We start from the raw sequence: 244,193 nt of genomic DNA on the forward strand, positions 1-244,193 counted from the left end.
GCGCAGTGGCCGTGCATCGCGCGCACTCGGAGCAATGAGCACCTCCCCAGCGTCGCAACTCTCGGTGGTGGTGGTGAGGTCTCCTGCGGACTTGGCCCCCACCGAGTCTCGCCGATCGATGGAGGGGGTAGCGACCCCGACCGGCATCTGCTGCGAGTGGGGCTCCCTGGGGCTCCCTGGGGCTCCCGGCGAGGTGAAGTTCCAGCGAGGAGCTCCGCCACCAAGAGGCGACGAGAGCAGCGCACCGAGCCGAGACGAAGCCGCGAGCTGGCGGCTCGCTGTGAACCTCGGAGCGGCTCGTCAGTCGGTCGTGGAAGTTTCAACCAAATAAGGGCGAGGCCACGGCGAATGTGCGATGGTGGGGGGGGGGTGAGTCGAGGTGCGGCGAGCTGGGGTGGATGAGTGATGGGAGAGTTGAGTTGAGTGAAAGATTGGGTGGTGCGTGATTGGGTGGTGGTTTCATTCGTCGGGCTGGATGCATGGTTGGGGTGGATGGGCCTGGCAAGGGGTGCAGAAATGCGTGAGGGTGGGTGAGTCGAAATTGGTGAGTATATGAGTCGGTGTATGAATCGTGGTGAGTCGGGATGGATAACTCATCTCAGCGCTAGACTCGCTCAATAGCTCCGTGACAGAGGCTCTGGGCTGAAGAGGATCTTGGTTGTCAGCTCCCTTAGCTCTCAAAGTTCGCTCCCACGTGTCCACTAATGCTGACCTCCCACAATTAGCGGCACGCATTCTGAGAGAACGCGGCATTTCCACCACGTGGCTGCCCACTGCCCGTCTCAGATCACACCCCGAAGGAGTAGAAAATGGGCAATCACAGTGACCTCCTGACCCTTACGTGCATCGCTGGAGTCAACCCTGCAGTCAGTGACGTAGCGCGGTCTGTACCGGCCCTGGCGCAAGGCGTTACATGGGACCCAGTCCAACTCTCCCCCCAGCCAACAGAGCCCGACTCCTGAGCCGTGGTGCCGTTGCACCGCCTGCACACTCAATGTCTACGCCACCATCTTCGTATTTCTGAGTTGTCGCGATCTTCACCGAGAGTCCTGGGTTGTGCCAGTCATCATCATCATCATCGTAATCGGCCATGATCAATCCACTGCTGCATGGTGTCCCGGTGGGAGCGTTAAGTCCCCGTCTCTGCGGGAGAGGTCCGTGAGTGTGTGTGTGAGTGTTGGAGTCCCCGTCACGTGGCGGACGTGAGCTTGCAGAGCAGCGCGCCGCTCCCAACCTCGTGGTACTCGGCCTCGCCCTTGAGTCCTGCAGCGAAGGGCCAGGTCTGCGGACACAAAGACAAAGACCCCCCCTATAGCCTTAACAGACTGTTGGGGTAAGTGTTGTTAGCGAGCACCTATGAAGGCTGGCATGGGACACGAGGGGGTGGGTGGCCAGCACTACGCCCGGTCGGCTTTTGTCTCCAGAGTGGCGATGTTTACACATTTCCCCAAGTGCTTTATTCATTTTATTCTGAGTCGACCTAGGGAAGACCCAGGGCCGTTTAAAATAATCGTTACTGGTGTTGGCCGTGAGCGGGAATCAAAACTTGGGTGGCCGGATTCGTAGCGCAGAGCGCTTACCACGACATCACCACTCTCCAAACACTGCGAACACGCGCAGAGCCGGGCAGGGGATGAGAACCAGTGCTAGAGATGACGTTTCGGTTGAGTGGCCTTCTTCAGGAATCCAAACATACAAAGTGAAGCTGATGACGGACGCTTGTGTTGCGCCCGAAATGTGATTTATTTTATTTTATATCTACGTGACTTTACGAAATAACCAAAGAGTATCTTCTTTGGTTCTTTCGGTAAAGTCACGTAGAATGAGAATAAAATAATAAATTGCTAAAATAAAATAACACAATAATATTCTCACGACGTTTCGGCCACAACACAAGCGGCCTTCATCAGGTGAAGGGACGAGACTGTCTGGTAGGACAGCGCTGGAGTGAAAGAGCCACGTTCAGATCACGACCTTTAAGCTGTGTGAGGAAACAAAGCGCCCTCAACTTTAGCACTTTGTTTCCTCTCACACAGCTTAATATTTTATTCTCATTCTACGTGACTTTACCGAAAGAACCAAAGAGGATGAATCATTGCAGTCACGAAAGCTTTAAATCGAAATTTAACCAAAGAGTATACAAAGGATTCTAGATTTGAAGCTTTTGTGACTGCAAGGATTCATACTCTTTGGTTTTTTCGGTAAAGTCACGTAGGTAAAATAAAATAAATGAAAACAACTAAATTAAATCACGACGTTTTGGAGGCAACACAAGCTTCCGTCTTCAGGTGGAACAGACACAGCAAAATTAGCTGTATCAAGTGAATAGCTCTGGGACACACGAGATTATATACAGGTTAAGGGGGGGGGGGGGAGCCAGGAAGGGACGTGGGTGGGGAGGGGGGGGGCTAAGTTAAGCCGCCTTTCGTTATTCTGCAGGGGGTTCTGCGGGAGGCGGTGGTGTACTTGCACGTAAAACCACCTTTAGTTATGCTGCAGGGGGTTCGGGGGGAGGGTGATGACGTGCTGCACGAGAGCGAGTACAATCCTGGTAGAAACGGAGATGGCTGTATAATTATAAGCCAGCTAAAGTTTGACTTGGTTGATGACATCTTCCCAAAAGTTGCTCAATTTAAAACCATCCTCTCGGTTCAAGTTGTGTCTAAGTTTGTATATCTGGATGGCTTCATGGACAAATATTTGGTAATAACCGGGAGGTTTGCATAGTAATTTGGTATCGGAGAAAACAATGTCATGAGAACCCACTGTGTTGAAACAATGATCAGCCACGGCCGAATAATTCGTTATGCCGTGTTTAAAATCTGATTTGTGCTCGCGAATTCGGTCAGAAATATGGCGTTTCGTCTCCCCGATATAGCAGTCACCACAGGTATAACTCAATTTGTAAACACCGGGGTACTGTAAGTCAGGAATGACATCCTTTACGGATGGGATCAGATCACGGATTTTGTGTACTGTATTGAACCGAACCTGGATCTTGTGTTTGTTTAGAATTTTGGAAATCTTTTTGGTAACGCCTGCTATGTATGGCAGTGTGATGGTTTTGATCGGAGTATCAGGTGGTTGTTTCTGTATGGTGGGAGAAACAGCTTGGCGGATAGTACGGTCAGAGTATCCGTTCATCTTGAGGGCCAGATGTACATGTTTTAATTCACTGGCCAGGTGGTGTTGGTCAGAAATGCAATAAGTCCTATGCTATAATGTTTTGATGAGAGAATTCTTTTGAGCCGGGTGGTGGTGGGAATCATGCTTCAAGTATGAATCTGTGTGGGTGGACTTCCTGTAAACAGAATGTCCCAAAGAGCCATCAGTCCTCCTCTCAAACAGAACATATCTGTAGTTATGTATGTACGATCAGAGTATTTCGTGAGCAGCAGCCAAGATCAATAACTCCACTGCTGGATGAAGAGGTACTGAAGCCAGCATGGATGATTATGGGATTTCTTCGGGATATTCAGAAGAAGAAAATTCCAGCTTAAAACTGTATGAACCCAACACGTTTCGCCCGCTGACTTCACTCAGCACCGCCGCCTTCTTCAGCCGAGGCGACAGGGCCACGCACGCGTCCGTCAGCTGTTGTCGCGTCCGGTAGCAGATCCATAGCGTGCGTGCACGAGACACGTGGCGCGTGGAGGCTGTCTGTGCTTACGTCCACAGCCCGTCCACGCGGATTGTTGTAATTACGGTACCGGCTACACTCATTGTTTGGTGATGAGCGTGGAGAGTTGTCTTGTTAATTACGGTAAAGTAAACGTCGGGGCCTGCGAGAGGCGCGTCCGTGGGTGAGAGACGTGACACGAATTAGGCGAGGCGCGGATCTTTGAGCTCGACGCCGTCAGACGACCCGCGGGTGAAATGATTCATGAGTCCGCGGTGACGCCAGGGCCGTCGTGAGCAGGGATCGAGTCGCCGGGAATGAGCCCCTCTCCATCTTGCAAGCTCGGCAGGTATCAGCCTGGACAGCGTTTGGGTAGGCGACCGGCATGCATAACAGGCGTCATAGGCTGGCTTCTTGTTAAGGGGAGGCTACGTAATTATACGTTGATATATTTGAAGAGAGGACGACCGAACAGAGAATGGCTCTGCGACGACATCACAAGAGGTCGGTGCCAGAAAGATGAGGCCCTCCTCGAACATGTTGGCACAAGGCAGAGGAAAGTGGAAACAGCGCATTGACGAAATGTGCAGGGGACACCGACTACGAGCTACCTGCTCATGGATCGTGATGATGATATTTGAAGAAAATAGAAGGCACGCGTTAGTCACAATTGCTGTGCTTGTCATTGTGTTTGCAGCAAAGACATGTCCACGGGAGTGCCCGTGCGGATTGTTGGGGCAACTGCGGTGAGCACGCCTCTGCGTTGCAGCTGCAGGGCATCACCCACGCTCTGCCGCCTTTGTCTCTAAAGTGCCGATGCTCAAATATCCCACCGAGTGTTCGGTGTAGGCTGAGTCGATCTCAGGAAGGATTTGGTCAGGTTCAATTGGACCTGGCAATGCACAGCGATCAAAGTCAAATATTTGACAGCAACTCCTATTGTTAGTATCGTGCCAAATAACATAATTTATAGTTACTATTATTTTTATTTAGATATTCAACTGAGAAATTAGTACGGTTACCATATCAATTAATTTAATTGAGTTTAATTAAACGTTTTTGCGACCTTAATAAAGAACTTTAAAACTAGAATAGGGCTGGTATTCTGTGTTCTTGCGGGGTAGTGAGAGCAAGAAATTCGCAACTCTGACGGGTGCGGAGTTAAAATCCCCATCAACCCTCGGAGGTAGGTAAAGTAAGTACAACTTTTGAAGAAAAGTCATCAAGTGGTTACCCTCTGGATTGCCCGGTCTGCGTCATAGCAATGTGGAATGTCCAGCACCGGCTCAATGATGTGGGCAGGACGAGACACTCTGTGGTCTCGTGGTCTCGCGTGCTGGCTCGTTTGTATTTTATTCCTTATTATTCATTGACACTTCATCATTAATTTACATGAAAGCGCTCCACTAACGTTTTAACAGCTCATGTAAGATCAGCCTCTGTCTCTTTCTCTGTCTCTCTCTGCCGCGTCTCTGTCTCTCTGCCGTGTCTCTGTCTCTCTGCCGTGTCTCTGTCTCTCTCTCTGCCGTGTCTCCGTCTCTCTGCTGTGTCTCTGTCTCTCTCTGCCGTGTCTCTGTCTCTCTGCCGTGTCTCTGTCTCTTTCTCTCTCTGCCGTGTCTCTGTCTCTCTGCCGTGTCTCTGTCTCTCTCTGCCGTTTCTCCGTCTCTCTGCTGTCTATGTCTCTCTGCCGTGTCTGTCTCTGTCTCTCTGCCGTGTCTCTTCGTCTCTCTGCCGTGTCTCTGTCTCCGTCTCTCTGCGTGTCTCTGTCTCTCTGCCGTGTCTCTGTCTCTCTGCCGTGTCTCTATCTCTCTCTGCCGTGTACCTGTCTATCTCTCTCTGCCGTGTCTCTGTCTCTCTGCCGTGTCTCTGTCTCTCTCTGCCGTGTCTCTGTCTCTCTGTCGTGTCTCTGTCTCTCTGCCGTGTCTCTCTCTCTGTCTCTCTGCCATGTCTGGGTCTCTCTCTGCCGCGTCTGTGTCTCTGTCTCACTGCTGTGTCTCTGTCACTGTCTCTCTGCCGTGTCTCTATCTCTCTCTGCCGTGTCTCTGTCTCTCTCTCTGCCGTGTCTCTATCTCTCTCTGCCGTGTCTCTGTCTCTCTCTCTGCCGTGTCTCTGTCTCTCTCTGCCGTGTATCTGTCTCTCTCTGCCGTGTCTCTGTCTCCGTCTCTCTGCTGTGTCTCTCTCTCTCTCTCTGCCGTGTCTCCGTCTCTCTGCCGTGTCTCTGTCTCTCTCTCTGCCGTGTCTCTGTCTCTCTCTGCCGTGTCTCTGTCTCTCTCTGCCGTGTCTCCATCTCTCTGCCGTGTCTCTGTCTCTCTCTGCCGTGTCTCTGTCTCTCTCTGCCGTGTCTCTGTCTATCTCTGCCGTGTCTCCGTCTCTCTGCCGTGTCTCTGTCTCTCTCTGCCGTGTCTCTGTCTCTCTGCTGTGTCTCTGTCTCCGTCTCTCTGCTGTGTCTCTGTCACTGTCTCTCTGCCGTGTATCTGTCTCTCTCTCTGCCGTGTCTGCGTCTCCGTCTCTCTGCTGTGTCTCTGTCTCTCTCTGCCTTGTCTCTGTCTCTCTGCCGTGTCTCTGTCTCTCTGCCGTGTCTCTGTCTCTCTCTGTCGTGTCTCTGTCTCTCTCTGCCATGCCTCTGTCTCTCTCTGCCGTGTCTCTGTCTCTGTCTCACTGCTGTGTCTCTATCTCTCTCTGCCGTGTCTCTGTCTCTCTGCCGTGTCTCTGTCTCTGTCTCTCTCTCTGCCGTGCCTCTGTCTCTCTCTGCCGTGTCTCTGTCTCCGTCTCTCTGCTGTGTCTCTGTCTCTCTGCCGTGTCTCTGTCTCTCTGCCGTGTCTCTGTCTCTCTGCCGTGTATCTGTCTCTCTCTGCCGTGTCTCTGTCTCCGTATCTCTGCTGTGTCTCTGTCTCTCTGCCGTGTCTCTGTCTCTCTCTCTCTGCCGTGTCTCCGTCTCCGTCTCTCTGCTGTTTCTCTGTCTCTCTCTGCCGTGTCTCTGTCTCTCTGCTGTTTCTCTGTCTCTCTCTGCCGTGTCTCTGTCTCTCTGTTGTGTCTCTGTCTCTATCTGCCGTGTCTCTGTCTCTCTGCGGTGTCTCTGTCTCTCTCTGCCGTGTCTCTGTCTCTCTGCTGTTTCTCTGTCTCTCTCTGCCGTGTCTCTGTCTCTCTGCGGTGTCTCTGTCTCTCTCTGCCGTGTCTCTGTCTCTCTCTCTGCCGTGTCTCTGTCTCTCTGTCGTGTCTCTGTCCCTCTCTGCCGTGTCTCCGTCTCTCTCTGCCGTGTCTCTGTCTCTCTCTCTCTGCTGTGTCTCTGTCTCTTTGTCGTGTCTCTCTCCCTCTCTGCCGTGTCTCCGTCTCTCTCTCTCTGCCGTGTCTCTGTCTCTCTGTCGTGTCTCTGTCTCTATCTGCCGTGTCTCTGTCTCTCTCTACCGTGTCTCTGTATCTCTGTCGTGTCTCTGTCTCTCTCTTCCGTGTCCCTGTCTCTCTGTCGTGTCTCTGATCCTTGCGTGCCCGTCACTCTGCTGACGGAGGAGCGTGAAGAGGAGTAGGAGTGGGATTACTACGAGGAGTAGGAGTGGGATTACTACGAGGGATAGGAGTGGGATTACTATGAGGAGTGGGATAACTATGAGGAGTAGGAGTGGGATTACTACGAGGAGTAGGAGTGGGATTACTATGAGGAGTAGGAGTGGGATTACTATGAGGGATAGGAGTGGGATTACAATTAGGAGTAGGAGTGGGATTGCTACGAGGAGTAGGAGTGGGATTACTACGAGGAGTAGGAGTGGGATTACTACGAGGAGTAGGAGTGGGATTACTACGAGGAGTAGGAGTGGGATTACTATGAGGAGTAGGAGTGGGATTACTATGAGGGATAGGAGTGGGATTACAATTAGTAGTAGGAGTGGGATTACTATGAGTAGTGGGAGTGGGATTACTACGAGGAGTAGGATTGGGATTACTCTGAGGAGTAGGAGTGGGATTACAATGAGGAGTAGGAGTGGGGTTACAATTAGGAGTGGGATTACTACGAGGAGTAGGAGTGGGATTACTATGAGGAGTAGGAGTTGGATTACAATGAGTAGGAGTGAGATTACAATGAGTAGGAGTGGGATTACAATGAGGAGTATGAGTGGGATTACTACGAGGAGTAGGAATGGGATTACAATGAGTATGAGTGGGATTACTACGAGTAGGAGTGGGATTACAATGAGGAGTATGAGTGGGATTTCTACGAGGAGTAGGAATGGGATTACAATGAGGAGTAGGAGCGGGATTACTATGAGTAGTAGGAGTGGGATTACTACGAGGAGTAGAATTGGAATTACTCTGAGGATTATGAGTGGGATTACTATGAGGGGTTGAGTGGTATTACTACGAGGAATAGGAATGAGATTGCAATGAGGAGTAGGAGTGGGATTTCTACGAGGAGTAGGAATGGGATTACAATGCGTAGGAATGGGATTACTAGGAGGAGTAAGAATGGGATTACAATGAGGAGTAGGAGTAGGATTACAATGATGAGTAGGAGTGGGATTACAATGAGGAGTAGGAGTGGTATTACAATGAGGAGTAGGAGTGGGATTACAATAAAGATTAGGAATGGGATTACTAGGAGGAGTAGGAGTGGGATTACAATGAGGAGTAGCAGTGGGATTACAATGAGGAGTTTGAGTGGGATCACTACGAGGAATAGGAATGGGATTGCAATGAGGAGTAGGAGTGGGATTACTATGAGGAGTAGGAGTGGGATTACTATGAGGAGTAGGAGTGGGATTACTATGAGGGATAGGAGTGGGATTACAATTAGGAGTAGGAGTGGGATAACTATTAGTAGTGGGAGTGGGATTACTACGAGGAGTAGGATTGGAATTACAATGAGGAGTAGGAGTGGGATTACTACGATGAGTAGAAGTGGTATTACAATGAGGAGTAGGAGTGGGATTACTATGAGGAGAAGAAGTGGGATTACTACGAGGAGTAGAAGTGGGACTACAATGAGGAGTAGGATTGGGATTACTATGAGGAGTAGAAGTGGGATTACTACGAGGAGTAGGAGTGGGATTACTACAAGGAGTAGGAGTGGGATTACTATGAGGAGTAGGAGTTGGATTACAATGAGTAGGAGTGGGATTACAATGAGTAGGAGTGGGATTACAATGAGGAGTATGAGTGGGATTACTACGAGGAGTAGGAATGGGATTACAATGAGTAGGAATGGGATTACTACGAGTAGGAGTGGGATTACAATGAGTATGAGTGGGATTATTACGAAGAGTAGGAATGGGATTACAATGAGGAGTAGGAGTGGGATTACTACGAGGAGTAGGAGCGGGATTACTATGAGTAGTAGGAGTGGGATTACTACGAGGAGTAGAATTGGAATTACTCTGAGGATTAGGAGTGGGATTACTATGAGGAGTTTGAGTGGGATTACTTCGAGGAATAGGAATGGGATTGCAATGAGTAGGAGTGGGATTACTACGAGTAGGAGTGGGATTACAATGAGGAGTATGAGTGGGATTACTACGAGGAGTAGGAGTGGGATTACTACGAGGAGTAGAAGTGGGATTACAATGAGGAGTAGGATTGGGATTACTATGAGGAGTAGGAGTGGGATTACTACGAGGAGTAGGAGTGGGATTACTATGAGGAGTAGGAGTTGGATTACAATGAGTAGGAGTGGGATTACAATGAGTAGGAGTGGGATTACAATGCGGAGTATGAGTGGGATTACTACGAGGAGTAGGAATGTGATTACAATGAGTAGGAATGGGATTACTACGAGTAGGAGTGGGATTACAATGAGGAGTATGAGTGGGATTACTACGAAGAGTAGGAATGGGATTACAATGAGGAGTAGGAGTGGAATTACTACGAGGAGTAGGAGCGGGATTACTATGAGTAGTAGGAGTGGGATTACTACGAGGAGTAGAATTGGAATTACTCTGAGGATTAGGAGTGGGATTACTATGAGGAGTTTGAGTGGGATTACTACGAGGAGTAGGAATGGGATTACAATGCGTAGGAATGGGATTACTAGGAGGAGTAAGAATGGGATTACAATGAGGAGTAGGAGTAGGATTACAATGATGAGTAGGAGTGGGATTACAATGAGGAGTAGGAGTGGGATTACTACGAGGAGTAGGAATGGGATTACAATGAGGAGTAGGAGTGGGATTACTACGAGGAGTAGGAGTAGGATTACAATTATGAGTAGGAGTGGGATTACAATGAGGAGTAGGAGTGGGATTACAATAAAGATTAGGAATGGGATTACTAGGAGGAGTAGGAGTGGGATTACAATGAGGAGTAGCAGTGGGATTACAATGAGGAGTTTGAGTGGGATCACTACGAGGAATAGGAATGGGATTGCAATGAGGAGTAGGAGTGGGGTTACTATGAGGAGTAGGAGTGGGATTACAATGAGGAGTAGGAGTGGGATTACAATTAGGAGTGGGATTACTACGAGGAGTAGGAGTGGGATTACTACGAGGAGTAGGAGTGGGATTACTACGAGGAGTAGGAGTGGGATTACAATGAGGAGTAGGAGTGGGATTGCTACGAGGAGTAGGAGTGGGATTACTACGAGGAGTAGGATTACTATGAGGAGTAGGAGTGGGATTACTATGAGGAGTAGGAGTGGGATTACTACGAGGAGTAGGAGTGGGATTACAATGAGGAGTAGGAGTGGGATTACTATGAGGAGTAGGAGTGGGATTACTATGAGGAGTAGGAGTGGGATTACAATGAGGAGTAGGAGTGGGATTACAATGAGGAGTAGGAGTGGGATTGCTACGAGGAGTAGGAGTGGGATTACTACGAGGAGTAGGAGTGGGATTACAATGAGGAGTAGGAGTGGGATTACAATGAGGAGTAGGAGTGGGATTACAATGAGGAGTAGGAGTGGGATTACTATGAGGAGTAGGAGTGGGATTACAATGAGGAGTAGGAGTGGGATTACAATGAGGAGTAGGAGTGGGATTACAATGAGGAGTAGGAGTGGCAGGTATTGACGCTGTGGGGAGCAGGAGTGGGGTGAGGAGGCTGACAGTGAAGGGTCGCGTGGTGGTGAGGACGAGAGTGGTGAGCCCCGTGCTGCTCACCAGGCTCGCGGGGTGGCTCGGAGACTCCGCGCCGCCGCCGTCCCTGGCGTCCGCGTCCAGGAGCCTGCGCAGGTGCGCGATGTAGCTGGAGGCGAGGCGCAGCGTGTCGAGCTTGGAGAGCTTCGTGTCGGGAGGCACCCAGGGCAGCGTGTGCTTGAGGCGCGAGAAGGCGCTGCTCAGCACCCGCATGCGGGCTCGCTCTCGCGCGTTCGCCGCTCCCCGCTGGGGCCTCCGCCTCGAGGAGCCGGCGCAAGCGCCCCTCTCGCCGTTCGCACGGCCGCCTCTCCTCTGCGCGCCACCTCCGACGCCACCGAGAGGACACTCGTCCTCAGCGCATGACACCGAGGCGTCCTCCGTGTATGACACCGAGGCGTCCTCCGCGTATGACACCGAAGCGTCCACGTCGGCGCTGCCCGGAGGAGGCTCCGTGCCAACCTCCTCCGTCGCCTCCACGTCCTGCCTCTCGTCCGGGTCGCTACTGGAGCCCGTGGACATGTTTGTGTTGATGCGTGCGATGGTGTGGTGGCGGTGATGGTTGATGGGTGTTGCGGTGTTGTGAACTTGTGGTGGCTGTGATGATTGTGGAGGTGTAATGGTCCTAATCGTTGGCGATGGACGTGATGGTGCAATGTTGCGATGGCGTGGTGGCTGTGGTGGCGATTACGAAAGTGTGAACGTTGTGAGGGCTGTGATGTCTGTGAGCAGGACGGGGTCAGCAGGACCCGGGGGGGGGGGGGGGGGGTCTCTGTTGGAGCTGCGCTCCTAACGAAGCCACTTTAAGCTGGGATGGACTCTACCACTCGCGCGGGGCTCGCGGGGGTGACGAGGGGGGCCGTGGGGTTGGTGGTGCAGGCTGAATTCGCTACGGAGAGGCGATAATTCGCAATCTTATTGGAATAGGTGACTTTATTTGATCAATATTCTTTAGTTTTTTCAATATTAATGTATATTCGAGAAAGCGATTATTTAATTGGATTAAATTAATCTGTTCCAATGAATAAGGTTCATTTGATTTATCCTTTAAAAAGACTGATGCAAATGTCCATCCCAAGAACGCATTCTGCTCGCGATCCGGATAAATGATCGCGCCATTCAGATGTCCAAATGACAGGCCCAGGACTTATTTTTGTAATTGAAATCAGCCGCCGGTGACGGATTCCATACAAACGCAGTTGCAATCCACACATTACGGGTGGGAATTCGCTTCGCGTGACGGATTACGGCCGCAGTTACGATCAGAAACAACCGACAGAGCAAACGCGCACGCCACGTCAGAGATGGCCGGCACGGACACGCAACCACGACTCGGATAACGAGGTAAGCCACTCCTCTTTTACGCATCTAAATACTGGACATTGGTAGCAATACCACAACGTTCGTTAGAATGTAAATCTTGTTCCTCCTTACTCGTTCCTCTTTGTTCCTCCTGCATCTTCATAAACATTTTGCACCTTCGTCAAGAACACTCGACCTTAGGTCGACTCGGCCTCAAATGGGTATCTGGTGCGGTCTGTAAGCATCAGCAAAGAGACAAAGGCGGCCGGGTTTGGTGTTGGTCACCCATCCCCCTCCAACGTTGTTCCTGCCGTAGTGTGTGCTCGCTGACACCATTGGGTCCCAATTGCTCAAGGAGCTATTTGTCTGTGTATGTGTGAGGAGTGATGAGCGTAATGTGCTACGCGCCGGGCCACCTACCTGGGTTCCATTCTCCGTCAGGTGGCTAGATAACATCACGGGCTTCCCGTAGGTCAACTCAACCTTAAATAAGTACCTGGTGCAGTGCACCGCCAAAAATCGGTACTTGGAAGACAAATGTGGCCGGCGTGGTGCCGGCCACATTATCCACTCACGCTGTGTATTAGCCCAAATAGGTGCTCGCTAACACCACTTTCCACCACGCAAATAACAAGTGTGCATGGGATTCTTTGGGTCTTGCGGTAAAGTCACATAGATGCGTTCAAATTAATAAAAATAAAGTAAACAAAAAACTCCACGTTTCAATCACAACTGATGACGACCGCTTGTGTTGCGATCGAAACGTCGTAGTTATTTATTAATTTGAACCTATCTACGTGACTTTACCGAATAGCCCCAAAGAATATGAATTCCTGCAGTCACGAAAGCTTTAAGTCAAGATTTATACCGGGGCCCTGTGTCTTGCGTAAGTATGTATGCGTGTATGTATGTACGTGTGTATGCATGTAAGTCTGTACTATGTGTGTGTCTGTGAGGAGTGCTAGTGTAGTGGTTAGCGTGCTGCGATACGAATCTGGCGACCCGAGTTCGATTCCCGCTCACGGCCAATAGTGACAATTATCTGAACCGGTCCTGGACCTTCCTTTGGTCGACTCCGCCTCAAATGAGTACCTGGTACGGTGCGTAAAAACATCGCCACTAGGGAGACAAAGGCGGCAGGGCGTGGTGCTGGCCACCCACTCCCTCATAGGTGCACTCCCTAATATGTGCACGCTAACAGCACTTGCCCCAACAGTCTGTTATACAGGAAAACTTTGTCTTTGTGTACAGGGTTGATCCCCGTGGCTAAAACGTAAACTTCCAGATTATTGGGAAATTTAAGATGTAATGGCGTTAATTTATCAGCCGTGCTCCAAGAACATTATATTCACCTGAGCAAATTCACTTGTATCCGTCTTCATAGTCGCTCGTTACATATTCAAATGATTATAGATATATTATGTGAAAGCCTTGTGAGTTGCAAATCCAACCATGTCTGTTAGGAAATTCTCAGCTCAGGAGGGGGTAAAGTGTCAATTCACCCCGGGACTCCCACCGAGAAAGGGCCCCATGGTTGGCCTGTGTTTGTATCGCTGATGAAGAAAAAGGCTCTGCGTAACATTCCGCCCGGGCCTCCAGAAACCTCTGTTCGGTCCTGAGCAAGAACCTCCAGGAAAATTAGTCTTTTGTCTCTCGGCTTTCCGATGGAAATGGCATTTGTTTTATTCATCAACAACATTATTAGATTTTGATTTAAAGCTTTCGTGACTGTAGGGATTCATATTCTTGGTTATTTCGGTAAAGTCACGTAGAAGGGAAACAATAAAACAATAAAAATATAAAACAATAAAATTATCACGACGTTTTGACTGCAACACAAGCAATCATCATCAGGTGTGAAAAACCACGGCAAGAAAATTTGAAAAAAGTGGCGGTTTTTTAACGTTAGCACCACGGATAGCGATTTGGCAGTTATTCAGATGGACGAGTCCATTTATATTCTTAGTTCTTTCGGTAAAGTCACGTAGAAGGGAAACAATAAAATAAAAAAAAATATTTTTGAGGCTATCCACATATACAAACACAGAGACAATTTCAACCGAGAAGATGGATTCTGGCTTAGCAATCATTGGAAGGATTGATTGTTCACGCTTACAGTGGCTTTCAGACCGCATCCATTATTTTCGTCTCCCCCCTCCTCTTTTCCGAACATAGAAGGACTCGTCCATATGAATAACTGCCAAATCGCTCTCCGTGGTGCTAACGTTAAAAAAGCGACTTTTTCAAAATTTTCTTGCTGTGGTTTTTCACACCTGAAGATGGTTGCTTGTGTTTCAGTCGAAACGTCGTGAGAATTTTATTGTTTTATATTTTTATTATTTTCTTGTTTCCCTTCTACGTGACTTTACCGAAAGAACCAAGAATATAACATTGTTAGAGACAACAACAATGAGAGGTCACGAGTGCGCCGTCCGCACAGATGTGGCGGGTGTGACAGACAGAGCGCACAGACACGGACTGAGATCAGAAGGCTGCTGCTGCCGGATTGATGGCTACGCATTGCAATCCAGTAACTTGCGGTGAATATTTCACATGTGGCAAATATGGATGTTTTGGATAAAGGACACGATTACAATTTTGGATATTGAGGATCGTGAGCATATGGAGGGAACTAACTCGATGTAGTAGAGTACTCCGTGTGGTGTGTACATTTGTTTGTGATCTCATGATGCTTAAAGGCGCCATTACAACCAGAGCCAGGCATGACACCACACCTCGCTTCCTTCCTTCTGCCAGACCCCACAGCAGTGGCACAGTTCATATTTGACCTTCAATGTCTGCTCTGCCCTTACCGTCTGATGCCACCCAAGGAGCTTCACTCCCAGAATGAACGTTGTGAGTCTTGCACCCCTCATCCACTCCTCGAAGTCCCCCTGGGTCTTTGTGTCCTGGCGGCAGCACTGGTCCTGTCTTCCACTTGCCTCTTCATCCTCATGGGATGGATATAATGAGTGCCGTAGACTTGCCCCCACCACGGGAATGTGGAATTTTCACCGCTAGTTCGAGCAAAACACTGCCCAATACAGCAATGAATTTTAAACAATCCAGTGATTTGTTGTCATTTCATGACAACCAGACGAAGGTATGTTTCTCCATACAAAAATATAAACTACAATCTTGATTTTAAGCTTTCGTGACTGCAGGAATGCAACTACATTTAAGTCTGTCTGCCTCTGGGCCGTCTGCAACAATGTTTTCCAGCAGCAATTGTGTAAGCAGGAGCCGCATCGGATTTGACTTTCAGAGTCTCATCAGCAGCGTGTGGTCAGCCAAAAGAATTCCGCCGCCTCGTGGCTATCGCTCCGTCTCTTGGTGACGTGGAGACAGACAGACAGACGCGTGAATGTCACATTTACTGCTCTGCCGCGCCTGCTGTTCATGCTGCTGTTCCTGTTGCTGTTGCTGCTGCTGTTGCTGCTCTTGCTGGTGCTGCTGCTGTTGCTGCTGCTCTTGCTGTTGCTGTTGCTTCAAAGTGCCCATGCCTCGCCGCTCCGGCCCCTGGCCACGCCGTTATCTGCTCCTTGAGCAGCTGCCTTCCGCACGTCTCTCTCGGGAGAGACGTCGCGATAGCGATCTCAGTCCGTGTCTGTGCGCTCTGTCTGTCACACCCGCCACATCTGTGCGGACGGCGCACTCGTGACCTCTCATTGTTGTTGTCTCTAATAATGTTGTTGTTGTTGAATTAAACAAATGCCATTTACTTCGGAAAGCCGAGAGACAAAAGACTCATTTTCCAGGAGGGTCTTGCTCAAGACCGAACAGAGGTTTCTGGAGGCCCGGGCGGAATGTTACGCAGAGACTTTTTATTCATCAGCGATACAAACACAGGCCAACCATGGTGCCCTCTCTCGGTGGGAGTCCCGGGGTGAATTGACACTTTACCCAACCCCCTCCTAGGGCAGCCCTGGTCCCGCTACATTGGAATGTTTGCCCAATTCTATTAATGAGTTCAACAGGTTTGGCAATCAGTGTATGACATGGTTGATGGAGTAATTGTCACATAGCCATTGATGAGTGTTTGTGTTCGTTTGTGAGGAAACGAGTGGCCGGAGAACGCCCAGAGTGGGTGTACCACTGGGCAGTGCAGCGAGACGAGTGCATGAGCCCACCTGCTGGACTGACATCTCCTCGCCACTTTGCAGCTCATTAAGTTTGGGTGTTTCCCTTGATCCACCAACCCTTGTGTTGTCTCGGTATCACGGCGCTGCCGTGGGGAGAGCGCCGCACACGCAATCACAGAGGTCAAATCCCGGTCGGGGGATCGGCTAAGCCCATCATCCCTCCGGGGTCTATAAAATGACTACCACTTTGTGGGTAGCCAAAAAGTTATTGTTTGACGGATAAACTGATCCCTGCCGTAGGAATGAGGAATGTCCACCTCTGGCTCAGTGTCGCCAAACAAACAATGAGCACCACCGCGTGCACTGTTCAAGTCGTTCATGCTATGGAGGAATATGAAGTCACGCAGTCAAGGGAGTTTAATGTTCGTGTTGACCTTGCCAGGCACCACTGACGGTGCATCTGAGTGATCGTCCTCCACCTCGCTCAAAGCAACCTCCTGCGAGCTGCGGTCGTCAACCAATCAGCGATCGCCTTGACAATGGCATTCAAACGCCGGTGGCTCTCCCAACACAACACACGCCCATATCACTGAGGTTAGCCTCTTCTCACCAACCGCTAAGTAGATTTACCTTCTTAAACTAATTCTAACCAATCACATAGCAATCGACTCGAGCTATCCCACTGGATCACGTTGCGTGGACGCGCACATGATAATATTCAGGTTGGCAGGGACCGCCGTCGTTTCGCTGCGACTGCCATTCACTCACTTCCATCAACTTGTCCACATTTCTGCTTTGTCGCGTCTCTCTCAACTACTTTGCTCGTGACCTCGTGACCAGGTTTATATCTCATTCTGTTTATCACTTTATCTGCTTACAACTGCTTTGACGGCTCTCTCGCGTCCGCCACCGTTAGCCCGCCAAGTGTGTGGGGTGTTGTGAGTTCGTGTGTGGGGTGTTGTGAGTTCGTATGTCGGGGTGTTGTGAGTTCGTTTTTCGGGGTGTTGTGAGTTCGTATGTCGGGGTGTTGTGACCCAGGGGAGGCACAGTTGGCGGGGGGGGGGGGGGGTACGGAGTGCAGTGAGGGAGAGGCAAAGGAGAGAGACAAAGGAGAGAGACAAGGGAGAGAGACAAGGCAGAAAGACAAGGGAGAGAGAAGGCAGAGAGACAAGGGAAAGAGACAAGGGAGAGAGTCAAGGCAGAGAGTCAAGGCAGAGAGTTAAGGGAGAGAGACAAGGGAGAGAGACAAGGGAGATAAACAAGGGAGAGAGACAAGGCAGAGGGACAAAGGAGAGAGACAAGGGAGAGAGACAAGGGAGAAAGACAAAGGAGAGAGACAAGGGAGAGAGTGAAGGCAGAGAGACAAGGCAGAGAGTCAAGGCAGAGAGTCAAGGCAGAGAGACAAGGGAGAGAGTCAAGGCAGAGAGACATGGGAGAGAGTCAACCATTGGTCACTCTGCGGGAATGCCACAGAGTGACCAGTGGGTGACTCAGAGCATGAGTGGACCCCCTGTCGACCCGGTTGATTTGGCGTGGCGAGCGAGCGTGCTTGCCAAGTGGTGTGGGTGTGTCCAGCACATGGGCGATTGTGACCCTGGCTATGACGTGAGCACTGGGAATCTCTCCCCCCCCCTCAACTGTTATGCCACAGATGACATTTTTGGCCACGTGGGGGATCGGAAGCGCACGTGTTTTGACCGTGCGTGTATTTTTCCGTGCACCCACGTGCTTCAAGAACACTCGTCTCGATCTCTGTCTCCGCGTGAGCAACAGAGACGGAGATACAGGGGCACACGTCGCATTACAACAATGCATTGTTGTATTGATCTGTGTGGAGCTTTGAATGTAACCCTCGCGTGCACGGTGGCTTCCTCCCGTGTGCCGAACTTTCACGAAGAGAGTTCGCTCCGCATCGCAGTTCGCGACTGAAAGAGAGTCTTGAGACTGTCGCGGGTAAACGAAGGGGGTCTGCCATTCGAGAAGCAGAATGCTTCTCGAATGGCATGGAGCCGTGGAGCACAGAACGCAACCGGTACCATTTGGGATGGCAAAAACGTTCGTGGTACCGATTCCTTTAAATGACCCAAAAAAGTGAATTGATGCGTGACAATGATGATGCCGGTTACATCAAATATCTCATTTGGTATTGTGAAGAAAAAAAGACTCCAACAATAACTCTTTATGACTGGAGATTCATTTCCTGAAGAAGCTCCCAGCGCAAGCAGCGAAACGTCGGACATCATACCAAACAACAACACGTGGTACAACCTAAACACCTATCAGAGAGCCACACAGCACAACCGCGACAACATCGACGGTGTAGTCCTGACTTGGGTCCCCCCCCCCGCCCCCAAATTATCCGACTACAAAAACAACTACAACAACAACATTCGTAAGCAGACTTCTCGAACCGCATCCCTAGGTTGACCTCGTGGGCTGATTCGTAGCGCTGGGTGCTCCGGCCGCTTGTAATTAAATGATTATCCTCACAAATGCCGGGGGTTTGCTCTTTAAAAGTCTACGCGGTGTTTTCGCAGGTAACGTGAGCCGAGGTTTCGCTATCTGCAGCCGCGGCAGAACGCTCTGGGGAAGGGGGCTTAGAGACACCGCTGGCTTGGCTTCGGCGTCTGGACCCCACTGATCCCCAGCGTCGACAAAACAAACTAAAACAAAACGGGAAGGCAGATAGAGCCACGGCGAGACGAATTCGAATGAGGCCCCGGGAGCAGTGTGGCGACTTCATGTGTTCACGATCGGTTATTGACAGCACTGTACTGTGTTTTTCTCGATGTTTAATACTGAGCTCTAAGGTGTTGAATTAAAATGTATTGTGGAATATTTCTCGCTGCATGTAGTTAATGTCGTATTATTATTACTACGCTTCTTTATCCATGAAGGCCTCACTGACTCTGGTGCCTATTTTCAGGAGGGTCCTGTCAAGTTTTCGCAGTACGGGGAGGTGCGATGATTGCTCTGTATATTACAAGTGAGTCATTTGCGGGTTATTTATTTTTTTCATTTTCGGCAAATCTGTATCGTGGCGCCGGCACACAACGGCCGACTGTGGCGATTTTAAACGTGCACCGTGAAGCAGACGGCGCATAGCAGTCGTGTTAATGTGATCAGCACTGTACACACCGAAACATTCACTAGGGCGGCCGCTGGATTCGAGGCGTGAACCCTCTGCAACAAGCGGCGAACGAGCTATCGCTAGGCCGTGTCACCTCGTTATGTTGTGGGAATTAGAGGGCAGCTCCGCACAATCCGTAGCTTCTTCTCTACTTTTTGTGCTCCCAGGTCAAGGCTTGCCCGCCTTCACCAACCTACACGGACCAATGTGATCAAGTATGGTCAAATAACCCCCATGGTCAAATAACCCCCATGGGTGGAGGGCCCTCATCCAGCAGTGGCTTGATAGAGGGCCGCGCATTTACACGCAAGGTATGGCATGGACACATTTACTGGCACGCTTAATTTAATTCGTCCGTGATGCTCACCGCAGGGATCTGGTGCAACGACAACGTACCCCACTTCTCAGTGGGGTACACAACTGTGGGGTACACAACTGTGACGAGGCCCCCCCCATTTCGAGACGCTTGATACTGCGTGTCAACCACACGGATCCTTCAACTGGCCGCAGTGTTTCTGTGCCCGTTGCGCTTCTGACATTCTCGTGTGCGCGGTGACGACGAGTCCCTGTTTAGACCCCCGGCGGGGAGAATGCACGCTGCCTGTTAATGAGCGCGAGGTAGAGAGGGAGGCCCCCCGCGTCCCCTTGGGGAATTCTCCCTCTTGCTGAAGCGAGTGCTGGCGCCACACGGTAACGGATATCCAGGCGGAGTGGGCTCAGGTTGAGGCAGTCAATCAGTCGGCATCGCCTCTCCCGTCCGTGTCGCCTCTGCAACGTGCGCGGTGGCCGAATCAAATTCCACTTCCCAGTGGTCAAACCGCTCCACCGCTCAGCGTGTCGGCGGGGTTTCCTATCTACGTACATTCAATTTTTCCTAAACCCACGTTTGCTTTTAGACGGCCGTAGAATAACACAACCCTGCATATCTCTCGCGAAAAACTTAGCACTAATACCCATCCTACAGCCATACCCATAGACGTTGCTGTTAACGCACACATCAATCTTACGCCTGGAAGCGTGCATCTTAAATTTCTGGATAAATAAGTGCCGGTGCCTTTTAAAAGCAATTACCCGTGGTTTATTGTCATAGCTTCTTGGCGGAAGCGGTTCAACACTACCGATGGCAATGGATGGGTTTGTTTGAAAGTCGGAATTTTTCCGTAGGAAATGTTAAACGCGTCAGGAACAATTTTTGACTTTTTAGAGTCAGTGATCTTTAGATATGAAAAGTGAAAAGGACATCGATTCGTAGACACCACCGATCATTTCGGATGGAGTTTCGAGGCCTTTGGAGCTGTGCCCTGTGCGGAGGCCCAGGGGCGTCTGTAAGCGGCTCGCGAGCGACCCTCCGAGAGCCGCTGTCGCTGGTGGCTCCTCTGCTCGCCCCGTCTCTCGCGCTCTGTGGCGGCCTTTGTAGTCAAGGCCACCTTGACGGCTTCATTGCCTGCATCTAGATGAGATGAAACCGTCAGTTTGGTCGTCCGAGTCCTCAATGTGAAGGTCATGGGCGTAGTCGCGGCGTAAGGCTGGAGCTGACTTCAATCTGCAGCCATGCACAGCAGTGGCAAGTTTATTCTAAACTTGTCTTCGGCCTTTCCTAGGTCAACTCAGTGTTGAGTGTCTGATGCTGTGTGTGAGCATCAACACTGGGGAGACAAAGGCGGCTGGGTGTGGCCACACCACTCACTCATGGCTCCTTAATAGGTGCCTTATAAAAGCACGTGTGACTATGGTTTAAACAGATTCTGTATTTGTCTGTTACTGCACGCGTGGGTGTTTGTGTGTGTGTTTTTGCACACAAAGGAATTGGAAAGACAAATTGTGGTGGAGTAATTCCTGGGAATGAAGAAAACACCAATTATATTTATTTATATTCTTGGTTCTTTCGGTAAAATCACGTAGAAGGGAAACAATAAAATAATAAAAATATAAAACAATAAAATTATCACGACGTTTCGACTGCAACACAAGCAATCATCATCAGATGTGAAAACCACAATAAGAAAATTATCTATTTGTCTGTCACTCAAGATATAAACTGTTAAGTTGCAATCAAACATGCATTTGTCTATTTAAAAATGTTTATTCACACGCAGTTTGAATATTTACAGGACACTGGCAAAAAGACAAGTTGCCTGATATGTCACTTCACCCATTCAGTAAACCGCAGTGATATTATATAAGGGGAATGATCAACATTGGTGAATTATGCTTTGTGCAAAAACCATGAGCTGAAGGACATATTCAGAATATTAACCTAATACAAAACTATTTAACAAATTGCATGACTATTTTTTTATTGACTTGTCCATCTTGCATGTTTGCTTATATGGTCAATTTAACCTATTCGGTTTCATGCATACTCTGCAAAACAAATTAAAGTTCAGATTAAATCGCAAAAACATCAATAAATTAAATAACTGTTTTCTCAAGTGAATGTAGAAGAGGGAGACCCGAACTGCATTTTACAATCAAATGAGACATGATTACCATTTATATTATAGGTGGTGGTCACGTTTATACACCTTATAGTTGTGAAGTGTGTTGCTCCATATATCTATCGCGACCAACGTTTAGGTGAAAACAAGACCGAGGTGCGTGTGACTTCCAAACGTGCCTGAATAAATATGAACCTGAAGCTCCGATCGGAAACCCAAGCTCCGATCGGAAACCCAAGCTCCGATCTGTTTGCAAGAAGTAAATCCTCAGGCACGGCAGCTTTGGCAGAAATGCGCCCTAATTGGACGGACTCTCCTTTGTTCGCACGGCTCCCATCATCATCAGCAGCGGCAGCGGCATCAGCACCGGCCAGCAGCGTGCAACCGCCGCCTGTGCGCCATCACTCAGTCCCCTCCGACAAAAACACAGCTGCAGCCTCAACCTCTTACGCGACTGGGGGCGCGTGAAAGATGGCCACAAGTTATGTTCACACGTCGCGTTCACACGCCACGCGCACACCTCGCCCGCCTCCTCGCCGATGCCGCTCGCGTCTCGTGGGTCGGAGGCTGCGCGCTGGCGGTGCCTCGGACGTCTCGAGGGTTGCGTGCACGCGCGCGCGCTCTCTCTCCCCCGAGCTGCGCGCGTGCACGTCGATTTACAATTCGTGCTCAGTGCAGGCTACGAGTCCGCGCGTTGTGTTCACGTTGACGCAAGTGCGCTTAATTTGTTTGACTTACTGAATCTTTTTTGTTTTTGTTTTCAAATGTGGTTTTCTCAACATACTTAACAAAACAATCATAACACATATGGTCATGGGAGAATGGGTGGAGCGGCTGCACAGCACGCTATGAACCCGCTGATTTGAGTTGGATTCCCGACCAGGGCTGACATCAGTGGGGAGGAATAGCGAGATGTCACCAGTCCTGGCCAGAGCCACCCCCCCCCCTTTTACCAACCCGCACTGACCAGCGTGGTGAAGTATGGTCAAACAACTCTCGGGACTGACATGGATACCATTCAGAAGTAGATTGACAATGGGCAATTATCGATGGGAGTTAGACTTCGGCACGAATGATTTAAATATTATTTTACCTTGCGATTCTGCTCATTGAAAGCTTGGCTAAGTAAACATCGCGCGTGAGTCCTGGCTACCCAACTCAAAGCCGCGGGATTGGCTCCCTGCGTGGCCGAGAGCTGAGTGGGGCTCCCAGGGGAATGGGGCGAGTCGGAGGGCACGGACAGAGTGCAGGTCGACTAAAGACGGCTCCAGAGAGCACCTCCAGCAATCACATCTTAAATCCCAAATGCGTCCCAAGCTCTCAATGACCGTGGCGTGTTTACTCCACACAGCGCACAAGCAGACTGATATACTTTTGCCATTTGTACTTCTGTATGTTTTTTTGTGTGACTTGTTTACCTTTCCTCTACTTTGCCCTCCTCTCGTGTTTTTGTATTGTGTTTGTTGTTTGTTGTTGTAACTTGCTGACCCGCTCCTGTAGGACATCCGTTGAAAAGAGCTTCAGAGCTCATCGGATTCTTTTTCCAGTCTAAATAAACATTCTGACTGTGAAACTATCTACTCGATCGCCAATTACCATTACAAGTCTCGCTGTTAAGATTTACATCACTTTAGTTTGCATGATCAATGTTGATACATTTCTCTTTGTATTTGTTAGTTGAAAATGTTTCCTTGTATTCATAATCACTGCCACGTTTCCATGTTTTATTGAAAGTGTATTCTGTCATTTAAAAACTACGGTTCTGATGTCAATTGAAGGTCAGTGGTTTCCAGTGGTGAAAATTCCACATTCCCATGACAGATTATTTTATCCTCAATACAACCACTGCTGATGTCCTTCAAAGTAGCACCATTGTGATCGAACCTAGACGGATGACAATCCAGAATCAAACGCCGTGTATCCGTGACCAGATAATCTAGAGGGCTCTCTCTAGAGGACATGCGGCCTACTCCCAGACGTTTTGAAGGTCAAGTGAGGGAGCACCCACACTTGACCCCGCTACACTTGACCCCGCTACACTTGACCCTGCTACACTTGACCCCGCTACAAATGACCGATCGACTGTAGTGAACGCGTTTATTCTGCTGGCTCCACAGAGGTGGTTCTGACTGCCACGCGGGGAGATGGGATCGAACCGGCGACCTCTGGCTCCACAGAGGTGGTTCTGACTGCCACGCGGGGAGATGGGATCGAACCGGCGACCTCTGGATTGCAAGCCCAGTGTGCGAACCATTGCAATAATTATCGCGATGTCGGAGTCAGTCGCTCAAGATACTTTCACATTTCCCTCGCGGGCCGGGAAGTCCTCACGATGCCACCAGGCGGCGCTCCAAGACGGTGAACTCGCGAGACAGCCCTAGCCACAGGTTCGCGTCCAGACACGGGGGCACGACGAGACGCTGCACGAATGAGCACAACGAGGCGGCGATGGACGGCAATTTCCACGATGACAATACGTCACACGTAGCGTGTTATGTGCATGCGCATAATGTAGAACACATGACTACTTGGAGGTTTTATGGAGGATGTTTGCAATGCCCTTTTGTTCCACCAGGCGGCGCTGTGGGCCAGAATATTTCAAATTGCCGACAGCGGTTGTCGTCCGGATAGACTCGCCTCCGTCATATGAATGTGGACTTTCCACCACTGAATAATAACTTTATGATGAGTACCCTACTACAAATGCCTGATCGACTGCGTCAAAGTCATTTTCCCCCCACATCTCCCCATCTCTCCCCTCGATCTCCCCTCCACCCTCTCCCCATCTCTCCCCTCCATCTCCCCTCCACCCTCCACCATCTCTCCCCACTATCTCCCCTCCACCCTCTCTCCATCTCTCCCCACTATCTCCCCTCCACCCTCCACCATCTCTCCCCACTATCTCCCCTCCACCCTCTCCCCATCTCTCCCCACTATCTCCCCTCCACCCCCTCCCCATCTCTCCCCTCTATCTCCCCTCCACCATCTCTCCCCACTATCTCCCCTCCACCCTCTCCCCATCTCTCCCCTCGATCTCCCCTCCACCCTCCACCATCTCTCCCCACTATCTCCCCTCCACACTCTCCCCATCTCTCAACTAGATCTCCCCTCCACCCTCTCTCCATCTCTCCCCACTATCTCCCCTCCACCCTCTCCCCATCTCTCCCCTACATCTCCCCTCCACCCTCTCCCCATCTCTCCCCATCTCTCCCCACTATCTCCCCTCCACCCTCTCCTCATCTCTCCCCTCGATCTCCCCTCCACCCTCTCCCCATCTCTCCCCTCTATCTCCCCTCCACCCTCCACCATCTCTCCCCACTATCTCCCCTCCACCCTCTCCCCATCTCTCCACTCGATCTCCCCTCCACCCTCTCCCCATCTCTCCCCACTATCTCCCCTCCACCCTCTCCCCATCTCTCCCCTCTATCTCCCCTCCACCCTCTCCCCATCGCTCTCCTCTATCGCTCTGACGCAGGACCCACGGCCCCACTTCAGGGTGGGTGGGTGGGGAAGAAGCGTGACGTCATTACGCGCGAACCCTGCTCAACGTTGTGGAATTCGGGTGACGTCATCACGCAGATGCGTGTGGCACTTGGCCGCACGCCAGGAATTCCAGGCAGGCAGGAATCCAGCCAGAAAACTATCCGATGGTTTATCAATCTCGTTCTATATCGCTTTGCGTACAAAGTACACAATCCATCCCACGATCGCGCGTGACACCCTCACCTGCGGTCAACCATCAAGGCGAATGGATCGAAGTGCGTGAGAGCAGAGAGGGCCGTGAGTGGAGGTCATGGCGTGGGAATGTGGGGGGTGAAGTCGTTTTTAAAACCAAAACATGAACAACGTTCATAAATGACATTGCCTGGGAACAGAAAATATACTACGTGTTATTAAGATGGGTCCAACTCGTGTGTCTCTGTGTTGTGTTGTAACGTTCTTACCCACCCATACTGGAATTCTGAGAAAAATAGCTGGAGATCTCATTGGATTCCTCCAGTGTAAATACACATTCTGATTGTGAGGTTTGTGTTTCTAATAATTTATGTTCAAGTGTATAGCAACATTAGCATCAACCATGGTCAATCCACTGCTGGATGAAGGCCTCCCCAAGCCGCTGCCATCTCTCACGAGCCTGAAACAATCCAGTTCGGTGTCCTTCCTCCACATCTCCGATTGGCACGGTTGGCTACGTACGATGCGAAAGAAGTTTAACGTACACACATCGCACTCCCACACGTCACGTGACATGTTCGTTCTTGCAGCAGAAGAGATCCCACCAACAGAATTTCAATCGCGCCACAATGTTACACCCAGACAGCTGGACATTCACAATTTCGCTTCTCACGCTAATGTAAGATTTGACATTGATACGCATTGGGGCTGTTCTTGTGAAAAAAACGAAACGGATTAAATTGCGAGCGGTGTCCCTGGTTAAATCTCTCGACTCAGAAGTTGCAAACGATTTAAAATGACAGTCTTTGGGCAACTGTAAGCCATTGGTCTGTCTCCGTGGTAACCTCCCTGGCTCCTGCCACGAGAATGGCATTGGCGCCACTGGCTCCGAGCCACCGAGGGAGGGGCCCCGGCCTCCTTGCCTCGAGCCATGAGTGGCGACGTCATGGCCCCACGTGGGTGGCGGGTCCCATGTTTAACCGTGACGTCACAACGGCAGCATGCGGTGCTGCAGGGTGTGATTGAAGCAGCAGCAGCAGCGACAACGACGAAGCGTGCAAGGTCAGCAGCCCCCCAGCACTAAACTGCCCCCCCCCCCAGCAGGCATGCCCCCCAACTCCCACCTATTAATAAACTTTCCACAATTAGCTCGGCCAGGCTTCTAGACAGCCACCCCAGTCTCGGCCAGCGCAGTATGCTAAGCGACACCCATCGTGGGGGTTTGCATGAGCGCTGATTTTTTTCTTCGCTGGAGTTTTAATGTTAAATCTGTTCTGGCTGCATTCATCCAAATTGTTTACACTTCCATCGCAGGTTTGTGCTAATTTATCTAGGCTCCGTTGCCTTTTCAAGTCACTATTCGTTCCAAAGCCACATTATTACTTTACAAAAGTACAATTCACCTTTTGTAGCCTGAATGCGTTGATTTTCAAATGTTTATTTTAAACAGTACTTAAAAAAGAAACTGCTTTATGTAATTTAAGCCATCCTGACAAGAGGCAATGGATGTTTCATGGGTCTCAACGGGTCGACATTTCATCTCGTTAAATGATTACCACGATTACTAGTACGATTGTTTACCCAGGAAACCCTCGGAGTCCCAGGACTCCTTTTCAGGAGCGCCCTGCCAAGTTCTAAGTAGGTGGGCGATGTTTCACCATACGTAATTCCAATTGAAGAAGAATTTGCAGGTAATATTTCGGTATTGGGATGTTTGGCCAATACCAGGTACATTGGAGATTAACATCACATAGCTCAAGCTGATAGCAGTTAGAAACGAAGACGAACCATATAAAATGTTACCCTTTATTGTTCAAGAGTTATGTACAGATGTACATTTGTTCAAGTAGGAGTACAAATTGCTGGACACAAAGAGTATTTGGATGCTAAACATCAGGCACCTGCTGAAGGGGAATGTAATGGTTCTGCCGAAACAAGTATAGCGCTTTGTTGCTTCATTCACAAAAGTTCACGGTCAAGTTTTCATTTTGAAATGTCGCTGGAATGATTAAGGAGTGACGGGAAAAAAAATCAGTGCAGGAAATGTTAAAAGTAAAAAAATAATCCATAAAACCAAAACAAAGCATGCTTTAAAACCTTTTCGGGAAAACAAACGTTCACAATGTCTGTAAAATACACTTGCATAGTTTCAATGAAGCGTAGGGATTAACGACACTTATTGCAAATGTTCATTTAAAAGAAAACCCAACTTGGTAATTTCAACCTTCACCTATTTAACAATCAGTGCATATCAGCGAAAACTAAAAACGTCTCGTCTTCAATATTTGAGCACCATCATCGAGTAGCAGCAGCAGCAACTATCTATACAAAAACCACGGTCAGGGAAATCCTCCGTGTAATGATACATTCGTGTGGGGCGCGCCGTGCGAGGCTGCCTTCAATGCCCACCACGTGCTAGCGGGTGCGAGCCGGGCACCTCCCTGCAGGGGCGACAACGCAAAGATCGCACGCCGGTCCGCCCGACACGGCGTTCGCAAAGCGAGCGTCGCGGAGGTGCCGGCGATCGAGGCGCTTTGCGGTCACCGCACCCGCGCCTCCAGATGGCCGGTAGGAGCGGTGTCTGCCGTGCACATCGCAGGCACGTAAATATTCACAGCATCCCACAAGTTGATGGATTGTCACGATTTTCAAGCCGAGAGATTTGATTAAAACAAATTGTCTTGCCCGCCATTCATCGGTGTTCTTGTTTGTTCCATTGGCCTTAATGTAGTACGCTTGTTTATTTTCATATAATTTGCATAAATTGTAAATAATTATTGCGCACATGATTGGATGCTTCTATGTGAACTCAACACACACACAGTCCCTCTCTACTCCACACACACAGTCCCTCTCTACTCCACACAGTCCCTCTCTACTCCACACACACACACAGTCCCTCTCTACTCCACACACACACACAGCCCCTCTCCACTCCACACACACACACAGCCCCTCTCCACTCCACACACACACACAGCCCCTCTCCACTCCACACACACACACAGTCCCTCTCCACTCCACACACACACGCAGCCCCTCTCCACTCCACACACACACAGCCCCTCTCCACTCCACACACACACACACAGCCCCTCTCCACACACACACAGCCCCCTCTCCACTCCACACACACACACAGCCCCCTCTCCACTCCACACACACACACAGCCCCTCTCCACTCCACACACACAGTCCCTCTCCACTCCACACACACACAGCCCCTCTCCACTCCACACACACAGCCCCTCTCCACTTCACACACACACAGCCCCTCTCCACTCCACACACACACACACAGCCCCTCTCTACTCCACACACACAGTCCCTCTCCAATCAGCACACACACACACAGCCCCTCTATTCCATGTAGGAGGGAGCGTAGGAGAAGCCGACAAAGGCGTCGTCAGCCTCCTGGGCGCTGCGCAGCGCCTCCTCCTCCTCGCCCGAGCGGCACACGGAGCCCGGCACGGGCTCCTCCGTGAAGGCCGGGTCAAAGTGGCTCAGGTCCGACGGTCCCAGCTGCAGAACGCACACACAGGTCAGCGTGGTTCATCATTATCACCATCATAATAATTTAATCGCAGTTGCAGAGCACAGAGCCAAAGGCTCAAACCGGCAAATGGCCAGCAACAAACAGCATTTTTCAAGTTTGCAAATCGATGGATGATACTATACACAAGTTATTGAATCGAGCAAGGTGATTATGAGAGCTTAAGAGGAGCCTTCGGAGGGAATTCCAAAGTGAAGCGGTGAAACGGAGCGAGCGAAACTTGTGGCAAGCGGGAAAAGTGCAAGGGGGCCAAGGAGATGGTAGCAGTCATGGATCATCGAGTCTCTGTGGATCTATCACTGTCCTTGCACGCGGAGCCAAACTCTCACAAACGGAATTGGTCAAACATCCCAATGTCGCAAGACCCTCCTGAGAAAGCTTTGATACTCAATCAGGATACCCTTGACGTGTGTATGCTAGTTAACATCAAGGAGGTAGACTCGGCCCATCGTTTTGATGGAGTACCACTGTAGGAAGAAGTCAGTCGTGCCTGCCATGGGGGAATGCGCAATTTCCATGATTGACCAAGGAATGCCAATAGAGGAGCAATCCTCATGCTCCGTAACGTGGGAGAGCAGTACATGAAGCATCAACGTAATGGGAAGGTGGCGGTATAGATTGTGTTTTTCTCCCGCAATCTCAAGCGTACCACATTGGGGTCGAAGGGAGGCTTAATCTTCTTGTTGTAGAGGTCTTCCCAGTTGATCGGTGAAAAGAAGACGTGGTTCTTGATTTCCAGCTGCAAGAGATCACACATTGTCAGCCGTTAATTTACATTTTGATGTTTCATATATTTGGTCACGAGTTGAAACCATACTGCATAGGTAAGATCCGACAGAGTGTGTAGCAAATTGTTGTTTTGCCAAGTCAGAAACGAGCTATGAATCTGCAATGGAATTTATGTCAATGCAACTTTGGAAAGAATAATATGTGTACGATTGTTGATGTGCTTTGGGACGATGTGCATGGTACGAACTATCCATCAAAGCGTGTGTGTGTTTAGAGTACAACTAGCACACATGGACACATGCACATCCTGGGTCACGGGTCAACTGGGGGTTGATACATTTGCCATTTATTTATGGGAAGTAAGCCAGAGATTCAACTACGGCCCCTAATGGGAATGCAGAAATTCTCCAGCTAAGTTCACGGCTCTCGATGTAAATGTGAGCCCACCTCATCCGAGCAGGGCTAAGGAAGAAGGGCCATGCAAAGGGTGAATGTGGAGAGGGCAAGGCTCCGGGTGGCGGGCAGGTCAAGTAGTCAATGGGCCCATAACAAACAAACATTTTACTTTGCACGCACCACCCGCCATTGAAAATCATCTAAGGTAGACTACGCAATAACGTTACTTAAATATGTATGAAATCATACGATCCACTTTTATTCTCCATATACAGAAGCTGGTTCCAGAAAATATTTGTCACCATTCGAGTGATACTCAATTCTGCTCTGGTCCATAAACTAAAACAAGTCGCAGCGATTTCCTGCCAACGAGAAACGAGGTGGTGCTTATCTACCCCGTTTATAGCCGAGCTGTGCGGTACAAATTCCACATCCCTAAAGCAGGGGGATGTCCATCCATAGGACAAACCACGATCGCGACCTTCCCCACAAAGTGGTATTCATGATATCAACCCCAGGAGAGATGATAGTCCCGGGTCAACCCTCAACCAGGATTTGACCTCTCAGCCGCTGCGACTGCGAGCCGCCGCCGGGCCCGGCACAGAGCCGCCGGAGGGCCCGGCACAGAGCCGCCGGGCTGCTTGCGGACAAAAGGGGGGGGGGCCCGCAGGGTGCACGCCGCTTACAAAGTCCCCCTTGGCGCCAAGCCTCTTCTCGCGGTCCTTCTGCAGCAGCCCCTCCAGGATGGAGCGCGTGGCGTTGGTGGTGACGGGTGGCAGCTGCAGCGGCTTGTTCAGGATGTTATCATACATCACCGTCGTGTCCATGTTGTAGAACGGCGGCTGCAACGCGAAAGACAAAGATTTAATTATTTTTAGATCCGGGATCGCCCCATCTATTACGCAAGTTCAAACACCGTTCAGTCTTTGTTAATGTCTTGCGGGAGTTTCCCCCCCCACCCCGCTTCATCAAAATGGGACAGGGCAGGTTCTTGAGCAAACGATAACAGAGACTATATGTGCTCAACAGTGGCATTATTTGATATTTGCTTTTACGTAAAAATGTGGAAATGCAAGCGGCTGGATGATGGAGACGACCTCTGCTTCATGTTTTTGTATTTTTAAGTGCAAATGACAACACCATGAACAAGTTAACAGAATTGTGCGAAATTCTATTATTATTATATTAAGTGCACCTGTTATACAAGACACCATTAAATAAATCTCATGACAGCAACTGATGTTTATACGGAAAGGGCAATGAAGTGGGGGTTATTTTTGTTACGTTATAAGTTTTTTTTTATTTAAACCAAGTACCCTTTGCCGAACACACTACAATGGGACATGTTACGCCACAAGTTAACCCTCACCACCACAAAAGCTTGGCGGTAACCACGCTAACCCGCACTGGGTGGTGGGTGGCCACGAGGCCGCCCCCACCCCCGTCCCACTGGGCGCAGCCTCACCAGGCCGTAGAGCATCTCGTAGAGCACGGCGCCCAGGCACCACCAGTCCACGGTGCGGTCGTAGGCTTGCTTGCGTAGAACCTCCGGGGCGAGGTACTGTGCACGCACGGCGGGGGAGCAACGGAAGGGGACACGGCAGGGTGTCACGTCTCTCGCGTTGCTCGACGAGAGAGACGCAGGGCGCAAACTTAAACGAGCGACGGCCGGATCCGCCATGCACGCTCACAGAACCCAGCGGACTGGCGAGATTTCAGTCCGGCGACTTTAACCGTCCAGGTGGTTCAACGGCAGAGCGGGCGGATTTGCTATCCGAAGGTTTCAAAGTTTAAATCCTGGTTGTGGGTTAACCTTCGCCCATCGCTGCTCAAGGGTGGATAAAATTACTACTACTTTTTGAGGAAGTCAATAGTGGTTGCCACTTTTGATGGACTCTCCCCTGCCTAAGGAATGTGCCATTTCCACCGCCAGCGACTCTGCTGTTTAATATCGAATAAAAAAGCACCGTTTCAGTACTCATTTGAGCACAAAATCACCGACATTAAAATGCCCACGTCGGTTTGTACAATGACATGTGAAACGAGGCGATGGGTTGGTTGTGAAACTGCTCAAGGTGTTTTAGTCGTGGCAGGTGTCGTCACCTCTGGGGTTCCACAGAACGTGGAGGTGGTGTCGTTGGGGAGGATGCCTTCCTTGCATAGCCCGAAGTCGGTGAGCTTGAGGTGGCCCTGTCACAATCGCATTGCGAAAAAGCGTTAGCGTCCACAACTTGAAATCCGGCAAGAAAACAACTTGGCAAGAAAAAGAAGACGAAGCTGCATGTGGTCGAGATCAACTGAAGCTCACCTCATGATCCACCAGTATGTTCTCTGGCTTCAGGTCTCTGTGAAGACAACAACACGCACCGGTTAATTCCAGAAATCCTAGATTTTCGCATTAGATTTGGAGCACGCCAGAATGGGATCCCCCAAGAGACGGAGCGATGAAATCGGTTTGCGTGGAGGAGCTGGGTGGATTTGTTCCTATCGCAAGATCGCAGGAGGTGGAAGCGGTTTGGAGGGGGGGGGGGGTGGTGGGGGAGGCCTTCGTCCAGCAGTAGATCGAGCATGGCTGACAACAACAATGTAATGACCCTCTGGTAGCGAGCTGTGCGTGGTGGGGGGGCAGCGTCCCGCACCTGTAGACGATGTTGAGGGAGTGGAGGTAACCGATGGCGCTCGCCATCTCAGCGCTGTAGAACCGCGCGCGCGGCTCCACAAAGCACTGCTCCCGCTGCAGGTGGAAGAACAGCTGCAGCACACGTGGGAGAGCGCTGACCATGAGCAACAGGGACACAATCCATCAGCCCTGCTCAATCCACCAATGGATGAAGGCCTCCCTCGCAAACTTGCGATGCGATCATCGACCCAGCGCCTTCACCCGACCTGTCACCTGGCTGCTCGTTCCCATTGTTCTGGCTGTCGGGTTGGAATGTCTCCTCAATGCCTCTTAATCGCTGCTCATTTCAAGAAGCTAAAGAGACGTGTTTACTTTAACCTATTACAGGTTTGATCGTGCGGTTAGTTGCTGGGCAGCCTTCTCGTCTAATTCGCCACGTGCACCGACATTGACGTCAAACGTGACCAGCTAGGCTGTCCCGTGCCGCCCAATCGAGATACCAAGACCCCCACCCCCCTCCTTCCCCCACCCCCACCAATGTCACGCGGCGCCACGGCAGCGCGGGCCTCTCCGTGCCACTCACCTCGCCACCGTTGATGTAGTCTAGGACGAAGTAGAGCTTGTCGGTAGTCTGGAAGGAGTAATGGAGCCCCACCAGGAAAGGGTGCTTCACGTTCTTGAGCAGCACGTTCCTCTCCGCCATGATGTGCTTCTCCTGGAGAATTGGAATCAGAATGTTTATGCTGGAGGAATCCGACGAGCTACAAAGCTCTTTTTCACGGATGCCCCACACACGGAGACCGGTAGCAGCGGCGCGCAGCTCTCGTGTCAGGCCTCGGCACGTGCACGACCCTCCCCCCCCCTCCTCCTGTACAGCCGCTGCTGGAGGAGGGCCACCCCACTGAGCGGGCCCATGGGAGTTGTTGCTGCTCACGGCGCAACGTTTAACTTGCTCACGTTAATGGGAAGTGGTGCCAATCGCGGTTGATGACACCGAGCCAGCGGTGGGAATATTACAGTCGACTTTGCACAAAGTGGCGTTCATTAAATTTCCCCTCCAGAGATGCTGGGAAATGCGAACTAAGGAGAAAGACTGAGAGCACATCATGGCTAATTTCCCACACCTATGCTGATTCACTATTTGAAGCACTCCCAATGAATAAATGCAACGCAAGTTGACGCACCTCTTTCCGTTTCAGAATGGACTCCTTTTGCAGAACTTTCACAGCAAAAAACTTCCCATCGGCCTTATGTTTGGCCAGAAGAACCTGCAGGACACAGCAGCAACAATGAATAATGATGAATAATTATTATGATTTACTAAACCGCAAATTTGCACCTCGAGTGAAGAAGGTTCGACGTCAATGAAATGCATGCAGCAAGGCGATTAGTTTTATGATAAAAAAACAAACCTTTCCAAAGCTGCCTTTGCCAATAATTTTCATGAAGTCAAAATCGCTTGGTTTTGCACTAGAAAATAAATGACAACACACACATTAAAACTTGTACACAAGACCACAACATTGTACATCCGAACAACCTGAACAGGTGTGATGGGAGCAAGTTTCTAGAGATTAGACACTCACTGAGGGTTTGCAGATGGCCCCAGGTTAATCATCTCGGTTGGAGCCACAGTCTGCTGCTGCTGCACACAGAAAGAAAGCGATGCAAATTAACCAAACGCTCCACTGACGTGACAGCATCTCCCCCCCCTCCCCCCAATGTTCCCTCCCACCAGAACCAGATCCAGCGAGAGCCGTCCGGTTGTCGTGCAGACCCCCAGGAAGAGCCGGAGTCTCCGGTGACACCAGCAGAGCATCACGCAGCGACGCCAATCGGCATTCCAATGAACACAGAAGTCTCACGGTGCCACACCCCCCCCCCCCCAATACCGCTACCAGCCCCCCCCCCCCCCAATACCGCTACCAGCCTCCCCAATACCGCTACCAGCCTCCCCAATACCGCTACCCCGCCCCCCCCCCCCACTGTGCAGCTCCATCAACTCCCAACCTCTTCAGATGGATGCGGCATCCAACCCCACCATTCTTTTTTGCAATGGCCCAAATATATACATACGTCAGACTGCCGCTGGTGGGTTATTTTACATCTTTGCTCGAGACTGCTAGAACAAGACTGTTCCAGGGACTGCACAATGTGCAGCTGCACGATTACGGTGCAACATCGCGAGAGACAGCGACGGCTTGGGGAGACATTCATCCAGCAGCAGAGAATGTATCATGGCCCATGCTGCTGATTATCCGATTCACAAAGGTTCTTATATCAGAATGTTTCTTTAGCCTGGTAGAGGGATCCGATGAGCTATGACGCTCTGTTTCACAGATGTCCAGTACGGTCGGTCTGTAAGGTTCAACAGCATTGGGCACGCCTGTGCCCTGGCCATAGTAACGTCCCGTGGCTCGTGGCTGCTCGGCCCACCACTCACTTTGTTTCCATTGTCGTGGTCGGCCTTTGTGTTGGGGCCGACGCTGGTGGGAGACACGGAGGGGCACGTGCACGTGGCAGCGCTGCAGTCACGGACAGCAGCGTCAGCAATGCTTAGACAATAATAACGAGCATCACTTATTTTGCCATGACATTGTAAAAACACGCACCTGGCTAAGTTACAGCGTTTAAGAGATGCAAATTTAGCAAGTCAATGATAGCAATTTAAGCAACGTTGTTTTGTAGGAGCATTAAAAAAAACTAATTCACCCGCTGGCGCCGTTGATTGTAATTGCTAGGTGCAGTATATGCATACAATCAATACAGTACTCGCGTGAACTCAATACAGTACTCGTGTTCACTTGTAAGGCGCTGCTGCACGCGAGTCGCTCTCGTAGAGAGAGGAGGAACCACAGACGAGCGGGAAGGCAGCCGGCGACAACAATTGCCCACGCTCTGCAGTCCTCTATATGTCAAGGTGTTATCCTCCAAATAAGGAGTCTTTACACGTGGACGAAAACTCGGGAGCACCCGGAGAAACCCGAAGTTTGCGAAGGGAAAATCAAGGCGCATTCGCGGTATTCCGCGTAAACGCTGTCTCATAGCAGCAGCAGCCACACGAGCGTGGTGCTGTACGGCGCCGTGAGTTTGCGGTCGCAATTAGACGCGATGTACAACTCCAACTTTGGTTGTTATTGTCGAAAACACGTGTAGTAGGCCGACGTTTCAGATAACGCTTCCTACTCAGAGCAGAAGGGCCATTGCACGAAAGTTTTACATTACCATACATGTGTTGGTAGCATTTCCTTTGCTCCGAACCCGTGGTAAATGTTCCACACCACTAACCCACACAGTACATCTCTACGATGTCGGGCAATAACAGCGCGACTGCGTTCAGAGCGTGTTGTTCATTCCGAGCGAGCGGGGATGATGGGATGACGGGGGGGGGGGGAGGTGTTCTAATCAGAGATCGCAACAACCTGGGAGGGAGCGACCCTCGTGTCTCTTCCGACGGGCCACGAGACCCGGCATGGCTCGGTAGCTTGCGTGCATCTCGGTTGGGAAGAGGAGTACAGAGGCAAACTCACCTTTGACACACGGCTTGGTGGTGATCCGTGGCCACGAGCTTGTGCACGAAGTCATTGAAGCCAGCTCCCCTCTGCTTGAGGAATCCTGCGCCGGGAGAAAGCCGCGTGGGTGACAATTAGCGAGAGGCAAACATCACGAACACATCGTCCAGCGCGGGTATCCATCACCGCCAAGAGACGCGTACGTGGCCGCATCGCCGCTCGTCGATGTCGTCTGCGCACTTTACCCAGCAGCACGGAGGCCAGGCCCCTCATCCTCGTGGAGCTCAGAGCGCCGACGATGTCTTGGTCCACCAGCATCACGCACCCGGCGGGCGGTGTGGAGATCGTGGCTGGATTGATGGGCGAGCGAGCGCTGCCGGATGGATGGATGTATGGCTGATTTGGTTGAGAAGGTGGCTGGGCGGATGAGGAGTGTGTGGGGGGCGGCTGAGGAGTGTGTGGGGGGGCGGCTGAGGAGTGTGTGGGTGGTGGATGGGCTGGAGGGGCGCGAGGCCAAGCGGCTCCGCCAAACCGCTGGAGCGCCCCTCCGAGCCGGCGAGCCAAGGCAATATTCACCACCAGCGTCTGTCGGGCAGGGCTTTTATAGCGAGAAGGGAGGTCACATCTGGTGTCTGTTCCTCCTCCCACTATCCCCATCCCCCACTCCTCACACCCCACCCCCACTCACACCCCACCCCCACTCACGCCAGACTGGTAAATCCCGACCCCTCCTCGTCTCTTCTCCCTTCATCTCCCGTTGCGTGTGACGCACAAACCCCCATCACATCCACACAACGCCGCGAGGACGTTCTGTACTGGACCACATTTGTCTTGCCCGCGAGATCCTAGCCGGACTGAACCTGCTATAACCGGGCCGTCGCATCAAAACGCGTTCTCCCACCGCCGCGGGTTATGCGAGGGCTGCGCTGCCTCGCTCCCCGATCTCGGCTTTGTTTACTTTCTCAGTCGGTCCGCTCCTCCTCGTGTTTCGTCCAGGGGGGGGTGAAGTCTCGTGTCACTGTCGCCGTTTGACGGGGGGAGGGGGGCTCCCCTCAACGCCTCCAGCGTGACCGTTCCACCACTAACCATTCTGGACGATGCCACACGCTCCCCGGTTATAAACTAAATGTAAAAAAAGAACACCACGCGTTCGTCAATAACGCTGGCTTAAATAAGTACGTACATGCGACGTTTAGAACAATGGCTTTTCTTTACAGGAGGTAGATAATCGGTGGCGCTTATGCACCACTGCCAACGTGGAATAAACAAAACGACGATTGACCTTGGTTGTTTCAGTTCTCTTTGTTTAGTTAAAATGTAGTTATCTTTGTTTAGTGAGTGACGAATTGTTGAACTAAATCAAAGTTGCAACGCTCAACGTTGATTTAGACGTCGGCACACAGCTCTTAATATCCAGAATGCCTACACGCAATGTAATTGTTTCGCGTTAGAGTGAGCTCTCTTCTAATTCTGCTGCTGATGTCCATGGCGCGCGCACCGCCCTCTGCGCCTTCTACGATTCGTAAATCGCGCGTGGTGTCCTCGTGGGGAGGGGTGATTGCGTGGCTTTTACCCGGTGTTGTGAAGCAATCGTGCATTAGTAGACTTTTGTCGACGATCGTAAATTAGTAGCATGCATCACGGGATCAGAATCAGAATATTTTTTTTACTGCAGGGGGAATCCGATGAGCTACAAAGCTCTTTTTCACAGACGTCCAGTAGGGGCGGGTCAGAAGGTTACAACAACAAACAGTACAAAATCACGATGGGAGTGCAAAGTATAGGAAAGGTAAACAGATAACTCAAACATATATGCAAATAAAACTAAACTATTGTTGAGCTTACCAGGTAAAGCCCAATGAGCTATTAGCTTATTTTCCAGAAGCGACCTGGCCTTAAATGATAGCTCAACAAAGGGGTTTATCTTGTGGAGATTTATAGCAGCAACCTCGTGAGAGGTTGTGGAGTATCTACATCATTAGACCTCCTTTGCCAGTATCAAAGTATAATAATAGGGGGTTTCCCCTATAATAATAGGGGTTTTCCCCTATAATAGGGTTTTTCAGCTATTATTATACTTTGGTACTGGCAAAGGAGGTCTAATGATGTAGATGCTTACCCCGAGCTCTCATTAATTTGATAGTGCATTGTCTTTGAGCTGTACGCCTTTTGGCGTCATCTGGTCTAACACCGTTTTGAGACGAGGCTCAAAAGAAAGCTGTCTCTGGTGTGGACCAATCAGTTTCAAGGACAATGCATATATTATCAGTGTGTTTTTAGTTTGCATTTTGGCCACAAGTATTGTGGTTAATGCAGACATGATTCCGTGTAAAACGGTTTCAGTTTTGTTGCCAGAAAAAAGGGGAAAACCCCTATTATAGGTTGTGGAGTCTTGAGGAGGCCTTCAGCCAGCAGTGGGAATCGTTGGACACGTGAACACACCGTCCGCGTTTTTCACACGCGATTGCTGTAACTTAACCTCATTCTCATCCAACACGAATACAAAAAACAAATTCCTTAAGTCACTTGCGTGGGCAACGGATTAAGTTTAACTGACGTGGTGGAACAGACCCCGCGCCTCTCTTATTTAAACTGCATTACTTATGCAGTGTAAGTCACCGTCTGTATTATCTATCCGTTAATGAGGGTCGATAGACAACTGAGGCGCTGTGGCTTTCGCAAGCGAAGCGCTCATCGCCGTGGTCAACGTGGAACGCGTTGTCACACTCCCACGCACACGACGACCCTGTCAGGTGGAGAGGCCACGCCGAGCGATCGCCGCTCTGGACACGCGGATCAGAGAGAACGTCGGAGGCAGGTTGAGAAACGTAAAGTGGAGCGCATGTTCAGGTGTCTAGGTGGATTGTTACATCGCGGAGGGGAGGGCCTTCATACAGCAGTGGATCCATCACTGCTGCTGATGATGACAGCTCTCATCTCGAGAGACGAGCCGGGTGCTCAGCTCGCGAGTTATTTACGCGGCCTCACCACGGCGGCTGCTGCTGCACGCGGAATTATTGATGGGGCCGTCTGGCCCGGGTCAACTTTCAACAAACCCGAGCCCCACGCTCTGCAGCACAGAGGCACGGCTTGGTATCGTGACACACTCGTCGCGATCAACGCGCTCTCTGGATGCACTCCAGAACAACCTCCGTCGAGGCGTGGGAAATGAACCTCATCCAACAGTGGACTGACAACAGGGCAGAATATTAAAATTGACAAACGAGAAGCAATAAACAAAATAGGTTGACTTTTCGGGCAGTGGCACTCGGCAGATATAACTGGAGTCCAACTTTAACATTGTGGCACAATTTTAAAGCCATCACGTATTTCTTGTATTGCGTGATATGGACAGGTCCATGGTCCAGTCGTCATGGACTCGTTCTGAGTAGGTCAGACACTGTATATTGTGGGCTTTAAAGCTCTGCGTGCGTTGCAACTCTGCAGGTAAAGGGCGCAACGTGGCTGGAAAAGTCCCTGTTTAATATTTGTGCCATTTCCAGGTTCTGCTAAATCTATGACGTGTTCGGTGTTCTCTCTCGTCGTTGTTGCAGAGAGGTTCGCGACACAAGTGCCACGGCCGTCCTGGTCAATACTGCGGGAATAATAATAATGATGATCATGATGATGATAATAACCAAAGCACTCGGCGCCGTCTGCTTTACAGTGGACGTCAAAGATCCCGTGATATTATTCGACAAAGAGGATGAGGCATGTGCCGGCGTGATTAGGTCCACATTTGAATAAGAAGAAGAAACCCCTGCAAATAGCTCAGTGGGAAAACACAAAGCTGCATCTCTCACTGGGTGGAAGCTCGCCTGGGTGGATGTACGCGAGAGTATTTACAACAACGACAACAACGATTGGATGGAGATCGCGCGCCTCGAGACGCGTCTCGTGTCATTGTGCGCTCAGCTGATTACAAATGTAGTTGAAATACAATGACAATGATGATGGTGATCGTTAGCGCATCGTACAACACTGGGCAATTAGCCACAGGCGACGCATCACCTCGGTTTGCTCTTGTTTTAATTTGCATGTGTTAATTATTTGGTTGAAATGAGATAATCGCGCGTATGTTTGTCCAGTAATGTATTTTACTAGAAAGAGGCGTGCGCGTGTATATAATTATTACTTTGTACAATATCAGTGGCGCAACATTTGAAGCGCTACTGGGCCTCCCCGAGGTCAACTCAGCCTTAAATGAATTCCAGGTACGGTGTGTACACATCAACGCTAGGAAGACAAAGGCGTGGCGTTCCGGCTACACGGGGATTTGTTTATCTAACTTGTAACCAGATCCTAATTGAAAAAAGAGAAGCGAAGTTAAGTCTCAAAGTGTGTACTGCACTGGTTGACCAATAAAGACTCTGTATCGCTAACAATACAACGCACTCCGATACTACTGCACATACATCTCAAAACAACAACTAACTCAGCACATTCGTCAATAACACGGTCCTAATTGCCGTAATACAACTCACAAAGCGTTTATAGACACGTGGACGACACAGCGCTGCACCGTTCCCGCATGCGCTCCGATACAGGAGCCCGCGGGGTACGTCTACGCCGTCTCTCTGAGTGCATCGTTAATTGCTATCGGCAGTCGCTGGGCTCATCACCGCGAGGGCGGTTTTCGTCTCAGGACGCGGCCCATTGTTCTCTGTCTCTCAGGAGCTCGCGAATTGCTTCTCCATCCCGCGCCACTTCCAGTTTTGCCAGCGGGGAGTGGGGCCCTCCCAGGACGTCGCTCTCTGCTGACGACGACAACCCGCGAGTTCATGCAAATGGGTGGTGTGTGCGTGACACAAAGGGGTTCAGCGTGGCTGCAGGCCGATATTGAGTAACCGGCTTCCTTGTAAAGAAGCGCTGATGGGGGGAATGACACTACGGACATTAACCAATAGTGCACAACACAAAAAAGCACACATTTGCCTCCCCGCGTAAATGAAATTGTGGACACATCCGATCGGCCACATGTCCGTCGAATGAATGGATTCTTTCAGCGGCACTGGTTCAATACAAGACAACATCGAGCAGGTTTTGACATTCGGTGTTTCGTCAGCAGTCATACCCGCTTAAGGCAATGCTTGGGCGGACTGTCCAACATTTCGATATGGGTCCGAGCTCAGCATCATCACGAAGCGTCGTCGTGGGGAATGCGGGTAAGACAATAACTCATCAGACCATGCCTCGTTCCCATAGCTCTTTCTCCACAACAATTAAAGTGTTTACAATGAAAGTGTGTAACATCGCCCCCACGCTCACCGACTCGGGGTCACTGCATTCATACCCTGGGTTAAGGGTTTTTGTTACTCATTATCAATAAAATACCCGCACTAAGAGCGTTTTTGTGTGAATTCTAGGGAGAGCAGGGCTGCCTGTGAGTCATGCTCCAACAGGTATGTGACATACGTCGAAGTGGCGTTAACAAACCTCCTGTATATCGGAGTTATGTATGGTCACAGGCTGTGCTGCAGTGTGAATATTTCACAAGACAGAGGTTATTTTAAGACCAATTACTTCCCGTTGCAGTAGTCTAAAGGACACTGACACGTCTACAATTGTTCGCCAGCATCTTACATAAGAGATATTGCATTAGTATTGTCACTATTATGATACAAACCCTTCGATAGTGTCTTCATTCACTCACATATATTATTTATGAACCCATTCCACACGCAGTGCGCATCAAGGCACACAGAGGAGCGCCCGTTGCCCAACAGCTGCGCTGTTTGAGACACGGTGTGATATTATAATGGGGTGAGTTAGTGGTATTGTATGTGACGTGCTGGTGTAAGATGCTGAATTTTTGTAAACACTGTGTTCTGTAAGCTAGAACAGGTCCAGATGCCGCGTGCCATGGCCGGGAATCGAACCCAGGTGGCCGAGATTTGTCAGTAGAGTTACAGCGGCGTGAAGAGTGAGCGCGTCACTCGCGCGTGGCCGAGTTCCCATGGTGTGTGTGTATGTGTGTATGTATGTGTGTGTATGTGTGTGTATGTGTGTGTATGTGTGTGTATGTGTGTGTGTATGTTTGTGTATGTGTGTGTATTATATGTATGTATGGGGGAGCGGTAGTGTAGCGGTTAGTGCGCTGCGCTATGAACCCGGCGACCCGGGTTCGATTCCTGCTCACGGCCAACACCCAGTGACGATTATCTGAACCGGTCCTGGGTCTCCCCTAGGTCGACTCAGCCTCAAATGAGTACCTGGTGCGGTGTGTAAACATCGGCACTGGGGAGACAAAGGCGGTTGGGCGTGGTGCTGGCCACCCACCCCCTCGTGTACCGTTCCAGCCTTTATAGGTGCTCGCTAACAGCACTTGCCCCTACAGTCTCTAAAGGCTATACGGGAGATCTTTGTGTGTATGTGTGTATATTTTGAAGTTATTTCGCACCGTACGTAGCCAACTGTGCGGGGGACTGTGTTGCGCTACACAAAACACTTCTAAAGAAATTAGTTTGTCAATCTAGATGATGATTTAAAAGTGCATAGTCCCAGTGGCTTCCTAATATCGGAAGGAAGAGCGTTCCAGACGGCCGCAGAAGCACATCTGAAAGCGCGCGATGCAGTGACCGTCTTTGTTGGATGGCCAGCCAAAAGCCACTGCTGTGAGGATGGTTTGTGCTTCTTGACAAGATCGTCAAGGCTGTCTCGGCCGTCTCGGCCGTCTCGGCTGTGTCGGCGCTGCGCCCCCACGGGGCACCGTCTCGACGTGGCGCGAGAGCGAGTGAAAGCTGCGCACGATCCTTGTGCGGCGCTCATCAATATCTCCCTTTGGCGGCCCCATGCAAGTGGTGGAAATTCCACATTCTCACGACGGGAGTCGTGAAATCAGTACCAATTTTATCGATCCTCAATAGACGATGACGACGATGATGGACCTCCCGTCCGACTGCGAGCACTTTCACCCCCAGCAGCAAAGCGAGTCTGCCGGACACAGTCCCTACTCGACTCTAACAATACAGTCTATAGCGCACTGTTGTGTTAAGCGAGGTTGTGCTGGTGTGTAAGTGCACAGGCCCGGCCGATGCTCGCGACTCCAGCCACCTGCAGCCACGGAGGCGATGCGCGCGGTGCAGCAATGGAGCAGCGCAGGTGATAGATAACGGCAGCTGCAGGTGAGCGGCGAGAAGTAACGGCGTGTTACCTTTGATGGAGTGGCTGTGGTGGTGCTGGTGAGTGGTGGTGGAGGTGGAGGAGGCTCGCTTCATGATGCCTCTTTCACGAGCCCCGGCTTCTGAGCCCCTTCTATCCCACAGCGAGCGTTTTGGCACGTCCCCGCTGTTACCGGTTGGGTAGGATCGCAGTGCTTAAAAAAAAAAGTTACAGCAGCAGAAGCAGTAAAGGCTCGGGGCTGTCTCGCCTGGCTGAGCGGGGCGGACTTTGGCAGCCAGCGCTGTAGTGACTCGGTGTTCTTCTCTGCTCCGCGTCACCCCGCACGCATTCCTCTTGCGCTCTGCATGCCCACAGCCTCCACGGCATCTCCACGGATGCATCGATCCCTCGAGAGATGGCCCCTCCGTGTTGTAGCCACGTTGCTGTTCCGCATCGTGTCCGACGTTTTGCCGCACGTCCTGGGAGCTGCTTCAGGAATCACTCGCGTTCTCCACGAATTGTGCCGGCGGCTTGCTTTTGGTGGTACAACCCCAAAACACGTCCTTTTTATTCTATTCGTTATTAACGTGTTTCACGTGGTAAAGCCGCGAGGATCGAACGTCTCGTCGGCAAAGGTTGCCAGGGTGCTAATTGACACAAAACGGCAAACGCGTAATGACACTCAAGAGACACACACCATCACAGCCTCACTTCACGCCAACGACATTCCTTCATATTAATAATATTGTATAATTACATCAGAGACGTATTAGGTACAACCGCGAAAACCAACACATTTGCCAAATTAGAAAGTCACCTGCAAATTATTCAATTGGAATTACACTTGGCAAACATCGCCCCCTACTGGCAGAATAATGCCCCTTTTCAGGCCAGGTGCTTCACTAATGTAAAGCATTACACGCGTCAGTCGCGTTGTGTTCAGCTTGTTCTGGCCAAGACTGAATATATCGCTCAATACGTTCTGGGTCGCTGGTAGAATGCGAGTAGGAAGGTGACTAGCAACCACAACCAGAGCGAGAGGAATACTCGATGTGGCGTGCCGGGTGCGGAACTATTTTATCCGTTCGAAACATACGTAGGGGAAATGATGCCCTGGGCATGGTAACGATGGATTCTGTGTGCCCTGCTATTTTTGGAAACAAATCTTTTATTCTATTCGAGCCAACACACAACCATGACCGTCTCCGCGAAGGCCAACTCGGCGGCGTGGATGCGTGCGCCGAGTGGCCCAATTCGGGACACCTGGGGGCCCACATTGTCTCGTTCACGCGCTGGGTCTCCACCAGGCGCTGGGTCTCCACCAGGCGCTGGGTCTCCACCAGGCGCTGGGTCTCCACCAGGCGCTGGGTCTCCACCAGGCGCTGGGTCTCCACCAGGCGCTGGGTCTCCACCAGGCGCTGGGTCTCCACCAGGCGCTGGGTCTCCACCAGGCGCTGGGTCTCCACCAGGCGCTGGGTCTCCACCAGGCGCTGGGTCTCCACCAGGCGCTGGGTCTCCACCAGGCGCTGGGTCTCCACCAGGCGCTGGGTCTCCACCAGGCGCTGGGTTTTCACCACGCGCAATTGACTCAAAAATGCAAGCACTCGGATATCTCCCCCGGAGATCGGGCAGGGGGTATGCGAGCTCTGCTTCCTTTTCGCTTTAAATATTACACCTACGTGTTAATCATACACTGCAGTGCATTTTCAAGTAGCTGTGTAACTCCCCCGTGTACAGTTTGCACCAGTGGTTCAGTTTAAACATGTTTTGAACATCGCCGCGTCCCACAGAACGGCAGCTTGCGAGTTTAATAATCTTCAAAATTAAAGTCTCCTATCTTGTTATTTGCTTAATCTTTGTCGATCGCGCTGGCCACACGCACGAGCTGCCCCCACGATGGGAGAGATTCTGACCACAAAGCAGACAGGCTGCAGCCTCCATTCATCTTCCCCAGGCAGACTTCATGAGAGCCTCCTCCTCCTTCAGGACGCACGCCGCCACACGAGAGGCATTCCGTGCACAAATTGGCCCTGCGTGGATAACAACGCAGATAAGCAGACATTATGCCTCCTGCATATGCCGGTCTCTCCGCGTAAAACGAACTAAATAAAACAATGTTTGTTACACGATCCGTGGAGATAAAGTCGTCATTCATTACTCCTAGTCGGTGATCAGATACAATTCATCTGATTAGTGTCACTGTCTGCAAATACATTGTATCTTTTACAAATAAACAGTAACTGGAGGCACACATAACAAACTTAGCGCATTAGTCAAAAATACTGTGATCCTTGGTCATAGCCCACTAGATAATGCGTTTAGTCGGAGGCAGGGTTGGTGGTTGTGTACGTTGATTGATTTCATTGAAATCAATAAACGTGCAGCCCAGCACATTGTCATCATGAGTCCTTACAGGGCTCACTGGGATGTTACTCCGAGCGGACCGAGTGTCCTTACCAACTGAGCATCGCACAGACTCGGACTCTGTATTCTGTATCTACCTCGCGTTATCAATGGGGCGGGAACGCGGCCGAGCGAGAAGGCGTTTGTCATCGCAAAGGTTCAAAGTACGAGTCGAGTGGCCGCCCGGGTTATTCCTGTGGATGTAGTAACCACATATACATTGCGCAGTCTGCTTCGGTGCACGTTAAAGATCTCGCGATGTAATTCGCAAGAGTAGACTACTGTGTGCCGGCGTCATGGTCCAAATTTGGATTTAATAATAAATCGCTACATTTGTAATATTTCTCACAAACGACTCAAGTGGCATACCAGCATCGCCAGGTTACTATAAAACCTGCAGGACCCGCCTGACAAAAAGGGAATCAAGCTCAGTGTGTAAATTCCTGTGTAAACACGCGTGCCAATAAGAATACATATGAATGAGCAACATTGCATCATGTGAACATAATAATAGGATGTGGGTTTTTTTGGGTCTATTAATTCAACGACTGCGAGTGGACCGTTTGGAGAGGTGCGAATGGTGTCGCTGTCCTGCACCCTTGGGGCACTCATCTGGCCCTCGACCCACATCGCCGAGGGCCACAGTTTCCATCTAAGCGTGAGCTGAAGTTGATGGAGGAGGCTCCCAAGATTAGCAACAGCTTGTGATCCCACTTAGCGAAACTAAATATTGATCAGACGATGGGTGATACGATGTTTGCGATCGGGATCTCGTTTGGACTTTGTGTTGACTCATTTACCGAATGCGTTGATTGCGTGCATGAGCAGACAATAGCTTTGTAAAGTCTCCTTTGTAACGAGAGGCCGTTTTTGGAGAGGCCGTCTCGCACAGAGACGCAGAGGGCACTCAGGAGAGCAGGGGCCTTGGCAGCTCCCATGCATGGCAGGATGACGAGATATTACCATAACCCATGGGTTTGTCATTCAAATAATTAAAACTTAACGTAATGGCCTACTGGTGTACGAGGCCACCCCGTTCTCCATCCGTGTTTTCTGATGATATGATCTTATCTTTGGCAACTCCTTGATCTTCAATGTATGGAGGCGATATCCACACAAATTCCTCCATGCACGTGTTGCTGTTGTTGTGGGGGCGCGGCTGGGAGCGGTCTCCGCTGTGGTCAGTGTCCCTTCGTCGGGTCCTCAACAAGAGGCTCTTCTCGTCCCATCGCCGATTCTGCATTCTCGAGGGGAACCAACGGGGTGCTGCGGGAGTCTGCTCCCTGGAGGTGCACACTTTAAAAGCCCGACGTAAACAATCATTTACCCGACCCATCAGCCATTCGGCCTTCTGTGAGTGCATCTTATCAGCAGCATTGGTTCAACACAAGAACACTCTTGGACCGATTTTGACACAGTGTGTCGTCAACCTTAGTTATGGATACTTTATCAAGATTTGACATGCCGATTGCTCTCTTGAACAAAATACATCAGAGAGCTGTGCAACACAACCGTGATAACGTATGCAGTGCTATTTAATGTGTCCTGTAGTAAGATGAATACTCTGTGGAGAGATTGACTTGCCTCTGTTTATTTGTAACCTGCAATGCAACAGCACGTCACAAAAAAAAACTTCGTACACTATTTCTGTTTCAGAACATTCCTCGACGACACCGGTGGTGTAACCATCAACCGCATCAGACTATAGACAGGCCGATGTGCAAATCTTTTTTAATAAATGGAAAATAAAAGGGTACAGCTTCAGGAGTCCGGTTGTGGCCACACAACACAAACTATGGACCGCAGAGTAAACCACTGTGGTCTGCACTCCTTCAGTGGAGTGGGAACAGCGAAACCACACCAACTCTCTCATGAAGCCCTTTCTTGTTTCTAGCGGGCATCGACATTGGTGTTTAGTTCCTGAAAGAAAAATCGATATTCAAAGCAGAGAATAGTTTATGACACTGTAATACTCGCACCACATGTTTCTGTTTCACTGTTCATCTCAAGCTAAACATGATTACTCTATAGTCCGAGGTCAGAAGTATTTCTGCGCTCAAATACACATGAAGCCGTGCTCATATTCTTCTATAGGTCTGAGCCAGTGGGGTAAATTCCGCATTCCTATGGCAGGAATCAATATTTAAATGCAACAGCAACCACTGCTGGCTTCCCACGAAGCGGTTCGTGTTTTATTCATCCTGGAGTGTGCTTAATTAGTCCTCTGCCAGTGTCAGTTGGCCGGATGTATATATAAACAAGTAAACACATACGCACGCGAGGACATGCTTGGGGATCAAGTGACAAATTATCTGCATTTTAGAAAGTTTGATGTTGGACACATCTACACCACTAATGATATTTGCACAGTGTTTCCAAAACACATCACCGCTCATTTAGGAGAAAATAAACACTCAGCTGTGTACCGACTCGACTCCGTGTGTTCAGTAGCAACACGCTCGGAAAATTCTAGTTTCCACATTAAAAAAGCCACCACAACTTCGGTGTTTTTTTCTCCCCTCTTTTGTAATCCGATTCCGTTAAATTACAGTCCTTTCATGCTACACAGGCAGGGCAGCAGTGGCGGAGTGGTTAGCGCACTGAGCTATGAACCCGGTATACCTGAGTTCGATTCCCGGCCACGGCTAACATCAGTGGCGAATGATGTCTGAATCGGTTCTCCCTCACCAACCCGTACTAACCAGCAGCAAGAAGCATGGTCACACAACCCGTATTTCTGACATGGCATGGCTATCATCCAGAAGTGGATTGACTATGGGCTTTGAATTGTTATTTTTTTTTATATCGCACTCAAACGTTTAAATTCAAAATACACTTGCACTCATAAATTGATGTGTATGGATTGAATAACGAATTCAACTTTTTCAAAACTTAATACGATAAACAATCCTGCAAGGTGCAAAGTTCGGAATGCAATAGTCGCCGAATAATATTTGTATCTGCACACACTTGTCAATAGAAAATGCAGTATAGGCCTGCGTGTTAAACTGGCATGTACAGGCCATCTATGTGAAGCAAAGCATTCAAATTAATGGCATTGCAGACAGAACATGCACATTTACAATTGCAACAGTGCTACATGAAATATAACAACGACCTGCAGAACAATGAGAGAGATACTCCGTGTAGCCTACACAGACTTTTGGGGCAAGTTTTGTTCGCGAGCACCTACGAAGGCCGGCACGTCTCAAGGGCGGTGGTCTGGTCAGAACCATGCCCAGGCACCTTTGCCTCTCTTTGCCTCCCCAGTATGAACGTTTACTGTAACTGATACCTATTTAAGTTTAAGTAGACCTAGGGGAGGCCCAAGACCAATTGGCCATGGGCACGAATCGAACTCGGGTAGCCACGTTCGTAGCGCAGCGCACTGGCCACTCTGCTGCCGCCGGACGCACGCGCGAGACGTGCCCGGTGTTTGTGTTCGTGATCACGCCACGGGCCCTGCTCCTCTGCACGAGATCCCCCCCCCCCCGTCACCCCGACAAGCCACTGCGATGCGGGCGCTGGCTGCATCTGGTCTGGAGCAGACTTGTGATGGCTACAAGAATGGAACTGTCATCGCACAATCTCCACACAATGACACTGATGCGAGATAAGTGCGCCGGGTCGCCCACTGCCCCTTCCATCCCCTGCCCCGGGGCAGTCGGAAGCGCTTCACCGATTTACTGCCCCTGGCTCTGGCTGGAACTTGTCCTGTGTCCCCGCGGGGGCTACTGCCCAATAAAAGCGATAATGAAGTGTTCACCCTGCATTTTAGGATCGTACTACATGAGCAGAACACGGTGTGTGAGTGCTGTTTCATAAGATTTAACAGCACACTGAGAGGCGTGCAGCATTTGGGATATTTGGACATTTAAGATATATTGTATTCTGCTGTGTCAGCCCCTGTGGACGGATTTCAACTCACTGGTAGGGGTTCCAACTTAGCCCACAAGCAAGCATCTGCCTCGAGCCGCGTCAGAACATTGCACGGGGGACCGTTAAGAATCGCGCATTCACGAATCTCAGAGCGTGGACCACACAGCACCGCCTCTGCCCGTACCACCTGGGCCTTGGCCACTTCTGAAACCGACCGCTGGCTCGCTCACCAACCCTGACACGAAGATAAACGACGCTGCCAATCGACTCCTCGCCACGCGAGGGTAGACAGAAGTCGCCGATTGGAGCCGCGTGATTGCAGAGCGTTTAATGCGGTTCCGTGCCGCGACCCTGAGTGGGGTTGTGCAGTAACTTCTCTGTCTCCGAGCCAAGACATCCACGTGGTCTCCCAGGAGAACAGGTCTGGCGGGAGCCCAGCAGCAATAGCAGCAGCAGCACCCACCGGTGCATGACTCATTACCTCCGCTCTGCTATTGTGCCCGAATTAATGAACCACCCGGCTCGAGTCACCTGTGAATACAAAACCTGTGGTGCGGCTCACTGCCTGTCCGAACTGGAACCGCGACAATGATCACCCCCCAACCACCCTTCCACACTGATTTAGTGAATGAGCAACATTTGATAATATAATTTGAAAGTATGGCCTTATCACAGCGTCATTTCAAATGCTTTACGTTGTACATTTGAATGGCTTGAGCCGGTCGTGGCATCTTCGCGGGGGGGTGGGGGGGGTCTCTTTATATTGGCGCGGTGCACTCTGCCGGCGACTGAGCGAGGAATGTTCAAATTGCATTTCTCTGACCAGAAGAACTGGGACAGCGAGTTGCTGCCTTCGTGGTTGACGTCATTTGACAAGGGGCGCGTAGCTCGCTCTCGGACGAGAGGAGCGCACGCTCGGGACGATTCTAATCGGTGAGTTGCCAAAGGGGCTGGGAGTCGTGATGGTCGAATCGCCACGCTGTGCATCACACGTGGCGCGGTGTGTGTGTGTCACGTTTTGTAATCGCTGTGGATTGTTCTCATCTCTGGCTGGGAGCAGTTTCTTACGAACACGGTGCGGAGGAGGGAGCCACGGGCGGTGGAGTCAGCAGGCGAAGGAAAGGGGTTTTAGTTTTTAAACATTTATTTTTAACAGGGGGGTTGCAAAAGGTCAAAGGACGTTGAGCACGTGACCCCTCGCGTGAGAAGCCCCCTCTCCTCTGAGCGTTCCCAAGCATGCAAAGGTCACCCAGATGTCGGGAACTGGTGGCTAAACACGTGGTGCTGAAGTGCTTATTTAACAACAAAAAAGCCTCTGCTTAAATTAAATAAGGATTTAAAATTAAATAAGGATGTAATTGTCTTCCATTGTGATAACTTCTGGCCGTGTTGCACTTCAACAGAACGCTTTAATTAGAGCTGGAAAGGTTGCAATTTCAATTTCCAGTCGGGGGTCAAAATAACTCACCATCATCCCTTCCATCATCATCGTCATGAGTATCATTTTTGCCCATGAGTATGAATTGCTTCTCCGATAGAGAGACCAGTCACCACCAAGAGAACGTGGAATGTTCGCCAGTGGCAAAAGTTCGCCTGCGGAGACGAGCATCGTCCATTCTTGAGTATGGGTACGTTGACGTCTTGGAATAATAACCGCGACAAGCGAGTGCTTCGTGACACGGCGCGGCACGAGAAGGCAGTGTCCGGAGATTCTCCGGGGGCTTCTGTTGAGTGACGATTACAAGAGGAGCTGCTGTACACGCTGTGCCCATTCCGACTGCAGGAAGCGTCTCATCCGAGTTCCCATCAGCGCGCGCGAGAGAGAGAGACGTAGTTCGCCCGGGTTCAAACGCGTGTCACGGTTGTCGCCTGCGTCCCCGTGGTGCCTGTCGCATCACGATGAATGTGCGATTGAATGCCACGCATGCGTGACAGCTCGGACTGCATCGCGCAGTCATGCTGACAGTCGCCGGGAAAAGACGGAGTCAGAATCTTTGTTTATACTGCAAGAAGAATCTGATTAGCTATAACGATCTTTTTCACAGATGTCCAGTAGGGGCGGGTCAAAAACTCAAAACAGTAACAAACAACAGAAACACACGATAGGAGTGCATAGTATAGAAAAGGTAAGAAAATCAAAATACACTTCTGTCAATTTTACCAGGTAAAGCCCACTGAGCTACAGTATTAACTTATTTTTCAGAAGCGACCTGGCCACAACTGATAGCTCAACGAAGTGGCTTATCACGTGGAGATTTCTATCAGCCAAATAATTATCTAAGTCATCTCAACGCGTGTTTGTAAATGTGAATGGGGAAAAACTGGAGGACTGGGAGAGAAAAAAATCCACGCGACCACGGGAGAGACGTTGGCCCCGTATCTGGAGTCCGCTTCTCGTGGGAGCTTTGCGGTGTTTGTGCTGATTAGCTACATCTATATTGCCTGCTATAACTATATTGCCTGTTTCCTTTTTATATAATACAATTGTTCAAACTTAATTTTTGAAAAGTGAAGAGAGCAGGACTAGATAACAATAGTATAGGAATACACGGGAGGCAGCAGTGGTGTGCTAATCATACCAATGACTCGAGCACGAACGAAGGGGTGATGGTAATTGCAGAACAACGTTGAGATGATGAGCGGCGTTGTTCACCTGCACGCCAGGGCAGATGACGGGGATGTTGTTGTTGTTTTTAAGTTCCACAATGGAACGACACTTTAAGGCTTTTCGCCAAGTGGCAGTCTGACTTTACGCGCCTTGAACGAGGAGGTCACCTCGTGTGCGTATTTTAAGAACCTGGTGTCTCAGTGGCGGTCTGAGTCTGAGCGAGGGAATTTCCGCGGTGCAAGCTTCGCAGCTGTTTTCTTCACACCGCTTTTTTTAGCAGCCGCTGAGACGCAGTTGCTGTGCACAGGCCCCCAAAGGCCTCAAACGTCAAGCGGGCAGGCAACAAACAGCGCCATCGAACGTGTTTAGCGATAGATAAGAGTGCAACACTTGTGGTTAAATGGGCAGGGTTATTGCAAGAGAGACGAGGCGAGGGAATGCCAAAGTGGAGCAGTGCGAGGGAAGAAGCAGCGAGAGGAGTGTTGAAACCTGCGGTGTGGTGATGGTGGTTGTGGTGGTGGTGGTAGTGGTGGTTGAATACCGCGTGAGTGTGGATGAGACGAGGCGGCGAGTGTCAGGTAGACCGAGTCCTCGACAAGGGATGAGGAGGAATTCGTGAGTGAAGTTCACGGGCAGAGTCACCGTGGCAGGAGCGATAGGAGAGCGCTGTTTTTGGTGGGAATGCGTCGCGTTGTGATTGGACTGCATTCGCCTTTTCACAAACTGGTTCTTGAGTGCGCTGGCTCATCTTGAGGCATAGATACCGCCTTGGAGGGCTTACAGAAGCTACCCGAGTAACTCTTCAAGTCACGCTCATCCTGCAAAAAAGTTTCAGGCACCGGGAAAAATCAATGACGGGTGATTTAAGGACATCGCGGCTCGCTCTCGAGTGCGTGTCACGGGTTGATTGGACAAACGAACTTTGCTCAGTCATTCATCATCGTCAGCCACGATCGATCCACTGCTGGATGAAGGCCTGCCCAGTCATTGGGATAATATAATTATGTAATCTCACACAGTCACATCAAGGTGTGCCACCTGCCTATTACTTCGTAAAATCTTGAACCAAAAGAGAGTTGCGCAACATTCGCTGCGCTTACACAGCCTGAGCGCCTTGTGTGGAGGAGAAGGAGGAGGAGGAGGTGTCCACCACTCGCGAGTTTGTGTGACCGCGCCGTGATGCTCATTGCTGTGCGCTACCTCAGCCTTCTCGTTCCTGCCCTTGACACCGGAGGACATCGTACACACGCGCACGCTGTGAAATCCTCGGACACCCAAGTGCTTGGGTACGCGTCGTTATGTGTTTGCCATCTGTGCGTCACGTGACAGCATGGACACCCTTGCAAACGAGATATTCCAACTCAGGGGATTATCCAGGTAAAATACAACAATAATAATACGATGAATGGCTACATCATGGGACCTCCTTTGCCAGTACCAACAAAAACAGCTGTGTTAAGATGTAAAACACGAAACTGAAACCTTTTACAAGGAATCATGTCTGCATTAACCACAATACTTGTGGTCAGAATCCAAACAAAAAACATACTCTGATAATATATGCATTGTCTTTGGAACTGATTGTCCACACCAGAGACAGCTTTCTTTTGAGCCTCGTCTCAAAACGGTGTTAGACCAGAGGACGCTTTTTGGCCACTGCCCCTGCCCTCATCACTGCCCCTGCCCTCATCACTGCCCCTGCACCCATCCCTATCCCTGGCCCTCGTCACTGTCCCTATCACTGCCTACAAGGGAAGCTCAGTGAGTTTGGCGCTTGTGTTTAAATCCAAGAGCCCACCCTACGTGTCCCTGATTCATTGTTAAAAAGTTAAAAAGTGTCTCGCTGTGCGTATTACTTGGTGGCGTGCGTGAGGCGAACAGACAGTGTCACAGTGATCGTCTCCAATTGGTTGCCCGGAGCCTGTGGAAGACATTCCACATTTCCATGGCGAGGGCGAGTCCTCCCACAGAAAGCCCGCGGTTGATTTCCCACGGTGGTAGTCGCTGTGTTGGACTCAAATGGTTGATAGGCTGAGTCGATCCCTGTGCCATTTGTACTCACAGTCCGAGTGATGATATTTTTTACGGAGCGCGATTTTAAGTGGGGTCTGTTGAGCCGGGGTTTAATCCGTAACCTTCTTCAACCAGAAAACGCTTGCGTGGCTAATGCTGACTTGTCGCACAGCGATTCCTTTGAACCTCAGCGAAGCTGGTAAATGTTTACTGATGTCAAAAAATTATATTAATGGCTCATGTAATGCAAACCTGGTACATGTTTACTGATGTTGAATTAAAATGCAACTGTTCGGGATTATTAAAGCAGCGCAGAGAGCAAGAGTGGTATGAAGAGTAACAACTCAGCAGAGCGCGGCGATGCGATGCATTGCTGTGTCTGTTGCTCCGTGCCAGTGAACGAATACACACAAAGCTGACACAACAGCACACAATGCTGACACAACAGCACACAATGCTGACACAACAGCACACAAAGATGACACAACAGCACGCAAAGCTGACAACAGCACACAAAGCTGACACAACAGCACACAATGCTGACACAACAGCACGCAAAGCTGACACAACAGCACGCAAAGCTGACACAACAGCACGCAAAGCTGACACAACAGCACGCAAAGCTGACACAACAGCACGCAAAGCTGACACAACAGCACGCAAAGCTGACACAACAACACGCAAAGCTGATACAACAGCACACAAAGCTGACACAACAGCACACACAGCTGACACAACAGCACGCAAAGCTGATACAACAGCACACAAAGCTGACACAACAGCACGCAAAGCTGACACAACAGCACGCAAAGCTGACACAACATCACGCAAAGCTGACACAACAGCACGCAAAGCTGACACAACAGCACGCAAAGCTGACACAACAGCACGCAAAGCTGACAACAGCACGCAAAGCTGACACAACAGCACACAAAGCTGACACAACAGCACGCAAAGCTGACACAACAGCACACAAAGCTGACAACAGCACGCAAAGCTGACACAATAGCACGCAAAGCTGACACAACAGCACGCAAAGCTGACACAACAGCACGCAAAGCTGACACAACAGCAGACAAAGCTGATACAACAGCACTCAAAGCTGACACAACAGCACACAAAGCTGACATAACAGCACAAAAAGCTGACACAACAGCACGCAAAGCTGACACAACAGCACGCAAAGCTGACACAACAGCACGCAAAGCTGACACAACAGCACGCAAAGCTGACACAACAGCACGCAAAGCTGACACAACAGCACGCAAAGCTGACACAACAACACGCAAAGCTGATACAACAGCACACAAAGCTGACACAACAGCACACACAGCTGACACAACAGCACGCAAAGCTGATACAACAGCACACAAAGCTGACACAACAGCACGCAAAGCTGACACAACAGCACGCAAAGCTGACACAACATCACGCAAAGCTGACACAACAGCACGCAAAGCTGACACAACAGCACGCAAAGCTGACACAACAGCACGCAAAGCTGACAACAGCACGCAAAGCTGACACAACAGCACACAAAGCTGACACAACAGCACGCAAAGCTGACACAACAGCACACAAAGCTGACAACAGCACGCAAAGCTGACACAATAGCACGCAAAGCTGACACAACAGCACGCAAAGCTGACACAACAGCACACAAAGCTGACACAACAGCAGACAAAGCTGATACAACAGCACTCAAAGCTGACACAACAGCACACAAAGCTGACATAACAGCACAAAAAGCTGACACAACAGCACGCAAAGCTGACACAACAGCACGCAAAGCTGACACAACAGCACGCAAAGCTGACACAACAGCACGCAAAGCTGACACAACAGCAGACAAAGCAGATACAACAGCACTCAAAGCTGACACAATAGCACAAAAAGCTGACACAACAGCACGCAAAGCTGACACAACAGCACACAAAGCTGACCTAACAGCACACAAAGCTGACACAACAGCACGCAAAGCTGACACAACAGCACGCAAAGCTGACACAACAGCACGCAAAGCTGATACAACAGCACGCAAAGCTGACAAAACAGCACACAAAGCTGACCCAACAGCACACAAAGCTGACACAGCACGCAAAGCTGACAAAACAGCACACAAAGCTGACACAACAGCACACAAAGCTGACACAACATCACGCAAAGCTGACACAACAGCACGCAAAGCTGACACAACAGCACGCAAAGCTGACACAACAGCACGCAAAGCTGACAACAGCACGCAAAGCTGACACAACAGCACACAAAGCTGACACAACAGCACGCAAAGCTGACACAACAGCACACAAAGCTGACAACAGCACGCAAAGCTGACACAATAGCACGCAAAGCTGACACAACAGCACGCAAAGCTGACACAACAGCACGCAAAGCTGACACAACAGCAGACAAAGCTGATACAACAGCACTCAAAGCTGACACAACAGCACACAAAGCTGACATAACAGCACAAAAAGCTGACACAACAGCACGCAAAGCTGACACAACAGCACGCAAAGCTGACACAACAGCACGCAAAGCTGACACAACAGCACGCAAAGCTGACACAACAGCACGCAAAGCTGACACAACAACACGCAAAGCTGATACAACAGCACACAAAACTGACACAACAGCACACACAGCTGACACAACAGCACGCAAAGCTGATACAACAGCACACAAAGCTGACACAACAGCACGCAAAGCTGACACAACAGCACGCAAAGCTGACACAACATCACGCAAAGCTGACACAACAGCACGCAAAGCTGACACAACAGCACGCAAAGCTGACACAACAGCACGCAAAGCTGACAACAGCACGCAAAGCTGACACAACAGCACACAAAGCTGACACAACAGCACGCAAAGCTGACACAACAGCACACAAAGCTGACAACAGCACGCAAAGCTGACACAATAGCACGCAAAGCTGACACAACAGCACGCAAAGCTGACACAACAGCACACAAAGCTGACACAACAGCAGACAAAGCTGATACAACAGCACTCAAAGCTGACACAACAGCACACAAAGCTGACATAACAGCACAAAAAGCTGACACAACAGCACGCAAAGCTGACACAACAGCACGCAAAGCTGACACAACAGCACGCAAAGCTGACACAACAGCACGCAAAGCTGACACAACAGCAGACAAAGCTGATACAACAGCACTCAAAGCTGACACAATAGCACAAAAAGCTGACACAACAGCACGCAAAGCTGACACAACAGCACACAAAGCTGACCTAACAGCACACAAAGCTGACACAACAGCACGCAAAGCTGACACAACAGCACGCAAAGCTGACACAACAGCACGCAAAGCTGATACAACAGCACGCAAAGCTGACAAAACAGCACACAAAGCTGACCCAACAGCACACAAAGCTGACACAGCACGCAAAGCTGACAAAACAGCACACAAAGCTGACACAACAGCACACAAAGCTGATACAACAGCACGCAAAGATGACAAAACAAGGGGGGGGGGGGGGGGTTGAGCTTAACCGGGGAAGTGGTCATGAAAGAGGTGTTGCTATTTGATCATGTTTGAATGACAAATTACACTCGAGCTGCGAACGTAATGGCTCCACCTTTCGAGATGCGTGATCGATCGATCGCGTTCGTGGGCCACGACAGCTGGCGCCGCGGATTCTCAGTAAAACCAGTTCCGAGTAACCACGCCGCCACCACCACCGCCGCCGAGTAAACTGGGTCAGGAAACAAAAACAGCACGGATCTGCAGTGGGCACTTAGAGCGACTCCCCTCCGTTGTGTTTGCTCACGAGCGATCGTCCCGTGGCGTCTATGTGAGAGGAGTATCTGCGGCCGAGGTGTGACCGCGGCTTCACGGCGACGTTGTCGATGCTCTCTTTCGCCACCGGGTCGCGAAAATGCTGTGGGTTGTTTTTTTTTTTACAGCTGTGCGACCGATGGAACTTTTATGCCTGGAAATAGTTTCAGAGATTGCATGCGCGTGACTTCGGTGTGAGATGGCAGGGCAAAGGGGGCACTCTGTATGCAAACACTGGTCAAACAGCCAAGGCTGTATCTGCCCGTGTTTTGAGAAAATGTCGTAGCGCAGAGGCAATGGGGCGGGGGGAGGTCGTGTCCGTGAGAATGTTGTGCTTGTAATTTGGGTCGCCACGTGGGTCACGTGGTTTAGTTTGTGGCGTCGTTCGCTGTCTTGTTGAGCTGGGAGATCATTCTGACCAAACAGAATCATGGAATGCATGGAATGTTCAATGGTTAAAATTACGTTTTTGCTTGAGTACCAACGCTGTAAAAGTGTGCTTAATAACTTCCACTGAACAAAGCAATCCCATGTAAAGTGCAGTTTGTGTGCGGTGCACTCGTGCGGGCTCTCTCTCGTGTTGTGCTTGCTCACACGCCAGCGTTTACGTTTCTCTGGGCGTCATCATCGTTAGAAGAAATGTTGTCTCTGCTCGGCGAGAATTGCCCAAACAAAATGCAGTTCTGGCAAGTAAGACTCACTCGCATAGAGTATCACCAGCATCTGTTTATTTTTTAATCAGTGGTTCCTCAATATTAAAATGTTTTACATAACCTGTTGCCAATCCACTGCTAGATGAAAGCCTCCACACCATAACAGTCGTGGGGGTGGTTCGAGCATACTTCCCCACTCTGGTCGGTAGTGCGGGTTGATTGAATGAGGGCTGTCCAGGTCTGGCTCAGATGTCACTCGCCACTGACGGTGGCCGTGACGGGGAATCACACTCAGGTGGTCGAGTTCATAGCGCACTGTGCTCACCACAGCGCCACCGGTCCACCCCACGCGTTATTGAAAGCAACCAAATAACACGACTTGACGTCGAGATAAAACACAACACGTGATGCACAATAGGTAAACAGTTTGCGAGTGGATGTTTGTTTGATGTAATTGTAGTGTTATCGCGTAGGAAGTTGTGTTGTGTGAAACGTCATTGGTTCGGACTGAGAGTTTGCTGCTCGCGTTGGAGACCGCTGTGGGTGCAGCTGCGGGTACAGCTGTGGTGCAGCTGTGGTGGTGCAGCTGTGGTGGTGCAGCTGTGGGTGCAGCTTTGGGTGCAGCTGCGGGTGCAGCTGTGGGTGCAGCTGTGGGTGCAGCCGTGGGTGCAGCTATGGGTGCAGCTGTGAGTGCAGCTGTGGTGCAGCTGTGTGTGCAGCTGTGGTGCAGCTGTGGTGGTGCAGCTGTGATGCAGCCGTGGGTGCAGCTGTGGGTGCAGCTGCGAGGGCAGCTGTGGTGCAGCTGTGGTGCAGCTGTGGTGCAGCTGTGGGTGCAGCTGTTGTGCAGCTGTGGTGCAGCTGTGTGTGCAGCTGTGGTGCAGCTGTGGTGCAGCTGTTGTGCAGCTGTGTGTGCAGCTGTGGTGCAGCTGTGGGTACAGCTGTTGTGCAGCTGTGGTGCAGCTGTGTGTGCAGCTGTTGTGCAGCTGTGGGTGCAGCTGTGAGTGCAGCTGCGGGTGCAGCTGTGGCGCAGCTGTGAGTGTAGCTGTGGTGCAGCTGTTGTGCAGCTGTGATGCAGCTGTGAGTGCAGCTGTGGTGCAGCTGTGGTGCAGCTGTGTGTGCAGCTGTGGTGGTGCTGCTGCGGGTGCAGCCGTGGGTGCAGCTGTTCGTGCAGCTGTGGGCTTGTTGGAGCAACCCGAACTTGGAGGTCACCCCCCACTTCCTCCTCGGTGGCTGTGCCAGACGAGAGCTGCTGATTTGTTTGCCATGAAACACATTTCAAAGCGTCTCTTCTGCTCACCCAAGTATTGCCGCCACTCTTCTCAATCGGCAGCTGCGAGCTCGTCGTGAAGATTACTCATTACTATGACGGGAACCGGCCTCTGCACAATACAACTACAATTACAAATCACGTCTTACAACGACAATGCAACTTAAGATGTGGATAGCGATTGAACGCAGTTGCAGCTCAGGATGCGGTACAGAAGAGTTTGATGGTGCATGACCGTGTCTCGCATTATATAAATACACACACCTACTCTGGATATCTATTTTTTTAAAGAGAAAAGGGCCTTTGTGGTACTCGTTTTGATCACCTCTGACAGATTATGGCCAAAGTCGACCTTCGACTTCCATTGGAATGTTCAACCTCTTGACCCCGAGTAAGACAATACGCAGTTAATCCCGCGCAGCTTACACAACAATACCTCACTTTTACAGTTGCATTTGATTAACCTCTGCGCACCTTATTCGTACGTAAATGGAATTGTAAATCACGCGAGGCAGGTAGAACTCGTGACAGCCTTTATTATAAATCACTGTGGAACGTCAATCTCAGTGCAGTGCTAATACAACTCACACTCAAGCATGACTTTGGTTGTTCGAGTGTAGAGATGACAATCAGTAGTGATTCGTCATTTAAGAGTGGTGTAAATTCCAGTGCAGAACGCTCATGCCCGTGAAAATGTGTAATTATAGTCGCTAACTCGTTATGTTGTCCATTCGGTCATGAACCCTCCCATAAAGGAGTCTGTGGTTGAGTTTCTGGACGTGTCGTGCCGTCTCTGCCTCTCTCCGCTCGGTCGGATTCTCTCCCAGCTCACAGGGGCAACGTGGCAGCGCTCTCATCTCTGTTGGTAGACCTGAGCGAGTTCTGGAGATTTCACAGTCCCATAGCGGGACCAGGGCTCTTCGAGGAACCCGCCCTGTCTACTTCCGCGATGCGGTGTTCGTGGTGCCCACTCCGGAGAGATGAGATCGGCGCTGACCCCCAACAAACGCACCCAGCGGAGAGAGGGGAGCACGAGCGGCATCTGGACAGCTCTCTTCCCCACTCCCCCAATGAATGTTCAGACGCCCTTGTACATTGGCTACATTCGTCTGTTCACGTCGTCTGGTCACGTCGTCTGTTCAACGGTGGCTGGCAGTGCACGGACGAGTTCAACGAAGCGATGGACGTCGCGGCAGCCGTTGCTCGAGTCCACAGGGAGTGAGCACGACACTTGAATCCACGAGAGACAAAAGCAGATCGTATCGTTGCTCATTCTGCTCAGCGCCAAACATTTGTTTAACGTTTGTGTAACGCTGCCTGCTGTGCCGTGCTCCCCTGAGTGCGCCTTAAACAAGGTCACCGCTCCATGGACGACTCTAGCCACAGCCTCTGTCCGTGCTCTCATCCAGGGGTCGGCAAGCTGCGTCTCCGGAGCCGCATGCGGCTCTTTACGGACTGCTCCCTAACGTTTTTATTTGTTAGGGTCCGTCTCGTATTCGCGTGCATTGCGGCCCTTCAAAATATTTTTTTTACCGAATTTGAAAAAATAGTGCTTCTTGTTATTTTGGTGACCCATCCCTGTTCTCGTCCAACAGCCTCGTGCACTACAGAGCCTGCCGACTGCTGCAGAGCCATTGGCCAGCAATGGCGAGGGTGGACACTGTTTTGACTGTAAGCCGTGGTGTTTCCGTGAGATGGAAGTAACCCCACGACTGACATATACACACACAAAGTCTGCAGAGATGCTATCGGGCCCCCTTCAAACGTGCTGCTGGTTCCTGCCGGTCTGAACCGGCCGTAGCTATCGCTGAGAAGTCGCGAGCCACCGGATCGCTGCGTGGATGCAGCGGCTGAACTCGCGCGCTCTGCTCCGCTCGACGGGTGCCAGGACCCCGCAGTAACTTTTAGCGTTGCCAGAAGTATTAAGGGCAAGCACCCATTTCAAAATAGATGTTATCAGCGCCCGTATGGATAATTTGGAATAAACTTGTGGTAGATATTCGGCGTGCAATGTTTTGGTGACGGTAGTGACGGGCCGCTGTCTGGTCGTGGGTAGCTTTGGGACAAAGTTGTGTTACTTTTGTAGCGTTTTAATGGTCTGTCTAAGCATGTAGTGACGATGTCTCAGGACCGGTGTCTCCACGGAGACGTGGTTTTACACACGCGCTAATATTTATCACAGCAATAAAGAACAAATAGATTTTGTAAAAGTGGAACACGTTTACGAATTACAGAGCCTTAATTTCCCCAACGTTATTTCCATCATCAGAGTCACCAAAGGTGCGGAATTGCAGTCTGGGAGTGGAGGGCATCATTTGCCAGGGTGCTCATCGGGCCAAACTTGCAACATCTCACTGCGCGACGGATGTTTGACACTTTGTCAGTGGTTATGCATTGCCACAATCTGTAGCTCAAAGCAGTGTTTGCTACTGGCGGCCCCTGGTTGGCCTTTAGTGGGGCCCCTGACGTGCGACCCTCGAAAATACACAACAGCTGTGAAAACATCAGCCCGTCGTGCTGTCAACCTCAATGGTTCCAAATGTATGGCGGCCCTAAAAATGATGATGTCTTACCAGCGAAAGTAGCCCCCCTCTGGAAATTAGTGAAGAACACTGGCTTTGAGACAATTTCGTTTGGAACAACAATGGCTCCATGAATGCCAATGTTGGTCGAGCAAATTAACCAAAATATCCATCGCAGTTCCTTTGTGTATCTGAGCAATGGAACGGCACCCATCTCCATTGGCAGCACCGTGGTGGGAATTCCACATTCCGATAATTGTGGCCAATGCATTCATACCAAACCCATTCTTGACATCGCACAAAGTGGTACTCAACTTACCAATCCCAGAAGAATAACGGGCTAAGCCCAACCCCCAAAATGGCCTTGAACGTATGCCCTTCCAATTGTGGGTCAAGCACTTTAAACACAGTTCCCGCCTGATCCTTTGCAAAGATATCGAGCGTTTCCATCATTTGTAAAGCCATTACATAAAAAAGAACAAGCCGCGGTCGCAAGTCGTAAGGAAGAGGCGTGTGTTCACACACACACACAGGGCTATCCAGGTTGCCCACTCACTGCATGCGCGGTGTGGACGCTGCTGAGTGATTGGATTCACCCGGCAGCGTTCAGGCGCTCGGCTGAGCGCCCTTCACGTCCGATTCCTCAGCCGTGCGCCTCTCCGTGCCGTCGTCGTCGCCGTCATCGCCGTTATTGACATCGATGGGCGGTTTCTTCTTCTCGTCGGTTGTTTTTTTTGGCCCCTTTTCACTCTTTGGCTTCGTGGCTGTGGGAGCATGAAAATAACGCGGAGGAATGTGGAGCCATCCCACAGGCACGGAGAGGGCCGCGGTGTCAGCAGCGGCCCCGCAGCCAGCACGGACTGAGCAACGTTTGCTCAATCCATGCACCGAAGGAGGAATGCGAATGTAAATAACGAGTGCCCTTTATTTAATCAAGAACACCTCACCGATGCTCAAGACTTATTTCAGGACGTTTCTGCATTGTGATGTTTGGCCATTTTTAGTCACGAATGTTTGGCTTGATGTGGGGAGGAAAGCAAAGGTACTGGAGAAAACCCATCATGCAAATAAAGCCACGCGCAGATAGATTTAATAATCTATTGCGTTACTGCCATCTCTTATCCACCTCGTGGCAAGGTTGCCACGCCGAGTAATAACCTAGGCTCATGCAGAGAACGAAGGACACTTCACAATGCGCAAGAGGTGGCAGGGTTTTCCCACGCCCTGGTAATATGGGCACGGCCCCACGTGACATGTGTGCTTCAGCAGCAGCTCGTCTTTGATGAGGGTGCATCAGGCCACGAATGCATCTCCTTCACTCGAGGAAAAAGGTAGTGGCGCAGCGCTGCAATTGCTTGCTCACGCGACTGCTGGAAAAAAAGGGCCTCCACGAGAGAGAGCTTTGGAGAGCCACTCTGGAGGGCATTTAGCCAACTCTTCAACGTTGGCCAGACATTAAGGCAGTACCCACACTTTACCCCACCATACATAACCTGCCTGCCGATTGACTGTGGCCTTGGATCGAACCCATCACTTTTTTCAGGTCGATAAAATACATACCAATTTTGTGAGAATACAAAAACGGTGGACAGACTGATCCCTGCCATAGTGATGTAAAGTCGTCACAATTGTTCAAGGGCCCCCATGCATACCCACCCAAGGCATTTGTACTCAGCGAGCCGCTTTGACTTCAATAACTGCAGTATCATGCTGTATGGGACGGCCTTAAAGGGTCCATTGTGACGGCCGTTTTGTCAATCCATTCTGTATGGCTTCCTCATGCGGGGTCAATCATGGGGGTGTTCAACCATACTTCCCCATGCTGGTTCGTGCAGGATGGTTAAGGGGTCAGGGCGGTGGGGCGAATGCAAGGGCCAGTTCAGACATCAATCGCCACTGATGTTAGCCGTGGTCGTGGAATCGAACTCAGGTCACCGGGTTCGTAGCGCAGTGCATTAACGCCTGCACCACCGTTCTCTTCCGATTGGTTCCTTGCAAGACTGCAAGTCTGTGGAAACATCGCAAGGCCGCCCGCATCCCGCATGTGGCGCCTGTGCACGCTCGCACGGCCGCATGACCGCGTGCACGGCCGCGTGCATGACCGTGGTCTGATTGCACTGCAAAGGCAGACGTCCATCACAACGCAGCAGAGCAGCACATCACAGTGTCGCACATCGACGTTGTCACGGGGCCTCCGTGAGTGGCGTCGTCACCTTGGTACTTGGGTCGAGTCTCCGGCTCCTCCGGCTGTGGCCCCGGGGCCGGATGAGACACCTCCGAGACGCACATGGCCATGCGGATTTCACCCACGGCCCGAGCCACCACCACCTCGACCACGCGGGACACCACATGGCAGTCGACAGTGTCGGATTACTTTGATACGAGGGATCCGGTCTCATATTAACTGATTAATCGAGGTGTCAGAGTTAACGTAATGCTCAGAAAGTTAATGTTTTAGCCATGGCTGGCAATCGATTTCGGGTGGCCCAGGTTCATGGCGCAGTCCTCTAACTACTACGCCACGATCACCCCATTCCCCCTCACAATTGAATCGACCATGCATGATGAACGTTGTCTCTCCGTATTGTGTGCAATCATTGGTGACCGCGCTGAACAAATCAGCTCGCTAAACCTGAAAACCTGACATAATCACAGGCATCTGATACCCGCATTCGAACCCAGGTTCTCAGTGTCAATTCCCACAGCAATATCTTGCCTGAGCAAGTCGAGCACCTGTTGTTTTACTCGTTAGGAACGTTTACAATATCTAAATTAAAGTGATCGTAACGGAGGGCTGATCACACACGGCAAATTGAGTAATAGCAACCCGCTGTGATTTGCAATTAGTCCCGTATACTTGAACATCTTTGGCATCACAGCCGATCAAACCAATCACGGAACCATTCACACCCTCCAGTGGCAATCACAGGCAGTTGCGTTGGCTGCAGACATGATGGCCCTGAAAGGCGCTGTGGTGTGGTGCTGCCCTCTGTCCGACAAATTGAGCACTGCAAGCCACTGCAGTTGCGTCAAAAACTGCGCTTTGGGCCACGGATTATCCGGGTTCAAAGGGTGTCTACTTTAATAAATACAATACTGATTGTTCGTTGAATAGGGCCCAATACTAGATTTAAAGCTTTCGTGACTGCTAGGATCCATACTCTTTGGTTCTATTGGGTAAAGTCACGTAGGTGAAAATAAAATAACACAGCTTAAAGGTCGTGATCTAAGCGTGGCTTCTCCCACTCAAGCGCTGTCCTCCAGACAGTCTCGTCCCTTCACCTAATGAAGGCCGCTTGTGTTGTGGCCGAAACGTCGTGATTTTTTGTTATTTTATTTTCACCTACGTGACTTTACCCAATAGAACCAAAGAGTAGGGCCCAATAGTTTAGATAGAGTGCCCTCGCAAATAATAGCTGGACACCCAGCAGAATGTGTATATCAATCGGGCTGCTGATGAGACCACAGAACGTTGCAAACACGTGTTCTCGCTTCATAACAAATTCTGCTTCAAAATATTGGCCAGCAAAGCCAATGGGCTGATGGATTATAAGTACATTTTATGTAAACGTGGACACGCAAACCAGAGTTATGCTTATATTTGATTTTACGCGCAATGCTCCACAACAATGCATGAGTTTGTGTGGGATCGTAGGAACGTGTAATTTCCACCATTGGCTCAGGGCATCAGGGCTGCCAACAAAGAGATAATTTCACTCTCCTGTGCACTCGGCAGTTTTTTTTGTTGCAGGTAGGACAATGGAATAAATTTCTGGTCTCAACATACAATTATTACATTGCTGATGCAAATGGTGCTGCGTGCAGGGTGCGTTCAATTAGTAGCTGTGGAATACGCAACGCATCTCGGAGTGACGGTGATCAACCTCGCCGGGTGTGTGAAGGATCAAACAGCGACTACTCACGCGAGCCTGCTGACAGTGGCAGTGACGCTTAGGTGCCTAGGGACATCCTCTTCCTCCTCCCCCGCGCCCGCAGTGCTCCATGCAGGCGGGGACGCCTCGCGGCCCGGCGAGGCGGTGGTGTTAGCAGCGGTGCGCGTGCTTTGTGGGTGGCACGCGCTTCGTGGTGCGGGGGTGAAATCGAGACGCGTGCCGATCGTTCGAGTCTCGCACACCACACACACACACCGTGGTAGCCCGGCGTAGAGAGTGCGCGCGCGTGTGTCTGAATGAATCTGAGACCCCTCGAACGTCCGCCCGTCTGTTAATGCAGCAGTGACCCTTGGGTCACCACCGGTTTAACGGCGGTGGGACGCGAGAGTTGTCCAGCTACCAAACGGACTGGCTGTGGCTGGGAAGGTCGCAGTGGGGGCATTGAGACTGTGTCCCTGTAAAGCATTCGCCACATTCAGCATTCTGTTGCGGTTAGAAAAACTTTCTGGTCTCATTCTCGACCCGCGAAACTGGCCACAAAAGGTGGGGCCATCTGAGAAGTTGGTTGGGCCAACGTGATGAAGAGCCGGAGGCCACTCACTGTGTCGCCACTCAAGGAGGCCACTCACTAAGTGTGTGGCCACTCACGGAGGCCACTCACTGAGTGTGTGGCCACTCATTAAGTGTGCGGCCACTCACGGAGGCCACTCACTGAGTGTGTGGCCACTCACGGAGGCCACTCACTGAGTGTGTGGCCACACACGGAGACCTCTCACTGTGTGTGTGTGTGGCCACTCACGAAGGACACTCACTGAGTGTGTGGCCACTCACGAAGGCCTCTCACTGAGTGTCTGTGGCCACTCACGGAGGCCACCCACTGATTGTGTGACCACTCACGAAGGCCTCTCACTGAGTGTGTGGCCACTCACGAAGACCTCTCACTGAGTGTGTGGCTACTCACGAAGGCCTCTCACTGAGTGTGTGGCTACTCACGAAGGCCTCTCACTGAGTGTGTGACCACTCACGAAGGCCTCTCACTGAGTGTGTGGCCACTCACGAAGGCCTCTCACTGAGTGTGTGTGTGCGGGCTAGTAGTTCATAGTTCATAGTTTCATAGTTTATTTATTTGGTATAGCCCTGTGAGCCATTCGGCTCTTGAATCGGGTGTGGTCATGCACAACTGGGCGGAGCTAATAAGAGACAGGGAGCGGCTGGCAGCTGAGCGCTTCGAGCCCTCCCGACGTTTGGTAGCTTGCAGACGGCGCTGTGAGCTGTGGGCCGCTGGGAGTGGCGTGCAAAGACGAGGCGCGAGTGAGGATAGCGTGGGGGTTAGTTTGTGATGTGTTTATTACCGGCGTCAAGGCAGAGGGCACACGCTACATCGGTGGCAAGAGTTATCGGAACACTGTAGACTGTTTTCATACACGGCTCGTCGAGACTGAGGAATTGACAAACACACTCCGGTCGTACGTACTGGGTCTGTGGGACCTCAATGTAGAGTTCGGTCGTGATTAGATGCACGGTGCTCTTTATGTGAATCTGTCCTCTCTAGAATCGTTTTTTGGACAAGATCACGGTAGTTATCGTATGCCAAGGACAGTTCGCATCGTGACATTGCATGCAGCATCTACCCATGGGAAAAGGCCAGATTGTTACCGCGGCCTTAGCTTCCTTAGGCCAACCATCATCTCTCCAGAATCGATACAATGGGTACTACTTTGCGCGAAGTGGGTAGTGGTTATCCTATGGATATGCATGTTGAATATCGACTAATGACTGTGGCCCACTGGCAAATGTGAATGTTGTCCAATGCGCAGACTTGCCGTTTGACTATTACCCTTGCATGGTGTCTGGTCTCATTTCAGATGCACTTATTGCAATGCTAACAGCGCGTGTGTACGCATTTGTTTGGTTTTAAAATATCCTGCGGGTAGTCGTGGATCTTCACTAAAATGTACCCACCATTTAATCACAAAGTAAACTCCAATCTTTTAAAAATGTATAAGAATTACTCCCATCACAAACAATATCACTTGCAGGGGCCGTCACAAGCCTCGCACCCAGCCTCACACGGGTCTCCTCTCTGGCCTTCTCTCTCCGTGACCGACAACCCTTCCTCATCCCTTCCTCTTCACTCATGCCTCCCTCATTCCTCCCTCATCCCTTCCCGGACACATTCTCAACGCCAACACCTCCACTAGTCGTGCCGTCCATTTTTCAGTCTTAAGCAATATTAAACACTCCAAAGGTGAAAACTGCCAACGGTGCAGACAGTGAAAGGGCCATAATTGTGTCTTTGGGTGGGAGTGGTGCATGCTGTGAGTGTGGTGCATGCTGTGAGTGTGGTGCATGCTGTGGGTGTGGTGCATGCTGTGGGTGTGGTGCATGCTGTGAGTGTGGTGCATGCTGTGGGTGTGGTGCATGCTGTGGGTGTGGTGCATGCTGTGGGTGTGGTGCATGCTGTGGGTGTGGTGCATGCTGTGAGTGTGGCTGGCCCCGTGGTGGGGCGACGGTGCAAGGCACGCCTCACCAGCAATGACCCTACGTTATTGTACCCTGCAGTCCTCTAACCCCAGGGACAGGTCGACGAACATCACAACGCCCTATCGCCAAGTCAGCACAGTCGAGGTGGAGCGGCGTCCCAGACCGAGGTGAAGCGTGCACTGCCAGCGAGCGGCGAGCGAGTGAAGGGTGGCACGCGGTGGGGGCCGTGGGGGGGGGGCGGGGGGGGGCTGCCGCCCGTGACGACCGCGCGCGTTCAGCCGCCGTCGACAAAGCGACGCGGCGAGCGCCGTCACTGCCTCCTGGCGGCCTTCTTGGCCTCCTTGGTGGCGGCGGCGACCAGCGCGGCGGGACCGCCCTCGTCGCCCTCCGCGTCCTCGGGCCGGTAGACACTCACGGTGAAGTCGCCGTTCTCGGCGCCGTACTTGTTCTTCACGTAGACGCTGTACTTGCCCGAGTCGGCCGTGCTCACGCCGTTGATGGTGAAGCTGGCGTAGCGGCCCGACTCGAACTTGGTGACGAAGTGCTCGTCGCTGTGCAGCTCGCGGTCGTTGCGCAGCCACGCGACCTCGGGCGTGGGCTCGCCCCATAGGTCGCACGTCAGGTTGAGGGTCTGCGGAGGGCGGGGGAGCAAACGCGACGGGGAGGCGCCCGCGCCGGGCGCTCGTTTAAAGGCCGAGTCGACCTAGAGGAGGCCCAGCCTCAACCGGTCCGCAGATTTGCCACCGCGGAGTGCGACTCGGGCTCGGGTCGCCGGGTTCGCAGCGAAGTTCGCGGTGTGCGCACGGTGACGCCTCGACGTGCGAGCGAGCGAGCGAGCGCAGGACGACGATACACTCGTCGAGTTGCACGCAGACTCACTCGCACGCGCGCCGTGTTACTCGACGTATATTGCCCGGTGCGACCCTGTCAACGCTGGGAATGAATGAGCAAGCTATACTCTTTGGTTCTTTCGGTGAAGTCACGTAGGTATAAAATAAATCACGACGTTTCGGGCGCAACACAAGCGTCCGTCATCAGGTGAGAAAGCGTGGTCTGCTGCTGAGGCAGACACAATAGTCTTATTTTATATCTACGTGACTTTATCGAAAGAACCAAAGAGTATGGATTCCTGCAGTCACGAAAGCTTCAAATCAATATTAATGAGCAAGCTCATGATGATTATGAGAAAGTAGAGGTCCCACCTTTCCCTCCTGGATCGTCACCACGTCTGGCAGCCCACCAACCACCCTGGCGCGGTCTGTATGGGAGGAACGCGCCGTGAATGTTTAAGCCGTGCAACTCTCAGCGAATAAAGCGCTTGGCGTTGCTCGTGTGCGCTGTGATGAAAAGAGAAGGCAAAGTGTTGTTTTAGTTTGTGAGCGGCATCTCTTGGATACGTACTCTTCTCTGCGATAGCAGCCGCTCTGTGAGAAACAGCAAGAGAAAGAATAATGTCACACAACCGCAATGTTCACAAATGCATTGCACACACACGACACACACGACACACACACCACACACACCACACACACACACGACACACACGACACACACACCACACACACACGACATACACGACACACACACCACACACACACACACGACACGGCACACACGAAACACACACACAACACGGCACACACGACACACACGCGACACACACACACGACACACACACACGACATACACACACACAACACACACACACGACATACACACACACGACATACACACACGACACACACGACACACACATGACACACACACGAAAACACACACGACACACACATACACACGACACACACACGACACACACACACGACACTTGCAGTATTGTAATTATGATTGTAGTATTGTAATTATTATTTTATCTTTGTAATTATTATTGTATTATTGTAATTATTATTGTATCAATGTAATTATTATTGTATTATTGTAATTCTTATATTATTGTAATTATTATTGTAATTATTGTATTATTGTAATAATTTGTTCCCTTCACGGTGGCCCGTGGGTCCCCCCACAGGGTGACGTTGCGAGCCCTCGACGCGTGTGGGGGTCCCCGACTTGGCCCCACTGCTGCCTGTTGTTCTCAACCCGTAGAGTCGGTGGTCGAGATGGCGAAATGGCCCCGCGTTCAGTTCTTGTTGAGCGGGTGGTCTGGACAAGGCCGAGAGCTTCTGTACATGCAATGCCGCACACCTCTGTGTCGCTGTTCGATTTCGCTGTGGTTTGAGCCGCGTGTCGCTTGGACGTGCGGGACCTGTGCAGTATGCGGTGTGGGCACGAGAGTGTAGTGCAGCAACATCCCACTGTTGTTCTGCACCCTCCCCACCGCACTGGCCAGGGCTGGTGAAGTATGGTCAAATCACCCCCACTACCTGGACGCCATGGGGAGGCTGTCACCCGGCAGTGGCTCGTCGAACGCGCTGTCCGCGTAGATGCACGTCGATCATATCGAGAGCAAACACGCTCTGCTTTGCTGCTCTGAGGCAGGCCGCGTTGCGTGCAGTGCACGGCACCGATGCTCTACAGAGGGCTGGGGAACAGGCGACGGTGGCCCCGCGTGGCCACCACGGGGGGGGGGGGGAGGGGGGGGGTATCGCGCGCAGCCCATCGCGAATCCGTGGCGCCGCGACTTACTTCAGCCTCAGGAACTCGGCGTAGGCGTCGTCGAACGCTGCGGACAGACACGAGGCACGCGTTACACCGTGCGGGCTACACGGCGAGGGTCACCGTGCAGGTGGCCACACAAGTCGGGGGGGTAACCACGACGCGTGTCGCAGTGCAAAACAGTTGCCGAGGGCACGCGCGGGGTTCGGAGTGAGAGGCAAGAAGCCGAGAGGCTCTTCTCGTTGAGGCTGGGGCTGTGGAGCGACGAGCCACGAGGTCTCGGTGGGACACGAGGCGACTCACCTTGCCCGGCCACGTCCACGGTGCGCTTGTGCGTGCCCTTGCCGTCGAACAGCTCCATCGTGTACTTGCCCTTGTCCTTGTCGGTCGGCTCGTAGATCTGCACGTAGAGCTGGTCGCTCACCACGCCGCTGCGCGTCTTGTCCGTCGACGCCAGCTTCGTGTCTCTGCGTGCGGCACAGCGGTCCCGCGAACGCGACGGTCGGCGCGCGGCTCGAGGAAGCGTTCTCGGCTCGTGCCGCGTGTCGTTCGGGGCGATGTCCAACGTTTAAGACCACGTGCCGGGGGCTTCTTCGCGAGAGATATTTATCGTTGCTCCCTCTCCCCTAATCCAACCCGTTCCGTCGCGATTCGCGTCGTCGCGAGGCTACAGCGGCCCCCTCGGGCCTCTTGCAGAAAGCGGTGCACCACTCTGTGTCGTGGAGCAGCGCTGAAGGAAGACGTCACTTTTCAGTGAGTATTGGCGCGTTGCAGCGGTGTGACGCTGAATTTTGGAACAGCAACAAACGTTACAAGCCGATGTTTGGGTGCTGTAGCCGTGCGACAGCACTGGACGGTTGATTCGGATCGACATTTAGAAAACATGCGTTTAGAGTATTTGGCTGCTGTTAATTTGCACATGATGTATCAATGTATGTTGAACTTCTTTTGCAACTTACGTAACCAACAGTGCTAATCGGTGGCACGGGGGAGGACAGCAGACTCTAATAAACCGCTTCGTTGAGCTTTCATTTGTGATGGCGAGGTCGCTTCTAAAAACGAGCTACATAGCTTAGTGGGTCCTTGCCTAGTCAAATAAAAACAGTTTCGTTTATAGTGCAGTGAGGGGGGCTGCAAGGGCGGGGGGGGGGGCTGTAAGGGGGGGGGGGGCTGCAAGGGGGGGAGAGGGGGGGGCGTGGCGCTCGAGTGGCGGTGGCCCAGCAGGGGGCGCCCCTGGGCAGTGCGGACGCCCCGCGCCCCCTGCCCCGAGCTGCCGCCTCGCCTCCAAGTGCACGGAATTCAGTCCCCGAACAAGGCTCCAGGCACGTGGAGCGAATCGTCTGACATCGCGCCGGATGACGCGCGGAGGTGCAACCCGAGAACGCAGCGGAGATACCACGTGGGACGGCGAAACCGGTTGCGTGCAAAAGCCGGCGTGGATTCGCGCTCCCCCCGGAGTCAGCGCTGTAGCTGGGGGTGGAAGCACGCGGGGGACGCTCACCTCTGGTACCAGCAGAACTTGAGCTCCTCGGGACAGTACTTGAGCACCGAGTAGAGTTTGATGCCCTCGGCCGTGGCCTGCAGCTTCAGCTCGGACGCCGACTCGGCTGGGGGGCACCCCGACACGACACGCTCAGTGCTACCACCGCCACCGGACATCGTCGGATAGGGTCATCGGCTAGCGTCATGGGTCATTGGCAAGGGTCATTGGCTTGGGTCATCGGCTCGGGTCATCGGCAAGGGTCATCAGCAAGGGTCATCAGCTAGGGTAATCGGTTACTGCTCATATATACAAAGAATCGATGGCTGTCTGGCCAGCGACAAATGACCCATCACGAACAATAAAACACCGCCTGGTTTGTGTCTTTTTAAAAAAAAAGTTATAGCAACGAAGTTTCACGACATCAGGGGAATGTTTGGGCCAATTGTAATGGGGCCAGGCAGCGTGAGCGGCTCGCAATCGGAAGGTCGCGAGGTCAAACTCTGCTCAGGGGCTGACTCGGCCCGTTGTCACTCCGGGGTCACTTCTGGGGAAGTCAACAGTGGTTGTCCTATGGATAGAATCGCCCCCACCATAGGAATGTGGAATTTCCACCAATGGATCAGGGCAGGAAATAGAAGATGAGCACAGCCTCAGTGCTCGTTTGAACAGACAATCACTGATGCTTTTGATTTCAAGTGTGTTAGGTCTAGTCATCGGCAAAAGATGAAATAATTCGTTATTGCCAATAAACAAAATGCAGATCTCATTCAATCATTATCACTGGCATCATGGGCTGTGCATAGAAGATGATGGTTGATAGCGGTTCTCTGTTTGCCATATCATGCCTTCATGAAACAGTTTTCAAGTCGGAATTGCGTTCAGGCCGGCAGCGTATTACTCACCACTAATCCTGCACACCTCTTGCATCATCGCATCGTAAGCTGTCCACGTACAGACAGACAGAAGGAAGGGAAGAGGACACGGATCCCGATCGTCATTCTCTCCGCGTTCCTCTCATCGCGCCGCGTTTCACCAGCACGTGTGCGAGCTCCCATTGTCTAGAATGTTGTCCTTCCCCCGTACCTCAGATTATTACGTACGGTGCGAAAGACGTTCAACATACAATACGTACATCGTGGGAGCGCCTGATTTAAAAACGGGATTTGCTCAAACAAAACAGCCGCGACCCAGCGTCTTCTATTTATAGCAGCGCATAACAGGTCAGCTTGGTTTCCAAATAGGGTCGGATGAGGGGAGTGAGTGAGAGAGAGAGAAAACAAACCATCGTCTATGAGTCTCAGAATGCTGATGTCCTTCCCTCGGTCATCCTTCAAGCGCACTTCGTAGACCCCTGCATCCCTCTTGGTCACCTGCACGGGCGACACGTCACAATGCCGAGTCACATCCGTCTCGTGCCCGATAGAGGAGCCGGCCGGCTGTCTGTGCCGTTACGGAGTCTCCGTACCAGGGGCGGAAAACGCCTCCTTGTCGAGGGCCGGAGAGCCTCGGCACTTTGCGCACTGCAAGAGTCCCCGCCAGCGTTGGTTTAACAAAGCCTGACTCTGATGATGAGCCACCGAATGTCGGAACCGCTCCAGAGTTTGCTTATAATAAAATAATGGTCCATAATAAAGGTTTTTGGGTTAGATCGCGTTATTTATAAATGTGTCGTAACCCTCCACCACCCGACACGGCCAATCAGCAAAAAAAGTGTCACGTTGACAAAAGACAATTAGTTAACTACTTTAGCCCACCGGTGTGTTGATCATCGGGCAATTCGCCCGATGATCCTGGATGTAATTACCAGCGAGACGTCGTATTCAAACTGTAAATGTTGTGGATTCACTCTTCAACACACCGGTGGGCTAAAGTAGTTAACTAATTGTCTTTTGTCAACGTGACACTTTTTTGTTGATTGGCCGTGTCTGGTGGTGGAGGGTTACGACACATTTATAAATGACGCGATCTAACCCAAAACCTTTATTATGAATAATATTGGTCGCGAAAGCCTACGTGTTAAAATAATGGTGCTGAAAAAATAACACTCCCAGAAGGTCGTGCGGCTGATGGGATGTGTAAAAGAATATTTTTTATAACTTAAGATGGTAAAAAACACTGTTCCCAAAGTCAAAACTATTCCCCTCCAGCTGAGGTGCTCGAGTGAAGGATGACTGTCGTTTGCAGGCCGTGTATATAGCCCTCCCGTAGCCGTGAGCTGTATCTAACACAACCACAGGATGTGAGTTCCCTACCTTGGCTCTGTACAATCGCAAGGGACTGACTGACCAAGAAAGTGTGTGTGTGTGTGTCTTTGTCTGTGTGTGTGGGGAGGAGCGGTAGTGTAGCGGCTAGTGCTGCGCTGCGCTATGATCCCGGCGACTCGAGTTTGATTCCAGCTCACGGCCAACACCAAGTGATTATTATTTCAATCGGTCCTGGGTTTCTCTTAGGTCGACTCAGCCTCAAATGAGAACCTGGTGCGGTGTGTAAACATCGCCTCTGGGGACACAAAGGCGGCCGGGCGTGGTGTTGGTTACCCCCTCGTCTGCCATGCCGGCCTTCAAAGGTACTCGCTAACACCACTTGCTCCTACAGTATCTTAAGGCTATACGGGAGATCTTTGTCTTGTGTGTGTGTGTGTGTGGGGAGCGGTGGCGCACGTGTGTGTGTGCGTTCTGCATCACGATCCCTGACAAATGGGTTTGATTCGCGGCCGTGCCTCAGTGGCAAGGGCCATCAGGATTTACCACCGGGCTGCCCTCAATCAAGTGACAACCTTTTGAGTTAATGTTATATTGGTGCTCTTGAGTAACAGCACTGAACCCACGACACGTGCAGAAATAATTAGGGTTAGCCCACAAGTAAAACATGACCCGCTGTACTGCCCGGCCATGACGGAGGAATAGAGAATAGAGAGAGATTTGGGCAAGGGATTGGGGAGGAGGATGCAGAGGAAGAAGGGCAATTAGTGGGTGTCTGGCAAGATCAGCTGACAACCTGTGATGGCTTCGTGATGTCTGAACATCGGCACTGGTGAGACAAAGGCGGCCACGTGCGATGCTGGCGACACCGCGCGCTCTAAGTGTCGTGTCGGCCTTAGCACGTGCACGCTAATAACACTTGCCCCTAAAGTCTGTAAGGCTACCCGGGGGATCTTTGTCTTTGTGCTGCCCTGCGGTTCACCTGCGTGATGAGCAGCGTGCAGATCCCATGGTCAAAGTCATGATCCTCGTCCACCATGATCTCCTGCGCGTCCTTGTACCAGACGATGCTCGTCATCTTGTTGATGTTCGCCACCTGTCAATCACACGTCGACGACAACGACTCGGGTGTGGAGCAGACGCACACGTGTCCACTCACACACACACACACGTGTGCACTGACACACACACACACACACACGTGTGCACTGACACACACACACACGTGTGCACTGACACTCACACACACACACGTGTGCACTGATACTAACACACACACACACACACGTGTGCACTGACACTCACACACACACACACACGTGTGCACTGATACTCACACACACGTGTGCACTGACACTCACACACACACACACGTGTGCACTGACGCCCATTATACGCACGACCGCTCGCACGCACGAACACACACACACGAACACTCACACACATTCACCCACACACGAACGCACACACACACACGAGCACGTTTTTGTGCTCGGTGATCGCCCATCCAAGCGCTATCCAGGCTCAAACCTGCTTGGCTTCGCACACCTGAGGAGGTGGGGGCCATTCGGGGTGATCTCGCTATAGACAGACTAACTATTATATGCAGTGCGTGAACTACTTTTGAAAAAAAAAGGTATTCGAGTTTCTTCTAAATCACGCAGAGACTGCTTAGAACTAGAAATCAGCTGAACTATCGCCTTGCCAAGGGAGTTCCTCGTCGTGCGATTTTGCGCGCACGCAGAGAAACCAGCGGTGCACATCGCGTTTCAAAACGCTGGATGCCGATCGAGAGGTTGCATATAGCGGTGAAGAGATGGGCGCAATCTCGAATTGAGAAAGGTCACAGTTCCCATGTCTGTGGTAAACATTGCAAATGATAAACATCGTTAATGTCGACGCTCTTTACCTTGCAGATAAGCAGGACGTTGCATTCGTCTGTGACTTCCCATCTCAGGTATTCGGCAAAGTGTGGCCCTGCGAGCGTCAAACACAACGCACAAACGCGACCGCGACTTTTCACTCGGGCTGAACAAATGCTCTGAATAGAAGCTGTTGTCAAATCACAAGGACACGTGGCGATCGAGTCGCTGTTACAGCGCAATGCTGTGTCACGTAGTAGGGGGCCATGTTTCCCTGCGTGTTCCCAAACGAATACGTTGCAGGTACATTTTTTAGTTGGAACATTTGTACCATGATGCCGGCACACAATGGCCTACTCTTCTTCGTATGGTGTCACAGGATCGTTAACGTCCAATGTGAAGCAGACGGCACGGAGTATTTTATGGTGAATGCAGCCGCAGTATTAACCAGGGTGGCCACGGGGTGCGAACCTCGAAACTCTGCCACAAAAGGCATAAATGTTTCACATATTGAACTACTAACAAGGACAATATCTCTCTAAAATCACCGCACAAACATTCCAATGCAGGACCCTCCTGGAAAAGAGTCTTAATTTCGAAAGCAACCATTCACGTGTGGGCGTGGTCTCATGAGGTTGCTGCTGCTGGAAATAATCTCTAAAATGAGAGCTGGCCATGTCACGGTGTCGTCCGTCACCTGTCATCGCGAGTTCGATTAATCGATCCCTCTGGATTAAAATCTCGGAGCTCGTGCGAACCGCAAAGATCACCGGCGTCGGACCGCCGCTCGACCCGCGCTGCACCGCACGGCGCTAACGAGGCGGCGTGCTCGCTGGCGGGAGCCGCGTTTTAATTCAAGCGGTGAGCACGAGCGGCTGATGCGACCGACGGTCGTCCTCCCCGCGGGCTTCGGAAATCCGGTGCGCGGCGCGAGGGGAGGGAGGGAGGGAGCAGCCCCCGGGCCCCCCGCGGAATGGGAGGTGAAGGGGGGAGCCGTTGGGGCGCAGCTCGGCTGTCTGGCTGCCGTGCACGCACGAACCTTGTTTCCTGAAATATTCCGCTCTCTGGAACGCCGCCTCCTTCAGCAGCTTGGCGAACGCTGGGCGAGGAGAGAGACGAGGAGTTATTTCATAGCACCGTGTGTCCGCACGCAATGCTGCTATTTGATATATTGCAGTGATATACGACTGGTTTTGAGATGTGTGTCTCTTTGTATTTCTATATTACGAGTGTGGTATGTGTCTCGTGTGTGTATGTGGTGTGTGCGTGCGTGTTCATGTGGTGACTTATTTTGAGTTATTTTGTGTGTGCATGGGGAGCGGTCATGTAGTGGTTAGCGTGTTGTTCTACGAGACCAGAAACCCGAGTTCGATTTCCGCTCACGCTCAACACCAGTGATGATCATTTGAACCGGGCCTGGATCTGCCCTAGGTCAACTCAGCATTGGGGAGACAAAGGTGGTCGGGCATGGTGTTGGCTACCCACGCTTTCAAAGGTGTTTGCTAACAGCACTTGCTCCAACAGCCTGTTAAAGGCTATACGGGTGTGCCTATGTGTGTCTCTCTCTCTGTTTGTCTCTGTGTGAGTGTGTCTCTGCTTGTGTGTCTGTCTGCGTCTCCGTGTCTATGTTTTGTCTCTCTCTCAAATTTAGCAATCTTTGGAAGAACGTAATCAACCAGGTGGGGTGTTGACTGTTGTGTTGGCCGACTCTCTGTGTTGTATTGCATTATATTTCCAAGTTTACTCTGTTTGTTTACTCATTCATTTGTACCTGATGATGGTTGCTTGTGTTGCAATCGAAACGTCGTATTTTATTATGATTTAATTTAATTTATTTCTACGTTACTTTACCGAAAGAACCAAAGAGCTATACGGGGGATCTTTCATCTTCGTCTTTTGTACGTGTGCTATATATGTGCTGTGCGGTTACTGATGTCGTTTGTATTTGGATGTGTATGGCGCGTGTGACCCTTGTGCACGCGTGCCTTGTGAGTGCGTGCGGCCTTGCTTTGGTGCCGCACACGTCATGTGCGGCGCGCGCGTCGTGTGCGCGCGTCTCGTCTGTCACGTCGCGATGTCCAACGCGTGCGTGTGGTTGGTCAGTGGCGTTAGCGAGCGGGCCGTGCGGGCGGAGCAGCTGCACCAGGGCCCACATGTCGGAGGGGCCCAGGCACCGAGTTGCCCAGAGGGGGACGTTGGAGAGGGGCGCGCGAGGTCATTCCCAGCACCGGGGCCCGTGCCGGGCACGCGACGCCGCTGCCGCGCGAGCTCGCGACGCGCTCGCCAACGCGCGTCAAGTTGAATTTGTGCAGCCGCGTGAGAACGCGAGGGACCAGGATTCATGCCTCATTTTCAAGAGTGACCGGGGTATGAGTGGCACGGTGCGCCGGTGTCACCCGTCACGCATGTGCCGGTGCGATGCGTGCCACACAAGTGTCACGCGAGCGTCACCGTCTCCGATGAGCACCAGGCTGGACTGCCCCGACGCTCGGCCGTCCTCTATCTGCACCGTGTAGGTCCCCTCGTCCTCCTGCGTCAGCTCCTCCATGAACATCTCCACCAGGCCCTCCGAGCGCGTCACCTTCACGTCGTACTTCTACCTCGCCCGCGCGGCGTGGTGGTGTGGGGGCGCGAGCCAGAGAGGGGGGGGGCGAGGAAGGGAGAGGCGCGGAAGCTCCACTTTGTGTCGGCAGCTTTGCCATGTGGCCCCAGGGCGCTGGTCTCAGATTAATAGGCAAAGGTGCAGCGCTGCAATTGCTCGCTCACGTCACTGCTGGCAGAATCTGCCTCCATTTGAGGCAAGATCTAGACATCCCCACTCGAGGGTACTTGGCCTAGCTGGCCAGACATCTTTGGAAGTGGTCTGAGTGCCCACACTCTACCCCACCGTGCTCGACTAACTGTGGCGTAGCCACTGTGGGGACAGAAGCACGAGAAGCGGCCAGGGCCACCAGCGTGCCGGCCACGACAGCGACGGCAGCGCGTCCCGTGATTGGACGAGGGAGATCATCGGCCCCGAGTCGCCCCTTGTTAAAGGGCGACGCCCACATTTCCAAAACAAAGCGGCACAATAAGAGGGTGTCACCATATTGTGCGCGCGTAAGAACGGACAGGGATGGAGTTCAACTGAATAATAATTAATTGCCCACCCCAGTTGTTCACACTAACTGAACCGGTGGTGGTTGTGGTGGGGAAGGCGAATCAGCACCTCCCCGCTGGACAGCTCCTTGTCGTTGAAGACGACGGTCACGGTGCTGTCGGGCCCCAGGCGCTCGGCCTGCAGCCAGAAGCGCACGCGGCCCTTCTCCATGAGCTCCACGGCCAGCTCGCTGAGCAGCGGGATGGCTGCAGGCACACGGCGCCAACACTCAACCACCATCTACCACCGTCATCAACCACCAACTACCATCACACACCATCATCCACCATCATCCAACATCATCCACCATCATCCACCAACTACCATCACATACCATCATCCACCATCATCCACCAACTACCATCACACCATCATCCACCAACTAACATCACACACCATCATCCACCATCATCCACCAACTAACATCACACACCATCATCCACCATCATCCACCCTCATCCACCAACTACCATCACACACCGTCATCCACCATCATCCACCATCACCATCATCCACCATCAAACACCATCAACCACCATCCACCATCGACCACGGCCAGGGCGCTCAGCAGTGTCATGCTCAGCCACAGTGAGCTACAATCTACCGCGTAACCACAATCACCCACACCTCACCACGCATAGCAACACTCGTACATGCTCAACCAAAATGAAACACAATTAACCTTACTCAAATACCATCAACCAAGCTCCACCAGACTTAAGCACACACTCCACACTCAACCACACTCAGTCACGGCCCCCCGACAGATCATGCACATTGTTTTCTTTGGCTCGTGTTATATATTGCGATGTGACTTTGCAGTAAAAATAGAAGCCCCTGATCTTTATAAATAGCCCTGTGTCAGAGTGTTTGGTCAGTGAAATGTGACCACACCGAGAGGCTGAGAGGATTATTAACATCTCTAAGTGGAGCCCATGACCCACGGAAGTGTAATTTCCAGACAGTTTGATAAACCGCGTGACGAGAGACAGACACGATAGGAGGGGGAGGGACGAGGTTCTCAGTTGGCCAGCTCCAGACACAGCAGTCTGCCATAACGACAGCAGGGAATCTACAGTGGTGTCCTGTGAACAGGCTGATCCCTGTCACAGAAATGTAGAATTTCCACCGCTGGCTTGGGGCCATACGTAGGAAGCGAGCACGAAGTTGCTCTGGGTGTGGCCGAGATGTGGTGGGAACAAGCTCGTTCCCCCCCGCTACCCCTCTCGCTCCACAGCGTTCCCGGGGGACACGACCGCTCTCCCCGGGCTGCCGGTCGGCGTTGGACGAAGCGAGAGCGACGGCGTTCGTGACGGCGCTGGGTGGGGCGGCCTCTGGGCCGTGTGGTGCGAGGCGGGGGTCGTGGCGGCGGTCGCTCCGCTACCCGGGACTCACTCGGCTGCTTGCGCTCGTGGCTGATCTCTTTCAGGCGCTGCAGCTCTGTGGGGGGCAACGCGCGCGACGCGTTAGGGCGAGAAGCACGCGACGTGAGAGTTGGATACCAAGTACCACGTCTATACACAATGTATATACGTCTATACACAATGTATATACGGCTATACACAATGTATATAGACGTCTATACACAATGTATATACGTCTATACACAATGTATATACGTCTATACACAATGTATATACGTCTATACCACACAAAGCCTTTGTCTGTTTACATACTATTGCAATAATGTGTCTGTGTCTTAATTGTACTATAACCAGTTTAACGGTAATTGGCTGAGCCAAAGTTAATTCGAAGAAGTTTATTTCTATATTGATATTTGTGCAGTCACTTTGTATTATTTCTTCTGCAATGCAAATGTGGTTGTTGTTGCTCTAATTTAGATTTCCTTCATGGCTGCATTCTACGTTAGTGCTGTGTTATTCTGGTGAGCTAGGTCACGATTGCAAATGAATTTCTCCTCCTGGCCTCGTGAGTTCTCAGCTGGTTCAACAAACATTCTTTTATCAATGCGCGTTAGATCAGAGTTTAAGCAAATATTTCACTTTAATTTGGACATTTTTCATACGGACAGAACAACCTCGCTGACAAGTGACGCCTTGCCCAAAATATCCTACCTCTTATTGGTAAAATAATAAATCGTTAAATATCTCTTAAATGTTGACAACGTTGCCTGTTTAATGTAGATACTGCGGCAGCGCTGCAGACTCGGCACGGTGAAACGGGGCACGTGCTACAGAATGCTGAGCTTGCTACGGACATTCTTGCTTGCAGTCGCAATCAAATAATTACCGCAGAATTATCGACGCTGCTAAAACATGCAAACAATATCTTCTCTAGCCGTACACATGCAGAATAGTTATCAGGACCAAAGATGATGATAGATGATGATGGATTAAGGGATTAAAAGGCGATGCTGATGGTTGCCACGATGATGATGATGATGACATTGAGTGTTGAGTTTATTTTATCTTTTGCACGGAGAGTGCCTTTTAGCCAATTTCCTGGCAATTTAACAAGGGAGATCCATGGTGCATGATATCAATGATGATGATGTTGCTAAAGATATTGTCAATGATGAAGATGATGATGATGTCTGTGATCTCAATGACAACGACAATGATGTGGACGATGATGATCTGCAGCATGAATAACGCATCCCTCAAACCGCCCTTGGCTCACGTCACCCTGCTCACTCGCTGCCTTCCACGCCCACGTAGCCCCACACATGCTCACTCACTCACACGCTCGCTCGCTTGCCCACTCACTTACTCGCTCACTCACTCGCTCACATGCTCATTCACACACTCACTCGCTCACACGCTCACTCACTCACACACTTACTCGCTCACACGCTCACTCGCTCACTCACACGCTCACTCACTCGCTCATATGCTCACTCACTCGCTCACTCACTCACTCACTCGCTTACACGCTTACTCACTCTCTCACACACTCACTCACACGCTCTCACTCACTCGCTCGCACACTCACTCGCACGTTCACTCACTCACACGCTCGCTCACTAACTCGCTCGCTCACTCACTCACTGACACGCTCACTCACTCACACGCTCACTCACTCACTCACACGCTTACTCGCTCACTCACTCACACGCTCACACGCTCACTCGCTCACACGCTCACTCACTCACACGCTCAGAAACTCACTCACACGCTCACTCGCTCACTCACTCACTCACACGCTCACACACTCACTCACACGCTCACTCGCTCACCAACACACTCACTCACTCACATGCTCACACACTCACTCGCTCACACGCTAACTCACTCACACGCTCACTCACTCACACGCTCACAACTCACACACACGCTCACTCGCTCACTCACTCACTCACTAACACGCTCACTCACACGCTCACTCAGTCACTCACTCGCTCACTCACTCACACGCTCACTCACACGCTCACTCACTCAATCGCTCACTCACTCACTAACACACTCACTCACACACTCACTCACATGCTCACTCGCTCGTGTCACCCCGCGCACGCCCGCGTGCTTGCCCACCGTCCTTGTCGAGGATGAAGCTGGAGGAGATCCCGTCGGTGTCGGTGACGATGCACGAGTAGACGCCCAGGTCCTCCTCCGTCGCGTCGGTGAAGTACAGCCGGCCTCTGTGCGCCACAAAATACGAAAATCCCCCGTGTGGCCTCAACAGACTCTTGGGGCAAGCGCTGTGAGTGAGCAGCGTCTATGAAAGCCGGCAGATGGAACACTCCCAAAAGGACAGGTGGCAGAAGGCAAGAGGAAAAAACCACCTCAACCACGGGAACGATCCCTCCCGAGGAATGACTCAAGAGCCCTCGTACGGAGCGTGGGGCCTAAGGAGGAGGGGATGGGACCCGGTGAGATGGAGGCAGCTGGAGCCACGGACGGGCCCTCGGTCTGAGAGTACGGCGACTCTCCGTCGCTCCTGCCAAGACGGAACCGCTGTTGGGCGTGGGCCCAGCTGCTTCGGGCCCGTCGCGTGCACAGGCTCATCGTGGGGCGGAGTGGGGGCGCAGGAGCGCGACGCGGCTGGCGAGGCACGTACTTGTCTCCCACGGTTTGAGCGGCCACGCGCCCAGAGTCGATGAGCTCCTCGTACTCCTTGGACCACTTGAACTTGGAGTTCTCGTCCAGCTCTGCACACGACAGCTCCAGGAAGATGTTGCCATCGTCGTCCACGTCCGCGACGATCTCGCTCGTTCCTATAGACACGGCCAACATCGCCGCCGTCGTGGCCGACACCATCATCAACGACATCAATATCATCAACACCATCATCATCAACACCACCGTCAAAACACTGCACCAAGTACTCAGTCCACCTAATCGCCACTGGTGTTGACCATGAGCAGGAATCGAACTCTCCTCTCCCGCTTACTCACCGGGTGGCGTCCGAGCGAGGATGGGCTCCGTGACATTCGACGACTTCCCGACGCCCGCCGCGTTCTCCGCTCGAACGCGCAGCACGTAGCTCTTCCCCTCCTCCAGCCCTGTCACCTGCGGGGAGAGCGGCGGCGACAGCGGCGGCACCGCGCTCCACTCAGCGAGGGGCCCTCCCTGCAGGTCCCCTTGGGGCCACTCCGGGAATTCTCGTGAGCGAGCAAAGAGCGGCCGGAGAGGCTCACGGGGCGACGGTTCCCTCCCCAGCATCGCTACGGCGCCCAACTCCCCATCCAGTCCTCGCGCCACCACCACAACAACAACAACCGCAGCAATTTGTATTCACTGTTCACGGTATACAACGTCTCATCGGAGGGGCGCGCGTGGGTACGCCCAACTTACGCCGGTCGTGAGGAGAGAGAGCAATTGCAGGGCTGCACCTTTACCCGTCGTTGCCCACCTCGAGATGCCGCCGCTCGGACCGAGGGCTCGCGAGTCGCCGCTGCGCTGCGGTCGCGGAGAGGCACCCCCCCTCCCCCCCCCTCCCCCCCCTCCCCCCCCTCCCCCCCCCCCAGGCGCTGCCCGACCTCCGTGATGCCGCTGGGTACCGCTGGACCCAGCCGCCCTGAGTGCGCCCGATCCCGTCAGATCTCAGAGGCTCAGCAGGCCTGAGCCTGGTTAGCGCTCAGATGGGAGACTGCCTGGGAATACCAGGGTTTGCCAGCGAGGTGGCCAGGAGATGGCAATGCAGCAACGTATTGAATCCATCTGTGCGGAGCTGCGAGCGGTTATCCCGTTGCAAGCATCATGCCTTTTCTCCGGCTTCTCCCGTGACCTCCCCGCACGGAGCTGGACGGTGCTTCGTGGAACTGGTCAAATGTCCTAAAGCAGGACCCTGCTGACAAATAGTCTTGAGACTCAGTGAAGATTATCGTGGGCAAATAATAATCCACCACCTCCGAGGGCTGGGGCATGCATCGCTCAGCTCGTATGCATCAGTAGCTCAGCACATTTTGTGCACAAAGTACTGAGAGAGTGAGCCAATCATTGACACTCAATTAAGAATGCTGAGTCTAAACAACGTTCAAACAAACCTGAATTATGCTGAGAAAAGTGCTGAGACATATTGTTACAAGTGCGCATTTTTATAGGTGGCTAGGGGCTCACAATGGCTGCGTCAAACCACTGAGCCAGCTCCGTAGAGGTGCTGGGCTGAAGTGATTTCTGCTCAAATTAGCACCGAGGTGGTGCTTCTCTCCCAGCCCTGGACCAATGGGTGAAATTCCACATTCCTAGAGCGGGTGCGAGTACAGGCATATGACCACAAATTTTGAGTTCCCCGCAAAGTATCGACTCACTTTATCGACCCCAGAAGGCCGATGGGCTTAGTCAACCCCCAGGTAGGATTTGAACCTTCCAATGGCGAGCCGCTCACTCTACCTGCTGGGTCACGAGGCCGGATCACCACAAAATAAAACCACGGCTTTATTTATTTTATTTCTTTACCCGTGAACCCTCGACCCCACTCGCCGAGCCCCTCTCTCTCCCCACACCCCCTCGCCGCGCCACAGTGAGTGGGTCACTCCGGTGGGGGGTGGGGGGGTGGGGACTGGGGGAGTGGGGCGGCCAAATGCTCACCCGCATGTGGCTGAGCTGCACGAGCTGCTGGTTGACGGTGGCCCAGGCGCTCTCGCTGTGTGCGCAGCTCGCCTCACACACGTCCACCCAGTAGCCCGTGACGGCGCTCGTGCCCGTGTACGTCGGCGCCCGCCACTGCAGCAGCAGCGAGTCCTCGCGAACCTCCGAGGCGATGAGATCGTACGACGGTCCTGCCAAAAGTCAGAATCAGGAATTTATTTCCCGGGAAAAGCCAATCGAGCTAAGAATCTATTTTTTCAAAGCATCCCACAATAATAGATTTTTAAAAAAACTAACTTAAAAGTGAAAGTGCAAACGACCGGTGGTGCACAGCGGGCGACTGGACTTCCCGCGTGCGTCGCCCGGTCATCGCCACCACACGGCCGTCACCGCTGGAGCTGTTGTCGTTATTGTTGTTAACGATGTAACGCCACATCGCCCTCTCGAGACAGCCACAAGACTCATGCCCGAACATCGACGTTCTGGGGTCACAGTGCAAGCTGCTGGGATCAGACAGGTTTTCCCGGATTTTGCTCGAGTCAGATAGGAACTTCCTACGGTCAGACAAGAGGCGTCTTGGGGGTCATAGAGGTCTCATAGTTTCTAGTGGGGGTCATGGGGGTCGGATGGGGTCCCGCTACCCTCCCAGGCGCTCCGCCCATGCGTGTGGTGCCGCACCGGGCGTAGGCATGGTCCACTCCTCGCAGAGGAAGCCCGCGCTGGCCACCGACGGGAGGCTCACTCCGGCGAGGTTGACGGCGCGCACGCGGAACTGGTACTCGACGCCCTCCTGCAGGTGCGAGATCTGCGAAGGGGAGCAGGGACGGCGAGTTAGCGTTGCGACGTCGGAGCAGGCTGGCAAGGCCATCCCTCTGTTGTGGGCCACGAGTCTAGACACCCGCGCATTCCGACCGTGCTGCCACACGGCGCAAAGTTTTTAATAATTACAATTGTTAATCTTGAGAATAAAACTATAAAGATATGGGCATTGGTGAAATGCACGAGATGTCTTTTATCGGATCGTGACGGAGCCAAGAAATAAATGGAGATGCGTCCTCACTAATTCCAGATCGCAGAAGACACTTGGGAGAGAGATAGCGATGTAACCCCCATTGCCTTAACCACAGTTCATCCCACTGGGACCATGCTGTTCGTCTCTCCGCTGCGCTCGGGTTGCACCGCCCGTGTTGTCTCGGCACGATGTCCGACGTTTCACTCCACGTGCTGGGATCTTCTTCAGGAACCGCACTCGGGTTCGCTGCGCGTCCCGGGAACACGACCCGAGAGCGCGAGGGAGCGACGGCGCTCACCCAGAGGAGCTGCTCGGGGACGGGCCGGGCGTTGGCCTCGCGCCACGGCCCCACGGCGTCGCCGTCCACCTCGCGGAAGTCCACGAAGTAGCCCGTCACGTCGGCGCCCCCGCTGAAGTGCGGGGCCTTCCAGCCCAGGAGCATCGCGTCGCCGCGGCTCTCCAGCAGCGTGAGGCTGCTGGGTGGCGACGAGCGAGCTGAGCGGCGGCGAGGGGTCGAGAGGTGGAGAGCGGTGGGGGGTGGGAGGTGTCGTTAGCGAGGAGGTGAAGGAGGTTGGGGAGCGCGTCGAGGAGTGGGGGGGCCCACCAGGTATGAGTCGGCCAATTGATTCGGAGATTTCAATCGATCCTTAATCTCACGGTGGATGCCTCACATTGTGCGCGTGAAAATTGACGATTCACAATTCATACAAACGACGTCACAATTTTACACTTCGAATAATGGCGCAATGGACACGACTCAAACCAGGCAGAACACACGGTGAACAATACCAATGTGATGGTGAACATTACATAAATCGTGACCCTCAATGATAACAACTCATCAATTCGTTGTGGGAGGTGGTGGGGTGGGGGGTATCACGTGTTTTATAGGATGGGAGGTGCTCAGATTGCGTGGAAAACATCAGGGTGTCTCTTGCGGCCAAGTGAACTTGACGCTGTGACAGGGGCACACGGAGCGCGTGCGGCGGCTGCTGCTGCCGTGGCCACGTGGCACGCAGCGGTGACCGCAAGGAGGCCACCGCCGCCGCGTTGTGCGGGACTGGCGTGGTGGTTCTAGACGGCTGACCCCTGTGGCCGTGGGAGGAGAGAATCGCTCGAAGGAGTTCGAGGCACGCAGCAGCAGAGTGACTGAAGCAAATGATGCCCGTGGTGAGGTGAACACGCTTTGTGTTTTAAAAAAGTACATTGCGGTGATTCAAACGTGCAAACTGGGTTCTCAGGAATTGCTTTCTGCTTGTGAAGTTAAAATGACAGGAAGGACGGAGTCTGGACAAAGTGCAAACTACAATTGTCAGTCCTTTAGTCAGCTGGAAGGTTGCACGTGGAAGTATTGACCATGGTGATCACTCATTGATTCATCAATTGTGCTCATTCATCTCTCTGTGCACGTAATCAATTACTCACGGCTTGTGTTCATTATGCTCATGTAATGTTAAGGTTATTGGCACAAACAAGTGTCATTTGCGGGTAGTTTTTCATATTTATATATTCCTGAGAATTCAGCATTGAAATAATTATCCAGCAGCAGTGATAACAGTGACTCCAGATACCGTGGGCGGATCTTCAGAGTGTGGCCGTGTGTTACAGCTGTGGACTTTCTTTAACACAGGCGATAAGGCCACACGTGCAACGACGGAGACATTGCAGTGCAGATGAAACCGTTGGCACCCTGTCACGTTCTCCCAGTGGTGGTGCTCGGCGCTCACAACGTGAAAGTTCGGGGCTTCAAGCGGCTCAAGGAGCCCTGGATACATTAACAATGGGGGTGCATTCAATAGCAACTCATCGTCAAATCCTAACACAACCAGAGAAATATACCATAACGAGCCCATTTATTTATCTCATCACTATCTTGTCTTCATCTCTCATCTCACTAAGTTTTGCTATATTTTTCAAATCCAAGTACACCTCTATATCTTTTCTTAAAGAATGTCTGCAATGAAAGGTGATGGTCCTAACAATGATGCCTGCACGAGGCTCCCAATGGTGCCAGGAGCAGCGTCGCTGCGCTCTCGTGACCGAACCTTGCCTCCCGTGATTTGAGCAAAGTAACACGGCCACGGCACGGCACTTCGGTCGTAACAGGCGCCGAGTTTGTGTCCGCACTGCGGCGGGGGAAGGCGTGGATCCGGCGACACGGTACGCGAGTGGCGGGCGTGCGGTTAGACAGTGACGGTGGTGGGCCCCGGCGGTGCTTATGGTGGTAGACGGGAGGACTTACCGTCCAGAATGCCACCTCCTGGCAACAAGACGGATGTTACAATGACACCGCAACATAGGGGAGAGGATGGCGATGAATGTGTATTGTATGTAAGATGAATGTGTATGTATGTAAGATGAATGTGTATGTATGTAAGATGAATGTGTATGTATGTAAGATGAATGTGTATGTAAGATGAATGTGTAGGTATGTAAGATGAATGTGTATGTATGTATGTAAGATGAATGTGTATGTATGTAAGATGAATGTGTATGTATGTAAGATGAATGTGTGTGTATGTAAGATGAATGTGTATGTATGTAAGATGAATGTGTATGTATGTAAGATGAATGTGTATGTAAGATGAATGTGTATGTATGTAAGATGAATGTGTGTGTATGTAAGATGAATGTGTATGTAAGATGAATGTATATGTATGTATGTAAGATGAATGTGTGTGTATGTAAGATGAATGTGTATGTATGTATGTAAGATGAATGTGTATGTATGTAAGATGAATGTGTATGTAAGATTAATGTGTATGTATGTAAGATGAATGTGTGTGTATGTAAGTGTTCTTCATCGGAAGGTCCGGCGGTCACTGGCGGCCCCTGGTGGCCTTTAGTGGAGCCCCCGACAATACACAACACGTGACAACCCCCCGCCTCCCCCATCATCATCCTCGTCGTGCTGCTGTCAAACCCCCAGTGGTTTCAAATATGTGGCGGCCCTCATACTGATGATGTCTTATCGGCGAAAGTGTCCCCCGCTCTGAGAACGAGTGAAGAACACTCATGTATGTTGAACTTCTTTTGCGACCGTACGTAGCTTACCGTGCTAATGGGAGGTGTGGGAGAAGGACAACAAGCGAGGTGCAGTACGTGCCTTCACAGCTGGGCCGCATTCACGGTACGTTGACGGCCTACGCGTGACTGAGTTAAAGGGCTGCCAATGACAGACGGCTGTTCGTGTTTTGGTGACGAGGCACACGCCGACAGGATAACGGTGCTGGGAATACGCGACACGTCTCATTGTGTAGCTTCGCATGGGAGGGGTATGCGGAGACAACCCAACACGCATGTCAGGGGGAGGTATTGAAAGCTCTGCACAGATAGATTCATGAATCCATTGCTGTCGTGTTATACACTGTATTGGCTACCTCGCAGTCCACGCCTACAACAACTTGTACGGTATTTCCAATCTCATATCCAAGTACTAACCAGGCTCAAGCCTACTTGGCTTCTGAGATCTGATGAGATCATAAATATTCAGGTTCAGTTGTCTTAGATAGAGGACTCCTACTACTATCAGCAGTATAACTGGGTACACCACTGTTAGTCTATCGGCAGTCTATCGGCAGGCCAAGAAACTGTGAGCAGCGCTGTAGATGACAATGACTCACCTCTACCTCTAAACGAATATAATCAATTATCAACTGAAAAAAAGCAATATAACCCACAGTGCTTGCTGTGGGTTATATTGGTCGTGGTGTTGGTGTTGGCGGTGGTGGAATGGGTGGCGCTTACTGATGGCCGAGTAGACGGTGATCGGCTCCGAGCTGGGCGAGTGGGGGCCCGGCCCAGCCGCGTTGATGGCCTTCACACGGAACTCGTAGCGCTTCCCCGTCGTCAGCCCCTGCGCGATGAACCTGTGGGGAACCGAGGCCGAGTTGAGAGCCGTCACGCAAGCGACCGACGTATGTCGGCCGATGTATTTTTCCCCGTGCGCAGCAGGACACGTGACCGTACGAGTGCTGCCCCTGCGTGTGTAGCACCTGGTGCCCTGGATGGGCTTGTTGTTGCAGGGCACCCAGACGCCCGTGCCCTCTTCGCGTGCGTCCACGTAGTATCCAAGCAGCTCGCCCTCCGTCTCGACGGCATCCCACGCCAGCTGCACCGACGTCTTGGTGTTGCGCGTGGCCAGCGGCCGCGCCGGTGCCCCGGGCACATCTGCGGCTCGCAGTCAAAGCGGAGCGAGTTTCAGTGGCGGGGAGAGGGAGGCCGTCGGCCTGGGCATCGCCGCATAGTGCGGGCTGGCAGCCTCGGTTCTCGTCGGCAGACGAAGCGAGCAGAGCTACAGCGGCCGCTGCCCTTGTCTATGAAGCGAGAGCGGCGCTCCATCTCGGAAGTAAAATCCAACTGCGAAGAGACTGTGGCCTTCGGTCGAGGAAATGAGTTCGAAAACGCTGCAGAGAACGAACAACATGATTACAACGATGGTGGCGAAAGACAGAGATCGGCAGCATAGGCTGTGGAGAGAGCCACAGTGGGAATAGGGCGCAGCGTGGGAGACAGCGCGGACCATGCACGCTCATGGAGTGTGCACACGTGCGGAGTTGAGGGGCAAGGCCACGACTCTCCGTCCGAGTGGAGCACGATACAGGGGCAGCCAGGCGACGCTGGCAACCGAGACTCTCCTGGTCCCTTGAGCTCTTATCTGGGTTGAATAAAATAAACAAATAACCACAAACAAACACCGGGATATCCGCATTGCGTGCGGTTGGCCCGCACTCACCCAGCCGGTCCCCAACGCTGACGGGGCCCGTGGCCTCCGAGGGCTCGCTGATCCCGCACGAGTTGCTGGCACGCACGCGGAAGTGGTAGGCCTCGCCCGCGTCCAGGCTGAAGGTGGCATAGCGCGGAGACTTGAGCGGCATCTCCAGATTCTCACGCTGCCACAGGCCCGACGAGCCCACCATCTGGAGGGGGAGCGCCAGGAGAATGCGCAGTCAGTTGGCCTCCACGCCGTCCATGCACCACCCTTGCTTCTCCGTCTCTCCATTACATTATGTAACACAATTTTTGTTCCTGGGTAGTAATTGTTAGTTCGTAATTGCTTATGCGTAAAAAGTTTATAAAATGGCTATTATTCCCCACAAACTTTGCTTTTGTGACCAGGACAATGATATTTAGAAATATACCTATTTTCAATGAGAAAACGGGCGAATTTGTGTCTTTTCGTTCACATAAAGTCAGAAAAAAACATAGCAATACAAATGTACATGTCTTTATACCTCTGTATACCAGGCAAGGTAGTTAACATCTCGCCCACTCACCCATCCACCTATCACCTTTCATTTTAGATTTGGGGCAAAGTGTCACTGTGGTACACGTGCGAATCTCAATCGGGGACGAGGCGCTACCTTCTCCACGTAGTAGACGAGGCCCTCGCTGCCCCGCAGAGATGGCGGCTTCCAAGAGAGCACCACGTAGTCCTTGGTGGCTTCGGTGACGGAGAGCGCCGTGGGCGGGCCCGGGATCGTCCCCTCTGCACACGCGGCGCCACGGTGCCGGCACACGGTCAGCACGGCCAGAACCGCCGCTGATGATCCCACGGCACCATCGCAATCCCCCCCTCTCCCCCTGCTGCGGCTGCTGATAAACTCCTAAACCCATCCAAAGTTGACACCCAAGCAACAAGGTCTGCTCTGACTGTGTCCAACCACCTGGCATCAGGTCTTGGCTTCCTCTCGGTCACCGGCGTCTTGGGTGCCACTCAAAACGCCTGCCCCTGATGGCCTCCCCTCCTCCTGCACCTGCACTCGAGCACCGCCAGTCGCGACCACCCACTCCTGACTTACCTCGGCACTGCTTTGCACTTATATATGTTGAACTTCTTTTGCACTGCACGTAGCCAATCGGAGGTGCTTTAGTGCCGCATGGTATTTCTTACGTCCAAGTCGCTCAGCCTACCCTTCGATGCGCCTGCATTTATAAACTTACTTTGTCATTGCCATTTTAAAGTATTTCTTAAGGAGACCCTTCCTCCACAAGGGGACATGAGCAAAACATCGCAGAGCTGCACCTGTACCCCCCCCCCCCTTTATATGGCAGCCCATCCCTTATACCCCTTCCTCAAACACCTGTCTCTGAGCAACACTGTTGGCTCCTCTACTCATACGCAGCCAGCGGCTTACGCACTCCGCCAGTCTCAAACCGGCACTCCCTCTGGACATGACAACGCGAACGGGTGAACGTGCACACGAGGCGTCCTGGGCGAGATGTCCGCACTCATACCTTCCGGCTCCTCCTCTGTGACCATAATCTGCCCGGTCCACGGTGCAGTCGGCATCTCTGTGAAAGGGAGAGCAAAGCGTGAGACTGATTCTCAACACAGTGTACGAATGCCCCCCCCCCCCATGTAGATAACGTTGTATATTCCAGTTATAAAAGCACGAGTTGTGTTTTGTATTTTAATAGAAGATTGAATTACAAAAGAACTGAACAGCGGACCTCAATGCCATAATTGAAGAATGAACTCAAAAAACGAATCGCTATCTGCTGGCAGATACCTGGGCTGGGTGTGTGTGACTGCCCAACACAAGTCGGGAGGTTCATTAATGAGAAAAAAATACTTTGTTGAAGTGATTTGGAGACGTTACTGGGAAATACATACTCATATATGTTAACATCAATACGGTGAAGACACTACAATGCTTTGGAGGAAAACCTAAGTAGCTTGCGAGGGAGTCTCGAGGGGAATTTATTTAGATCCATGGTGCCCACAGGACTGGGCTGCGACCACCAGCCCACTCCACTCGGCAACCCAGTTTCAACGTGGACAGCAGAAGTCAAAACCTAACCCAGGGGGATCTCTGCGGTGCCGGCTCAGTGCCTGTGACCCCCAAGTCCTCGCTTCCCCACCGGTGGGGGGGGGGGGGGGACAGTGACCTTTGTGGTGAGCGCGGGCGGTGGGGTCGGCGACGAGCACGGGCTCCGAGGAGCGGGAGGCAGGGCCCACGCCACGGGAGTTGACGCTTCGCACGCGGAACTCGTAGGAGTGTCCCTCGGCCAGCCCCGTGACGGGCAGGCGCGCGAACCGCACGGGCGCGTCGTTGCACTGCACCCACTGGTTGGTGCCCACTTCCCGCCTGGCGCCAGCGCGAGGGGAGGCAGCGCGGCAAGGGTCACGGGTCACGGTGGCTCGGGTCAGGCGGTCCCAGCGGTGGGACACACACGCTCGGACGCACGCACGGCTTAGCGGGGTTTTGGTTGTTTTTTTGGGGGGTATTTTTCATGTTCCTGCAAAAGATTCGCTGAACACATTTTCCAGGACTGCTACTTCAACAAGGTGATCCTGGAAAAGCAGGACAAGTGGCAACTCTATCTGCCACTCACCCACCTACTCACTAACTAGCTCGCCCACCCACTCACCCATCCACCCACCCACCCACTTATTCACCCATTACAGCTAAACACATTGTCTTGAGTGGTGTTTGATTGACCTGACAAAGCAAGGGCTTTCAATGTCCCGGGAAGACCTACAGATTTCTCACGACAGCTGCCTCCTGAGAAAAGCAGGACAGGTGGCGACCCCAGCCCCGAGTCGGCAGACGTCGGTGGACGTCGGCGTCTCACCGGTCCACGAAATAGCCGATGACGGGACTGCCGTGGTCGTCGCTCGGGTGCTTCCAGGTGACAATGACGTAATCCTTGTTGATGTCCTCACACGCCACCTCGAGCGCGGCGCCTGGCGCCCCCTCAACCTCCGTCTTCCCATCTGGCACGGGGTGGAGGGGGGGGTGAGCCACACAGACGTGTCGCGTAGTCAGGTGCTTACCGAGCAGGGGATGCGTCTGCTGCGAATAAATAGTGGCGGAGTGAGCTTTGGTCTCCGGTGGGGCAAGTCTGGAGGATGACCCGTTCGATGTTAATTCAACAACAGAGTGCATGCTTACATCAATATGTTCAATGAATAAAAAAAACAAGTTGGACATTTGAACGTGCACAGATGTGACCCCAATTACAAAACATGATCTGGAATATGGGTCCACATCTTTGCTTGCTCACTTCATCAGGGCCTGCATATGCGGCACCATTCACACTTCTATTACCGAGGTCTCAACTCTTTTCGATAGCTCTGAATTGTTGTCCTTTAGGTTGACTGGCCCCCACTGCGGGAGTGTGGCAGTGTCACCACTGCCGAAGAGATGAGCCCCTCGCAATCGTCTGAATGCGTTGTGCGTGCACACCAACAAAAAGACAAAGGTCCCCCGCGTGTAGCCTTAACAGACTCTTGGGGGAAGTGCTGTTAGCGAGCAGCACCTACAAAGGCCGCGACGGCACACGAGACGGTGTCACCACTGGCCAGCACCGCACATCGGCCGCCTTTATCTCCTGAGTGGCTGTTTTCATATATCGCACCAGGTACTCATTTGAGGCTGAGTCGACCTCGGGGAGGCCCACGACCAATTCAGATATTCTCCACCGTTATTGGTCATGAGTGGGAATTGAACTCTGGTCGCTGGGTTTGTAGCGCGGCACGCTAACCATTGCACTCCACACACACCTACAACAACAACAACAACAACCGCCATTCGCCACTAAGTGGCGGTGACGTCACCACGACGCTTGTGCCAGGCTATGTGCACCCTGAGGCCACGTGAAGTGTCGAACGCCCGCTGGCAGGAGGTCACGGGGCAGACCCAGGTGCCACGGGTCGACTGACTGAGATGACTGGCTGATGCACCACCTGTGCCCCCTACTGTGCCAACCTGCTGTGCTTTAGTCACCCGGCGCTCCGCTCGCTGTTGTGAGCGTCGCTCCTCCGCCCTCCGTTGTTGTTGGAGGGCGACTGCCTCAAACTGCCCAGTAGCATCCTTCACGAGCCTCCTCCACAGAGGCCGATCTTGACACCGCTGGTACCAGTCATCGGCAAGTCCACTCAGCTCCACGTCCTCCTGTACCACATCACTCCATCTCTTCTCTAGCCCGTGCCGCGCCCGCTTAGCCCCCTCAATCCGGCCAAACAAAAGCTGTTTCGGCATGCGGTGGCTGGGCATGCGGGCTACATGACCCAGCCATCGCAGCCTTGCCTGCCGGAGGAGCTCACCGATGGGACCCTGCCCAGATCTTTCAAGGATTTGTGAGCTCCTCACACAATCCAGTCTGGTTAAACCCAGGATGGATCGTAGGCAGGCCAGCCTAAATGTTTCCAACCGGCGAAGATGTTCCATTAGGGGGGTCCACGTTTCGCAAGCGTAGAGAAGGGAGGGAATGACCGTGGCCGAGAAGACCTGAAGCTTAGTGCGGAGCGACAGACCAGGTAGCTTCCACACAGCGTTGCGCAACCGATGAAAAGATATTGCCGCTCGACTGATTCGGAGTGAGACCCCTGCTGTTAAACTGGAGCCAGTCATAAGCACACTGCCCAGGTATGGGAAACTCTCCACTCTCTCCAGAACTGCCCCATCACCGATTGGGAGTTGTGGGGGTGGAGTGTCCGATGGTACAAAATACCCAGGCAGGTGCTTAGTTTTGGTGGGGCTGATGGTAAGGCCCCACCTCTTAGTGGCACGCTCCAGTCTCAGCAGCAGCGTCTCCAACTCCTCCTCTGACTGAGCAGCTATTACCAAGTCATCAGCATACATAACGTGGTTGAGCAATAGGGAGCCATCCCTTGACCGCACCCGGGCATCGATTAGCCTCCCATTATATCTGTACCATATGGAGATTCCCCCGGTACAGCTATTGAAGGCTTCACGAACCACGTGGTCAAAATAGATGTTAAATAATGTGGGAGCCAGAGGACATCCCTGTCGCACCCCAAGGTGTACAGGGAATGGCTCTGACTGCCGGCCACGTAGTTTTACCCGGGCCCGCTCACCATCATGAAGGTCCTTAATGATCGTGAGCAGAGGGTCAGGTACTCCAAAAGCACGAAGAACGACCCAGAGCCCAGGCCTACTGATGGCATCATAGGCCCCGACCAGGTCAATAAAGCAGAGATGTAGGTCCCGTTGGAACCCCCTACACCTCCGCTGCAGCAGACGGACAGAAAACATGGCATCCGTGCAGGACCGCCCCTTCCCGAAACCGCACTGGGGCCCCGCAAGCCTCTCCCCAGCGTGCCTGGCAAGGCGATGCTGAATAATCCTTGCCAGGACCTTTCCCGGCACACCGAGGAGCGAGACGCCCCCGCAGCCGTTACAGTCCGTGCGGTCCCCGCTCTCAAAAAGGGGGACCACCAGGGCATCCCTCCAATCCCGCGGAACCCGTCCAGCGGTCCAGACCGTTGCCATGATGTCACATAGGGCAGTCCGTGCACAAACGCCACCCTCCCTCAGCATCTCGCCTGGGAGACCATCCCTGCCCGCTGCCTTTCCTGGTCTCAGACTCCGGATCGCCTTCAATACTTCCTCAGCAGATGGCACCTCAGCCAGCCACTCACAGGGGGTGACTTCATCCAATATTTGAGGCACCGCAGCCTCAGCAGGGTCATCCTCACTTTGTGCCACACACATGCACACACGCATACACGCACACACAACAACCGCCATTCGCCACTAAATGGTTATGACGTCACCACGACGCTTGTGCCAGGCCTTGTGCACCTTGAGGCCACGTGAAGTGTCGAACGCCTGCTGGCAGGAGGTCAGGGGGCAGACCCAAGTGCCACGGGTCGAGTGACTAAGATGACTGCGATGACTGGCTGATGCACCACATGTGCCCCCTACTGTGCCAACCTGCTGGGCTTTAGACACCCGGCGCTCCGCTCGTTGCTGTGAGCGTCGCTCCTCCGCCCTCCGTTGTTGTTGGAGGGCGACTGCCTCCAACTGCCCAGTAGCATCCTTCATGAGCCTCCTCCACAGAGGCCGATCTTGACACCGCTGGTACCAGTCATCGGCAAGTCCACTCAGCTCCACGTCCTCCTGTACCACATCACTCCATCTCTTCTCTACCCCGTGCCACGCCCGTTTAGCCCCCTCGATCCTGCTGAACAAAAGCTGTTTCGGCATGCGGTGGTGGCTGGGCATGCGGGCTACATGACCCAGCCAACGCAGCCTTGCATGCCAGAGAAGCTCACCGATGGGACCTTGGCCAGATCTTTCAAGGATTTGTGAGCTCCTCACATAATCCAGCCTGGTTAAACCCAGGATGGATCGTGGGCAGGCTAGCCTAAATGTTTCTAACCGGCGAAGATGTTCCATTAGGGGGGTCCACGTTTCGCAAGCATAGAGAAGGGAGGGAATGACCGTGGCCGAGAAGACTTGAAGCTTAGTGTGGAGCGACAGACCAGGTAGCTTCCACACAGCGTTACGCAACCGATGAAAAGATATTGCCGCTCGACTGATTCGGAGTGAGACCTCTGCTGTTAAACTGGAGCCGGTCATAAGCACACTGCCCAGGTATGGGAAACTCTCCACTCTCTCCACAACTGCCCCATCACCGATTTGGAGTTGTGGAGGTGGAGTGTCCGATGGTACAAAATACCCAGGCAGGTGCTTAATTTTGGTGGGGCTGATGGTAAGGCCCCATCTCTTAGTGGCACGCTCCAGCAGCAGCGTCTCCAACTCCTCCTCTGAATGAGCAACTATTACCAATTCATCGGCATACATAACGTGGTTGAGCAATAGGGAGCCATCCCTTGACCGCACCCGGGCATCGATCAGCCTCCCATTATATCTGTACCAAATGGAGATTCCCCCGGTACAGCTATTGAAGGCTTCACGAACTACGTGGTCAAAGTATATGTTAAATAATGTGGGAGCCAGAGGACATCCCTGTCGCACCCCATGGTGTACAGGGAATGGCTCTGACTCCCGGCCACGTAGTTTTACCCAGGCCCGCTCACCATCATGAAGGTCCTTAATGATCGTGAGCAGAGGGTCAGGGACTCCAAAAGCACGAAGAACAACCCAGAGCCCAGCCCTACTGATGGTATCATAGTCCTTGACCAGGTCAATAAAGCAGAGATGTAGGTCTTGCTCGAATTCCCTACACCTCTGCTGTAGCAGACGGACAGAAAATATGGCATCTGTGCAGGACCGCCCTTTCTTGAAACCGCATTGGGGCTCCGCAAACCTCTCCTCAGTGTGCCTGGCAAGGCGATGTTGAATAATCCTTGCCAGGACCTTTCCCGGCACACTGAGGAGTGAGATGCCCCTGTAGTTGTTACAGTCTGTGCGGTCCCCCTTCTCAAAGAGGGGGACCACCAGGACATCCTTCCAATCCTACGGAACCCGTCCAGTGGTCCAGACTGTTGTTATGATGCCATATAGAGCAGTCTGTGCTCAAACGCCACCCTCCCTCAGCATTTCGCTTGGGAGATCATCTCTGCCCGGTGCCTTTCTTGGTCTCAGACTCTGGATCGCCTTCAGTACTTCCTCAACAGATGGCACCTCAGCCAGCCACTCACAGGGGGTGACTTCCTCCAATATTTGAGGCACCGCAGCCTCAGCAGGGTCATCCGCACTTTGTGCCGCGATGTTTTCCTGGCTGAGGGATTTCCCCTCCCCCAGGACCTCACAGAAATGCTCAGCAAATCTGCAAACCTGTTCCTGGGGGTCAGAGATTGGATCACCGTTTTTTCCCCTAATGATGATAATAGGTGTGGCGCTGCAGGTTACTTTTTTGATGGAGTTAAATAGAGATTTGTGATTGCGGGCCACTGAGGCAGACTCCATCTCTTCAGCAACCCGCGACCACCACCCATCCTTGCAGCGCCTCATGGCTCTCCGAACCTCCGAGCAAAGGCTGTGGTAAGCCTCCTCATTCTCTGACGTGGTATTCTGTAGCCGATGACAGTGGGCCTGTCGCTTTTTCTCAACTATCCTGAACACCTCCTCTGTCAGCTAGGGTCTCTGGGGAGGTCTGGACTGCATACCCAAAACAGCCATTGCAGCTGCATGAGTCACAGTCCTAAACCTCGCCCATTTACCCTCGACATCAGGAGGAGTGGGGGACGATGCCAACCCCAGCCTCAAGCGATGATGAAATTCTCGCTTGCAACTTTCATCAGATAACTGAGACCAGGCCACTTTAGGTTGGAATCGGGTCCTGGGTCTACACCCACCACCGGAGTGGAAGAATGGCAGGCGCAACTTACAGATGACTAGTCGATGGTCAGAGGGCAGATCAGCTCCACGGTAGGTCCTGGTGTCAAGGACATAGGCTCGCATCCGCTGGTCTGTCACTATGTAGTCCAGAAGATGTTCGTGCTTGGACCCGGCATGCATCCATGATGTTGTGTGGATGCGCCGATGCCGGAACAGCGTGTTGGTAATTACAAGCCCATGGGCTGCACAATAATCTAGCATCCTCCTACTGTTGTTATTGAGCTGATCTGGCCCATGTCCTCCAATCACTCCAGACCAGGTGCCAGCATCATGACCAACTCGGGCATTGAAGTCACCCAACAAGATGACTCTATCCCGAGGGACCACTTTAGCCAGCACCTGTGACAGGAGGTCATAGAAGGCATCTGACTCATCGGTTTTGCCTGCATTTCTCCATGGATGTTCGTATTCGGTGGGGGCATAAGTAACCACGACCACCACTCCTCGCCTCCGGTTGATGGGAAGGCGAGCCCAAAGTAGCCTTAGGCTTACAGCTTCCCACACACACACACGCACACACACACATGCACACACACACACACGCACACATGCACACACACACACACACGCACGCACACACGCACACACACGCACACACGCACACACACACGCACACATAGACATACACACACACATACACACACGTACACGCGCGCGTGGACCCTCACCGCGGACGAAGACGTAGGCGCTGTACTGGTCGTAGGAGAGTCCGGCAACGACGCGCAGTGTGTAGAGGCCCTCGTCCTCCTTGTTGAGGTGGCGCAGCGTGATGGTGCCCCGCTCGCCAACGCGGCTCGTCTCCACCCACTTGGAATCCTCCAGGAGCACATCTACACACACCACCATCACCGCCACCATCATCAAAATCGCCGCCATCACCACCACCACTGTCACTGCCACCACTGTCATTGCCACCACCGCCGCCATGACCATCACTACCACCGTCACTGTCACCACCACCATCACCACCACTACCACTGTCATTGCCATCTCCACTACTACCACGACCACCGTGAAATATACATGCCAAAACATACACGTCAATATAACGCAGTAACACATGGCCTTAACGATACCCCTAGGATGTTATTGTCTGAAGCTCGCGGAGATTATTCGTGGATGACTGGAACTTAGACTCGAAGCCAGCATCTCAGCAGTCCTTACTCGGTGCATCGGCCCCTGAGCTAGAAGGCTTCATCAAGGCAAAACGCTTTTGTCACCATGTGGCCTACTCAATAGCAATGATGTCCATTATCCAGGGAAGCCTCGCTGAGCAACCAACTTGCTGCATTGGGCGAGAGACCATGTGCGGTGGGAGTCGGTGCTGACCATCACGGTACCACTCCAGCGTCGGGTGGAATCCGGGGATGCTGGGGTGGAGCAGCACAGTGCAGCCCAGGCTCAGCGTGTCGCCCTCCTTCCCGAACGACACCTGGAACTTGTCCATGAGGTGGATGTCGAAGTGGGACGGGATCATCGTGGACACTGCTCATCGGGATGAGAAGAAACAATTTCGGTTTTTGTCATGAAAAAAGACGAAGTTTTGTGAGCGAACACTCCGTGGCACGGCATGGACGGGATGACGAGAGGGGGTTCAGTTTGATTTGGTGACGCGGGTGAGTAACCTTCAGACCCGGCGGAGTACCTTACGAGAGATGTTACATCGTGGGAAATCTGGTGAGGTCGGGCACATCCACGTGACTGGTCATAGGCCACGACCGTGTCAACACCGACATAAAATATTCCGGCCCGTAACTTCACTTTCTAAATATACATTTGGCGTGCGATGGTTTCGATGTAATGGATGGGTGGTGGTTGGCAGCACAGACCTTCGTGGTATCCAGAACCTTCCTCCAGAGCTCCCCTGAAACCTGCAAAAGCGAAGAGAAGCAGGTGCACAGTCCTGGTCAGGGACGGACCCGTCCCGGACCATGATTCCTCCATGGTCTATAAAATCAGCACCACTTTGTGTGAAGTCAACAGTGTTTGTCCTACTGTGGAACTGGGCCCTGCTATAGGTATTGAGTATTTCTCACCACTGTCTCGTGGTCGCCTCATCAATGAAACAAATAACAATATATACTCTCACTCATTATCGTCAAATCAATTCACGTGGTGTACATATTGGTCCTGATGTAGACGATGGGCGGTGAGGGGGAGAATGTTTGTACATAGAGTATACTGTATGTATATGTGTGTGTGCATTAACGAGTCGTGGTAAGATGCGGACTCCATGCTCGCAGGCGCAGTCGTGGGGTGACCGAGGCTGTGGGGGGCGGTTTGGGGGGGGGCTGTGGGGGGCGGTTTGGGGGGGGGCTGTGGGGGGCTCACGTTTAACGACGAGCGAAGCGAAGCACGAAGCCTCGCCCTTGACGTTTATGGCCGAGATGGAGTACTGTGCCGTGTCATCAAAGTCGCACCTGGGGGGTGGGGAGCGGGGAGCGCGGAGAGCGGGGCAAGTGGTGCGCTCGCAATCCTCGGCCACCACGGTGCACACGCACGCAGGCGCTGCCGTGGGTACGCGCCGTGCGTGTGCGTGTCTGTACGCGCCGTGCGTGTCTGTACGCGCCGTGCGTGTGCGTGTCTGTACGCGCCGTGCGTGTCTGTACGCGCCGTGCATGTGCGTGTCTGTACGCAGCGTGCGTCTGCGTGTCTGTACGCAGCGTGCGTGTGGGTGTCTGTACGCAGCGTGCGTGTCTGTACGCAGCGTGCGTGTGCGTGTCTGTACGCGCCGTGCGTGTGCGTGTCTGTACGCAGCGTGCGTGTCTGTACGCAGCGTGCGTGTGCGTGTCTGTACGCAGCGTGCATGTGCGTGTGTGCGTATGGATGCCGGGCTTCACTTCAGCCAGGTGTGCTCGCGTCGATGACCCAGAACGCGCATTCACCTGTTGACTCAGTGGGGAAGCGAGCGGCTCGCAATCGGAAGGTAAGAGTTCAAATCCCATTTGGGGGTTGACTCAACCCATCATCCCTCCATGGTCGATAAAATGAATACCACTATGGTCCCTGTCGTAGGAATGGGGAATTCCAACCACTGGTTAAGGGTTAGAAATAGGAAATGAGCACAGCCTCAATGCTAATTGGAGCACGAAATCACATTCACACCACATCCAGTATACTTCTGTGGCTGCTCCTAGTCACGTGTCACTGAATGCATGGTACTACCAGCGACCCGGAAAATATTCCACGAAAAATCAAGTCCCGTATGCATCCTTGACCGCTCAAGAAATCGTGACAATCGAAATGCGTGCACCGTGACATGACCTCTATAAGCAAATTGACAAACACGTGCTGACCTGCTGATCTCCAGCGTGTTCACTCCGAATCGGCTCTCGACTCTGTACTTCTCGGGACACATCTCCGAGCTAATGGGGACGTTGTTCTTGTACCTTTAAAAAAATAAATAGGAAGTGAAAGCAGAAGACGATGAGCACGCTTCAGCCAGTGTTTGCTTCCAGCATCGCCTCTTAGAAACTTGGAACACATTGTACCCGACGGTCTAGGGAAGAAAGCGTTGTGCGTTAATGCTGCTGCTATTGTAGTCACATTAGACAGACAAACGACGCGGACATTTGCCGAACTGCACTGCAGCATCTCGGCTCTCTCACCACGCGGGAGAACATTGCCTGCCGCTGAGTGAATTCCTTTAATCCTCGCAAACCCGCCACTTCCAAGCTGCTGCGCTCACGACATTTTGCGTGGCGCTAGAAATTAAAGTAAATATAATTAAAGTAAATACAGCGACACGTGCATTCGTCTGTTTCAGATCGTCATTAATGTACGCACCCGTAATGTTATACAAGGATGGCTGGAGACATGTGATCGTGTAAGGCGTGATGGGGGCGACTCATTAAGTGTTGACATGCTGAGATTGAACTTGACCAGGTCAGTGCAGGGTTGGGCTTTGTGTGGTGCAAACGGATGATGATTTGGCAGAGCGATGTCAGTGAAGTGTGACTCTAAATTTATTGAACCCTTCATTGTCATCCTCGCAAGCTCCAGTGATCTGGCCCCACTCGCCAGCCGCTGCGTTGTCATGAATCAGGGTCACAATTCCATCCAAGAAGCAGTTCCCTTTCGTTGGTCTTTTTAAATGGCGCGACTATAACGTGGATAGATTTGTCAAACCCATCGGATGCAAGGCACACGAAATAAAAATAATAAATAATAAACAAAATGAATTATTACACATGTGTAGTGTATGTATTATCATTCCATGCCTGTATTATAGGGGTAAGGACGCATCGTAATCGATGACTTGACGTGTTGTTACACCCATAACGTTTTGTCACGTAAACGCCATCATAATCCTCATCGGCCACCTCCTCACAAAGCCGTCGTTACCTCTCGGGGTTCTGCACATTGACAATGGTTGTTATTTGGAATGAGTAACCCAGCCCCTGCCAGAGAAATGTGGATAATTCATGCATGGGCTGAGGGCCACCATCACCAACCCCCGACGGTCACTGGAGCAGCCCTTGGACGCCGGTTTCAGCGTTAGCCCCGTAGCTTCGCGACGCCTCTGTCCGGCACTCTCACTCACCACGTGATCTTGACCTCGGGCCAGGCGTCCACGGTGCTGGTGAACTTGACGTTCATGCGCTCCCAGATGGTGTGCGAGCGCAGCCGCACGGTGAAGTGCGGCGCGCGCAGCTGCCCGTCCAAGCTCATGCGCTTCTGCACCTGGGAGCGCGTGTGGATCTACACGCAGAGACAAGGATTGCTGGGGCGCGCGCCGCGCAGCGAGCACCGTGCCCGGCCACCTTTGTATCCCGACTGATGATCTCTCCACACTGCACCAGGTACTCGTTTAAGGCTGCGTCTGCCTATGAGAGGCCCAAGACCGGTTCAGTTAACTGAACCCAGCTCATCGGGTTCATAAAGCAGTGCACTAACCACTCTACCACCGCTCCCCATACACTCCCTGCTAGACATCTCAATCTAACACTTTTAAAAGTCACGTGGATTTGTCTGATTTAGTGATGTTACTGGATTATGTGTATTTTCTTTACTATGTTATTCCACGGTGTTATTTGGACTGTGTCATGAGATGAAGTGCCGATTGAGAACTCTCTCAGAGCAATGCATTCACCCGTGGACAAGAACGGCCCAGATTTTACAGAACTACTTCTGAGATACCTTCCAGTGTCCTCGTTAACGCACAATGTTTTAGTGGCTGACTTCCCAGACGCCCTGTCATGTGACCGTCGAAGCAACATTCTCTACTCCCAGAGCCGCAATTTGTCCAAATTGAGTGGAAACCCAACATTGCCACGAGCGTTCTGTGCGCAGTAATTGGCGACTGAGCTGAGAGACCGTCTTCTGATTTCATCTCACGAGAATCTGGTTAAGTCACGTGATAATCTGGCATGATCATGAGATGATATTGTTGCATCACGTGATAATCTGGTGTTTATCATGAGATAATCTGATTATATCACGTGAACATCTGGTGTAATTATGACAGAATCTGGTTAAATCACCTGATAATCTGGTGTAATCGTGAGAGAATCTCGTTCAATCACGGGCGTCTGATACCTTGTATGTCAGCATTTGTGAAGTGCCCTATGTGGAGTGTACATGCAATGTTCGAGTGCACGATGATGTTTGTTGGCCATGCTGTATTTTTAATGAGCAAACAAACTGCTTCATTGCAGCGCAATGACCCAGGAAGCCACTGGAGCTATGCACTTTTAAATCATCTAGATTGAAAACGAATTTCTTTAGAACTGCTTTTTGTGTTAAGTTTGTTGTCCAACCCCGCACCTACAATTATCACGGTTGGCTACGTACGGTGCGAAAGAAGTTCAATGTATATACACACACGGCGACGTGATTGAATTCGCCGTTGAGTCCTCCAGGTTCTAAAGTCACCTTAAACTTCATTTACAACTTGATGCGGAGTGTAAAGCTTTAAATCTGATGGCGCGGGAGTAAATCACGGCACATATCTGACTGCAGCGCAGCCTCTCGGCGGGAGCAACGGCTGAGGTAGAGGAATACAGACAGCGTCTGAGTCCCAATCAGATCCGTTGTAAAACAAACTACAAACGACTTTTTTCTCAGATACCGACACATCGCTATTCGGTGTGTTGATCGAAATCACTTCACCCTAGAGAGTACAATTGGTCAACGTGGATTATATATCCCGCGTGTTGTGAAAGGTAGTTGAATGAATGATTAAACAATAAAACTACAAAGCGTAGGTTGAAAAACGCTGAACCAGTCTATTGATTTCCATTACATACCCCAACAGCTCTGCACGGGAAACACGAGCATGAGAATACTCGCTGCGGGTTCTAACCAGGCGACCCGGGTTCGTTTGCCGCTCACGGCCATCAACATCAGTGGAGAAAATTTGAACAGGTCCTGGGCCTCCCCTAGGTCTACTCATCCTCAATGGAGTACTTGGCGCGATGTGTAAACATCGTCACTGGGGAGACAAAGGCGGTCGGGCTTGGTGTTGGCCACCCACCCCCTCGTGTGCCGTCCCGGCCTTCATAGGCGCTACTCGCTAACAGTTAAAGCTATAGGAGGGATCTTTCTCTTTGCACGTCTGTGTGTGTGTATATATCTGTGTTTGTTTATAGCTGCCTGGCGGCTCAGCCGTGCCGGGCGGCTCAGCCGTGCCGGGCGGCTCAGCCGTGCCGGGCGGCTCAGCCGTGCCGGGCGGCTCAGCCGTGCCGGGCGGCTCAGCCGTGCCGGGCGGCTCAGCCGTGCCGGGCGGCTCAGCCGTGCCGGGCGGCTCAGCCGTGCCGGGCGGCTCAGCCGTGCCGGGCGGCTCAGCCGTGCCGGGCGGCTCAGCCGTGCCGGGCGGCTCAGCCGTGCCGGGCGGCTCAGCCGTGCCGGGCGGCTCAGCCGTGCCGGGCGGCTCAGCCGTGCCGGGCGGCTCAGCCGTGCCGGGCGGCTCAGCCGTGCCGGGCGGCTCAGCCGTGCCGGGCGGCTCAGCCGTGCCGGGCGGCTCAGCCGTGCCGTGCGTGCCCCGAGCACCTGCTGACGGATGTGGGAGAGGTCTGCGCGCTCCCGAATGATCTGCCGCGAGCGCCACATGCTCTCCTCGACGCTCTCCAGCTCGTTGGCGAACAAGTAGCTCGAGCGGTAGGCAGAACGCCGCTTGCTGGCGAGCTCCAGCTCCAGCTGTTGCTCCTCCTCCTCCAGCTGCTGCTGCTGCTCATGCTGCTCGTGCTGCTGCTCACGCTGCAGCGTGGACTCGTGCGCGTACTCGTGCGAGTGCTCGTGCTGCCACGCGCGGCTCGTGCTCGACAGCTCCGAGAAGGAGGAGGAGGAGGCGGCGGCACCGAGCCTGCAAGGGCAGCAATAGCAGGGGCAGCGAGATCGTGCTGGGGGTTATTTGACCGTGCGTTCGTACGTATGTTTAACTTATTTCGCACTGTAGGTAACCAACTGTGCTAATCGGAGGTGCGGGGTAATGACAACAAACTAAAAACAAAAAGCTGTTCTCAAGATATTAGTTTTTAGATCTAGCTGATTTAAAAGCGCACAGTTCCAGTGGCTTCCTAATGTCGGAAGCAAGAGCTTTCCAGACGGCCGCAGAATGGCATCTGAAAGCGTGCGATACAGTGACCAACTTTGTTCGATGGCTAGTTGATGCGAGTTCGTGAAGGGGGAGAGGTCAGAAAACGTTTGGATATCGCGACTCACCACTGATGTTTAGCTGTGGCCGGTAACTGAACTCAGGTGTCCTTAGCTCTTTCGGTAAAGTCACGTTGAAGGGAAACAATAAAATAATAAAATATATATATAAAATAACAATTCTCACGAGGAGAATTAGGACTTGGCCTAATCGTATTCCCCATGTAACCCTATGGGCATTCCGTTCCCCATGTGTTCCTATTGGAATCCCGTTGTCCCCCATGTGAGTCTATGGGAATTCTGTATCGTGTAATTGTTTTCCGTGCATCCCGGCGCGTGTGCTGGCTGATACCGGCTGCGGTAGATGGGCACGTAGTACTGGTATCCGGGCTGCAGGTTCTCGTGATCCTGCAGGATGCGCAGGTGACGCGAGCGCTTGACCCGGGGGCTCAGCACGGGGCTCCAGCGGCCCAGGTGGAGCACCTCAGTGCCGGCCGCGACATCCTCCTCCAGCTCGTACGTGCCGCCCTTCCCCCTGAGTGAGAGGTATCGGGGGCGGGGGGGTGCACACGCGGCACTGCTGCTCATGGCGGCTCACCCATGCGAGAGACACGGCCGCCCAGGACCCAGCGCCGGTGGTTCTGGGCCCGAGCAGTGGAAGTGACAACATCGGAGTATTGCGGAAAAGTGCAACTTCAAGAGATTCACGTCTGGATGAGGCAGCCCAAGGTGCATCGTCCTCGCTGATTTCCCCCACTGCTGGTGATCCAAACTAAACTATTTATATTTTACCACAGCGACCTGGCCACAGATGGTAGTTCAGTGGCTTATCATCGTGTGAAAATGTGGAGCTATGGGTGGATTTTCTCCATGAATTCAGGCTATGGTGAATATTCATCAAACACAAAAATCATTCCCCGAGCCTCTCTCTACAAGACACATTAAGTAAAGCACGGTAGTGATATTTATATAATTCACATCATGTTGTTGAGTATGATGCTTGTGATACGTTCAGCATGTCTATGAGTGTGCGCTTGTTTAGTTTCAAGGGGTCAGTGCAGTTGTTCGGCATGGTTAGCGTGGGCCCCACGAGAAATATTTAGCCCTCTTTGGTGGAGGCAATTGCCAATAACTTTTGAAACAACGACTCATCATCGAGGCACAACAGTCTCAGGAAAACACATGTCCATGCGTCCTTTGAAGGCTACACGTTTAAAGCCAATGCCACTTTCGTTCCAGGAACTTTACTTAACGTGATATTGATGTTTGTGCACTGCTTTAGATCGCTTCTCCAACTCGGTTGTTGTCACCCCGATTTCCATTTGCTTCATCGCTGCGCTTTGTTTTTACGCCATCGCTTTTGTAATTTCCGTGAGCCAGGTCCCTCTTGCAGACGAGACCTATCCCGGTCTCGCTACCAAACTGGGCGAACCCTCAATCGTGTGGCACGAACCGGCCGCACGTGGTCGCAATACTCACTCGCACAGGTGGATAGCTCCCTCCCCTTCCGCAGCAGCGTAGTAGTAGTAGTCCCTGTTGGTGGAATCAACGAGCGCCGAGCTGTATTCACGCTTGCTCGACTCGAGGTGCGCCGAGCTGTATACACGCTTGCTCGACTCCAGGGCGGACTTATAACGGGCAGTGGCGGCGTATTCATCCTCGCTGGCGTCGAGCAGAGCGAGCTGGTACTCGCGCTTGCCGGACTTGGCCCTCGTGGCGACAGCGCCGGCGTGCTCGGACGAGGCGAGCTGCCGTCGCGCCGCTCGCTGCTCGCGCAGACGCGCGGCCGCGTGCTCCTGGCGGCCGAGGTCGAGCCGGGCCACGCGGTACTCGTCCGTGATGGCCTCCAGCTGCGCCGTCCGGTAGTCGCGAAGCGAGGCGACGCGCGCCGCTCGGTACTCGCGGTCCGCCGCGTGCAGCTGCGCCTCGGCCGAGCGCAGGCGGGCGTCGCTCAGCTCGACGTTCCGCGCCCGGACCTTGTGGTAGTCGGAGTGAGCGGTGTGCTGCGACACGCTCAGCCCGCGGCTCTTTCTCGCTTGCACGGACATCGCCCCGCTGGTGGTGGTGGTGGTGGTGTAGCCCGACGTAGCCCGACTTGGGACAGCCTTGCTGGAGGACGTGCACTGCGGACAGGTGACACGACGCGACACGACTGAGACACGTGACGTCCACTATCAGCTCGGTGATGCACGCGGGCTACTGAGGTCACGTCAGAGGAATGGCACCGAAACGGACGCCTGCAAGAGCAATGGCAACGATCGTGGTAGATAACGTAGGCAGAGGGCGACCAAGAAAACGATAATGGACTGATGAGGAAGAGGAGGCGCTAGAGAGGAATAATACGGAAACATCAGCAGCAGATGGGCCATGACGATGGTGCTGATGATTATTGTGTTTAGTTTGGCCTTCCCCGCACCTCCAATTACCACGGTTGGCTACGTACGGTGTGAAAAAAGTTCAACATATATACATACAAGATTTGGTCAGCGACCAGGTGTGGAAGTTCTGCGTTGCTAAGCCCGCTAGGCAGACTGTGGAGACAATTCCCAATAAGCGGCAATGCACTTATTGCAAAATGGGATATTTTCGGAATTTTTGGCCTTTGGTTATTTTCACAAAGTTACCGGTAACAGCATAAGCGGTCCATTTTCACATTGAAATCAATGCTTTCCATTAACATTCGGTGAACACCGCTGAGATTGAGAATAAAAGTATGCACTAATTTACACCGGCACACAGTGACCTACTTTAGAGTGGCCTGTAATGGGTTCAGTAATGTCCTCGTGGGCACAGACGCTTGTTGATAATGTGCCCATAATATTTCTTATTCCCTTCACCAATCCTTTTAGTAGCCATTACCATGAATGCATTCATATTTTTGAACTAGGGTCATTATACTACAATAATAGTGTGGGGGTTTATTTTTCAATTACTCGAGCCGGCAGGAACTTGAGCCAGAGGTTTTTATTTTTAAACGAAAAAAACCCGTCTGCATGTAAAGCATCTTCAAGCATCTTCAGTCTCTCGGTGAGCCACTGACACCATCCAACAAATCCCAGTGTGGAGCTCATAAAGAAAGCCGTTATCGCGAACGAGGTGAATAAAGTGGGCGCGTTGAGCGAGGGAGCCATTTAGAGAAATGCAATCACAGGACCAAAGCCCCAGCTGGCTCCCATGTGGCAAACAGCTGCTGCATTTGGGGTCTAGTTCTACATAGGGTGCCGCGGTGGTGAGATATTAACTACCTCGCCTGGTATACAGGAGGTCGTAGATTTGATCCCGACCCTGACGTCTGCTGCTGTATATTTGGAGTTTGCACGTTATCCCTGTGGTCGCTTGGATTTTTCTACAGGTCTTCTGGTTTTTCGCCTCCACATTTATAAGCTTTGCGTTTAAAACATGTGGCTGCTATAAATTTCCACATGAAAAGCCACTTTGTTGAGCTATCATATGTGGCCAGGTCGGTTCTGAAAAAATCGATTCATATCGCTCAGTGGGCCCTACCTGGTAAAATAAAAAATAAGTTAAATTTTAGCTCCAGCCTAGTTACAGGATTTGGTTAAGACGATGAGTAATATTGGAACAGCATCAGCAGCACCAGCAGCAGCATCAGCACATTCCATTGACTGCAAGGGCACCCGGAAAGCTGACCTACATTCTTTAGGCCATTAGTCAATTACTCAAATAGTGTGCCTGGTAATTATAAGTTAAACAAGAAGAGGTGGCTGGGTGGCTTAGCGGTCAAAGCACTGAGCCACCACTGCTGAGATCCTTGGTTTGAAATCAGGTTTCAGCTGGCGGGGATTAAACCAGATTTTCTAGTGTAGTAAGTTGGTGAGTCACTAATGAATACACAACACAGCCAGCAAGTGAGGATTTATAATCCAGGTCTGGTGAAAGTGATTCCTTGCTCAAATAAGCACGGAAGCAGTGCTCATCTTCGATATAAAGCACTGAGTCAGTGCCTGAAATTCCACATTCCTGTGATGGGACAAATCTTCCACAGGACAACCACTGCTGACTTGCACACAAAATTGCACGTATCTGATCGACACCCTGGGAATGATGGGCTCAGTTCACCCCCATCCATGATTTTAACTCGGAAGGCATGTGCGACCATAGGGATTGCTTTTCGTTTGTGCGAAAAGCAAAGTCAAAGGTCAGAGTGCCCACTCAGTGCTCGCAGTTGTTGGGTTGGCTCTCCTGATCCAGATCAGTGTGGGCAGAGGACAATCACTGTTCACTTCCTGTCAATTGGCACTCATTATTTGATCAACCTCAGATACTATGGACAGGGTCAAGTCACTCGTCAAACCCCATCCCCCTCACTCTCCCACCGAAATTTAAACTCTCAAACTGCCCTTCTAATTGCAGACGAATGCTATGCCCCGGAGTATATTTAGCCCGACTATATATACAGCAGAGTGCGGTATATATGTTCGTGTGTGTGTGTAAAACAAGTATTGTAGATGTGAGCAAAGAACCTTGGGGGCTAAACGCGACCGAATCAGCATCCCAGAATCTGTTAGATAATTAAAGTAACTGCATAGTAATGTGAAAATGTTCGAGCGTAAAATTTCGAATATAAAGTTCATACATTGATTTCAATAACGTTAATTTAAGCAGTGATAGTAAGTGACAAAGGGCTGCACATTTGTTTGGTGATGATTCTGCATACATTGTCCCCATACCAAAACAGGTCTTGTGTAACATAATATAATATCCAATATAATATACGTGTACTATAATGCAGACCATGTAATATAATATTCATGTAATTTAATCCAGACCATGCCGACTAGCAAATGCCACTCTCCTCAATTGCTCGATGGTTCAAAGGATGAGGCAGCCTATTAAATAATCATTAATGACAATCCTTATCGCTCCACTGCTCTTGCTTATTGTAATTATAATGTTTAACATTCTTCACAGTCTTTACACACACACAGAACACATGGGAATTGCAACCATGCAAACTAGTTAACAGCGTAATATTTTCTTAAGTTACTGTAGTTTTACTCTTGATTAGACACGGAAATAGGATGCGCGTAAAACACATTTGGCAAACTGAAGAGGCAAATTAGAAAATGAAATGCTGCGTCTCGTGGTGTAAGTATACAACAGGGCCTCATGTACAGCATAATATACATTCTAACATTTCCATCAATTGCATATACAACACACACAAAGTATATAATCTAAACAATATATGTTTAAATGTTAACGTTTTAATGGTGTTATTGCTCTCTTAATCAACGACCAGCGAAGCCAGAAGCGAGGGTGATCTGGCACCTACCTGGTTACTCTCTAAACTCTCGCGAAACAACGGCCAGGTGAGCCTTCAAACGACTCCCTCCTCCTCACTCTACGCACACACGGCACCACAAACCCACAAAGCCGAGCGCACGATACAATCCCAGAGGCGTGCGGCGAGAGGGGACCCGGAGGAAGGATGGGAGAGCGCCAGGGGAGCGCAGGGGGAGCGAGATGGATACCCGAGGGCGTTGCTGCCCGGCGCGCCCATGTATGGCGAGGAACGGCGCTTCCACCGGGGTATTTTCGGCACGCTTACTACGCGATTACCCTGCTCGCTCGCTCGCTCCCCAGCCAAGAGGGCAGACCCCGGTGGCCACGGCAGTGGTCACCGTGGGGCGTGAGTGGCAGTGGAGAGAAGCGCGGGGAAGCGCTTCTGAGCGAGACGCTGAGGGGGCGAGGAGGCAGAGTGCAGGTGATTGAAGCCCACGGGAGAGTGTGGATTTTTTTTATCTTTAACTGAAGAACGAATGAAAATAAATCAAAGCGGAGTCGAGTCACGGTGTCTCTCTGCTCAGTTACCGATAGAGCGGCGCTCAGCTTCACTGGAAATTACACATTCCCATGGCAGGAAAAGTCACAAAATAGAACAATAATTGTTGAATTTTGATTTAAAGCTTTCGTGACTGCAGGGATTCATATCCTTGGTTCTTTCGGTAAAGTCACGAAAAAGGGAAACAATAAAATAATTTAAATATATATATAAAACAATAACATTCTCACGACGTTTCGACTGCAACACAAGCAATCACTTTTTTCAAATTTTCTTGCTGTGGTTTTCACACCTGATGATGATTGCTTGTGTTGCAGTCGAAACGTCCTGATAATTTTATTGGTTTATATATATTTTTCCCTTCTACGTGACTTTACCGAAAGAACCAAGAATATAATCATTGTTGACTTACCGAAAAGGATTACGGGTTTAGTTTTTTGCAATTCCATTGCTTTATTCACAAGTATTTCCATCTATGACCCATCTGGGCCCATTAATTTTCGCAGCACCTGTCCTCCACTGTTGGCGATCATAGTCACCATCGTCACTATATCCAATCTGCCGCTGATGTGTCCACGCCATATCCATAAGTCCAGTACTGCAAGATCACACCACAGACTCGATATTTTACCGTCCAAATATAAGTGTGTATTGTAAGGATACACGCCATATATCTCTGGTATAGGTTAATGCTGGTGCTGTGGTGCATGTGCCTCGCCGCACAGCCAAATATTGACTCGACGATGATACACGGCTGTGCGTGCACCCTCCCTTGTGACGGCACGCATGAGAGAACGTTACGACCCAACGTTTACAAAAAGAGCGGCAATGTTGCGTAGGGATCTATCATCGCAACTGTGATTTCCTCCACCCCTAAGCAAGGGGGGGGGGGGGGGTGGCGTCCCTCTTGAGACGCGCTTTCTCAACTGCGCGGAATAACCCAGTGACAAGCTCAGCTGAAATGTGACGCCCCGTTGGGTAGCGTCACGCTGGCAGCAGTGGTGCAGGGACGGCAGCAGTTGGCTCCCACGCAATGAGCGACCGGTGAGTGGGCACAGCCAGCGATGGCGTCAGTGATGGAGGGGTCAAGCCAAGCGGCCATCTAGTATCCGCAACAGTTGTCAATATCCAATGCTTGACCCTTTAGAGCACTGACGCAGCCCCTCATTGCATCATTATCAGCCATGGTAAATCCACTGCTGGATGAAGGCCTCCCCAAGCCACCACTATCGCCCACAATCCCGTCATGGAACAATCCACATCGCTCCTGCACAAGGGGCGATTTCATCACCATCATCTCCTCTGACAGGAAGCGGCCGAGTTGAATTCAGAAAGGGCCTCACGGAAAAAAATGTCCCACGTGCATTTAGTTAGCTTTTTTCAATTTTGTCAGTTCTTCACACTGTTAATAGAACATTAAAATGTGACTAAAGGTGCATCTTATTTGTAATTAATCATTAATACTATAATTACACATTTTTGTCCATTAAAATAACCACGTTTACCACGTATATCTCTTTTTTGTCGTAATGCCAACTATTTCCCTACGGCAGTTTGGCAGAGAGGTGAGTGAACCCTTCCTATATATTTTTTTTTATTTTCCCCTTGCGGGACACTTCTTGCGGACGGCTCCCTCTGGGAGTCTCGTCCTGGGGTCTCGCTCCCTCTAGGGGTCTCGTTCCCTTCTCTCTCTCGTCGCCGTCTCAGGCACAACCCCCCTTGGCAGTTCACACTTCACACACTCGCCCCGGGGGGGCATGTCGGGATGTGAGTGGACAAACTCGGAGCTCAGCGAACTCAGCCCACCACGCGTTAACACGACTTGTTAAACTATTAGTTCCCTCGACACGCAGCGCCTACTCAGTTTCATTGGAGACCGAATCCCCTTTCGCGAGCCGTCACGACACCAGGAAAGCAATAGCAGGTGCCTTGGCACATAAATAAAGTGAGTTTGTTTCATTTCGTGTGGAGCTTGGCAGCTGGGATTATTCAATTTAAGAAACCTCACCCCAATGAATATTCTACTGCTTCCAATGAGACCCTAGGCCAGCCATCTCAATGTCACGCACAAGCATGGCTCCAACTCGCGTCCTGGACGCAACTCCTAGAGGGTGGGAGGGAGGGAAGGATGGTAAAATAAATAAAAATTGTCTTCTCAACGATGCAGTCGCGAGCCCCAGTGTGTGTCCAAGGCACGCACTCCGCAGTGTGCACCACCACGCGAGTTGCAGTCACGCGCATGCCCGAGTGACGCTGCGCAGACCTCGCCGTGTGTGGGGACAGCACTCACGGGCAGGAGAGGTTTTTATCGCGCGCCCCTCTCGAGGGTGCTCTTCGGGGGCGAGCCCATTTCAACGATTCGAAGCCACCTCGCAATATGTGCCCTTTTAAAGAAGAGTTGTGTGTGCTCGTGAGTTGGGGGGTGTTGGACCCCAAGGAATAAAGGGCGACTCTCCTCGATGCGTGAACCCACCACTCCCCCTATTCACTGCGCTGCTGTTCAAATATTCACTGCGCTGCTGTTAAAATATCACGAATGTGACGACGGTTGCTTCAGGGCTGGAACACAGCCGCACACTTTCAAAGGGCCCTGCAGGCGGGGGTGCCCTACAGGCGAGGGTGCCCTACAGGCAGGGGGTGCCCTACAGGCAGGGGGTGCCCTACAGGCAGGGGGTGCCCTGCAGGTAGGGGGTGCCCTACAGGCAGGGGGTGCCCTACAGGCGAGGGTGCCCTACAGGCAGGGGGTGCCCTACAGGCAGGGGGTGCCCTACAGGCAGGGGGTGCCCTGCAGGTAGGGGGTGCCCTACAGGCAGGGGGTGCCCTACAGGCGAGGGTGCCCTACAGGCAGGGGGTGCCCTACAGGCGAGGGTGCCCTACAGGCAGGGGGTGCCCTACAGGCAGGGGGTGCCCTACAGGCAGGGGGTGCCCTGCAGGTAGGGGGTGCCCTACAGGCAGGGGGTGCCCTACAGGCGAGGGTGCCCTACAGGCAGGGGGTGCCCTACAGGCGAGGGTGCCCTACAGGCAGGGGGTGCCCTACAGGCGAGGGTGCCCTACAGGCAGGGGGTGCCCTACAGGCGGGGGTGCCCTACATGCAGGGGGTGCCCTACAGGCGGGGGTGCCCTACAGGCAGGGGGTGCCCTACAGGCGGACGGTTACCGCCGGTTGTTAATTACGTTGCAGTGAGCCGGTAGTTCACGCTATCAATATCAGTGGTGGAAATGAGGCCAGAACGCAAGGTGGAAGGCGTGAAAGCGTAAACCCTGTGACTGCGTTCCGGAAGGAATCAATTATTCATTTTTCTTTATTAATTTGACTCAGATCGACCCCCGAGAGGTCTAGACACGCAGAGACCCACAGACACGCACAGAGACCCACAGACACGCAGAGAGACCCACAGACACGCACAGAGACCCACAGACACGCACAGAGACTCACAGAGACCCACAGACACGCAGAGACCCACAGACACGCACAGAGACCCACAGACACGCACAGAGACCCACAGACACGCACAGAGACCCACAGACACGCAGAGAGACCCACAAACACGCACAGAGACCCACAGAGACCCACAGACACGCACAGAGACCCACAGACACGCAGAGACCCACAGACACGCACAGAGACCCACAGACACGCACAGAGACCCACAGACACGCACAGAGACCCACAGACACGCACAGAGACCCACGGACACGCACAGAGACCCACAGACACGCACAGAGACCCACATACACGCACAGAGACCCACAGACACGCACAGAGACCCACAGACACGCACAGAGACCCACAGACACGCACAGAGACCCACAGACACGCACAGAGACCCACAGACACGCACAGAGACCCACAGACACGCACATAGATCCACAGACACGCACAGAGACCCACGGACACGCACAGAGACCCACAGACACGCACAGAGACCCACCGACACGCACAGAGACCCACAGACACGCACAGAGACTCACAGACACGCACAGAGACCCACATACACGCACAGAGACCCACAGACACGCACAGAGACCCACAGACACGCACAGAGACCCACAGACACGCACAGAGACCCACAGACACGCACAGAGACCCACAGACACGCACAGAGACCCACAGACACGCACAGAGACCCACAGACACGAACAGCGACCCACAGACACGCACAGAGACCCACAGACACGAACAGCGACCCACAGACACGCACAGAGACCCACAGAAACCCACAGACACGCACAGAGACCCACAGACACGCACAGAGACCCACAGACACGCACAGAGACCCACAGACACGCACAGAGACCCACAGACACGCACAGAGACCCACAGACACGCACAGAGACCCACAGACACGCACAGAGACCCACAGACACGCACAGAGACCCACAGACACGCACAGAGACCCACAGACACGCACAGAGACCCACAGACACGCACAGAGACCCACAGACACGCACAGAGACCCACAGACACGCACAGAGACCCACAGACACGCACAGAGACCCACAGACGGAGCGAAGCTCCTCCTCCTTCTCAGAGTTGAACGCCTCAAAGAGCATCGCACCAACTTGCACGCCCGCGGCAATCAGGTGAGCTGGGATCACAATGAGAGCATGTGTTTACGTTTAGAGTGATTGGTTTGAGAAGAGTGCCATGCACCTAGATAAGAGTGGGGCTATATTTACCTTTGTGCGAGAGGATCTGGAGGCGCGCCAAGGTTTAGCGCCATCACAACCCCGGAGGAAACGGGGTCAAGCACTCGCTGCTGAAACAGTGGCTATTGTAATCCTGCAGACACACTTCCCTATCCAGTGCGTTCATCCAGAGTGTTTCTGTGTCTCACGTGTGCTCCTGGTATGCCGCGTCAAAGTGCGTCATCGGCAATGAAGACATTCGGTTTTTTTAAAAAATTGCTTAAATAAAACAGATAAAGTTAATAACAAAGCATTTACATTGCTGATGTTTACTCTTGCTTTGGCAATGTTGCAGTCTCAACGCCAATGATTCACGCAGGCAATTCTGAGTAACGAGAATTTCGAGGCGGCCTCTGCGTTGAGACGTTTGACCCAATTTCATTAGCGAGTGTTGGGCTCACGGCAGGAAAGCGGAGCGCCTGGGGAAGATAGGTCGCTCCTACATGACTCCTGATATCATCATGGTCAAATCCATTGATCTTACTTGAGATCGTAAAGGTACACACACAATGGTTCTTGTTCGCAACACATCTTACATTAGATTTCGATTTAAAGCTTTCGTGACTGCAAGGATTCATCTTCTTTGGTTCTTTCGGTAAAGTCACGTAGAATGAGAATAAACAGACAGTCTCGTCCCCTTCACCTGATGAAGGCCGCTTGTGTTGTAGCCGAAACGTCGTGAGAATATTATTGTGTTATTTTATTTTATCAATTTATTGTTTTATTCTCATTCTACGTGACTTTACCGAAAGAACCAAAGAAGGTCTTACATTAGGTCAAGCATCAAGTTAAATTGTTTAAATAAACTTGGCGCTTGTTTAAATAAACCGAAGCATGCTAGGTACCATGTCTATAGTGGTGATATGTTAACTACCAGGACGTTGTGGCTTCAATCCAGACCGGGACGCCTGTATATTTGGAGTTTGCATGTTCTGCCTGTGGTCGCATAGATTTTTCCTCGGGTCCACCGGTTTTTCCCTCCACACTCAAGATTCATAACTGGCTGTGATGTTTCCATCCTACCTTCCGATGTTAGCTGTTATTTTCGACTCTCTGATTTTACATTAACAGGTTAAATGTCTCACACTAACACAGCCACCGTTGCTCATGTTCTCAATCTCGATGTGGCGGTGGCTCTGCGATCTTACATTGATATGCTAATCTCTCACAATACAATGGCCACCTCCGCACCGTCGTCATGGAGGTAGCTCCCCGATCTTCCATTGACATGCAAATTTCTCACTTTAACATCACTAGCCCCGCCCATTTCGGTCATGACCCTTGGGCTACACCCATTTCAAACCTTTAAGACAGCCTGCCGCCTCAGCAGCTTTCCCCCACTTTTTTCTCCTGATGACAATCGCTTGTGTTGCGATCAAAACATCGTGATACTTATTTTTTATTCACTTTATTTTAAATAAAAAAAATATATACGTGACTTTGCCAAAAGACCCACAGAATACGTGGAGATACTTGTTTGTCATATGTATTTTACACGTACGATTTTAGCAACTTGTGTCTGTCTGGACTGCTGTTAAGTATCACCACAATAAGGACATGAACAGGATAATGTATAATTATAGAACTTTATTACAATTATTTGTATAATACAACATTGAACTTGCTGTGTGGAATACTGCTTAAACATGTATACATATGAGCATACACATCCACATTAACTTATATGTGAAAAGGCCACGTCATAAATTCACTGAAACCCACCAGCATTGTACAATGTTGGCCAATCACGAGGGACACGAGCAGTCTTTTAAATAAACATTGCGCAGCCAACACATAATAGCCGGGTGAAACCTAGGTAACAATATCCCAGCAACACAGAGGATTCACCTCCTGCCATACAACGCCGTGTATATCGCTTGTATAATCCCCCTACAACAATGTGCCAAGTGCGCCTTTGTAAATGTGTTCACAGTGGTATAGTGAGCCGGCGACCAATCAGGGTAAGGGTGGAGCAAGGGACCCGAGTCTTACGTTGCACTGTGGTGATGTGAACATGCTTCACATCGCGCAAAAATCCAGTGTGAATGGTTCCCAGCATAAACCACAGTCTTACAACACCGCCCACGCATATTTATTGTTACAGGCTGTGGAATTCATTCAATAAGGCCCTCCAGTTTGTTGTGTAAATGATGGTGGAACACTTTTAACAACCAAACTAGGTCTATTCCCAATGTTCGTACTTATGAGCACAATCCTCCAAATGTGTACCATGTTCAAAACAGTCATGAGCAGGTTTGACTAAAATGCCTGTACCGACAGCACTGCCTGTAAACTTGCAGCGTAAATGGTGCAGTGCGGCCCACTCGCCGTGCATCACCGCGGCAATCAACGCAACCACAGCCCGAGGCGGTTACCACATCATGCTGAAGGTTTCCAATATTCTAGATTTGAAGCTTTCGTGACTGCAAGGATCCATACTCGTTGGTTCTATTCGGTAAAGTCACGTAAAGTCACATGTTGTTTTATTTTTTACCTACGTGACTTTACCGAATAGAACCAAAGAGTATGTTTCCAATATTTACAGACATTGGCAGTCATTGATAAGAATGACACCATATCTCGTCTTTAAATTAGTGTTTGATAACAATGCGTTTTTTCACCAGTGTCGGTTTCAATCCACGTAGCCAGTGCCTCGGCATTCAGAAACACTGACACGCAGGAGCATGGAGTATTTAAGGTCACAAAGTGGAAGGTGAACTCTTGTACTGTCACAATAGCCTCCTACTCCGGATAGGTCCACTCTGTACTACTCATAACAGCTTCTGCATTTAAACCTGAGGCAACAGTTGCTACGTATGTATTGATATATTTTGAATTTCTTTCACACCGTACGTAGCCAACCATACTTATCGGAGGTGCTGGGGGAAAGGACAATAAACTAAACACAAAATGCAGCTACAACAGAGAATGCCATATTGTATCCAGTTATAACCTTCCAGAGCTATGTTAACTCTAAAAGTGTTAATTATATGATATCCTTAGGGACAATTCCCCCACAATCTATATATTAAACACAAAATAAAATACATGTACCATAACAGGAGAAGACAAAGGCCAATTAATATAAAAGGACTGCAGCACTCTAATTATATTGTATTAATTAGGGCACTGAACTTAAGTTACGCAGGAAAACTTTCCAGGGTATATTAGCCACATGCAAAAATATTGCTATTCAGTCTGTTGGAAAAATGGTCCATGTTTTCTGGGTTTATATGTTAGACAATACATTATATAAAAAGATCAACCAATAATTTGGCAAATTTATTTCTTTCAACATTTGCTTTAATACTACTCAATTACAAATAAAGGCTGCAGATATGAACAGGTGGGATGAATGCAATTTAATGTTTTCTGTTACGTCACCTGGCAAACACCACACCAAACACACCATCAATAATCATAACCATATTTGTAGTGACACCGATTGCATTACACACGAATACCAAACTGACACTGGTGTGATCAAAGAAGGACCAAGTGACAAAAATTGGATCAAACTTTTTTTTTCGAGTACACTTTCATTCAAGTTGTCTTACAAGACGGTCAGAGTCACCTCATGAAAGCTCAATGCAACCTGTTCAGCACCGGGACCACATGTCCCAACAATCATCATCCTGATGAAGGATACTAGTGCAGAGGAAGTTTACACCAATTCAGGAAATCATCCCTCCCACAATTATCATATCAGGTACATTGCCAATATATTATAGAGAACCTTTAAGTTATTAGATCCACCATTATTTTGTCTTCAGTGTAGATACCTCCATCCCATTAAATTCTTTATAAAAGAAACTTACAGGCTGACAAAATATTTATTCGATTTTTTTGGATATCATTCCCATCTTGTTAACCGATCTATTTCTTCCGATTGTCAGCAAAGACGTGGTGTAGTGGCACCATTGTCAATAATTGGGACACCACTACATTTTTACGAAACGTCTGCCAAACACGGACGAATCGTCACGATGGGGGCTCGACATGCATCGCACTAGCTCACGCTTCCACCGCCGGCGCGGTTACGCTCCAGCACGGCGCGCGGCGCAAACTCGCGCACGTCGTGCAGGCTGTTGAAGTGGCCGGGGCCACCGGTGGCCACGTCATGGAGCTGCTCCTGAAGCCGGCGCTCCTCGCGTCGCTCCAGCACCCCTCGCTCCTCGTACGGCTGCCCCAGGTCTCCCCCGCGCGCCATCCACTCCAGGTTGTAGCCCACGAAGCCCACGACCAGCGCCGCGGGGAAGGTCACGTAGGGCGCGTAGGTGCGCATCGCGGTCCAGATGATCGGCCACATGACGCTCTACTCTGCGAGGGTTTGGAGAAAGCACATCAACAACGGCCCGTCTTTTTGTGCTGTCTTTTGTTGCGGTTTTGTATCTGTCAAGTGCAAAGGAGGGTGATGCGTTCCAGAATGTCAGCAGCGTAGAGTGCGAAGAAGGCAGCAGAGCGTTTTGTGTGGTGGTTTGGGCAAACATTTTCAGGTGGCGAGATGGAGAGACGTCCAAAGGCTGGTAGCGTTATGTGTCAAGCTTCTGACCAATGGCAATATAACTAAAAGTAGTAGGTGGGACAGAATGTACTTTTTGTTTAAAACAGGCGAGAACCCGTTGTGAGAAAGTCTATTTTTCGAGGGAGATCTGAAACGGTAAGAATCTAAACAAACGGTCAGACCACAACATCATTAACTTTACATGTGAACATTACACAATAAGCAATAAAATAGCAATGCAGTCTATCATTGTAATAACTTGATTTCCGATAAAGACAACTGTGGAATTTGGCATATTGTATTGCAAAGTCAATGACACTCATAAAACACGCGTTGATACAAGACCATCACCAATCCAAATAAAACATCTTCAGGAGAACATTACTGTAGCAAGACTCGCATACTAATTGTTCTGTAGCCATGGGGGTTTCTCGTCATTTACAGATGTGATTGACACACTCCCTTGGCGAGGGTTACGACCGACTCGTGTGTTGTGGCCAGGTAACGAGTCACAGTTTTAAGCAACTCCTCGAACGAGGCCCGATTATAATTATAATCCACTACCCCACCCTTAACACCATGCCACTGCGCTACTGAAGCCTGAGTTCGACTCATGGCTAACGTCAGTGGCGAGCAATACGAGAACCTGCCCTGGGCCTCCTCTCCCCCCTTCGCCAAGGCGCACCGATGTCGTGTGGTCCAACAAACGGCACGACTCACGGGCCACGGGGAGGAAGGCCTTCATCCAGCAGTGGAGTGACAAATGGGCTGTAACTTAAAATCATACCCGGCTCTCACGCTCACGAAGGCCCGAGGGTGATGCTTCTCGAATCGCGCGAAGGCCCTGTTAGTCGGTGAAGTTCCCCAAGGCCGCGTGGGCCCTTGAGAGCCGTGTCGTCAATGCCCTGTATTGCTCACTGAAGGCACTGTACTAGACAAAGGCCCTGCACGCGGAAAGCCCTGTGTGACCACTGCAGGCCCTGCTGACTGAAGGCCGAGCTCTGGCCACGGAAGGCCCTGGACTACGCGACGAAGGCCAAGCGCTGTTCAGGCCCCGAGTGAAGGTGACACGCGGGGGAGCCCCCCCACCCCGCCTGCCTGACCCCTACGGAAGCCGCTCGGGCAGCTCAATTGCGAAACGCGTTATACGAACAGCAGTCAACAATCAAGTGCAAGCCGCTGACAGCATTACTCCTGCTGCTTGTTTGTGCCATTGCACCTCGACGATGTGAAATGATGACACTCGAGTGATAGCATGACACTGAAATAACGATTGGCACGCAGCGACTCGGTGCACCGCATCGCTCTCAATGCGCGGGCCGCTTCTGTGTCATAGTTCATAGTTAGTTCATAGTTCATTTATTTGGTATAGCCCTGTGAGCCATTCGGCTCTTGAATCGGGTGCAACCGCAACAAATAAAAAACATGAACAAGAAAACATCTTAAAGTGATTATGTGACTGTGCAAACAGAAAATACAGGAAAAAAATATCAAAATATTCCTGAAATAGCATCGTACACCAACGCCGTGTGCAAAAATCCCAGTGGGATGCAAGTCAAATAACAACAACAACAACCACAAGACAACTAAGATTAAAGCCATCAGTCTAACTCCGTACTACAATAAACAAAACATGGCCAAAACAAATTTTTTTTCGAAATCACCAAAATAAAAGCCATAAATCCAATGTAACAGTGATCATAGGGACTGTGACCGAATTTTTAACAATAAACTACATAAATAAATTATAACACCAACATCTAAAGCCATATTTTAGGCCACTGAATAGCAGTGGCAGCTAGGGTTGTACAACTCCTCTAGAGCAGTTTTGAGTGAAGATCTCATAGGTAGTGATTCAAGTTGCAGTTTATTGGCAATAGCATTCCAGACCCTGGGGGCATCAATAGCAAAGGCCCTTCCTCCAGTTTTTGTACGGCAATAGGGAATGTGAAGCTGGTAAATGGGCGAAGACCTGAGGTCAAATTTGTTCTTTGAAACAGAGAGGAGATCCAGTAGGTAGTCTGCGGAATTTTTTGTAAGTACATCGTGAATAAATAAGATCTGGTGCACAAGCCGTCGAACATTAAGAGATGTTAAGTGGTGAGTCCTATATGGGCAGTTCAATGCAAATCTTAAGGTCGAGTGATAGATGGAATCAAGCTTCTTCAGTACAGTACTTGGGGCTGATTTATACACGATGTCACAGTAGTCAAGTAGAGGCAGTATGGTGGCTTTTATGAATTCCAAACGGAACATTGGGGGGAAGCAGTGCTTGTGTCGATACAGAAAACCAATTTTTATTTTTGTCTTTTTACCAATATAATCAATGTGATCTTCAAAACTAAGTTTTGAATCCAGGATGACCCCAAGATACTTATAGATCTTGACTTGCTCTATTTGATAATTATTCAAGGAATGTAATTGAGGAAAAATAACTTCCTGCTTTAGTCCTGGAGAGAAGCATAGCACCTTGGTTTTGGAGGTATTCAGGACTAGTTTAAGAGAAACTAGCTGATGTTGTAGTTTGTTGAAATCACCCTGGAGCTTAGCAATCACGTCATCCGGAGAGCGGCCAGCAGTAATCAGTATCGTGTCATCTGCAAAAGATTTACCCTGGAATGATCCAGTTCAGTGCCCAAGTCATTAACATAAAGAGAGAACAAGAGGGGGCCGAGGATGGAACCCTGTGGAACCCCTTTTGTTATCTTAACACTGTTTGACCTCCAACCATCTGTGAATACAGTTTGGGTGCGAGAAAAGAGGTAATTTTTTAACAATTGTACTGTGTTCTCGGAAAAACCGAGGCAACTTAGTTTACTAAGCAGGGTGTTGTGGTCAACTGTATCAAAAGCTTTGGACAGGTCAAGAAAAAGACAGGCACAGTACTGCTTATTATCAAGGCAATTGTAAATTTGATTCAAAGAGTCTAATGCAGCAGATGTGGTGCTGCATTTTTTCCGGAACCCAGATTGTTTTAGATGTAGTAGATTGTTGGTGGACAGGAAACTGCTAATTTGGTAGTTCAATAATTTTTCAAAAAATTTCATCAATAGGGACAAAATTGAGATAGGTCGGTAGTTATTGGGATCATCTTTAGGGCCCCCTTTGTGAAGTGGACGGACATAGGAATGTTTCCATTCTAGAGGAACTGATGCTTCTTTGATGGACAGGTTGAAAATATGGGCTATAGGTTTGTATATTAGGTGACCAACAGTTAGTAGAGCAAAGATGGGAAAACTATCTGCTCCGGTAGAGGAGGACCCTTTGAGGTAGGACAGTTGTTTCAGAACATTACTTTCGTGGATTGGTTGTCAACTATTTTTTTGGGATCTGAAAAATATTCCCCATTTCATTACGCTGCGGCGCAAGGCGGCACACAGCGACGAGTGAACAGACGCAGACACGCGTGTCTCTCATTGCGGGCAGCATTGAGACCGTGGTTGTTGTCCACCGAGGTCCCTGAGCCTGGGGTGAACATTCCACTCACGCCCGGCGGGGGTCAGTCTCTCTCAGTCGGACAAAAGTCAAGAGGTAAATCATCGCGTCCATTGCCACTGATGGCATCCGCCCATCCATTCCTTCTGCCAAACCCCGCGGTGTTTTTATGAAGTCGAACCCAACCTCAAAGGTGCCCCTTTAAGGGTCCCACGGTGTGGCTTTAAGTATTCCTCTCGCTTGTCAGCCTCTGTGTGCAACTCGGGCCCGGCTCAGCTCCTCTCGGATGTGAGCCCGGCCTGTGCGAGGTGATTCACAGCGCTCAGGGGAGCGAACTTGCGTCAACCAAAGGGACCCCCGCTCCCTATCTCACGAACTTGCCCATTAACTTTTTGGGGTCGATACAATGAGTACCACTTTGTGAGAAAGCCAACAGTGGTTGCCCAGATTCACAGTGGATGTTTGGGTCAGATCGCGTAGGTAAAATGTGTTTCGCAAATCCTCCACCCGACACAGCCAATGAATAAAGTTGCCATGTGAAAAAACATGGCATGTTATTACTGCTTTACGGGCACCGGTGGTTGCCCTATGGATACACTTCGCCAACTTCATAGGTTTGCGAGCGATGAGCGATGGCTTGAAGACTGAGTACATGTATGTAGTGTTGCTTCTGCTCCGTTGAAAGAGAGCAGACTACAGTGATTGTCTTTCTGGTCCATAGTTTGGGTTGCATGGCCACAATCACACTACTGTGGCTTTGTCTTACATTTTCCATGTATAAAGATGTGCGCATTGGCCTGTTGATGTTCTGTTGCGGTTAATAGTTCCACCAGTGCCTTTGAGGAATGGCGGAGCCAGGAGGTTCGATGTTTGAATCTTGGATGAGATGTTTATTCTCGCTGTTCACCAGCAGTGTCCCTCTAGATCTGGGTAAGATTCTAAGATTGTGACAGCAGCGCAGTTGCCCGAAAGGGGATTGGGGCTTGAGTCGGCCGTGAGCTGCATTGTTGATATTTGGTGACAGGATGTTGGCCAGAACAGGGAGCCAGGGGATTGGCATCAGTTTCAGTGGCCCGGTGATGAGGCGTATTGCGTTTAGGTATCTCGCAGTGTTGTGTACGAGCTTCCTGACCAGACTGGAGCGCAGTGACTCTGCCACTGATCAGATCAGAGGTAGGGCAGCAGTCACCAGCACAACCGCTGAGGCACCCCAGGTCGTACATGTCAGTTTTTTTATGAATAAAGCACAGCAATTCATCAGTAATTAATTCATATATTTTTTTATTGTTTAAAATAGTGTTACAGTCAACAAGTCAGGCATTGTACTCGGTTTAAGATACCTGTCAGTTGCATCTCCATACACAAACGCTACAAGGACAGCAACATGTGCCAGGTTAGAAGTGAATGTAAAAAATAGCCATTCTCACGATAAGACGCCGTGGAGAATTCATGATATTCACAGCACACTTGTTTACGCCCTAGTGTATGTAATATTAGATGCTTCTACGTAAAATTATAATTTTAAAAATACAAATTATACTTCAAAATTACATATTACACATGTTTACATAAAATAGCAGCTTTATAAATAAAAAGATAAATTAATAATATTGATTTATATATTTCCAAAATATTTACTACAAGATTATGATTGTCCATAACCCATTTCCTGGCAGTAAACTCTTCCAGTTTGAAGAGCATGTGAACATTTTATATGCCATCGATTTTTGCATACAATTCTCTCATATATTACACATGTTATCATGATTACAGTAATTATTTACCCATGATATAAATTAATATATAATTTTGTATTGCCTCCAGTGTTGCAGAAAGCATCAATGAACCGTAGTAAAATGGGGGGGGGGGGACATGAGCGTTATTTGTTGTGAAAAACAGCATCACGTGTTATCAAAACTAGATCAATTCAACTTACAACAAACTCCATAAATAATCTTTATACAGCCCTTAAGGGCTCATAAACATTAATAATGGTCGATATAGTGTGACAAGCAAGATACAAAATATGGAATGCATAGATATGTACAATTTGTTTCTTACATAATGCAATACTTAATATTTAATATGTGTAAGTATAATACAGCAACGGAAAATATAAGCATGCGATTTATTATTGAATGTGTAATCAGTCATTTCATACAGGATACATGCCAAAATGTTCCATAGTAATGATGTGCATTAAAAAGCAATTGAATTCCAGCTACAGAAGGTGTTTTAGTTCTCTCTGGAAGACCAGGAACACTTCAGAGTGCTTGTCCCCTGCTTGTGTGGCTTGTGAATAAACGCCCTGGGTGGTCGTGATTAGCACAGCTTAATTTTCCTGTCTATGGACTAGCTTCTAAATAGCACACATCATTTTAACCAACAACCCTGTTTACGGCTGTAAAAAGGAGAATTTACAAGGTTGTATCAGTCACGACCCTTTTGTAACATAATTCTTTTTCAGAGATGGAATATTGTTGTTGCGTTTATTTGTATTGTTGCATACTATATGCACATGACATGCACAATCTCCTTAAATAACAGGGTGAATAGTGATTATTCGGGTTGTTTTTGTTTTCATAATAGTGTTTTGGAAACGAGTCGATAATGTTAAAAATAATGCCCATGCGGCTGGAAAAAAAAATACTTTGAGATGTGGTGAAAGTTGAACTGCCCAGCAATAATTGCACAACAAATGGAAGTGAGCCCAAATGCTTGTGTCCTCATTTCATCCTTGCACGGTCGACTTACATTTACAATTGGGCACATTATTTAAAGGTAAATTGCTGACCGTTTAAATTTCGATTTAAAGCTTTCGTGACTGCAGGGATTCATCTTCTGGGTTCTTTCGGTAAAGTCACGTAGAATGGGAATAAAACAATATAAATAATAATAACAGAATATTATTTTTATTATTTTATTCCCATTCTACGTGACTTTACCGAAAGAACCCAGAAGATGCTGACCGTTTGCAATAAAGCTGATCAATTTTATTGAAGGAGGAACATACACAACGCTCCCTCTCCATCACCATCTCAGCATGCCTCATTGTAAATTAATATCCATAATGCACTACATGATGTGCACATGCTCCACTTTAACTGCGTGGATTTTTATATAATCCAATTTCATACAGTGAATGTAAAACAGAGCATAGCACATACACGTATGGCCTGCTCTCCCTGGAAACTCAAACCTATCTTGACGTAAAACCAATCCCAGTCCAATAACCTGCAAGGAAATGTCACACTATTAGGTTCTCCCAAATAAGGACTGCAATACTTATTGGTGTTTTATGACCTTTACAGTATGTGTGCGCACGTGCCGGTGTGCATACAATGTCCGTAACTTCAACGATAGTTTTATGAGTGCTTAAAGCTGTACACCAAAAACAAGGTACATTTTTCCTCGAATGCATGTGCCGTGAATTCTGAGTTGTGTGACAAGGGCTAGAGGCCTGATACAGAAGGCCATGACTAAACTAGGAGCCACACTCAGGGTTAAGTTCATCAACATTTTAGTTTTAGTCTAGTTGGCCAAAATCGTGGGATTTTACTCAAGTTTTAGTTTGTAAATTTAATTTAGTCATTAAAATAAAAAAAATGCTGACGAATATAACACTGGTTACGCAATAAGTGAGAATAATATCACTAATTTAAAACGCCTCCAAGCTTTGTGTTTCTGTTTACACAAGGCCATACCGAGTAGGTTCTATGATAAAACTGAGATGCACTCACATATTGTGAGGCGCCTCTCACCAAAATTAGTAATCTGAATACCATGTTTAATAAGCAAGTAAAAATATAATTTCTATAAATAAAAAACACGTAATTAAATTGCAGTGACTGCTCCTAAATGCAGCAACATCACCTCCCCCCTTTCACCGTTATAGATACATGTCAAACATCCCAGATGCCAGCACCACTCACGGAAGACTGCATCAGCATTTCCCTTCTCTTGCTCAACAACAAATAGTAAAATGAAGTGACACAAAGAAAAACTCGTGTGCTCGGAAGGATGGGAAACGTAACAAAACAAGCTCACTAAAAATGTGCGCACTTTAAACAGACATACAATTATTTTACTGTCACGTGTGGGTGAACAGGACGGTTCATGTTGAAAGAGAATCGTGGAGTCTCTGGGGTTAGCAGGCTGCCAGATCACACATTCCTTCAATTACATTGACTGATTGACTTGGAATTCAGTGGCCTCTGGAGACAAATCGGTCATGGAAGTGTCAAAAGGGTCCCTAGTAAGAAGGCTTAGCAAAACAATTAAAATGTTTGGCAAATCAAATTTGCTTTACGACATCATAACAACCACATGTACGTCACGGAGAAAGATACAAAGCCATGTTATATACTACAGTATGATGGCAGGCAGTACATCTGTCAGGGTAACGTCAGCCAAACATGCAACGGTCTCCAGAGTTACGGGGCTGCTGTAAGCAGAACTGTCAGGCAGTGTGTTTTAAGTTGGCACTGATGCTGGATAAAGTATTGCATTTAATAATGATTATCAATGGATGCAAAATGAAGTTGTCAAGCCAGCGCAGTTACTAAACCTAATTTAAGACACTCAATGAATGAATCTCCAGCACTGCGACATATAAATAACAAGGCATCTGTCTGTCGGTTAATCTTTCAGTTACCAGTCATAATCAATCCTCTCTCGAATTGGGTGCAGTTGCCCTTTGAAAACGCTTTCTATTAAACATTGAGATACTAATTAATTTTGTGGTGCCTATTCGGATTTTGTTTTGCACGAGGAAAAGAATGAACCCATGCAGTGTTCCTGGTGAATAGACATTTGAAAGTGCCCAAGCGCCTGAGTTAGCTAAGAAATGTTGAGTTACGACTAATTCCCTCCATCGTAGAACACTATAAATTATCTCATTATACCAGTCATATGTTAACAAGATGCAATACATTTTTTAAAAAAAGTCATGCATGCTTTTCTGGATTCTACGTGAACACGTCTTTACAATAAAACTATATTTCTTAATCCGTCCGCTGCAGTGCAAATACACGCATGAATGTCGCGCCGCCGTGACTAGGCAGCACATACAGCAAACCGTCATGAACAGCCACTTCCTCAAATGTAGTAAGACCACCATGAAAACTCAACGGCCGAAGGGATGAGGTTGCCCTCCGCATGCTCTTAACCCTGCAGGGACACCTACACGGAGAGGGGCCCGCAAGTGGTCCGATTGTTTGTGATCGACGACGCAATGGAAATCAAAATTAAAGCGACTGTGGGCAAGAGTCTCGAGTGACTGATGGGGGCGTTCATGAGGAACGGTTCAAGTGATCGATGAGAGAGGAGGCGGGATTATGGGAGGAAGGGGGGAGACTGTAAAGAGGGATGTCTAATCGACTTGTGTGGGGGGGGGGGGGGGGGGCGTGAAGGAAGAGGATTCGAGTGAGAGGATCAGATTGAGTCACAGGGATGGAGAGGACTGAGTCCTGGGAAACCCACAGATACACTCCCGCTGTGGGTCCAATACGAGCACTTTCTGGATGTATCAGCAGTGTGGACGTGAATGTGCGTCGTCAAACCAAGGGACGACACGCCCTCTCAGAGTGGACAGAGGCATCACAGACTTTAGTTTGTGTCATTCATTAGTTGACAAACCAATGAGATGGATAGGGGCCAATCTCGAAGTTGGGGGTGTGGCAGTCAAGAAGCCATGGGGGGCTAAGTTGATGTAGGCTAGGGGGTGGGGGCCTGGAAAGGTGTTAAAGGGGGAGGGGAGCCATAGCCCATGGTTATTCAGCTGCCCCACTTACCCAAATTAAAAGACATAGAAACAATATTTTCTGAAAATATTGAGTCAATAATTGGCACTCCATCACGATGTTCTTATAAAATTATATATTTGGGTGTAATGGTTTCACTAAAAGTGTCTTTCTCTTCCTACGCTTGTACACTATATACATGTCTAGGGAGAGAACATTTTGTTGAGTACATACTGTATTGATATAATTAGTAGTTGAGAGGCATTGCACTTAATTGTAAAAGCTGATATGTAATTAACTCTTCACAGTAGTGTATATGTGTATGACCGATTTTAATTTAGTCATTAAATGCATACCAGGACAATGTGTAATGTATGTGCTGTAGAGAGCTCAACAGGGTTTTAAATATATTTAAGTATATCTATTTGAAATGTTCATGGCTGTCCATGTATACCCGTCACCCTTAACATGCTCAGTTCATGAAATGCATAAGAATGCTCCTATTCGGAACTCTATCATAAATACGATTAAACCTGCACGTGAACAAGGAGAACACACAACGGCCAAGTTGAACATGGAGACTAGAGAGCCCCGGGTGGGAATTCCAATATCTCTCATCGGAACTGGTCGTGTGTGTGCGTGGGTGAGCCGCAGTTCGGAATGACCGCCTGCATATTCATCCACGTGCACGGGCCTCGCTGCATTCCGAACCCAGGATGTTGTGTGACCACGCCGAGCCAAACGCGGGCGGCTCGCCGATAACCCTAACGCTGAGGTAGTGTGCAACACAACAATATCGTGCTTATACAATGTGTGGCGCGGGTAGATTATAACGGAGATTAATTATCACTCGCAGCAGCGTCAAGTAGCTTCCACGTATTTACAAGCAAATAATACAAACAATTACACGATCCTCCAATGTAAGTCTGTGTCAAGAGGTGCAGCTAAAATCTGGCACATACCTACACACTAAACGGGCTTGCTTGCCTCCACAGTTGCGAGCTGGCACGAATGCGGCGACAGCCCATTGGCATCTTTATTCGTGATTGTGTTCACAATGACAATGCGCAGGGAAGACCCTCTACGCTGAGCACGGGGCTACCTCGACAGATGCAAGAAAATAAATCGCCGCTGGTTAAATGAGGTGGCATATCGGTTTGGCTGAATACATACGGTACATACGTTTCATTCAGTACATTGGGCATCGTGTACTCCTGTAGTGAGTGAGTGTAAATGGAGATGTTCGTGTTTTGCCTGCTCTGTTCTAGATTCACAGTCCCTCCAAGAGTAATGTTTTATTCACATCTGCAAAACTGTCATGCGTCACCTTCACTTGACGTTTTTCTTGAATGCAACTTCACAGCCATGCGTGTCACGAACCTGACTACGCAAGCACAACGGCAACATTACTGCCCTTGTCATCATCAGCCATGGTCAATCCACTGCTGGATAAGTGCGTATCGGTCAAATCACCCTTTTTCACTCACACGGTACATTGTTGTGGTGCTTTTGTGTACGCAGGAATGCTTGAGGAGTACCTGAGGCCCAATGATTGCGGGTTACCATTTCTAAGTCATAAGAATAAAAAATAGTATATATTTTTTGTTTCTGATGCAGGGAAAAAAAACTTTTTTTGCCACATGGCCTTTTTGAGGACATATTGAGATGTCGTTTACACCCCGCACACATAATAATATCGCGTGTATCTACACGCAGATATACACCATTATTATGTCATGGTTACCAATGACCACGACCACAGTAAGAGAAACTGTGTGCGTGTAAAAGGAGTAAAACTAAATTAACTTTCACGACCTTTCAGGCACTGCCCTCCTCCACTGTTTAACTCCATACCTAGGAGATGCTTTTGCTACTAGATTGTTTACTGATACCTGTGTGTGTGTATACTTTGTGCACGTGTGTGTATTAAGTAAACATTATGCAGATGTACGATGGATTTGTATTGTGTCCTCTGATGATGTGGACTCGTGTGGTAGGTTATGCTGCTGTGCATGCCCAACGGTTAGAACTGCTTTTACATTCACAATCTCGGGCTGCTTTGCATTTCCAACCCATTCCACATTCCACTCACATGGCAACGGTGGTCGCCTCTCAGTCCCCACCGAGTCAGTGCTGCCATACGCTCTCAATAATCAAAATATCGCGTTAGACACGAACACGTTATGAAATCAGGATATTGCGCACTTCAAAAGAGGGGGGGGGGGCATGGATATCATTATGATCTGGCTTGCCGGCCGATGCGTCTGATGGCTACTCGGGCGAAACAATACATAAGCAAATAAAATGCCATCTATTCAAACTAATTTGTGAGTGTCTACAGCACCGGCCTTCTGTGGGATGTACTGACATGTGCAGTGATGACCTTCCATGCGATGCGATGTGCTACTCTCCGACTGGCTGCGAATGAATGAGGTGCAGGCGTAACGCAAAAAGCGATGTAAACAAAAAACACCGCGGAACATTCTTGACCGTCTTAATCGCATCCTCCATCGCACAATCAGTAATCACGCGTTAGTTGCTGAGGGGTTGAAGGTGAAGGAATTGAAACTAAATCTGAGACTGTGATATTGTGTGCGCGTCCGTGTTTAAGCATCCAGTCTGGACTCCAGGGCGAGACCGCCGCTACACAATCGTGAGTGATGTTGTGGGTGGTGCCCCTGGTGGGCACCGCAGTCGACCCTCCACCGTCTGCCCGGTGCTGTCCTCGTGACACCAGACCCTGGCCAAGCACCCGCGGGGCACCGCGCTCTGCTGCTGCTGCTGCTATTGGGTGCTGTGTCAGTGGCTTTAATATTGGAGGGTTTGATTGGAGCAGTGTCAGCGCAGACACAGCGTAGCCTGATTCCTCTTTGAATAATAATGCAGTGTTACACTTGGTTGAACTGGCCCTTTGCCACCAGTGAAGCTGACATCTCATTCGTGACACTTAATTCGTATTCGCGATGCAATGAAAGTGTGCTTTCAACAATGGAATGTGAACCTGACACCATTGCACGTGTAAGCCCATATTTCTTTGACAGCAAACCTGTGCAACATTAAGTAGGGGAGAACGCGTGGGGCTGGGCATTGCGTTGCAGCGACGTTTGACACTTAAGGGTGAAGAGTGTGGATATGGGAAACGAGAACAGAATCATCTCTTAAGACTCCTCTTCAGTCCAATAGACCGTACGAGTGGTCCTCACCTCTTAAGTCCAATGGACCGTACGAGTGGTCCTCACCTCTTAAGTCCAATAGACCGTATGAGTGGTCCTCACCTCTTAAGTCCAATAGACGGTACGAGTGGTCCTCACCTCTTAAGTCCAATAGACCGTATGAGTGGTCCTCACCTCTTAAGTCCAATAGACGGTACGAGTGGTTCTCACCTCTTAAGTCTAATAGACCGTACGAGTGGTCCTCACCTCTTAAGTCCAATAGACCGTACAAGTGGTCCTCACCGCTCATGAGGTTGCACAAAGCTTTATGAATACCCAATGTCGTCACTCTCTTACGTATAAACTCGGACTTACGACAAGTCTCATATAACACTTAAACAATGTTAGGGCAGTCATAAGTTGTTCTGTACTCCGACCCCTGGAATCCCATGCAGGCAGATGCTTGTGAGCATACTGTACGCACACCCTAGACTGAGTGCAAGAAAGCAAAGAACAGCATGCCATGAGTGTGGTGATACTTAACACAGCTGAGGCCTTTTGGGATCATGGCACCGGATGCTTGTGTCACGTATAGAACCTCATATCTATACTTATCAAGAGCACAGAAAGTGTCGGCGAATGTCGCAGGGGAATTGTGGAAGGCGGTGGTTGTGCTTACAATTATTTTCTCCAGCAAAGAGAGCAGGGCTGCGACTTAAATAGCGCTGAATGCCACCGCACCGCAGACAGAGGCCCATGTGCTTCACGGGGGCATATGAGGAGTGGATCTCTATTTAGATTATAATATTTCTTTTTGATTTTCCATTTAAATAGCGTTGCAATTTCCCTATACTTAACTGTCCAGTCATAAGGCTTTGTCAATGGTTGCGTGACTTTCTGCACCTCCGATTACTTCTGTTAAAATTATACCATGCTTCACATTTGGCACAAACTCGTCATTAATGAATACATTTCTCTCTCTCTCTCTGTGTTGGTTCAGCCTGCAATGTTTTACACGCATGTATTGTATAAAATTCTCACCCAGTGTGCATGTAAACATATGCATTTATAATTTTACTAAATGGGATTCAACTACTCTTTTTTTAACAGGCTTCTGCAAAGGATGCTATTCGCCCTTAAATAACACTCAGCGGCATGATGTCTGGGGGCTAAATAAATCTTCCGAGTGGACATCGCCGTAAATCCCCGAAATATTTGATTTGTTACAGTATCGATGAGACCGGAGGCGATCTAGAGAAGCATCGAGCAGGTCACATTTGCTATGCTAAGTCACTAGAGCCAAATACAAATCTTGGTTCTTTAAAACCATCAAAAGCCACAAATGTTCCCCGTTTCACATTTTGTACATCCACCTTTAGCGAAGACCCTGCATACGGGGGCAGAGGGAAGAATGTGCAACTCCAATTCAGTCTCCGTCTCTCGGCTTCATTGACGTTCAACCGTTTGCCACCTCGCTTCCCAAATCCGCAGAGTTTCTTCCACGTCCATTGGCAAAACTGATTGTTGAAGCCAAAGCGGCCTTGTGGTTGGTCCGTAGTGGTACATCTCATGAGATCTAAAACGCGAGGCTGGATCGCCGCCGCATCTGCTGATCTCTTGCAAATTCGTCGACGAATCTGCCGTTGCGATGGTTTCCGTCGCCTGCCGCATAGTCCTCTTGCGCGTCACAGCGCTCGCACGCGACGCTCGTCGTTCCATTGGCCGGCCGCCGCAAGCGCCGCTTGGCTCTAGAAGGAGCGCATGTACGGCGCCTCGGCGGCGCTCTCCAGCGACGATTGCGACGGCCTCCGCGCCACCTGCGCCAGCGTCGGGTCCACGAGCGAGAAGGTGGGGAACAGTTTGTACCAGCCGATGACGGCGCTGCTCAGGTCCAGGTCCTCCAGGAGGACTTGGGCCGCTCCCATGAAGCACTTGTTGTCCATCCGCCCGTAGTCGCCCCACACAATGATCTGCAATGAAACGTAACGATTATTTTGCGTGTTATACAGCGAAACGGGTCAGCCGGTTGCAGAGGTGCGCGGTTGGAGTCCGGCGGCCACCCTGGTAAATACTGCAAGTGTATTAACCATGGAGTATGCGCCGTCTGCTTCGCAGCGAGCATTAAAGGTCTCCGGGCAATGTTTCAAAAGAGAATCGGCCATGTGTGCCGGCGTTACGTTGCAAAGTTGTCAAGAAGAAAAATTCCTCGCTAATTTATTTGGTAAAACTGCGCAGCAAAATGTGTTAAGTTATTATTATTGTTATTGACTTTATGAACTTTCGCCTCTCTTTGAGCTCACCTGTAAGACTTTGCCGTGGGGATTCTCCTCGAAGATGAAGTGCTGCTGGTAAACGGGGTCCAGGCTGCGTCGAGCCACCTTTGTTTTCTTCTTGGCCAAGCAGGTGCCGCTCTCCAGCAGGTAGAGCTTCACGTACGGCGCTGGGCGCACGCCAAGGGGAAGCCACGATGAGCGTGAGAAGCGCACCACTCGCAGATACACCTCATCGAGGCGTCAGTAGTTTGTACGCCAACCAAGTCTAAAAACTATAAACTATTTTTTATTTCATCAGGTAAAGCCCACTGTGCTGTATCGCTGTTTTCAGAAGCGACCTGGCCACAAACGAAGTGGCTTATCGCGTGGGAATTTATGGCAGCCAAATATACTAAATGCAAATTGATTCTAAATGTGGAGGGAACAACAGGAGAACCCAGATAAAACTCAACACGACCACAGGGAGAACATGCAAACTCAAAATATACAGCAGACATCAGGGTTGGGATGGAACCCACGACCTCCTGTATACCTGGCGAGGTAGTTAACATCTCGCCACTGTGCGGGTACAGCTGAGCATCTCACAATCTTGCAATCGGGAGGTTGTGAATTCAAATTGGGGTTGACGATTGCCCATCAACACTCTGGGGTTGATTAAATGAGTACCACCTTGTGGAGAAGTGAACAGCAGTAAGAATGTGGAATTTTATCAACTGGCTCAAGGCTGTAAGCAGGATATATCACGATATTGACCGCCCCTCCCCCGAGTCACCCAGCCACCTGCAGGCTTGATTCTCACCTGGCGGAGATTTGGATCCACGTTTGGCGCTGAGTCCTCGCGCTCGGACGATCTCAACCTCCAGGTGACCTGTCCTGTCCACCATCCCTACCTGGATGTCACCTGAACACAGCAGAACATTTTCAGTGATTATCTCACAACGCCAACGCATGCACGCACAACATATCTTGCCAGGTTGGTCACTGTGGAAAGAAGTGCCCAGTTCACAATCAGAAGGTCAAAAATGTAAATGTTAGTTGGTAGTCAACTGAGCCGATCCTTCTTATAGGTTTGTTAAACTGAGTAACACTTTGGTTGTCTTATGGAGGAATTGACTGCCATAGGAATGTGGAATTGCCGCCACCGGCTCAGGACCACGAATAGAGATGAGCACAACCCCATGCTCGCTGTACCATGGACACGCTTTGACTTATTCATAAATGTCCAATATAACCTTTTCTCTTTTCTCAATAGTCAAATAAGAAATCCTAAGGCAATACAAATAAATATTTTATTTTTACTAGTATTCATTTGTTTTATTATTTCCCTGACACAGGAACATCGAAGGCCCAATCAATGCGGTCATTACCTGAGGTGGACGTAATAACGCTATTGGATTTCCCTCCGGTCCAGAGTGTCCCAATCCCTGCTGCCCAGGACCGGCTTGCGTGCCCCACGACACTGTGCGCTATTTCGCTCTCCACCTCGGATGCAATGAAGGCCTGCACGAGGCCTTATAGTAAGTAATGGCCAAACAAACGCGTCGCTCTTGCTTTTTTGGTTACACTGCCATCTCAATTTTATGCCAAGCTGTCGATTTGTTGAGATAACGTCCCTTGCAATTGTATGTTACATACATCCTCGTATATTTATGTGTGAGTGAGTCCATTCATATTTGTGCGAATCTGTTCCTCTGTGGGTCTATATGTCTCCGTGTGAGTCTATACGTCCCTGTGTGAGTCTATGGATATCTATGGGAATATATGGGTCTCTATCATAACCACTTTTTGCTTTATATTGTGTGTGCATCTCTTACACGTGAGACACAACGCTCGAGCGTGTGATAAACTAACCCGTACCACAGCTCATGTCAAGAGGCATTGTGGGTGCAGTGCATCGTGACCCCAGTGCATCCCAAGTCACCGTGATGACAAGGGGCAGCACGATGGCTTCACAACAGACCACATTGTCATCCTTCCTCCTGACGCTCAGCTCCAGCCTCTCATTCAAATTTCAGACGTGGTCTTAAAGTCTCCAATTCACACCGAATTCTATCCCAGTTAAACAAGCGATGCTTGACATGAGCTGTGGAAAGTAAACACTTCGTGATCATGTTATTGGTTGTGCCGTCAAGGATTGTTCTCCAGTAATTTGTCGTGCTGATGACCACCATCAACGAGTTAACTAAAACACCTCAAGTGAAAAATCCCCCTCAGTTTACACCGACATGGGCTGACGGCTGAGGGAAAGTTTCCACCTCAGCTTACACAAGCGGTCACACTTCGTGTCACCTTGAGAACAAATTGTACGGAGGTTCGCTTAATTAAAGCGGTGCCTTTGATGGAATGCCAGTTCGTGCAGGCGAGCAGAGTCGTCCGGCAGAGAGATAATTCAGCAATTAACGACGACGTTTGATAATAGCACAAAGTCAACAAAAACCCCAAGCCATGGCTGGCATTTCCACTTAGCACATTTCAACCTCGAACGACTGGACTGCAGTAAAAACTAAAAACATATCAAATAGATTCTCAGTTTCAAATTAGAGATTAATAAATAGCTGTGGCGGAGTAATGTGTTGGTACAACCACCTCTTACAGCCTGTCTGGTCAACGTGGAAGAGTAGGCCAAATACCCTCCATAATTATGTCTAGTGGAGACCCTTCTGTCAGCAGTCGAATGACCAATCAATTTCAGGGCCGCACCTTTATATTTATTACCTATAAAGAGTAATTCCTTTATTATATATTTCCCTGGCAACTACTGCTAACTCAAATCTCAGTTTAACCAAAACTGATTCTCAGTGTGGTGTGATTCAGTGTGAAATACAAGACAGAATATTTTAAACTTCGCTTCCCGGCAGTGGCGTGGCCACCACTGGAGTTCATTTCCTAATCCTCCGCTGTCTCGCAGTTGTTTATTACATGCTAAAGAATGTACAACGTGTGCAGAAGAGTTGCCAAAATGTCAGCACGTCTGTTATATACGTTTGGCACAGCAGGTAATGATAATAAAAAAAAGCTACTGGCCCTTGTCAAATCACTGCTGGGTGAAGGCTTCTCCCTTTCAGTTGGTTGACCATACTTCACCGGGATGGTCAGTGGGGGTCGAGGCTGGTTTAGATATCACTCGCTGCACAGGCGAGCTCGGGGTTAAGAATCAAATTGAGGCCATCGACCCAAGAGCACAATGCACCCACCACGGCACGAGCACTCCCCTCCGCCAGTCAGCAATCTCGCCAATCATGCGGTGTGCTTCTCAATTGGCAGCGGTTTGCAATTAACATTAATGTGGCAATACATGGATTGAACACGCAGGACTTTAAAGCAAAGCGCTGCAGTTAGTACCATAAACTGCAGCGATCTACAAAAAAACAGTCAAGTGGTGAAGGAGGCTCATCTCTGTTGCAATTGTGAGCCATACCAAAAGTGTTACTCCAGTGGCCTACAAGAACAAATGGTGCTTACTGAGCTGAGCAGCTCTCTGGAAGGTTCAGCGCCACGGGTTATTGAGGCTGCCATCAAGAGTGTAGTCTGACAGCGTTCTGTAGCCTCCCCTAGCCTCCCCGACACACACCTCCTCCATCTGCCCTACACAGATGAAAGTGAACCAAGAATGGCAAGGACACAGTTATGCAACGACAAAAGTAATTACTCTTTGGTTCTTTCGGTAAAGTCACGTAGAAAATAAAATCAAATAATACGAGCAGCCATCATCAGGTAAGAATGAATGATTAAACACAGACACGGAAACAACATAAGCAGACACACTTGCAGAGACACACCGCACGAGACACACGCTGTGTCTCTGCATGTGTGTCTGCCTATGTTGCAGAGACACACCGAGCGAGACACACGCTGTGTCTCTGCACGTGTGTCTGCATATGTTGCAGAGACACACCGAGCGAGACACACGCTGTGTCTCTGCATGTGTGTCAGCATATGTTGTTTCCGTGTCTGTGTTTTATCATTCATTCTTACCTGATGATGGCTGCTTGTGTTGCAACCGAAACGTCGTATTCTATTATTCTTTGATTTTATTTTCTACGTTACTTTACCGAAAGAACCAAAGAGAAATTCCTGCAGTCACGAAAGCTTCGAATCTAGTTTGACAAATGTCATGTCCATTAGAAACCAAGTCGTGTACTGTGGTGACTATCAGGCCATGGGAAACGAACGACCTGATGCTGTACAGACCGCCTCACTGGTAAACACACCTGGCACGCGACTACACGACCGTGTACATTGTAAATGCAAATCACCCTACACCGCGTATAATGAAAGCACATTCACAACAACAACAACAAATAAAGTGGTCATCCCTCAGTGGTCTCTTTGGGATGCGTGCTGTGCGTACAATGGAGGTTAAAAGTGTTAATGCAACGTGCAGAGCCAGGAGGAGTGGCTCTGAGTGAGGGTTGTTGAGGGAAAGCACTCAGCCTCAAGTGAGCAGCATCTGGTTGCGGTGTGTAGTAAACATCGCCACTCGAGAGACAAAGGCGGTCGGGCGTGGTGCAGGCCACCCACCTTATCGTGTACCGTGCCGGCCTTCATAGGCGCTACTCGCTAACAGCACTTGCCCCAAAAGTCCGTTGAGGCTATACGGGGGACCTTTGTCTTTGTTGTTGTGCCCCTTCCCCCTGTGTGAGTGTGTTTACCCTAATCTGCCGGTAAGGGTGCTGCTGTTCACCCTCCGAGGGAAGGAGTCAGGGAAGGACAGCTTGAACATTCAACGCGTGTACGAGGCAGGGCTCCCGCAGGGTTCCACACGCAGAGACGAGAAACCTCGCATAAATTACTGGCGGCGGCGATGGCCTACTTTTTGCCAGTGTAACTGTTGACAGTGGATGACAAATGTCTTTGCGTTCCTTCCATATCAGCAGTTTAAGTTGGATGTAAAAACGCAATAAATGAGAGCCGCGTGCGTTGTTTATCGAGGAGTGTTTCGTGTCAATCCACCTGCGGTCTCAAAGGGAATCGTTCGTTAACGCTTTCAAGGTCATGAAATGGCTTTTGACGCAACAGCTCTGCTGGCTCACTGCTATGTGTCTGAGTCACCCGGCAAAATTGCTCTGGTTTATGCCATAGGTAGGCCAGGAGACAATCAATACGGTGACTCCTGGTGCCACGTGGTGTGCCTTAGGCCATGCATCAGCACTAAGCCTCCTGCAGGTAAATGCATGTTCGGAGCCACCTGCAGCTCTCCGAAATGTTATATTGCCACGTGAACACACGTGGCCATGATCAATCCACCGCTGGATGAAGGACTCCTCAAGCCATCGCCGTCTCTCTCATGCTCTTGCGAGATAACAATACAAATGTAACTTTTCATAAATCCAGCCATCTTAAAATCAAAGATGTGTTCATGCTGAAACACACATTGCGGCCAGAGGTCATTCATCACCAGCGACCCTGAGCCAGTGGTGTAAATTCCACATTCCCATGGTGGGGTGGGGGGGACAGTCTATCCAGGAGATAGGCCAACGTTTAGATTTCTTAACGTGGCACTTGATTTACACTCTCCAGGGGCAGGTGGAAGCGTGCTCCTGTGAGGATGGAACCTTCTCATTTACTGGTGCACTCTTCACCGTGTCCAGCCCCACACAGGGGGCCCGTGACGCAGGCCATGATGCTGACCCACTAGGGCAGAGTTCTTTTGCCCTAGAGGGAGGCCACTTTCGCCGATAAGACACCACCAGTGTGATGGCCGCCACACATTTGAAACCATTGGGTTTGACAGCAGCAGCACGATGATGATGGGGTGGTGTTCTCGCATTTGTGTGTTGAGGGGGGCCGCACTAGAGACCACCTGGGGCCCCCAGTGGCACGAGGGCCTTGGAATGAAGTACACTGCACTCGGGGACCCGGCCGGTATCACCCAATCAAGTTCCTCACCAACAGATGGCGTCGCCAGGGTCTGCCGCCCGACCATCTGAGCAGGGCCCAGCCCGTCCAGGAAGTCGCTGAACTGGCTGTCGGGCCCAAACCGCAGGCCCGGGAACACGAGGCTGCAAGAGGGCGCCACAGCGAGGGGTCACGTGCCATGGCGACTGCGAAGTGCCCACGAGGTGCGGTGTATGTTGTAGGCAGTGAGCGCTCAACGAAAAACTGTACATATGTTTTGTTTGAAATAGCAATTAACGAATGACCGGTGTGGTGAAGTATGGTCAAATAACTGACACGGCGTGGGGAAGCCTGCAGGCAGCAGCGGGCTGCAGACGGCACGCTCGCCTTCACTGCTGCTCCACTCTCACCCTCAGCTCTGTCGCCCTCCCTCCAGCTGCCCTCAAAACATTTAATTCCCAGTCTCCCAGCTCGGCTCCTGCACAGTTCAGCTTTGGAATCTATCCGCTTGTGTCACACTCGGCTCTACTCCTCCTGCGTCCCTCTCATCACCACCATCATCACCCCCTCCCCTCCCTCTATGCCTCACTTTATTCACTGTGGGACTCTGCGTGCCACTAATAAAATAGCTGCCCTTCCAGGGGGCACGATGCACTGACTCATCAAATAAAGCTGTGCATTTGAGAATCAAATTCACGAAATGTGTCCACATTTTAACTGAACAAATAAAATTGTGACACGGCGTTGGCAGTGGTACCGATGTTCCTTCGTAGCAGAGCGAAGTTCGCCTATCAATGTTTCGTTCGTGTCAGGGCCGTGTTTTGACAAACGTGTTTTCTTTGCAGTGTGAGTGGTTCACATAAACAATGCAGCCACGGGAGACTAGACTTGCCTGCAATGGACAAATAAATAATCCATTTCCAAATCAAATCGCTAAACAAAGTTGTAAAAATCCATCACACCACTCACGGTGCAAACTCTTAACCCCTAACCCAAACCCTTACCCTAACTCAAACCCAAACCCTTACCCTAACTCAAACCCAAAACCTTACCCTAACTCAAACCCAAACCCTAACTCAAACGCTAACCCCTAAGACAAACGTCAACTTGAGTCTCCTCTCCCTGCCACTGCGCGCCCCACGCTCTCCTCCACACACCCACGCTCTCCCCCCACGCTCTCCCCCCACGCGCTTCCCCACGCTCTCCCCCACACACCCATGTCCCCCACGCTCTCCCCCCACGCTCTCCCCCACACACCCACGTCCCCCACGCTCTCCTCCACACACCCACGCTCTCCCCCCATGCTCTCCCCCACACACCCACGTCCCCCACGCTCGCCTCCACACACCCACGCTCTCCCCCCACGCTCTCCCCCACTCACTTCCCCTCCGACATGTAGCTCTTCATGCTGTCGTCCGTGGACTCGCGCGACGCCTGCCGCCCCATCTGCAGGTTGCGCATCTCGGCCGCCATGCCGGTCTCCGTGCTCCTCTGCACGGTGCTCCGCAGCTTCTTCCCGCCTGGCGTAGCGGGCAAGCGGGGACAGCGGGGAGACGGGGAGAGTGGGGAAGCGGGAGACGGGAGAGATTTGCGGATGCCGTTAGGGGCGATGAACCCCGGAGGGGACACGTGGCGCGGATGGAGGAGGCCGCTGCTGCGGCGGCCTCGTTGGAGATGAACGAACACCGCACGCGGATGGAGGTCGCGACGCAGAAGGGCGTTGTATTGTACTTAGAAGTCATAGAGCAGACAGATCGTTGCTAGGGACAATGATGTCAAGAGAGCCGCTGTTTAAAAGCGCATTAACCAGTGCCTGTGAGCATGGACATTGCACCCAAAATAGGGTTGAGTTTTTGATCAAGAAAATGTAATTGGATTGACTTCTATCCGAAGCCAAAAATGTTTTGGGAGCAACGGAAATTTCATATCTAGACCCAATTTTGGGGGATTTTTTTCTTCTTCAGATCGTTCGAAAAATGTGGAGCACATCCCTCCTAATTATCGACGACCTGCGGCCCTCCCGTGCCTGGCCGAGCGGTGCTGAGACTGTGGCACTCGGGGTGGAGGGTGGCACGGGAGGGGGGCTTGTGAACGCGTGGGGCAGGCGGGGTACCTCGTGCAGAGATGCCACCGAGCCATTTTGCCTAGAGATGAGAAGCCGATTGTTCCAATTGCCACTGTCACTCATTAATGAAATATCAAAGTGTCTCCATGCTCAAATGAGCATTGATGTACTGCTCGTTACTGAAGGATGACCACTGGCAGTTTCCAACAGAGTGGTGCCTATGTTATTGATCCCTGAGGGATGATGGGCTTAGACAGCCCCTGACCTGAATTTGAACTGACAAGCCTTCTGATGCTTTAAATCATCATCATCACCATCATCCAGTGTATCCACTGCTGGATAAAGGTCTCCCCACGCTGCCACCATCCCTCTTGGTCGTGCCAATGTCTCAATCCACCTCTCTCCTGCACCTCCGCTGATCTCATCGATCCATCTCTGTTGTCTACGACCCTGGCAGCTCTGCAGCTGACGATGAATACGGGCACTGTCCTAAAAGATAACAGCTCAACTTCTCTGAGCTTCTCAACTTCTCTGTTCCGTGGCGTGTCGCTCCGTCTCCTCTGCTGCCATCGTGAGTTTGAAACTCCATTCCCCAGCTGCCCAATGCTCTGGACTGGCTGGCCCCCTTCTAGTCCAGGCTAAAGACCTTCCCGCTCTCCATGAACTATGCCTATCTCATGCACAAAAATTTTACATCAGCAGAAATGATGGCTCTCCGTGTTTCCCCGCCACGCACACTTCCCACTGTTTTGTACAGCGTCTTTGAGATAGGTTGCATTCGGATGTTACATAAATCCGAGTTGTATTGTGGAGCAAACAGACACATTTATAAATCGCACACACACACAGAGATGCGCGACGTTAAATTAGTGCCCTGTGATCTGTCATATTAAAGGGAATGTATAAATAACGTTTTGATTGATTGATGCTTTAATCTCTGACCGCTGTAGAGAATTTAGCTGGGGGAGGTTGCAGACATTGATCAACTTGCTCGCCACAATTCCACACGCACTTTCCATCAAAATATCCCCCTGGTGTTTTGGAATAATAAAAGCACTGACGGTAGTTGTTTCAGCACATCATTTGCTATTAGCGTACACACAGCTGATGAGAACGATGGGACAGAAGCTAGACAAAAAAGCTCGCAAACCCGTGGTCATTGCAATCAGAGACCCGCAGTCATCACAGGGACCAGCAATCATCACAATCAGAGAGCAGCAGTCCCTAACCGGCGTCTGTACGAAAGTAGAGGGCACGAACGGGCTTCAGCTGATACTGGCAGCTCCGCCGATGACCGTAAACGCTGCCCATGAACGCTGCCCATGAACGCCGAGATAACTCCATGCGCGTGATTGTTATTCCACCAAACGAATCCTTCCGAGTCCGACAGCACGGGCCCTCTGGCACGGACAAGGCCAGCAGAGGCCACTGGGTGACCACACCAGGCCAATTACTGCCATGCGTGCAACCCGTACCGTAGAGATCCCACATCATGACCGGGATCCTGCTCCTCCTCGGCCGCCACACCCAACAGCCCTATAAATATGTAAAAGTAATGGTGAAGGTGCACCCACGAATGTTACCTTGGTCCATTCTTGTACAACTATTGATTCTTGAGTTGTAAGTGGAATGGCAAACGTCTCTCGGTTAGTCCAGGAGTGGTACGATGCCGTTAGTGAAGGTGGTGGAGGTCAAGGCGCAGTCCTGCAAGTGATGGGCTCACGTCACTGATGGCGGAAGGGCCCCCACTAGGGGCTGCTCGAGAGAGCTACTCTCGATGTTTGTTTCCTGCCTTTTCGCACTGACCAGATGTCTGGGTAGACGGAGGCAGCAGGATCCCATTGTTTAAACTGTCACGCTGGAAGATGGAACTCGTGTTATAACCGTTACACTACTACACCAGCTACTCATTTACTCATTTAAGGCCAAGTTAACCTAGGGGAGGCCCAGGATATATTGGGATAACCCTTGCCAGTGATGTTATCCATGGCCGTGAATAACACTGGGGTCACGAAGTTCACCGTGCAGTGCATTAACCACTGCCCCAACACTGTGAGCACATGTACACAGTCCCACTCAAAGACAGAGATCCCCCGTAGCGCCATACTGGCTGTTGGGGCAAGTGCTGTAGTGAGCACCTACAGTATGTAGCCAAGCCAGCACACACGAGAGTGTTCTGGCCAGGCACATGTCCGGCCGCTATTGTATCCCGAGGATATGGAGCAATGAAATCAGCTCGTGTGCACGGTGGATTATTAACATCGCAGCGTCGTGAGAAATGGCAATGGCAGGGGGAGCTCTTCATCCAGCAGTGGATTGACCACGGCTCATGACGATGATGGTGATCGCTGCCATATTATCATCTGTGCACAATGCACAGTTCTGTGTTGATGCCGTCAGATGAGAGACATCACTTTGGACAAAGCCGTTGTCACGAGATGAACCCTTCCCAAGCTAGCGCCTCAATAAAAGGGTCAATGACAATTTTACAGCGATAAATGACAGCATTAGCAATTGAGACTCATCTCTCGTCGTATGTTAATTAAAACCAAACGCTGAACAATTGTGTTTTTTTTTAATTTTGCGAATTTTCTGTTAACAGTCGTAACCCAAAGATCCCAAGAGGACTCCTTTATAAATTGGATTCCCGATCCAATCAGGTCAACAGGATCGCTTGGCGAGGTGCTCCAGAGACAAATGCTCATCATCCCAACATCGCATCGCATCTTCATCGGTGACAAACGCTGGCAAGGGCTCGGATGGGCGCTCCGTGAGAGCGCGACACAGCGGGCGGAGTCCACGGGGCACGCGCCATGGAGCCACCGCAGCTCGCAGCCTGCTCCGCTTCGCTGGTATGGATGTCGATCGATATTCATCATTCATTACGAAGCTATCGCTTCCACATTTGTCGACGAATCATTGGTGTCGCCGCCTGTGGAATGGTTTGCACAGCGGACGCTGCAACACACGCAGGTCACCACTTTGGTCTCCTGGTGGGGCTGCTAAAGCAAGGGAGCAATTTCCTTAAATCTACCACCACCACCACCCATGTCCACTCACAAGTATAAATGGGTGCACCACTGTTAGTCGATCGGCAGACCGTGTGTGGTGGGGTAAAGTGTGGGTACTCGCACCTCGCTCAAGATGTCTGGCCAGCGTGGGACACCGTCTCTACAGGGGCTCTCTAGAGCACCCTTCCGCCGGCCTTGGTACGAGCAAGACATTGCAGGGCTGCGCCTTTACCTCGACCACGCTACGTACGGTGCGAAAGAAGTTCAACATACATACATACATACTTGCACTAACGGCTTCGTATCACTTGGGATTTACCGAGAGACGTTTGTCATTGCACTTACAACTCAAGAACCAACAGGTGTACAGAGAATGAGTGATATACAAAATAAATCTGTCAAAAAAAATCCCCTTTCAAAAATGTGAGTTTTAGTCCAGAAGAATGGCCTAACGCGGAGGGTGAGAACCGCATCAATCGGAGCGAGTGACTGTGCACGCTCATGGAACAGGTGAAAAACAATTTCTCAAATCATCATACGACTAGTGATGTATTGAAATGTGGACTCGACTGCCAAGGGCCGCTCTTGCAGTCACAGCATCACCACCGGCGTCTGGCTTTAAGTCTTCGCCCTGGTCACTGATTTCTCTCTACAAAGCTTTACTGCCACTCGCCTGAGTCGCTTACCCTATCCTTTGCATTGAAATCCCTAGGACCCTGCGCGTGCTCAAAGGCCCGAAGCTTACGTTCAAGTGGCTTTGTTAAAGTACAACTCTTGGAATTATGAGGAATTATATTTTGGTCGCAGACGAGTTAAGCTGCTTTGTTACTGGAGTGGACACAATTCAAAAGGGCAAATGAAAATTGAATATAAATTAGTCATCTGTTATTGCATCCGGTACGCTGTTTTTTCCTCGTAAATTCACCAGTGAGTACTACAATGACGTATTTTTCAAAACCTGCCCGTTTAACTCAGCAGAGGCCATCGTCATATAAACAAAAAGCCTGTACAGTATCTGTGTCTTGGTTCATCCTCATTGAGAGCCACAACAACAACAACATCAACATGATCCTCTCAGCACGTGGTGCACAAACACTGCGTCGCTCAAAATACACTTCTCATGACGTTGGGGGTGACTACAGGCCGTCAGGTTGACGTTGGGGGTGACTACAGGCCGTCAGGTTGACGTTGGGGGTGACTACAGGCAGTCAGGTTGACGTTGGGGGTGACTACAGGCCGTCAGGTTGACGTTGGGGGTGACTGCAGGGAGTAAGTTTGACGTTGGGGGTGACTACAGGCCGTCAGGTTGACGTTGGGGGTGACTACAGGCCGTCAGGTTGACGTTGGGGGTGACTACAGACAGTCAGGTTGACGTTGGGGGTGACTACAGGCCGTCAGGTTGACGTTGGGGGTGACTACAGGCAGTCAGGTTGACGTTGGGGGTGACTACAGGGAGTAAGGTTGACGTTGGGGTGACTACAGGCAGTCAGGTTGACGTTGGGGGTGACTACAGTCAGGTTGACGTTGGGGGTGACTACAGGCAGTCAAGTTGACGTTGGGGGTGACTACAGGTAGTTAGGTTGACGTTGGGGGTGACTACAGACAGGCAGGTTGACGTTGGGGGTGACTACAGACAGGCAGGTTGACGTTGGGGGTGACTACAGACAGTCAGGTTGACGTTGGGGGTGACTGTAGGGAGTCAGGTTGACGTTGGGGGTGACTACAGTCGGGTTGACGTTGGGGGTGACTACAGGCCGTCAGGTTGACGATGGGGGTGACTACAGGCCGTCAGGTTGACGCCACCTGCCACTCGTGTGCACACGCGGGATTCACGCGTCACGAGCAGCCTGCATGTGAATTATGATGGCAGATGTTGCTGGGCTATACAAGATATCATTTCTGATCGTCCCTTCATTGTAATAACGTCCCTACTAGGTCATCGTATCGAGCTTCAGCCCGTTGTAAACAGTTTGTTTATAGAATGCAATCGTACTTGGCGACTTGCAATTATTTACCGTACGAAAACGTATCAGAATGCAGGGGTTTTTTTGCCCAGGGGACCCCCTACTGGCAGCTTTTCCATAGTCAAACATCTACATTTGGAGACATTTAATGGCTTCCATGAATTGTCGCAATTCAGGGTTACAATTCAAGTCAAGAATCAATGTTTTGTCGACTTTGCTATCTCATCTCATTGAGGCGGTTTTGTCTGCTCCATTAGCCTAATAGCAACATTAGCGTACAATTCACATAAATTGTAAATAATCGATGTTCTGCAACGTGAGATTAATTGCTTGAATTGTGAGTGTAAGAAAATATATTTTAATTAGTGAATTGATGCATCGTCACGTGCTTAACAATCTGTGCATCTCTTGACAGAGTGGCTCCCACGTTGGAGGTGGGGAGTGAGCGCAAGCTGCCACCAGAGGCAGTGCCATCGTCATGCACGGCCCCTGCTCGGTCTCATATCTGGGTCAGTTCATTGCACAACCGCCACTAACGGGGTCTGTGACACAGACATTGAAATAATGAAATAACTCAGCATTCCATGTTTCGTATCACGTGACAATCTGCCCTTGATTTCAGAATGATCTTCCGCCTTTCAATAAGAATGTGCCCAAAACGTCTCTCACTCGTTTCGTTGAGTGTGTATTAAATAAAATGCAACTTTGGAAATATTTAAATAATGTTTGTCGACATGAATTAAAGCTGCAAACGAGCTGTTGGCAAGAGGCAATGTTTGGTTTACATTGCTGCGGACGACGAATGCCACTGGAATTTAAATGCCCCCTTTGTACCAATCATTGTAATGTACTTCCAGCGTGCCCAGATTCGATGCGAAATTTTGAATCAGCAAACATTACGCAGCGCCACCACATTTAATTAAGGTCATAGCTATTGTAATCGTAAAACGTAAACACCATTCAAAGGCTGTGTGGTGTTATGAAATCAATTACCAAGCCTTTATTGAGATATACAAAAAACTGAGAAATCCTGAAATACTCAATCTCCATTGGTGTTTGGATCACATCGCCAAGAGGGTGGGGAATGTTTCGTTGAAACCCGCAGAATCACAGCTGCAACATTGACGCGAATTGCCTTGCATTCGCGGTGATCAGAAGCGAAATAAATCCCAGCACGAGTCGCTGGCAACAGAGCGGACGCCGCGCGCCCGCGTGTCAGTGGCCATGGGCACAGTGCGCTGTGCATTGGGCTCAGCGTTTTTTTTTATCTGGAACAAAAACAATCATTGATGCAGCGCCGGAGGGTTCCATTAGAGGTTAACGAGCTCGGAGGAGCTGCTTCGAGAGCGATTGCCCGAGTCTCGCGGAGCCGCGTATCTGTTCTCCAGCAGATGGCACAACTAAACGGATATCGAACACAACATTAATATATATTTGTACGAATATGAAACAGGTTTTTTATCATCTTATTAACTTGCTTTTATTATACATCTTAGCTAAGGCTGCTTCTACCTGTTTGAATTCCGTAAACACAAATTAATTGGATGAAAAATAAAGGCACTGCATTGGCAGTGGTCCACAAACAGAAATCATAATGACAAAAACATGGATAAGGCAGTGTTAATGAAGAGCACGGTGAAATGTTGTGATCATTACTTGGAGATACAATTGTCATTATAACTTCGGAGTCAATATCTTGCAACACAATCCTGCTAAATGCTATTGACGTCCTGGAACTCTATACAATCTCAAAATGAAACACATATCCACTATGCGTGAACACTCAACATCCCCTATAGCACGAGACTGCAATTCTTAGGAACGGGGTTCAAATGCTACATTGAAAGCAGCATAATGAAAACAAATGTACCCGGTGATCAGTGAATTAAACCTAATCAACTACGTCACCTCCATCGGAGATTCACGTGGGGTGGGTGCACGTGTGCGTCTGTGCGTCTGTGTGTGTGCGTGTTCGTGTATCGCAGTACCGTAGCGGTTCGCGGGCTGCGCTACAACCCGGTTGCCCCGAGTTTGGACCGCAGCCAACACCAAGGGCACACAGCTGAATCCGGTCGTGGACCTCCCCTAGGTCAACTGAGCCTCTAAATAGCGCCTGAAGGGGTGCGTGAATAACATCACGGGGGGAATGAAGGCCGGCCGGCATGGCGGCTGGGTCCCCATCTCCTCGTGTGCCACCTTCGTCTCAAGGATACTCACGAACAGCCCTTGCCCCACCAGTCTATGTAGGCTACACGGTACATATTTATGCCAGGAAGTCTTTGTGCGAACGGGCCATGCACATAATATGTGTTTCATCATATGTCAAACATAACTTAAAGCGATACATCTCGTTCGGTAAATCACATACTGAACTAAAACGTTAGAAATCAAGTGCGGTTACTGAATATTACAGTGAAGGTAGCAATACCAGAACATGAGCATGTCAACACTGCCTTGAAGGTGGCTCTCATTCACAGGAGTCATCGTCCTAATGGGGTCTCAGAGATCCTCCTGGTCACTGACCTCAGCCTCGCTCTCACCGCAAGCCTCGAGAAAGTGGCTCCATAGATTTCCGTGCTGATCAGTTTAACTTGAAATGAGCATTGCATTGGGTCCTTCGTGTCTGCTTGTCGTTGTTTTCATGCCTGCGTGTGTGCATGTGTGCGCGCGTTTTACTTGCACGTGAGCGTGCGTGCGTGCATGCATACACACGGGAGTCTTGTGTGTGTGTGCGAGTGTTGCATGCATGTTCAAGCATGTTTGCACGTATGAGCGTGTAGGGGCATCTTTGGACATGTATGTGTGTGTATAGCTGTGCATCTGCGCAACGAACTCGACGACCCGAGTTCGATTCCTGCTCACCGCCAACACTAGTGACGATTAACTAAACCGGTTCTGGGCATACCATAGGTCGACTCAGCCTCAAATGAGTACCTGGTGCGGTGTGTAAACACTGCTACTGGGGAGACAAAGGCGGTGGGGCGTGGTGCTGGCCACCCACCCCCTCGTGTACCGTAGCGGCCTTCATCAGTGCTGCTCGCGAACAGCACTTGCCCCAAAAGTTGGTTAAGGCTATTGGAGGGATCTTTGCCGTGTGGTACATATTAGCACCTTTGTATGAGCAAGTATAGTCTGAGACTCTGTGCGAATATCCCTAAGTATATCCACGTGTGCGTATGTGTTGAGACGTAGATGTTGGTGCGGTGAGTGCGAGTCGCCGGCCACTCTCACAGCTGCAGCGGCTGCAAGCGTGCGATCGTCCAGCCGTACCTCCCTCGCCGCTCTCGGTCCCTCCCATGCAGGGCAGGTAGCTGGCCAGGGCCTCCAGAGAGGCGGAGAGGCTGCTCTTGCTCTGGGAGCGAGGCACGCGGAACCCCAGGCCGGGCGCGCCGCCCGCCTCTGGCTTCCCCATCGCAACTCGCCCTGAACGTCGCGGTGCCCGGAGAACAACGGAGTTCAGCAGTGGCCGTGATCGATCTGGAGTAGTGGGCGGGGATAAGCGATGGGCTCGGACGGTTGGAGCCAGCTGGGTAGAGATGTGTCACGGTGGAGATTGACTTGATCTCAAAAGTCCAAGCATTGTTTTTGCCCTCTTGGGATATTGTTTCTGAACCTCTTCTTGCGATGAACTTGCTTCAAACTATCCCAGGGCTACCCTCTCAAGAGGATCACAAATTTTCTAGCGGCAAAATCGGAAGACAAAACTTTTGAGGCTTTCACTGCCGTGAGTAAAAACAAATAAATCCAAAAGAATCTTGATGCGAAGTACGGGAACTCACGAGCCCATCCACCGCATCATAGAAACAAACACCGACATTCTCCGAGCTCACAGAGAGATAATGACTGGAACAACCGCTGCAATAATTATTGACGGCAGGACGAGCGGCTTCGCATTCAAGCAAGGAAGGCGCTTGTCATAACAAACACATCGGTGACCACCGCTGTCACTCTCAGCAGTCGCGCTTCGTCTCGCCTGCCCGGCTTGCCCCGCGAGTCCTCTGCCTGAGCCACGGCCACGCTGTGGCGTCTCCTCCGGACTCTCTTCGCTTGCTCGGCTCCTCTGCGCATCATCCTCGGCGTGGACCGGCTCCGCGCCGCATCCTCACTCTCTGTTGCCACGGCGACGCGCGCCGATTGGCCGACGGGGCCGTGCGTGCGCGTGCGAGCGCCCCGGCACGCGGCACGTGCTCCCGCATCTCTAATGCCATGGACAGCTCGCAGCCTGTGCGCCCCTCCCTACCCCCCTCTCCTCCTTCAGAATCCAGCCTCCTCCCCGGTCCCCTCCGCTTCACTCCGCTTCTCTCCGCTTCTCCCCCCCCCGCCTCCACTCCTCGTGCCCGCCAAAGCCACGAGCCACCGCCCGTCCAATCCCATTAAAGTGGCTCGGGCGAAACGCGCCCAGACAAAGCCAATTGCTCGCCGTGACAAAGGCTCAAAGAGTGGGATGTTGCCGGCACGACATTTACGTAGACATGGACCCGTATCCAAGCTTGCAGGGACCGTGCACTGATTAACGCGCACGTACATTGGGGCCTGATTCCCAGTTAATTTGTGACGCCTTTCTGTCGCTAACGATCGGTCACTTTGCCGTGGCGAGGCGTCTCGGCTAATTGGTCGAGATGTCAAATTGGGCTCTCGGTGTCAGCCCGATAAACGATGACTGAGTCCCATTAAATGTGTATTTTCTTGCCTCAATTCCAGCTCTTAGAATAATAATGACAAAAAACGTGTGTTTTTCATGCAGCAAATATCTGTATAGTCGAGTATGTGGGAAAGTGGGAAAAATGTCACTTGCAGTGGCATGAGATGAAATCATCTGAACCTCATTCCTGAGAGTCTTTCTCTCTTGGGATATTTATTCTCTCTGCGAGAGTTCCGAATGGATTCTTACAATTTATAATTCCGCCAGAGTAAAGGGGAATTTGCACCACGGACTTGAGGACAATGCCTCGAGGAGAGAGACGCATGCAAGGAAGTGGACGCTTTGACTTAACAGGACGGTGAGAAGACTCGAACAGAGCATGCGCACTCTACGCTATCACACTGCAGCTATCCGGCTTATACACGTACGGCATTGTTCTAATTGAACTGTAAAGTGCCTCTGCTGGGAAGGATGTGTCCCAGTCGCTCAGAGTAATTGGTAACCTGAGCGAGGATGAGCTCACAAAGCAGCGTGCTCCATGGATACAACTCCATTCGTATGAAGCACAAATACACACGTGCTGAGAATCGTGCGGAGTAGCGCTCGTTTACAAATTCGCACTTAGCCAGCCGAATTCAAGACACGTTCAGGCCATTCACTCCTTTAGTACATCCGTGCACATTGTAGGAGTCAAGTTCATTAACAACTCAGCATTGTGGTAATCATCATATATTTGCATATCAAATTAATATGAAATGTATGTGAGAATCTGATTTAATAAATCATATACCAGGGGAGGGCTGAGATCCATTTGGGCCTCGGGAAACGAGATGATGTTGCATCTATTGATATCATAGCCATGGCCGAAGAGGCTTGCCTATTTGTACGTCGTGATATCATCGCGGGGCGCAAGTCCTGTTGCCTCATTGCGCCCTCGGTTTGTGGACGGTGGTCATATTGGTCGGTGTGCCCATGCATGTCACGTGCTGTCTATGCAGGCAGACAGATGAGTTTAAGAGTCCTTTGAGATCAGAAGTCTTTTCAGTGACCCGTTTTGACTCATGTATTATTGATCAAATTGTTTTTCATAAGGATGCTGATTTAGAAGCCACAATTCTGAAATTCACTGGCGAGCAGCAGACATTAAGTATTTTAAACATGTTCTTCTTGGCAATAAATTACTGTCTCTTTTACAAATGTAAATTACACAATCGAATTCATCATTGCAAGTACGTAATTTCTCCCAGGCAAGTTTACGCTGCGAATGCTCTGTGCCAGTGCGAGAACGCAGGCGTGGAGTGAATCTCTAAAAAGGTCCTGGATCGCTATTTTTAGCGCACGCAACTTCCCCCGCAACAGAACATTTTGAAGAAAAAAATTAAAAATCCACAGCCCACGGCCAATGATTGGAAGCAAACGGAGCTGTTATCACACGCTCCGTGGCTGACGGCATGAATCGGCGAGACGAATTCCGCCTTAAAGAGCTCAGCAGCCGACAGCCTTCAAACGACAGTCCTGAGTTTGAACATTCGCTTCTCCGGAGGCATCAAAGTGATCAGAAAGCTGTGTTTCCACGGGGGAATGGCCGATATGGACGGCTTTGAATGCCATCGTTTGCTACTGCGCAGCTGCGTTTCCGCTGAGATGGTCCGGGTCTGTTGACAAGCACAGTAGCCGACTTTCTTTTTTTTAGATATGATCCCATTTGTGCTATTGACGTCATGTCACGAGACGGAAAAAATCAATTCAGAACTTTCACGGGGCAGCATATCGCCCTACATTAGACAAAGGCCCGCGGAAGCAAATCTCACAGAACTTCTCTTGAGTCTTTTCAAGGGCCAATTTTATCCCTCCGCACACAGGCGCTGTAATTAATCACATTCCTTACTGTGAGCTAATTGTCGCATAGCAGTCAAACATTATATTTTAAATTCGCAGAGCTATAGGTCAGCCAAATTAAACGGAAAGGAACACATTGAATATGATGGTTTTGGTGGCCCGTCATTGGTGACCATCAAATGCATTTGACAACTCCGTTTAACCCTGACTCAGCTCTCGGGTCTTAGTGGTGCCAGCTCAGTGCTATGACCCCTGACCCGCCGGGCTACCCACGCAGGTGACTTGCTGTACGAACAGCTCCACTTGATCTGTTATTTTCAACCGTTCTGTTATTTTCAACCGTACGTTTCCCACTTAGAAAACCAACCCAACTCCAAGCATGTCCTTAAAATAAAATAAACAACACTGTGCCTCCTGGGCTCTCTGATTAGAGCTTGAAGTTTTGTTCGTAATAAAAACATATCATTAAACTGGAGATCACACATTCCATTATATCTCTCGAGCGACTTGACTGTGGCATCGCTCCGAGACATTTGAATTCAGCACCATTGGAGTGGTCGAGGTGCGTATGTCGTGTTCGGGTGGCGTCTTTCTCGCCCGCGGCGAACCACCCACACTTGCTCAACCAAGTGTGAGTGGTGTTCACGGGTGGAAATTCCACATTCCTTTGCTTGGGGGCGAGTTAGTCCATGAATACAACCACGGTTCACGAAAACTGCAGCAATTGCTTATTAGCGCGAGGGCTCATTACTGGTGTTAACAATGAAAGCCTCAATTCATCTTGTGACTTCGTTTCAGAAGACTGCAGCATTGCAATGTCGGGCCAATTCCTAAATGAGTGTTTATCATTTGCGAAGAAATATGTACCCAGAGAAAGCTCGGGCATGCGAGAGATCGAGAGAGAGAGAGTGCTCATTAATCCACGCAGAGGAGTCACGAACCCACTTGCTGTATTGCTACCTGCTGGTCACCTCGAAGCTCTGCAGGTCGGACGTTTCACAGTTCACGGTGATCCTTACGTGATCCACCAAGCCTCACGTACAAGGGGCAGATGAGTCTCAAATGAGTCACAGATGAGACTCAGATGAGTCTCAAATGAGTCTCAGATTAGTCAGTCACAAATGAGTCACAGATGAGTCTCAAATGAGTCACTGATGAGTCTCAAATGAGTCACTGATGAGTCTCAGATGAGTCTAACATGAGTTACAGATGAGTCTCAAATGAGTCTCAGATGAGTCTCAGATGAGTCTCAGATGAGTCTCAGATGAGTCTCACATGAGTCTCACATGAGGCTCACATGAGGCTCACGTGAATTTCAGATGAGTCTCCTCCACCGGTGGAGGATGAACTGGGAGAATGCAAACGTTATCCCGAATGAGTCCCTGTAGCACGGAACCCACCACCACCGTGCCCAGCCATCAGGGGGCTCGCTGCCCCACTCACGCCCCGCCCCCCTCGCCCCCTCCACCCACTGCAAGCATTGGGCTGCTGCTGCCGCTGCCTTACATTGCACCCACACCGGCCACCACAGTTGCAATCACTTATCCCCGCATGGGAAATAAAATAATCTACCAAATGTGACAGACACAGACACACAACAGACAATGACAGACACTGCCACATGCAGATACACCAATACCAATAGCCCCCATTCGCCGCTACGTGACGTCACCACGACGCCTGTGCCAGTCCAGGTGCACTTTGACACACACACAGACAAAGATCCTCCATGTAGCCTGAACAGACTGTTGGGGCAAGTGCTGTTAGCAAGCACCTAAGAAGGGCGGCACGGCACATGAAGGGGTGGGTGGCCAGCACCACGCCGCCTTGTTTACACACCACAGCAGGTACTCATTTGAGGCTGAGTCCACCTAGGGGAGGCCCATGACCGGTTCAGAAAATCGTCAATGGTGTTGGACGTGAGCAGGAATCGAACTCGGGTTGCCTGGTTCGTAGCACAGCACGCTAACCGCTACACTATATTAAGACACAACAACAACAACCGCCATTCGCCACTAAGTGGCGGTGATGTCACCACAACGCTTGTGCCAGGCCATGTGCACCTTGAGGCCACGTGAAGTGTCGAACGCCCGCTGGCAGGAGGTCACGGGGCAGACCCAGGTGCCACGGGTCGACTGACTGAGATGACTGGCTGATGCACAACCTGTGCCCCCTACTGTGCCAACCTGCTGTGCCTTAGTCACCCGGCGCTCCGCTCGTTGTTGTGAGCGTCGCTCCTCCGCCCTCCGTTGTTGTTGGAGGGCGACTGCCTCCAACTGCCCAGTAGCGTCCTTCACGAGCCTCCTCCACAGAGGCCGATCTTGACACCGCTGGTACCAGTCATCGGCAAGTCCACTCAGCTCCACGTCCTCCTGTACCACATCACTCCATCTCTTCTCTAGCCCGTGCCGCGCCCGTTTAGCCCCCTCGATCCGGCCGATCAAAAGCTGTTTCGGCATGTGGTGGCTGGGCATGCGGGCTACATGACCCAGCCAACACAGCCTTGCCTACCGGAGGATCTCACCGATGGGACCGTGCCCAGATCTTTCAAGGATTTGTGAGCTCCTCACACAATCCAGCCTGGTTAAACCCAGGATGGATCGTAGGCAGGCCAGCCTAAATGTTTCTAACCGGTGAAGATGTTCCATTAGGGGGGTCCACGTTTCGCAAGCATAGAGAAGGGAGGGAATGACCGTGGCCGAGAAGACCTGAAGCTTAGTGCGGAGCGACAGACCAGGTAGCTTCCACACAGCGTTATGCAACCGATGAAAAGATATTGCCGCTCGACTGATTCTGAGTGAGACCTCTGCTGTTAAACTGGAGCGGGTCATAACCACACTGCCCAGGTATGGGAAACTCTCCACTCTCTCCACAACTGCCCCATCACCGATTGGGAGTTGTGGGGGTGGAGTGTCCGATGGTACAAAATACCCAGGCAGGTGCTTAGTTTTGGTGGGGCTGATGGTAAGGCCCCACCTCTTAGTGGCACGCTCCAGTCTCAGCAGCAGCGTCTCCAACTCCTCCTCTGAATGAGCGGCTATTACCAAATCATCGGCATACATAACGTGGTTGACCAATAGGGAGCCATCCCTTGACCGCACCCGGGCATCGATCAGCCTCCCATTATATCTGTACCATATGGAGATTCCCCCGGTACAGCTATTGAACGCTTCACGAACTACGTGGTCAAAATAGATGTTAAATAATGTGGGAGCCAGAGGACATCCCTGTCGCACCCCAAGGTGTACAGGGAATGGCTCTGACTTCCGGCCACATAGTTTTACCCGGGCCCGCTCACCATCATGAAGGTCCTTAATGATCGTGAGCAGAGGGTCAGGTACTCCAAAAGCACGAAGATCAACCCAGAGCCTAGGCCGACTGATGGTATTATAGGCCTTGACCAGGTCAATAAAGCAGAGATGTAGGTCTTGCTGGAATTCCCTACACCTATTAAGACACACACACACAGTCACGCACAGACGGACGCTGACAAATATGCTTCCATTTGAAAGTTGAATGAAGGAGAAACTCAGGCACGAGTCCTCTCTGCTTCTTTTCTGAACGTTATTTTATTTGTTTGGCTTCTATCATTTCGGTGACCACCCAAGTCGCTCTTGCAAATGAGACTCATCCTGGTCTCTGGAGTTCTCACCCGGTTCAACAAATCCCCTTGAAGCTTGGAGGCAATAAGAGGGGGTTACATTCATTCGCAGCACCTTGCCAGCCATCAATCAACAATCTGAGCCTGCACGGACAATTGTTTAAGTTAAATTTTGCATCTCGGTTTAAATAATAATGATGCTGAGAGCTTCACAGCAGCTGTGAGCGGCCCACGTGCTGTGCCTTTGCAGCTATGGGCTCTGGCCACAACTCAATCTCTTGCAATGATGGCTCGCTATCACCAGGAGCATCATGGTTATTTAAACACCGTATACATACTCTATACTCTTTGGTTCTTTCGGTAAAGTCACGTAGGTATAACCCAGGGGTGGGCACATTTTTTGACTCGCGGGCCACAATGGGTTCTAAAATTTGACAGAGGGGCCGGGCCAGGAACAGATGGATGGAGTGTTTGTGTGAACTAATATAAATGACGTGTTAAAAATCATTACATGAAGGATTTGGCCTTTAACAGGTAGCAAAGCATTTATTTGCAAGGCAATTTAACAAATTGCACGAACATAGGGCCTATACACCACACTCCCGGTCAAAGTGTGCCATCTAATGGGGAAATGGGGGCATTACAGGATAAATGTAAATTTTAATTTAATAATAATATTTGGACAAGTTCGGCGGGCCGGATTACAAAGCCCAACGGGCCGTATACGACCCGGGGGCCATACTTTGCCCATGTCTGGTATAACCTATATATAACCTATATAGCAGTGAATGCATCCATACATACATGCATTTGAATCTGCACCATGGCAATGATAAATTCAAGGCCACAGTTTGAAACATTTTACATCTCGCACTCTCGGAGGTGCCTCCGTGGACCTGGGCGTCGAGCAGGGATGTCGCGAATGTCTCTCCGTGTTTAATTATCTTCCTTGTCGACTAAACAGCAAACACATCTCGTGCTCGACATCACCAGGGGTCCGTGCTGCATCGGTTCAAAACTTGCAAGGGCGCGCTCGCTCCCGTCGCACGTATGGAACTTGGTGATTTAAAATATCGTGGTTTAGGCAGACACATACTGATAACAACAGCCTTTAACCAATGTGGCCACACCGAGTCTCGGCAGGAAGGTCCTGCTACATTGGGTTGCTTGGCCAATCCCGTCAACGATGGGAGTTTGGCTTCGTGTGGAAAGAGGCGGGAGAACACCCGCTGCACGAACGAGGGGGAGACACTCACAGCTCCGCACAGACAGATTCAAGAATCTATTGTGTTTCTTCCATCTCTAGCCACCTCGCAGTCAAAGCCTGAAACACCATCTGGGCTCAAGCCTTCCCATGCCGCGTTAGTGGTGGGGGGCTCTTTGACCATACCTCACCGTGCTGATGATTGCGGATTGACAAAGCCAAGAGGAGACCCAGCACTGGCACAGGTAATCGTCATTGACTTTTGCCGTGGCTGAGACTCGAACTCGGGTTGCTGGGATTCGTAACGCAGCGAATTAACCACTGTTCCACCGTTCCCCGTCGTCGTTATTATTATAATTCTAGTCGAGTATTTAAAGCTGACGGTCAACGACTTAAAATAACCAAATGAGACACTGGCTAAAGACACTACAGAGTACAAGTGTCAGTGAACTATTATGCAAATGCAATTGCAGTGCTCACTGATGATAATAATTAGGGTCAGATATGAAAATGTAAATAATTGAAAGTATAAATTAGACTATATTATCAAGTTTAAATGCCACTGCATAATAAAATAAGATTAATAATTTACAGTTGTTTGTCAATCAATTGCTGATTGAGGCCCCTGCTCAGGCCTCATTGGTCAAATGGGTTGGTTTTACCATACTTCACCACACTGGTCAAGACGGCTTGGTGCAGATATCACCAGCCACTGATGATAGCCGTGGCTTGGACTCGATCTCGGGTCACCAGGTTCAAGTCACAGTGTGCTAACCACTGCGCCACCGCTCTTTTCCGGGGGCTATTTAATGTTATCATATTCTACAAAACACATTGAGTTCTCCAGTTAGCGTGCATGTGGAAACTTTAACAAACTCGCGCTGTGCGAGTTACGTAAGATGCATTCGATTATCAAGTAATCTGAAAGGCGTTTTTCACACCAACAATGTTTTCAATGGAAATCAATCGTCACTTTCCACAGACATCTTTCGAATGAGCACACTTACTTGTACGGAAGGACTAATGGTGCTGGCAACACTCGACTCCCTCTCCTCCTCTTGGACAGATCGAGCTGCTGCTGCTGTTCAATGGGAGGAGGCTGCACCTCGCAGCCTCCAAGTGCGATCGTTCAAATGAGCTCAAACGAACTGACACAACGAAGAATGCTCCACGTAGCTCTTCCCAGCCAGTGCTGTGATTCACAATTGATGTTTGGGTGAGGCTACGTAATAATCTGACCAAATATGTGTGTGAATGAATCAGTCTGCTACATATTGGTTGGGAGAATGTCTTAAACTCACTGGTGAGCTGACACGATCATTAATCCATTAAACGCTCGTACGCGTGACGATTTTATTTAGTTTGGCCCTGTCGAGTGGTTGCATGCTCTAAACGACGCAAGCTTCGGTCAGATCATTACTTGGCCTAACCCGAAAATCGTTTATGAATCATGGCGTAGCAGCTTTGAAAGTCACGGCATCACTGAGCAGGATGCAAAGCTTTGAGATACTTGGGTTAAACCCAAGGTTTTAATAGACCGTCATTAAATGGAACTCTCTATGCAGACAATAACACCATAATACATTTGCTTTCCACTTAATTTGGTGAAATTCCAGCAATAAAAATTACAATAAGAATATATACACATGCATAATTTATAATTAAGTAATATATTGTACATTGTTTTTTTTAATTTGTTGACTTTTTTCATTGCTGTATTTATTGTATTTATTCTTTTTATGCGACCTTTTGCAAACGTTGTCTTTTTTATTTTACAGTTTTTTGTTGTTGTTGATGATACCCGATTCAAGAGCTTCTTAGCTCACAGGGCAATTCTAAATAAACTGTTCAATCAGTTTGAGTACCACGAGGCACGCACGTTCCTGACGTAGGTTGTGTGGAAGAAGGGCACCCCCTGGTGCCAGAATGAACACGGCCACCCAAGGGGATCTTAGAGATACAGGAGTTCAACGACATTGCATCTCTGCTCCACTTTGGAATTCCTTCCCATAGTCCCTGTTCCCATGCTCTTATATTACTACTAATAATGACCCTGCCCAAGTCAAGAAGCGTGTTACACTCTCGTCTAATACAGCTTTGGTGGTTTTGTAGAGTGCTGTTTGTTGCTGAGCGCTTGACGTTTTGGATCTTTGTGCTCTTGCCTGCTCAGCCACTGTTTATTTAAATTTTTTACAGAGGCCCCATGCGTGAAGACGTTTCCGGGCACAGTTCTCGCGTCAGGCAAAGGACTCCACGACGGCCGCTCTCCGTCTCCCCCACGGCTCCCTACCACCCCACGTCTCTCCCACTGTGGACTCGCGCCGCATGCCGCTGGTCGCGTCACCTCGGCACCTCTCTCGTCCGAGGCAAACAACGCGCGATTGCGACGAGGACTGCAACGGGGCCTTTTATGTTGTTGTTGTTGTTGTTGTGAAGCGTATTTAATAAACATTTGCTTATCGATGTCATTATGCCAGGATGCACGTTGCCGATACATGACGTCTCATTTTCGACGCATTCCACGTGGACACACGGAGGTCCACATTCGCATTAAAGCGATTGGAATATGAATGATAGATGTTTCGCGTGTCCAGGGCCACGTACATTGTTACTGATTCAAAGACTCAGACATCTCTATTATGCAAATTGATGAAAGACGCCCGCTACGGAGAGAGTCGACGTGAATGAAGGCATCGCGTAAACCATATTTACGCGAGATGACATCACTCATGCGGGGCGATACATTTCCATAATTTCAATCAAGGCAGCACATGTAGCAGAGCAAAGTCGCGTCAAAGCTTTGACTACATGGACGGGTCTGCCATGTGCACTGCTCCACGCTCAGGGAGAGAGAGAGGGGGGGGCATCGTCACGCCGCCGACTCGCGCATTCACAGCACGACGCCCGCGGCTGGCACAAGCCACGCATCGCTCGCCGCCCTCAGTCTGGGCTGCCGTGGCTTCACGGTGGCACGGGTGGGGACACGAGCCGTGGTCAGGGGGCTTCTCCCTGACCCACAACCTCCACGTGGCAGCTTCAACGTCACGTCAAGGGCACCGGGGGGTTTAACCCTCTCATGTTGTTGCATTGCGTATAGTTGAAACTTTCTGACCCACCCCCACTGGGCATCTGTGAAAAAGAGCCTCATAGCCCACCGGATATCTCTCGGGTGAATATTCTGGTTGTGGGTGCTCGTGATGTATGCACCTGCGCACAAACTGATTTAGTCACTCCCTCTCTGATCGCGTAAAGTTTATGCCAGGATAAATGCGTGCAACATAAAGCTATCTAGTGCATTACAACCGAAATAAATCAGCACATGGCAGGGACTAAATCAGCGGTGTAAATTCCACATTCCTATGGCAAGGGTCTTAAATTCAAAAGTGAAACGACTCTTGTTTTCCCCAACAAGCCTGACTCGTGTGCAGTATCTGCGATGATGCTGGGCTGAGCTCCAACCAGGAGGCGTCGGCTCCAACCACGGCCTCCGCCCAGCGGGAGCACGGGAGGGAAGTGCCCGAGCGTGGAGGCCAAGCAGCACCTACACCTCGCCATCGGAGATTGGCTCATAGCTCGGATCGTGCAACTAATATACGTAAACTGCTCTTGAGCAGATCGATTTCACACAGTTAATCTTTTACGAGTGTGGCGACGCATGCATTTGCTTCTGATAGCTCACGCAATGCCGTATTTCATAAAGCGCTTCAAACAGCGTAAAACTGCCAGGTGCTAATGATAATGTGCACACTGCAGCACGATAGCATCGTACGCATCCGCACACATCGACTGTGGACTCACAGGGTCTCTCCGCTTGGGTGCTGTTTGTGCGATGCAGGCACCAGGATAGATCCGTGTGGATAACTAAAACTGGCAGAGCTCTCAACTCCAGCTGCCGCTCTGTCTGCGCGCAGTGATGCTGAGCTCCACCTGCTCCCTGACCCTGTCCAGTCCACGCCTCGGCTGCTTGATCCTGAGCTAGCCCGGGTGCGTTAGCCATGGGGGAAGGGAGGCCATCGTATGGATGCAATGTACTATAAGGTCCCTGCTCAGTTACACACAGGGTGCTTGCCTACAAAAGAACCACAACACCTTGGCGATCTCGGCAAGGAGCATAAAACACCATCACGCGAACCCCGGCCATCGGCAGCAGCGGCTTTTGGCGAGCCATCGAACAAACACGTTCCCTGCATCGCGTACTTTGAAGTGCGCTTCCGCGGCCGTCTGGAACGCTCTTCCCTTCCGATATTCGGAAGCCACTGGAACTATGCACTTATAAATCAAGATTGACAAACTAATTTCTTTAGATTGTTGTCCTTCCCCCGCACCTCCAATTAGCACGGTTGGCTACGTACGGTGCGAAAGAGGTTTAACATATATGCATAAGTAGGTATTCATGAGGAGGACCCTTGCAGCTGAAACATTCGGACACAGATGAAGATGTAATCGTCGCGCGGCTGTGTTGTGTTGAATATTGCGGAACGGTGTTTACAAAAACACATTGTAATTGCCCAGTCGACGTTAGCGGTCCACTTTCGTGCCAGTAACATTTCTCTCAAGCTGACACCCGGCTCATTGGTGATTGTCTTGTTTGTGTTATTTGCGTTGCTTTGAGATAGTGTGATTGTGTTGTTTGTGATATTTGTAGAGATTGTGATTGTCTTGTTTGTGTTATTTGTGTTGCTTTGAGATAGTGTGATTGTGTTGTTTGTGTTGTTCGGAGAGAGTGTGATTGTGTTGTTTGTGTTATTTGTGTTGCTTTGAGATAGTGTGATTGTGTTGTTTGTGTTATTTGTAGAGATTGTGATTGTCTTGTTTGTGTTATTTGTGTTGCTTTGAGATAGTGTGATTGTGTTGTTTGTGTTGTTCGGAGAGAGTGTGATTGTGTTGTTTGTGTTATTTGTGTTGCTTTGAGATAGTGTGATTGTGTTGTTTGTGTTATTTGTAGAGATTGTGATTGTGTTGTTTGTGTTATTTGTGTTGCATTGAGATAGTGTGATTGTGTTGTTTGTGTTGTTCAGAGAGAGTGTGATTGTGTATTTGTGTTAGTTGTAGAGATTGTGATTGTGTTGTTTGTGTTATTCGGAGAGAGTGTGATTGTGTATGTGTGTTAGTTGTAGAGATTGTGTTGTTTTTGTTATTTGTAGAGATTGTGTTTTTGTGTTGTTTGTAGAGATTGTGATTGTGTTGTTTGTGTTATTTGTAGATATTGTGATTGTGTTATTGTGTTATTTGGAGAGATTGTGATTGTATTTTTGTGTTATGTGGATATATTATGATTGTGTTTTTGTGTTATTTGTAGAGATTGTGATTGTGCTATTTGTGTTACTTGGAGAGATTGCGATTGTGTTTTTATGTTATTTGTAGAGATTATGATTGTGTTACTTGGATACATTGTGATTGTGTTTTTGTGTTATTTGGAGATATTGTGATTGTGTTACTTGGAGAGATTGTGATTGTGTTTTTTTTGTGTTATTTGGAGATATTGTGATTGTGTTACTTGGAGATAATGTGATTGTGTTGTTGTGTTATTTGTAGAGATTGTGATTGTGTTACTTGGAGAGATTGTGTTATTTGGAGAGATTGTGATTGTGTTACTTGGAGAGATTGTGATTGTTTTTGTGTTATTTGTAAAGATTGTGATTGTATTACTTGGAGAGATTGTGTTTGTGTTATTTGTAGAGATTGTGATTGTGTTACTTGGAGAGATTGTGATTGTGTTACTTGGAGAAATTGTGATTGTGTTTTTTGTTTTATTTGGAGATATTGTGATTGTGTTATTTGTAGAGATTGTGATTGTGTTTTTGTGTTATTTGTAGAGATTGTGATTGTGTTACTTGGAGAGATTGCGGTTGTGTTTTTGTGTTATTTGGATATATTGTGATTGTGTTATTTGGAGATGTTGTGATTGTGTTATTTGTAGAGATTGTGACTGTGTTACTTGGAGCGATTGTGATTGTGTTTTTGTGTTATTTGTAGAGATTGTGATTGTGTTACTTGGAGAGATTGTGATTGTGTTTTTGTGTTATTTGGAGATATTGTGATTGTGTTATTTGGAGATGTTGTGATTGATTATTTGTAGAGATTGTGACTGTGTTACTTGGAGAGATTGTGATTGTGTTTTTGTGTTATTTGGAGAGATTGTGATTGTGTTACTTGGAGAGATTGTGATTGTGTTTTTGTGTTATTTGGAGAGATTGTGATTGTGTTACTTGGAGCGATTGTGATTGTGTTTTTGTGTTATTTGTAGAGATTGTGATTGTGTTACTTGGAGAGATTGTGATTGTGTTTTTGTGTTATTTGGAGATATTGTGATTGTGTTATTTGGAGATGTTGTGATTGATTATTTGTAGAGATTGTGACTGTGTTACTTGGAGAGATTGTGATTGTGTTTTTGTGTTATTTGGAGAGATTGTGATTGTGTTACTTGGAGAGATTGTGATTGTGTTTTTGTGTTATTTGGAGAGATTGTGATTGTGTTACTTGGAGAGATTGTGATTGTGTTTTTGTGTTATTTGGAGATATTGTGATTGTGTTATTTGGAGAGGACACCAGTAAGAGACTCAATGCGTTTTCGTGCCAATAGCGTCAGCAAGTGCGGCTTAAGCATGCGAGCACGGTTTAAGCTTTTATACTAAACTAGCGGACTCTCGTCTGGACAGTTGAGTTGTGCCGTGTGTGTAAGACACACACACGTGTGTGTGTTGAAGACACGGCACTCTGTCAGCTACGCCACTGTGCTCCGTGCGTCAGGCGGAGCGCTGAGAGTGGAGCGGCTTCTCATTCCGGAGTTGTCGGCGTTGGACATAGAGCTGGGGCGCTGGGGCGCTGGGGTCGCACGGCGTTCCATGAAAAACGTTCCTCGGCACCGCTGCGTTGGCGAGAGACGGCGGCGCTGCGGCACGCAGTCGGCCCACGCGGATAAAGCCACGATCGCACCTCGCGACGAAACTGCTACATATATTTCAAAATGTTTAGTCCGGTTTCCCAATTGAGCACTTCCACTCAGCTAGACAAAAAAAAAGCTTTAACTTTGATGCGCCTGTATTAATAATGTGATTTTTTTGAAATATTTTAAAATCCCAGTTGCTAATAACCCATCGACTGTACTTCAGTCGTTATAAAGCATACATTACATATAATAAGAACAATACGGCAATGAAATAGACTATAGTAATACATTTTTTTAAGTAGGATTAAAAATCATACGCAAAGCAAGACATTGCTACTATATACAGCATTTAATTGCTCATGGAATCTTTTTAAAAAATCTCGCGACCCTTTTTTCAAGAGGGTCACGCCAAGTTCTCGCACTCGGGGTGGGGGAGGGCGATGTCGCTGCTGCCGCTGCTGCTGCTGCCACTGCTGCTGCTGCTGCTGCCACTGCTGCTGCCACTGCTGTTGCTGCCACTGCTGCTGCTGCCACTGCTGCTGCTGCCACTGCTGCTGCCACTGCTGCTGCCACTGCTGTTGCTGCCACTGCTGCTGCTGCCACTGCTGCTGCTGCCACTGCTGCTAGCACTGCTGCTGCTGCCACTGCTGCTGCCACTGCTGCTGCTGCCACTGCTGCTGCCACTGCTGCTGCCACTGCTGTTGCTGCCACTGCTGCTGCTGCCACTGCTGCTGCCACTGCTGTTGCTGCCACTGCTGCTAGCACTGCTGTTGCTGCCACTGCTGCTGCCACTGCTGCTGCTGCCACTGCTGCTGCCACTGCTGCTGCTGCCACTGCTGCTGCCACTGCTGCCACTGCTGCTGCCACTGCTGCTGCTGCCACTGCTGCCACTGCTGCTGCTGCCACTGCTGCTAGCACTGCTGCTGCCACTGCTGCTGCCACTGCTGCTGCTGCCACTGCTGCTGCCACTGCTGCTGCCACTGCTGCTGCTGCCACTGCTGCTAGCACTGCTGTTGCTGCCACTGCTGCTAGCACTGCTGCTGCCACTGCTGCTGCCACTGCTGCTGCCACTGCTGCTGCTGCCACTGCTGCTAGCACTGCTGTTGCTGCCACTGCTGCTAGCACTGCTGCTGCCACTGCTGTTGCTGCCACTGCTGCTAGCACTGCTGCTGCTGCCACTGCTGCTGCCACTGCTGCTGCCACTGCTGCCACTGCCGCTGCTGCCTCTGCTGTCACTGCTGCTGTTGCCACTGCTGCTGCCACTGCTGATGCCACTGCTGCTGCTGTTGCTGTCGCCACTGCTGCCACTGCTGCTGCTACCACTGCTGCCACTGCTGCTGCTACCACTGCTGAGTGTAACCCCAACTGCGTCGTTTGCAGGCAATTTTCCAGCATTTAGCTATGGGAGGAAGCCGGATAACCTGGAGGAAACCCATGCAGAACAGGGGGAGAGAATATAAATTCTACACAGAGAGGTTCCCAGAGACGGAAATTGAATTTTATACCTAGGATTTACCAAATGAAATATAGTGGTCACCTGCCCGGGCTTAAGTAGAACATGGATACTTCTGTTCAATAACTCTGTGTTAATTTACAGAACATATACATGTTCAGAGTCATTATATGCGAGACCAACCGTTTTCGTCACACGTTCGGCGAGGCTGTGAGATGGGGCTGGACCTCATGAATAAAGTGATGGCTTTATCCGCTGCACTGACTGTGCTGACCCCACCGCGCAGCGGCATTAATACCACAGCAGCTGCGAATGCAGAAATGCCCTTTCGGAATCAAGGTCCACATTTATAATTTTACGGTGATATTACTCGAGAAGCCATAGTGACAGGGTCGGCATGGAGTTCGGCAACGTGCGATGTGCACTGCGTGTTGATGCATTTTGGCACCGAGTGGAATAAACAGCGGCGACATTGCGATCGTTCCATCAGCATGACGTCACGAGACGAAGACGTCTCCAAGCGGAACGCTCAGCAGATGACGTCGTTGAATTACTGCTTCAATCGACAGTTCACCGGATCATCATCAGCCATGGTCAACTGCTGGATGAAGGCCTCCCCACCGCACTTTATGTGCATTGTAAACAAATATAATCGCATGGAAAAAGGCATGCAAATTGAACACACATTTTAATCCTGCGAGCTGTAATGTTATTAATAAAGTGATACATGGCGTGTTCACAGTGCAGCTGTTAGTGACCAGAATGAGACCCTCTACTAAGTGCAAGTGAGAATTTGGTTTCGTGAAGCATTTATTAAACGCAGAATCTCAGTGCTGTGGCTCGCTGTCTCTGACGCAGGCATTATCCCCTCGAGTCAACGTCTCATCAGTGTGCAGTCATTGGCGACGGCCTCAGACCATCAAAGCGCTACGCTTGGGAAACCTCTCGAACCATGGGTGGCATTCCGCATTCAAACCCACGATTTTGGTGGTGCTGGCTCAGTGCAACGGCAAAGTCTTGGGCCACTTTCATTTTGACTTACCACATCTTTTTTTGGGGGGCAGTCGATCCTGGTGATAAAAAAAGAAAAAAAACAAGCCCGATCAGTCAAAGAGCTGCAGAGTCTCGGGTTCCCAGTGACAATGTAAGCGTGCCATACATACAGAGAGTTCCCCGGATCGAGCGTCACACGCCCGCATGGCAGTGGCGCCGCACGCGGAGGTCGCGGTGCCATCGCGAGGGCGGTGAGGGCCGCGCTACCGGGCCGCGCGGCGTGCGCCGCAACCCCCCTCCCTCCCCTCCCCTCCCATCCCCTCCCTCCCCTCCCTCCCTCCCTCCCACCCTCCCCTCCCTCCCCTCCCTCCCTCCCCTCCCTCCCCTCTCTCCCCTCCCCTCCCTCCCCTCCCCCCTCCCTCCCTCCCTCCCCTCCCTCCCTCCCTCCCCTCCCTCCCTCCCTCCCTCCCCTCCCCTCCCCTCCCTCCCCTCCCTCCCTCCTCCCTCCCTCCCTCCCCTCCCCTCCCTCCCTCCCTCCCTCCCTCCCCTCCCCTCCCCTCCCTCCCCTCCCTCCCTCCCTCCCTCCCCTCCCTCCCTCCCTCCCTCCCTCCCTCCCCTCCCTCCCTCCCCTCCCTCCCCCCCCTCCCCTCCCCTCCCTCCCCTCCCACCCTCCCCTCCCTCCCTCCCTCGCCTCCCTCCCCCCCTCCCTCTCGCCATCCTCCTCGGATTGTCCCCCACCTCCGATTCGCACGGTTGGCTACGTACGGTGCGAAAGTTCAACATTACGCACACACATACGTCTGCTGGCCCCAATTTAATATTTCTGTCACTAATTATATTGGGACGTAATTGAGACTTTATGATGTCGGTCAAATGCTCTTGCTTATTTCGAGGCCGGATGCACGCGTTGCAGGTTCGTCATCGCGGGCAGGTTTTGTTAAGGGCTCAGATGATGCATTTATCACTCGTGGCAGTGGGTAATAGCTGATGTCAATCATCAGACTGTACAAATGTGAGCTGACATTTTCCAAAGTGGGAAAAGCGAACAAGCCAAAACCACACACTCGAATCACGGGGTGCAGCCTTTGCCATTGAATTAATTAAATTACGCACGCGCATATACCTACCGCGGGAGCTTGCAACATATGACAAACATACACATACCATACACGTGTTAATGTGGCATGTACGCAGGATAACGTTTGCCTGAGTTAGGCTTTATGTTGTCCTCCGAGCCCAGACTTTACAATCTACTTCAAGACGCGCAATGAAGTAAATAACTCATTAATTGTGTCTTCAGGTGGCATCACACTTCTCTCGCTCATCCACGAAATCCTTCGTTTCTCTCAAACCACTCGCTGTCACAAATACAGCGGCAGATTGTGTCCAGGGACGTATCACGGTGTGGGCTATTTGTTGTTGCTAAATCACAGCCGGATTACCGCTGCGCTTGCACGCATTCCATGAATGCTCGCTTCACGGATGAAACTCACACACCGCACGCACGCACGCTCACAGGCACGCTCTCGTGAACATGAGCGCACATGCATTGTCGCGGGCAATACTGCACGTAACAAAGACAACGATCCCCGTATAGCCTTGACAGACGTTTGGTGAAAGTGCTGTTAGCGAGCACCTATGAAGGCCGGAACGGCACACTAGAGGATGGGTGGCCAGCAGCTCATCGGGGATACATTTGAAGCTGAGTCGACCTAAGGGAGGCCCCGCACGACCGGTTCAGATAATCGGTACCGGTATCATCTTTCACGCACACACACACGCACACACACTCACGCACACGCACTCACACAAGTAAGCGTGGACGCGAGCCTGCGGACAGCCACGGCGACTTGCCGGACGTCGATGATTTTGCGGTCATCGTTTTGTTCTTCGGCGGCGCTCCTTTTGTTGCAGCGACTCCATTCGCGCGGTTTTTTTCATTTCTCAGCCTCCAATCCGCGACGGCGTCCACGGTTCCGGCGGCCGAGATGAAAGAACGAGGCCGCGTGATGCGTTACGCGGCCACCCCTCTGAGCGCCGCCGCTCCTCACACGAAACGCATTCTTCACCAGAGGCACAACTCGCAGATTCGTATTCGTCATAACAAAACGAACAAAATCACACCCAGTAATTTCCTGCTCATATGAGCATTGAGACATTGGTGCTCAACTTCCGCTGATAGCCCCGAGCCAGCGGTGGGAATTCCACATTCGTATGGTGGTCGGAGTAGACATATCCAAAGCATAACCACTGTTGAGTTTTCTAACAAAGTGGTACTCATTTTATCGACACCATATAAATGATGGGCTGAATCAAACACCGACCAGGATGTGAACTCACAACCTTCCGATTGCGAGCTGCTCGCTCTCCCGCTGCACCACGTGGCTCAGGGTTTGATGCACCATCACCAGGGCATCGGGGAAGGAGAAAAATAAACACTCTCTGACCCGCAGCGTAACACGGATGTCTCCTGCCCCAAAGACCGATGTCTTAGCACTCGAGATGCTCACACCACACGACTCTTGATCTGCTGCTATGCATATCAGCGTCACCATAAATACGCCGTGATACCAGGAGTTCATGAAGGTCAGGCTTGAACGTGATGGCTGATGCCATCAAATACAATTTAACTTCGGATTTTTTTCCCTATGTATGTGAGTGGAGGGCAGGAGGCTGGCATTCATTAATCGTGGTCAAGAGGAATATTGATTTAGCATCCGTCTTGACATTTCGCTTTTCTGAACTTGCAACTTCGTGCTGCGCTGCACGTTTACGCACTGCACAAGTACACAGCGAGCGCCGTTCGGGCATCGCGTCCGACCTTGCCGTGACTTCTCTCTTTGCTTGAGGAAAGGTGCAGCCCTCTAAGGGCTGCTGCACACCACTGCTCAATTACCACCTCGACTGCTGGTTATCCATATTTGCAGCTTTAATGTGTATGTCGTGTCAGCTATAGCTTTCTTGAGAGATAGGCCGTGCCAAACTATTAAACTCAACTATTTTTAGTTTAGCTACATAGCTCTATTTCAGAAGCCACCTGGCCACAAATGATAGCTCAACGAAGTGGCTTATCACGTGGAAATTTATATCAGCCGAATACTCTAAATGCATGTTTCTAAATGTGTAGGGAAACATCGGAGGACCCGGAGAAAAATCCAAGCGACCACGGGGAGAACATGCAAACTCGAAATGTACAGGCGTCAGGGTCGGGATTGAATCCACGACTTGCTGTACACCAGGCGAGAGAGTTAACATTTCGCCACCGTGGCATACCAACCCCTCGCTGTCAAAACACCACATTCATAGGCTGCATTATAGGTCATCACACACAACTCTAGTCAATGACACCACATTCATAGGCCTGTAAACAAGATCATTGCATCTCTGAGCAATGAGATAGTGCTCATCTCCAGTGTACAGCCCTGAGCCATTGGTGAACATTCCACATTCCTATGGCGGGAATTAGTTTATCCATAGCACAACCACCAAGTGGCACGCACGTGTTCTACACGATGCTCCAACTGCCGAGAGAGAGATGCGTTTGTCGATGCCGTGTCTTTCCTTTACAATATTCAAATCCTCTTGGACGAGAGATCGATAGGCGTGACACAATCACCCAACAAATGATGACCTTCGCACGCTAACGACACGGCGACGCATCGCGCCGTTATTGGCTTTCTTTCGCAATTAGGGAACAAAAGTAGTGCCCGCAAATAGACACCGCAGTCAGTGGTGTGCCGCACGCACCTCGAGGAGGCGCTGCCAGCGTATTTGGCACCCGCGTGTGCACGGAGCACGAGGCCTTTACGACAGCACGTGGCCTCAATTCAGAAATCGGTTTACTTTTGTTGTATTCCGAATATCGACCTTCACTCGATATTCCCGACTCCCTGTAGCCGCGTGACATCGATACGCAGCGCCAGCTCCTGCCGAATTGAGTCAACTGGCGCGTGGCCTCGCACACGGCTCGCTCGAACAGGAGAGATAATTTGCAGTGGCGACGCGTCGGGGCGATGGCCCTTCTTCTTAGCTCGGAAGGGCCATTGCCCGAAACGTCGCCTATTATATATCCTGTCTTCTTGGAGGCAGCGTTGTTTACAAAAGTGTTGAGCTTTGTTATTTGTGCATCATGAGCAATGCTGTATCGCGATTTGTTTATTGGTTTATTCCATCAGCGAGATGAAATCCGATTCAACAGGCGGCACATTCGACGTTCCTCAGCCTCTCGGAATAATAATTGTAGTGAGGAAACAAAACAAATACTCCTAACTGAATTGTAAAACACAAAAATCCGCTCTCCTATTGGAAGCGATCGTTACAACCGCGCAGGTTCCACGGCCGTGCTGCGAAGCTCTTCGCTGTGAGCGCGGGTCATACCACGTGTCGTCGTTCAGCACGATGTCCGACGTTCCGCGCCGCGTCCTGGGAGCTTCTTCAGGAAACTGATCTAAAATATCCCAGGACGTGGAGCGAAATGTGAGACATGGTGCCGAACAACGCGTGGTACAACCCGAGAAGAAAGCTTCGCGGAGTGGCAACACACGCATCGGTCTCTGCCGTACGTCGGCAATGACGACACAGGGCCGGAATATTACTACTCACAACCAAGTGGGAGCGCACGAAGACTCTCGCGTCACTTTTGAAAGGGAGACCTGGGAGGGGTGCAATGAAGACCGAAGCAAGGAATCGATTCAGGAAACTGAAGAACAACACGAACATCTGGGTGAGATTTGAAGAAAAAAAAACTCCTCTAAACAAATATGCGAAGGAATAACCAACAAAGGACAATGGTTAGAAACGCGCATCGCACGCAAAGAAATTGCCAAGATTCAGAGATCGGATTAAAACAACGGGCCCCCTGAGCCAAACCCCGCGTACCGCTCCACAAGACAACACTCAGCACATTCCGAGTACCGGAGTTGCTGTAGCTGCATGCATCATTAAAGCAATAAACCTCCTCGCTGAGCTCACGCACCGTGAAATGCAGGGTTGTTAAACACAGACGGTTTCTGAAACCCACCCCGCCTCTGCCCACAGAGCGGTGTTAGAGGGCGACATCGCAGTGGGTCCATCGGCAGGTCACGTGTGCTGGGGGAAGTGTGCCTACGCCTAACCCATTTTCAACATGACTGGTCAAAGTGGAACAGTAGGCCAATTACCCTCGACAGCTCCCTCTGTTGGAGGCCGCTTCCACCAGCAGTGCTTCACTTTGCGACGGTGTTCGGCACAGCGGTCAAACGCGTGAGAAAACGTCGAACGTACGCAAGTGGAGGCAGTATATCGGGACGCGGTGCCGCCATGCTCCATTGTCGATCAAGCGTTTGCGTATGCCACGCTGCCTACTAGCACGGATTTCTAAAAAATGATGCGGCTCAAGCGATGCGTGTCGGTTATCAGCGCGACTGCAAGGCTTTGCATGAGGCAGCCGTGCGTCCAAGTACGAAGCGTCTCGTAGCAAAGACGACGCTGCATCGATGGCGATGGCGTAGAACCGTCGCTGTTAGGAAAGATAAGGTCGCAAATGAAGAAGTCTGGAGACGAATGGACACGTGGTTGGGGCATCAACATCTTGTGGGCGAGACCCAAATTGCAAGACGAGCAATGAAGTGGGATTTAGATTATTTTTCTAAAGAGGAATACCACGACAGGATAGGAGAGACACGCTATCAAGAACGAGTTGAGTGTTATTGGAACACGAGTCGACAACCCAACCCCACGAGTCGAACTTGGATACTTGCAGTTGTGAGCTAACGCACTCTAAGCACAATGCCACACGGCCATCCGGGACACACGGCGCGAGCTGTGAACGAGTTGGAGAGAGAGGGGACATTGAGTTGCAGCAGCAGCAGGAACCGTCTCACGTCCCCTGCAGAGAGGCCCCCTCTCTCGGGAGGCAGCGTCTCTGACTGATCCAGCAGGGGGCTCTCTATGGAAGCTGAGCTATGAGCGGCAGGGGCTGTGGGCACCTGCTTGCGGCTGCTTCCCTCCCTCGGCCGAGTTCCACGGGGAGCCGCGTCTGCACGGTGATCGACGTTCCACCGAGCGAGGCCGCCGAGGTTAGATCTGAAACAGGTGCTCAGCAGGCCTCAGGAGAATCTCCGAAGGGGGACCGTGTCCCTACCCCCGCTCCCACTCCCTTGAGACCCTGAAGATTGGTATTCGTCTCCCTGGTGGCAATGCTTACACACCGCGCCAGGTACTCATTTGCGGCTGAGTCGACATAGGGGAGGCCCACGACCGGGTCAGATAATTATCACTGGTGTTGACCGTGAGTGGGAATCGAATGAACCCGGGTTGGCGGGTTCGTAGCGCAGCTACACCTACCACTGCCTACACAACTCATGCCCACATCCACGCTTTAAGAATTCGCAGTCAGGAGACTTTAATGATTCCGCGTCAGAATAATAATGTGGGGGTGAGTACAGAGCGAGTGCGCTGCCCTCACGCCACTACTCGTGTCTCCTTAGGTGCTTGCTGTGCTCTTGCATCAACTCTGAATGTTCTGACATGTGACTTGCAAGTTTTAACAAATGTCATGCAGCCTGTCAAAATGATTATACACATACAGACACATACATACATACAAACATACACACTTACATACATACATACACACACGTACACAATAGACAACAATCCACGTGTAGCCTTAACAAGCTGTTGGGGCAAGTGCTGTTAGCGAACACCTATGAAGGCCAGAACGGCACACGAAGGGATGGGTGACCAGCACCACGCCCGGCCACCTTTGTCTCCCTAGTGGCGATGTTCACACACCGCACCAGGTACTCATTTGAGGCTGAATCGACCTAGGGTAGGCCCAGGACCGGTTCAGATAATCGTCACTGGTGTTGGCCGTGAGCGGGAATTGAACTCAGGTACTTTGGTTCATAGCACAATGCGCTAACCGCTACACCACCGCTCCCTGCCGTCACACACTCACTCATATGCACCACACACAGACACGCGCACACACTATCACAATGTGAAGACAATTCAACGTGAACAAACTTAGAGTGTTCAGTTGTGTCGCTGTCCGGAAACTCCCCGATAGGAATCTGCCCAGACCGATAAAAGACTTGGCCCAGAACTTGTTAGCAGAACCGCATCGCGACAAGGACTCGCGTTGCCTTTCTCTGCTGCTGGGTCTCTCGTCTCTCCCACCCAGCACATTTCGTTCTCCACAGAGACGCGGCTCACTCGACATATCGCGTGATTCGTTTTCCCTAGCGCGGTAATTGGCATGGGCAGTTGTTCATTTGTCGATTTGCTTGCACGACGCTCGCGTTTCCCGTACCGCCGACGCTTCCGCGAAGGCGACGACGCCGCGTCTCTGGCAGCCAGCGACGTCGTCCACTTCGGCGTCTGCGTGATGCCGGGGTTCGGGTTTGACGACTCGCGCGGCTCCTCGGCTCACCGAGCAACGCGACCCCCTCCCCCCCCCCCCCTCGGACGGCAGCACCGGCCTCGGTGAGCGGCTCTCGTAATGGCGAGGGAAAGAGGTGGCGAGCGAAATGCCGTGGGGGAGAATGTGTGCTCCCGCAAGGAGACGTGGTCCAGATTGCATGGCGTTATTAAAAATCCATTCGGTCATCGCGAGGTTGTGAGGGTTGGCGGCGACCTGGCGAGCAGGGCCGGCGCCGGGAGAGCGCTGGGCCGGACACTGCGCCACCCAATGGCCCCTTGACCCCACCCAGGGTGACTCTCCTGAGTGCTGGTGCTGGTGGTGGCGGTGGTGGTGGAGTCACGGGCACGATGTTGTCTCACGCGTCAGCTGTGCTGGGAGCCTCCCATCCGAGAGGAGCTAGAGCCGGGCCTGTTAGAGAGGCCTTCAATCAGCAGTGGATTGATCACGGCCGATGATTATTAACTAAAGAGTGTCGACCCATGGTTATTTATCAGTTGACGCCTGCTTCATCAACGCCTAGGATCGCCAATGGTGATGCGGACTGCCCCAATGTTCGTTTGAACTTGAAAGCACTTTGATGTGCGAAGCCTTTGTTTACGTTCCTCAAATGTTAATAATTTTAAAACATCGCATTACAAATGCAAATCCCTCAGATCGGTGCTAATAATTAAATTGCTTCTCCAGCCAGTGGGCGGTTCCTAGAGATGTTCTCGCTCTCATTTAACTTCCACATTCGACCTCCACGCAGTCAAACCAAGCCAGCGCATCAGCGCCACGCTAGGGCCCACGCGGAGGGGCAGAGAGGGGGACACACGGAGCAGGAACCCGATAGGAACGACTGAATGTGTGTGTATGTTGCAATTCTTTCGCACCGTACGTAGCCCACCGTGCTAATCGGAGGTGAGACGGATGGACCCCAAACTAAACACAAGTAACAGTTCTAAAAGGGAATCGGTTTTCAAATCGAGATTTAAAAGTGCGCAGCTTCCTAATATCGGAACGAAGCAGAGACTCGACGTCGTCTGTGAAGAACACGAAGTGGCTCTCGACGGGACGTGCCGCTGGAAGCGAGGATGATGGACGCTCGACGACACTGGCGATGGAGCGGCAGCGAAAGACGAAATCGCTTTGCAGAGGACAGCCGCCGCACAGGCGGGAGCGAGTGACGAGCTCCGTGGCCCGCCCCAGCAGAGCCCCTTCTTTCCTCACGGTGCCGTTCGACTGACAAACAAAAACAAACCGAAGGAAGATGACTGGCTGAGTCAATCGGGAGTTGAAACTCGCAGACCGACGGCTGTGAGATACGCGTTCTAACCGCAGTGCTACCCAGACGAATATCGCTTATTGCTTTTTTTATCTTCCTTACTACATGTTCTTTATTGTAATCGGGTTCACCAAGCCCAACTTCTTCACGCTATTGTGTTGCCAGTTTCTGTACAAAGCGTAATACTGCGGTTCAAGCCATGTCCCTTTCTTCCACATCTGTCTCACGAAACAGAAATGCAAATGGCTCCAGCGGACTTTACATTCTACACTGGGGTTCATTGATGGTGCCAGCCGCTTTACAAATGCCGTGCGGAACAAGATGTATGTCCTTCGCCGCAAACCAGGAGTGAAGACAGGTTTCATTGTCTTGTTGTTGTTGTTGTAGTGGCCACTGCAAAGACGTTGCATGTTTCGTGCCGTGCTGTTGCCTTGCGGGCTAAATCTACACGCTCGCGGCGTTATTCCAGGGTTATTAAATACTCGGGGTTGTTATTTCTTCTTCACTGAATCCGGTGCGCGGCCGTGGACGTCCGCGCACGGTAACGACTGCAGAACGACGCGCCCGAAATGTCATTGTAGAGAAAAAATGTATATATTTATACACACACGCACACATCGTAGTGCTGAAATGATTGCTTGTTTTCAATGTAAAATTACTAAACAAATAATGATATTACTCCTCCCTCCCATATTTGTCTCTCCACGTTTAAAATAATAATAATAATATCTGTTACGCAACCAATTGGCCACACTGCCTGGACAGAGTGAATATTGTCAGCAGCATTGGTTCATAGGAAGCAAATTCTAGGCCGGTTTTGGCAATCAGTGTCTCATCAGCAGAGTCAAGCTCGCTTGAACTGCCCAATTATTAGAAGCAAGGACCCTCTGCAAAAAAAGGGTCCTTCAAAATATGTATTCAGACACGGTGAGGTTTTTATAGTCAATGTATTAAACTATGTAACATTTTCTTACAATGTTATTTTAAACATATGAAACAATGCTGTTAAAATACGTATTTTGCCCTTTAATGCCATGTTTTAATATATACACAACGGTGCACATGAAGGTGAAGTCGGTTTTTCATGCGACCCTTTCGGCCGCTATAACCGTGATGAAAATCATCATTTCGTGTTTGTTTATAATTAATCATCATGATCATTATCACCACCACCACAACCACAGCAATCATATAAATCAATTCCAAGCTCATAATGCTGTTGTGTTATTACGTGTGGCCAATCATGCTTTGAGTATTATTAAAATAGGTATATGAAATATCACAGTCAATTACGTGGTGATGATGATCGACGGACGAGGTTGTGAGCGAGGCAGGTGGCCAGAACCGACCGCGTCAAAGACAAACGCGGCGATGCAGCTGCTTCCATTGTTTGAGCTGCCTTGCGAGTTAGGCGATTCATCCCCCGCGCGTATTTGTCGTGCGCGCGGCAGCACGCGCAGCGAGGAAGGGCGCGAGCACGTCGGATTGTTGTCATTAGCGCTGTGTGAATTGCGTCGTTCATCGCGCTATTCCCACGGCTCGGGCGGTACGCGCGCGCTCTTCACTGCCGCCGCCGCCGCTGTCGCCTCCTCGGTATCGACCGACAGCGCCGTCGGCGGTGGCACCGTCTCAAACAATAGAGGCGGGCGCAGAGCGGCAGCGGTGAGTGCAATCAATCATGTGCCGGGTGGACGCGAGACGATTTAACCGAGAGTCCCAGCCCAGTTGATCAATCGACCTCTGCCCCTACCACCCTTCACCTACCCTCATCTATGCCCATTTCACCACTTCGCGCATGTGCCCCATACCCCGCTGCTTCTTGTCCACATTGCACCCAACAGACACCCTCTCTCACCGTCACATTCCACCTTATTCTGCCTTACCTACCCCAGCAACATCAGCTATATTCCCAGCCCCTGTCCCTCCATCCATTCTGTCACCTGCCTCGCTGATCGCCGTCGGCTTGCATTTTGAAGCGCCGTGCAAAGGCCGTTATATACATATAATAGATCAATGAAATATCTCCACAACTCATCGTGATCACTCGCGTCGTTGTGCAGAATGTAAGCAACACGATAAATTAGCAGACGATAAACCTATTTCCCATATCTGCAGTTCACCAGCACTGCTTCAAACAAAGCTGACACTGCCGATGGGACACTGAATGTTGAAACCGGTTCACAGTTTGCCTGTGTTGGCACGGACAGCCACTTCCTATTGGAGAATGATTAAATGAGTTATGGAATTCATATGTCGAAAAATATCAAGCAGTGATGATACCGGTTTTATAATGAGATATTGAGAGAATGCGGACACGCATAGTTTATTAGTTTCTGTTTTGTTTTCCTACATTGGAGTAATGCACCAACTGTTAATATTGATTTACCTGTTATGTGCACTATTTAATAAATAGTGCACATAATGAGGCTGCAAAATAAGATTACAACTAGAATGGAGATATATGTATTTTATTAGTTTTCAGCTCTATTTAGATATAATTTCACTTTTATTGCTTTCCAAGGGTGACGACTTTAAATGAAGAGGAGACGATATCAACTCGCAACAGAGACACCATGAGCTGCTTCCGCCACGACAATCCCACAGCCGTGACATCTCGAAATGTACGGAAAAAAAACCTCCCATCATGAATGAAACATAACCGAGATCCAAAAAGTACTCTAAGAAATAAAAAATATATGTGGTTATCCTCACACAAATGCATTTTTAAAAGTATTCTTGTTTAGAGCAATAACGCTGACAAATCAGTGGCAGTGAATCGCAGTGATTAAATTGGGACTAATCTGGAACACATTCCCGTTGTGACCTAACAACAATGCCGTTTATTCACCCAGGCAAGACTGACTGGGCCTCAAGACTGTTTCAGGAGGGTCCTGCTACAGTGAGGGGAAAAAGTATTTGATCCCCTGCTGATTATGTACGCTTGCCCACCGACAAAGAAATGATCAGTCTATAATTTTAATGGTAGGTTTATTTGAACAGTGAGAGACAGAATAACAACAACAAAAATCCAGAAAAACGCACGTCAAAAATGTTATACATTGATTTGCATTTTAATGAGGGAAATAAGTATTTGACCCCTCTGCAAAACATGACTTAGTACTTAGTGGAAAAACCCTTGTTGGCAATCACAGAGGTCAGACGTTTCTTGTAGTTGGCCACCAGGTTTGCACACATCTCAGGAGGGATTGTGTCCCACTCCTCTTTGCGGATCTTCTCCAAGTCAATAAGGTTTCGAGGCTGACGTTTGGCAACTCGAACCTTCAGCTCCCTCCACAGATTTTCTATGGGATTAAGGTCTGGAGACTGGCTAGGCCACTCCAGGACCTTAATGTGCTTCTTCTTGAGCCACTCCGTTATTGCCTTAGCCGTGTGTTTCAGGTCATTGTCATGCTGGAATACCCATCCACGACCTATTTTCAATGCCCTGGCTAAAGGAAGGAGGTTCTCACCCAAGATTTGACGGTACATGGCCCCGTCCATCGTCCCTTTGATGCGGTGAAGTTGTCCTGTCGCCTTAGCAGAAAAAAACACTCCCAAAGCATAATGTTTCCACCTCTAAGTTTGACGGTGGGGATGGTGTTCTTGGAGTCAAAGACAGCATTCCTCCTCCTCCTCCAAACACGGCGAGTTGAGTTGATGCCAAAGAGCTCCATTTTGGTCTCATCTGACCACAACACTTTCACCCAGTTGTCCTCTGAATCATTCAGATGTTCATTGGCAAACTTCAGACGGGCATGTATCTGTGCTTTCTTGAGCAGGGGGACCTTGTGGGCGCTGCAGGATTTCAGTCCTTCACGGCGTAGTGTGTTACCAATTGTTTTCTTGGTGACCATGATCCCAGCTGCCTTGAGATCAATGACAAGATCCTCCCGTGTAGTTCTGGGCTGATTCCTCACCGTTCTCATGATCATTGCAACTCCACGAGGTGAGATCTTGCATGGAGCCCCAGGCCGAGGGAGATTGACAGTTCTTTTGTGCTTCTTCCATTTGCGAATAATCGCACCAACTGTTGTCACCTTCTCACCAAGCTGCTTGGCAATGGTCTTGTAGCCCATTTCAGCCTTGTATAGGTCTACAATCTTGCCGCTGACATCCTTGGAGAGCTCTTTGGTCTTGACCATGGTGGAGAGTTTGGAATCTGATTGATTGATTGCTTCTGTGGACAGGTGGCTTTTATACAGGTAACAAGCTGAGATTAGGAACATTCCCTTTAAGAGCGTGCTCCTAAGCTCAGTTCGTTACCTGTATAAAAGACACCTGGGAGCCAGAAATCTTTCTGATTGAGAGGGGGTCAAATACTTATTTCCCTCATTAAAATGCAAATCAATTTATAAAATTTTTGACATGCGTTTTTCTGGATTTTGTTGTTGTTATTCTGTCTCTCACTGTTCAAATAAACCTACCATTAAAATTATAGACTGATCATTTATTTGTCAGTGGGCAAACGTACAAAATCAGCAGGGGATAAAATATTTTTTTCCCTCACTGTACATTGGGATATCTGCCACTTAGCGTGACAGCACCCTGAGTAACACGCAGATGGTTTGTACATCTCTTATGTGCTTACATCTCCTGGCCAATGTGCACCCCAAAGCCACAATATCTGACATTCCCAGACGGCTCCCCCCATTATATGTACTCACCTGGCTCTAACCCGCTTAGCTTCTGAACTCGGGAAGGAGAATGGGGGCATTCAGGGTGAGCGGGTCGCTGGCTGTGGACGCTTGTGATTGGAGTGGCTTTCTAATTAGTGGCGCTAACCCCCCCCCCCCACACGTGGGTGGCACGCAGAGGGACGTGGTGGCTACAGCACTGGCGAGGGTTAATTTGGCGATAGTCCGCACAAGGCGGCGCAGCCCGCGTGGTATTGACGCGCCGATAACCCAATAAGAGGCTCCTCACTCTCTGAAATTTTCATTTAATTTGAGGCGCAGGATTCAAGTAACCCGCCCCCCGCCCCGCATTCACGTACCGGCTGCACCCACGTACCGGTCTGGCTCAGCTGGGAGGTGCTCCTGCTGCGGTACGAGAGGCCCACGATTGCCACCATACGCGCTCCCAGGCTGGAGCGGCGCTTCTTGCCGGCCGTGGACTGCGCGTCGGCTCCGTCGGCCGCGCCGTCCGCGGGGGGCTGCCCCCCCTCACCGTCGTTGGTGGCCGCGCTGCCCTCCACCACGGTGTCGAGCGCCAGCTCGGACGCGCTCACGCTGGGGCTGCGCGGCGGCGCCGCCGACAGCGCGTCGTCCGCCGAGTTGGAGCGGAACGTGCCACAGTTGGGGCTCCTGGGCGGCTGGCGCATCGGTCGCCCCGCCGAGGGCACCCACAGGTGGCGGCTCCTCTGCACGACGCCGCCACCGCCGGCGCCACCCGCCAGCTCTCGGCCGGGCACAACGGGAGAGAGGCCCAGGGGTTGCACGTGACTCCTGCAGCAAAGACAAAGATTCCCTCCTGTAGCCTGAATAGACTTTTGGTACGAGTGCCTTTAGCGAGCGGCAATCAAGGCCAGCCGGCACACAAGACAAAGACGCGGGCCCGTGCGGCGTTAGACACAGAAATGCTCTTTTCCAGGTTTTTTTTTAATATTTGCCAGGGTGTGACCACGAATGCGAACCTCGCGTCTCCAGGTCGACGAGCTACCACGGCTGTGTGTGAGATCCCTTCCCGTGACTTCATGTCTACGCCAGGCGTGCGGCGATCGACCACTTATCCTGCCACGGGGATGTGGGTCGCATGGCAGTCACACCAAACTGGGATTTAGTTTATTTCTCACCACTGCCACGTTTTCCAAATTAAGTGGGGGCAAAAAACAAATGAAATACGATGGATGTTTTTTGTGCATTTTATTGACCCTCAAACTATAAAATAGTCTCATGACTTTTGCAATTCTAGGTCGCACTCCATGATCAAAATGCTGCATGGCCAGATGAGCTAAATGCTTCCAGGCATTCATGTAAAGCGCATCTTTCACTTGGTGTCTCTGTCGCCTCCTAGTCAACGTCTGCCTAATTAAAGAATGCAGCCAGTATCGAAGACCTTGCCTTAAAACTAATCCTAGCTCTGCTGCAGCAATAAGCACAGATCTACGAGGCGTTATTAAGACATGTGCCACCGAGCATGGAGACAATGGAAAAACAGATTTGCTCTGAGTGGTTTTATGGAATAGGGATACCATTGAATGAGCAGAGTTACGGTTCTCAGAAATCCCTGTTGGAAGAATAGAGACAAAGTTACGGAAGTCCAAAACTTGCACCGAAATTTCATTACCTGAGTGCACAGCGCGAGAGAGCTGTGTCTCTATGACCCAGGGAGCCCAGCGGGGGAGTCTGCTGTCAGCTCAATACGCGAGGCAATTAATTCCCGAGCAAGGCCTGCTGCTTTTGCTGTTTGCCGTTGTTATCGTCTAAGCTGTTACTCGCTGCTTAGTTGGAGCCCACTCTCATTCAGCGCACGCCACTGACCACACACCCACGAACGCTAAACGTTCACACACATCTGAAAATAACACTGCCCTAAAAGAAAAAAAACACACACAATAGGTGACGTTTTGGGAAATAGCCTTTCACAGCATATCGATAAATCCATATGCTGTGAATAGTTTTAAGTTTCATTTGTTATTTGTGATAATGCACTACTGCCAACACAGTTTCGCAACATAATCCACTACTCCACATCTGACATTGAGCCACCCGTGCCTCAATTCCTCGACCAGGGAGACCCAGGCTCTGCCAGCCCAGGCACAGCCCCAGTCCTGGGCCATGCTCAGCACCAGGACCCGGGCGAGAGTCCCCACGAGCTCCATTGGCCATGAAGCGCTGTCGGCCTGGCTCACTCCCAATCCTCACCCCCACCAATTCCTCCTCTCTACCCTCAGCTGCTCGCCAGTGAGGGTCGGGAAACAATCTCTTCATTGCGGGGGAAGGACAGCACGAGCCTTGCCCATCAGTCACCCTGCTCATGATGTATCCGGTTGAAGCTCACTTGCTTTCCTTAACAGTCAATATCATGTCTCTCGTTTGTGTCTGCTCCCTGACTTGTACCTCCCTGTAACTCTACTCTATGCGCGTCTCCATAATTCTACATACATTTTATCATTCATTGTAATCATAGTCAAATAATCGTTCATGTGTGCAAGTGGAGAATATTCCACGTTCCATTGTTAACTTCCCGCAACGTGGTACATTCCAGAGGGATGATGATGATGATGATTATTGATAGGCTGAGTTAACCCATGATATTGATTTGAACTTTGCCCCCCTCCGTTAATGTTGTAAGACAACGCTATAACCACAGTGCCATTCAGCCTGACCAACCAGAATAGGTGTTGATGTCACACTCCTCACACAATCACTGAGCCAGCAAATGCCAGACATCCCTGCGAATTGTAATTGTACATATCGCTGACTCCGTCGAGCAATTAAATTAAAGACTAAAAATAATCCTGAGAGCATTAACAATTCGAGGTCGCGGTCTGAGCTTGGCTGTGTTTCACTTCAGCGCTGTCCTCGAGACAGTCTGGTCCCTTCACCTGATGAAGGCTGCTTGTGTTGTGGCCGAACGTCGTGATTTTTGTTTTTTGTTGTTTTATTTTTGTTGTTTTTTGTTGTTGTTTTATTTTTTACCTACGTGACTTTACCGAATAGAACCAAAGAGTATGGATCCTTGCAGTCACGAAAGCTTCAAATCTAGAAGAGGACACGTGACTTCAGTCAGAGGCACACGCTAGGCCCCGACTCCCATGAGGGCTGCGTGGGGGCCACCCACGACGAATGAGCACCTCCAGTCGACAACGACACTTGCAGCTCCCTTCCAGGAGAGATCAATGAATGGCAAAGGACTCTTGCTAAATAAAAATTCACGAACGAGCACGTGATTGATAAATTATACGTTATGCGATGCTATATGTTCAATGCATGGTGGTAATTGCATGACAATCATCTGTCCATCATGCTAAAAACAAGTTTGCCCTGTCATACAACAATAAGCGATTACCGTACACAGAATCTGCATCCCATCATTCCAAAACACAAGAGGACAACAGTTGTGTTATTTGGAATTGCAAACAACGCAGCATTCATCACTTCTCCTGTATACAAATAAAAGAAAAATGCAACAAAGGCAAAAAAAAAACATATCTGAGAGCTAGAGCACAGCTGTGAAAAAAAACCTACACATTTCCGTCCTTTGGTGATTTTAAAATGAAAACATTTCCACGTGTGTTCACATTCACGTTCAATGTGTTTTTATCATTCAGTTTGAATGTGAAAATTATTCTCATGAAGGGAAAGGGGCGGTGAATACACATCGTACAACAACAACAACAATGGGAATGATTCAAGGAAACGTTTCCGATGATTGTGCTGTGGCTGGCCCCTGAGAGAGAAGGCCGCGCGGTGCCACCGCGACCTCCCCGCGTGCTCGCTGCAGCGCAGCAGAGTCGCGGCGCGGGCTGTGGGGCGCCTCGCGCGACTGCCAAGTCACTGGCAGCCCAACAGAGGCGCACGGCACCTCGAGGCGAAGGTGTAAGTCACGTGGCAGCGCTAAAGAGTCGCGAGCTGACAAGAGCGCCAATGACAAGGCGCGCCAAGGAGCACGTGGTTTCATCGCGAACATTTTTGCGAGAAGAAAACAATATATAGAGACGAAGATGACATTTCACAATTAAAATCGTGTTACGTGTGCTTGCATCGCTGGGAGAAATAACGAGGAAACAAGCGTCCTATTAAAAGAAACCTATTACAGACACTCGACGTTCCTGTTCGAATGTCAAGCGAGCTTCACGCACGCACGCACGCGCTCGGCACTCTGCGTACACGGAGCGCTCGCCAGAAGCGCAGAGGCTGCCGTGAGCACGCAGGGCGATACAAGATAATCACAGGGCCACCCACCTGAGGCCGAATTGAAAAAGTGCTGCTATATTGAGACGCTAATATTAAAAACATTATACTGGTAGGAACCTTCTGGTTACACCACCAGCCCACAGGGGATTATTGTGTTCGTCCGTCGTGCATCCAAAAATGGGAGGGGTGGGGCTGGGTGGAGAGGGGAGGGTGGGGAGGGGCTGGGTGGGGAAGAGGGTCTGGGTGGGGAGGGGAGGGTGGGGAGATTGGGGAGAGGAGGGTGGGGAGGGGCTGGGTGGGGAGGGGCTGGGTGGAGAGGGTGGGGGGTGGGAGGGGTGGGGCTGGGTGGGGAGGGGCTGGTCACCCCGTGGTGCCCTTATAAAACTCAACGTTTAACCTACTCACGCCGGCTTGTGCCCGCCCTCACAGTCGGGCATATTTGCGGAATACACCACGTGGTGCCGCCGTTGACCCTGGCCATTGACCGAGCAACCCAACGTTCCTACCAGCTCCCTTCCTCCCTCCGCAGTGGAATGTGGTGTACGAGTGACCATGTCGCAATCCCCGCAGTCCAATCCTGAATCGATGCGAAGATCCCACTGTCTTCAAAGTCCTCCAAGGACTCACTACCGCATACATCTCCCCATTCATCACCCTCTCCTCCCCTAAATCGCTCACACGTCTCCCTTCCCATCTCACTCTACTTCTCTCCGCACACACCTTCCAACCTCTCATCTCACTCAACTCCCCTCACGCATTCTCACTGCCAACTGCTCCGTACGGCGCGGCAGATGTTGCCGCCTTCACGCGCGGCACGAATCGCGCCCGACTCCGCGTGCTCGTTCCACTCCTCGCCGTGCGTGACGCGCTCCATCCAGACCCCCGCGTGCGCCGGGCACAGCGGGGCCCACTGGCGTCATCGCCACCGCGGACGACGCTTCCGCTCGCGTGCATCCATCACGGGAAGAGGTTCCCGCAGCCTGACTCTGACAGCGGGCCAATTTAGGCCTCGCGCCATACCAACAACGGACGTCCTTTTCTTAACAAGATCCACCGAAGAGAGAGAGAGAGGGGGGGGGGGGGGTGATCAATTTGGCTGCTGGTGGCGCAACGCGCCCCCACGACCCTTTCTGTGTATTTCCTCTCCCCCCTCGGCCTCGCCAGAGCCCCCCCCCCCCGCCTCCCCAACCCCCACACGGAGCACCAGAGGCCAGCGATCGCCTTTCGACTTCTCTAGCTCAAGGTGCAATCAGCCTCTCTCCCATCTGTCGCTTTCCCCCGTCTCTCGTTCTGCTTTCGACTCCTGAAGATGGCCCGCGGTAAGTGGTGCGTGGCGACAGCTCGAGAGAGGAGACCTCAAGATCGGTGCGAGCCACGAGCCCCACCGCACTTCGCAGTCTCCTTGCAGTGCTCACGCGGCACCTTCTGCTGGACTTTGGTCGTACGAACTACTCAATATGTTTGTATATTGAATGTAATGTTCCCTACAACACGGTAGCACTCAACTCAACACACTGTCCTGATGAGAGATGGCTCGCACCATATCGATGCGGACAGGCAGTTTGTATATATATACACACCGTGTCTATTTCAATTCTTAAAGCTGTGGAAACCCACGTGTTCACGAGTTGTCTGGGCCACCCAGCGATCCATGCGCGGCGTGTGTTGTTACGCAAGTCCACATCTCAGAACTCATGGTGGTGTTTGAAGCATCGCATCGATAATAGACCACGTTCTCGGGACGCAGAGCTTTCCATCCGACGGTCCTCCTCCCGACTGCGATGCCGCGGGTACCGCGTGAAAAATAAGCCACCGTGCGCCAAACGTCACGGCCAAATGCCCATCGTAGCATGAGGCAGCGTCTCCATGTAAAGCAATTGGAACGCCTCTTAATAAACACACCCAGTGTAAACATCCGGGATATATGCCCAGTACCCTACCTTTTACAATAAACATCCGTTTATGCTACCTCTCTCAAACGTCTACGTGCTGTGGCATTATAAACGATAGCACTAAAAACATGTTTTTATTATTTTACTACGTAAGGCCCGATTAACTATACAGCCTTTTCTCAGAAGTGACCAGGCCACAAATGATAGCTCAACGAAGTGGCTCATCATGTGGAAATTTTAGCAGCAGCCAATACATCCCTCAACGCGTGATGTTGATTCTAAATGGGGAGGGGAAACCCGGAGGACCCGGAGAAAAATCCACGCGACCACAGGGAGAGACCGCAAACTCCAATTATACAGCAGGCGTCAGGATCGAACCCAAGACCTCCTGTATACCAAGCGAGGTAGTTAACGTCTCGCCACCGTGATGGATGACCATGTTGGGTTGTTTTGTTATATACAGAGCGATCTATTTATAGATACCCCACCGACTTCTACTTACCGTCTTCTAAACCACTGATTGAATATTGTGACAGCGATGGCTCAATATTTTGCAGAGGTCAGTATTAACAGATTGAATGAGTGCATTTGGAATTGGTTGGAGACGTGGAGGCTTTGAAATGAGATGTTGTTTTCTCTCTAATTTATGGCGAATATTTTAGTGGGGTATCTTTAAATGGATCGCCCTGCGTACATAACAGACACATCACGATTCAATACTCACACATCCCCTCCAATTGGGAGGTCATGATTCAATTGAAGACTATAACACATTGTCAACATTTAAAGAATAAAAACAATTAATGTTTGACATTTCTCATATGAAGTTTAAAAAACGTGTTTTTTAAATGAATTCCCATGAGCTGTACAGTATTAAGTATTTGTTTCTTTAACTCTCACACAGAAGGATTATTCATGGAGGATCTGGGATTTGAAAGAGTGGCGGCTAAAAGGTTTAAAATAAATTATGCAAACCCGTATAAGTATAAGAAACCATTTATATATTTTCCTGCCTGGCTGTTCCAGCAAAACATTTGACAAACACAACATGGCAACGCGAGGTCTCGAGAGGTCAAACCCCTCTCCTTGAACACGTGCCAAGCGTCAGCGGGCTCAGCAACGCGACAGCGCAAAACTCAAAACCCCAACGCTTAGCGTGGCGCGTGGCCTCGCGGCTGCCACTTAGTAGCTGCGGATTGGCAGCCCTGGCAGACAGGGTTCACGGCTCTCAAGCTACCGTCGTTGCAGGTCGTTCGTTAGGAAGCAGAAAAATAAAAGTGGCGATCAGGATTGAGCCGGGGAGGGCATCGATCGTGCGGTGCCGCTGCAAAATCCCCCCACTCGCCCCGCGCGTCACGGCAGGGAGCCGGGTTGGCGAGAGGGACGGTCGTCCATTAGCGAGTCACGACCCGGCGAGGCTTTCTCAACACTTGGAGGAACGAGCGCTGAAAGATTCCTTCACTTCCTCATAAATACTGCGCGCCAGACACAACTCAAACTCCGCGGCACACGCTTTCACCACCGTACGTTTCATTGCCTGCCTTCCATCGATAATGCATGCCGCTTCCTCGTTGCGATGGTTTATAACGCAGCTCAACTCTACGCGGTGCACTTGCATGGTGCGTTTGAAAGTTATAGCCCACCTCTTAAATAAAGTTTGTTCTCACTTTACGTGGATGTACACCGAGGAACGGGCTCAGATAATCGTTACTGCAGGCATTGGCCGTGAGCAGGCATCGCACTCGGGTCGTGGGGTTCGTAGCACAGAGGGCTAACCGCTACACTACCGCTCCCCACGTACACGATGATGAGAAAGAGAGAGAGAGAGGAGAGCGCGCGGGAGCCAAGCGTGGGATTCCGCATCATCGCGGGGAAGATGAAGGGCTGTGGGAGAAGTCTTCAACAGCGGTTGTCTGGCAGCTCTCTCACGTTGTCGTTGGCCAGGATATAATTCACTGGACAGAGCCTTTAAAAATGCAGGAGGAATATTTTTTAAGGACACTCTTCGGGCAAGAATCACGACCCCCCCCCCTACACAGCGGCCGTCCTTCAGCGATCGCTGTGGGTGTGCGTTGTCTACACGGCACCGAGGAGTCAAAACGACACCCACCCCGCCCGCCTCCCAGAAAAAATATCACAAAATGTTCCGCATACGATTTAAATCGGAGAATAGGTCGTGCATTGAGACTTACCACAGCCACATACAACTGCAGCGCCAGTGTCTTCATGTTCATTACATGCACTGTGGCTGTGAGTCCGTTAGGGCGGTTCCCTGTATATATATTTATGGGTTTAATAAATTTCGCCATGGCTTATTTCTCAAGTGAACAATGCTGCAGTGTGTGTGTCCCTTTGTTGCCCTGCGCCACTGGTGGATATTCCACATGGCTTGAGTAGATTCTAGTGTCCCATCGGACGACGTACTTGGATTGCCCTTTTGTCACTCCACTGCTGGATGAGGGGACTCCCCACACCATGGGGGTCGTGCGAGTTATTTGCCCATAGTTCAGCGGGCCACTCACTGTGGGTTGGTGAAGGCAGGGAGCATAGACGTCGGAGCAAGAATTAATTTTGTTGCATTGATTTCTGCTGGCAACGCACCAGAGGATAATATTCAGGTCTATTAGCGTGATATATTGTTTAGAGTTTATGAGAGTGGTCTTCAATATACGGAGTTAACATTGTGATATTTCATTTATGTCCGTGTGTGGGTATCCCGATTACAGAAAGTTCATAATACAGCACGTTATGTGGGTAGTGGTGATTCGAGAAAGATAGTATCTGTATTTATCAACGAAATGTACTCCTGTTATCCCCGTAAAAATCTCTGGGAAATTACTCGAACGACGACCTACTAGAAACCTCTTTTATGATAACACGGTGACAACACGAGGTCAAGGCATCGTGCTTGGTCTTGAAGCTCGTGCCTTCCCTCGAACGTCCCCTTCCCTTGTGCTCTGCCCTTTAATATCTTTCGAGCCCCCTTTCTCGAATGCTCCCTCACTGTTTTTTCCCGAATTCCAATCCCTGCCCTTCTCCTCTAACGGATCCCAATCGTTGCCTCTGGGTTCTGCTCTGTTTTCCGCCTATTATCGTTCAAACCTTTTCCTCCAATCGCTCCAAAAGCCCTGCCTTCCGACCAATCACTGTGGTGCCCTATTTCCGCCAATCGGAGACTGTGGCCTATTTTTTAATAGCCGTTATGCTGCACATTGGCTTGGGGTAAGTGCTTCTTAATTTCGGTCATTACATACGGATGAACAAGAACAATTCGTTAAATGTGCTGCCACTTACGTCACTCCTCTTATCCGCACAGTCACGGATATTCGGATGAAGTTTGCGCCTCAGGCTGCCTACTTTCAGACTCCTGTGCGGCAGAGCGCGGATAATCGGATACATTTTCGGTTACCTCCAGATTAACTTCTCATTAACTGCACGTATTGCGCATGTGGATGACTTTCAGCGAATTGATATAAGGGTGGTGCAGATGATAGGATGAGTGAAAAGGGGCACAGCCAAGAAGAGTTGTTATTGTGGTTTTCTCTCCACTGGTTCATTCTTGGAATTTTCTCCAGCATATACAGATGGACAATCAGTGCCAAACAAGGAGCTAAAGAAAAAGCTGTGGAGATTTAAATGAATGTCAAATACCTTTAAATGATCTGTTCGTTGTTGTTAGATTACAAGTCAAGAAGTGTACATTCTGAATATGACTAGATAATCAATATTCTCAAAGTAAATGCCATCCACTCTGCGTAAGGGCACGCCTGCTGTGAACAACAGCACACCAGGGCTCCGAGTGGCCGTCTTCCCGTGTGGACGAACGTCCCAGCTGAGACACCGCTCGCCCGTGTGCCTCGCTCCTCTGCGTCGATGGTTCCCTACACGTGACATGGCTCCATGTTACGCACACAGCCGCGCTCAAACCGCTTCGAACCACCTTGCCTGCGCCCACCATGGCTGGCGTGACACTGCACGCAGCTCAGAAACCGTGCTGAAAGAATTTCAGCCAGTACAGCTACAGTACAGTTGCATTTCGATTTGAGAAGATGCTTTCATCAGTTAGCCATTTAATACATATGTAGTGGAGTAGGAAGGTGCGTAGTGCAAACAGTGTGATTGCATGGAAACAAAGACAGTACGGCTTATGTTGGGTCAGCCTGTAGCGAAGGCAAAAACAGTACAGGTTATGTTAGGACAATTAAGCTGGGGGAGCCAAGGACGGCTGTGATTGGTTGGTGTTGTTGTCAGGGCTGGAGTGGCGTCTTGAAGTCTTGCGAGGTAACAGGTGCACGGGCACGCGGAGTGCCGTTGGGACTCGGGTTAATTAATTGGGGTGTAATGAGAGCGGGGATAAGGTCGGGAGTTGGAGTCGGGAGTGGAGAGTTGGAGTTGGGGGCTGGACGAGGCAAGACGTGGAGCAGCTGAGGAGACGAAGGGGAAGACGGAGTTCGTTGGGGAGCTGGTTGGTTGGAGAGTTGGAGACAGAGTTGGAGACAGAGTTTGGAGACAGAGTTTGAGACGGAGTTTGGAGACGGAGTTTGGAGAAGCAGCTAGCAGTAAAGAGAGCGTAACGATAGCGGAGCTGAAGAAGAGAAGTAGTTAGCAGTGGAGAGAGCATCGCGTCGGTGATAGCGGAGAGCAGAGACGAAGTAGCTAGCGGTGGAGTAAGCGCAGTGATAGTGGGGAGTGGAGAGACAAAGGTGGCGAGCGAGTCGAGTGACGCACGGCGAGCGAGCCGTGGCGACATGGATACTGTGGAATATTGAGGACATGCGGAGAGTTGTAAATAAAGCGGTGTTCGAAGAAAGACAAAAGTTGTCAGAGTGAAATCAAACACTACACATATATACTGTGTGTATAAATATACGGGGTGCGGCCAGAAAACAGGCGAAATACGCAGCACAAGCTGCGCAGTAGTAAATGGGAAGTGCATTTCACTTGGTGTAAACGCAGCACATTTCGACACATTTCGAAACTTATCTCCACTTGCCTTCTGAAAGAAAGAAGAGGATTCACGACGTCAACACAATTACAAGTGTCGGGGCCCCTGCTGTCACGTCGGCTTTGATGCAAAACACGCTTCTCAGCAAGCGAGACTGTCAGACGACTCTGGCTTTCATCTCCACTTGCGGAATTCGTGCATTGCACTCGGGTTCATAGTCGCAGCGATGCCAGAAGAGAGCTCAGCCCACCACGAAGCAAGCAGTGCCAACAACTTCCTGGCTGTAGGGAGGTTCCCCCCCCCCGCCAGCATGTAGAACATTGTACGCCACCGCCATTTTGTACCCACCTGCGCCATCTTGGCAAGCCGCAACGTCTAAGTAAGAAACTAATAACACAAAATAAAACTCCGTGTAGGCACATCGAGAAAACATAATTCAACAAAGTGTTGCAAACAAACATGGCTGGCCTCAGTAGAAATAGTGGCACGATTACTTCCATGAATAATGAACGTAACTACACGTGCAACACATGATAACGGGGGCCTCAGATTATGGAGACCAAATAAGGCTCGGATGTTGGTGCTACCCTGATCGCAGCGCGCCTTGTATGTGTGCACATGTCGCACACCCCTAGAGCCCGTCCTAAAAACAACAACATTTTTTTTGCATGTGTAAACTACCGATCCAGCACTGCAAGATCGCGAGAGGTGGCGGCGACGTGGGGAGCGCTTCCTTCAGAAGGGCATTGACTTCAGAGACTTCATACAAAACCAGTCAAATTGATCCATGGGCTGCCCAAAGTATGGAGACAAAACTTATCGGGCGAGGTATCTCCCCTTGTCACTTCCCGATGAGGTCATTACGTGTGGCATCATCTCGCCATTGTGCTTGGAACGTAACATTATCGCTAATTATACACTTCCAATGACAAACACTTGTTGTCAGAAAGCATCACAGAATGCATTCGTATGCATGCTTTTTCTTACTCTTTGGTTCTATTCGGTAAAGTCACGTAGGTAAAAAATAAAACAACAAAAATCACGACGTTTTGGCCACAACACAAGTGGCCTTCATCAGGTGAAGGGGACCGTACTGTCACGAGGACAGTGTTGAAATGAAGAAAGTCCAGCCCAGGTCGCGTCCTTTAAGCTGTGTGGGAGGAAGTAAAACGCTTTGACAAAGGAATTAGCATAAAATGCTCATAGAGTAACAACACGGGGGGGAGGGAGAGGGGATTTTCCAAAAGTACCGTGCATCAACGTAAAGGGCCGGCACTGTGGGAGGGAGAGGGGAGTTAACAAACGCTGGTGTGAAGGGAAATAAGCTGCTGTGAAAGTTTGGTATATCACTACTTGGATAAATATACTGTACCATTGAAAATTAGTTTAATGTTTGGTATGATTTAGAACATCTTTCCAATGATTGCTTAATTTGAAACCATCTTCTCGGTTGAAATTGTGTCTGTGTTTGTAAATCTGAATTGCCTCGTGGATAAATCTCTGATGATAACCTGTCGGTTTATAGGAAAACTGGGTGTTATTAAGTGGACCAAACAGGTAAATAATCCCAATGGCACAAAGTGAACACCATTGACTTTAGAGCCATGAAGAAAGAATGGTGATGGCGGCAACAACAATGCCAAGGGACTGGCCTTGGCCACGATAGGGCCACCAAAGCCAAGCAGCTGTGGCTTTGCGAGTTTCTGTTTAAAGCGGTAGCTGCACCGTGATCCATCATTCCTCTGCATCACGGGAGCATTCGGTTGTGTGGTAGGACATTTATTTTGGGAACAAGCCATTAAGACGCACGATACGTATTACTCACTGTGAGTTAAGTCGCTTAACTTTAGCACAAAATTGAATTCTCTTAAAAGGCACGGCATAGGATGTTTAGTATCTATAAGTAGCCTGAGGCACACCCAATTACATTCACATCAAACAAATGTATGCATTTAATTTAACTTTTATTAATAGCTGAAAACAAAATGTCCTATTGTTCTAAAGTGTTATGACAAGCGTCCACAGTGTGTAATGTGCTTAATTATTTATCTCTGTGCAGAAGAAAGTAATTTTATGGCAATCATTTTATTTTAGGAGCAACCCGCTAAGGCAGTGTTCCTCATCTCCAGTCTTAGAGACCCACAGCGTACGACTTTCCGTTGTTACCAACTATCATGTGCATGCAGTGTGTGTGTGTGAAGTGACACCTGAGTAGATAAGATTGGTAATCATGGTAAGGCAGACTGTGGATGGGTGGCACGAACTGCACGGTTGGCTACGTACGGTGCGAAAGAAGTTCAACAGACAGACATGTAGCAACGGCTGGCAAGATTCAGCAAGTGTGTACGTATGTACGTATGTTCGACTCCTTTCGCACCGTATGTAGCCAACCGTGCTAATCGGAGGTGCGGAAGTAGCTGAAATTGCCATTACTTAATCACGGGATTTAAACACGGGATGGGTAAACGAATTTAATCTCCACGCTGGTGAACGTCATAAACCTCTGTCGAGTAAAACATTTTGTCCTGTTCCACGTGCTGGGTGCTTCCTCAGGAATTGAATGAAGAAGCTCCCAGCAAGTTGAACTGGTGAGGAAATGCCACGCATTGCTGGAGGGCATGGCAGTGTCGGAACTTGCGAGCCGTACAAAGTGACAGCCCCAAGGCACGTTAGGCCGTCGCCTTTCGCATTCATATGGTATGACATTATGGCATTCACTAATAAATTATTACAATTTATATCTAACGTATGAATTCCACATTTATCCCTGCAATGTAAGATGTGACTTTACATAACTATGTTCTTCATTTCAAAACACATTTTATGGCTTGGTTTTTTTTAGATCTTGGATGACAGAGTCAATTTCCGCCGAGTCAAATGTTTGTTCATAGTCTACAACGACTCGGCATGATGGCATTTGATATTCATTCATCTTTACCAGAGTCTGATTGATGGTTTGTACGTGTTCAGTTTGCAAGAGTGAGATGGATTATTGCATTACGGGGCCATGAGGGATGCTGATGACTTGGGGAGTCCTTCATCCAACAGTTGATTAACCACGGCTAGTGGCGGTGATGATGACGACTGCTAAATGTGTTGCCTTAATACCTTCTCTGCATTGTTAATATCTCAATCCTGTGTACTGCGTTGTTTCATATTTTATCTCACGTTTGCTCTATTCAGTTCATGACCCACGTCTCCTTGAACGAGACACTTTTATTCTCGATAAGATCCCAGCTCCGGCGTTCCTTCCTAAGACGGCGGCGTAGCTGATGGCCACAGCACCCTCAACGCGCCCCATCTCCTGGGATCTCTCCAGCTCAGCGGCATTGAGCCAGGGTATTGATCGGATGGGGATCCACTACTGTGCTGCAGAGGGCGGTGCAGCAAAATAATTCGTTGTACTGTGCTTCCATGCTTCCCACATTGCTTTCCTTAAAACGAGGAGGGTTAGCGTTGCTCCGTCACCTATTCGACGGCATCCGTTGTGTTTCTGCGCTTAAGGGGATAAGCTAGGGGTGGAGGCACCTTCTTCCCCTCACCACTGCCCAATGCCTACCCATACCGGAGCTATGAGCAGTGCCATCGAGCAAGTCCTTATGCCCTGAATGGGTTACCGGACTCAACGTACATTTGTAACACTTTGTCTGTTGCTCTTCAAATGGCATGCGAGAAAAGTGAAATGAGGTGGATTCTTTTTGTTTACTATTCAAACGCATTTAGAGTTGACTTTGCCTTTAATGACATTGGATGGAAAATTATAACATTTTACAATTCGCCAACGTTATTTTAGCAACACCATGGTGAACACCTGAATGTCTGTCCTATGTTCCATGATAACATTCTTCACTTACAATTGTCTGATAAAACGCAACTCAGCCCACAATTACAATGTTACATTGGGAAATTTAACTTACACTTCTGGTTGTTAATAATGCTAAACGTGTTTAGATTCAAAACAAAATGTGCAGCGCAGACATCATAACCGCAAAGAAATGCACATTAGAATGATCTGGCCTATCATGAAACCTCATTTAAAAGGTCACAGTCTCCGCTGAAATGAAATCTAATCGAACAATCGATCTCCACACTTGCACGGGAGATTCAGGGCCTCCATTCAACTTCTCTTTTTGGGCTTTGTTTATTTTAGTATTTTAGCCCTCCCTGAATTTGGTGAGTGCACGACACAGCCACTTGATCTAACAGTGTGCAAAAGAGATCAGAACTGGGCGAGTCAGGATGCTGAGTTGTTGCCACACGAGTAGCCCATTGAGACGAGAAAGGATCTGAATTATTTGGATAATTTGGCTCTCATTCCATGACCTTTTGGCAGAATTATAGCTGTTTTTACACAAAATCTGAAAATAAGAATTCCACATTATGTAACTCATATGTGGCCAATACCACGTGACATGTATCCATTCCGTATCTTCTATGGCCATAACTGTGGACCGGTCACACCTGGGCAGGGTCAGGGCCAATGGTGCAGAGTTTATTAAGGTGTGGGATTGTGTCGGTCACGGTGATGGTGCGTGGCTTGTGCAGGGGATGCTGAGAGGGCATGGGCAGCCCGTCTCGTGCTACACGCCACTGTGATGGCTCACACTGGAATTCTGCCAAAGTGTACAAACGAATTCTACAGGAATTGAGCCCCCCAGTCTCGTTTTCAATGGAGACCTGGGTTAATAATAAGGCAGGATTGGTTATAGAAAATCAATTACACAACAATAACTTAAAATGTAGAATATCACAACAACAAAACGTACTCGAATTATTCGCAAATAAAATAAACCAAGAATAAAAGTGGCAGATTAAGATAAATAATGAAAATATAGAGACTGATCAAATCGTTGCTACTCCATTTGCAAGCAATTAATCGAGTTTAGCAGAGAAGACTAAGAGTCCATGGTCCCAGACCAAATATTGTATTTGTTGGTGCCACCTATGATGGCATCTTTAAACAGTCAATAAAAGTGAATTGAGTAGTACCGTTAGTTGATAAGTAAGCCATCATATTCGGTAAAGTCACGTAGATAGAAAATTAATAGATCACGACGTAATTAATCAGGAGAACTGCTGTGTTTGTTTCACCTGATGACGGTTGCTTGTGTTGCGATCGAAACGTCGTAATCTATTAATTTTCTATCTACGTGACTTTATCGAAAGAACGAAAGAGTATGGATTCCTGCAGTCACGAAAGCTTCAAATCAAGATTAGGCCATCATACTTTTATTAACCATATACATTACTAAATAGCTGCCACTTATCGTGGTACCGGGTTCCGCTCTGACCCATGGACTATGAGAGGCTGCAGTGGTAAGGCGCCCACTTTATGGGACGACGGTACAGAATTTAAATGACTGCTTTATTGGGAGAAAAAAAAAACTTCCAGCAGCCGACACTTTACCTTTGGCAGCAAAGGGCAACCACGATGGAAATTGGACCCTGCTCACGCAGAGCTCGGTCCAATTTTTTTAATGAAAAAAAAACTTGGCTAGCCGATATTCCCCTTGCAAACAAAAACGAAGAAAATTATTACCCAGAATCAATCTTAGCCCAGTGCAGGGAGTGTTACGATTTTAATGCGTGCTCTACGCGTGGCACTGTGCAACAATGGACTGCAGAAAATGGGCGTGAGGATATGATTACATTTCCCCCACACTAAACCTACTTTGACTCAGCGAAGGATCTTGACATTTTTGTTACTACCACATTTTCATATATTGTTAATAGCATCAGGCCTAGACTTTTTCAGAATTTATCCATGTAATGAAAAAAAAATCCCAATAGGTGTCTCCTGTGTAGAAATCCGTAAATCCCCCCTCCCCGCTGGGTCAGTATCGCGAACAGAGATGAGCAACGCTCCGTCCCCATTTGAAGAGGAAGACGCTTGGACTGAATTGAGCGTGAAGGGTAAAGGTGCAGCTCTGCAACTGCCCGCTCACGCCACTGCTGGCAGAAGCAAAACCCTCTCCTACAGGCAGCTCTAGAGAGACCTTCCTGGTGGTGTTTTTGTTCCCTGTTCTTCAACGACATCCAGACATCTTAGGAGAGGTGGGATTAACCCACACTTTACCCCACGACCACAAGCGATCTGTTGATCGACAAACTGCGGTGAGTCCATGTTGTCTGCTGAGTAGACAGAGGCGGGGGGGCATTTTCGGAAATTTTGCCCCACTGGTCGACCTACTGCACCAGGAGATGGAATCAGAACGGCGACCTCTGCGTTGCACGCCCCTTGTGCTGACCACCAGGGCACAGGCGCATCCCCGACCGAGCACGGAAAAACCCCGAATGGAATCTTCGCGTGAGCCACGCAGCCCCCGCCCGGCCTTGCAGGATACCGGTGCGGGTCAACCCCCTCCCCCTGTTCCGCTTGGCGCCACGTGCCGATCAACAACCCCCTGGCAAACATCGCGCCGATTCTTGCGCCAGCGACAGAGCCAAGTTACCGCACTCGCCATCACCAACGCAGCCAAATTGACTGCGACGGACGCTCTTTCTGTTACCACTACACGGGGCTGCAGTGTTTTCCTGCCAACGGACATGAATCAAAGGTTCACAGAGTCTCACAACGCCACACGCGAGAAATGGGGCAGCGCCCGTCTCCAGGGCTGCCCAGAGATTCTAGGAGGCCCGGAGCAAATTTTCATCTGAGGCTCCGCTTATTCCACTGTCCACAGGCTTGCGGTGGGGCCCTCTCTCGTGTGATGCCCTGGACAACTTTCCAGGCCCAACCCTCTGAGCGGCCCTGCCGGTCTCCATTTGTGAATCTGAGCCAAAATTCCAAATGTTGAGTGGCAGGAACCAGTGTGTCCATTGACTTAATTTGAAGAGGCGTGATGCTCATTAATTTACGTTTCACTGTGGGAGATGATAATTTGAGTCTGCCTCTGGCCAGGATAAAAATTGTAACGTTAAATTATTACTGTTAATGTTTCCATGATCTTTTCTCATTGATCCCTCCTCCGATGTTGACGATTTAATCTACTAAACTGACTGCTTAATCTCATCCAAGCTGTGTTCAACCACCACACTGTATGTCAAAACAACCCACTCACCCAAGCACCCACCCATCCACTCACTGACTCACTCACTCAAACACCCACACACCTACTCACTCATCCACTCACTCACTCACTCACCCACTTGCTCACCCACCACCTCACGCCACTAAGGTCAAAAAACGTCTCTATCTGCTTCTCCCTTGCACTACTCCACTTTGGACTTCTCTCCCATTAGCTTATCCCCAATGTATTACAATATCCTTGCTCATGTCAAGAAACTTATAAACTCTTATCTCTTAGTGCTGTTTGTTGCTAGCCGCTTGTCATGTTGGACCTTTGGGCCTTTGCTCAGCAACCGTGATATTTTCACCATTTAAATGGCGTTCTCTAACCGAGCCTCTGCACGGCATGTGGCTCGTTTACAAGGCCATTCCAATTTTTACTCATTTGGATCTTGGTATTAATGTGCAGTGGCTCCATTCATCTTCATAGAAGCTCATTAACAGGAACGGCCCACTCGGATTATTGAGCATCTTTGTAAAGGATGATCCATTAAGCTGCCCACATCCTGGTCATGATGGAAGAGCTCTGTGCCGATAGACAGGAAGAGTGCATTGTATGCAATCCAACGAGATGCAGTACACTTGGATTACCAATTGTGAACATTCAGCCCTCGTTAAGGACAATTAAGGTGCCTCGAAACGACATGAGAGCTTCTGAGAGCGATATTCTGGACACCTCGTTGATCAACTGAATTCCACATTGTGAGTGACAAATCGGAAGCGAGTGTATCTGTATCACGATGCTAGAGGCTTTGATATAATAAATAATGTGACAATTACATTTGAGAAATATATCAAGAGGCGGCTGGTGTGCCTGGAGGCTTCTTATGAATACGAGGAACAATCGTATGGGTAGCGCTACTTCAGGGCAGCCAATAGCTCAGGAAACACGAAAGTTAGAGGCACTACACTGACTGTCAAGCGGGCTTGGGCAAGAGAAGGTCGAGACTAGCAATAGACTGGCAGCCACAGCAGAAAGCACACACAACGGCCTCTACTCCGAGGCCTGTTGCAGCTCAACGCGACATTTCTCGACGCGTTGCTCATGCAGCGTGCAGCCCGAGCCGTGCCGTGCCTTGCTTGCAGGCGCAAAGCGACGCTCCCAGCAAGACGCTCCCAGCAAGACGCTCCCAGCAAGACGCTCCCAGCAAGACGCTCCCAGAAAGACGCTCCCAGCAAGACGCTCCCAGAAAGACGCTCCCAGAAAGACGCTCCCAGCAAGACGCTCCCAGCAAGACGCTCCCAGCAAGACGCTCCCAGCAAGACGCTCCCAGAAAGACGCTCCCAGCAAGACGCTCCCAGAAAGACGCTCCCAGAAAGACGCTCCCAGCAAGACGCTCCCAGCAAGACGCTCCCAGCAAGACGCTCCCAGAAAGACGCTCCCAGAAAGACGCTCCCAGCAAGACGCTCCCAGCAAGACGCTCCCAGCAAGACGCTCCCAGAAAGACGCTCCCAGCAAGACGCTCCCAGAAAGACGCTCCCAGCAAGACGCTCCCAGAAAGACGCTTCCAGCAAGACGCGGCTGCAGCGTCCCACGGGCAATCGCAACGGTTGCTCGTGTCGACTACCAACGAGGGGGTGGCCAACAAAGACCAACCACTATACACGGCACACAAGGCGTTGATCCCCCCCCCATAGCCTTCACAGACTGTTGTGGCACATACGAAGGGCGGCACGGCACGCGAAGGTCGCCTTTGTCTCCCCAGGGACGATGTTTACACATCGCACCAGGAAATTAATTTGAGGCTGAGTCGACTTAGTGGAGGCCCAGAACCGGTTCAGATAATCGTCACTGGGTGTTGGCTGTGTAGTGGGACTCGAACTGGGGTCGCCGGGTCCACACAGAGACGCACCCACGCCACTGAGCTCACAGATACACGCGCTTCAATGCGTGCGGCGCAGCAAGAGTTTCAGAAACTGGTCAAGTCAAAAGTTAAAGGTTTTGTGTTCAAATTAACATTGAGGCAGTGTCTGTCTCCTGTTAACAGCCCCGAGCCGGTGCTAGAAATTCCACATTCCTATGGCTGGGCAAGTCTATCCAGAGAATATCCACCGCTGTCTTTCCCACGATCACTGTTTATTGTTGTATTGACCCCTGAGATGGACCGGGTGAACTCCCGACCAGGATGTGAACTCACGATCCACTTCTGATTGCGAGCCGCTCGCTCGCTGGAGCGCTGAGCCATCTGGCCAGATGCAAGCACTGGTGACGCTGAGACATTTCAGTGGTCATGGCTGGACACGTGGCAAGACATCAACGAGAGATGTGAACGAAGAAGTTATAAACCAGACTGGTTAGAGCTAACCCGTTTTAAATATAATAATTTTGCAAAATAATCGCTGGTGTGGATAACAAATCACTTGAATCAGAATCCGTTCTGGGATATCACCTTCCACAGACCATTCTCGACCACGGTGGCCGATGCATTGCTCTGCGATAATTCTGTCTGGAGACTTCTTTTTGTAGAGTACAGCAATATGTGACTGATGTGCCGTACGATGTCCCTTCTTCTTAACCTCACCACTCTTAACGAAGGAGCATGGCCGACAACGTGGCCTGCCATTGATGCGTTTGCTCTTTAGGGGCAGCGTTATTGAACGGACGTGTTGAATGATCGTTACGTGTCCGAATGTCCGGTGTGCTGCCCTGCCACGCACAATATTAGACGGTTCACAAGCGCCTGCTCCTCCTCCTGCACTTACTGATCGCCGTGGGCTACACCCGAGACAACGCCTCTCAGAGCCATCACTCCCACGGCTGCGGCTGAAACAACAGGAGGCGTAATCCGACTCCCTCCCCACACATCCGGCCCCCCCTCGTCTCCCCCCTCCCCTTCTCGGCTTCTCAATGAAAATGTGAACGGAGGCAACGATGCTGCCGTGGCTGCTGCTGCTGCTGATGACGGTGTTGCCACGGCAACGTTATTACCACGGCAACCGTCTCCATGGAAACTTGCGCATGCTTACTGGAGGCCGGCAGCGCTGTGGGGAGGGTTTTTTTGCCACTTTTAAAGAAACGTCAAATTTGCATGCAGAGAGAAGGCGACAGCCTGAGGCCCTGACGAGATGCAGGCTGCGCTCGAATGTAGGGGCTTCTATAAATGGGTAACTTTTGTTTAAAAAAAATAACCGACAAAATGTACCCCAGTTTATAGCTGTGATGGGGAGATAAACAAATCTGATTTGAGCGAATATTCAATTCAAAACCCTTTTGTGACGTGATTATGTCGCAATGTTAGAGTCCTCTGGGAAATTATGACAACGTGAAGTTTCCGTTGCTAAGTCTACGAAGAGGTCATGTGCGGCTGTGGGTATGTGGTGAGCTCCCTGGGGAACACCACCACCACCACCACTCTCCCTTGCAGGCTCACTGCCTCCCAGCCTTCGGGCGAGGCTGCCATGCCGCCAGGGACTGTCGCTTGCAACCCACGTGTCTAGAAGCGCGTCTACGGTCACCTCCTCCTCCAACACGGTCTGGGTCAAAGTGGAAGGGAAGATCAGACACCGTAGCGAGTTCGTTTCTTGTGAACGCGCTTCCACCAGCAGTGGCGAGAGCAAGCCAATTGCAGGAGCGCACCTAGATCGTTCAGCTCTTACACAATGCACACAGTAACGTGCAATGTCAAATATCCCACCTGACCAATAAACATTGCCCATGTAATTGGTGTATTTGCGCAAGTGTTTGACTTGTTCTATAGATGTTCACAGAATCTGACCTTTTCACACAGCAATGTGTCTTAACCTCGCACGATTGTGCTACTTCTAAAGCACAGGAGAGCATGTTTACATGTTTAAAGCAGTCTGCGCGTTGTTTGTGTCCAGTAACCTAGGTGTGCTTATAAATGCGTTTCCATATCCGACCATTTCACATCTCAGCCGAAGCATCGCTCCCCAGCACGTCGGATCTGTGATGAGCTACCCTCCTGTTTAGAAAATTAAACGGTTATTGCAGAACACATTAACGGGCAACAATGAATACATACATTAATCTTTCACATTTTTTGTTACAAGCCTTGCCTGGAGAAACCTTTGTGAACTGAATCCCACAGCACCGTCTGATACCTTTCGTGAAAATAAATGTGAGTTTTTTTGGAATCAGACCATTTGTCCCCAGTTTCCGTGTTCAGCCGATGAAACTATCAAACGTTGCATCGGTATCCTGCTGTAAAAGTCGATTTCGAAACACGGAGGTGGCTGCGTGCGTGCTTTCTGCTTTACCACAACCAGCGCAGGCGTGTAATCGCTGATGATTTCATGCCCTAATGAATGTATAATGGAGGGATTAGTATTTATACGATTAGCATCGCCGTACGACGGCGATTGTGGCTGCTCATAGCAGCCGACGCTGAAATGAGTGATCTCATTGTGGAGGAGAGAAGAGTGTTCATTATTACACTCATTTCCTTGAAACGATCCATCTTTACGAGTTCGCCATTTATCCCAAACGTGATTTCTTGTTAAAATGACCATTGGGAGGGTGATCATCTCCTCTTGAAAGCCCCAAGCAATTTGAGGAATTTCAACATATTGCTATGGCAGGGTTGAGTTTATCCATCGGACAAACGCTGTTGTATTCTTGGTTCTTTCGGTAAAGTCACGTAGAAGGGAAACAATAAAATAATAAAAATATAAAAAATACAATTCTCACGACGTTTCGACTGCAACACAAGCAATGATTGCTTGTGTTGCAGTCGAAACGCAGTGATTGCTTGTGTTGCAGTCGAAACGTCGTGATTGCTTGTGTTGCAGTCGAAACGTCGTGATAATTTTATTGTTTCATATTTTTATTATTTTATTGTTTCCCTTCTACGTGACTTTACCGAAAGAACCAAGAATATGAATCCCTGCAGTCACGAAAGCTTTGAATCAAAACACTGTTGTATCACCACAAAGCGGTCCCTATTTTATAGACCGTGGAGGGATGATGGGCCGATTCAATCCCCACAACTAGGATGTGAACTCGCAGCCTTTAGATTGCGAGCCGCTCGCTCTACCGCCGAGCCACCAGACCAGATATCTATCCCCGTTCCAATATGAATCCAGTCGCTACACACCGTACACGCCGAGTGATTGCTAAACGTGTCTCACGTGACAAAGATGCCCCATGTAATTAATTTTATAAATAATCTGTATGCGACGTGGGTCACAGACATGTTCCCACGCGGCCTCTATTATAATTTGTATTAAACACTACGTACACCATGTAGAATATGTGGTTTAGTCATCATCTGGCACATGCAGCGTGCTGAGACTTCATTTGTATTTCAAACGGAGGGAAACTGGGTGACCTCAAGGATAACGTCCCATGGTGGGTGGTGAGGAATGGAGTGTGGACATCCTTGCGTACAGAAGATTGCTTGCACGTGGGGCGTTGATTATTTTACCATTTTGGCTGTGTAAGGCCTACCTCAAAGCGTCATCAACAATGCAAAAACAATGGAACAGAAACTAAAAAGGGTGCAAAGAAGCATTGAGAAATGACAGTGGACAGATGAACGCACGACACACCGCAGGTTGATTACACCACTAAGACCGTTACAAAAAGTGGGGCCTTGTGCAGCACGCGTCGCTGGGAGAGACAAAGGCGTTGGCCAAGAATAGTCACGCACCGCCAGCCATGGAGATGGAATGCATCTGGGGGGATGCTCGCTGGGGAGATGGAGCGATGACATCGGCTTCGCGTGTCGGTGCTCGGCGGATTGTTGCAATTGAGGATGGGTGAGAGGCGGGAAGCCTTCGTCCGTTAATGCGAGACGAGCTCTGTCTCTCCGCCTGTCTGAAACATTGGGACGCAAAAATAACTATCGTCGCGATGATCAAATAAGAATTAAACTTTAGGGTAACGTTGTGCTGCTATTCGGGATTAACTCGACATAAAACCGGCCACATTACTTAAAGGGGTTGCCCAAAACTCGGAAACACACACAAGAGCAATGCAGTTTGCCCTGACAGACACCCGTCGGCTTCCATGCTGCACATGCGATTCGTCCGGGAACAAACGAACGTTTAAATCCGTGGCATGATCCTAGCGTGTGCGTGATTGCCGTTGACGTGCTGCCCATTAACTAATCAAGTGCACGGAAAGAGTCACGCGGCCTACCTACGCGTGTACAGAATGAGAGTCGTTCCTGGGTTGAATCCACGAGCGATGACCGCCGCTCGTTCCGTGACGATGATGTTGACGCGCAGGCACCGGGCTGCCAGCGACGTCGCCAGAGCTGGGCGAGCAAACCTCGCCACAATCATCGCTAACCGGTATCACATTGAGATGGAAGACAACAGATCAGCTGAAGCTTCGAGCCCATGGTCGTTTCTGAGAGGCCCTTTAGCTTCAAATGAGGGTCAGTTGTCCAAAATATGAGCTCATTGCATGTGTTATATCTCCGGTAGTGGCTGTTTTAAAGCATGGTGGTAATGGGTGCTTTGCGTCACGTTCATGCCTCACATTATACTGTTCCAAGGTTCGTGAACGTTTGTTAAAATTAGGATAAGGTGCCGCACTTTCCCTCACAAATAACGACGAAAGTCAATTGGCATTGTGAATGTTCTGCACAACGACTCTGGCTTGATGTCCCATCACCCGAATTCACTTCCGAAAATGAAAGGAAATACAAAATTGCACTTTCTCTGTCAATGCCATCCCGCTACCTTACAACCGACACGTCCCGTGGTCCCATTGGTGTGAATTGCCACGAGTTTGAAACTAAACGAGATGATACCACGGGAAGTGAAAAAAACCCACAAAGTGGAATCTGACGAGAGAGCAGACACCTCCAGCATCCCCTCCCTGTGTCTCCGTATTAGCTTAATTTGTTTTATTTTAAACACCATTAAAACTTCAACTTGTCAATAATTGGCACTCAAAAACTGCCTCACCTGCAGATTAACTGCACAGAATTCTGTTTTGCCCATCCCAGAACCCACGCAGCCTTCTGGGTGTGGATATCTCTTTCAGCAACATTCGTTTAACACAACACAACTCTGTGCCCGGTTTGACAGTCAGTGTCTCATCAGCAGTCAGCCTTGCTCAAACCAATGCTGGTAAACTGACAGATGTTTCTAGGCAAAGCCCATTTCTGTTAGATGTAAACATCAGACAATTTAGCGGCCTTCATGAGACAATGAACGTTGAAACCGGTTCAACGTTTGCTCGTGTTGATCCGGTGCTTGATTCATTGCCGGACTTTATTTTGTTTTACTTTTGTCGTCCTGGTGACCCAAGTTACTTTTACAAACGGGACTCATTCTGGACTCTTTGATTTCTCATCTGGTCACATAAACTTAAAAGTGGAACTTCAATGCTTCCAAAAACATAGATGCACTCCCAGAAGGCCATGCGGCTGATGAGATGAGTAAAACCAATTTGAACTTTGTGGGAATATGCGCAATGTTTGCTTGTTTATCTATTTCGTTACTCTTCCTCCACAACGACGGTCAGTTATTGTCCGTGTTGTCTACGTTTTAACGAGGCTTTTATACATTCGTCATGGGAAGGGCCAGGTAAGATCGCCCACATGAACTCACGGAGAAAGCCATGCGAGCCGGAGCGAGTGCAGATAAAGGGTTAACTTAAAGTAAACAGAATTCTAGCGAGAATTGGGTGCACAAGATGCAATCCCAGCGGGGTCAAGATTCAGCCTAAATTTAGCGCACGCGACCAGGCAGGGCATGTGTCCCGAGTCTTGCATTAAGCTCCATTTAGACAAAACCAGAGCAATCCGTCTCTGGCTTTTTAAATGCCTGCGCGCCAGGTGCGTCCCAATCGGCGAGTGTCATCTACGCGCTGGCACCACGGCGCGTCCTGTTCACAGAGCACGCACAGGGACAGGCGGGCGATAGGAAGGAGAAGGTTGCATCAATGTCATTCTGCGTGGAGGTTTCATCTTCGTTGCAGCCGAGATTGCAGTAATGCGCTAATTGATGTAAAAGAAAGAATCCTCGCGTGGTGAGCCATTAGCACCGTTTCCACCACAGAGACGCGGCGTGGATAAAGCCCGGGGGAGGGGAGGGCGGTCGTGTCGCGCAGTGACTGTGGGTCCGGCGCTTCGTGACGAAGCCAGCGGCAGGGTTTTTGGAAGCGAGGGTGTTAAATGCAGGTGCCACACTTCAATGGACACAGCGGCTCACAGAGGTGAGACATTTTGAACCGAAAGGGCGATGCCTTCCCCGGAGCGCCAGCTGACCCTGCACCACCACCACCATCAGTTTCAGACACCGCCGCCGCAACTGCTGACCAAGGCGGCCAGCGAAGAAATCAGAGTTCGCTCTCACATCAGGAGCGCGTCGCTCAAGACGGAGGAGTCTTAGTGCCCGGCGTCGTGCTTCTAACGCGGACCGCACCGTCAATGCTGAGCACCGCTTCGCACGGCCGCGGAACATCGCGGCCGAGAAATGAAAATCATTCCTCAGCCTTGGCCCGAGTGAAAGCGTTTCAGCGGCAGGCACTCGTGCTTGTGCAGCAGAGTAATTGTGGTTGTTGTTTAATACCAAAAGACCGCTTGACGTGTACTCTGGTGGACAACCAGAGGCCAGGAATAGGGATGCGAGCAGAGGCCTCCAAGTTGGCACGAGGCCTTCACGAAGCGGCGGAGAGTGGTGATCACGGCGTGGTGCAGCCGAGCAGAGGCGTCCAGCCACAGGCGCGGCGAGCACGGCCTCTGCGGGCACCTCCGAGTGGAGTCGAGCCGGCGCTCAAACACGCACGGGGTGGTGCCTCGTCTCACGTGGAGCTCCCGAACCAGGGGAGCAAATTCCACATTGCTATGGTGGGGAGCAGTCTTTCCACATATATATAAATAATATAACTGGAACAAAAATAATGCGTGATTGATAGTGATGTCGATGAGTGCTCTGCAACATGCAAACCGCGTCTCTCGCCGCTGAGCTGCATCAACGTGAGGACCGCACGTGCATCCATACCCCACGCGAGTGCTGTTTCGTTATTTATCTATCGTTGTGGCCAGCACAGCCGCAGCGCCGATGACAAGGGGACGATGACAAGGAACGCCGCATCCAGCCGCCCCTGACCGCGACACCACAGGAAGAGCCCCTCCTCCTGCCCCTCCTGCTGCCCCCCTCTCCTGCCCCTCTCAGCCGCTTCGCCACCACCCCCTTGCTCAGGCCACACTCCACGAGGCAGCGGCGCGATAAGCGGGAATGAGGGAGGCGATTCACTGGGACGTCAACACTGCTCTGCCCTCTGCTACTCGGTGGTGACCCCGAGCGGTCGCGGACTCGCTGTCTGGGAGTTGTTGTTGTTGTTTTAGCTCAGGGCAGCCAACGTCGAGCGACGCCGCCGAGTTGATGAAAGGCGTTGCGGAGCTGAGCGCCGATCGACTCAGAGAGTCACCGTGCTCGACGAGGCATCCACAAGGAGGGTACGGCTACTTGAGAAATGAATCAGAAAAATGCATTTTATACTGCAGGGGAAATCCGATGAGCTACAAAGCTCTTTTTCACAGATGTCCAGTAGGGGCGGTTCAGAACGTTACAACAACAAACAACACAACGACAAAAAACACAACAGGAGTGCAAATTAGTAACGGAGTAGCCGGTGAGTAGGAGGACGGTCGAAGGTTCAGAGTTGAAGTTGTTGACGTGCCCACAAAGCGGCGACGTCTCACAGAGAGGCGGTGGCGGCGTCCCTCGATGCCTCGCGGCGTAGCACACAGATTCTCATAATCCCGATCTATTACAGACACATTTAAGCCCAGAAATCGATAATCATTTTTTTTGTTAGCGATATGGGATTATCTGAAGAACCCCCACCCCAAGTGAGATTAGATGGGGTGTTTTAACCCATGATAGCAAAAGCCGAGGGCAATCAGAGGCTTTAGTGTTAACATCATCTGTGGCTACAGACCTGTTCTAGTTCTCCAAATGAATTATTTTGTTCAGAGAAGCTGTTTGCAAGACACGCGATAAGAAACTGCCCTAATTCGCTAAATGCATCACGGTAACATCTTGCGGCACGCTCTGCAACAACCATTTTCGAGTTTAAAAGGGGGTGGTGGAGAAATACGAAGTCCCATCTTTAGACGATGTTTCATTTACAGCGCATCCTACGGGCTCGAATACATTTATTCATATCAGCCCGAGCAGTCCCGCAATGCAACGTCTTCCTAAGCAAACCACCTACACGCAAAAACAAAAAAACGAACAGCGTTTTAGAAATTAGTCAAATATACCCGGGAGTACTGCGAGAGGTAAATGTTGTGTTGGCAGTCAAAACACACACACACACACATAATTTGGTGTCCCCCCCCACCACCACAAACCGCGAGGAGGCTACAAATCAAAAAGTGTTGATGCAGTGGGCCTCGGAGCCGTACTCACTGTACTGAGCAATCCATGGCAGCAGCTTGGCAGTGCTGGCTCAGGGTTTGAGATGGTCTCGAGTGTTCATGCTGCCCGGCAGTGTTCACCGCATGAGTAGCTGTTACCTAATGGACTCGAGTTTCGCTACCGTCTCCACCTCACTCCCCCTCGCCTCCCCAGTGCCCCGCTCCCTGTCATGCGCGCGCTCTCTCTCTCCTCTCTCTCTCCTCTCTCTCTTTCTCTTAGTGCTCTCCGCAACGCTCTGCGTTTCTTCCCTCCGCCTCCTCCTGCCTCTCTCTCTCTCTCCCTCACCTCGCTCTCTCTCTCTCACTCGCTCTCTTGTTTCAGCATCGCGTGGAGGGGCGTCGAGGTGTCGAGGCGATGTCGCTGCCTCGGCGGAGCTCGGAGAGGAGACTGGACGCGTTCTCTGGTCGCACGTTTCGTGGTGGTTGTGGGTTTACGTTGTCACTGTTTGCGTCGTTTCGTGCTCCGCGAGGAATCTACTCGGTGGGGCGAGCGCAGCAGCTGGAGGACGCGAGTTTTGTTTGGGGGTCATTGGAAGGATGGGGGAGATTTGGAGGAGTGCGATTTTTGTGAAATTATTGCGTCGGAAAGACTCCCGTTCGCCCGTGATGCGTCGCGATAAGACAACGTTCACCGCCAGAATGTTTTATCTGGGCGATTGTCCGTTTCCATGGCAAACGAATTAAAGACGGATGCAGCCTACATTGGGCTGCGACAGAGACGCGGGCCGGCGGCGACCCACGCGGACCGTCCCCCCACGCGGAGGGCCTCAGCGCCCACGATCGCGACGGCGTTAATGATGATTGACGAGTGAATTCTCTCACGGAGCCCTGTCGAGTGAATTCTCTCACGGATCCCTGTCGAGTGAATGATCTCGTGGAGCCCTGTCGAGTGAATTCTCTCACGGATCCCTGTCGAGTGAATTATCTCACGGAGCCCTGTCGAGTGAATTCTCTCACGGATGCCTGTCGAGTGAATTATCTCACGGATCCCTGTCGAGTGAATTCTCTCACGGAACCCTGTCGAGTGAATTATCTCACCGAGCCCTGTCGAGTGAATTATCTCACGGAGCCCTGTCGAGTGAATTCTCTCACGGAGCCCTGTCGAGTGAATTATCTCACGGAGCCCTGTCGAGTGAATTCTCTCACGGAGCCCTGTCGAGTGAATTCTCTCACGGAGCCCTGTCGAGTGAATTATCTCACGGAGCCCTGTCGAATGAATCCTCTCACGGAGCCCTGTCGATTAAGTCGCGGCCCGCGAGGGCTGTGCTCGCTGCGAAGTCGGTCTACAGCCGGGGAGAGCTCAACGCATCAACTCCGCAGGGTGAGTAAACTAAATTGAGCGCCGCTGCTCGCGTCAACCGTGGTCACCACCGCTGGAGGTGGGAGATACGGTGAGGGTGACAAGGAGATACGGTGAGACAAGGAGATACGGTGAGACAAGGAGATACGGTGAGACAAGGAGATACGGTGAGGGTGACAAGGAGATACGGTGAGACAAGGAGATACGGTGAGGGTGACAAGGAGATACGGTGAGACAAGGAGATACGGTGAGGGAGACAAGGAGATACGGTGAGACAAGGAGATACGGTGAGGGAGACAAGGAGATACGGTGAGACAAGGAGATACGGTGAGGGAGACAAGGAGATACGGTGAGACAGGGAGATACGGTGAGGGTGACAAGGAGATACGGTGAGACAAGGAGATACGGTGAGGGAGACAAGGAGATACGGTGAGACAAGGAGATACGGTGAGGGAGACAAGGAGATACGGTGAGACAAGGAGATACGGTGAGGGTGACAAGGAGATACGGTGAGACAAGGAGATACGGTGAGGGAGACAAGGAGATACGGTGAGACAAGGAGATACGGTGAGGGAGACAAGGAGATACGGTGAGACAGGGAGATACGGTGAGACAAGGAGATACGGTGAGGGTGACAAGGAGATACGGTGAGACAAGGAGATACGGTGAGACAAGGAGATACGGTGAGGGTGACAAGGAGATACGGTGAGACAAGGAGATACGGTGAGGGTGACAAGGAGATACGGTGAGACAAGGAGATACGGTGAGACAAGGAGATACGGTGAGGGTGACAAGGAGATACGGTGAGACAAGGAGATACGGTGAGGGAGACAAGGAGATACGGTGAGACAAGGAGATACGGTGAGGGAGACAAGGAGATACGGTGAGACAGGGAGATACGGTGAGACAAGGAGATACGGTGAGGGTGACAAGGAGATACGGTGAGACAAGGAGATACGGTGAGACAAGGAGATACGGTGAGGGTGACAAGGAGATACGGTGAGACAAGGAGATACGGTGAGGGTGACAAGGAGATACGGTGAGACAAGGAGATACGGTGAGACAAGGAGATACGGTGAGGGTGACAAGGAGATACGGTGAGACAAGGAGATACGGTGAGGGTGACAAGGAGATACGGTGAGACAAGGAGATACGGTGAGGGAGACAAGGAGATACGGTGAGACAAGGAGATACGGTGAGACAAGGAGATACGGTGAGGGTGACAAGGAGATACGGTGAGACAAGGAGATACGGTGAGACAAGGAGATACGGTGAGGGTGACAAGGAGATACGGTGAGACAAGGAGATACAGTGAGGGATACAGTGAGGGTGACAAGGCGACGGGAGGTTGGGTGTGGGGAGACTCGAGCCGACAGAATGAGTCGGTAGTCTGCGGGCTGCTGCTGCTGGTTAATGACTCCTCACGTTCTCAATCCATGGATGCGTGTGCAGGATTTCACCGTTTCTGGGTGGCTGGAGGATTCCCTGTCCCAGAATCCCTTTTTTAGGGGACATGTTTTTTTCTGTGAAGGGGGTGGGGGGCCCTGGCTCTACAGATTGTTTTGGATCGGGGGGGCAACTGTTTGGGCCACTGGCAGTTGTTTCCTCCACAGGAATGTGGAATTTCCACCGTGAGCTCACGGCAACCCGTGGACATGGGCGCAGTCTCTGCTCACTTGATGAGGAAGACACTTTGACTCGGGCCCTAACTGTTGACTGGCTGATAGCCGCAGCCATAGCGAGCGGTATACTTGATGTGCTTTCCCGGGTGAGTAAATCATTTTGCAGGTTGCCGACCCAAGCAGACTCGGCTGATACAAAGTCTGACTTCGACTTGGCTGGGTGGAGCTCGCCTCGCCTCCCCACCCAGACTCACGGTGACACTGCCTCTGCCGTGTGATCTCTTGAGTCCAGTTCTCGGCCGCATGTGATGGCGCGCGCCCACCTGCCAGGCGGTGTCGGCTGACTCGCTCCTTACAAGGCCACCATGTCAAAACATTCAACAGGCCGAGTTGTTAAATTTTATCGATAGCGACTCCAGGTCTACAAAATCTCCGACGTTTTTATGGATCTGGTGAGGGCCCTGCGGCTACCCACATTTTGCATCACCAGTAGCGAAGATTAATCTGTTATATAATTATAAATTATTCCCGACGAAGAGATATCGGGAGGAGAAGCCCGCAGCAGTGCGAGCCTGGCGGTGATGGAGGCCGTTGCCTGAAGTTGGTCACTCATCAAAATATTGGAGCACAGAGCTCTGGCGATTGTTCGTGCCGGTTCTGTCTTCCTGCGTGTCTGTGGTTTCCAGCGCCTCCTTACAAATTATCCAGCGTCTTAAGATGCAGTTTGCATGAATGACGCCAAGATATAAAATAATAATGTAAATAAGACATTAGTATTATGGTGGCATCAGATTTCCTGCGGACAGATCGACTACCATAGCAGACACTTCACGTGAAGCTAAAGAACTCCTTAAACTTGAAACAGCGCCCATGACCCCTACACACGCACAGGGCGTGCCCAATCTCGTCAGATGATCTCGGAAACTAAGCATGATCGTGCGCAGGCATTGCACCAATATGAGATGCCACTGTGCATAGATACATCACTCATCGTAGGCTGTGTGGGGCAGCAGAGGGCGACGCAATCAATCCCATTGTTGCGCTCTACTACTATCACGCGTACATGCTCCACGTATTCACCGACTTGCCCGAACCGGCATGGTGAAGTATGGTGCTACAGCTCTCACGACCCACACGGCACGGGGAGGCCCTCGTCCAGCAGCGCATCGACACAAATGGCTGCACAGAGTCATCCTGTAGGTAATTGCGTTCCACTGACTACAAAAACTACACTCAACAGTTGAGCCAGGAAGTCGATCTCCTGCCCCACTTAGTTGGCAACATCCAGACCCATTCTGTGTGGACATGACTCCCGCCGAGGTAGGTACAACGTCAGACAACACCGCGCCTCCACGTGCCCGACTCTAAAGCCCTGTGCAGGTTCTGTCTGCGTTTTCATTGACGCCCTTCATTACATAAAAAAAACCCCAAAATTCTGCCTAATCATATTTTATCAACATATATAATGTATAACATCCAAAGCACATTTAATGCACTGCATTTTTTCAATCTCAATTCCTTCGGCAGTTAAGGTCGTCAACAGGTTGCAGTATGACAGACGGTGGCGTATTTCGCTTTCCTTGGGGCTCATCAGCTAATCCTGCCCATGTAAAGGATGCCAACGAAGGGCAGCTGTCATCTTCATTATTATGACAACGAACAGGAGGCCAAGGCTAGAATTGCACCAATGCTGCTTCAGTGAGAAGTTGTCTGAAGTGAAACCATGAACTATTTTTTTATTTTACCAGGTAAGGCCCACTGAGCTATATAGCTCTTTTTCAGAAGCGACCTGGCCACAAATGATAGCTCTTCGTGTGGAAATCTATAGCACTCAAATACTCTAAACGCGTGATGTTGATTTTCAATGTGGTGTAAAAACCTGGAGGACCTGGAGAAAAATCCACGCGACCATAGGGAGACCATGCAAACTCCACATATACAGGCGTGAGGGTCGGGATCGAACCCACGACCTCCTGTACACCAGGCGAGGTAGTTAACATCTCGCCACCGTGAAGGTTGATGGGCCCTGGTAATTGTTATCGGATAGCAACATTACAATGTAATACCTGACAATAACGATGAACCTGAATGAATACAGTGCCTTTATTTTAGGCAGACCTGCAAGGCACAGACCCCGACATTAAGTTCGGGAGTTTAAATCAGACGTTGGATATCTCCCAGCACAGCAATTATTTATCATCATAATGAACGGTGCCAAAACAAAGCCAACCTCGTTTTGTGACAGGAGAGCAGCAGCAGCAGCTCCCACCACCAGACGTGCACGGAACCGGTCATTACAGCCACCACGGCAATTCGCATCTCACAAATAACGCACCGTCCTTCCTAATGACGATTCACACATCACACGGGGCGTCTGCCGAGCACCCAGTGTGAATTGTCCTTCCTAATGACAATTCACACTGTGTCTGAGTGGATGCCTTCCTGTAAACTACTTTGAAATATGCCTTGAAACTTTCTTGTTCCGGCACACCGGTGTGTCGCTTTGCATTAGCAAATTTGATTTTACAAATGTACTCCATCCTCTACTCTCGCTCGTCCACGTCTTTCCTAATTCTTTATTCCATTTGGCATCAATGCTTGCCCTGGTTACATACGCTTTCGTGTGCGATTCCAGCCGTCTCCCCCTCAATTGTGAAACAATTAGGAAGAATATGTTCAATGGGTGCGTATTTCCTGCCACGACAACAACATGATCAATCAACGTAGACGCTTACAAAGAGCGTGGAATAAATTCTGAAAGGTGCAGAGGAGCACCACGGGATCACACCGAGAGGCAGAGGAACGCGTGGTATCCGGGAAGGAATGCAAAGTGGAGACATCGTAAAGGTAGGCTTGATTCGCACGCATCGCGAGGAGGGTTGATATTGGAGATGGGGACGACAGCCTCGCATAGCCATGAAGGGTGGCGACCGCGTGGGGAGGCCCTCATCCAGCGGTTGACAGAACATGGCTGATTTGAATTGTGAAATACAAATTTGCACTTTGCAATATAAGTCGTCATTCGTCTAGAATACTACTCGGATAGTCATTTCAGAAATATGCGTAACACACTGCGGAATGTAGCCTCAAGCAATGCCAAAATTATATAGATTCTCACGCAACCACTTTATAAAATAACCAAGGCATTTTTTTTTGTTTTTGCTCACCGTCAATAAACATGCTTGAAATGTATCCACTGCAGTATATCAGGCTTGCTCATTAAAACGGATGACATGCTACTTTAATTGCTACAAAAGGTCCAACCGCCGAAATTAATTTTCTGACCACAAAAGCCAAAACATGACCTTACTGATGGTAAATATTGTTCGTATGGATCTGAGAGCCTTCGTGAAACCCAGGGCGGGTCTAATGAGGGCGCCCGCAGTTACCCCACAGTCCCCACCCAGACGCGAACACTGGGCGACGTTTTTGTCCATTAGTCGGTCCCGAGTCCACCACCTGCGGCAATTCTACATTCCTGCGGCAAAAAGCATCGCCTCCTTAGCACAGAGCGAGTGCTACTCTCCGTTGATCCGAGAGGGGGTGAAGGGCCCGAGTCGACCCGTGACCAGGACTCGTGTGTCGGGTCACCGGTGTTCTACCGCAGTGACATCAGTCCTGATATCGAAGAAAACCTAAAAGACAGACACTGTAACGTTTCTTTGCCTTGTTAAATAAATAGCATTGTTGTTAATAGCATTCTAAGCGAGTTTTTGCTGAAATAAACATTTACAGCGCTGAGCCATCATTCCTGTGGTCGGGCGCTAGTCCCTCCATGAGGACAACCGCTGCTGATTTTCCCACAATGCGGTACTCATTTTATCGACCTCGGAGGAATGATGACCCGAATCAATCACCCTCCCCCCCCCCCCCTCCTAACCAGGGATGCAAACTCGCGACTTCCGATTGCCAGCCGCTCGCTCTCCCGCCGGGAGCACGAGGCGACTTGCGGGCGAACTCAGCGCCGATTTCACCGCAGCGCTCCTTCCAGTGCCCACGTGGTCCACCACAGCGCGCGCCGGCCCCTGCCCAGCTCCACAGATGGCGCGGTGGCAGCGCGCTACCCAGGGCAGCGTTGTTGGCCGGGCAGGCGGCGCCGCTCTGGTCACCGCGGTGAGAGAGGGGCGAGCGGTCGCTGCAGCTGCTGCAGCTGCCCCCCTCCCGAGGCGCGTCAGGCCGGTGGCGAGGCGTGGAAGTGGTGCGAGCGTGAGTTCGAGTGGAGGAAGGAGGCCAACGCGTGTCTGTGCGCTGCACAATAACGCGCGAGTGAGCAGGAGCCTCTCTCAAGTGCTGCTCAGCAACGCGCACTGCGAGTCGCGGGCGTGCGAATTCCAGAAACCCTCCGCCTGTGTCCCGACTCCTCCACCCCACCCGCTCGTCAAGGCTCACATTCGAAGTAATTTGTTGATTTTAAATGTGTTATATTCGAGGCTTTTTAAAAAGCACAGGCTACAATGACTGAACACGGAGTTTCCGTGACGACAAGTACTCTTCACCAGAAATATCAACAGCCACGTGACGATTCATCCCTCTGGAAATGTGATGGAAGGAGACAATTCGGGATCACCATTCCATTTAGCTCCAATAATAAACTGACAGTCAATTTGTTTGACCGTAATGCAATCTTCTTCGTCCTCCTTCGTATGGCTGATGTCGAGGCAGAGTAACAACTGCAATTTCACGGCAGACAACCGCTTATCCGGCGCGTTATTTGGCCCTGAAGAGGGCCGCTGGCGTGCCTTGCGTTGTTGTTGTTGTTGCTCTGGAGACCGGGAGATCGATGATCGATGTTCGCTCGCCGCGTTGGTGGCATGCGTAGTGATTTCTCACTTAACAGAGTGGGCCTCGTGAAGGCTGCCATCATTGCAATTGGAGGAGTGTTCTTCCTTAGCACGGCGTCATGCGGTGTGGTCTGCTGCAAAAAGCGCGTGCATTGTACACATCATACAACTCACTTGATTCAATGGGCCACTTTAGGAAGTAATTTTCTGATATTCATATCTCCAAGAGTTCTGAACAGATTTTTTTATTCATCTCATGGCAATGCAACGATAGCGCAATTCCAATACAATTCTGAAACATATATACATACCAAAAAGTACAAAACATATTCTTATGGGAGTGTAGTGGTGATGGAAGTGGTGGTAACCCCCTGGCTGATGTGGAATCAATGAGCACCCGCGGCAGTCGCTCCGTCAACTCCATCAGGACCCTGGCCAAGCGCCTTCCCTGCTGGCACAGCCCGGGAAACGACGGCGCGCGGGTGACACTGCCGCTGGGTCGCGGGGACCCAGAGGGCTTCGCGTGCCGGGCAGCCTGGGCCGTCAAGTCTGGCTCTCTCTGCTCGGCGACCAGACTCGTTGTCTTTCATCGAGGGCCGTGCAGCGTGGGGCCCTGGCGTGTCGAGCGCCTGTCTGGCACAATCCGTGCGTTGCGAGATCGCGAAAGAGACCCGACGGGTGGCGAGCCGGGCCCGGGGGTCGGAGGGCGCTGGGGCAGCGGGCGAGCGCCGGGCGCTTTCGAGTGCGCAGCGTTCATCCGTCGGGCTTTTGTCGGCGGGGAGCAGCTCTGATGGCAGCCGTCACCAACTACGGCCGACTCGGCAACGTGTGGCGGATCGGGTATTGTCCTCCGCAGACCCGAGTCAAATTGGAGCGGTAATGTTATCATCATGGGCGGGAGCGGAATGTTTGATAGCAAAGGAGCCTGCTGTGGACATAAACTCACGGCGTGAGCGACACCCTCGCCGGCTTAGCACCCCGCGTGGTCTCACTCCGGATTCCCTCTTTCAGAGCTCCCTACGCCGCACTCTGAACAACGCTCCCCCACCATCACCTGCTCGCTCGCTCTCTCTCTCTCCTGACGATCTTAGCTCCCATCCCGAGGCCGCTCTCATGTCACCTGCACGCCTCTCAAGCTCGCGAGTTTAAATCTTCGATGCAAGCCCAATCACTCGTTCTCCCTTGCAAACAATTTCATAAATTAATGTAATTAATTAATGTAGTTGATGTAATTTATGTCATTAATGCAACAATCCGTTCACTCTGATATCGCCCTTCCGCCGTGTTACAGAGTTGTTCGGCACGATGTCCGACGTTTCGCTCCACGTGATGAAAGCTTCAGACTCATGGCCGTTGTCATTCACAAGTCAACAAATTATTCTAAACACTCGACTTTGTTTTTTTTTGTGCTAATCGGGATGCCTGGCGTCACAACGCACCGTGGCCTCGAGACAGGCGACCTCTGAGAGAGTGAGGAATTCTGACAAGTTGTAGGCTTCAATATTATTTATTTTAAGATGCAACCAAACGCAACTAAGATCCCTAATCTGGAGTAACCATACAATGCGTGGCGTCTGCACAAGGCGGACGTTAAAGATCCCGTGATGTCATGTGCAAGGGTAAGCCGTTGTGTGTCCTCGTCATAGTGGGCGTTTTCTACAAGTGAAGAAGATTACCTCCTGAAGCCCTGGCAGGATCTTCCTGAAAAAGAGCCACGAGACTCGGTGAGGCGTTATTGGATAAACGAGCATGAGCTTAACTATAAAGTAGTCGCCTTTGTTAATCAGGAGATGAACATGGAGTAAAATAGAGTTAAATTCACCTTTCGATTTAAAGCTTTCGTGACTGCAAGGATTCATCTTCTTTGGTTCTTTCGGTAAAGTCACGTAAAATGAGAATAAAATAATAAATTGATAAAATAAAATAACACAATAATATTCTCACGACGTTTCGGCCACAACACAAGCGGCCTTCATCAGGTGAAGGGACGAGGCTGTCACTCCAGCGCTGTCCTCCAGACAGTCTCGTCCCTTCACCTGATGAAGGCCGCTTGTGTTGTGGCCGAAACGTCGTGAGAATATTATAGTGTTATTTTATTTTATCAATTTATTATTTTATTCTCATTCTACGTGACTTTACCGAAAGAACCAAAGAAGTTAAATTCACCTGTTAAGAGTTGGTGGGACGACTCGGAATTCATTGGAGCGGCCACAGCAGGTTCAGTGTCCACCAGGTATCGTCTATCACAGTCATATAAACGTTATCCTGAAAAGCAACTTAAAATCTAGCAGAGAGCTACCCGGTCGTGCCCAAGGTACCAGGCTCATCCATCCCCCCACCCCCTCCAGAGCTCGCGGGTCTCTGGCCCAGCCCCCTCATCGAGGCGGAGAGGTCTCCCTCAATCAATGATTCCGTTATTCAACCCAGCCGCTCCTCAATTACACCACTCCCTGGGGAGGCGCTGCATTGTTTGAGTAATTATCTTGGCTGTGTGTCCGTATATCCGATCAATCGGTTTGTCCCTAATCCCACATCCAGAAACCCACCCCCAGACATCTCCAAAATGGCTGTGGGCAAAGATCACAGCACCTACAAACTTTCACATTTGAGAAAGAAGTGGACACAGAGAGGTGGAAAGAGGTGGGGAGAGAAAGAGAGAAAGAGAGAGAAAGTGAGAGAGGTGGTAGTGAGAGAGATATATAGATCGAGATAGACAGATAGGTGGAGAGAGAGGTGGTAGAGAGGTGGTAGTGAGAGAGATATATAGATCGAGATAGAGAGATAGGTGGAGAGAGAGAGGTGGTAGAGAGGTGGTAGTGAGAGAGATATATAGATCGAGATAGAGAGATAGGTGGAGAGAGAAAGGGAGAGAGGTGGTAGTGAGAGAGATATATAGATCGAGATAGACAGATAGGTGGAGAGAGAGAGGTGGTAGAGAGGTGGTAGTGAGAGAGATATATAGATCGAGATAGAGAGATAGGTGGAGAGAGAGAGAGAGAGGTGGTAGAGAGATGGAGAGAAAGATGGTAGAGAGATGGAGAGAGATAGGTAGAGAGAGAGATGGAGAGAGAGGTAAAGAGAGAACACCGAGGCGGGAACGGCTGTCGCCCGGCGCGCTGTCGCTCCGAACGCGAGGATTGTCCCCCCCCACTGCCCCCCGCCGGCCTCCCCGAGGGGATGGCAGCTGCACAGAGATTCGAACGCCAATAAAATTTGTCGCCAAACACCGGAGTGGATGCGGAACTTTTACTTCATGAAAGGTAAAGGTGCAGGTCTGCAATTGCTTGCGAGTGCCACTGCTGGCAAAATGGTCGTAACGAGAGATGGTTCTCGAAGGTGTTTTTGGCCCACTCTTCCACACTTTTTTTAAGATCCTATATATTCTTCATATAGTCAACACAACAAATACAGGAAAGTACAGCACCAGGATATGCAACATCGGAAAAACTCTGGCCAGACGTGCTTGAAGAGGTGGGAGTACACACACGTGACCTCGCCACACGTGACCTGCCGGTCAGTCAACTCGCGGCCTCACGCACAATTGCCGCGCCGGAAGATCGAACCTCCGAATTGCGAGTCCGGTACACTGACCATTCCATAGCGGCAGATCCTTCTCTCCAGCTGACACAGGAGAAGGGCCCAAAATACACCAACGGGAATGTTTGGCGCATAATACAGACGGAGACATTGGCAACATTTTCACACAGAAACATTGAGAGGAGAAGCGACATTCCCTCGACCAGTACCAGAGGTTCTTCGAAAATGTACCTCAATATCGGACCAATGACTCAATAATGAAAAAGTGTTCAACACGGGCGCTTAATTCACAATCGAAGGATCAAGAGTTCAAATTGTGCTCAGCCCATTCTATCTGGGGGACCATTCAGCGAGTCACCAATATGTGCGACATCAACATCGCAACTTGGATGGATCTGGCTAATAAATGAAATCACATCACAGCACATTGCACACAATATTGCGACATAGATCATGGGTCAAAAGGAGGCGTCAATATGTGTGTGCAGAGCACGGTCAAGATCTTGTGACTGTTACGAGAAGAGACGGCCACAGGCAGTGGAGAGGAGGAAGGTCTTGGGTCTGGACTTCAACAGAGGCAGCGAGTCGAGAACACGGTCGGCTGTGGGAGAGATACTTCCAGACTGTGGGGGCAGCATAGGAGAACGAGTGACCCTCTCACTACTAAGGAGAAACTGGCCCCTGCCAAAGGAATGTGGAATTCACAACACGCTGCCTCAGATCTACCAATATAATAATAGCGGTGACTGAGGAGATACTTTGCCCTGTTGGAATTGTTTACCGATGTCCGGACACTGATAGAGGGCCCACCATTATCCACGCGTTAATTTCCCACAGTTATTTAGAATAAACCCTTCGCTGAGATCATACAATACCAACTTGGTTGTTATTCTAAAAACATCCACAATCACAGCAAATAGCTTTTACTGGACTGTACACCACGGGGCCTAATACAAAATTATTATTTTTAATGTCTCGTAAATGAACAGTTTTAAATTGCCGTATTTAGGGACAAATATTAAGAAATATCATTTTAAAACGAAAATTCGAATATGTTGCTGGCACATTGCATTGTGGGTAAGAGAAATCCATTATCTAAATAAGTGACTCACTCTCAGGCCTCAATCATCATTTCAATAGGATCAAAACGGCTTTCAAATATTTATTTTTCTGAAGCTTGCAGCAGGGTAGGGGAATTTCCAGGAGCTACAAATAAAGGTGACTATGATCAGAGGTCGCATTAAAACTAGATTAGGCGTGGTGTTAACCGCGGTGGTGAGATGGTAACTACATCGCCTTGTATACACGAGCGCGTGGGTTCGATTCCGACCCCGACGCCTGCTGTGTATTTGGAGTTTGCGTGTCTTTCTCCCCGTGATCGCGTGGATATTTTTCCGGGTCCTTCCGTTTAGAAATCAACATCATATGTTTGGAGTATTTAGCTGCTATTACATTTCCACGTAATAAGCAAATTCGTTGAGCTATCATTTGTGATCGGCAGGTCGCTTCTGAAAACAGAGCTACATAGCTCGGTGGGCCTTACCTGGTAAAATAAAAATAGTTTAGTTGTCTGGTTTCTACTTTTGTAACAGTGGGCAGGTTTCAACTCCACTTCCCATTGCTCGTGAAACGATCGCCACCACCACCATCCACAACCTCCTAGCAGCGCCCAGCAATCACCACGCCGAGCATGCACCGAGGGCGAGCGGGTGCGGTAATCATCGCGGAGCTGGAATCCAATCGCGCGCGCAGTGCGTCACTGCGGGAGGGCCCGCGTTGACTAAGCGCTCGCTGGGTTTGTTGTGGATGGCCGCTGACAATGGACGGAGGCTCGGGGCGGCCACTCGGCTCGGGAGAAGAGCGCCGAAGGGTCAGCGAGTCGGGCAGAAGAGGCGCATACTGCACCATGCCAATCAAGTGCAGGTTAAACAAAGATCAAACTTCATATGAAGCCTTCGTGACTGCAGGAATCCATACTCTTTGATGTATTTTGTTTTATTTCTACCTACGTGACTTTACCGAAAGAACCAAAGAGTAAAGATAAAACTAAATTATTTTTGGTTTTCTATTACCAGGTAAGGCCCACTGAGCTATACTAGAGCTCTGTTTCAGAAGCGACCTGCTGATCACAAATGATAGCTCAACGAAGTGGCTTATCATCACGTGGAAATGTATAAGCAGCCAAATCATCTAAACGCGTGTGATGTTGATACTACATGTGGAGGGAAAAACCGGAGGACGCGGAGAAAAATCCACGCGAACACTGGGAGAGTGACACGCACACTCCAAATATACAGCAGCAGGCGTCAGGGTTGGGATCGGACCCACTACCTCCTGAAGGAGATGGAGCGATGAAAGCAATTCACGTGCAGGAGCCGAGTGGATTATTACATCGGGATAGCCTTCACCCAGCAGTGGATTGACCATGACTCATGATGATGCGTACATGGACCCCCCCCCCCACCACCGTTGGTCTGTCCACTGCTGGATGAGGGCCTTCTCACACCATCGGGGGGTTACTTTACCATACTTCACCACGCCGGTCTGTGCTGGTGGGTAATGGCGGGGAGCGTAGACGAGGCGGCATAGTACAGTACAACAATGGATTATTGTTGCACTGCCATCTGCTACCCTCAATGCATCTCTGCAATATGCTCTAGCACCTATGTTGGGTATGAGACAGATGAGATGTATGCATTTCACATGCAGTATATGCGAGTGTAGCATACTCGTCACTAGGGAAGGAACGGTGCGTCAATTAACATCGATTCTCAAGTTCAAGCTATAGTACATGCGTTGATCCGTGCATGTGTAAACATTACTTTCGATTTGTTGCGAGTCACGGCTTTCGCGCGACCCATTGCAATGTATGTAACGTATATGACAATTAGTGTTTCCGCCTCTGAGATACAACACACTGGGACGTATTGTGGGAAGTCGTTCTCACGCGAGCAGGAGAGGGGAGAACCACACGTGCATGCATCACCTCGGGTAGTGCATCGTGAGGCCATTGACAAACACCCGGGGAATGTGACAAATGTTCCCGTACGACCTACACAGACTTGCCAGGACAGCTACCAACTCAAAATAAGAGGAGGATTCTGGGAAACCGTGGACAGGTGGCAACCCAAATGTTCCAAATAACCCATTTTTTCAATAAACCGTGAGACTGTAACGCGACATTTTTTTCGATGAATCGTCAGATTCTAGCGGAGCACACAGCAAGCCTGCCAACACGAACAACACAAGCAAGCACGTGTCTTTAAAATAAAAAGTAGACTGAAAAAAGAAAGTTTTGCTCGATATTCTAAAAGGCAAAACTATTTCCTGTTCAAATTAGCATTGAGGGGGTATTGGCCTCCCACATGCAGTCCCGAGCCAGTTGTGGAAATTCTACATTCATATGGCTCGGGCAAGTTCATCTATAGGACAACCACCGTTGACTTCCTCAAAAAGTGGTACTAATTTTATTGACCCCCAAAGGGATGGTGGTCTGAGTCATCCCCAACCAGGATGCGAACTGGGAACCTTCCGCTTGCGAGCCACTCGCTCTCCTGCCGAGCCAGCTGGGCGGTTATCTTTCACAAACATCACGCCCAAGCAAGCCAGCGAAAAACAACAACAAGCAGTCCATCATAAATTTACCCACTTGCTTTAAACAACAACAGCAAATATATTCCAAACAAATAGGCTGTTAATATAAGAAGGGTAGGAACATATATATATAAACGACAGGGAGAGCGAACACAAGCTGGCCCTGAGCAGGAGCCAGCTCCCAGCACCACCCCGAGCTGTCGAGGAAGAGTTACGGCCCTGGGTGTGCCCGATGATGCATCATCATCATCATCCTCTCGCTGCTGGTCCTGGCAGGCGCGGCCACTCCCAACGTCGATGCCAAGTCCACTCTGACAGCCAAAGAGTGTGTTTTTTTTATTACCGCAGCTGAGAAGCGAAGTCGCATTCATCCTGGTGAGTACTTGGATGGGCTACGATGCCTGGGAATAGCACGCACTGTAGGCGTGATGTGCGAAGTGTCCGGGGAATGGCAGTACAGCATTGGATAAATGAAATCCATCCGTGTGGATTTGCAATGGATACTCTAGTTTCCACCCACATGTGAAAACCACCTTCGTGTAATTGGCAAAACATCCCCAAAGTAGCAGGACCCTCCTAAAATGGAGCTTTGAGACTCAGCGAGGCTCTCCTGGGGTAAACAAAGGGCATTGTTATTCATCACAATTTATTCAACGAGCACTGGGAAATGCGGCCCCTTTCAGGAGCCCTGCATTAGTGGCAGGACTCCCACAGCTCGACTTGCAGCGTCAATTCACTGCGGGTGGAGGCGCTCCCAATGCCGTACACACCGCAGGGGGTTAATCGACCATACTTCGCCACACTGGACAATTCCGGTTGGTGAAGGCAGATAACGTGGACATGGGAGCATAGAAGTACACTGCGAGAGAAGGGTGTTGCCGCCCTGCCCTCTGCTAACGCAGTCCCACGGCCTACAACGACTGGTTCGCACGGGGGTCACGACCCCCAGCACCGTGCAGGCGCTACCACTTGCTTAGCTGCTGAGATCTGACTGCGATCTCGGGCGCATTCCGCGTGATTGGGTCGTGGCCCTACGGAGAAATCGATGCGAAGCATGAATTGGCCTCGTTTGAAGACAACGTTCGCTGAGAAGAGAAACAGAGCGGTGCCCTCGCTGGACACGAGGTGGGGCCGGGCCGTGCTGCGAACAGGTGGAGCGGCGCTGGTGCTCGGAGGTTGCCCTTGCAGATTCATCATCGCGCCTGTCGTCTCGGTCGCGGTGCCCACTAATTGGTATCAATGCCCAATAATGGTCTAGGTGCCCACTAATGGTTTCGGTGTCTCGGTGCCTACTAAATGGTCTCGGTGCCCACATGCGGCCGTGACGTGCAACCTGCCACGGCAGCCGTCCGGGCCGCTGCGTCTTCAGAGGAATCAGCAATATCTGGTGAGGCGACGCAATTTGCGAGAGTTTGAAGTTAACAACTTCGAGAACTCTTCACAAAAGCGAGGGCACGCAAACAGTGGCGGTGATTGACCGATCGGAATACCGACAGCGATGTTCCCCATGAAGGGCGGGCAGGTCACGCGCTCCTGCCGCCTGTGTGGGGTGTCTCTGTTGTTGCGGCGCTGAGCTGCTTCGTTACTCGTGGGATTGGCCTCTGGGGAGCTTTGCCATCGGTCCTCGCCTCCCGCAGGTTCATCTTCTTGTTGGAGTAGCTGCTGTCTTTGGAATGTATAACTCCCGGTTGTTGTGAGTTGCACAATAGTAATAATACTACAACGGTAATGCACCACCGATGACAATCCATCTCGATGTAGTTCTCCTTTCTTCTGGTATTGAGAGATGCTTCTTTTCCAAGATGCGTCCTTTTTACTTCGCACATCGGAGTAGGTGTCCGCTGGGGCTGTGGCTCAGCGTGCCCGTGTGCGTTGGGCTGTCGTTCGTTCGTTGCGTGCGCAGCGCGCGAGCCGCGCTCTCGGCACCGCTGTCGCATTCTGCTGCGTGCCCGTGTCCCCAGCGGCACGGCCACTCCCGGACACAGGCGCGGTATTGGCGCGCCCTGCTTGAATGCGAGCCGATCCGAGGCAGCAGGGCCACCACCCATTATTCATGCGGCGGCGGCGGCGGCTCTGTTGGTGGCACTTCTACGGCCGCGGCGACAGATTTAGCAGAATCTTTTTTTTTGCTGCACCACTACAAAAACAAAAACAATCCTGTGTCGTGAATTCTCTGTGTTTTGGTTGTGTTTGTGTTTCTTCTTCTTCCAAACATGTTTTGAGACCAGAAAACTGGCGGATTGCAAGCTTTGATATATTTGCACGTGATCGATCAAAGTGTCTTGATATTTTCAATGCCTCCACATTTAATGTTGAGCCAGTTAAAAATTCAGAGATTCAACTCTCCCAGTTCGCTAATAAATATTTACAAATATTGTAACTATTGTTGGTCAAAGCCAGTGCTTAAAAGGTATCTTCAATTACCCAATTGGGATTACGCATCGCAACATCGCCACCCCCTACTGCGAAACAATGGTCGGGCTCTCCTGAAGAAGAGTTGAAGGTCGATTAAGCTTCCCACATTGAACAAATGTGATTAAAATAATTATAATTTGATGTATTTTCACGATTTGGGTTGCAACTCGATTCAAGTACAAGCAAACTCTGAAGCGGTTTTCGACATGCAGCGTCTCATCGGCAGAATTAGGCTTCCTTTGGATTTACCTAGCATCCCAACGCGACTGCATCTCAAACCGGCGTACATAAATAGTGAGACACGTTTATGTGAGACGCGTTTATGTCATAGCGAGAGAGGGAGGGAGGGGCAATGAATCATAGGCAGAGGAGAAGAGGACGGTCTTGAGCCTGGACTGGAAGGGGGAGATGAAGAGAACAGAAATTCGTGTACATTGAGCTGAGCTGCCCATGCTGTGAGTGTGTAGCGTAGGGGGTAGTTGGGACGCTGGGTAGACGTGACGGTCTACGGCCGGACTGCACGCGACTGGAGGGCTTGGGCGTGAACCTGAGCAGGGGAGGCAACTGGGAGGCAGCTGCATCGCTCGCACGTTGCCCTTGGATTAGAGGCGGAAAAACTCGCCGCTGATCAATCCCATTGGATGGAGCGTTCTCGATACCATATGCGTGCCCCACTTGCTCCTCTTGCTCTGCAGGAAAGCCTCAACGAGTCCCAAGACTTTTTCAAGAGGGCCTTGCCAGGTTTTTACAGGAGGGGAGGAGGCGATGTTACTCTGTTTAATATTAATTTGAGTAATTTTCGGGTAATTTTGTTTAGCATTGGGATATTTTTGTTTGCCAATACTTGTAAGTTTTTTTTTGTTGCTTTGGAATGAAACCGCATAAAACCACAAGACACCGATTCCGAACTTGGGCAGAGATAACGCACAAACTCCACACAGAGAGGCGCTCGAGTCGGGAAGCGAACTTGTTCCCGCAGCGCCCCTCTGTCCTTGTGGAAGATCACAATCAGGATAATTAACCAGGATGATCAATCACCACAAGAATGATCAATCACTTCCCTTGCCAGGACATTTATTCTGGAAAGTGAACCTGACAACCAAAACCACAAGGACTGGTGCCTGGGTTTGTCGTCTTGCTATTATCCGTCACCGCACAGAGCGAAGTCTTCACGCAAACGAGTCGTCTGTCCTGCAAAACGATGCAGAACCCCAACTGAGGGTTTCTCAAAACACGCATGTCATCCCAAGTATGTCAAGCAACCTCGGCGTGAGTTTCATGGAATGGTGTTCGCGATTACCGTGCTGCCCCCTGTACAAGATTCAAACATTCACGGCCAATTGCGAGCAGCGTAGCCACCCATGCAGATCCACTGCTCCGTGGATGGATATTGACGGCCGTGAATTTGAACCGTGAAATGAACATCCCTGAGACGTAAACGCGCTAACCGCACTGCTAATTAAACCGATGCCGTGTTGATTTTTTGTAACTGTGTCAAGACGATCTTGATTTGAAGCTTTCGTGACTGCAGGAATCCATACTCTTTGGTTCTTTCGGTAATGTCACGTATTTAGAAATAAAAGACGACGTTTCGATCGCAACACAAGCGGTCGTCATCAGGCAAAGGAGTCAGCCTCTAAAGGCAAGCTGTTTAAAAAGGTTTGGGGATGGGCGTAGCCCAAGTGTATCAACAGCACCAGGAGCACGAGTGCCAATCCAGCAACAATGCCAATGCAGCAACAATGTCAATGTAGCAGCAATGCCAATGCAGCAACAATGCCAATGCAGCAACAATGCCAATGTAGCAGCAATGCCAATGCAGCAATAATGCCAATGCAGCAACAATGCCAATGCAGCAACAATGCCAATGCAGCAACAATGCCAATGCAGTGGGCTAGAAAGCTGCCGTGGCAACAGGTTATATAGGTAAAATGGGGGGGGGGGGGCAAGGGGGGAGAGAGAGAGGGGGGGGGGGTGGGGTAGGGGGATGGGGGGGGGGCGCTGCAAGAGCGCTAGGGGAAGAGAGGACGTGACGCTGGGGGGGGAAGTGGGCGGGGCTGGAAGTGGGAGAACATCTGCTGGACTACATAGTGATGGAACAGCAGATGCGGGCCCATGTCCTTGACACCAGGACCTACCGTGGAGCTGATCTGCCCACCGACCATCGACTTGTCATCTGTAAGATGCGCCTGCTATTCTTCCACTCCGGTGGTGGGTGTACACCCAGGACCCCATTCAAACCCATAGTGGCCTGGTCTCAGCTAGCTGATGAAAGTTGCAAGAGAGAATGTCATCATCACTTTCGGCTGGGGTTGCATCGTCCCCCACTCCTCCTGATGTCGAGGGGAAATGGGAAAGGTTTAGGACTGTGGCTCATGCAGCTGCAATGGCTGCTTTAGGTACACGGTCCAGACCTCCCCAGAGACCCTGGCTGACAGAGGAGGCGTTCAGGCCCACTCTCATCGTTTACAGCATCCCACTTCAGAGAATAAGGATGCTTACCACAGCCTTCGCTCGGAGGTTCGGAGAGCCGTGAGGCGCTGCTAGGATGGGTGGTGGTCACGGGTTGTTGAGGAGATGGAGTCTGCCTCAATGGCCCGCGATCACAAATCACTCTTTAACTTCATCAAAAAAGTAACCTGCTGCGCCACACCTATTACCATCATTAGGGGAAAGAATGGTGATCCATTCTCCGACCCCCAGGAACAGGTTTACAGATTTGCTGAGCATTTCCGTGAGGTCCTGGGGGAGGGGAAATCCCTCAGCCGGGAAAACATCGCGGGACAAAGTGGGGATGACCCTGCTGAGGCTGCGGTGCCTCAAATATTGGAAGAAGAAGTCACCCCCTGTTAGTGGCTGACTGAGATGCCATCTGTTGAGGAAGTACTGAAGGCGAACCAGAGCCTGAGACCAGGAAGGCACCGGGCAGAGATGATCTCGCAAGCGAAATGCTGAGAGAGGGTTGTGTTTGTGCACAGACTGTCCTGCATGACATCATAACAACAGTCTGAATGACTGGAGGATTGGAAGGATGCCCTGGTGGTTTCCCTCTTCAAGAAGGGGGACCGCACAGACTGTAACAGCTACAAGGACATCTCACTCCTCAGTGTTCCGGAAAAGGTCCTGGCAAGGATTATTCAACATCGCCTTGCCAGGAACGCTAAGAAGAGGCATGCGGAGCCCCAATGGGGTTTCAGGAAAGGGCGGTCCTGCACAGATGCCATATTTTCTGTCCGTCTGCTACAGCAGAGGTGTAGGGAATTCCAGCAAGACCTACATCTCTGCTTTATTGACCTGGTCAAGGCCTATGATACCATCAGTAGGCCTGGGCTGTGGGTTGTTTTTCGTGCTTTCGGAGTCCCTGACCCTCTGCTCACGATCATTAAGGACCTTCATGCGTGGCCGGGAGTCGGAGCCATTCTCTGCTCACCTTGGGGTGCGACAGGGATGTCCTCTGGCTCCCACATTATTTAATATCTATTTTGACCACGTAGTTCGTGAAGCCTTCAATAGCTGTACCGGGGGAATCTCCATATGGTACAGATATAATGGGAGGCTGATGAATGCCGGGGTGCGGTCAAGGGATGGCTCCCTATTGCTCAACCACGTTATGTATGCTGATGATTTGGTAATAGCTGCTCATTCAGAGGAGGAGTTAGAGACGCTGCTGCTGAGACTGGAGCGTGCCACTAAGAGATGGGGCCTTACCATCAGCCTCACCAAAACTTAGCACCTGCCTGGGTATTTTGTACCATCGGACACTCCACCCCCACAACTCCCAATCGGTGATGGGGTAGTTGTGGAGAGAGTGGAGAGTTTCCCATACCTGGGCAGTGTGCTTATGACCGGCTCCAGTTTAACAGCAGAGGTCTCACTCCGAATCAGTCGAGCGGCAATGCCTTTTCATCGGTTGCGTAACGCTGTATGGAAGCTACCTGCTCTGTCGCTCCGCACTAAGCTTTAGATCTTCTCGGCCATGGTCATTCCCTCCCTTCTCTACGCTTGCGAAACGTGGACCCCCCCTAATGTAACATCTTCGCCGGTTAGAAACATTTAGGCTAGCCTGCCTACGATCCATTTTGGGTTTAACCAGGCTGGATTGTGTGAGGAGCTCACGAATCCTTGAAAGATCTGGGCAAGGTCCCATCGGTGAGCTCCTCCGGAAGGCAAGGCTGCGTTGGCTGGGTCATGTAGCCCGAATGCCCAGCCACCGCATGCCGAAACAGCTTTTGTTCGGCCGGATCGAGGGGGCTAAACGGGCGCGGCACGGGCTAGAGAAGAGATGGAGTGATGTGGTACAGGAGGACGTGGAGCTGAGTGGACTTGCCGATGACTGGTACCAGCGGTGGCAGGATCGGCCTCTGTGGAGGAGGCTGGTGAAGGATGCTACTGGGCAGTTGGAGGTTGTCGCCCTCCAACAACAACGGAGGGCGTAGGAGCGACGCTCACAACAACGAGCGGAGCGCCGGGTGGCTAAAGCACAGCAGGTTGGCACAGTAGGGGGCACAGGTGGTGCATCAGCCAGTAAACTCAGTCATCTTAGTCAGTCGACCCGTAGCACTTGGGTCTGCCCCGTGACCTCCTGCCCGCGGGCGTTCGACACTTCACGTGGCCTCAAGGTGCACATAGCCTGGCACAAGCGTCGTGGTGACGTCACCACCACTTAGTGGCGAATGGCGGTTGTTGTTGTGTGAGTGTCTGTGTGTGTGAGTGTCTGTGTGTGAGAGTGTCTGTGTGAGTGTCCGTGTGTGTGAGTGTCTGTGTGAGTGTCTGTGTGTGTGAGTGTCTGTGTATGTGAGTGTCTGTCTGTGTGAGTGTCTGTGTGTGTGAGTGTCTCTGTGTGTGAGTGTCTCTGTGTGAGTGTCTCTCTGTGAGTGTCTCTGTGTGTGAGTGTCTGTGTGTGTAAGTGTCTGTGTGTGTGAGTATGTTTGTGAGTTTCTTTGTCTATGTGCGTGTATGGGGAGCGGTAGTGTAGCGGTTAGCGTGCTGTGCTACGAACCCGGTGACCCGAGTTTGATTTCCGCTCACGGCCAACACCAGTGACGATTGTGTGAACCGGTCCTAGGCCTCCCCTAGGTAGACTCAGCCTCAAATGAGTACCTGGTGCTGTGTGTAAACATCGCCACTAGGGAGACAAAGGCGTGTGCCGTGCCGGCCTTCATAGGTGCTCGCAAACAGACCTTGCCCCAACAGTCTGTCAAGGCTATACGGGGGATCTTTGTCCTTGTCTTTGGGTGTACGTGTGTGTTCATATTTTTACCTATTCAGAGCCAAATGCCAATGTACACATTTCAACGAAAGTCCCAACGAGGATTAATTCACGTGGCTTACTCTTTCACGCCTGCCAGACAACTTGCAAGAGCCACAATGTATAAGCTGACAGTCACGTCGGGAGGACGACGCGTGAAGACGACTGCGGTGGAAAGACCGCTCGTTCCGAGTGCAGAAATACATTTGGCGGTTCGCCGAAACAAACCCCCTGGCCACTGGAGCTGTTTAAGGCAGCCGGGAGAATGTCGAGCGCCTTGAACGGAAATGAACAAGAACGAAGCGTGTGAGCGTGACGCTCATCGCTCTCAACACAAAAACACGACGCTGCTGTTGCTCTGCGTCTGCATCGCAAAGGCGCCACGGTGTCTAGGAGATGTTAACTCCCTCGCCTGGCGTACAGGAGGTCGTGGGTTCGACCCCGAGCCTGACGCCTGCTGCTCTGTATTTGGAGTTTTCACGTCTCTCTCTCTCGCTCTCCCCCGTGGTCGCCCGGGTTTTCTCCGGGTCCTGCGGTTTTTCACGCCACATTAAGAAATCCGCATTTACATTTATCTGGCTGCTGCTGTAAACGTCAACATTATGAGCCACTTCGTTTAGCTGTCATTTGTGGCCAGGTCGCTTCTGAAAATAGATATCAGTGGCCCTGACCTGGTAAAATTAAATAACAAAATAGTGAAATAGTGTAAAATAGTTGAACAGTCAGCCATATGAAATCGGAAGAAGATCGCTGATAATGATGCGAGCGGTATTCCTCTCACCGGGAGTGGCACCGGGGAGAAGCGTTTGTTGCCCTTCCCCCGACCTCCGATTAGCACGGTTGGCTACGTACGGTGCGAAAGAAGTTCAACATGCACAGACACACACACACAGTGGAACTCGCACGGGCCCATGTTCCGCATCAACGTCACGCTTGGCCATGGTGGTGATGATGATGACGATGACGGTGATCGTATTGACAGAACGCAAAATGGAAATCCATTTCACGGCCCGGCAAAACGAAGACGCGGTCTGGCATTGTCTCCTTGCGAGGCAGCGGGAACTCGCTGTCCCCATGCGCTAATCTCGTCAATGGCGAGCGGTCGTTATTATATTTTTGCGCGTTAATGAAACGATGCATCGATCGCGAAGGTTTACCACCAGCTTTACCTCCACGGGACTCCGAAAGCAAATCAATTAGCCGTAAGGAGTGGGACACCGCGCGGCACCAGGGCACTGCTGAAGAGGGGCGCTCGATTAGTTTACGGATGTCTCGCCGTGATTGGCTGCCGGCCTCTGACGTCACAATAGGTGCACGGATCAGCACCACGGCGTTGCATCATACACGGAGGCAAGGTGACGAATAGGGGTTGTCACGATCAGTCGATTCGTCGTCGAAAATCGATTTGATTTTTAAGTTGACCGCTTGCACGTAATCGAATCGTCACCGTCTGCCAAGATCGATCCGCACAGGTCCGCTCACGAGCTGATTATAATTATGCATCTCGAAGTGCGTTCGTCTGAACCGACTTTTGTGGTTTATGCAATATATATGTATGCAAACGCATGCGTCTTGCGAAGCTGATACGTAAAAAAATATCACTTATAAAATCTAACTTTGTAGGTTACACATATATCCATTACTCGATCGACCATGGCTGATGCTGCTGATACATTGCTTACAGAACGAACATTTCGCAGTGAAGCAATCTCAATGCATTTGCTTTAGGAGTTGGGGAGCAGACTCTGCCACGAGCAGACGAAATGAGCCCCTCGCTGCGCGGCACCAAACCGCCAATTAGGGGCCGCGCGGTGGTCGTGCGCACAGCCCTGAGAGCAGCAGCAGCAGCAGCACAGAGACAAAGGTCCCCCTGGTAGCCCCGCAGCCTGTCGTAGCAAGTGCTGTTAGCCAGCAGCTATGAACGTCGGCATGGCACAGTCTTGAGGCTCGGTGAGGCGGGCTTTCTCGGGTTAATACAGGATATACTCTTCGTTGTTGGCCTCCATGTGGACAGTAATAACTTGTAGCTAACAAACGGCAGCTACATTTTCAATGGTTTTAGTTTAGTTTATATTGGGGTTATCCTCTGGAGGGGCTGGCTTCCACCATAGGAATGTGGAATTCCCACCACTGGTTCAGGGCTTCCGAAGGACATGAGCACTGATGAATATTTGTTTTAAAGGGGAGGAAATTGGAATTTTACTTTTTTGTACAGCTGATTTAATAAACCAATGTCGCTATAAGAGGCAGTATTATATTGCTTCCACTGTTGCTGAGGGTGCTAATGGCGAGGCCAGTAAGAGACACACACACAGACGTTCGTGAGTATAAATAGTATTGCAGCATTCGGAGGCCCGAACTGTCCTCGCATTAAAAGAAAGCAGCATTTGTTCACGTGAATCAGCGAGAGGGATTGTGCTGAACCGCTCAGTACTGTTCCACTCCACTCTGTACACAAGGAAACAGCCTGCATCCATATCTCTGCTGCGATGGCTGGTGTTCTATTCATGTACAGATCTGAATTAATGAGATGCCTTTCGGCTGTGCTAATGAGGTCCCCAAAGTGTAAAGGCTCCCAGAGGCACACGCCAGCAACGAACATTGATGACTCCGCTGGACTGATGAGTCCCAACGAGGATGGCGGCAACAGTCTGCGGTTGTGTCGTTGATTCACTGCTGCCCGTTATCGGCACGGCCACATTTTCTCAACTCTATCAGTTGGTGGTCTAAATGACAACACGGCAACGCATTCAGTTCTTTTGAGCTGGTGGTCTTGATAAGGCAGAGAGCGTCTGTACTTGCAATGTGGCAGACCTCTATCCACTCTAATCACAGCACTGTACTCCAATAATCGCACTTGGTAAAGAGATACTTTCCTTCGCACAGTTTTAAGTAAAAAACAAGTAATCTTTAAATATGAGACTTTATTTTTAGATGAAAATGTAATGAGGCATTCTGACAAAATATACCGCAGACAAAGGTTTGTTGCCACAATTGACTCGTTGCGAGTGCCGTGTGAGCGTTGCGTCTACGATGTCCTTTGTCTGGCACGACGTCGCCGCTCGTACGCACAACTCCTCATCAGCGCACGTACGTGTGTGTGTATATGTATGTATGTTGAACTTCTTCTTTCGTGTGTGTATATGTATGTATGTTGAACTTCTTCTTTCGCACAGCTCAGCTCCACGTATCAACGTGGCTACCGCACAGATCGCAACCTACACCAGCGAGAAACGCTCCTCGAGTAGAGGGAACAAGCCGCATGGCCCACACGATAATAACGCAACGCCGATTACCAGCACCACTCACACGAGCACGCGCTCCGTTCGCCAACGCAGTTAGAATCCACCCTCTAACGAGGCACAGAGGAGCCGAACGATCACTTTGGTTTCCCTATGACTCGTCAGGGTAACAATTCTCTTTATATTGCTTAAATAATAAAATAATATTTTGCGTTATTAAAGTCACTGGCACACAAGCTGCCAACTCGTACCAGTTACATAAAACTCTGTTAACCTGTACTGAGATGATGAGTCAACGACATCAACTGATGACTCTGTGGTCGATACAATAAGTACCACTTTGTGTAAAGCCAACAGTGGCTATCCGAGTAACGCACCGGGCGAGTACGCAGGCGGTGCAACTGCGCCAGGTCCCCCGGCCCTAAGGGGCTACGACAAGCGAGGTGATGGACGGCAGTGAGCCCATCCACCCCCTGCTCCAGGGCGCACGCCAACCACGTGAGAGCACGGCCTGGGCCTCAGCACACTAACGTGGAATCTCCACCACTGGCTCTGGCTGCCAATGGCGATGAGCAGCAGCACCCCCCGCTGCCTGTACGAGCGGAGAGAGACACTGACATTGAAGCGTGGCATTTTCGGCAGTGACACTTAGCTACAGCATGAATCAGCAGTGCCCTTCCGCACCACCGTCTGTTAACCCGTTGACAACAACAACAATAACAACAAAAAACACAACAACCACCACGTGGCTGGAGGATACAACGGCAGCTGCAGCGCGATGATTCATTCATCAGTGGAGGCGCGCGTTCGGAGGAGACCTCCGACCAAACGTAGCTGGACGCTGCCCTGCAGCCCATTGTCCACAGAGACCCCCGAACGCGCAGGAAGAGAGGGGAAATTACATCACACAGTGGGGTGTCTCGGTTGTGAATCAGTGCACATTGTAAGTCGCGGGGGGCGAATGACAGCGGGTCGGACGAGGAGAGGAGCGCGCGACGTCTCATCGACCTCGCCACAGCAGCTATACCCACACGGCATTGTGCCGGTAACATTGTATACTTTTACTTTTTATATAAGTGAGTTTATTCAGGAATACATGTTTGATTGTCGAAGGGTGTATCTGTTATTCAATGGCTACTGTGAGATAACTATTAATATACCATTTTAAATACGGGTAATCGAGAATCATTATTTTAATGCGATATTCATCAGGGCCCATGGTGTAAGTGTAGTATCCAACTTACCTACTCTCTGTCGAATTACGTTCTACGAAGAGGAGTCATTGCCCCCTAAGCATCGCCTGTCGTAGACTTTTACTTTCCAGGCCCCAGTGTGGTATGCAGATGCGCCGGGCTCTCTGCATGGCAATTCCAGTGAGCGCACGGCTACAGCAGCAGGAGTCCCCTCTTGTCATAAGCCAAATACAAATCCAGTTGCAACTCTCACAGAAAGCATTGCATCACCTTGTGAGGGAACACTCCTGGGAGAGGACTTCACGAGACTTGAAGGGTTTGGAACGATGCCATGTGTATGTCCCCTGAACGGGTTACATCACGGCCAGCAAACCCAGGGTCTCAACCCAGGGTCCCAACCGAGGTCTCAACCCAGGTCTCAACCCAAGGTCTCAAACCCAGGTCTCAACCCAGGTCTCAACCCAGGGTCTAAACCGAGGGTCTCAATCAAGGATCTTAACCCAGGATCTCAACCCAGGTCTCAACCCAGGGTCTCAACCCAGATCTCAACCCAGGTCTCAACACAGGTCTCAACCCAGGGTCTCAACCCAGGTCTCAACCCAGGTCTCAACCCAGGTCTTCAACACAGGGTCTCAACCCAGGTCTCAACCCAGGGTCTAAACCGAGGGTCTCAACCCAGGATCTTAACCCAGGGTCTCATCCCAGGTGTCAACAAAGGGTCTCTACCCAGGTCTCAACTCAGGTCACAACCCAAGTCTCAACCCAGGTCTCAACACAGGATCTTAACCCAGGGTCTCAACCCAGGGTCTCAACCCAGGTCTCAACCCAGGTATCAACCCAGGGTCTCAACCCAGGTCTCAACCCAGGGTCTCAACCCAGGTCTCAACCCAGGGTCTCAAACCCAGATCTCAACGCAGGTCTCAACCCAGGTCTCAACCCAGGGTCTCAACCCAGGTCTAAACCCAGGGTCTCAACCCAGGTCTCAACCCAGGGTCTCAATCTAGGTCTCAACCCAGGTCTCAACCCAGATTCTCAACCCAGATCTCAACCCAAGACTCAACCGAGGGTCTTAACCCAGGTCTCAACCCAGGGTCTCAACCCAGGGTCTCAACCGAGGGTCTCAACCCAGGGCCTCAACCCAAGTCTCAACCCAGGGTCTTAATCCAGGTCTCAACCCAGGTCTCAACCCAGGTTCTCAACCCAGGTCTCAACCCAAGACTCAACCGAGGGTCTCAACCCAGGTCTCAACCCAGGGTCTCAACCCAGGTCTCAACCGAGCGTCTCAACCCAGGTTTCAACCCAGGGTCTCAATCCAGGTCTCAACCCAGGTCTCAACCCAGGTCTCAACCCAGGGTATCAACTCAGGTTTCAACCCAGGGTCTAAACCCAGGACTCAACCCAGGACTCAACCCAGGTCTCAACCCAGGTCTTCAACCAGGGTCTCAATCCAGGGTCTCAACCCAGGGTCTCAACCCAGGGTCTCAACTCAGGGTCTCAATGGTGCAGCGCTGCACAGACTAGAGACTGCAGCAGAGGCATTGACGACCGTTTGTAGCTCAAAAATTCTAAACATAAGCCACTTGATTCGTTAGAAGCAGAGCCTCTTCTCCTAGGCCAAGCCCCGCAGAGTATTTGACACTTCAAGGTCCATTAAACACCAACAAGTCGTCAATAACCCTTGCCTTAAAAGGGGGAAACATTTTATAAGAGGCAACGTCCATTAGATCAATTATGGAGGCTGACTTACTGCAGAACCGATCGTTCGAGCTGGTTACGTAAGACGCTCTGCTCTCAAATGACAAGTTGCAAGGTAGCGGATAAGTGCTCTGCGTCAATTTCTAGCGTTATTATTTATACTGGCAATCAACCCTGAATGTTTACATCCAGGCTAACGATGGTAATGGGCTGGAGGGGGGAAGTGTCGGTTGCTAGAGTTGCTTGACCATACTTCACCACGCTGGTGAAGTGTGTTTGGGGATCGGGATCGATCGGTTCAGATATCGCGCGCCGGTGATGCGAGCCGTGGGCGGGCATCAGGTGCTGGTCTTTTGGGTTCACAGCGCTCAGCAACTCTTAGCGTCGCTCCAGCCAAATTCTGTGTTTTTCTTTCTAAAGAGCCTCTTTTTAAAATATTGTGGCCTGAGAGCGCCGCGCGTTCTTGAGTGGAGATGCACGCATTGAGACGCCCTCTGGCTAGAATGTCTCAGCTGTACACAGCAAACGTTGATTCTACGTGCGGCGAGTCGAGAGACAGCTACATCTAATCCAGAGAGCCGCAGCGCGGAGAAACGACGGAGAGAGGAGGAGGGCAAGAGACTTGATGAGGAGCTATGGGCGAGTGTCAGGCAATATCGAGCTATATCGAATCTGCTTGGGCTAAAATGAGTCTGGCGATGATTTCACTTGGGGAAACAGAACTGCGCAAAAAATAAGGTAGCCGTGAGTAGACGCCGTTACTTCGAGATCCAGCGCCAGCCTTCAGACGACACAAATAATCGCACGGAACGATGTTACCCAGTTGGAACGTTGTGATGCAGTATTCCGAATACGTCACGTCGATTTTCAAGACGTTCGTACGGAAAGATATTCGCGATAGAGGCGAGGAGCTTCGAAGAAACAACTCAAGAAATGAAAGAGCAAGGGGGAAATGAGACTGAATATTGGTGACTTGGCAATCAAATTTACTTTGATCTCTATGAAATTATTAGAATGCAGAGTAAACTCAGGTGTTTTTGTACTGATTCCTATTTGCATATTTGCCCGTATTTCATTGTGTTTGTTTTGCTTGTGTCAACTTGGGGAGCCATTCCACTCTTTCAAATGAGACTCGTACTGGTCTCCTGAGTTCGCATGTGGTTCAACCACACACACACATTTACCAAAACTTGGACTCACTCATCCACCCCACCACCACTCGTCACTGTCATTCACAGCGCTCCTCCCATGCAGTGCGTCTCCGGGTGCCAGAGCAAAAGAACAATTGCTCAGTAAGAAAACTACTGCGGAACAAAGGGCATTGTCCAGAAAACAATGCAGAGAAGAGACACTGCGAAGAAGATTTAAATGTGCCGGAGCCGTCTCTTGTTTGACCTTCCCAGTTGTTTGAACTTCCCAATTGAGTAATTCGTCTTGCCAAACTGAAAATGACGTCATGTTCAAATTAACCGTGGGCACACACAATAGATACATACAATAGGTACACAGAATAGGTACACACAACAGGTACACACAATAGGTCCACACACTAGGTACACAAAATAGGTGTACACAACAGGTACATGCAACAGGTACACACAACAGGTGCACACAACAGGTACACGCAACAGGTACACGCAACAGGTACGCACAATAGGTGCACACAATAGGTACACCACACGATAGGTACACATAATAGGTGCACACAACAGGTACACACAATAGGTACACACAATAGGTACACACAACAGGTGCACACAACAGGTACACACAATAGGTACACGCAACAGGTACACACAATAGGTACACGCAACAGGTACACACAATAGGTACACATAATAGGTACACACAATAGGTGCACACAACAGGTACACGCAACAGGTACACACAACAGGTACACACAATAGGTACACACAATAGGTACACACAATAGGCAGGTGCTTTAATCCGTGGTCAAAATCCCACGAGACGGGAACGAGTTCCCCCACAGTCGTCCCACTCCCCGCCAGGTGACGGACTTGCTCTGTGGGCTGTGGTCGCCGCGGTTGAGATGAACTCGGAGGGCGATTGTCTCCTGCTCGGGAGACGGAGAAGAATCGAGCGGGGCGCCACTCGGTCAAGCTGCCCACCTTGGGTTGCCTCGTGGCGACTGTCAGCCGCAAAGTTCGCAGCGATAGTCATGACCGCTTTTTTAAGCCGTAGGATTTGCAAAACAAGAAAAAAACTATTCGCTTTATCTTAATTACAAGGATAATTGTATTGATTTAATTTGTTATGGGCCACATGCCGCCTAAATAATCCCATCGGTTAAATACAATGGTACAGTATATTTATTATATTATATTTATTCAAGTAGTGGTATTCCAAACTTTCACAGCAGCTTATTTGCCTTCACACCAACATTATGTAAACTCCCCCCCCCACCGTGCCGGTCCAGTACATCATTTTATGCTAATTCCTTTGTCAAGGGGTTTTGCTGTTTCCTCCCACACAGTTTAAAGGACGCGACCTGGGCTTGGCTGTCTTCACTCCAGTGCTGTCCTCTGGACAGTCCAGTACCTTCACCTGATGAAGGCCACTTGTGTTGTGGCCGAAACGTCGTGATTTTTCGTGATTTTTTTGTTATTTTATTTTTATCTAGAATTGTTGTTGTTGTTTTAAAATTGGAAGAATTTCAATATTGTCGAGAATTAAGAAACGCATGCAATGACAAAACATTCTAGAAATGTCGCTGATTTTGAATGTCACGATTTTGATGTAGCAACTCTGCGGTTCACAGCTGAAGCTGACATGGCAGCGTGCACCACAGATCAACATCGTGCGTGTTGTCTGCGGTGGGATGAGCTTGCGAACAGCATCAGCCGTCTTCTCCCTCTTCCCGGCTCTCTATAATTGTATTTGACATCGTATGAACGTACACGGTGTTGGTCGGAGATTAAAAACTAAAATGTGGCGTACGCCTGTCTGCATGCGTTTGCGTGACACCCTGCACCCTCGTGCAAAG

The 244,193-nt window shown here is 50.5% G+C and overlaps 5 protein-coding genes across 14 annotated transcripts; all 5 read right to left on the reverse strand.

Annotated features, from left to right (window-relative positions):
- Positions 1–1,189: 1,189 nt before the first annotated feature.
- Positions 1,190–11,428, reverse strand: LOC116951039 (uncharacterized). Its single transcript, XM_076071936.1, has 2 exons — positions 9,951–11,428; positions 1,190–1,263 (listed from the first exon to the last, which is right to left on the reverse strand). The coding sequence occupies exons 1-2, from the start codon at positions 11,194–11,196 to the stop codon at positions 1,190–1,192; spliced, it is 1,320 nt and encodes a 439-aa protein (XP_075928051.1). The 5' UTR covers positions 11,197–11,428.
- A 15,665-nt stretch (positions 11,429–27,093) lies between these two features.
- Positions 27,094–43,402, reverse strand: LOC116951040 (serine/threonine-protein kinase Sgk1-like). 6 transcript variants are annotated; one of them, XM_032969389.2, is made up of 14 exons: positions 43,265–43,402; positions 36,130–36,214; positions 35,043–35,085; positions 34,186–34,247; positions 34,012–34,069; positions 33,784–33,867; positions 33,183–33,314; positions 32,619–32,731; positions 32,288–32,324; positions 32,083–32,169; positions 31,445–31,540; positions 30,666–30,821; positions 29,504–29,593; positions 27,094–28,823 (listed from the first exon to the last, which is right to left on the reverse strand). In XM_032969389.2, exons 1-14 carry the CDS (start codon positions 43,326–43,328, stop codon positions 28,662–28,664), a joined length of 1,269 nt encoding a protein of 422 aa, XP_032825280.1. In that variant the 5' UTR covers positions 43,329–43,402; the 3' UTR covers positions 27,094–28,661. The 6 variants fall into 6 exon arrangements, with proteins under 6 accessions (XP_032825280.1, XP_032825251.1, XP_032825260.1 ...); XM_032969360.2 differs by having other exon boundaries at positions 35,043–35,124; positions 43,265–43,401; XM_032969369.2 differs by lacking the exon at positions 43,265–43,402 and adding an exon at positions 36,357–36,697.
- Positions 43,403–60,356: 16,954 nt separating this feature from the next.
- LOC116951049 (myomesin-1-like) lies at positions 60,357–113,173 on the reverse strand. 2 transcript variants are annotated; one of them, XM_076072077.1, is made up of 40 exons: positions 112,985–113,172; positions 109,168–109,811; positions 108,041–108,223; positions 107,086–107,398; positions 104,639–104,796; positions 103,392–103,484; positions 102,427–102,515; positions 101,925–101,966; positions 101,425–101,580; positions 100,764–100,925; positions 94,616–94,757; positions 93,929–94,128; positions 93,275–93,331; positions 92,401–92,525; positions 91,773–91,956; positions 91,033–91,207; positions 90,785–90,906; positions 89,280–89,297; positions 87,336–87,532; positions 86,704–86,830; positions 86,026–86,216; positions 84,390–84,504; positions 84,053–84,209; positions 83,527–83,633; positions 81,431–81,475; positions 80,105–80,241; positions 79,348–79,492; positions 77,936–77,995; positions 76,944–77,011; positions 76,017–76,130; positions 74,116–74,203; positions 73,736–73,774; positions 72,852–72,957; positions 71,654–71,817; positions 71,381–71,417; positions 70,139–70,161; positions 69,940–69,995; positions 69,153–69,368; positions 64,574–64,688; positions 60,357–63,124 (listed from the first exon to the last, which is right to left on the reverse strand). In XM_076072077.1, the coding sequence occupies exons 2-40, from the start codon at positions 109,734–109,736 to the stop codon at positions 62,967–62,969; spliced, it is 5,253 nt and encodes a 1,750-aa protein (XP_075928192.1). In that variant the 5' UTR covers positions 109,737–109,811; positions 112,985–113,172; the 3' UTR covers positions 60,357–62,966. The 2 variants fall into 2 exon arrangements, with proteins under 2 accessions (XP_075928192.1, XP_032825295.2); XM_032969404.2 differs by lacking the exon at positions 89,280–89,297 and having other exon boundaries at positions 112,985–113,173.
- Positions 113,174–119,754: 6,581 nt separating this feature from the next.
- On the reverse strand, positions 119,755–123,976 carry SMIM12 (small integral membrane protein 12). Of its 3 annotated transcripts, none has more exons than XM_032969425.2 (2): positions 123,474–123,976; positions 119,755–122,502 (listed from the first exon to the last, which is right to left on the reverse strand). In XM_032969425.2, the coding sequence occupies exon 2, from the start codon at positions 122,489–122,491 to the stop codon at positions 122,192–122,194; it is 300 nt and encodes a 99-aa protein (XP_032825316.1). In that variant the 5' UTR covers positions 122,492–122,502; positions 123,474–123,976; the 3' UTR covers positions 119,755–122,191. The 3 variants fall into 3 exon arrangements, with proteins under 3 accessions (XP_032825316.1, XP_075928207.1, XP_032825307.1); XM_076072092.1 differs by having other exon boundaries at positions 123,407–123,970; XM_032969416.2 differs by having other exon boundaries at positions 119,755–122,497; positions 123,474–123,834.
- Positions 123,977–127,385: 3,409 nt separating this feature from the next.
- LOC116951066 (regulating synaptic membrane exocytosis protein 4-like) lies at positions 127,386–213,274 on the reverse strand. 2 transcript variants are annotated; one of them, XM_032969439.2, is made up of 7 exons: positions 212,555–213,274; positions 184,466–184,899; positions 144,507–144,645; positions 143,177–143,289; positions 138,087–138,188; positions 137,315–137,454; positions 127,386–136,984 (listed from the first exon to the last, which is right to left on the reverse strand). In XM_032969439.2, exons 1-7 carry the CDS (start codon positions 212,569–212,571, stop codon positions 136,763–136,765), a joined length of 1,167 nt encoding a protein of 388 aa, XP_032825330.1. In that variant the 5' UTR covers positions 212,572–213,274; the 3' UTR covers positions 127,386–136,762. The 2 variants fall into 2 exon arrangements, with proteins under 2 accessions (XP_032825330.1, XP_032825343.1); XM_032969452.2 differs by lacking the exons at positions 184,466–184,899; positions 212,555–213,274 and adding an exon at positions 153,436–154,388.
- Positions 213,275–244,193: the final 30,919 nt, after the last annotated feature.

The sequence above is a fragment of the Petromyzon marinus genome, chromosome 3 (genome assembly GCF_048934315.1).
Source record: "Petromyzon marinus isolate PM22_M1 ecotype Great Lakes invasive population chromosome 3, UKy_Petmar_22M1.pri1.0, whole genome shotgun sequence".
NCBI lineage: Eukaryota > Metazoa > Chordata > Hyperoartia > Petromyzontiformes > Petromyzontidae > Petromyzon > Petromyzon marinus.

Bases quoted from the DNA above. Each gene is read 5' to 3' on its own strand.
- SMIM12 (XM_032969425.2), bottom strand. From the start codon at position 122,491: ATGTGGCCGATCATCTGGACCGCGATGCGCACCTACGCGCCCTACGTG.
- LOC116951039 (XM_076071936.1), bottom strand. From the start codon at position 11,196: ATGTCCACGGGCTCCAGTAGCGACCCGGACGAGAGGCAGGACGTGGAG. The intron at 1,264-9,950 runs GTAGTGATCCCA...CCTTCGCTGCAG, and splicing joins CAATCCCATTCCTATTCCTC to GACTCAAGGGCGAGGCCGAG.
- LOC116951066 (XM_032969439.2), bottom strand. The intron at 138,189-143,176 runs GTGAGGAACTTG...TGCTGTGTTCAG, and splicing joins CCTGGCGACGCCATCTGTTG to GTGACATCCAGGTAGGGATG. The intron at 137,455-138,086 runs GTGAGAATCAAG...GCGTGCGCCCAG, and splicing joins TGGATCCAAATCTCCGCCAG to CGCCGTACGTGAAGCTCTAC.
- LOC116951040 (XM_032969337.2), bottom strand. From the start codon at position 36,429: ATGCTGGTGGACCAAGACATCGTCGGCGCTCTGAGCTCCACGAGGATG. The intron at 35,125-36,129 runs GTGAGTTTGCCT...CCGTGACTGCAG, and splicing joins CACCAAGCCGTGTGTCAAAG to CGCTGCCACGTGCACGTGCC. The intron at 33,315-33,783 runs GTGCGTCAACTT...CCAATTCTCCAG, and splicing joins CCATTCTGAAACGGAAAGAG to GAGAAGCACATCATGGCGGA.
- LOC116951049 (XM_076072077.1), bottom strand. From the start codon at position 109,736: ATGTCCGTGCAAGCGAGAAAGAGCCGCGGGCTGAGCGTGTCGCAGCAC. The intron at 101,581-101,924 runs GTCTGTGCTGCC...CCCGATGAGCAG, and splicing joins AGGTTCTGGATACCACGAAG to TGTCCACGATGATCCCGTCC. The intron at 84,210-84,389 runs GTGAGTAAGCGG...CCGTGTCTATAG, and splicing joins CCTCGCTCGGACGCCACCCG to GAACGAGCGAGATCGTCGCG.